At 47.1% G+C, this 255,547-nt stretch overlaps 24 protein-coding genes across 61 annotated transcripts; 10 read left to right on the top strand and 14 right to left on the bottom strand.

Moving 5' to 3' along the window:
• Positions 1 to 3,409: 3,409 nt before the first annotated feature.
• STAMBP (STAM binding protein) lies at positions 3,410 to 44,810 on the bottom strand. Of its 7 annotated transcripts, none has more exons than XR_004326427.1 (11): positions 44,681 to 44,791; positions 42,502 to 42,719; positions 33,235 to 33,310; positions 32,823 to 32,918; positions 31,333 to 31,696; positions 30,218 to 30,342; positions 29,210 to 29,347; positions 26,242 to 26,354; positions 25,592 to 25,691; positions 24,067 to 24,233; positions 3,410 to 4,261 (listed from the first exon to the last, which is right to left on the bottom strand). XR_004326427.1 is itself a non-coding variant. In XM_032497889.1 (10 exons), exons 2-10 carry the CDS (start codon positions 42,702 to 42,704, stop codon positions 24,177 to 24,179), a joined length of 1,272 nt encoding a protein of 423 aa, XP_032353780.1. In that variant the 5' UTR covers positions 42,705 to 42,719; positions 44,756 to 44,810; the 3' UTR covers positions 23,562 to 24,176. The 7 variants fall into 7 exon arrangements, 4 of the variants coding, with proteins under 4 accessions (XP_032353780.1, XP_032353779.1, XP_006176188.1 ...); XR_004326429.1 differs by lacking the exon at positions 3,410 to 4,261 and adding an exon at positions 13,159 to 13,475; XR_004326428.1 differs by lacking the exon at positions 3,410 to 4,261 and adding an exon at positions 18,616 to 20,378.
• A 14,240-nt stretch (positions 44,811 to 59,050) lies between these two features.
• Positions 59,051 to 66,365, bottom strand: C15H2orf78 (chromosome 15 C2orf78 homolog). The gene is made up of 4 exons (XM_006176141.2): positions 66,088 to 66,365; positions 61,993 to 62,754; positions 59,779 to 61,144; positions 59,051 to 59,603 (listed from the first exon to the last, which is right to left on the bottom strand). Exons 1-4 carry the CDS (start codon positions 66,182 to 66,184, stop codon positions 59,051 to 59,053), a joined length of 2,778 nt encoding a protein of 925 aa, XP_006176203.1. The 5' UTR covers positions 66,185 to 66,365.
• A 7,025-nt stretch (positions 66,366 to 73,390) lies between these two features.
• Positions 73,391 to 90,504, top strand: DUSP11 (dual specificity phosphatase 11). 4 transcript variants are annotated; one of them, XM_006176127.3, is made up of 9 exons: positions 73,391 to 73,629; positions 75,091 to 75,166; positions 78,330 to 78,461; positions 81,382 to 81,505; positions 85,039 to 85,099; positions 87,295 to 87,341; positions 87,598 to 87,673; positions 87,902 to 88,087; positions 90,029 to 90,504. In XM_006176127.3, the coding sequence occupies exons 1-9, from the start codon at positions 73,529 to 73,531 to the stop codon at positions 90,225 to 90,227; spliced, it is 1,002 nt and encodes a 333-aa protein (XP_006176189.2). In that variant the 5' UTR covers positions 73,391 to 73,528; the 3' UTR covers positions 90,228 to 90,504. The 4 variants fall into 4 exon arrangements, with proteins under 4 accessions (XP_006176189.2, XP_032353782.1, XP_032353783.1 ...); XM_032497891.1 differs by having other exon boundaries at positions 90,032 to 90,501; XM_032497892.1 differs by lacking the exon at positions 90,029 to 90,504 and adding an exon at positions 88,559 to 88,830.
• A 3,977-nt stretch (positions 90,505 to 94,481) lies between these two features.
• On the top strand, positions 94,482 to 101,693 carry TPRKB (TP53RK binding protein). The gene is made up of 5 exons (XM_032497893.1): positions 94,482 to 94,776; positions 98,349 to 98,511; positions 99,359 to 99,481; positions 100,832 to 101,008; positions 101,537 to 101,693. Exons 2-5 carry the CDS (start codon positions 98,371 to 98,373, stop codon positions 101,621 to 101,623), a joined length of 528 nt encoding a protein of 175 aa, XP_032353784.1. The 5' UTR covers positions 94,482 to 94,776; positions 98,349 to 98,370; the 3' UTR covers positions 101,624 to 101,693.
• Positions 101,694 to 111,126: 9,433 nt separating this feature from the next.
• On the top strand, positions 111,127 to 112,638 carry NAT8 (N-acetyltransferase 8 (putative)). The gene is given in 3 exon segments (XM_006195988.3): positions 111,127 to 111,211; positions 111,781 to 112,276; positions 112,278 to 112,638. Coding segments are annotated over 2 exon segments (702 nt in total). The 5' UTR covers positions 111,127 to 111,211; positions 111,781 to 111,851; the 3' UTR covers positions 112,555 to 112,638.
• Positions 112,639 to 127,932: 15,294 nt separating this feature from the next.
• Positions 127,933 to 133,312, bottom strand: LOC102505511 (retinol dehydrogenase 12). Its single transcript, XM_032497899.1, has 6 exons — positions 133,074 to 133,312; positions 132,662 to 132,901; positions 132,270 to 132,359; positions 129,957 to 130,145; positions 129,359 to 129,465; positions 127,933 to 129,227 (listed from the first exon to the last, which is right to left on the bottom strand). The coding sequence occupies exons 1-6, from the start codon at positions 133,249 to 133,251 to the stop codon at positions 129,039 to 129,041; spliced, it is 993 nt and encodes a 330-aa protein (XP_032353790.1). The 5' UTR covers positions 133,252 to 133,312; the 3' UTR covers positions 127,933 to 129,038.
• Positions 133,313 to 133,922: 610 nt separating this feature from the next.
• Positions 133,923 to 138,067, bottom strand: LOC102505866 (uncharacterized protein C2orf81 homolog). Its single transcript, XM_032497900.1, is given in 4 exon segments — positions 133,923 to 134,324; positions 134,753 to 134,972; positions 135,059 to 135,289; positions 137,931 to 138,067. Coding segments are annotated over 4 exon segments (858 nt in total). The 5' UTR covers positions 137,949 to 138,067; the 3' UTR covers positions 133,923 to 133,935.
• A 53-nt stretch (positions 138,068 to 138,120) lies between these two features.
• WDR54 (WD repeat domain 54) lies at positions 138,121 to 141,842 on the top strand. Its single transcript, XM_032497898.1, has 10 exons — positions 138,121 to 138,259; positions 138,558 to 138,774; positions 138,943 to 139,005; positions 139,406 to 139,472; positions 139,563 to 139,616; positions 139,939 to 140,066; positions 140,947 to 141,047; positions 141,146 to 141,308; positions 141,501 to 141,575; positions 141,652 to 141,842. Exons 2-10 carry the CDS (start codon positions 138,559 to 138,561, stop codon positions 141,781 to 141,783), a joined length of 999 nt encoding a protein of 332 aa, XP_032353789.1. The 5' UTR covers positions 138,121 to 138,259; position 138,558; the 3' UTR covers positions 141,784 to 141,842.
• A 117-nt stretch (positions 141,843 to 141,959) lies between these two features.
• On the bottom strand, positions 141,960 to 156,446 carry RTKN (rhotekin). Of its 4 annotated transcripts, XM_032497895.1 has the most exons (13): positions 154,407 to 154,548; positions 153,619 to 154,049; positions 148,286 to 148,485; positions 146,496 to 146,557; positions 146,353 to 146,406; positions 146,138 to 146,255; positions 145,728 to 145,937; positions 144,903 to 144,997; positions 144,689 to 144,795; positions 144,320 to 144,448; positions 143,488 to 143,656; positions 143,217 to 143,321; positions 141,960 to 142,640 (listed from the first exon to the last, which is right to left on the bottom strand). In XM_032497895.1, the coding sequence occupies exons 2-13, from the start codon at positions 153,688 to 153,690 to the stop codon at positions 142,318 to 142,320; spliced, it is 1,644 nt and encodes a 547-aa protein (XP_032353786.1). In that variant the 5' UTR covers positions 153,691 to 154,049; positions 154,407 to 154,548; the 3' UTR covers positions 141,960 to 142,317. The 4 variants fall into 4 exon arrangements, with proteins under 4 accessions (XP_032353786.1, XP_032353785.1, XP_032353787.1 ...); XM_032497894.1 differs by lacking the exons at positions 153,619 to 154,049; positions 154,407 to 154,548 and adding an exon at positions 155,707 to 156,446; XM_032497896.1 differs by lacking the exon at positions 154,407 to 154,548 and having other exon boundaries at positions 153,619 to 154,234.
• An 8,652-nt stretch (positions 156,447 to 165,098) lies between these two features.
• INO80B (INO80 complex subunit B) lies at positions 165,099 to 168,023 on the top strand. The gene is made up of 5 exons (XM_006172498.3): positions 165,099 to 165,259; positions 165,506 to 165,698; positions 165,914 to 166,032; positions 166,199 to 166,368; positions 167,413 to 168,023. Exons 1-5 carry the CDS (start codon positions 165,151 to 165,153, stop codon positions 167,941 to 167,943), a joined length of 1,122 nt encoding a protein of 373 aa, XP_006172560.2. The 5' UTR covers positions 165,099 to 165,150; the 3' UTR covers positions 167,944 to 168,023.
• Positions 168,024 to 168,501: 478 nt separating this feature from the next.
• On the top strand, positions 168,502 to 170,957 carry WBP1 (WW domain binding protein 1). Of its 3 annotated transcripts, none has more exons than XM_014554967.2 (5): positions 168,516 to 168,746; positions 169,072 to 169,173; positions 169,715 to 169,817; positions 169,938 to 170,114; positions 170,287 to 170,957. In XM_014554967.2, exons 1-5 carry the CDS (start codon positions 168,678 to 168,680, stop codon positions 170,745 to 170,747), a joined length of 912 nt encoding a protein of 303 aa, XP_014410453.2. In that variant the 5' UTR covers positions 168,516 to 168,677; the 3' UTR covers positions 170,748 to 170,957. The 3 variants fall into 3 exon arrangements, with proteins under 3 accessions (XP_006172554.3, XP_014410453.2, XP_014410421.2); XM_014554935.2 differs by having other exon boundaries at positions 168,517 to 168,746; positions 169,069 to 169,173; XM_006172492.3 differs by lacking the exon at positions 169,072 to 169,173 and having other exon boundaries at positions 168,502 to 168,746.
• A 177-nt stretch (positions 170,958 to 171,134) lies between these two features.
• Positions 171,135 to 178,127, bottom strand: MOGS (mannosyl-oligosaccharide glucosidase). Its single transcript, XM_006172491.2, has 4 exons — positions 174,464 to 178,127; positions 174,039 to 174,265; positions 173,330 to 173,526; positions 171,135 to 173,090 (listed from the first exon to the last, which is right to left on the bottom strand). Exons 1-4 carry the CDS (start codon positions 174,813 to 174,815, stop codon positions 171,347 to 171,349), a joined length of 2,520 nt encoding a protein of 839 aa, XP_006172553.2. The 5' UTR covers positions 174,816 to 178,127; the 3' UTR covers positions 171,135 to 171,346.
• On the bottom strand, positions 176,811 to 178,987 carry MRPL53 (mitochondrial ribosomal protein L53). Its single transcript, XM_006172490.3, has 3 exons — positions 178,551 to 178,987; positions 178,348 to 178,460; positions 176,811 to 178,261 (listed from the first exon to the last, which is right to left on the bottom strand). Exons 1-3 carry the CDS (start codon positions 178,640 to 178,642, stop codon positions 178,128 to 178,130), a joined length of 339 nt encoding a protein of 112 aa, XP_006172552.1. The 5' UTR covers positions 178,643 to 178,987; the 3' UTR covers positions 176,811 to 178,127.
• A 511-nt stretch (positions 178,988 to 179,498) lies between these two features.
• On the bottom strand, positions 179,499 to 186,784 carry CCDC142 (coiled-coil domain containing 142). Of its 7 annotated transcripts, none has more exons than XM_032497904.1 (9): positions 185,679 to 186,784; positions 185,291 to 185,377; positions 185,061 to 185,108; positions 184,791 to 184,921; positions 184,605 to 184,718; positions 180,831 to 180,945; positions 180,419 to 180,596; positions 180,102 to 180,301; positions 179,499 to 179,973 (listed from the first exon to the last, which is right to left on the bottom strand). In XM_032497904.1, the coding sequence occupies exons 1-9, from the start codon at positions 186,751 to 186,753 to the stop codon at positions 179,717 to 179,719; spliced, it is 2,205 nt and encodes a 734-aa protein (XP_032353795.1). In that variant the 5' UTR covers positions 186,754 to 186,784; the 3' UTR covers positions 179,499 to 179,716. The 7 variants fall into 7 exon arrangements, with proteins under 7 accessions (XP_032353795.1, XP_032353792.1, XP_032353796.1 ...); XM_032497901.1 differs by having other exon boundaries at positions 185,061 to 185,210; XM_032497902.1 differs by having other exon boundaries at positions 179,501 to 179,973; positions 180,861 to 180,945; positions 185,061 to 185,210.
• Positions 186,785 to 186,822: 38 nt separating this feature from the next.
• TTC31 (tetratricopeptide repeat domain 31) lies at positions 186,823 to 193,432 on the top strand. Of its 7 annotated transcripts, none has more exons than XM_032497911.1 (13): positions 186,866 to 187,036; positions 187,110 to 187,283; positions 190,107 to 190,215; positions 190,334 to 190,566; positions 190,738 to 190,821; positions 191,269 to 191,343; positions 191,436 to 191,516; positions 191,604 to 191,798; positions 192,105 to 192,156; positions 192,240 to 192,330; positions 192,429 to 192,570; positions 192,797 to 192,898; positions 193,058 to 193,432. In XM_032497911.1, the coding sequence occupies exons 3-13, from the start codon at positions 190,176 to 190,178 to the stop codon at positions 193,286 to 193,288; spliced, it is 1,326 nt and encodes a 441-aa protein (XP_032353802.1). In that variant the 5' UTR covers positions 186,866 to 187,036; positions 187,110 to 187,283; positions 190,107 to 190,175; the 3' UTR covers positions 193,289 to 193,432. The 7 variants fall into 7 exon arrangements, with proteins under 7 accessions (XP_032353803.1, XP_032353802.1, XP_032353799.1 ...); XM_032497908.1 differs by having other exon boundaries at positions 187,195 to 187,283; XM_014554744.2 differs by having other exon boundaries at positions 187,195 to 187,283; positions 193,061 to 193,432.
• Positions 193,433 to 196,601: 3,169 nt separating this feature from the next.
• LBX2 (ladybird homeobox 2) lies at positions 196,602 to 199,011 on the bottom strand. 3 transcript variants are annotated; one of them, XM_032497915.1, is made up of 2 exons: positions 198,041 to 199,011; positions 196,602 to 196,987 (listed from the first exon to the last, which is right to left on the bottom strand). In XM_032497915.1, exons 1-2 carry the CDS (start codon positions 198,243 to 198,245, stop codon positions 196,602 to 196,604), a joined length of 591 nt encoding a protein of 196 aa, XP_032353806.1. In that variant the 5' UTR covers positions 198,246 to 199,011. The 3 variants fall into 3 exon arrangements, 1 of the variants encoding a protein (XP_032353806.1); XR_004326433.1 differs by having other exon boundaries at positions 196,863 to 196,987; positions 197,487 to 198,070; XR_004326434.1 differs by having other exon boundaries at positions 196,870 to 196,987; positions 197,714 to 198,070.
• Positions 199,012 to 203,715: 4,704 nt separating this feature from the next.
• PCGF1 (polycomb group ring finger 1) lies at positions 203,716 to 206,069 on the bottom strand. Of its 2 annotated transcripts, XM_006172489.3 has the most exons (9): positions 205,919 to 206,069; positions 205,377 to 205,482; positions 205,054 to 205,206; positions 204,818 to 204,889; positions 204,587 to 204,692; positions 204,372 to 204,405; positions 204,185 to 204,271; positions 203,963 to 204,043; positions 203,716 to 203,859 (listed from the first exon to the last, which is right to left on the bottom strand). In XM_006172489.3, exons 1-9 carry the CDS (start codon positions 206,009 to 206,011, stop codon positions 203,812 to 203,814), a joined length of 780 nt encoding a protein of 259 aa, XP_006172551.1. In that variant the 5' UTR covers positions 206,012 to 206,069; the 3' UTR covers positions 203,716 to 203,811. The 2 variants fall into 2 exon arrangements, with proteins under 2 accessions (XP_006172551.1, XP_014409566.1); XM_014554080.2 differs by having other exon boundaries at positions 203,716 to 204,043.
• Positions 206,070 to 211,629: 5,560 nt separating this feature from the next.
• On the top strand, positions 211,630 to 214,664 carry TLX2 (T cell leukemia homeobox 2). Its single transcript, XM_032497925.1, has 3 exons — positions 211,630 to 212,341; positions 212,789 to 213,026; positions 213,184 to 214,664. Exons 1-3 carry the CDS (start codon positions 211,942 to 211,944, stop codon positions 213,398 to 213,400), a joined length of 855 nt encoding a protein of 284 aa, XP_032353816.1. The 5' UTR covers positions 211,630 to 211,941; the 3' UTR covers positions 213,401 to 214,664.
• A 373-nt stretch (positions 214,665 to 215,037) lies between these two features.
• Positions 215,038 to 221,683, bottom strand: DQX1 (DEAQ-box RNA dependent ATPase 1). 2 transcript variants are annotated; one of them, XM_032497918.1, is made up of 11 exons: positions 221,568 to 221,683; positions 220,680 to 220,935; positions 220,246 to 220,439; positions 219,469 to 219,853; positions 218,916 to 219,149; positions 218,572 to 218,671; positions 218,032 to 218,466; positions 216,610 to 216,729; positions 216,246 to 216,436; positions 215,750 to 215,940; positions 215,038 to 215,521 (listed from the first exon to the last, which is right to left on the bottom strand). In XM_032497918.1, exons 2-11 carry the CDS (start codon positions 220,914 to 220,916, stop codon positions 215,365 to 215,367), a joined length of 2,244 nt encoding a protein of 747 aa, XP_032353809.1. In that variant the 5' UTR covers positions 220,917 to 220,935; positions 221,568 to 221,683; the 3' UTR covers positions 215,038 to 215,364. The 2 variants fall into 2 exon arrangements, with proteins under 2 accessions (XP_032353809.1, XP_014410169.2); XM_014554683.2 differs by having other exon boundaries at positions 215,062 to 215,521; positions 218,032 to 218,223; positions 218,308 to 218,466; positions 220,680 to 221,642.
• Positions 221,684 to 221,786: 103 nt separating this feature from the next.
• On the bottom strand, positions 221,787 to 224,860 carry AUP1 (AUP1 lipid droplet regulating VLDL assembly factor). Of its 4 annotated transcripts, XM_006172486.3 has the most exons (12): positions 224,675 to 224,860; positions 224,457 to 224,594; positions 224,227 to 224,377; positions 223,847 to 224,031; positions 223,529 to 223,601; positions 223,362 to 223,435; positions 223,069 to 223,135; positions 222,870 to 222,972; positions 222,616 to 222,735; positions 222,379 to 222,494; positions 222,076 to 222,194; positions 221,787 to 221,965 (listed from the first exon to the last, which is right to left on the bottom strand). In XM_006172486.3, the coding sequence occupies exons 1-12, from the start codon at positions 224,722 to 224,724 to the stop codon at positions 221,932 to 221,934; spliced, it is 1,230 nt and encodes a 409-aa protein (XP_006172548.3). In that variant the 5' UTR covers positions 224,725 to 224,860; the 3' UTR covers positions 221,787 to 221,931. The 4 variants fall into 4 exon arrangements, with proteins under 4 accessions (XP_006172548.3, XP_014409979.2, XP_032353812.1 ...); XM_014554493.2 differs by having other exon boundaries at positions 223,847 to 224,377; positions 224,675 to 224,832; XM_032497921.1 differs by lacking the exon at positions 224,457 to 224,594 and having other exon boundaries at positions 224,675 to 224,817.
• On the top strand, positions 224,855 to 228,263 carry HTRA2 (HtrA serine peptidase 2). 2 transcript variants are annotated; one of them, XM_006172484.3, is made up of 8 exons: positions 224,855 to 225,614; positions 225,720 to 225,924; positions 226,014 to 226,208; positions 226,430 to 226,462; positions 226,699 to 226,804; positions 226,945 to 227,014; positions 227,700 to 227,795; positions 227,901 to 228,263. In XM_006172484.3, exons 1-8 carry the CDS (start codon positions 225,103 to 225,105, stop codon positions 228,064 to 228,066), a joined length of 1,383 nt encoding a protein of 460 aa, XP_006172546.2. In that variant the 5' UTR covers positions 224,855 to 225,102; the 3' UTR covers positions 228,067 to 228,263. The 2 variants fall into 2 exon arrangements, with proteins under 2 accessions (XP_006172546.2, XP_032353813.1); XM_032497922.1 differs by lacking the exon at positions 227,700 to 227,795 and having other exon boundaries at positions 225,036 to 225,614; positions 227,901 to 228,261.
• On the bottom strand, positions 228,219 to 246,930 carry LOXL3 (lysyl oxidase like 3). 4 transcript variants are annotated; one of them, XM_032497917.1, is made up of 15 exons: positions 246,915 to 246,930; positions 246,539 to 246,602; positions 244,795 to 245,119; positions 242,903 to 243,066; positions 242,031 to 242,245; positions 231,411 to 231,630; positions 230,988 to 231,168; positions 230,702 to 230,856; positions 230,299 to 230,466; positions 230,003 to 230,165; positions 229,574 to 229,817; positions 229,368 to 229,483; positions 229,157 to 229,293; positions 228,939 to 229,050; positions 228,219 to 228,773 (listed from the first exon to the last, which is right to left on the bottom strand). In XM_032497917.1, the coding sequence occupies exons 3-15, from the start codon at positions 245,105 to 245,107 to the stop codon at positions 228,700 to 228,702; spliced, it is 2,262 nt and encodes a 753-aa protein (XP_032353808.1). In that variant the 5' UTR covers positions 245,108 to 245,119; positions 246,539 to 246,602; positions 246,915 to 246,930; the 3' UTR covers positions 228,219 to 228,699. The 4 variants fall into 4 exon arrangements, with proteins under 4 accessions (XP_032353808.1, XP_014409848.1, XP_014409803.1 ...); XM_014554362.2 differs by lacking the exon at positions 246,915 to 246,930 and having other exon boundaries at positions 246,539 to 246,709; XM_014554317.2 differs by lacking the exon at positions 246,915 to 246,930 and having other exon boundaries at positions 244,795 to 245,178; positions 246,539 to 246,709.
• DOK1 (docking protein 1) lies at positions 246,824 to 250,253 on the top strand. Its single transcript, XM_032497923.1, has 5 exons — positions 246,824 to 247,506; positions 247,856 to 248,155; positions 248,327 to 248,420; positions 248,607 to 248,791; positions 249,025 to 250,253. The coding sequence occupies exons 1-5, from the start codon at positions 247,447 to 247,449 to the stop codon at positions 249,559 to 249,561; spliced, it is 1,176 nt and encodes a 391-aa protein (XP_032353814.1). The 5' UTR covers positions 246,824 to 247,446; the 3' UTR covers positions 249,562 to 250,253.
• Positions 250,254 to 250,578: 325 nt separating this feature from the next.
• On the bottom strand, positions 250,579 to 255,053 carry M1AP (meiosis 1 associated protein). Its single transcript, XM_032496914.1, has 4 exons — positions 254,949 to 255,053; positions 253,668 to 253,874; positions 252,473 to 252,613; positions 250,579 to 251,474 (listed from the first exon to the last, which is right to left on the bottom strand). Exons 1-4 carry the CDS (start codon positions 255,051 to 255,053, stop codon positions 251,295 to 251,297), a joined length of 633 nt encoding a protein of 210 aa, XP_032352805.1. The 3' UTR covers positions 250,579 to 251,294.
• Between the last annotated feature and the right edge of the window lie 494 nt (positions 255,054 to 255,547).

Consider the following 255,547-nt stretch of genomic DNA (forward strand, 5'->3'; position numbering starts at 1 on the left):
CATGCAGTGTCCCCAGAGCGGGTGCAATTGTGCCAGGTCTGGTGCAAGACCAGGACAGCTGAAGGCTGAAGGGAAATGCCACCAGCACCCGGGAAAGCGATCCCGCGGGCCCTCCTCACCTGCGGCCCCTCACACAAGCTCGTAGCCCCTGGGCTGCGGCACCTGGGGACCAGGAAACCATCAACTGCCTCTTGAACTTCACTGTTTCTGACCTTCCTCCTTTCCTTACTGGATTCCGTCCGTCAGTCCCTAAATATTGGGAATTACAGCCCAAGGCAGCTGCCAAGAAGGCTCACAGCGTGTGGAATTGTCCGTGTCCTGTGGTCCTTGCCCCTCTCATGATACATGTCCCCTTTCTGAGTAGCCGATCCATTTCCCAAACTAGCAGCTACCAGCTCTGTGGCAATGACTTTCACCGCCACGTTCCCACAGTCCCAATGCCTCATGCCTGATCCAGATTAAAACTGCAGACTGCCTATTGGACATCCCCGCCAAAATGGGACCCTTGTCCCCTCTGCTCGGTGCTACTATGTCTCCTGGGTTCCCTACTTCAGAGTCCTTCCCCTGCATCCTTCGAGCTAGAAACACAAGTCAGTCTAGACTCCCCGCTCTCCCTCATGCTCCACACCCACGTGGGCACCTTTCTGGTGCCCCTCCCTTCCATCCCTGCTGGCCCTGCCCTGCTTCAGGCTCTCATCCTGTCCAGCACAGCTTCCTGACTGGCCTTCCTGACCCCGCCCCATCTTCAAACCCAGCTGTTCCCAAAGTATGGTCCCAGGCTGACCGGAAGGCAGCAACAGCATGACCTGGGACATGTTAGAAATGCAGACTCTCGGTTTTCACCTAGATGGATTGAATCAGAACCCCTGGGGATAGGGCGCAGTCGTCTGTGCTTTACACACCTCCCCCACCCCGTCCAGGTAGTCAGGACACCCACACCTCACCGGAATACCTGCCTGCGCTGTCCTGGTCCCCCCCACCCCGTGACTCAGCCCGAGGGCTGGGAGGCGTGTGAGGGGCAGCAGGTGAGGAGGGCACGACGGGATTGCTGTCCCAGGTACGGGTGGCATTTGGCTTTTAGTTGTCCTGGGTTTGCCCCAGACTAGAAACAACTGCATCTGCTTTGGGGACACTGCATGAAGTTCTCGGTGGTTTGGGTTGTCCTGGAGCAATGACTCGGTGTCAGGCTGTCTTCCCCGTTCACGAAGGATTGAAGCAGATGAAGGTGTGGGGAAGGAGCGGCCGCTGCTGAGAGGACCCGGAGGAAAGACTAGGGAAGGCTCTGCATGGAGGCTTGGGATTGTCCCATGTGGAGAAAGGGCACTGTGGCCACCATGAGGTTTACTTACTAATCTTTTGACCACTGGCCTGAGTGCTCAGTGCCGAGTCTAAATTCCAGGGCCCTCTGGGAAGCTTCCCTGAGTCTTTCAGGTCCCTGGAAAAGCCCTCGCTGTGGATGGTGGGGGCAGGCCACTCAGCAGATGGAGTGGGAGCTGTCCAGCAGGGACAGAGAGCTGTCAGTCCTGGCCGGGCGAGGCAGCTAAGAGCCGGCGCCCAGGCCGTGCGCTCCCCCTAGTCTCCCGCCCTGGGCAGGGACAGGGGGCAAGTCTCTCTGACCTGATCAGGGATCTAGTCGGGGCATTTTTTTCCCTTCACAATGTCAAGGTTGGCTCCATTCTCTTCTAATCACTCAGCACTCTGGCCAGGGTGGACGCTCGCACCTTGGTTGGCAAAGTCAGCTTATAAACAATAAAGAGCCTGTAATCAAAGAGACTGGTTGTGATTCAGGGTCCAAACAGTCCAGAGATCAGAGTTTATCTAAATAAACTGAAGCCCTCAGTTTAGAAAGGTGAAGACTGCCTTGGCTTTGATAGAAATAGGTGGAGGAGGCCAGAGGCCAAACCAGCTGCCAGAGGTACTCAGTTTTTTATAGTATGAGGAATTCCCACCCTTAATTAGTTATTTCTTTGTTATTTTCCTGATTTCAAAAATCATGCCAAAAATTTAAAAAAAAATACAAAAATGTGTATTTTAGAAAGCAAATGTCCCCTACAATTTCATACAGACCTGAGTCAGAGAGGGCTTAGCTACCCTTAACAGTATCATACGTATTCTTTCAGAATTCTCTCCCGACTTTTTATTCCTCTTTTATATTACTCTATAAAATGGGATTATGTTACAACATATGTTTTTACAGCTATTCTGAAATTTGTCATGCTCTCTTAATAATACTCTTGGATCTGTTCAAATGAGTTCATATAATTTTTAAAATCTTAACATAGTTTTCCATAGTGGGCTATATCATAAGATTTTTAACCAATATCCTATGATGCAATCTTGAGTCATTTCCAATTTTTCACTTATGCAAACATTGCTGCAATTAATAAAACTTCATATATTGTGCTTTGGTGCACGTGTGTGAGTATATCTGTGTGGAAAATTTTCTATTGGATGGTTTGCTTTATCTTTTTGAGTTATAAGAGTTCTTGGAATAGTTCCTTGGTGACACCATTAGCCTTTTGTTTATCGCAATAGCTGCAAATAGCCTCCCCCCGGCCCCCGCAGTTTAACATTTACTCTTTGGTTTTGTCTGGTGGCATTTGCCTTATTGAAGTTCAGTCAAGATGTCTTTCCTTTTTGGTGTCTGTGTTTCATAATATCATTAGTTCTTTTATTTTCTATTTTATTTTTAATTGTGCTAAAATAGACATAACGTAAGATTTACCATCTTAACCATTTTAAGTGTACAGTAGTATTAAGTATATTCACTTTGTTGTGCAAAAAAGTCTCCAGAATGATTTCATCTTGCAAAACTGAAACACGGTACCCAGTAAACCGCAACTCCCTAGCCCCGCTGACAGCCATCTTTCTACTTTCTGTCTGGATTTGGCAACCCTGGGTACATCATGTACGTGGAATCATACGGCATTTGTGTTTGTGTGTGACTGGCTTATTTCACTCAGCATGATGTCCTCAAGGTTCATCCATGTTGTAGCAGGTGTCAGAATGCTGAGTAACATTCCATTGTACGTATGTACCACGATTTGCTTATCCATTCATCTGTTGAGAGACAACTGGGTTATTTTCACCTCTTGGCTACTGTGAATAATGCTGCTTTAAACATGGGCGTACCAACCTCTTTGAGATCCTGCTTTCAATTCTTTTGAGTGTATACTTGAAAGTGAAATTGCTGGACCACATGGCGATTCTGTTTTTAATTTTTTCAGGAACTGCCACACTGTTTTCCACAGCAGCTACACCATTTTACATTCCCACCAACTGTACACAAGGGTTCCAATTTCTCCACTTCCTCACCAACATTATTTGAAAATAGCCATCCTTATAGGTGTGAGGTGGTATCTCATTGTGTATTTTTAAAAAAATTAAATAGACTTTATTTTTTAGAGTAATTTAGGTTTATAGAAAAATTGAACCGAAAGTACAGAGATTTCCCATACATCCCTTTCCCCCACATATGCATAGCCTTCCCCATAGCAACATCCCCAACCAGAGTGGTACGTGTGTTAAAACTGATGAAACTACAATGACGTATCATTATCACCCAAAGTCCGTAGTTTACATTAGAGTTCACTTTTGGTGTTGTACATTCTATAGGTTTTGACAAATGTGTAGTATCATGTATCCATCATTACAGCATCATAAACGATAGAATCATTGTCCTAAAAAATCCTCTGTGCTCCACCCATTCATCCCTCCCCACCCTCCAACCCCTGGCAATCACTGATCTTTTTATAGTCTCCACAGTTTTGCTTTTTCGAGAACGCCATATAGTTTGCATTGTACGGTATATAACCTTTTCAGACTGGCTTCTTTCACAGTCATATGCATTTAAGATTCCTTCATGTCTCTTGATAGTTTGATAGCTCATTTCTTTTTCAGTGGTGAAAAATATTCCATTGTCTGGATGTACCACAGTTTATCCATTCACCTACTGAAGGACATCTTGATGCTTCCAAGTTTGTCAATTTTGAATAAAGCTTCTCTAAACATCCTTGAGCAGGTTTTTGTGTGGACGTAAGTTTTCAACTCATTTGAGTAAATACCAGGATTGCAATTGCTCGATCATATGATGAGAGCATGTTTGGTTTTGTAAAAAATTTCCAAACTGCTTTCCAAAGTGGCTGTAACATTTTGTAGAGTTCCTATTGCTTCACATCATTGTGGTTTTGATTTGCATTTGAGCACTTCTTTTTCCTGTCAAAAATTTTCTTGCACTTCACAGTTGTTGATCTATTCAATTCTTTGAGGGAAGGAAATAGCAAATATCATTTATTCAGGCCCTCTTTAAAATAAAATTTTGCCATTTTATTTTTGTCAAAATAGAAATTCATTCATTTTCTTCTCATTTAAAAAGAGTACTTATTCAAAACTTTTCAGGAAAAAAAAATATGAAGTAGAAAATAGAAGTCCCCACCATCCAGATAACCATTGTGAACTAAGCTCTTGGCAGACATTCTTCAATTCAAAGGCACAGCTATCCTACTGTACACACTGTACATCCCTACACACTGGTATATACTACAAAATGTATTTCATTTTTTAATTATCTTTCATTTGCTACTAGAACATCAGCTCTGGGGAGGCAACAAAAGGAATTGTTCTTTGCTTTTCTGCCCACTGCTGTATTCCCTATGACTAGAGGAGGTCCTGACACCTGTGGGCCCTTAAGAAATAGCTATTTGTTAAATGAAGAAATAAACAAGCCTCACTTTTATCACTTAACAAAATGTCTTGGAATTTTTCTTTTTCCTATGTCCTTAGATTTTCATCATCATCTATTTTATTGGCTGCACATATTTCAATGTACTTATCAAACTAGTCCTTTACTGACTGGCTGTATAAGTAATTTCCACTTTGTCACTATTATAAACAATATTGTGATGAATACGCTGTTACTTATGTTTGTGTTGTGGGATTATCTCCTTCGATCATTCCAAAAGGAGAAATTTCTCGGTGAAGTAGGATGTACATTTTAATTATAAATCATTTTGCTAAGCCAGACCTTCAGAAAGTAATTGCAATTTATTCTCCCCTCAGGTACAAGAGTGCTCACTTAGAATCCCACTGCAGAACATCAAACCTTTTAATCTTCACAACCTAATTAGGTGAAAAATAGTGCTGGGTTTCAATTTGCGTTTATCTGGTTATTAATTAGTGAGTTATGCATCTTTTATTATTTATTGTTAATTTGTATCTCTTCTTTTGTGAATTGTGTGTTTGAGTTGTTTACATTTCTATCAGAGTGCTAACCTTTTCTTATTGATTTACAGTAACTCTTTATATATTTAAGATATTAATATTTGTATGTTGTGAATGTTGCAAATATTTATTCTAAATTTTCATTTCTTTAAAAATTATTTTCATGATATCTTTTCCCAAATAGTTTTACTTTAAAATTTTTAATTGAAGGATAACACACATAAAGGAAAGTACACAAAATTTTAAGTGCTCAATGAGTATTTATACCCATATAATCACTACCCATATCAGGTTTCCATGTAACCTCTCCCAGTCAAAAATCCTCCCAAATTAAGCACTAGTGAAAATACTAGTTTTAACTTTGGACATAATAGTATCTGTTTATCATTCATGGTATGTATCTTTGGGCCATGTTTTAAAAAATGTCTTCCAGGGAAATATATACAAGATCTATGGTAGCTCACAGAGAAAAAAATGTGACAATGAATATGTGTATGTTCATGTATAACTGAAAAATTGTGCTCTACACTGGCATTTGACACAACATTGTAAAATGATTATAAATCAATAAAAAATGTTAAAAATATAAATAATGTCTTCTACTTACAATTATGTAAATATTCACCTACAGTTTTTATTCTGGCACTTTTGTTATTTCATTTATTATACTGAAATCTTTATTTCGTCCAGCTGAAATTTATTCTAATGTAAACAAGAGGTAGGTATCAAACTCCCGTCTCCCCTGTTCCCTTAAGTCTATTACCCAAGACTATTTGTTAACTAGTCAGCATCATTTATCAACTAGTCAACATCATCTCCATAATTTAAAATACTCTCTCGTTCTATATTCTGTTCCCCCTATTTGCCTATTTCTGCACCAATACCTCACCGTTTTAAATATAACGCTAGGTTTTAACATCTGCTGAAGTAAATATTGCATTGTCATTCTCTTTCAAACATTTCTTGGTTATTATTGTTCATTTATTTTCTAGAAAAACTTGTAAAAAATCATTTTGTGAAATTCTCTTTCCACATCCCCTGAGAAAGATGAGGTCCTAATTGGTTACATTGAATTTATGTATGAATTTAGAAAATGTTTATACCTTTACATTGTTGGACTTTCTGTCTTTTCATTTATTCAAAACTTTCTTTATGTTCCTTAATAACATCTCCAAGTTTTCATCATATAGATCCTGCACAGTTCTGTTTTTCAAACTAGGTTTTTACATTTTTGGATGCCATTATGTTAACATTTGTGTTATATTTTCTATGTGGTTACTGACATATAGGAAAATATACATTTTATTATATACATATATACTATATTATTATACACACATACCTAATTATCTTGCTAAACTCTCGTTCTTTTGAAGGGTTTTTTTTTTTGAGCAGGTAACATCATCTGAAAATAATATTTATTTCAAACAATATTTCTACTTTTTATTTAGTTTCTTATTTTTATTTCACTATGTAGAACACTCAGAACAACGTTTAATGTTTTGCTCTTACAAATGGCATCCTGGTCTTTAATGAGAATGCCTCTAGTTCAATGTCCTTAACCACCCCCTACAGCCCCCACGGGTTCTGCTTCATTAAATCTGAGGTGGGACCCGGGCCGCTGAGTTCCGTTAGTTACACAGGTAATACTGAAGCGTGCTCCCAGTACCCACCAAGGACTGTACTCTAGCGCTTCCCTATTAAATATTGTTCGATATAATACACATTATTTTTCACATGATGGAAGTATTGTTCCACTATAGGTTTATGAAGAGTTACTAATTAGGGGGTTAGATTTAATAAAATGTCTTTTCAGCATCTCAGTGATCCCCTGTCTTGGATAAAACATGAAAACACCTGTATGAAGTCACCAGAGAACTACCAAAACAGACAGGACAAAAGAGGCTGGGTTTCTAGAGAGAGAAAACTCATTTGGGTGAGGCTGAAACTCTATGCCATTTTCCTCTTGAGACATCTTTCAGTGTTTAAGCAGCACAGAACAGAGGTCAAGAAATTGGGCAAGAAGAAGTAACTAAGAGAATGAGAAGCTTATCAGTACTTCAGGCAGACTTATGAGGCTAGGGAGAAAAATATTGGCGTTCAGAGCCCATCGCGGAGGAAGGGGTACCATCGAACACTCCAGGCTCTCCAACGGGACCCGTGATGGTTAACATTGTGGGTTAACTTGGCTCGGCCACAATTCCCAGATATTTGGTCAAATATTAACTGACGTTTTGGGGTGAAGGAATTTTTTAGATGAGATTAATATTGAAATCAGTAGACTTTGGGTAATGCAAATTATCTTCTGTAGTGTGAGTGGGTCTCATCCATTCAGTCAATGGCCTTAACAGAAAAACACTGATCTTCCTGGGAGAGAAAATTCTGCCAGCAGACCACCTTCGGACTCAAACTGCAATTCTTCCCTGGGTCTGCAGCCTGCTGGCTGTAGGTACACACACACACACACACACACACACACACAAACACACACACACACACACACACACGCTCTAATCTATTTCTTTGGACAACTCTAACTAATGTAGGTTCCATAAAAAAAAAACATGCTCTAGGGAATAAGAGCAAGCCAAAAACAGTCCAGGCCTCACAAACACTGCATCCAGATTAAAATAAGTTCAATTCCAGGCTGGAATAAGGTGATCTCTACCTGCCAAAATTTTGAGTAAATCCTCTCCAGAGGAAGATAACACTATTAAAAGCCTCTACAAATATTTGTTCACAGTATCTGGCATTCAATTGAAAAATTATCAGGAATACCAGGAAACAGGACTGAAAGAGAAAAAAGCAAACAATAAAAATAGATCACAGATGATCCATATTTTGGAAAAATAGGAAAAATACAAAAAAGAGATTTAGAATATGGTGAAAAGATCTAACATGTATAATTGCAATCCTAGAAAAAGAAGAGCAAAAGAAAGAGACAAAAAAAAAAATTGAAAAATAATGTCAAGAAATTTCCAAAACGGATGAAATACAATCGAGCTACAGATTCAAGAAGTACTCTGTATCGCAAGTAGGATAAATACAAAGAAAATCACTCTTAGACACATCATAGTGGAACTAAGATAGAGTGTAATTTACAAGCAACTGGGGGAAAATGTTACCTTCAGAAGAACAGCAGTAAGACTTACAGCTGACTTTTCACAATGGAATGATATCTTTAAAATGCTGAATGAAAATAGATGTGATTTATAATTATATAACCTATGAATTATCCTGGAAAATGAAGGCAAAATAAAGAAATTTCCAGAGATGCTAACAGTGTGTATATTGCCTTATGGAGAATTCTTTAGGCAGAAGGAAAATTATCCCTGTAGGAGGCACAGAAGTTCAGGAACAAATGGAGAACAATGAAAAGGGTTAGTATTGCATGAATATTGACTGTACAGAACAAAAATAATAATGTCTTGTGGGCTTTAAAATATATGTAAAATATACATAGAATTATAATACACAACAAAGTCGGGAGGGGATAAATGGGGCTGAAGTGTTCTAAGTTCCTCATGTTGTCTTGGAAGGAGGGAAGTTACTGTTTTGCATGACATGTTAGTAAGTCAAGGGTGAATGTTATAATATCTAGGGTAGTCTCTAAAAGGAAAAGGATATATCACTACTAAGCTAATAGAGGAGAAAACAACTAAGATAAAGAAAAAAGATACTCCATTAATTCAAAAGAAATCAAGTAAGGAGAAAAAAAGAAAGATAAAACAGGTGAGAAAAAAAGAAAACAAATTGTAAGGTGGTAATCTGATGCCCAGATAGATCAGGAATTACATTAACTTAAATTGAGTAAATATTCTTATTTAAAGATTAAGATTGTTTGACTGGATATTTAATGATATTAAATTGACAACCTACTGCTTGTAAGAGATACACCTGAAATGCAAAGATTCAGTAGAAATAAAATAAGAAGCACTCCTCAAAAGAAATTTATACTAAGATCAAAGTAGGTCTTAGGGCAGTCATAAAGATAAAGAAACATTTTATAATATAAAAGGGTCAGGCCACCAGAGAATATAACAATTCCACATTTATGTGCACCTAATACGCACACGCACACGCACACACACAGAGTGAGAGCAAAAGTTGACCAAACAAAAAGGAGAAATAGACAAATTTGCAATCACACTGGGAGATTTTTTAACACTGAGAAAACTCTCAGTAACTGATAGAACAAAGAGATGAAATATCAGGGAGGATTTAAGAGGATTCAAACAACAGGATTAAATCGTCTCTGTGTACTGAACGTTGAGCGAACATTTTTGTTTCCCTGGATCGTCACTATGGTCCCAGCTGCAAACAGCAAGCTCTAGGAGATGGCCAAAACACAGAGCCCAGCACCTCCCCCGGGCTCACTGAGGGGCAGCTTAGCCACCCTACCTTCTGGGAGCAGCCCTGCCTCCAGACGCCTATGTGAGAAAACTATGGAGAGGAGACTGAACCGTCCTGGCTGGAGTTCTCAGCCTTGTGGGGAGGGCAGTGTTATGGTGAGAAGGGACCCTCTCCTTTCTCTGTGAGGAGGGGAGGGCTGCAAGTAAGCAATCCCCTGCCAAGTAAGGGGGATTCCCAGAGGAAGATCCAGGTGCCCACAACAGCTCCCCATCTCCTTTTGGGCGTCTGCCAGTACAGTGGCTGTATTGATCAGCCCTGAGCGCATCTGAGACGAGGCAGACGGTGAAGTCTGTGGAGCAGACTGGACACCCCCCACTTGGAGTGTCCTCACAGGTCCAGTGGGCACAGGGAAGGTGATTGGGACCGAGCCTTCTTGCCAATTACCTAATCCAAGAGAAAGGCTGTGGGTGTACCCCTGGAGGGTGTGTCCCTAGATGGGGATAAGGGAGGGTGAAAGTGTTTGAACTAGACCAAATTTCCCACATGGAGAAAGTGTGGAGGGGCAGCTATAGCTCAGTGGTAAAGCGTGTGCTTAGCATGCACAAAGTCCTGGGTTCAATCCCCTGTACCTCCATTTTAAAAATAAATAAGACTTAAAATAAATAAATAAACCTAATTACCTCTCCAAAACCAAAATCTTTTTTTAAAAAAAGTGTGGAGTTGGAGGGGGAAGCAGTTTGCACTGAACATACAGAAAACCCTGCATGCGATTGCTACGAGAAAGCAAGTATTTGGACAGTCAGTGCTAAATGGAGAATTGACAGCCGAAGGAAGAACTCTGAAACCTACCAGTCAGCTGAGTAAAAACATACACGCCTTTTCCTGCCAGCCCTCAGCGACGACCCCAGCTCTGGAGGAGCTAGAAATGGATTACACACCCCTCTCCACTTTCTACGAGCACTGAGCCATGGGCTGGCCCGGAAGGTGCCCCAAGATCCCCGTTCCTTCCCTTCCTTGTCATCGGGCAGTCCCCTCCCCCACTCCCGCACTCATCCCTCCCCGGCAAGCCCTTGAGCTGCGGTGCCCCAGGCCATTATCCTCCTCCTGGCGGCACAGGGGGAGCTAGAGAGGAGGATGTGGGAAGGGGCACTGGAGGGCTTTCAAAGCAGAGCTGGTACAGCCTCCCTGCTGGATGGTTCTTCAAAGTCAGGCTCTACCTGACACTTCAGGCCTGCCCACCCAGAAGGGCGTCTTTTAAATGAAAGCAGGATGCCACCCTCCTTCATTCTGTGACTAGGGGGTGTGGTTTCCCTGGGAGAGGTCTCAGCGCACCGGGCCTCAGCTGAGCCTGGGCTGTTAGGATCCTCTGCCCATCTCTCTAGGGAGGCAAGGATGTTCCCCCCCCCACCGAAAGCCCAGAGCCCCCAAAGGGCGACGTGGGGTGAACTACTGGCCTTAGGCCTTGTTGTTGTCGGTATTGTTGCTATGGTCAATAGCTGCTGTTTACCGAGTTGAGTCTGTGTGCTACAAATTGTGCTGGGCCCTGGGTGTGCATTCCTACATTTAAATGTATTTTTCACATTTTATAGAGCTGAGGACTTTGAAGCAGGGGAGGGTAAGGCACTTACTGAAGTGACTTGGGCAGTAAGTGAGGAAGCCGGGAATCCATCCCAGGTCAATTTAGCTTTGGAGCTGGCTCTTAACCTCAGTTCAACGCCCTCCCCTAGGGCTGAGGGCAAAAAATATATTTGCAATTTGGTACTAGCTGAGAACAAGTGGAAGCATCACGTGTAGCGTTCTGAAAGGGAGGTTCTCCCGTAACAACATAATGCAAATAATTTAGAACCCATCAGTCTTAATTTTCAAAATGGTACCACAAATACAGTTCCTACATCTCCTGCCTTTGGTTAAAGAACTCTTGGGTAGCCAGAATAACCTTTCATGGAGAAGTTGTGAAAAACCGAATTAGGAAAGTCACTCAGGACCTCATAAAAGTTAAGGTGTAGGATACATTTTCACTGTCTTAAAAATATTTTACCCCAGTGGGAGGGGAGGAGAGATATAGGTGAGGGAGATGAAGAGGTACAGATTTTCAGTTACAAAACAAATGTCACAGGTATGAAGTACACCATGTGGGGAAAACAGTCAATGATCTTGTAACGTCATCATATGTTGACAGATGACCACTAGACTTATCATGAGGTTCATTTTGAGATGCACAGAAATACCAAATCACTCCGTTGTGTACCAGGAACTAACATAGTGCAGCTCAATTATACTTCAAAAACAAATAAACAAACTCATGGAAAAAGCGATCAGAGGTTACCAGAGGTGAGGGAGGGGGAATTGAATAAAGGTGATCGAAAGGTACAGACTTCCGGTTTTAAGTAAGTACGAGGGGTGCAATGTACAACATGCTAATGAACACTGCTGTACGTTGCAAATGAAAGTTGTTAGGAGAGTAACAACTCTCCTAAGTAACTCCTAAGAGTTCTCATCACAAGGAAAAAATACATTTTTTAAAAAACGTTTCTTCAATCTAACACTCTCCCAAGTGAGCTATTTTGGCTGCCTTTTCTATTTCCTTAATGTTGTTTCTATATGAGATGATGGATGTTCGCTAAACCTACTGTGGTCGTCATTTCATGTATGTAAGTTGAATCATTATGTTTAATACCTTAAACATATATTGCTGTCTGTCAATTATATTGCAATAAAACTGGGAAAATATTTTACTTCAATAATATCTTGTGGTGAGAATGGAATCTGGCAACAAGGGCAGACTCTGGAAGAGGTTTTTGAGCGGTTATCCTGGGAAGCGAGCTTGCATGGGACCAAACACTGAGTAACACCTAGGAAGTTCACTTCCTCGGCTCTCTTGAAACAAGATCAACAGCCCCAGTTTTTATAAACATGAGGCCAGTCTCTGACTGGAGCCCAGTTATGGTTCTCCGTTGCCCAGACAACAGTAAAACTTGAGCTTAAGTAGAGCATCCATAGGGACTTTTTGCCTCGAGTTCTTAATGGTCCTTCTGAATGATGGGCTCCAAACCCCAGTTTTATTTATTAATCGTGTTTATTATTCACTATTTTACTCCTTGGACTTAGTTCTGTCTAACTAGACCCAGAGTCCAGGTTCTTTTCCTTGAGTAAGGACAACCTGTGCCTCTCCTAGCTCAAATTAAAAGTCCATTTTTTAACCTAAACTCTATGCCAGCTCCTTAACAATTCATGTCAATCCAGGATTCTCAGATCAGCATTTGACATACGGAACCATCTGGTCTTTAAGCAGTAATTCCACCACCGGCCACTGCTATAATGTTTGCCTACAGTGGCAGGAATAATATCAAACTGCCTGCAACTTTTATTGATCTTTCCTCAGTCTGGGCCACAGACAAATTGATTCGCCACTGCTATCCTGCTTCACGGGCCAGAACGGGGGGGAACAACTTTCCTGAGGGCTGAACCAGGCTGAGTTCTGACACTAGTATTTTTCCACTTATTTAAAAAAAAAATCTGATACTACCTTTGGATGAGTTAGTTGCATAGCTTCTTGCTATTAAAAAAAAGGAAAAGGAGACATTCTTTTTTACTCTGATGATATATGGCTTTATTTTCCTGGACAAGGAATGGTCTCTATATACAACAGACCCTACCAGCTAATTGCGACAGAAAGAAGGGCTACAGATCAAAATATCTAACACTAAGGCTATTACCTGGGTAAGTCGTCCCATGTTATTGCCAAGTTCATAAATGAGGAGACAACCACATTGTCCAAGTTTGATTCCCCAAATTTGCTGTACAGAAACCCTTTGTGGTTACTGCAAGTCTCTTTTCTGCTGTAAAGTGGGAATCGATGTGCTAAGTGGGTGGCGGGCTCTCTTACTCCACCTTGATGAGCTCTATTAAAACAAAACAAAAACCGTCTTACTTAGCCCCCAGTGAAGAATGGCAGCTAAGCAGAGGGAGAGCATAGCTCAGTGGTAGAGTGTGTGCTTAGCATGCACAAGGTCCTGGGTTCAATCCCCAGCACCTCCACTAAAATAATTAATAAGTAAATAAATAAAAACCTAATTACCTCCCCACCATTAAAAAAAAGAATGGCAGCTGAATTCCAGGCACTTGGCCAAAGATCACAATTCCAAGTTCACTGTCACTACATACTAACTAAAATGTCACCAAAGAGAAACCTGGAGTTGTTTAGAATCCATGCAGTCCATCTGAGTCCAGATATGACAAAATACATCCCTAGGTTAAGCCGATTAACAGACAGCTAGGCATCTGAGCTGAACTACACGACCTGCCCCCACCCTCCGCGTTCCAGTAGAATTACTTTTACTAACTCTTGTGCGTCAGAGAGATGCCATCTTTATATGGAAAAACGGAACCCTCTGTGTGCTGTTTGGGCTTATATACAGGTGTTTACATTATTTATGACATTATACATCATGTGGCCTACCCATGGTGGGAATGTAAGTGATTATGTTTTGCTTTTTTTGCTCTATTACTGGATCCACTTTGCTGTAGCCCTGTAGTCTATATTCCTTTGTCCTTATGTTCAATTTATTTTCTCTTTGAAATATTTTACACATCCTAGAAAACCTTTCTAACTAGGTATCCGGAGTATAACATGGGGCTTGGCACTTAGAAGGCACACAGTAAATATTTGTTGAGAGAATTAAAAGTGAAATACAAAAAAAAAAAGAATTATTATAAATAGAGTATAAATTAAGATGAAAACTTGGGTTTCTCCCTAACTTGGGTTCCCTCAATACTCCTGCATAGAGCTGGTGCTCATTCTGTGTACAGTCATCGATTACGAAGAAATTGCTCTTGTGCTATTTCACGGGAGTATGGTTTCTTTTTCTTACTCTATTATTTTCTCCCTGGAGACAAAGAGTATAGGATTTACTTCCTGTGTATTTTGAAGAGGGCTCTGCACACAGTAGGTGCTCAATAAATGCAAATTAAATAGAAGAATGATCCATGGCCTGAAGGTGTGACCCACCTTTTGGGGAGTGAAAGGGTTACTAACCCATAGTCCAGCTGCTTTTATCTAAAGCCAGCAGCACTGGTGTTTCCATTTGTATTTCATTAGCTTGCTCATCTTGGGTCTTTGTGCCCACAGTGGTGATGGCAGGTCCTAGCTTTTTCTCCTGGGCACATATCATAGGTATCTGTTGCTTTTGCTGCCCAGCAACCATTCTTCCCTTAATGCCATCATGATTTTCCTTTGCAGAATGAATGTTCCCCCACACCCAGTGCATGCGGTTCAGATGGCGTTTGGACACACAGCCCAGGTCTGGCCAATCAAAGCATCCCATCCCCTGGGGCACAGTGACGGGTCTGAGGATGAAGTCATGACCAAAGTCATAACCCAATGACTCAGTTCCAGGACTTGTTGGAACTGTTGGACACAGAAGTTCTCTTTTTCCCTGCTGGATTTACCAAGATGATAGGCTATAAACCTATAGCTGTCAAAGCTACCATATTGGAAAAACCTAACTGAATGAACAAACACTGAGTACGTAAGAGCCAAGAGATGAACACAAAATGAGTGCCCTGATGACACTGTGCCTGAACAGTCTGAATTGAATTTTCTGTCAGTACAATGAAAATAATTCAAAGCAGCACAGAATTCTGCTCTCATCACATGTCCTCTTCCTAGACCACACTGAAGCCCCAAGGGCCGTATCAGAGGCTGTGTGCTTACAGAGCTACACCGAGACTGGAAACTAAAGTATCGGTGTGAGCCTATCCTGAGTCTACCATGGTTCAATGAAAACTAGCGTAAAACTCCTAAGCCAGGGGAAAGGGGTAGAATACGAAGCTGGGTGAAAGCAGTTACAGACACAGATGCTTAAGTAGGGAGGGCAGGGGGTCAAGCGCTGTCCAAGGTGGGAAGGGGGTCAGTGCTATGCACGGTAGGAACCAGACTTTGATGGAATTGTGCTTTGGTATTTGGAATTGTCTTTCTTAAGGCAAAGTGAAATGAAGACAGGAGACAGAGGCGTAGGGAACCTAAGTGCAGGGGATAATTGAGGAAAATTTAAAAATAGTCTTCCTAGAGGTGATGTTTTCACTTCTTTCACCCACTGATAACCCATCACTGTTTATCCAACACAAGTAACATCCTACATTCTCACTCAGGCCCAGGAAAAAAGCTAGGAATCACCCTTGGGCCGCTGTGGGAGCTCTTTCTTGGAGGAGGTGAGATGGGGAGAAGGAACCCTCCCCTAGGAACTAAGCACAGAGGTCTGCTAACAAGCCCCGATGGGTACACAGGAGCGCTTCAGGCCACAGCCCAGAGCGTCTGTCTTCTTTAGGTCAATTCTCTCTCGGCTTTCCACCCTCCAGGTTTTGCCCAAAGCTCTTCCGCTAGCCCTTGCAGCAGAGTTTACGTTGAATGGGTTCCAGGGGTGAGGTCATCCTCGTGGAAGCTTTCCATATATGACAAGCCTTTGCTGCTGTGCCCAAGAGCATTCCTAAGGCCCTTTCACTGATGCTGTTCAAGAATAAGGTCTTGGCTGGATTCCCACATTGAAGGGGCAGTGGAGCTTTGGTTTCTGAAAATAGTAGGTATTGTCCTTTTTGCTCAATTATGAAAGCAATGTTCTCTGTAGAATATTTGGAAAATTCAAAAAAGTATAGAGGGGAAAGCAAGAGCAATCATGCCATCATTCTATCACCTACAGAAAATTAATTTTAAAAATGTTGTTGTATTTCTTTCTCATAGTTTTATGAAGACATGTATCGGTATATATTTTAGGAAGGCGGTATTGCCCTGGGGTTGGGTGTGGGTTTGGAAGTGTGACACCACTCATTTGGAGTTCTGTGGCCTTCGGCACTTCCAAAAAAGAACTCCCGCAGTGGTCCAAGGGTTATTTCTGTCCTTTTCCTGGGCCTGAGGGGGAATGTAGGATGTTACTTGTGTTGGAAAAGTAATGGGTTATTGGTGGATGAAAGAAGTGGAAACATCACCTAGACTAAAGGTAGTAAGACTATTCTTAGGTATTCCTCAGGCCAGTCCCTGTAGTTAGCTTTCCTACCCCTCACAGTCTCCTCTCTTCACCTCACTTTGCCTTAAAAAAAGCCAGTGGCATCGTACCAAGCACAACTGCAGCAGAACACGGTCCGTGCTGTCTACAGCACTGCCTTGCCTTCTTGAACAATAAAGCTTGCTAATTCCTAATCTAGTCCTCTACCTGTACACTATTATTTTAACTTATAAGTTTATAGTAAGTTATCTGGTAATAAAATTTCTAACATTCTTCTTTCCATTTTTAAAAATGGTTATTTCACTTATTCCAGATTAATTTTAGAATACCCTTTTCAAGTTAAAAAATGAAATTTGTATAGACGTGCATTTAAATCTATGGATTAATTAAAGGAGAGTTGACATCTTTGAAGTATTAAGTCTTCCCCTCATGGAATACAGCCTACCTATCTTTGCATTTGTTATCTTCATACTCCTCTGCAAAGCTTAGTTTTCTTTATGGAAGTCCTGCACACTTCCTGTTAATTTTATTCAAGGTGCTTTATAGTTTTGGTTGCTAGGGTAACTGAGATTCTCCATCAGCACCCCCAGTCACAACTGGCTATTGCCTGTATTGGAAAGCTGTTTTAGGCATTTTACATATACCTTTTAGTGGCAAATTTGCTGCTCTCTCTTATTAGGCCTAACCGTTTTTTCAGGATTGATTATCTTCAGGTTTTTAGGTAGATACTTAAGTTTTCAGCCAAAATCCGTGTCTCCTTTCCAACAGTAAACTCTTTATCCTGCTTCAGTATGTTGGCTAGGTTACCCTTTCAGGACACTGTTAGATAATAGTATTTAAAATGGGTCTGTCTTGTCTCTGCCAATAGTATTTCTTTATTAAGAATGATGCTGGGTATCTTTTCAGAAGACATATTTTATCATGACAATGAAGCTTCTTTCTTCCCTAATCTATTAGAGGAGATTTAAAAATAAAGAATAAATGTTGATTCTCATCTTCAAATACTTTTCTTATTCTCTGAGAGCGCCCTGGGTCTTTTTTTTTTTTTTTTTTTTTTCCTTTTGACCTACTTCTATGATACATTATATTACTGGATTTCTTTCATTGGGCCAACATTACCTTCTCAACAAACTCGCCAGATGCATCATGGGCTCTAGGGTTGGGCAGACCTGGGCTGCCATCCCAGCCCACCACTTACTAGCTAGGGGGTCAAGGACAGGTTCTAAACGGGGATGTGCAATAAACACTGGCAGTCATGACACATTATTCCTCCACTATGTTGACAAATTTGTTAACGCTTTTATTTAGGAAATTTGTATCTGTATTGGAGATTGGCGTGAAATATATGTGAATATAATTTAGTGAGTTGTGTTCACAAAAATGAACTATGTTGGTTTTCTTATTTCCCTGTGCTCTACGACACTTAAAACAGCAAGAGATATTTATATACTCATGTCCACGCAAGTACTATTCACAATAGCCAAGAAGGAGAGGCAACCCAAGTGTCAATTGGCAGATTAATGGATAAACAAAATGTGGTATATACATACAATGGAATATTATTCAGCCTTAAAAAGGAAGTTTTGACACATGCTACAGCATAGATGAGACTTGAGTACATCATGCTAAGTGAAGTAAGCCAGTCACAAAAAGACAAAATGATTCCACTTACATGAGGTATCTAAAGAAGTCAAATTCATTGAAACAGAAAATAGAAGGGTGGTTGCCAGGGGCTGGGGGAAGTGGGGAAAGGGGAGTTGTGGTTTAATGGGTGCAGAGTTTCAGTTTTGGAAGATGAAAAAGTTCTGGAGATACGTTTCTCCACAGTGTGAGTACACTTAACACTACTGAATTGTACACCTAAAAATGGTTAAGAAGGCAAATCTTATGTTATGTGATTTTCTTACCACAATTAAAAAATGGCATGAGAGTTATCTGTTACTTGAAAGTTTGAAAGAACTCATTCATAAAAGCATCTGGAGATAATACTGCACACGTTTTCCCAATTCTTCATTGACTGTTGGTCTTTCAAGTCTTCCACTTAAGACAAATTTTGATTTCATTCACGTGTATAATTTTTTTTTTACTAGAAAATCATATATTTCATTGAGAAGCAAATTCATTAGCCTAGTTAGTTACATGTAAGGCTTTCTGTTGTACCCCTTGGTTCGTTTCTAATTTTTTGTATATTTTTTCCTCTTTGACTAGTTTATTGTTTTTTTCAAAGAATGACATGAATTTATCTACCAAATCTCCTATTTTCAAATTCAGCAATATCTGCTTCAATATGTCTTTCTTTCCTTCTGGCTTTCCTAGCATATTCTGTTATGCTTTTTTCTAATTGGAGTCAAATGTTTAATTCATATCTTTTGATTCCTTCTTATTAAATAATTAAAGCATTTAAGGTTCTAAATTTCTTTCTGTGTACAATTCGTAGACAGTCTCGAAGCTTTAATTTGTGACACTGCAGTAGCATTCATCTCTAAATAAAGACAAATGGCTACATACGTAGTTTTAATTTTCTTACATGCTTTCTTTCTTATATGTTCTAAGAAGTAACCTCCTATGATTAATTTGTTAATTTTAAAATTATATAATCTTTAAAATCATTAATCAAACTTTGGATAAATCTGTGCATTTATTCCTATCTTACTGAGTGTCAGGCACTATTCTGGGAGCTGAGGATACAAGTGTCAACAAGACAAAAGTTGCTGTTTTCAGAATATACGTTAGATATATAAGCTAGAAATAAACAGGACAATTCTAGCTAATGAATGACCGTGTTGTACACAGTAAAGGAGATGTGGTAGAGTGACGGGCTGGGCGTGTTTTAGATGGGGCTGTCAGGGAAGACCTCTGCTAACTGCCAGATCCCATGGGCTCATCTTGGTCCTTAGCCCAGAAAACCTCTCCTGAACCATTTGGTACCATTCACCTCCCCTTTTTTAAGACTGCTGCTTTCCTTGGTTTCTGTGACAAAGAGAGTGGTAACTTACCTTGTTACCACTGTCTCTTGGTTTCCTCCCACCTCTCAGACCTCCCCTTTCAGCCATTATTGTGGGCACATCTTCCCCTCCTGACAACCATCTGTCCTGGCAACCGGAAGCAGGGCTCAACTGCTGGCTCCCTCTGCTCTTGCTTGTATTCAGACCTCTGGCACAAGGTGACACTGGGGTGGCAGCTGAGGCCCAGGACACAATGTCTAAGTCAAGGCATTCTCACAAGGTGGAGGTTAGGGCACAGGCCCAGCTGGCTTCTAAGGACACTATTCCAAGGAAGGGCTGAGTGAAAACAAGGAAGGAAGTACCATGCTGACTGAAAGGCTCAACACAGTGCTAGAAAGCAAACATGGTCCCTACCTTTACATGACATGAGTGTACATAACATTCAGAGACACGACTCACAGAAGACAATAAGAAAACACTACAAAAAACCAGCCAAAAAAACCACATTCCAAGTTGTGGGAAACAGGCTATAAATGCCACTGGAGTTCAAAGAAGGAAGCCCTCAGAGTAAACTGACCAGTTTGAGAAGACACTGAAGGAGGCAGAACTTGAACCAAGCCCGAAGGAAAGCAGGATTAATCACCAAAGGACACGAAAGCCCATGGTTATTTGGTGCGACTTGGCTGGATTCTGGATCCAACAGGCACAATGAACGATTCTGGGCATATTCTGTAAGTGTAAGGCCCTGCTTCCAACCCCAAGTAGGCAAAGGTTAACAAACTATTCAACCCTGGAGGAAGGAGTGAAGACTTCTGTGAAGAGGATCAGAGTTCTCTTCCTCTTCTTTCACCTCAAGAAGTAGTTGGAAAACAAAAGTGGGAGGTTCAAACAAGAGTAGGAGGGACCTGATGGTGAGAGAGACTGTGAACTCTCTTTAGGTCCTGGCTCTACTCTGGGTCTTAGGGAAAATGAGTAGAAATTTGGAATGTTTCTTCTGGCTCTTGGGGCTCTCAGTTTCTCAGCTCAGAAGATCTGGGCAGACCAGAAAAGATATCTGGAGCTGGGGCCCAGTCAGTGATCGAGGATGTGAAGCTCTAGCTGGAAGTTGGATGGGGCAGAGGTGGGGTAGGCGGAAGCAAAGGCACCTCAACTCTAACATTTTCAAAGATATAAATAACAAGTACTTGAAGTATTGACAGCATCTTATAGCTCCGAGTTGCACATGGAGTTCATTCTGCCCTCATCTGAGGTAGGCATATTAGGCTGGTCCCATTTTATAGATTTAAAGAAGTCTGGGGTGCTGACTTGCTGGTGAATGAACAGCTGGACCCAGAAGCAAAGTCTTAAATGTTCAACCTGGCACTTCCTTTCAAGAGGAGAATGTTCCAGTGGTCCTGATCCAACAGGCCTTCTCTGTGTCCCAAGCAAAGCTCCTCACAAGAAGAAAGAGCCTTGCCTCTGAAGTTCCACTCTGGGCTCACAGGTTTGAAAGATTCTTGAATAAACCTGTCTCCAAATCCAGGTGGGGTTAACACACTGAAATATGGCAGAGATGGGTAGGAACAATACCAACTGACAGACTGTTTTCTAGGGATCGACACCTGGTCTGGTCCTAAAACTGGTCCCAAAGTCCATGCGAAACAGACCAAAGTTGCAGGATTCACTGAGTCTTCAAGTCAGTAAAGCTTTGCTCTTAGCCGTCTCCATTCCTGTTAATCCCCACATGAAAAATTTCTCCTTCTACTAGGGTAACTGAAACCCAGATGTGATCAACAGTCAAAGGCGATAGGCATTATGACTTTAAATTCTGGGGTGCCAAATGAAAGTTGAAACCCTTGCCTCTCAAGCAACAAATATCCACCATGACACGGGCCCCACTAGGGGATGCTTCTCCCGTGCTGCCTTTTAAGGTATCTGGTACCCAAGAGAGCATTATAAAGGCTTCAGTGGTTTCTTCTTCCTCTGGTGGCATTGAACTAGGAGTACCTGAGAGTAATCATCTGAAAAAACCCAGCCCAAGCCTGGCCCCCAGCAAAGCAGCTTCACCAGGCCCTGCACCTGGCCCAGGGCACTTGGGAGGGCCTGTGCCTCTGAAGCCAACTGGGATACAACCAGAAACTGCTTCTCTCTCCTCACTCAGCCCAGACCAGTAAGCATGGCACTTGTGTGGCCCGGGAGAGTGGAAAGGCGTTCAGCAGCCCAGAAGTCAGTCTCTTCACTGAGCAGTTGTTAGCCTTTCAATATCAGCATCTTTCCTTGGGTTTTGTGGTCTGAGTCCCTTTTATTCACAATATTCCTTTCCTCCTTTCCCTACACCTCTGGCTTCTTTTCTCTCACTGGCCTCCCAGTCTCTCTGCTTCCTTGCGGGCTGGCTTGATACCACGTCTCTTCCACAGAGGTGGGGTGAAGCGAGACACTGAAGCTGGCCTGTGCAAAGTGCCTCTGCTGTGGCTAGACAGGTGTGAGGAGGGCTTCTGCAGGCTGATTTCCTGCACCCGCCCAGCCACTCACTGAGACTTCCTGTGCACAGGTGCAGAGGCAAGACAACGTGGCCATTCGGTACACAGTAGGTGATCAATGTGGTTGCAATCTGTGATACAGTTCACTTTGGCTCAATGAACACTTGCTGAATGTCTATGATGCACAGAGACATGAGAGCTCACAATTCTTACGGATAAATGACTAGTGCAGAGGCTTTCAACCCTGGCTGCACTTGAGATGCCTAGCAGATTGAAAGAAAAACCAAAACCAAAACCAAGCCCAAGCAATGTCTGAGGTCCCATTCCAGAGATAGGGATTTCACTGGGGGGGGGGGGGGGGAGGCCGGGTACCAGCATTTTTTTTAAAAGCTCCCCAGCTATTTTAACGTGTAGCCAGGGGTAAGAGCTTTATGTGGCCATATGTAGAAAGTTTGGAATAAAGGTTACATTTAGATTTTAAGCAATACAAAGCTAATGCAGGTTTCTGAGCAAGAGGAAACATGAGGACGGTTGTAATGGGGGAAAATTCTCCGGACTGTAGTGGGCAAAACAGACTGGGGTCAAGAAATACTAAAAACAAAGAGACCCAAACAAAGCCTTAGTGCAATAGTTCAAGTAAGAGATAAAAAGGTCCTAAACTAGGCTGTAGCCTTAAGAATGGAAAGAAGGGGTGAGTTTCCTGGAAAGAGCAGGGCCAGGCAACTGTAGGACTTTTAAGGGCAAGACGGAGCAGTGCAGGCTGCAGCAGGGGAAGGAGAGCAGTGACTGGGAAGCACCCTTTGCCTTGCCCGGACCCACCTAGCCCCATGTTCCCACAGACTCCGAAAGTGCAGGAGAAAGAACTTCCGATGTCTTTGGAGTTAAGTCTATGAGAAGAACAAGGATACAGAGATCTGGTGCTTTCAGGGGCCAAGTTCACGGGCCACTAACCTAAGCAGTAAAGACTGAACATACTCAGGACAAAAAATTTAAAAACAAAACATTTGCAGATTTTTTTCCCCCAAAGAATTTTGATACAAAAAGAAATCATTCTCCTACCCAGGGCATTTACTCTCTAAACAATATCATTAATTTCCAGGCCACCTTAGAACACTAGGCTCAGCTCATAGAAAAAATACAGAATCAACTGCAGCTTCAGACATCTTCCTGGACGTCACCTAAGTCAGAAAAGAATAGCCAACACAATGAAATTAGTAGAGTGGGGTGGCATGGGAATACAATCCTTTATCTGGAGTGTAACCTGGCACTCCAAACAAAGGTGCCACTATCCTCAGCTGAAAGCTTTTAGGGCACAAGGAGGAAGTGAATGGGATGACCCACTTGAGAAAGCACCAAACAAACAGAGATGACTGCACATCCCTGGAAGACGGCAACGGGCAGAGAGAAAAGACTGAACAATTAAGAGTGAACCGGGACACACCTTCAATGCTGGTACATCTCAAATTCCACTCCCCTCTCACCTTTCTTCAAATAACCAGACCTTTTATTTAACCTGTTTAGACCATGTTGATCCAACATATCATTCTAGAGCACACACACACTATATATATATGTATATGTATATATATATATAAGTTAATTGTTATTTTATTGTAGAAGAAAAAATATCCTGAAATATTTGTTAAATAACAATAATTCCTGACAAAATCATTCATCAGGGTTTTCGAGCCTCACCACCTGGTCAGACATAGCGAGCTGTCTGTCTCTCAGCCTGGTAATAAGCTTCATTAATAGTGCCACAAACCACAGAAAAACCCAAAGATTTTCTAAATGGCTTCCGAATTTCTGCATAGATGCCCTTAATTAGTCCAAAGGTAAACAATAAACAAATAGGCAGAGAAATTAGAAGGATAGCTGAGAGAAAAAAATGTTAACAACTGGTGAATTTATAACAAAGGGTATATGAGTGCTCATTATAGCATTTTTTCAACTTAATTTTTTAGTTACAGGCAGACTGAAAAGTTGCTTCAGCATGATCGTGCTGTTTTCCAGACGTGCCTAAAAAACACATTCGAGTATTTCCTTTCAAACCAGAAATAGAAAATCAGTCCTCCCCCAGGTGATACTCACTTTCTATTCTGCCTAAACAAGCTTCCAGAGGTTTCTGGAAAGGTTAAATTAAGGGGCTACAGTACACTGATACGGTGTTATAGTTCTTGGCAGGTGTTTGACTCAAAAGCTCATCGAAGGTCTGTGATGGTCACTGCTCTGTCCACAACAGTCACATGGCTGCAGCTCTGCAGTAGGGAAAAAGGAAGAGAGGGAAAGTCCTGGAAAGTTCTGAAAAGTCATCTTTGAAAACTCCTTACTTACAATGCTCTCTGGCCAGTGGTTCCCAGGCTGGCAGCTAGACGGCTACTCAAATGGCAGTTATGGCAAAGGGTCTGGGACTTATTACTTCTACCAATCCAGACCTGTAGACTGAATCAATGTAGGCCCAAGTACCTTCATTTGTTTCTCAAATGTATGTATATTCTACAGTCATTCATAAAATATATATTTAAGATAATTGCTGAATTCATTGCAGTTTTTTGGGTAACTATGTCAACCAGATAGTAAAGCACACCCACTGTCACATGGGGAGTGCTCCCTTCTGACAGGCACACGGGGTCTTTATGACTGAAAGCCTGGGCATTTCGGGGGGGTTGTGCAGCCTGTTTCAATATCTTGGTACCTGCACACTTAATACATTCCAAGGCAGACTAACCTATTTGTGAACAGATCTGTCAAAAAGTTCTTTCTCACACTCAGCTGAAAACTCATTCCACAAGGTCTGAAGTTTTAGTTCTGAGAGTCACATGAAATACCGTTGATACCTTTTTATAAAACAATTCTTCCAATACTTACAGATTCTCAGATCCCCTCTGGGGTTCTCTCCTAAACAACCCAGTTCCTTCTATGTGACAAGGTTCTAAGTCCCTTTTCCATACTGGTTACTTTTCAGTGAATCCAAAAAAAATAATAATATTCCATGACCAGCATGGAGTGAAGCAATACTATCACATTAGATTCGAGGGGGAAAGTGAAATGTGCTTAATCTTACCACAGTTGTAACTTTATTCACAGAATACCACTTGGGGAAAAAACTTCCTAAGAAAGTCATAAAAATCCCTGTTACCTAAGCAAAATTCCAAAAGCAAATATACTTTACCTATCTTAAATAGCTTTTTTCCTTTGAATTCAGTCTCTTACTGAAGTGCAGGCTTAGCAACTGATGTAGATAAAGACGAAAACGCAACATTTAATAAGCAAGCCACTGAACGTGGTACTTTCTGTGATTCCTTCATTTAACCCTGTCAATAACCCTATGAAGTAGGTATTATTATTATATCTTCTCCATTTACAGATGAGAAAGCTGCGGTCCAGGAAGGCTAAGTAACTGGATCAGAGACACACAATCCTTAATAAGCAGAGCTAAGACGCAAACCCCTCCCTGTCCCACACTGCTCCCCCTGAACGTCTACTAGGGAGATGTGGAAAAATAAGTGACAAGGCTGATCTTCTACGAGGGTCAGAAAGGGCAACACGCCTCGTCAGCTCTGACTGCCCTCCCTGCTTGCAGCACAGCTCCGATTTCTTCTACGTAGATACCTACACAGAAGAGGGGCGGCTCCTTGCTGTGTGGATGAAAGCCTTTCTGGCGACAGGAAGAAATCTCTTCTAGTCCGTGGTCAGTAAGTCTAAAGAATCCAGTTCTGAAACAAGAAAAAGCAGGTCCAGAATCAAGCAAAAGCATCCCCTCAATCACACACACACAGCACAGGGCACAACTCATTGTGAGACAGCTTCACAAGTGCGCCAGCTCACACGCCTCTTCTCTGGGGAATGCATCAGAGTTAGAGAGCTCATCGCTTCCACCACGCTAGTTTTGCTGGGAGAATTCATAGTTAAAAAACAGGATTTAGAATAAAAAAGAAGTTAACTTTTGGACGTAGTTTATGGATTTTGGAATTCTCTAATCTGGAATCAATCTCTTGAAATTCCTACTGCTTCAAGTCAAACACTTCAAATTTCGTATGTCCCTTTCTCAGAAAAGCACCTCGGTCATTGCTTTGACACTCGGTAAACCAGTAGAGCAGGCTTATTAGGAATAGAGAGCTTCAGAGGAAGCCTTTGGAAAAAGCCAATCAATATGCCAATCTATATATTTTACGGAGAACAAGGTCTTAAGAATGGAGACCTTTTCCTGAGGCTTTTCCCCCACTATCTCCTTGTAAAACCCTGAAGCGCATCCTGTGTACTTACTCCTGGAACTTGGGGGAACAAACGATGGCTATCGACTCTGGCAGCATCATCTGGTAGGAGCAGTGAGTGTGCAGGTCAACACTAGAGAGGAAGGCAGTCTGTGTGGGATGAGTCTGGGAAGAGAAAAAAAGCCAGAGACCCCTTTAGTGAGAATACACAGCCAAGCCTAGTCCACGAAGGAAAGCAGAGCCAAATAATTCTCAGTAACTTGCCATAATCTCCTTAAATACAAAACCATTAGCAGCCCTGAGGAATAGATCTGAAGTTCCTAGTAAGTAATGAACTTCCTTCCCAGCATTGCAAACAAGTATAGCTTAACATGAGTCTGTGAAGAGACTCAGTTTCTAATTGACCACCAGGACTCATCTGGCTCCTCACAAGCTCTCTCTACACAATGTCCTACTGGGACAGACAGCACATGCTGCCCAGCACTTCAGCGTGGTAGACGTCAAGGGCTGCACATGCCACAGTCCGCTGAATGATTCTTCTTCCGGACATACATGTTAAAAGGTCAAGCATGAGTCTGGGGCTCAAAAGGCAAAAAAAGCCAAGGATATGAGAGAAAGACGGTGACTGGGATTTCAGTGGGGAGTTAAATCCACAAAGGACACTGTCTTATTTGGCAAAAGGACTAAGATATTGAAATTTGAGGGAAATCACCATCTAAATTCTTTAAAGTTTATCTTTAGTTTATGTACTTTCTTATATATGTTCTATGTCAAAGATAAAGGTTTTGAAAAAAAGTCAAAACAGAACACATATTTTCACACTAAACCATAAATCAGGCAAACTGTCTCTCAACCTGGCTATTCTTGAAGCCACCATCCCATCTCTTTCCTTTCCTCTAGGGCTAAACTCTTCAAAAAATTAGTGTATACTTCACTATCACGACAACCTCAATCTCCATTACTTCTATTACTTCTTAAACCCTTATAATCTACTCCCACCACTGCCTAAAAACCCCACTAAACTGAGTTCATCAATGATCTCATCAAATCCAACAGGCTCATCCAAGCCTTCATCATTCTGGAGCTCTCCGCAGCGTGGGACATAGTTAACATCCTGAAGTTTCTTCTTAAAATGTTCCTTCTCCTCTGGCTTCGGTACCTTAATGTTAGCCTCACGCTTCTCTTACATCTCTTTGCTTCATGACTGACTATTCCCTGTGCTCCGCTAGGTGGCCTGTCCTTCAAGCTGTCAGGGAATCTCTTCTTGTTCTCTGCTCTCCTCCAGTTCCTAGGCTTCTAAGGTCAGCTCTACACAGAGGTTTCCCAGTTCCCTTTCCCGCCTTGACCTTGTTCCCAAGTTTCAACTGCCTGATAGTTACCCCCACTGTCTGACCAGTATCTTAAATTCAACAGGCTCAGAACTGAAAACACCATTTGTCCCACTTTCAAGTAAGTTCTCCTACTGAAGCCTCTGTTTCTGCTTATGAGATGATCACTGCCTGAAATCTCTAAGTCATCGCCTTTAATCATCATCTTCTCTTACTCACTCCCCACATGCTCTTAAATCCTACATTTATCTCTTCCTTCCCAAATATGCTGCCATCACCCTAGCTCTCATCATTATGAGATGTTATTACCACACTAATCTCTTAAATGATCTCCCTGTCTCAACCTATGCACTAAAAAGCAGAACTATGCTGTCTGCCCACCCCAAACCCTCCAGAACACCGTTCCTAATGTATCATGTTAAAGCTTATCCTCTACTGTTTCCTGATAGGAACCACAAACCCCCGCAAGCTGGACCACTCAATGCTCCACGAACGCAGTCTGCCTAGTCCAATGCTGTACCCTCCATACGGAACTTCCCCTTGGCCCATCTTGTCAGAATTCTAGTAAATCGCCCCAGGTGTCATCCCTGCCTCCTCTGAATTCCACAGTGCTGTTTGCACCTCATGAGGCACTTGCCTCACGTGAAGAGCTATGACTTGTCTATCTGTCAATCTTCCTTGTGAGACTAACATCATATCTTACTCAAGTTTGTATCCACTGGCAGATAAATACAAGTTTTCTACCCCCATGTACTATAATGGAGGACACACAACAGAAGGCAAATATCTGTGAAAGGACACAGGGGCACGGGACAGCCTCACGGGTCAGTATTTCCCAAATTCTAACAGACAAGTACGTGCAGTCTTCTCAAATCCAGAAATGAGCTGACTTGTTTGAATGTAACCCTGTCACACAACATGAAAAACAACTTGGTCTATGAGAATGAGGGGTTGAAAAGGAATAGAAAGAAAAATTAAGAAGTAATCTTTAGAGTCGGGGAGAGTATAGCTCAAGTGGTAGGGCACTTGCCTAGCATACATGAGGTCCTGGGTTCAATCCCCAGTACCTCCTCTGAAAATAAATAAACAAATCTAATTACCTACCCCCCGCCAAAAAAAATTTTTTTAAAAAAGAAGTAATCTTTAGAGATGGAATTATGGTTTACCTGAATATTACCAGAAGACTGTATAAGATATACAGACACTTGAAAATCACCTATATTGGTGGCCCTTCTGATTTATATAAAGGTACATGCTGCTTTAAGAAAGACCAATGTAAACATCTGAATTAACTTCCTTGGCTCATTTAAAATGTTTTTATTTATATGCCTTTGAGGAACAGCATTCATATATAGTAAGGCGTAACTGCTACAGTCAATGTCCACATATGTTCTAGGCTAGCATCCTATCCTCATTCACGTTCACAGGGAAACTGGGACTTTAGGGAAACAAGTTCACTTTTATTACCTTTTTTTTAAAATTAAAAAGCCCTAAGTAGTTTCCAGAAATCAATACTGGAGTGCAAGCAGTTAAGTATGCTAGAGAAGTCAAGTCTGCATCCAGCAGAGGAAAAAACAGTCAGCTAAATAATCTAGCTACAACTCACTTGGCTCCAAGAGAAAAGCAAGCAGTGTGTTTATAACATCATGCGAGAAGAGGAGACGACCCCTCGGAGAGCCCGGAATTGCTTACATGAATCCAGCCCAGTGTGATGAGACCCTGCTGATCCTGTATGAGGAAAAGTTCCTCTTCGTTCTCCGTGTTGCAGTAATCGGACCCAGCACTTTGCTTGGGGATGAGAACGTGGGTAATGGTAAACTCATTCCTCATCTGTCAAATGAGAAAACAGCTCGTCACAGTCCCCTGGTGTTTAGGCAGCCCCGATCTGTCAGCATCTATACAAGGGAAAGCCCCTCCCCCGGTGTGCGTCTTCTTGGGAGGTGAGTCCTTCAAGTTAGCGGTTCACACCCCTGGCTGCCCACGCGCATTGCCTGGGGCGCTTGGCAAAGCCACAGATGCTCACAGCCCTGTGGGAATTTCCTGCTGCAGCCAAACAGGTCTACTCGTGGTTCTTGAGAAGCTCCGGGTACAGCACCATTTCTCTTCCTTTGTTATGTCTAAAGTAGTTTCCTTTTACTGTTTCTCTAAGCCCTTCCCAACCTTTAAGGTTCAGTTTAAGTCTATTCCACTTTATTCACTAATTTATTCAGCAGTTTAAATGGGTTCTTTAAGCAACTCCATGTAATGATCCTTCCTTCCTCATAATTTCTAGTGTTTGGTTTGGTTTTGTTTTTAGTAAGTCAGCATGCTGCTTAGCTCTTGGTGTGCATCTCCCATCCCTCCAAAGTGCTCGGGTACTTTCTGTGCACACGTGCTATGTGCCTTACATAGTTCACGTTCCCAGGTCCTATCATAAAGCTGATGCTCAAAAACTGATAGACAGGATCTTCCTACCAAGTTTAAAATTAGGCATTTCCTAATACTAATATTAAAATCATCATTCCAATTCAAGGGACTCTGAAAATCAATCAAATACAGGGTCACCAAATTCAAGGTGTCATTGCACTATGCTGTCCATGGCGCCTTTGGCAGAGGGATAGGCACAAAGGGTAACGGATCCTGGATATCTTCTCTGAGCATCACAGGCCGAGAGGGAAGAAACAGTGTCAGCTCAGGAAAGCTTTTTTTTTTTTTTTTTACCAGTTTTCCACAGAGAATTCCACAGGTCTCTACTCCCCGGGCAGTGTTGGCACTGGCCAGCTGGAGAAACTGGGGGCAGAGCTTCCCAGGTACCACCACGTGGCGCAGTCCATCGATTGTGGGGGCTGTGATGGAGAAAGAAGGAAAGTCTGAGCCCTGGGGCAGAGCCTCCCCAAGCAGACCTCCGAGCAATGCCAGATCACTGGGGTCCCCTCAACTGTAGGAAGTAAATGGCAAAAAAAGGGGGGCTGCAAAGTCTCTCCAACCTCTGGCCACAGCCATTGGGAGCACGCTATTTCAAGAACAGAAAAGAGGCTTTAATCATTCAAGTTAAGACAAGGGTAAACTACCACTTAAAAGAAGTTTCTGAGCTGTTCAGGAATAACAGTGAGAGACAATCCTGCCGAGTACATGGGGAGAACCTGAAGGCCAGGCTTCAGAGTCCCGCACCCCTCGCCCACTCTTACACTGTCCTTTCAGGTGGATCTTCTGTAAAGCTGAATTCCTTAAATGACTACTTGAAAGACAATTCCTAACAAAAAGATTTATTCTAATAACCAAGGCATACTCATCATTTTTCTCAGATAGCCGTTCACTGGTGAGAGGAGGAAAGACTCAACAGCCTTTTTATGGCTAGACTGAATTATCCCTGACTACATACAATATTTACCTTGAGTAAGCTCCTTTAGGATTAGGAATGTTTGCAGGGCAAGCACAAGTCAGTAGCTCTCTTTTATCTTTTAAAAGGCAGTTGTTGAATTACAAAGTAGTACTATAAATGTCAAATTTCCTTTACAGAAAGTCAACAGTGGTCTCTAGTTCACTGGACATTTCAAATCGCTGTATAACCCTTAAGAGCTGAGGGTCTGACTTTCAAGGATATTATTAGCTCTTCGGAAAATCGACCTGGCCCAGGTAAGTTATATGGCTTAAGCAAAGGCCACTATATGATACAGCTGTGATAGAACACAGCATGGTAATACTGATCGATGGATTTCTGTGACCAGAGCCTAATAAATGGGTCACGGAGGTAATTTTAGGCTGAATCCCCAAGAATGACACTCTGCTTGGCTGAAGCTGAGATGGAAGAGGACGTGAACAAATGGACTCACTACCTGCTGAGTTGCTCAGCGCTCCGGGTTTCAAGGACCTGTCCACTACCGGTGGCTTGGCAGGCCTTACAGTTGTATTACAGTCCGAAGGCTGTGTGGATATGACAGGCGCCGTGGGGAGGACATCGAGGGGGGGCTTCTCCAAGTCAGGTATCAGTGGGCCACCCAGGCCAGGGTCCACCTTGCCAAACTCCTGTACAATTTTCAGTCGTTCTTTCTCGAGCTCCTGGTTCCGGATCATCTCCTCAAAGGCATGGAACTGTTCCTGCTCCAACTGCTGCTGCTTCTGCTGTGCAACCCTCTGTTTTTCCTTCTCCAGCTCTTGCTGGATGGCTACGTTCCGGGCGAAGTCTTCCGCTTCCCTCTTCTACGAAGACGGAACAGGAGTTAGGCTAACACTTCACACTCAGGGGATTTCACACCTTAGGAGGACGAGGCTTTCCAGCAGGGAGATCTCCCCAAATGCACTTCTGCTGTAGCCTGATTTCCTGACACACAATTCATGCTTCCCTCAGTACCTCTACACCCACTCCTGCCTTTCTGAGAGTCACGGTAAACCTATTCTTCAAGGACAGTTATAATCCCCATCCTCTCAAGACACTTTCCAATGGCTCTAACTAATGCATTTTCTTCTCTACCAAAATCCCAATGCAACTTACTGTCTGCACCTCATAATCTGTGCCACACAATTTCATTCTCTAAGTGCGCCGCCTTGTATACATTCTGTTTCCCAAGTAAGGCTGTGAAATAGAATCAAATCCCAGCTTACACCTGCTCTGGTGGGGGTCTCTATTCAATTTTAATCCAAAATGAAGCCTCTGAAATTTTTCTGGTGGTTGGTACAATATAGAGTAGCATTTTAACAAGAAATATCAAGAACAATCTGTTTCATGAAGGTTTTCACTCGTTCAGTACCTTAGAAACACACTGCTGTGTACCTCCCTACCGGGGTTCAGCATCAGAGTCCAGAAGAGAACTAACATAGTGCCACAAAATACTGTGGGAGTGTGTGCAGTGTGTATTCTCATCTGCCACAGGCCACTGACACTGCCTTGGGAGTTTTTCCATGTGCTTTAACTGAGTCTTACAAACAAGAATCACTTGAAAATAGCTTGGAAAAACACCCCAATTATAATAAACAGGTATAACCTGTTTCAAATATAACCAAATGTGAATCAAATCTCCCCAAATTCGCTGATCTAAAACCCCTCTGTTTTAGTGATGGTTTTCATTGTTCTTAGGTTCTCATTCTAGACACAGCAGACAAGCAATAGATTTTTTGTCCCTCAAGTCATCTTCTTGGACAAGCAGGCTAAATCTGTACCAAAATCCTCAGCTTAAACACCTTTTTTGAGTTTCTGGCCTTTGTCCAAAAAAAATAAAACATTACATTAAAATCAAAGTATCTACTGAAATGTCATATCAGAATCCTAGGGCACACAGCCTAAGAAACCAAAATAATTTCCTTTTTTCTTTTGCTGTTACATACTCACTTTTTCTTCATTATATTCTGCATATTCTTTGGTATATCGTTTTAACAGTTCTGCCTTCAGCTCTTCTGCTTTGGGAAATGCAATCTCCTTTAATTTCTGAGACACGAAATCAAAAACTGAGAGTTAGAATAATTCCCAGCTAATTAAGTAGAGAAGTAAAAAGACTTAAGTCAACTTGACAATGGTAACAATGTTCCTAAAAACATTTAAATAATTTAAATTTAAATTAAAGTTAATTTAAAATACCCCCTATACCATACCTGATACTTCATGAATGATCTAATGAAATGGCCTTATGTCCTATTTGCAGGTGTTGATGCTCAGATGCAGACACAGCTGCTACTTGTACCTTGCAGTTAGTCTGTGCCGCCGTGAAGCTTTTAGATGGGCATCAGTGAGTGTGAAGACTCACCTTTACTGTGTCTTTCTTTTCAGGGATGACAGCCGATTTGTAATCTCGATGCTTTGGTAGTTTCTCAATAAAGAGCCTAAGGGAACAGATCAGAATGATTGTGATGCAAAGAAAATGTCCAAATGTCCAAAAGACTCCAAAACAATGCAGCTCGCTGATCCCACTGCGACTACATGATGGGTTTGCAGACATGCATGGCTAACAGGCACACCCTGACAGCCCACGTTCCCCATCCATCTCCAGCCCTGTAAGGACCAGCAGAGTGTTTTCCTCTTCTCCCAAATCAGGTGTGCCGCAGCAAATACTAGACTCCTACTACAAAAAAGTTGGGGGGAAAAGCCTATCCTGTGCCCAAAAATAGACCTCTGAAGAAGATTCTTTTCTTGTTGGGACAGTGACAGGCTTCCAAAGGAAAAGGTTTCTGTCACAAATCATTCTTCAGAGAATGGTTTGGCAGCCAAGGGCAGGAGGCTAAGAGAAAAACCATGTTATTTTACTAGTCTTAGCTCTGTGTGACTTTTAATGTTGGCTTTTTTCTTTAGAATTCATGTTATTTCCAAGAAGAATACTCCCTGCATCAGACTAAGCACTGAGATGCTTAGATAGTACATGTGCTGTATGTGTGTAACATGTGCGTGTTACATGTGTGATTGCATCATCATCTCTCAGGAAAAATGCTGAGAGAAACATGGCGCTAGATTTTCTCTTTCAGTTCTTGTCCTTGGCTGGAAAGCTCAGTGGGAAAAATAAACTGAATCAATTCATAGACCTCTAACATTTATGATGTCTATTTGGGGACAGTGAAAACAAGCAGAGAGTCAGTAACTTGTCATAGCCAAAAGTGGCGAGTTCAGAATTTCAATGCCAGCAGGCCAGCTCCAGTGTCTACTCCCAGCCACTAGATCATACTGCCTCCTCATGGCTCCTGGGATGTCCAGAACTGTTGGAGGGGTTCTGAACAAAAATGTCTTTTAATTGAATTAAGTTGTAACAAACACAAACTGAGACCCAAAACAAATAAATTAAGGGTATCTTGTTCACAGCCATGAAATACTATAATATAGTTGGGATTAAGTGACTCTCTCCTACCTTCTGCCCATGGGCAGGAGTAAATGAAGGGGGAAACCTCGGTAAAGGGAAAGAAGAAGATCCCCACCAAAGCAGACCCCTCAACAGATATGCTGTCCTCCTTCAGTTCTGTATTAGTCACGTGAAAATTTCATTTCAATCCAATTTGACAAGACCTCTTAGGCAGGGATGAATTCCAAGCTAATTCTAAAAAAATCTTCCTTTGGGTTCATGAAAAATGTATAAAAGTTTCCTTGAAGTCCATACTTGAAACAAACACAGATTCATTTTCAACCATAAAGACCTGAAGAGGATAGTAAGATAAATAAGACAAAGGTCTTGTGTTCAAGAGATCTGTAATTCAGGGACTGTGAAGACCAAGGCACATGTTCACTACCTTCAACAGGCTGAGTGTTCTCAACTAATACTGCCATGCCATTTAAACACCATGCTTTATTTTCACTTACGCTCTCAGCCTGAAGAACTTTAAAGTTCCCGAGGGCCAGAGATTTGTATGTCTCATGCTTCTTTGCTTATTCCTCTAAAGCCAGCACACTGCCTTGTATGAAGAGGCACTAAATACATAGCTGATGAACAAAACTGTCCTAAAAAATTTGGATGAGCTGAGTGAAAAAACAAAGTGTAGAAAAGTATAATAATATATAACTTATGTGTAAGAAAGGGGAAAATTACATACAGGCGTATTTTGGAGATATTGCAGGTTTGGTTGCAGACCACTGCAATCATGCAAATGTTGCTATAAAGTGAGTCACAGAAATTTTTTGGTTTCCCAGTGCTTATAAAGGTATGCTTACACTATACTGTAGTCTATTTAGTGTGCAACAGCAGTATGTCTAAAAAAGAGCATACTTTAATTAAAATACTTTATTGCTGAAAAATGCTAACCATCATCTGACAATGCAAGGTTGCCACAAATCTTCAATTTGTAAAAAACGCAGCACCTGCAAAGTGCAATAAAATGAAGTATGCCTGTATGTTTGTATACGTATTTATTTATTTTGCTTATAAATATATAAAGTAATGCAGGAAGTATATACAGAAACTAATAAAAGTAGAAGGCAGGGGAAATAGAGCAGATAATACAAGACTGAAAAGTGAAACTTTTCGCCAAATATACCTTTTTTCTGTTATTCTGATTTTGAACCATGTAATGAAAACTAGTTTACAAGCAAAGATAAAACTCCCAGACCTCAGCATGAATACCTTTCTCTTATTTCAGTAACTGCAGTCAATTTTCTGAATGGGGACATATGGGCAGAAGGGTCTCCTGAAAACAGAATGGGCAACATAACCCATTGCCTGTACTGGAGGCAAAAGGGCTTCGTGTTAGGACAGCAAGCTGTGGAGCCACTCTGTTTAGGTTCAAATCCTGACTTTAACCACTTACCAGCTGTGTGACCTCTGGCACCATCCTTCAGTTTCTTTATATATATATAAAAATTATAAATATGGAGACAAACTAAGACTACCTGAAAGGGTTGCTAAGACACTAAAAATTTTAAAAAACAAATAAAGTGCTGAGCACAGTGCCTACCACATAGCCAATATCTACTATACGTTTATGTGATTGTTTTTACCAATAAACAAAAACATAAGCAGGAAGAAGAGGTGAAGATGTTAACAGTAGGGTTAGAAATTTTCTAAGCAGAGACTAGCTGTGGCCCAGATGTATACTGTTCTCTGGGTTATATCTGGTTGCAGCCTAGAGAGAGGAAATATACCAAAGCAAACAAAGGTGCGTTGGCAAAAACACAAGCAAAACAACCTAACAGAACAACAGAAAAAGGGAGATACACAGGAAAGTAAATACAAAAGGTAAGTAACTATTTAAAACGGTACTCAACTTTACTTATAAATGAAGGAAATTCAAAATAGGATGAGATACCATTTTCATCTGTCAGACTGGCAAAGACCTAAAAGTTGATTACAACCAGTGTAGGCAAGGGCAGGGAGAAATAGGTGTCCTTACACACTCTTAGCAGGACTATAATTTGATAACACCTTTCTTCTTAGGGGAGGCAGGGGAGTGGGAGACGAGCATTTAAAATTTTAAATGTCTACACCCTTTAAACTCACAATGCTACCTCTGTGAGTATAGTCTACACAATAACACAAAATATATGTATGACTATTCAATACAGAATTGTTTGCAAAAGTAGGGAAACCTGAAAACCTAAATGTCTATCAATAGGGGATTATTTAATAAATTATGGTGTACCCAAATGTGGAAAAACAACATAATCACTCACTCATTCATTCGACAAATATTTATTGAGCATCTACTACGTGGCCAGACATTACTGTGGAGATTTGGCAGTGAATGACTCAGTCACAGATTCCTTCCCATCAGAGTGTACATTACAGTGGAGGAACAGACAATAAACAGAAGAAAAAGTATACAGATAATCAATGCTAGGAAAAAGTCATTAATAGAGAAGGAGACAGGAAGGGACAGGGGAGGAACTGACATTTTAGATAGGGCAGCTAAGAAAGGCATCACTGAAAAGGTGGCATTTAAGTAAGGACTGGAAGAGTGAGCCATGAAGAAGTCTGGAATAAGACTGTTCATGGCAGAGGAAAGATCCCTAAGGCAGAATGAGATGGATCAGCATGTCCTGATATCAGAAGATACAACTGTTAAGAAAGCAAGTCACAGAAAAGAATGTATTATACGATCTCAATCATGCTTTAAGAAAAAAAGATAAACACATGGGCTCACGTGCTTGCACAGGCATAAACACTTTCTTAATAAACACACAAACACAGAAGAAACGTAACGGTGATTACCTCTGGTGAATGGGAATTTTTTCACTTTAATATTTTCCTTGCTGTACGGTTTGAAAAACATTTTAAATCATGAACAGACATTAATTTTACATAAAAATAACTACTTCAAAAAGTCAAGCAGAAATTCTGTAACATGGATGTATTAAGGACTCTAATTTCTTCCAATCTTAAAAGTTAGTTAGCTGAGTAAGCGTGATCACAGATGAAAACCCTCTGAGGTCCATAACCCCCAACCTGGTGGTCAGCATTTTTTATGCAGGTGACAGACCACTTCCAGAAAGCAGGTTTGTAATGCGGGAGGCTCACAGCAGACAGGAATTGCCTAAGTCCTCTGTAACTCTCCTCTCTGTGGCCTAGTCAATGACCATAAAAAGCTGTGAAAGAATCCACTGCCTGGATTATTGTCTGTGCTCACCATGAAAATATGTACTGATTTAATATGCTGAGGCTCCTTCTTCTCTGGTGGGGTCTGCAAAAGGCAAAGCATTCCTAGAGCAGGGAAAGTCTCTGCGGGGGGAAATGTGCTTGAGATCATTAGGACACCTCAACTACTTGAGGGAAAAGAACAAACATGCCTTTTAAGCTCCTGAATTAAAGTACCCACAAAAGGTCTAGCACAGTGACTCAGTCGTGGGGGGAGGCAGAGGAGTGGTGAGGCAGAGGCCTACCCCTCTCCTTCCTCTCTCCTTAGTCATAATCATTACCAAAGTGAGCTGTTCTTACTGACGGCAATAAACCAAGGAAAATGTGGTAGAAAAACAGACCAAGAATACTGAGCTAGAACTTTTTTTGTACCTCCCAGGCCTTGTCAGTTCACAGAATCAAAATTAGGGTCTTGAAGATATCTGTGAGAAAAATGAAGGTAGCTACATTTATTGATTCAGGGCGAGCCAATCCAACAAAGTCCCAGAGTAAACCCCAGATCTGACGAATTAAGTGAACGTGCTGCTACCTTCTGCCCTCCTCTCACTCGACTCTCCTCTGTGCCAGGCTCATCACGTTTAACGGTCCTGTGGGCAGAGCAGCTCACACAGGGGCAGACTCCCTGCACAGGTCTTGTTAACACTGATATGCAGATCACTCAAAGAAATACCATGTCACCGAAAAATATCAGTGCCTTAAGTTTCTGTGTAGTCTTAATCCTACTACCCTCTTGCCTATTTAGGGGTTTACTTCTACACTGATCACTCTCTTTTCTGTACCATCAGCCTCTCCTTCTCCACAGTATCCCTTCCATCAGCAGAAAAAAAAATATGCTCTAGAATCTCCCACCTTAAAATACACATACACACACATTCATGTACTTCCTGCCCGCCTTCAATTACTTTCTCAGGTTTCCACTTTACTTCCTATTCAAACTTCTCCAAGAGTTTTCTCTGTCAGGGCTTGGCACACTATGGCTCGGAGGTCAAATCCAGCTTGCCATCTGTTTTTGTAAATAAAGTTTTACAGGAACATAGCCACACCCATTCATTCATGTATTATCTATGTCTTGCTTTCACACTACAGAGTGGAGGCTGCAACAGAGATTAAACTGCCTGCAAAGCCAAAAATATTTACTATCTGGCCCTTTTACAGAAAAAGTTTGCCCATCTCTGGACTACACTCAGGGTCTCTACTTTCTTATTGTCTGTTCACATTTCAATCCACCCCAATCTAGTGTCTCTTTAATCTTCCAGTGAAATTGCTTACCAAGATTACCGATCACATCATGACATCAAACCAAATCCTCACCCAGCTGACACAGTTGGCCACTGTCCTGAAAATACTGACCTCTTTTGGTTCCCATGACACCATTCTCTCCTGGACCTCCTCCTGCTTCCCGAATCTCCCTTCAAAGTCCCCTCTACTGGCCCTTCCCTCCACTAAGCAACCCTGGGGCTCCATCCTAGGCTCCCTTTCTTCTCATGCTAGTCTCATTAGCAAGGTTTCTTGATCTTATTGTCCTGGATCCTTCTGGCATCTGATGAAGCCTCTGGACCCTTCTCAGAATAATTTTTTAAAGATATAAAATATGAAGGCATACAAAAAACCCCAAATCTACTGTAATAGTTTTCAAAATATTAAAAATTATAATACATGCTTATTTATGTATTTTAAACACATTAAAAAACAGGATCTAGTTGTAGGTTTAATAATTGTGTACTGTAATTCTCAAGTGGTGATAAGAATAAATGCTTTTTTGAGATACAGCAACAATTATAATGTAATATGAAAATACCTTGATTTCTATTGGTGACAAAATTATAAATATTAATACTACTGTGGTTTGAGGCTTACATTCAAAATTGAAGGAAATGCTAAATTTCAGTGAGAGATTAGTAAAAACAAGAAAAGTTTTTCCCAATCAAGTTCTTGGACCCTGAATTCTACCAGTGAATGAATCCCTGTGGGGTTCCCGGACTCCAGATTAAGAACCTCAGCACTAGAAGGTCTCAGCAGTTCTCATGGCTTCAGAATCAACTACCCGTTCAGGACTCCTGGGCTTGTATCTCCAACCCAGACCTCTCCTGAGCTCAGACTGCTACATCCAACCTCCTACTGCTCATCTCTACTTGGATATCTCACAGATACCTTAAGCTTTATACCTTAACACTTCAAAAAACCCGGCCTCACCTCTAGAATCTCCCCAATACCCAACCCCTTTTGGACACCACGCCTCTCCATCTCAATAAATGGACCAACATCCTAAGTTACTCAAAGCAGTAACTGAGGTCAACCTTGATACCATCTTCTTTCCCAAATTACCAGGACGTTCCATGGACTCTATCTGCTCCCTTCCAGGCCACCATGCGCCTTCAAGCCACCAGTCTCTCTCTTGAACTGTTGTTAGGAGTTGCCTAACTAATCTCCCTGCCTTCTTTTAACACTCCCTCCACCATTTACCACCTAGCAGCCAAAATGTGTATTTTTAAAATATAAGTAAGGTTAGGTCACAACCTCACTTAAAACTTCTCAGTGGCTTTCTACTGCTCTCAAGATAAAATGTAAAGTCCCTACCATGGTCTGTAAGATCCTGCAGGATTCAGCCACGCCTGCCTCCCCAACTTCCTCTGTAGCCCTTGTCCCTCTTCACCTGCTGTACTCCAAACACAATGACCTTTCGATCCCCAGACCACACTAAGGTCTTTCCTACCTAAGAGCTTCCAAATACATAGTTGTATCTATTCTAAATGGTCTGCTTTAGGCTCTTGGAATGACCAGCTCTATAGCACCCTTCAAGTTTCAGTGTAAATCTTACTTTCTCAGATAGCTCTTATTCTATTTAATTTCCCTATTTCCCTGTTTTGGGGACTGTGTATTTATTTCTTTACTTGTGACTGTCTTCTCCCATAACCATAATAAGGGGCTATTTTACTTATTATTTGTACAGTGTCAAGCAGTTAGTAGGTATACACAATATGTATTTGCTGAATGAATTTGGGTCCACACCCTCAAAGCACTTTCTACGTGGGGCAAGAAGACCCAGAAAATACCTGGTAGAATGATTCCATGATTCTACTGAACTTCCTCAACTACCATTCCCTGAAGGAATTGTGCCTCTCATTCTGGGAGAGTTACAAGATTACTGGAAATATTTAAGAAAGCTACTTCTGCCAGCAGCAGAGTACATGGAGAGAAGGACAGTAGCCAAAGAAACTCTTCAGGAAAATTAATTCGGTGCCCACTGTGCCTAGGAATGAAAAACTCGTAACAGCAAAGAGAGGCAGAAATGTAATTATAATTGTATAAAACTTTATCAACATTGAGGCCACATAACAAGGCATAATGACATGGATGGACTGTAAGATCTTGGAGGAAACAGGCACTACTTCTAAATGTTAAAAAAAAAAAAAAAAGACAACAGCAGTCCCTTTTACAACACGAATTCTAGGAAACCCACTCTTCACCTATGCTTTTTTTAGAGCACTGGTCTCAGCTGGGGCAGTTTTCTCTCTCAGGAAGCATTAGGGGATGTCTGGAGACATTTCTGGCTGTAACAACTTTCGGGGAAGGGGCTCTACTGGCATCTAGCAGGTAGAGACCAGAGATGCTGTTAAACACCCTATGGTGCACAGGACACTCCCTGCAACAAAGAATTATTCAGCCCAACATGTCAATAACACCAAAGCTGACAAACCGTGCTTTAGAGTAGTATGTGATCAAAACCTTCACATGATGTAACTGATAGGCATACATCACCTCCAGAAGAACAGAGAAGAAACGAATCAGAGTGACTGTCTCTGGGGAGGGGAACTGAGGGTTTGGGGGGAAAGAGGAGTGGTAGCGAGATTTATTTTTAAATATATATACTTTTTTGCACCTTCTGAATTCTGTATGACACATGCATGTTACCTATTCAAAAAACAATAAAAAATAACCAAAAAGTAGTGTGGCTCAAGACCATGATCTCAAAAGACCACCTTCAATTCATGAAACATTACCAAAAAGAAAAAGAAAAAAAAACCAAAAACCTAAAACAAGTGCTCTGTCATAGAATGAATCCTGAATTAAGAGTTAGAAAATCTGGGTTTTGTCTCTCTGAACAATGGAACCAAGCCTACCACTAAACCTGAAGCCAATTTCCTCACATGTAGCATGCGAGGACGATGTGCCTTACTTAATGTACACAGAACTGTGACGCTCAAATAAAATACTCTATGAAGTATTAAGAGCCATACAAATACAATGTGATTATTATTATTATTTTAGGGTCTTGGTATTATGAAAGAATATGACTAGAAGTTATAAATGAGACCCTTTAACTAATTCCCTTCCTGAATTTGACACCATTTAATTATCACTGGGGTTTTTAGGAACTGTTCCCTGTTAACTGAACTGAAAATTTCAATTTTTGCTGCCTATCCTAAGGGGCTAAGCAACTCAAAAAAAAGGTTTTATGGTGAGCTACACAAACTGTAGGTGGTCAATACTTATTTGATGATTTGCATGATTATGATTAAGGTTAAGAAGAAAACGCTTTTTCCTGAATCACTCAGTTTGCTACAAAATAAGCAGAGGTGAGGGATTTTGGCTCTGCTAAACCTCAACAATAATCCTAAGATTGGCTGCCTAAATAGAGAAAGGACAGGAAAAACACTCATCAACACAAAACATGCATAGTTTAAACACCAACTTTCTTGCCTAACAGCTGGGCCATGTGGGACAGGCCAAAGAGCTAGGTCTCTTACTCATGAAATGACTGAGTCATGAAAACAACACTTTCAATACTCATGTCTTTGAATGTCAAGGACAGCTAACGTGTAGGAGCTGCCAGCAACAATGATTAATGATGATGATGTTGTAAAGTTCTCTAGTTTTAGCAATTCTGAGCAGAAATAAATGAGCACAAGAACAGAATGAGTGAGGCATCAGTCACCGGAAAAACAGAGGAAACTGGGAGTGTCTTACGTGATATACTTGTTATAGAGGATGAAGGCATGTTCAATGTTGCCTTCCTCACAGTAAATGGACGCCATTCGGATAATCTCGACTCCAGAGCGGAAGTACCGTCGGGGTGGAATGTCTTCATTTACCTCCACTGCACTACCTATCTGGGAGAGAGCCCTCACCCGGTCTTCGGGTGGGAGGCTCACATCTCCATGGTCAGACATCAGGACCAAGAAGTTCTGAAACAGAAAAAACAGATGGCATCAACACCAAAGCCCCATCATCCCAGCACAGCCTAGTACAGTGTTTATCCCACAAACCTCTACCTTACGAAGAAATTAAGAGAATACCATGTGTTGTGGCTCATATTAAGTAAGATTTCTTTCCCTTGAGAAGCCTGAGCCCCTCAAGGAAGCCCGTATCACAATCATAAAAGGCTTGGCACACACGCAAAAACCCATAATCCCTGTGCCATAATTCGGTGGTACAAAGAGTGTAACTATGAGCTACAAGGGGTTCAGCTCTACCCTTTGTGTTAATCACTCCCTGTCATTAGGTGGCCCTGCCCTGGGCATCATAAAAAGAGGGACAGTATCTTATATTTTTTTCACTACTTCTCCTCCCAGCTACCAACTTCCATCCACCTCAGTACCTGACAGAGTATATGCAATGAACTTTCATGATGATTGTTAAATGACTTCAAGTTTCATCATGTTAATTTAATCTGAGAGTAACTGACGTTTCTCTGTATTTTCTCACACTTGAGCACAAGGTTAGTTGGGGAACTGATGTGGGAATGAATGCTCATAAACCTAACTCTGCTCAAGAAACCACTCTTCTAGTCAATCTACAACATCATTCATCATTTCAGGGCAAGGAATTCAGAGCTAGAAAACATTTACTGAAATTTATCTTCAAAGACTAAGCACTCTTTGAATAACAAAAGGACACAAAGGTAACTTGAAATGCAAAAAACAAACCAACAAAAAACCTGGGAGTTTCCCTCCCCCCTCCCCGAGTCTCAGTAATTCTACAATCTTTCTTGATATTGTTGCTGTTAGAATCAGATTCCAACTTTTAATCAGGTATCACTCTACATCATTTCCAAAAAGAATCCGAGTATTTAAGGGAGGAGGGTATAGCTCAGTGGTAGCGTGCATGCTAAGCATGCACTAGGTCCTAGGTTCAATCCCCAGTACCTCCATTAAAAAAATAAATAAACAAACCTAATAACTACCTACCCCCCACAAAAAAAAATTTTTTTTTTAAATCTGGGTATTTGATTACATTACACTGAATTACAGCACACCCTAACCAGCATGCTGTAGAAAACACAAGCTGTCGTAGATTTTGGAATTCAAGGCCCTGTGTCAGCTGGCCCCGTTTTGTCCTTCCAATCTTAAAACCTTACTAGTTCCCCGCTGAGATGTTTTTCTTCAGTCAGGATTGTTACCTGCCCAGAAATCCTCACATTTCAGTTTCATTGTCTACCCGCTGTTTTTGCTTTCCATTCCAACTCCTCCCTCAGAGATGGTCTTCTCTGGGCCAATTCCATCTCTAGGTCACACTTCCCTCCACCAAGTGTCTTCTCAAACACCCTCACTAGAGTGCAAAAGCTCTGAGGACTACCAGAGATGTAACGACACTTCATCTCCTGCAGGAGCCTTTTCAGGGACTCAGAAAGCGGCTAGCATATCTAAAACCTCCCTAAGTTGCTTATTTAGTAAACTGAGGGCAGAGCCCATCAAAGCTAACTGAAGCATACATAGAAAGCTTGTTGTTGCTTCTCAGTACCTCCCGGGAGACGATGATCTTTTGGTCGAGAATGCAACCCCCTCCCGAGGCCAGCAAGCGATGCCCGGGACTACAGGGCTGAGCAACACTCCAGAGAGGGGAGGCAGCATCCGCAAAAAAGGGGAGAAGGTGGGAAAGATGAGGCGAAAGGAAGTAGCAGCAATAAGCGAAAGGGGCGTATACAGCGGAGAGGGATCTCTGGGAAACTGCGTGAGGCCCCCTTCTCAAAGGCACGCAAAGCCCAAGTTGTTAACACCGGGCAAAATTATCGAAGGTTTTCGGGTCTTTTGCGTGAGGTAGTTGGGGCCGCGCCGGCCCGGCTGGGGACGGGAGCCGGCAGGGGCCTCGCGCGCGGCGAGCCGGGCAGGAGGCGCGGGAAGGAGAAGGCCGCAGGCCCCACACTCACGGCGGCCGCTCGCCGTCACAGTCCGACCACCCTCAGCGTCCCCGGCGCCACCACACTCCAGGGACCCTTTCCCACCTGTCCCCGCGGACGACACCCGGAGCTTCCGGAAACGTCACGTCCGGCGCCCGCCCCGCCCCCTCCCTCTAATAGTAAAGAACTGAGGACCCCTGGCGGCGGCTGGTGGGCGGGGCTAGAGCTGCCACCTGCTGTGGGTGGGTGGGAACCACCAATGAGGAGCGAGCTGGGCGCGGCCATTTTGGTAAAGGAAGATCAACGAGAAAGAAGTGGGAAGCAGGTGGGCAGAGGATCCGATGTCCAAGCTAACTTGTTTTTAGATTAGTACAGACACAGTAAACGGATCAGGACATTCCTTCCATGCGAAAGTCTACCCAAGTTGTAATAAACATCCCTTAGAAAAGCCTCAAAAGTGTGCCATCAGATAAAATCTACCACATAAATCATACATTTATTCTAATTAGTCTCTGGTAACGTCCATGCTTACCCCATGTCCTCACATTTATGGGTGCGTTAAATGTTTACGTTGTTACAGAACCAAACTTGGGTCCATTTGCCTGCCCAGTAAAGCCAATCTACTGACATAAGGTTGTGGGGAAGGAAAGTGCAGCCTTTGCTGCAGGGAGCCAAGCAAGTCTCCTGCTCCATTGCATTAGGTTATGTCAGTCCTAAAAGCTACCTTGTCCCAGTTCTTGGCAGAAAACTGTATGAACTTTACCAAAATTGGTTGCATGTTGATCTCTATCCCCAGAAGCCTATCGATGTCCTATATACACTACTAAGAATGTATGAATAAATATCATTGGAAAACCACGAGGTAAGTTGTGTTTTTAGTTTTATTTTTATTGCTAAATACATATTCTCAGGTCTTATCTATGTGGAAATTTGCATACTCTGAATTTTCATTCACTTATTTTTTTAGAAATTACTCAACTCTCAGTGCTTCATTTCACCTTAATTTTGTGCACTGCCACATTCAAAAACTCAATGTCCAGTTCTGTTTTAAACCTTTGTGGCCAGAGAGGTAGGCCACATTGGACTCATTGGCTGTTAGGGTCCATTCTGGTTAGTGGCAAGGTTTTCAGAGGAGAAGCATTTGGGGAGATGAGCAGTCATTCTAGCGGTTTCCACTAGTAGGATCTAAAAGTAAATTTCATGTTGTAAACTTTAGCACACCACTTTAGCCTCTCAAGTTCTTTTTTTGGATACTGGTTAAATCATTAACCTTTTTTTTTAGCGTTATATTGCAACAAAATTTTACCTGTAAATTTGAAAAGCATGTTTTCTATAATTATTTCCTTTTCAAACCGAAAGATGTTCAAAGCTTCATTAAAGAAAGATTTCTGCAGCTTGCCACCAGAGATTTCTCTGTTTTCATGGGTTAACATTCTGTTGAGATTATAGAATTTGAGATTACCATCACATAGAAGCAGGTGCACATTTGTTTTAGGTTAGCAATGTTAGTTCTTGGTCATCATGATATTCATTAAATGTTTTAACATTTATAACCTATTTCAATACCTAATCTGAAGTTTATTTAAAATGACATTTGAATTTGTCCCTTGCCTCAATGTATGCAGCCTTATAATGTTTTAAAAATATTAGTAGACTATTTAGCATTGTCTGGAAATATTATATCAATATGCATGTGTTCTCAACCACTAAATAAATCAATGAATTTGCTTGCTTTTGATTGCTGCAAAAATTTCAAGTATTTTTCTACACATGATATTTCATAAATGAATGTGCTTGACAAGTGTTAAACTCTTTAAAGCTGAAATTCAAACCCATTTGCTTTGGAGTCTGATTTGCATTACCCCATAATTTAATTGTGTTGTTCTATTGCTTTCCAGAAGAGTATCTACAATTTCTTTAAACTCTAAAAATAGTTACCGTAATAAAAAAGTGATCTGCCTTACTGTATTGTTAACTTAAAGTTTTGAATCTTATGAAAGAAATACTATTTTGATTTTGGTTAGGGGTTTCCTGGCAGATAGCCCCTCTATCACACTCACATAAATCCAGCATTCAAAGAGGGATTGCTAATGTGACTATCTGGGTAAACTTGCCAAGTTTTCTAAATCAGGGAAAAGAAAACTTCTTCTGAGAATTTCAGCTTGTTTGTGTTACTTTCTACACAAAACTGATGGCCTGAGTTATTACAGAATTGCTTTTTTTTTTTTTTATTTTGGCTAGGAAAGAACATAAGACTAACTTTTTAATGTCACACCACCAATAAAAAAAATATTGAAAATGAGTGTTTTATCTCACAGGGTCAAAGTGCAAAGCAATGGGGACACAAATATCTGTATGACACAGTTTCTGCCCCTGCAACCAGGACAAGGTGGTTATTGACACCAAATAGAGAATGGCATGAATACATGCACAGCCTCTTTCCAAAAAGGTCCTGCAAGACTGCTAGTCATTCTGTCTCAGGAAACTTTGTATATCAGCAATCTGAACCTTTATGCTTTGGTTTAAAAGTTCAACTCTGGGCACATTTTAACCTCCAAATTTTAGAAGCCTTCCTGTAAGTTTGTTGGTATAATGACATGACCTATCCTTCAAGGTCTAGCTTAAAGCCCCTGCATGGTGTTACCTCCTCCACCAGGCCAGTGTCCAGATCTCTAATTTCTCTCACTTTCTGTTGTGTATATTTCTCTTGGATTTCCCTGGAGTGATTCTGTGTGGGCATTGGGAAGCACTTATCAGATTCTTTCTCCACTACAAGCATAAATATGCATGTCAGTACTAGGATCCTCTAGAAGGGGAGGAATGAAAGCCTTTTCTGACTTGCTCAGAGCTCTATACCCAGTGCCCAGAACAGCTTGGGACCCCAGATGACACTCAGTGAAGATCATTGGATGTTCAAATGTTGTTATATAAATGCTGACCCTAAAATGAATTTCAGGGATGGATAGCCAATCATGGTGATAACTGAGATGAACAATGAAGAACAGTGGCCATTATGCTCTTGGGACCAAATCTTCTTTACAGGACAGTAGAACGAGGAGCAGAATGTTCCAAAGCTAGGTGCCTTCATTCAATGAGCAAATTTTTATTAAGTACCTGTCGTGTTCATAGATCTATGTCAGGCCATGAGTCTACAATAATGAAAAGAAAAACTCAGTTTCTGTTGTTTGAAGACCCTCGTAGACTAGGGCTGAGAGTCATCAGAAGGAAAACAATCTTTTTAAATTTTTTTCATTTTTCAGTTTTATTAGATTGAATTGTTACAATTTGACAGCACATATACAATGTATTGCATGTAAATACATATACACAGTATACTGCACATGTTTTTTAATTTTGCATATAAGTACTGTTCATTGTTTCTAAGAACGTTTAGAGCTTTAGTTTTTTAAACTTACATAGCTATCAAAGGAATAAAAGCCAACCACGAAATAAGAATAAATTCAAAAGGATATATACACCCTGCTATTAACAGCAACATTATTTATAATTGCTAAGATATGGAAGCATCCTAAGTGCACATCAATAGATGAATGGATAAAGAAGATGCAGCATATATATGTAATGGAATACAACTCACCCATAAAAAAGAAGGCTATTTTGCCATTTGCAGCCCTTCATTCACTTTTTTTTCCCACTCCCCAAACCAGAATTTTATAACTAGCATAAACATTTCCATTGCATCAAAAAAGAACAATATACCTAGAAATAAACTTAACCAAGGAGGTTACCTACACTCTGAAAACTGTAAAACACAGATGAAGGAAATTGAAGATGATACAAAAAAATGGAAAGATATCTTGCGATCTTGGATTGGAAGAATCAACATTATCAAAATGACTGTACTACACAAAGCAATCTACAGATCCAGTGCAACCTCTGTCAAAGTACTCACGACATTTTTCAGAGAACTAGAACAAACAATTCCAAAATTTATATGGAACCATAAAAGACCCTAAACTGCCAAAGCAATCTTTTATAGGTCTTTTTTCTCTCTTCTTTTTGTTCTATTTTCTTATGGTTTGATGACTCGAGAAGTTCCTTTAACATTTGTTGTAAAGCTGGCTTGGTGGTGCTGAATTCTTTTGGCTTTTATTTATCTGTGAAGCTTTCGATTTCTCCTTCAAATCTGAATGAGAGCCTTGCTGGATAGAGTATTCTTGGTTGTAAGTTTTTCCCATTTATCACTTTAAATATATCTTGACACTCCCTTCTGGCCCAGAGTTTCTGCTGAAAAATCAGCTGATAACCTTGTGAGAGTTCCCTTGTATGTTATTTGTTGCTTTTCTCTTGATAATTTTAATATTTTCTCCTTATCCTTAATTTTTGTCAATTTGATTACTATGTGCCTTGGTGTGTTCCTCTTTAGGTTGATCCTGTGTGGAACTCTCTGCACTTCCAGGGCTTAGGTGACTGTTTCCTTTCCCAAGCTGGGAAAGTTTTTGGTTATTATCTCTCCAAAAATTTTCTCAGGTCCTCTCTCTCTCTCTTCTCTTTCTGGAGCTCCTATAATGCAAATATTAGAGTGTTTCATGTTGTTCCAGAGTTCTCTTAAACTAGCCTCATTTCTTTTCATTCTTTTTTTTTTTTTTTTTCTGTTCTGCAGTAGTGATTTCCACTCATCTGTCTTCTAACTCATTGATCCGTTCTTCTGCCTTATTTAGTCTATTCTTTGTTCCTTCTGGTGTGTTATTCATTTCAGTGACTTTATTCTTCAACTCTGGGTATTCTTTATACTTTCCAACTCTCTGCTAAAAACTTCGTTCTGTGCATCTATACTCCTCTGGAGTTCTCTGAACATCTTCGCCATCATTACTTTAAACTGTTTCTCAGATAAATTGCCTATCTCCTCATCACTTATTCCTTCTTCTGGGATTTTATCTTGTGCCTTGGCCTGGGAGATATTCTTTTGCCACCTCGTATCATCTATCTTTCTATGTGTTTGTGGATTCCTTCCACAGGCTTTGGGATTGTTGTTTTCTGATTTCTGGTATCTGCCCCCTGGTGGATGAGGCTGGACTAGAGGCTTATGCAGGTCTAGCAGGAGGAGCCAGTGCCTGCCCACTGCTGGGTGAAGCTTGGTCCTGGACCTCTGGTGGGTAGGGCCTTGTCTAGAGGTGTTTGTGGCTTAGGAAGTCTGCTGATGGGTGAGGCTGCGTCCCCACTCTGTATGTTGTTTGGCCTGAGGCTTCCCTACAGGCAGTTGAGTGGGGCTGGGTCTTGGTGCCAATGACGTCAGCCTCCAGGGAAGCTCCTGTACATGAACACTCCTGGAATGTCTGCCACCAGCTTTTATGTCCCCTGGGTGAGCCGTAGCCATCCCCACGTCCCCAGGAGACCCTTCAAAACCAGCAGGCAGGCCTGGCCCAGGTTCCTATAAAGTGACTGCCTCTGCCTTTGGACCTGGCACATTCGAGATTCTGTGTACACTTCCCAAGATAGTGAAGTCTCTGCCCACAGTCCTGTGGGGATCCTGGAGTTAAGCCCCACTGGCCTTCAAAACCAGGTGTCCTAGGGTCTCCTCCTCCTCCCAATGCCAGAACCCCATGCTGGGGAGACTGACGTGGGGCTTAGAGCTCTCATACCTGTGGGAGGGCCTCTGCGGCTTAATTATTCTTCAGCTTGTGGGTCACGTACCCGGAGGGTATGGGGCCCAATTATATTGTGAGCACGCCCCTCCTACCATCCGGCTGTGGTTCTCTCTATTTGTTTCTGACTGAAGGCAATCTTACTTGCTAGGTTCCAGCCTTTTTTTTTTTTTTTTTTTTTTTTTTGATAGCTGTCTAGCAGTCAGCTATGGTTTCATTGTGGCCATGAGGAGAGGCGAGCTTGTGGTCCTACCACTCCACCATCTTGACTGGAAATCTCCGGAAGGAAAGCAATCTTTAAAAACTGAGTAAGTTTCTCAAGGGGATGCTAGGTGAGCTTCATGCACTGAGACATTAAAACAGCCTATCTAGAATGTTGCTAGGGAATGGGGGTGCTCCGAAAGCTGAAAGGAATGTGTACGAACGACGGTGGTTCACAATGTTAAAATTTTTCTGTGAACCCACTGGAAATATAAAATGACAAATAGAATTTGAAAAGTACTTGGGAAGAAAAAGATCTGGAAAGAGCTGTTTACAAGAAGGGAGCTACAGCAAGTGTACTGGGATCTTGGACATTTGTGTATTATGAATGCATGGACATTACATTCCTTTTCAATTGGAGTTGCAATTTCGAAAAAGCTGTTCCTTAAGAGAAACATTAAGATGAATCTGAGGTTTGGGGCTCCACCTATAGGTTGTTTGAAGAATGGAATCTCCTGTCGCCAAGAAAAGTAGCTGGGAAGGTGAGTTTTTATGCATACTTGGAAAGGTTTTTTAATGTATGTGTATTTTTATAATTAATGCTTACATTTGCACATAAGTGGTCAATTTTGTTTTAGACTTATCTTCTTCCTGTGTTACGTGCTAGTTAGCTGTGAGTTATATGACTTACTTCCTAATAACTAAAACCCTTTTGTTTTAGGTAAGAGTGTCATTCTCAGGTTAAGGTTGTAAATTTCAACAAGAGTTAAATAAGATACGAAACTTTGGGACTATTGGAATGGTACACTTTGCGTTGAGGGATTTTACCATTTTGTATTTGGTTTATGTATTTCTGCAAAAATATTGGCATGTGACCAAGCATTATACCTTTGAGTGCAAGATAAAGAATTGCATGCCAGTACATTTATACTCTTTGAAAAACATTCATTCATTCAGTACCTACTATGTGCCAAACACTATTCAAAACATTGAGCATCTATTAGTGAACAAAGCAGACAAAAAATAAAACAATCCTTCCCTCAACGATCTTACATTCTAGTGATGGGTGAGGGAGTGATGGACTCCAAATAATTATATGATAAATAAGTAAATTACATAGTATATTAGAAGATTCTAAATACTATGGAAGGGAGGAAGGTATAACTCAATGGTAAAGTGCGTGCCTAGCATGCATGAGGTCCTGGGTTCAATTCCTGGTACTGCTATTAAATAAATAAATAAATAAATAAATAAATAAATAAATAAATAAATAAAACCTAATTACTTCCACCATTAAAGAAACATTAAAAAATTGGGTCATAAGGTACATGCCCCCCAGGACACCACACAGATTCACCAGTTTGTAGCAGGATATTTTAAACTTTAGAAGGATTCACAGCAATATTTGACATCTGTTAGGTACTGTGTGAGCTGGTAGCTAGCAGGCAGTTCACAGTTTCAACATTAGGTCATGTTAAGTTCCTTTCAGTGCTGTCATATCACTGTGAACCTGGGGATTTGGGGAAGTACCACTGGAAGATCAATGTGGAGCAGGAAATGAGGCTGGCAGTGTCCAATTTAATTCCACAGTCTGAGATATTGTACAGTACCCAACAGTCACCCGCATTCCGTCAGCAAGTAATTGTGGTCATTTAAGAGGGAAATAAAAATAGTTTTCTTTTAATTTATATGTATTATTTTTCAAATGTCTACTTGGTTCTTGAAGCATTGTATTATTGTGCAATGTAATGTATTATTGGAGCATTTTTCCTGTGGCTACTCTAGCAAATCACCACAATTGGTGGCTTAAAAAAGCAGAAATTTATTTTTTCACAGTTCTGGAGGCCAGAAGTCTGAAGTTTATACCACTGGGACAAAATTAAATTGTCAGTAGAGTTTACACTCCATCTAGAGTTTTTTTTTTCCTATGAGTTTGCCTTTTTAATTTAATTTTTTAATTTGTTAGTAATTTTTAATTTATATACAATTTAAAAAGATTACTTTCCATTTAAAGTTATTACAAAATATTGGCTATATTCCTCAGGATGTGCAATACATCCTTGAGCCTGTCTTATACCCAATAGTTTGTGCCCCCGATTCCCCTACCCCTACAGTGCAACCCCCACCCCCACCCCAACACACAAACACACACTCATCCAAGTCTATTAAGGGAGATTTCATTTCTTGCCCCTGCCAGCTTCTGGTGGCTGGTGGCTCCAACATTCCAGTCTTCGCCTCCGTGGTCACATTGCCTTTTCCTCCTCTGTCTCTATCAAATCTCCTCTGTCTCTGTTTTGTAAGGACACACCTGACTGCATTTAGGGCCTACTCTGATAATCCAGGATAATCTCCCCATCTCAAGATCTTCAATTTAATCTCATATGCAAAGATCCTTTTTCTAAATAAGGCTGTAATATTTATAGATTTAAAGAATTAAGACCTGATCTCTTTGGGTGGCCATTATCCAGCCTACTACAAACATAAATACTTATTAATTATTGATGCCTAAATACTTAATAAACGGGACTGTTTAGTATTTCTTTTAGCCTAGAGGTGAGACACCAAGCACTCTGTGAATCTGGAAAGTTTGGGAAGCTTCTGAGTTAGGAGGCTCTCCCAATAATCCGGGCAGGAAATATGGAGGCTTGGACTAGAGTGGGAATGGGGAAAAGTGGTTAGGAGTGGACAAGTGCTTTATACAATTTGAAGACAAAACAGATGGAATTTGCTGCTAATGCTCTGAATGTGTGTTTGGAAAGGACAGAAGTGACTTCAAAGGTCTCTGGCTTGAGCAACTGGAAAATGCCATTACCATGAAATGAGATGAAGAAAATTGTGCACAGACCAGGTTTTTTTGCTGGGGAGGAGGGCAGATTTGAGACTCATGAGCCCTTAGATTGCTGTGTTTTGACTTCCTATGGACTGAGCAAATACGGACATGAGACATTAGACAGAGGAGACTCAGAAAGCCTCGTCTAACCCAGAGTTCTAACGAGGGGAGAGCAAATGGGCCTCTGCTTCGGGGAACTGAAAATTACAGGGCCCCCAAATTTCAAATATTTATATCAAATGATGGAGCAGAGATTCACAAAAATGGAGGCAGCAGCAGGGATTCTGAATCTCACCAAACCTTCTCATGGAACTAGATCAACCAAAACCAAATGCCCAAGGGTAGCATTTACCAAGAAGGTAGAAACACAGAAACAATTGAGTGGGGCAGACCACCACCAACCGGCACAGACCTGCCTGGACCCACCATCTGCACCAGATGAAGTGGCAGACAGGAAGACGCATCTGATGGACATGGGAGCAGAAGGCCTTGGAAATGCCAGCAGGTATTCCCCGGAAAGCACTGGGGGCCCGTTTGAGAACAGCAGCTGAGACTGGGAGGGGTTTTGTCAAGCCCCAAAGTGAGTAAGGACAAGGGCCCCAGGATACCATTTGGAGGGCTGGAGCCATCTAGCCCCTCTGCATCTTCAAACTGAGCAGCCAGAGCTCCTTTCCAGTGTGTGGCCCACACAGAGCAGAAACTTCTGCGAGGAACAACAGGCACAAAGGGAAATGTCTTGATAAAAGTCAGGGAGGGGAACAGAGCCAGGAAACCTCAGAAAGCAAGCCACTATGTTTTTGAATACTACATTAAAAAAAAAAACACAGAAATTCTGTGAAGTTAGAAAAGTGATCCTCAACCACACCTCCTTTTTCTTTCTATTTTTTTTAAAGCTCCAAGTCACTCATTTTAAATTCTGAAAAATTATTCTCATTATGAAAGCAAAAAAAAAAAAAAGCTCCAAGTCATTAATTTTATTTTTACTGTATCAGCATGGGATGGCAAAAATACATATCACTACAATCAACTATTAACATACAGAAATGTATCCTTGAATTCCTTATAGTCATTTTCTACTTTAAAATCTGTTAATTCATATTCAAGTAAAATACATGACTTCTTAGTAAAAATCTCCAGTACATATAACCAAGAGTTTATAACTTCCCCTTTAAAAGCAATATTCTTTTTATTATTGAGAATTTAATGGTTTAGACCCATCTTTTTTTTTTTTTTTTTTTTGGATGTTTAGAAAATTTAAATTTATTTGCCAGGAACAGACAAACCAAACCTAATGTAAAAAGAGCTTTCCATAAAGCCCACTGGTTTATGCCTTTCCAGAAGCTCTTTCCATCACTTTCTTCTTCCCTTTCTCCAGAAAACTGGTGTTTTATCTTTACAAGTTCTCTGTCATTCCATGAAAAATCTGTTCTTCTAGTTTCATTGGTGAACAGTAGTAAGATACCCAGTTTACTTAAATTCTAGACTTCCCTTCTGGGAGCAAATGATGGGGTGGGATTTGGGGACCAGTGAGAGATACGGATTCTGGTGAGATTGAGAGTCATTCACAAAAAATTACGGGGCTATAGTAAAGAGAGAACAAATACAAACCGGGTTCCTGTAGGTAGGCAAGAAGCCAAAATAAGGAGGAATGGTGAGGCAACAGGGCAATGTGATTAGGTCCTAGGTGATATGTCCTCTTTTTTTTTTTTTTCTACATATAAATATTCTTTTATTTAGCAGACACGAGAGCTTTTTAAAAAATTCATTATGTCATTCATTTTAGAAAAGTTCGTTTTGGTCACTCCCAACACCATCACATTTTAGTAACTGGTGCCATCATTTTTAAAAATATTTATTTTTATTTATCTATCTATCTATCTATCTATCTATCTATCTATCTATCTATCTATCTATCTATTTATTGGTGCCATTATTTTTGATAGAAGAATTATTCACCTGGAGTCTGATGTTATGGGAAATTTTACACATGATGAAGAAGTTTCTTCTGAATCGAATAATAGTTTGAGAATGGGGGAAGGCTTTCAACACAGATGTGGTCACCAGCTGTTCTAGCCCTTCTGATGAACCAGCAGAAGTAGCTGCATGATGGATTTAGGTTACTTAAAGGAAGATTTCCCCTAGTCCTTTAAAACAGCGAGATAAGGTACTGATGGAGGGGGTGCTATGCTTTCTGATGGTAATTATGAATAGAAACCAAATAATAATTACTAGTAACATTAGGTGACCAATCCTTGAGAGTTAAGGTGGTGAGAAAGGATATGGCATTACACCTGGTCTCTGGATTGCTGAGTTTCCTGGGCTGGTGTGTGACCATCTTGGTTGAAATCATAACAAAATCATATCATATCGTATATCATACATATCACATCACAACAAAAGCTGATCGCTTTCATGGGGTCCTTTCTCGTTACTCTGTTCAATGATAAAGCCCATTGGTTTATGCCTCCTGGAAAACAGTTATTCCAAAACAGTATAGGTGAAGCATTGATGAAGCAGCCATAAAGAACAGGTTTCCAGGTAGCCTCACACCTCCTTTTCAAAGAGCTTTCAAACTGGTTTCACCTAAAAACTAGTAACAGAAAAGGATTGGGATCAAATCCCAGGCAAAGTTAGTATAAGAACAAAGAGAATAAGGAGCAGACTGGCATCTCCTCAGACAATAAAAGCAAGTTGGAAAAGCCAGGCCCATAAAACAGATCAACACTGTAACCTGTTATTTCAAAGGTAGCTGAAAGATGTTAGGAAAAACAATGTGAAAGATGAAAGAACATGGGCAGAGGAGTGAATGGGAAGTTATGGTTTATTTAAAATTTTTTTTTAGCGTATTGATTTCTCACATGAGTTTTTTTAAATGGAGGTGCTGGGGATTGAACCCAGGACCTCATGCATGCTAAGCACCCACTCTACCACTGAGCTATTACCACAACCCTCGCCTAGGAAGTTATTGTTTAATAGATACAGAGTTTCTGTTTGGGATGATGAAAAAATTCTGGAAATGCTAGTAAATGCCACCCATGGGTGTTTGGTTTTGGTTGATGTATTTCCATGAAAGGGTTTGGGGAGATTCAAAAACTATGCTGCTGCTTCCATTTTTCTGAGGTCCTGCCCAGTCTTTTGACACAAATATTTTGAATTTGGATAGTGGTGGTAGTGGCACAACATCATGAATATATTTAATGTCACTGAATTGTGTACTTAAAAATGGTTAAACTAATACATTTTGTTTTATGTGTTTTACCATAAGAAAAAAGGATGAAAGAAGAGCATAAATCAGAAATAGGTAAGATGATAGAATGCAGGACAGAATTCAACATAAACCAAAAAAAATTTTTTTCAGAAATGAAAACTAAGTTAAAAATGACATAAGTGTGAATAAACAGAATGGATAATGTCTTAAGTGAAACAACAAGAAAATGAGAAATTTTTCAAAAATCAAAAGGAAGATAGAAAGAATTATAGAGAAATGGCAAATCTAAAAGATGGGCAAAAAAGAAAGCCAGGAAAATTCTGAGAAGAGTAATGCAAATACATTTAAGAATTTATTATAACATGAAAGTGACATTTCTAATCAGTGAGACAGTTTAGTCAGTAAATAGTGATACATACACATTGGGGTATAAATATTTCTCTGGAAGGATTCATGCATGACAAAAGTAGATGTCTCTGAGGAGGGAAATGTGTGGCTGGAGAACTTGGGGAAAAGGTGAATTTCCATTCCTTTTGTACTTTTTCTAGTTTTTCTAATGTTCTTTCATGTAAATCTGTTACCTCTGAAGTCTGCCTGAGTTCAAGCCCCAGCTCCCCCAATTGCTAGCTCTTAATCTTGGGCAAATTCTTGACACTCTCCAAGCCTATTTCCTTATCTGTGAAATAGGGGTCAATAACTTATCCCAGTACAGAATAAACTCTCAATAAATGGAAATTATTAGTGAAAACAACCCAAATGTCCATCAATAGAGGAATGGGTTTTTAAAATGTGGTATATATGTGGAATATTACACAGCCATAAAAAGGAATGAAGTACTGACACCTGCTACAACATGGATGAACTTGAAAAGATGATGCTAAGTGAAAGAAGCTGGACCCAAAGGTCACATTTGTATTATTTTATATACATGAAACGCTCAGACAAGGCACATCCATAGAGACAGAGAGCAAATTAATGGTTGCAGGAGCCAAGGGAGGAGGGAATCGGGAGTGACTGCTGATTGGCTTTCTTTTTACAGTGATGACAACGTTGTGGGTTATATAATGGTAATAGTTGCATAGGCTCGTGAATGTACTAAATGACACTGAATCTGTAGTTTCATAAGGTAAATTTTACAGCATGTGGATCATATCTCAATAAAAAATAATTTTAAAAATGAAAATTGCCAATTTTCCCATGATCTTTATCCATTGTCCCCATCCCTCCCCTCTCTCCACTTCATTCCTTGAATTGCCCTCCCTCCCAATCCCAGCCCCGCCGCTCTCCCCCACCCCTACTCCCTCCAGCTGCCCCACGACGCCTCCCGGGGAGCATCTCGGGACCGCTGGGTGCCTGCATTCTGTGGCTGTTGGAACGGCGAGCCAGGTGCGCACGCCCGCCTCTCTCACCCCCGGAAAATGGACGCTTCCAGCGGATTTTTCTCGTGCGCTTCGGTTGATGGCGAAGTTTAGAGAAGGCAGCACGTGCCTAGGTTAATGGAGGAGGACCTGGTGGGCCCCTCAAGTTAATAATATTTAGATCCCTCCAGAAGTTTGATCCGGTCCAGAGGTCACCTCAGGATGCTGTCTGAAAGCCAGGTTGGCCACCTCCCGGCAATTGCAAATACTGAGGACTTTGGGCCTCAAATTCAGGCCTTGTACCTCCACATGCAATGTGACCTCAGCCCTTTGCTGAACCTCACTAGTGAAGTGGCACCGTAACATTGGCCTTGGCTGTTGTTAGGAAGGTTAACTGAATAGTGCATTCACCGCCCCTGTGCATAAGTGCTGAGTAAATGGAGATTATATCCCGGGCTCTGTTCTGCGTGGGCCTCCTGTTGGCAGCAATTCACTTGGCCCCGACCCTGCTGTGAGCTGCCCCTGGGATAACTCTGAGTCCCTGCCACTCATCTGGTAGATTTCCCTATTCCCTGCTATAGTCATACATGGATAAGACAGATCAAACTTTTCATACATGTGTTCTGAATCTCCTGTTTTCTAAAATACCTATCCAGTGGTCCTGAGACATAAGGCCAACCTCAGGAGACTTTTTCTATTTCTCTTAGTCAACCTAGACACATCTTCAGTCATCTCCAACTCTACTCACATTTTGTTCTTTCAACCCTAATCTCAGAGCCTGCTTCTTATTTCTGCCATTTCCCACACTCCTGCTTCTTTTCATAAACCCATAAAATCTCTCCCCTTTTGGCCCTCCTAGCTCTGGGCCAAGTTTCTTCCTCTTTCCTCAATTCTTACCCCTATTCCCCCATTCTTCCCTCCAGTTTTCAGTTCTTTCTTTCTCATGCAGCCTTTGATTCCTACCCCACCAAAAGAACTAAACCAAAACAAAATCAAAACAAAACAAAAAAACCCCACAGTTAACAGCACCTCAGAACTCAAATGGCTTCTTTATTACTCAACTGTTAGTTCTATTACATTTGTTTATTCAATTTTATTAACTTCTAAAATATATCAGGATAAATAGAGAAATTTATATCTATCTATATATGTAAAAAAAGCTGGTACCTAATGTGGCACCAGTAATCCTATCAGCTCTTACATTGCATATCCGTAGTATAGAGAAATGTCCATTTCTCTTTCCCTCTCAATGAAAAATTGCATTTTCCCCAAAGAGGTGTATTTGGCAGCAATCTCACGCTCTTGTTGGGCCTGCCTCTTCATGGCCTCCCGCTCTGGCCTCTGCTCTTCTGTGATGGGCGTTGACATGACTGGCTCAGGAACATTGGGTTTCCTCCATGGAATTGGTTGGAAGCTGAAGTCTTGGAGTAGAAATTGGTTTTGAGACTTGGGTGGAGACTGGTGCTTGGTCACAGCAGTGGAAACGGGCTTCTGCTGGAGAGAAGCACAAGATGAAGTTTTGTAGGGTGCAGGCCTAGAAGCCGGAGCCTGAGGGACACTAGGCCTGGTAGAGTTGGTCAGACCTGGTCGGGTTGGGTTGATCAACATTGGACGAGCTGGTTTGGCAGGACCTGCCAAAGATGCAGGAGCTGGCCAGGCTGAATTGACTGCAGTAGGTTGAGCTGAGTTAGTAGAACCAGGCCGGGCAGGGTAAGCCACAGCAGGCCGGTGTGAGGCCAGAGGCTGTGGCCTCCGAGAAAGAGGCTGAGCTGAGTTAGTAGAACCAGGCCTGGGCAGGGTAAGCCACAGCAGGACGGTGTGAGGCCAGAGGCTGTGGCCTCCAAGAAAGAGGTTGAGCTGAGTTAGTAGAACCAGGCCGGGCAGGGTAAGCCACAGCAGGACGGTGTGAGGCCAGAGGATGTGGCCTCCGAGAAAAAGGTTGAGCTTTAGGCTTGTCCACGGTAGGAAAAGGCAAAGGTATCAACTTGACCTTCCCAGGAGGTGGCAGCTCATACTGGGATGGAGATGGACACTCTTTTTCAGCATTGCCATCTCGTTTCTGGGCTTTGACTTGAGTTTTCTCAGGACCCTTACCCCCACAGCGGGTATTCAGCCATGGCTTGATAGCTGAGGATGGCCTGGGGTCTTTGAAGTTGCCTAAACGTCCCGGGGCCCGAGAGGAAGAGAGTCCAATTTTCTTATCATCCTTCTTCCCCAGTGCATGAAAAACCTGCACAGACTCCAGCATGTGCATGCCGAGGCAGCTTCGGGGCTTTTTAAAGTCCTCTTGGTTAAACTCAAGTTGATTTTTCTTCCACTTCATCTTGGGAATGGTTGACTTCACGTCTGCCTTCACTTTGTTCCCTGACTGCTTACTCTCTTCAGCTTTCTTGGAGCTGTTTTCTCTGGTCCTTTTGGTCTTTTCCTGCCCATGGCTCTTAGTTTTGCTGATTCCGCTAGATGCAGGCTTCTGAGGTTTGCTGTTAGAATGCTTGGCTGGGTTTGCAGGAGCCCTGTCACTGAATGTAGCATTACAAATAACCACTTCTCCCCCTAATAGGCACTCTGGGTTCTTTGCCTGGATTTTGGCCTTGGGAGCATCACTGACAGGCTCAGAGATTTTATGTTTGTTATTCCTGGGTTGATCAGAGGGAGCCTTTATGATACCCAACTTTTCCTGCACCTGATTCACCTTGATGGTTCTGGTATCTGTGACTTTGATCACCGTGACATCTTTCGGTTGATCTAAGTTTTCCAAAGAGTGAAAGAGCTGGGGACTGTCAATATCCTTCACTGGCGTAGCGATGTTTGCAAAACTACTGCTAGATTCAGTCTCATCTTCAAGTGTCCCAAGGTCCTCAAAACTGAGGCTATTCTTTCCCAGATCAGTGTTTTCAAAACCAAGCAGCTCCTCTTGGCCAGTGGGATCAAGGCAGGCCAAGAGCTGGTGAATATCAGGGATTTCTAAAGGGAGTAGTGGAGAATCTTGGTTTTCTAATGGGATCTCATAGGCATCCAGAGGCTCTGAAAGCTTGGCTTTAATATCATCCAAATTCTTATTCTCCATTTGTTCCTGGCTTGGAGCTGGAGACAGTGCCAGGAGATTACTGGAACTCTGGACTGGAGCAATCATTGAAATGTCCCTAAGTTCAGGTGGTGTGTTACTCTCAAGTATCTGGATATTTCTGCTACTGCAGGACTTGGGGAATTCTGGAGTTTGTGACAGACAAAATGTCTGACTTACAGGTTGTGATCCCAGGGAATTCTCCATCCCCAGGGAAGTCTCCATCACTACAAAGAGATCAAGGAAGAAGTCAGTCCCTGGTAAGTGAGATACTCCCCCTAGACACCAATATAGCAATCATGTACCTTTCAATGACGGACAAGGCATTTCTACTAGCTTTTGAGGACCATGGACAGCACCCTATGCTAGGAGATAAGAGGTGACTGTTCTAATTCTTACTGGAGATCATTTGATGTGATTGATTCATGGTTTTCTTTGTATTTCATAGAGTTGTTATAAGTCAAATAAAAAATAAAAGTCACATTTTTAAAATATGAAATGTTTGACAAAGCCTAGCATTTTCATTTAGTGCCCTTTCAATTCTCCTCACTTTCCTGAGAGAATAAGAACACTTCACACCGTGAACTAGGAAAGGAAAGGGGTAGAGCTCTTCCTGAAGAAACACACAAGAAAGGACAGAGTCTTCACCTGCTTATTCTGGACAGGATTTTGGAATGCAAGGTCTTAAATCCTGGTGTAAATTAAGGAAGTGAGGGAAAATTAACCTGCATTATTGTGATAAGAGTTCTGAAAGATTTCCAAAGAGACTATTGCAATAGGTCAGAGAAGGGAGTTAAACAGTGTGGTAGTATGGGGGATGGATCAGCTAGAGCAGCGAAAACTCTTGGGGTTCTTGCACACATAGCATAGATGATCATCACAGTGCCCCACTTTCCCACCTGCATTAGGTGCTCTTATATAGAGTCTGAAAACAGAAAGCACTGAGAGAGGGTAGTGGTTTTTAAAGTCTCGGGATCTAAATTCTACCTGTCTGTACACCACTTCCCAGCTGCAGATTTGACCCATTTTTGAATGCTGATCTTACTTTTTTCCTTCCCTGCTGTTTTGTACTCACCTTGAAAACTTGTTTCTGTGATGGGTTGAGCAGGCACAGAGTAGTAGATTCCAGAGGTGGAAGCTGGTGGTAGGATATTTGTGGGCTGAATCTCTTTGAGTACCATTACTATTTCTGGTTGAGGGGCAGCGGTCCTACTTCCTGTGTATGACACTGTGCCACAGGTTTGCAGGCGGGGGTCAAGTTCTCCAATCAGTAAAGGACCCAATGTGCCTTGATTATAGTAATATACCTGGCTTCCTTCCTGGTAGGGAACTGAAAGACTATGTCCCTGATATGGAATCTGAGATGGTGTGCCCTGAACAAGGCTGGCAGAAACTGATGGATACAGAGAGACCATGTTATTGGCATCTGAAGTTTTATCATACTGGGCTGCCATAGACATGGAAGGAATAGCTGCATCCTGGTCAGTGACAGTCACAGTCAGGTCTCTGAGTAAAGAGGACTTCTTTTCACTGCTTCCTGCCATGTTCCACTCAAAAATACCTGGATGGGAAGCAGCTGAAGTGGAGATCTGGCTCTGGCCAGAAACTCCAGGCAACATAGTGGTGTTAGGATGTTGGTAATGGTAGGCACTTTCCAGGACTGGCTGGAAAGAGGTGCCAGAGGCTGATGGCAGTAGCCATGCTGAACTGATGGCTGGAGCAGAGACTCTGGAGAAGTTGCAGGTGCTTCCTGTTAGGGGAGCTGTGCTGCTCACCACAGGAAGAGAGAACTGCAGGGGATTTAGAGTTCCAAGTACAGATGGATTTTGGAAATTTTCTGTAAGAAATAAGAGGGTAATGAAATGATCAGTAAGACTGATAAATTCTCACTATGTTGGAGGATCAGCATTATCTTAAAGGTCTTGCTATCAGGATGCCTCTAGTGTCAAGACTTACTGAGATAGTGAATTAGACAGCCTGTGATGGTTGTAAGGGCTGGAGCAGTTTGACATTCTTCTGCATTAACTGCCTATGCTCCTATCTTGGGCACAGATGTGCAGGGGACCCAAGTGGTGTGGTTCATACATTGTTCTCTAGGCCAGAAACAATCTTCTTCCTGCCCTATCTTTCCCGTATGCCTGCATTAGTGTTGACTTGTATGCTATTTCCTAGAGTGGAAGGATTTTAGAACTAGGAGGTCCTTAGAGAACTTCTAACAGTCTCATTTCTAGAGTAAGGAAACTGAGGGTCAGAGTGATCAGGTTGACTTGTTCAAGTTTTCTCATTATGTTAATATCATCACCAGGTTTCAGAACCTAAGTGTCCTGACTTTCTCACCAGGACTCTGCTCTGACACTGCCAGAAACCAGGAGAAACAGCCCTTCTGATATAGGCATATATATATATATATTTTTGTCCATTAGAAAAGAGTACAGGTTTTATCACTGTAATCTTCAGTGTCTCACTCTGTGCAGTTCCCATGCTATTACCTACAGTTCGCATAATGCTCAGTCCAAGTTGTAAATTTGGGAGGAGGTGGGGCAGGTAATTAGGTTTATTTATTACTTTTTTTTTAATGAGGGTACTGGGGATTGAACCCAGGACCTTGTGCATGCTAAGCATGCGCTCTACCACTGAGCTATACCCTCCCCCACCCAAGTTGTAAATTTAAAGGATCATTTTTACCCTCTTCAAGCCTGGTTTCTGATCCTGCCTCAAAATGATTACTTGAAAGTGAATTTCTTTTTTGGGGGGGGGCAGATAATTAGGCTTATTTATTCACTTAGTTTTAATGGAGGTACTGGGGACTGAACCCACAACCTTGTGCATGCAAAGCACGTGCTCTACCACTGAGCTATACCCTCCCCCTGAAAGTGAATTTCTTAAGTGCTTTTTGAAAGAAAAAAGTTATTTAACTCTCTGAGCTTCAAATTACTCAACCATAAAGTGGTTGCAACAGCAACAATGATAATAGCAGTAATAATTAATACATAAATTAAAGTAATATGTTACATATGATTTACATGGAGGAAGATATAATAAGTTCTGGAAAGATAGAGAAAAATCATGAAAAACACTTCACATAACTAAAAAGAAATATACAGCTATTAATGGAAACTGGGGTAGGTAGCAAGAATTAAAGCATAATAAGTTTACTCATAAATGAAGTTCTGTGTCAGACAAGCAATATTATGAAACTGAATATTGTCTGCTCTATTTTAGTGAATACTATTAACCAAATAACACAATAGAAGATAATTTTGAATGAATTCCTAGCCAATACATACAGAGATGATATACCAGTAAAAATGTGTAACAAGCAATAAAATGCAGTAAATGTGAATGTATAAGTAGTCACAATATATGCAGACAAACATTTTAATAAAAACTGGTTCAAAGCAGACAGCAAATTAATAAGTGTGAAGGAATTCCATTATTGAGCTCATTCATATTTTTCTGAATATTACCCAGCAAGTAAGAGATATTAAGCCTAGTAGAAATGTGTATTTTAATTAATATAATCATATAATAAGCAGAAAGGAAAGCTTTAAAAGTATCATGAAGGTTTTTATATTTATCCTAGAACCTAGATTATAATCATCTTCAACCTCTAAGAAAGTGACATCCCCAAAGTCTGAAAAACAAACAAAAAAACTACTAGAATCCAATTAAAAGAGCTTTCTAAATGTAGGTCCCAAGAGTACTCAAAGGACTCCAGAACATTGTTTTAGATCAATGTGGGTTTAGAGATGGGAGGCTTGATTTTCCTCTTTGTCTTCTTAGTAGTTCAGATCTAAAAGTGGCATTGATCTAAAAAGATGGCTGTTGAAGAGGAGAGGGTATAGCTCAAGTGGTAGAGGGCATGCTTAGCATGCATGAGGTCCTGGGTTCAATCCCTAGCACCTCCTCTAAGAATAAACAATAAACCTAATTACCTCCCCTACCGAAAAAAAAAAAAAAAAAAAGAAAGGCTGTTGATCAGTGTGCTCTCTGTGTTCAGAAGGAAGTAACTGTAAAGACGAAAAGCAGCCTTCCCTGAGAGCCTACCTATCATACCATCCTTAAAATTTTCATTTTTAATAGGCCAAACATCTACATAGTTTAAAAATCAGAATGAAAAGAACACTGAATATCAGCCCCCTAGATAACCATTTTTGTTAGTTTCCTGTTTACAGGAAGCATCATTTCTAAAATATATTTCAGAAGTGTTTATATTCAAAACTGTCAAGTGCCATCTGTGTTCAGAGAGGCAATAAAAGAAAAACACTGAGTCTGACTTTGCTGATGAGCTGTTTCCCCAGTGATACCCTATTCTGGCCTTGCTTTCCTTCCTAGTCTATTAATATAAGCATTTACTAAAAATCAACTTTGTTTTGCCCTGTTCTGAGCAGATTTCACTCTATGCCCTTTCTGCTTTAATTTAAAATCTTTGGTTCCTACCAACATTCCCACCAAACTGCTTTTTCTCTTGAGAGAGCCTCCTTGCTCTCCCTTTTTCTATTTTCTCCTCCCTTTTGGTCCCTGTTGGCTTGTGCTGATAAAAACAATCCCAAACTTCCTTATTTTTGACTATATGCCTCCCTAGAGCCCAGTCCTCTCCATCCTCTCTCCTTATTTTCTTTTCAACTACTTTAGATAGAAAACTCTAAAACATGTGAATAGTACTTTTTGAACAGCATGAAATTTAAAATACTTAACTTGAAACCTTAGTGGAGGGGGACCATTACAGATGAAACATCTTGGCATATATTGCTAGCTTTCTACAACACCTGAGTTTTCTCTGTTTCTGATGGAACACTCTCAAGAAGCCTCTGATTTCATTTTCTACACAGGTGCCCTTTAAGCCTTAATATTAGAGAAGAAAGGGACCAGAGAGACCAACCAATGTAATATCCTAGCATAACAGACGAGGGGAAACTGACTTTGAGAATCAATGACTTATCCAAAGTCACGCAGGTGGTAAATGTCTGAGCTCATTTACAGTTTTCTGAATATTACCCAGCAAGTAAGAGATATTAAGCCTAGCAGAAACTGAAGTCAATTCTGAAATTAAGTCTCCAAATTTCTAGCTCAATACCCCGCCCCATTATTCCATGCTGTTTTGAATCTACTACTAAGTTTAGGGCAAAAAAAAATCTAATGAAGAACTTTGAGAAGTTTCTTTCCTTACCTGACATGGTCAGAGAAGAAGAAATATCCACTGCAGATATGAGCGACGAGGATACGGTACTAGAGGATGGCTGAGTGGCTGAAGCCAAAGAGCACATGTGTCCAGTATGAACCGGTCAGTGGTCACTGGTCACTGGTCACTGGTCACTTGCGATGATCCAAACTTGTTTACAGATAGCTCCATGGAAACCCCAAGATTCTACCAGGTGGTGGTAGGTTTGGTGGGAGAATGATGTCACAGAACAGGTAGTTTAAAGGTATGAGATAGCCAATAGGGAGGTCAGACTCCCAACAAGAAGATGTGATTGGGCAGAGAGAATGCAACAGCTAAATTTCTGAGCTCTGGGGAAGTGAAATCCTACAAGACAGACTTACTTTCTTCCAGGCTTTTATGTTAGGGAAATCATCTCAACATTTCTTATAGATGTTCATTATTACAATTAACTAATAGTTACTTATATTCCATACAGTATTATATCTTATATATTATATACGTATAATTATATACACTTTATTAATTTCCTTAGAAAGGAAAGAGCCTCTGGTTTGAACAATTACAGTTGTTCTGAAATCATATCAGTTTATCTGATTAGTGAACTTGCTGCAGCTTTTTAGGAGCAAAAGAAGGGATTAAGGAGCTCTTTTTGTAACTTGGTTAAAGAGTAGGGTGAAGTTTGTTGAGTGTATATTGTGGAGAATGAAGTGGTCCGAGGCTCAGCTCTTTTCGTTTCTTCTCCTTGAATCCTACCTTCCTTGGGCTGGGCTGGGCTGGGCCCGATTGGACATGCATTTCTTTTCTGATCTCCTCTTTTCTTTCTTTCTCTCTTCCTCTCTTTCTTTCTAGGCATTGTTTCTGGGACAAGCCTTGATCTTGCATTCTTACTCTCATGACTGTTACTTCTGTCAACTTCCAGCAGCAGGGTCTTCTTTTTAGTGCTCGATGCTTCACAGAATAGACTGTCCACTGGAAGTAAATACCAGAGAGCTAGAAGACACAGCTGGTTGCAAACCTTCCCTCTTCCAGCCTTTGGCTGCAATTCTTTTGCTCGTAATTTGCTATCTCTGTCTCCTTGGGCCACCCAGGCATCCTGCCATCCAGTTCTTTTACATGTGAGAAGCATTCTGGATACTGTCCCTTCCCCTCCTCACATAAGTATATCCAGTGTGGCAGTTACTGTGGCCTCCTCCCCCTTGCAAACAGCCATTATAGAATCTTGGACCTCTAGGATTCTCTGCCTTGCATGCTTGGATGCAAGGCCAGGCCAAATGAAGAGGAGAATAATTAGAAAGGAGGAGGACATTCAGTGGCAAATAGGGAGCAGGCAAGGTGAAAGGGCACAGGAAAAAAGAGGTTCATGTGGATTTTTCAGTTTCTATGAAAAACAAGTTGACACATTTTGGTCTCATTTTGTATTAACAGAACAGCCAATTGATAGACAGATAGAGATACAGATTTAGATATATTTATGCAGCTAGATCGTGCAGCAACTGCCATGAATTCTGTACACTAAAGAGAACAATCTTACATGTATTTTTTACTTTGTTTTATGTCATATTACCTTATTTGTATCATTCACTGGTATGTTTATCAAACACAGATTTTTTTTTTTATTTCTTACTTTTCAAAATCTAATTAAAACTTTTTATTGATGTTTTTGACACATAACATTATATTCGTTTCACTTTTACAACATAATGATTCAATATTTGCATATATTGCAGAATGATTAACTCAGTAAGTCTGGCTAACAGCTGTCACCACACGTAGTTACAGAATTGTTTTCTCTTGTATTGAGAACTTTAGATCTAGTTTTTTAGCAACTTTCAAGTATGCAACACAGTATTATTAATTATAGTCACCATGCTGTACATTACATCCCAACAACTTATTTATTTTATAACTAGGAGAGTACCCTTTGAGTCCCATCACCCATACTGACCACCTCGCCCGACCCCAACCTTTGGCAAACACCAATCTATTCTCTGTGTCTATGAGATTTAGTGTTGGTCTTTCTCTGCCTTATTTCATATAACATGATGCCCTCAAGGTCTACCCATATTGTAGCAAATGGCAAGGTTTCATTCTTTTTATGGCTTAATAATATTCCATTGTGTATGTATATATATCACATTTTCTTAAGCCGTCCATCCACTGATGGACACTTAGGTCTTAGATTGTTTCCATTTCTGGGTTATTATAAATAATGCTGCAATGAGCATGAGAGTGTATATATGTTCTTTCAATTTAGTGTTTTCATTCTTTTCAGATATACACCCAAAAAGTGGAATTGCTGAATCATATTGTGGTTCTATTTTTAATTTTTGAGGAACCTCCATAGTGTTTGCACCAATTTACTTCCCCAAAAACAATGTACAGTGATCCCTTTTCTCCACATCCTCACCAGCATTTGTTAGTTTGCGTTCTTGGTAACAGCCGTTCTAACAGATATGAGCTGATCTTTGGTTTTGATTTGCATTTCCCTGATGGTTAGTGGTGTTGAGCCTGTTTTCATGTACTGATTGACCATCTGTATGTCATCTATGGAAAATATCTATTCAGATCTGCCTGTTTTTAAATTGAGTTGCTTGTGTTTTGGCTGATGATTTTTTTTTTTTTGAGTTCTTTACATATTTTTGATATTAATCCCTTATCAGAAACAGTTTGCAAAAGCTTTTTCCCAGTCATTTGCCTTTTCATTTTGTTGATGATTTGCTTTACTATACAGAAGCTTTTTTGTTTCATGTAGTCTCACTTTTTGCTTTTTGCTTTTGTTGCTTTTGCTTTTAGTGTCATACTAAAAAAAATCACTGTCAAAACCTATGTGAATGAACTTGCCACCTATTTTTCGTTGTAGGAGTTATATGGTTTCACGTTTTACATTCAATTCTTTAATCCAGTTTGAGACAATTTTTGTGTATGGCATAAGATAGTGGTCCAGTTTCATTCTTCTGCGTGTGACTGTTCAGTTTTCCCAACACCATTTATTGAAGAGACTGTCCTTTCTCCTTTGTATATTCTTGGCTGCTTTGTCATAAATTAATTGACCATACATGTGTCAGCTTATTTCTGTATTCTTTGTTCTGTTCCATTGATCTATGTGTTTGTTTGTTTGTTTTAGCAATATGAAAATTTATTCTTTAATACTGCAGTAAGTCCAAAGGGAATGCAACTCACGTGACTGACTCAATTCAATATGACCGCAAATTACATCCTTCAGAGCTGCCCCTTTTCCTATACCGCCATCCGTGGAGTTGGCTTCCTCCATATGTGTTTGTTTTTAATGCCAATACCATACTGTTTTGACTACTGTTGCTTTGTTTGAAACCAGGGAGCATAGTGCTTCCAGCTTTGTTCTTCTTTATCAAGGTTGCTTTTGCTATTTGGGGTCTTGTGGTTCCATACAAATTTTAGGATTGTTTGTTCTATTTCTGAGGAAAACGCCATTGGAAATTTGGTAAGGATTGCATTGAATCTGTAGTTTGCTTTGAATAGTATGAACATTTTTAAAGTATTATTATTCCAATCTATAAGCATGAAATACTTTTAAGTTTATTTGTGCCTTCTTCAGTATTTTTCATCAATATTGTGCAGTTTATAGTGTACAGGTAATTTCCAAATTTATTCCTAAGTCTTTTATTCTTTTTAATGCAATTGTAAATGGAATTGCTCTCTTAATTTCTCTTTCTGATAGTTTATTATTATTGAATAGAAACACAACAATGCTTTGTATCCTGAATTTTTTATTAGTTATAACAAGGTTTTTTTTTTTGATGGAGTCTTAAGGGTTTTCCATATGTAATATCATGTAATCTGCAAATAGTGACAGTTTTACTTCTTTCTTTCTGCTTTGGATGCCTTTTTTTCTTTCTTCTTTTGCTTAATCGCAAGCTCTCAGCTTTTTACTGTTGAGTGTGATGTTAGCTGTGGGCTTGTCACCTATGGGCTTTATGATGTTGAGGTACTTTTCTTCTATACCCACTTCATTGAATGGTTTTTTTTTTTTAATGGCAAAGAAGGTTAAATATTTATTTCTTTATTGAAGTATAGTCAGTTTACAGCGTTGTGTCAATTTCTGGTGTACAGCACATTGCTTCAATCATACATAAATATACATATTTTCATATATTCATTCATTTTCATATTCTTTTTCACCATAAGCTACTACAAGATATCGAATATAGTTCCCTGTGCTATACAGTATAAACTTGTTCATCTGTTTTAGATATACCAGTCAGTATCTGCAAATCTCGAGCTCCCAGTTTATCTCTTCCCACCTCCTTCGCCTCTGGTAATCATAAGTCGGTTTTCTATGTCTAACACAGATTGTTTTTCAATGCTCTGGTTTTTTCTACACGGTTCTGTCTTTGTCATATTTTCAAGGAATCTGACATTGTAAGACATATTGCATGTTTTTCTCTTGACAGTTGTTTATTTTGAAGCATCGTGAATTAACTTAATCTGATGGATTTTTATGGGGAAACTTAAAAAGGGGTCTGTGAAAAAGGCACCGTGATGAGTTGCACTGTGCACCCAAGCGTAAGGAGCAGATATCGGCTGTCAGCCCGACTTGGCCTGGATTGCTCCATTTTTGTTGCCCTGGTTAGTGCTTTTCTCACTAACCACTCTTGCAACTGTGACAACATGAGTTATGGCTGAGTTTCTAAGGATCTATATGTGGAGTAAGCTGGTTTAAGTGAGGAAATCTATGGACCTAGTCATTTTCATTTGTGGTAAGCTTTCAGGGGTGCACAGGTCGATTTGTCTGGGGACTTTCTTAGTACCAAGAAGATAGCTCATAGATGGGACCTCCAGACACATATTTAATTCACAGTCCTGTTTTTCCTATTATGAGATATGAGTTTTTTTCAGTGACAAGGAATGATATTTATCTGAGAAGAAATTGTGAAATTCATTGCCGTGTAGAGGTATGGCTCAAGCTTTTAAGTTTTTTCCAAGGTATTTTTTCCCCTAAGCTTCATACTCTAGATGGTCCACTACCCTGATACTAGTATGTAATGTGAGGCTAAAAACATATACTAAATTCCTGCAACCCACATCAGTCTCTCTTTTCTGTATATTGCCACGGAAATCAGGGGAATTTATAGCTACTGCAGGTTAGGGTAGGTGGTGTGAGATTGGGGAGAAGTATGGTTAGACTAATGTTGATAGCAGTAAAATGTTTACATATTAAAGTATTCAATTCAAACATTTAATTCTATTTAGGCAAACCCTTAGTTAGGCCTTTCCTGGTTCCAAGCCTGTACAACTTACTCACTCTCTCTAATTCTAGTCATTGAACTTTAGCTTGGATGCTCAGCATCATCTTAACCTCTAAAAGAATCTTATGTATAGGAGGAAGAAACTAAAGCGCTCCAGTTCAACACTTTGGAACTTAGCATCAAGCCCTGCCCTGACTTAAAGCCTAATTTTTATAGTTAGGGTATTGTTTCGTCCCATAGATCCACTTCCTGCATTTTGTACCCATCAGGGTAACTGACACATGTCTTGGTGTAACAGACCTAGTGCATCTACCCCTGAGGCTCTCCCTAACTCTTCCCATTGGCAAGTTTTGATTTAATTAAATACTGGAATCCTTCAAACCCTATATGGTACCTGGAGCCCTACCAGATACTGGTAGGTTTTGTTAGTATCAAATACTTAGCTGTCCAGTGCACCTATATTTTCCATTCCAGTGTACTACATACCCATGAAGGAATTCTTTTGCCTCATGTTGACCCCACTCCCATCCAAAGGCCTATTCTTTACTAGTTTCCATACTTTCTGGAAACACTGTTATGCCCAGGTTTGGATTTTTTGTATTATAACTATGACTGATTTTATTCCCACTCCACGCTCATATATTTTAGCAAATTGGAAGTATAAGACCAGTATAGCTTCTCTAGTTTCTGAAAGAGTTATATCACGTTTTGGATATTGTCATTTCTTATACATATTTGTATCATTTGTACTTTTTGGCCATCATATGCCTTAGATTTTTTTCATTAATTGCAGAAGAATATTTTATGATTTAGCACCAGATTTGAATGTGCCTAATTGTGAGTTTGCAAACTGCTGTGCTAACGTATGTCTCTTTTTCCAAATATCAATTTACTAATATTGACCCGTTTTTAATTATGTGGAAGTTTTCAGAATTGTAAATGCTTGTAGATTTAAACTTGGTTAGAATATGAATCTCCCAAAGATGCTAAAGCCAGTGATCTTTCATATTCATTCATTCATTTATTCAGTAATTCTGCTCTTCCTGACCCTTGGTTTACCCAGCTCTCAAATGGTTGTGAAGATTAGTAACAGTGTATGTAAGATGCTTCCAGAAATTTGAAACTAAAAGGTAAACTAACAAAAAAATTGCTATTATATTTATCTGCAGTTTAATCTGGAATTTAGTACTCTATTTTACCATCAGACCTACTGTAGGACATGCAGTACTTTGCTGTTTTACTTGTGGCAGAATTCATACTTTTTCTAACAGATCTCTATGCCTGATAATGTGTGGCAATCTTAGACTTAAGCTCCACTGTTAACTCTCTCAGCTTTTTTTTTTTTTGCAAACATAAATACATGCTGTCCACCTCTAGTGTGATACCAGGCACATGACAGGAACCTAATAAAAGTTTCACTGTAAGTGAGAGTGTAGGTTGATATAATATTCTTGGAGGGAAATTAGGCAGTATCTTCCAAAATTTTAAGTTTGCATCGCCTTCATTCCAGCAATTCTACTTACAGAAATTTAGGTATAGTTGTATACATGTACAAAGATGTTCACATTGCAACCTATCTGTAACAGAGGACCAAAAAAAAAAAAAAAAAAAAAAAAGAAAAGAAAAAATGCAAAGTCCATCAATATTGTACTGATTATATAAATTATGATTCTTATAACCAGTGAGGTACTACAAAGCCACTAAAAGAATAGAATGCATATAAGCAGAAATTTACTAGAAAAAAATCAATATCCAAGATAGATTGTAGAACATGTATAGTATGCTGCTTTTATATAAAATATAGGATCTGCATTACGTACAAATATTTATATACGAGATACAGTAAGTGTGAATGTAGGCTCTTGGAAAATGTCTGAAAGAACCACGCAAGGAACTGGGAGACGGACCATTTTCCCTGTCCTATACTGCTAGAATTCCGAAGGGTACACACACGAACTCACAGACCTGCGCTACCCACCAGCCGCTGGCTAAGGAGGGCACTGCAGCCCGCAGAGTGCTGTTTACTAATCAAGTTTCTCGGGCAGCTGGCGTGATAACGTCATCTCGACGGGCCCTGGCGCACGCGCAGTAGCGAGAAGGCCTGGGAGCTGCGTGGGTTGCTGCCTAGGTGCTTCCGGTTCGGGGTCTGAGCTGGCGCGGAGGGCTCAGGGCTGGCGACTTTGGCACTCTTGGCGTTTTGTCGGCGGCATCTTGGGGGCCACATGAGCCAATGGCATCATGCCCGCGGGCCCTGGGACCAGGCACGCAAGTTTTCTGGAAATTCCTCTGCCAAGAAGAAGGGCGGAAACCACATCCCCGAAAGGTAAATCGCCTTGGCCCCTGGGTGTGGCCCTTCGAGCGCTTAGCTCCTGGGCTGGGCTTCACCTTTCGTGCGCTCTGCCTGCCGCTCTTCCCCCCGGCGGGCTTGGCCCGGCCGCCCTGCACTCGGGGACATTGACCCTCTGGCGGCTGGGTTCACGGTAGCTTAGAGGGAGAGTCAGATTTTCTGATTTCTCCCCATCGTTTTAAAGCGAGGCGCTGGCCATTGTTCCTTGGGTAAAATGCAGAGGGACTGCTTTTTCAGATGGGACTGTCAGTGTTGAGGATACCCCTTATTTACCAAAATTGAGTCCCCTTCAGTTCCTCAAGGTGTGTTATTTTGGCACAGAAAAATGTGAGTAATAACTAAGTTTGAGTGGAGAAAAACCCACCGGTACCGCCGAATTTTCCAAGAAAAAAGTTGATTTATTGTGTTTTGGGAATCACAGAGGGTTGCTTTCTAACCAGTGTCACTTGAGAGATCTACCTCTGTACATTCAAATGATTAATTCTGAGACTGCTTATATGTGCAGTGAGCTCTTTTATTCCTTGATATCTTCCTTTCCACCGTCTCACATCCCGTTAAGTCCGCTTCGTTTTATCTCCTAAATTTCTTTTGAATCTGTCAACTGTCCATCAGCATCCTAGTCCTGAACTTGCCTGTCTATTGCAGTTAGGCCCTAACTAGTGTCCATATATCTACTTCTGTTTCATTCCAATCCATTCTTCACCCAAGAAATGTTTTTAATAGGCAAGTTGGAATATTGCTCATAAACATCGCTCAAAAACATTGTTTTATGAATAATAATAATAAATAAAAACTCTTGGGCTTTAAGACCTCACAGTTTAGAATCCTCTCTGCATCTCTAGCCTCATCTTGTGCCACTTCTCTCCTCACTTTCTATGCTTCTGTTACACTGAATTAACCTTTGTTCTAACTCATCCTAACAGAAGTCAGTTCCAATATTACTTTTCACTGTGATTCCTAGCATTAAGTGAAGTTCACAATCCCTTTTCTGTCAGATTTTCTTTTAAGATATAAACTTAAAGTTTCCTAGCGGTTGAGTTTGATGGCATTAGTTGGATGAGGACTGAAAATCAACTGTGAAGTGAAAGAATTGAATTTTTAAGTATTTTGGTCAACATGCATGTATTAATGATACCTTAGTATTCAGGACTGGGCTAGGTTTTATGAGGGATACAGAAGTTCTGGCCATCTCTGGTTTTAGATAATACCTTGTTGGTTGAGACCTTTGCACTGTCTTGTTGCCTTTTATCTGTTTTCAAGATGGGGAAACAGGACGAAGGGAAGTATAGGCTGTTGAATAAGTGGAGCAGCAAAATGCAAAGCAGAAAGAAGAGGGGACCTACTGTCAAGAGCTGGGATTTCCATTTTCAAGGAGCCTGCATCCTACTTAGGGAGATAGGCTACCATAAAATTCGCTAACAAAAAATGTGTTAATAGGTGGAAAGACTATCTCCCAGTTGGACAGCGGATGCCTGGGACTCGTTTCATTGCTTTCAAAGTTCCTTTGAAAAAGGTAAGCAAAAGTTAATTCAGTATTCTTTCAGAGATCTGAATTCACCATATAGAACCCTGGTTCTCAACCCTCTCATGCTCCATTTTTTCTTTTTATAGCAAATACTTTGTAAAACCCCACTTTGTTATCCTGAAATGAAATTCATAGATAAATATGACTTAATTTTAAAGGAAAAAAAAATCAATGTAATGCTCTAACTATAAATAAAGAATAGATAAAATAATTTATAATAAAGTAATATGTATTTCAATATGTAAATATTTGGGCATGACTATACCAGAAATAAAGAGATAATCAGTTGCTTGTACCACAAATGCAAAAACTGCAAATGCAAACTGATTTAGGTGGATTATATTGTGTTAGTGGCAGGAGTTGCCGTGAGAGTGAACAGCTCTTACTAGATTTCCAAATAAAACAAAGTACAGTCTTCACTAGGTTGATAAGGTGGTTAATATCCTGGAAAACTTAATGTACATTAAAACTGCCACACACACACACAAAAGCTTTGTGTTTATTTGTAAAATACAGTTAGGTTCTGAGGCTTAGGTAATTACCAACAGTTTTTTTGAATGTTGACTAGGTTATATGGATGTTGACTAGGTTATTCAAAAGTCATTGAGGATGTGAGACATATTTGTAGGACTATTCCGAATTTAGCAAGGTGTCTAACATCCATTACCCCCACCCACTAAATGCCAATAAGACACTCACATTATCACAACCAAAAAAATAGCCTGGATGAGCAAGGTCAGAATTTCAGCCTGGAAACTGAAAATTGTTTCTGTTTGACTGAAAAAGGAATAGATGGGGAAGGTATTTGACAAATATAAAAATGATGAGTGAGTTTCCATGTCTCGTTGAACTGCCCGGCGTGGCACGAACTAGTATCAGGGAAAGCCCACCGTGAGTGTATTGGGAATTTATTTAACTTGTGACTCAGAAGTCAGGGTTCCTTTTTAACTTACTGTGTTAGTTCTTCTGCTTCTCTGGACATAAAATTAGTCATTTCATAAAGGTTAACATATGGTTCTTATTTACATCCACCAACACCAAGTATAGTGTTTGACATATAATAAATACTTAACAGATCTTTGTTGAATGAATGAATGGACTCCCAACCCACACTTGCAGTTACTGTGAATTTTCTCCTATGTTCCTCCTCCTCTCTGTGCAGTTGTCCTGACTCCTCATGTCCCTACTGCGTGAGCTCTAAAAGCGGATTCCTGAGGTTCTCCATGGGTCCCTGCTTATCACCCTTGCCTGAAAGTACATGAGCAGGAGAGAAAACAGGAAGACTTTTCTAGCTTCCTTTCCTCCACGAAACCACAACACTTTCCTTGATGATGTCATTATAAAAATTGTCTTTGAACTCTGTATACTCACGTTATTTTATTCTGTATTGGGCTTGTTTACGGCACCATAAAGGTGATTTCAAAGCTGTATGGTAGCTCCCAGTGCGGTCCCTGTTCATGCAGTGGAGTTAAGGAGGTAAATTACCACTGTGTGGCAGTGACACGTGGCTTTGGTTCCCTGGCTGTTTTATGGAAGTCACCCAAGGAAAAGCAGCCTCCGTACTTGACAGTCTCTTCTCAAGCACACTGGAATGTGAGATAGAGTATGTGAAGTGTCAAATAAATGCCATGGCATTTAGGTAGAAATGAGAACAGACAGGGTCAGTCAAGGAAGGTTTCCTAAAGGGCTTGTGACTTCAGTTAGTTTCTGTCCGTTACTTAAGTTATCTAAACTAAAATTATTTAAAGTTTGTGACTTAGGTTAGTTATCTTAGTTATTCTTCAGATAGCTGGAGATAATAATTGATCTGTCATCTCCACGTCTGCAAGAAACTAACTAGAGAAATTGTATGCCCTGTTGTTTGTTTTGTTTTATTCTGGGGGGTGGTAATTATGTTTATTCATTTTGTTTTAATGGAAGTACTAGGGATTGAACCCAGGACCTCATGCATTCTAGGCATACATTCTCTCACTCAGCTATAACCCCCCCCGCATATGCCCTGTTGCAATTAATTTATTCTTCAAAACTTTTTCAGCATTATGCAGAAGATTCAGCACTGTAAATCTGTCAAATCTTCTTAAGTTGATTTATAAATTTAACAATAGTTCAAAGTAATTTTCTGAGTTAGGCTGATTCTAATACTCATATAGAAAAACTTAAACAGCCAGTAAAATTCTGAAAAAGTAGAATAATAGTGGAAGTAAATCATCTAGCTCTACCAGATTTTAAGCCATATTAAATGTGTCTCAAATAGATAAGCAACAAGGACCTCCTATAGAGCACAGGAACTCTATTCAGTATCTTGTAATAACCTATAATGGAAAAGAATCTGAAAAATATATACTTTGCTGTATACCTGAAACGAACACAGTATTGCTTATCAACTATAAGAAGTGTTGAGGGAGCATGGGATTTTTAGGGCAGTGAAACTATTTTGTATGATACTATATGGGCGAAACATGTCATTATATATCGATCAAAATGCATAGAGTGTACAGCACAAAGGGTGACTCACAGTGTAAACCGTGGCCTTTGATAATGATGTGTTGGTGTTCGTGAATTCTCACAAATGAAGCACACTGGTGCAGAGTGTTGATAGTGGGGAAGGCTGTGTTGGGGGAAGGAGAGAGGGTCTAAGTGGGAACTCTGCGCACTTTCTGCTGTTTTGCTGTGAATTTAAAACTGCTCTAAAAACTAACCTATTAATTTTTTTTTAAAGTGTGTTGCTAGTACTTTAACCAAGCTGATCAATGAAATAGAGTGCATAAATAAGCCAAATACATAGAAGAATATTTAGCAATGAAAGCCATCTTTCCTATATGTAGATATTCAAGAAGTGTTTGTTTATAACTGGCAATACAGTGGTGGACAAAATGGATGTGATTCCTGCCTTCTGGGAGTTTACAGTCTGGTTAGGAGACCAACATGAAATAAACAAACATAGAAATAAATATTATACAGAAATGAACTTATTTTCTTCCCTCTAATACCTCTGGGAAGAAAGGATTGTAATACAGTTTGTGAATTCAGAGGAGTGGAGACCTTCCTTTGAATCTCATTATATGTTAGCATCACAGGACTTAAATAAGTGGACAATGTGATAAAGGATTGTAAGCACATTTGTTCGTTCTTATTTCATTCTCTCTGATAGAGTTTTGAAGAGAACCTTGCTCCAGAAGAACGTTTTTCTCCCTTGGATCTTTTTAACAAAATCCAAGAACAGAATGAAGAACTTGGACTGATTATTGATTTAACATATACTTGCCGCTATTATAAACCAGAGGTAAAGGGAACCCTTAATTGAAAAGAACCTTCTTTCTGATACTGTAATAATTCGTTGTAATTCAGTAGTTATCAGCTTCTGCTGAGGTAAATCCTGGCCTTCTTTCATGGGTGATAGTTCCAAAAGGGAAGCAAGTGGTTTCCTTAATTACACATATCTAATTGCTCTCTCAAAATGAGATTAAAGACATGAACTGAATTATAATATTTAGCAGTGGGCTCTGGATATGCTTAGGAAATTCTGTAAGCTTCCTTATTCTATATTTTGAAAAGGAAGCAAACTTTTAGTTAAGAATAGTAGTAGCCTAAAAGGAAAGAAAGGAACATCCGTTATGTCGTTAGCATTTATTTTAAGCAGTTGCCTGAGCATGTGTAAGTGTCACGGTGCACCGTAGTTGTTCTCTGAGTTTTGTGCTTTCTTTTTCCAATATCTTTTGATATGATACAGAAACCCATAGATTCTGTTGGCCCACGTGGGACATAACTGGTGGGAAAGAATTACCCTTTTTCTGACCTGTTCCATGGCCTTGGAAAACAGTAACACCTAATGTTTGTTAATGTTTGTATAGCAGTTTGCCATTAGCTTAGTCAGTCCTCACAGCAGCCCTTTGCTGATGAAGTATCGGCAGCACCGATGTCTCTGAGTGCTTACTCTGCATCACGCTAACAGCGCATGGACAGTTAGAATTGCTGAGTTTATGGATGATGGAACTGAGACTCAGAAAAGGAAGAACTGAAATTTGAACCCAGTTATTCCTCTTTTTTTTAATTGTGGTAAAATACACGTGAGTAATATTTATCGTTTTAACCATTTACAAGTGTTTATCATCCTCAACAAAAACTCTGTTAAACGCTAACAAGCCCATTTCCCTCGCGCCAGCCCTTAGTGACCTCTGTTCTGCTTTCTGTCTCTGCGACGTACCTGGAATAGGTACCTCCAGTAAGTGGAATCATACAATATGTGTCCTTCTATGTCTGGCTTATTTCATTCAACAAAATTTTTTCAAGGTCCATCCATGTTACAGCATTTAACAAAATGCCATTCCTTCTTATGGCTCAGTAGATTCCATTCTGTGTATATACCATATTTTGTTACTCACCTGATGATTGACACTTAGATTGTTTCCGCCTTTTGGCTATTGGGAATCATGCTGCTGTGAACACTGGTGTGCAAATATTCGTTCAAATCCCTGCTCTCGGTTCTTTCAGATGTGCGGTATAGGTGAGAGTAGAGTTGTTGGATCATACGGTGGTTTTATGTTTAACCTCTGAGAAAATGCCAAACTGTTTCCTACAGGGTCGTCTTGTTTTTAAACAATTGTCACAGGTTTTAAATGTATCCAGAAGTAGACAGAATACTGTGAGTGTTCCTTGTCTATCCAGGAACTCATCCAGCTTTCATATTTATCAGCTGATGGCTGTCGTGTTTCATCTGTACTCCTGCCTGTCTCACCCTATTCTATATTGTTTTGAAGCAGATCCCAGATATTGTGTAATGACACCTATATATTTTGGTATGTATATGTAAAATATAGGATTTTTATTCCTTAATATCATTTTTAATATTAAATATCCAGTCAGCACTCAGATTTGCAGTTGTCACCTGAATGTCATAAAAATTGTTTTTAAGAATTTTGAATTAGATCCAAATAAGGTCCGTACTTTGCTTCTGATCGTTAGGTCTCTGAACTCTTACTTAATCGATCTGTCTTCCCTTCATGCCTGTCTAACTTTTTTTCCCTCTTTGAATTACGTTTTTTAAAGAAACCAGGTAGTTTGCCTCATCTAGATTTCGATGATCGCATTGCATGTATTGTTAACATATTCTTCAATGCTTTTATTTCCTGTAGATGGGTAGTTGGACCTGGAGACTTGATCAGAATGAAGCTTGGAATTTTTATTTTTAATTTTTTTGGGGGGAGGGACTACAGTTTCATAGAAGAGGACGTGTTCTTCCGTGGAGACTTGATTGTCTCTTTCTGTGGTATACAGCAGTCACTGATGATTGACACCTGCATCCACTAACTCATTTGGGGCTTCAAAAACTGGTGAATCCTGTTGTTCCTTTTTCCCTTATTAGCAGAGTGTGTTTCTATCAAGAGAAGGTTCCCCTCATCAGCCGTTTGGCTGCCCGGTTATATGGAGGCATGATTCTCCCCTTTTCTTAGAATAAAAATGATGAGTTGGCTTTCAGAATAATGTGTTGATTCTTAGATGTCCTCCAGGAGTGACCTGTTTGTTTATTTACATGTTTGTCTGTCTATTTACTTAAGTAATTTTCTGCATTTCACTGTGAACTCCACTACAGCCAGTTTTCTAACTGAGTCCCCTGTCTTTGGCCAGTTGGAGCTTCTCAGTTTCGCTCCTGAGTCCTTTTGACATGACATGACATGACAGCTGCTTCTAGGCTTTTTCAGTGGTCAGAGCTAGGAAATGTGTTTATATGTTTGTTTTTAATGTAAAAATACATCATAGGTTCATAATGATACTGCAGAGTTTCCACTTCACCTCATCTGTGTTTTACTGGTATCTACGTTCTCCCACCCCAGGAATACCAGTTCTCAACCAGCTCTGTTTCCCAGTTCAAATCTAAGTTCTTCTGACTGTGTTCTGCTTAGATCACAGCTGCTTTATGGCCCTTGGCATGTAAGATATTAGGCAGGACTGTTTACATACATTCACTTACACTGGACTCGGCTTTTCCTTCTGTGCGCCTAGTCACCTCCCATTCTGTAATTTTAATGGAAATCAAGTGATACTTCCTGGGCAAAGCTGCTTTGAAAAAAATGACTCTTTTATCAGAATGACTGACATATTAAGTTTAATATAATCTCTTGGTTTGTTATTCTGCCTCCTCTAATTAATTTTTTATTCTTTCCCTATAAATGAAATAATATACATTTTCATGGTTTGCCTTCTAGGACTTACCAGGAACTGTTCCTTATTTAAAAATTTATACAGTTGGGCATCAGATACCTGATGATGGCACTATTTTTAAATTCAAATGTGCTGTTAATGGGTTTTTGAAAGAGAATAAAGATAATGGTGAGGTTTTTTTTTTCTCCCTTATCTGACCTTTGGTGTGCATTTTGAATGGGGTTGTGGATTTTTAATATTTTTGATATTTCTGACATTAGGCCTGTTGTGTTTGATAACGTTAAGGTGGAAATGTCATATGATGCTAATGGAAATAGGTGTTTTTCCTTTTTTGATTTCAAACCATTTGGTTTGGAAAGAGAAATAGGTACTGAACTGGTTTACTTACCTCTTTTTAAAACATTTGAATGAGAAATTTATAATAAAATAAAAATGTTCTTTTGTCCTATTTATTGGTTAAGAGTTGAGAGGTAGAAGAGAAAATTTAAGAATCTCTGCTTTTTAGCATATATAAAAGAGAAAACAGAAAGCAAAATTGTGGAGTGAGACAGACCCCTAGAAGCAAAACAAAACAGAGTGGACCAGGGGAGTGTAATCTTCATCATATGTGTTTAAGATAGTTCTGCTGGGTTGTTTTTTTTTTTTTCCCCCACTTTGGGTGCCCGTGAGGAAGGACACTACAAACTCTTATTCTTCAGGCAGGAAGAACTTAAAAAGGCTGGTGTTTTCTTGTTCTGCTTCAAGATCTACCTTACTCTGTTGAAAGTAGATCTGAATAGCTTCTGAATTTTAAAGATCCCCTTGCCTTTTTCTGGCATCTAACTATCAGAAAGAAGGTGATATTTGCCATATTTTAAGATGGAGGAATCTTGTCTTTGGAAAGCCACTGATCCACAGGACAAAGTACTCATTTTGCCCTCTTTTTAAATTTAGCCTGAGGAGTGTACACTTTATTAAATAAACCTGATAGATAGTGCATATTCTGTGTGTATATAAAATGATATACATGTACACAAAACAGCGAGTAGGGGAGGCAGATAGAGGTGGAGGTGGGAAGATACGGGATAGGAGGTGAGAGAGGGACTAGAATTTTAAGATAAATTTTCAAACTGTAACCTGGTGGCCTAATGCAGGCACTAGCTCTTAAATATCTTAAGCCCTATTCACAGGTCTTCCCTGTACTTTTAAAACTTGGGAGGCTTGGCCTGGCCTGGGATAGCAGGGTGTCTACAGAGGAGGTAGATGATCTGATTTGTATTAACTGTAGTCGCAGAAACATTACCTCTTAGATGTTAGGGTGTAGCTGCAGGCTGCTCGCTTCTTCCAGGCTCCTTTGTGTGGAACTGTTACTCAGTGTTCTCTCTGCTCCGGGAGGGCCAGGAGATCCTTATGAGTGCGTGAGAACACGCCTGTAAGTCTTGATTGTTCCCACGTTGTACCGAGGCTGGCCCCCTGTTGGTCTTGTGCCTGCGCTGGGCTGACTTCACTGTGCTCCCTGCCATAGCAGTCTCGGGACCTGGCTTATGATCCATTTTGGCTACCGCTGCTGGAGCCCCTCCCACAGATGCCAGGCTCACCGATGAAGGAAGAGGAGGACGCTACGCTGTCCACTCCCCAGCACTGGTAGTGACTCAGGAAATAAACTGAGTTAGTAAACCTCGTGAGCCTCTGAGGTTTGCTGCTAGGACACGGGGAGACAGAGGTGAATGGTAGTCTGTTCATTAGAAGCTTAGTTATCTAGGAAGATAAACATGTAGTAACTGTGTGTCACTGTGTGTTACTACATGTTTATCTGTGGGTTGATTATAATAAAAGGATTAAGTGCAGCAGGAAATTGGAGGCGAGACCGAGGAAGGCCTGACCGAGGAGGTAGCAGTTGAGCTGGGCTTGGGGGAAGAGGATTTTGCCAGAATGAGGACAGGACATCCCAGGTCTTGGGAAGAAGGCACAGGGCTTGAGCTTGTGCTGCGGAGGGGCAGCTCCGGTCTGCCTAGAGGGGAGTGGGAAAGGGCGAAGAATTCGTACGTTCATTTTCAGCACGTTTTTATATGACACCTTCTGAGTTGAAGGCACTGTGCTAGGAAGTAGGAACAGGACAAAGTTCTGCCCTTGCGTACTTTACATTCTAGCTGGGGAGAGAGAGAAATTAATAAGTAAATACACGGAGTGTCAAGTGGTGATACGTGCTTTGGATAATAAGTGAAATTTGAAAAGGTGAGGGAATGTGGTAGGTGATCAGGGAAGGCTTCTCTATTAAGATGTCATTTGAGCAGAGCCTTAAAGAAAGTTAGAAACCAAGCTATTGGGCATCTGGGGGGAAGGGGATTGCGAGGGTCTGCAGGTGGGAGGGAGTGTTCTAAAGCAGCGAGAACAGTAGGTGCAAAGTCCCTGAGGCACGACTGTGCTTGGCACGTTTGAGGAATAGTGAGGAGACCAGTATGGCTGGACAGGAGAGTGAGCGAGGTCAGAGCAGTAGAAAATGGGATCCGGGAGGTTGGCAGGGGACAGGAGGCAGGTGGCTCATGTAGGTCCTTGTTAAGTCATGGTTTGGACTTACAGTTCAGTTGGAGAGACAGATTGATAAAGAGGTCTAAATGCTGTGCTAAAACTTTGGGCTTCATTCTGTGCTAAATGAAGATTCTTAAGGAAGGGAGCAGCCCAGTCAAGTTTATATTTTAGAAAGATGACATCTCCCATATGGAGGAGCAGTCGAAATAGAAGAGATTAGAAGTAGGGAGGTAGTAATGAGTAGTGCCTTCCTGCCAGGCACCATCTAGTCCTAGACATAAATTTTGCAGAAATCAACTACATGTTCTTTTTTATTCCTCATTTTTTTTTTTAAATGAGGGACTGAGGAATACTATGACGTAGTTGGGAAAAGTTGAGACTCGATTCTGGTCTTTGTTCTGTTTGCCTGCGGTGCAGTTTGGACTTAGTCTCCATGTCTTACTTTCCATTGCCAAGTAAGAACAGGGCTGTTCACCCGAGAACTGGACAGGCACGTAGACCTGTGGTGTGTGAGGGGCAGCAAACGAGAGAAAGGGTGGAAGCGCTTTGGGAACTTAAGAATATTTCAGAAACCGTTTGTTCTTTTTTAATATCAAGTATTAAAAGTGAAGGCAGGGGAGAGTAGAGCTCAGTGGTAGAGTGTGTGCGTAGCATGCATGAAGTCCTGGGTTCAATCCCCAGCACCTCCATTAAGAAATAAATAAATAAACCTAATTAATTCTCCTCCCCTCCAAAAAAAAAATTTAGCAATAAAGGAATAAAATTAAAAAAAAAGAAAGAAAAAATTTTTAAGTGAAGGCAATCCATTTGTTTCACTCAAAAACAAATGTCATTCTTCTTGCAGCCTGTTTTTCCCCCCACTTCCTTATTTCTATGGCCAAGTCAGTTCCTGTGGGGCATTCCATATTAAGACAAATGGGTTTGTTTCAGTTAGTGCCTGACCAGACCTTCTCCAGTTTATGCCATTGCATCTAATTGGAGGCTGTGCAAAATTTCCCAGAGACAATGAATTTTGGCTTTACGTTAATTCTTTATAGTGTGTTCCTGCAGAAATACATTTTTTTTTCAGGTTTGTCCTTTCAAGATAGTGGTATTGTTGTGGTAACTAATAAATGCTATTCTTCAGGAAATTATATAACTTGTTTTTAGTGTATGCACTTCACTCATTTAATTCCATATTGCCTGTTTTGTAGACAGACTTATTGGTGTCCACTGTACCCATGGTTTGAACAGGACTGGCTACCTCATCTGCAGGTGAGTTGCCAACCCCAAGAGGCAGATCATGTTTAAATTGCCTTGTTTACAGTAGTAATGTAAGCTAATGTAAGCTGAATACAAAAAATGCAATCAATATAGAAATATATGAAGAAAAAAGTCATCCTGCCCCCACTCATATATTACCACCAGTAACAATTTAGCACATACTTTTTTCAGACTTAAAAAATACAAATATAATCTGCAGGGGATTGGTTCCAGGATGCCTGCTTCCCCCTCATGGATGCTAAAGTCCTCAGACATTCAGATCCCTTCTGTAAAATTGTATAGTCTAGTCGGTGATTTGATGGTGTAATACTTAGACATTCTGGTTCATAATTTAATACATGGTGGACATCTTTCTATAAAAATATTTGGAGGCCTTGTTCTCTTTTAAAGGCTGCATGTTTCCTTTGCTTACCAATGAATATAACGTTTGAAAGTTTTTAATATTTTAAAACATTGAAGTAATGAACATTCCTATGTGAGCATCTTTGAATATATATGCTATTGTCTCAGATAACTTCACTCAGAATAGAACTTTTGAATCAAAGAATTTACACCCTTATGCTTTTTGTGGCTGTTGGTACACCGTATCAATTTATGTTTGTTCATTCAGAAAATATGTATTGAGCATCTGTTACGTTTAAGCACAGTGCTGGGTGCTGGCAAGAAGACTTGTGAAATTTTGTGAGCAAAGACTTGACCTGCCCTTTGTGAGTTCTGACAGTCTAGAGCGGGAATAGATATTCAAGAATCACACAAATGCACATAGAATTACGACTCTGACAAGAACCCAGGAGAGGGACACGGTACCTGTCAGAAATGCATATTAGCAGGACGGTTTGACCTCATCCTAGAGGTCAGAGGTATTTGGGGGGATGTTTGACATCTGACATCTGGTGGAGGAGTCGGTATTTACCAGATAGGGACATTGGAGAGAGATCTCTGGGCATAAGGAACAGCACGGGGCCCTGTAAGAGGAAGCACACGCTGCGAATGGAACTGGCCAGGAAGGCGGGGCTCTGGGGGATTGAGGGTGTCATTAAAAATGCAGCGGGAAGTGAGGATAGGAGCTGGATCATGCAGGCTTATGTTTCAGGTTTTAGACTGTATCTTAAGAGTTAAAGAAAACCATTGACCTTTTTATTATGGAGGATGAGCTTGTGGAACATAATCAAATTTGCATTTTCAACCTATCATTTTGCTACTGAGTGGAGAATACACTGCAGGGAGAAAAAAAAAATGGGAGAGCAAGGAAGCGAATTAGGAGACTTTTGTAGAAATCGGGTGTAAGGTGGCTTGGACCAGGGTGTGGCAGCCACTTGGGTGAAAGGATGTGGATGTATTCTAGAGAGAGTTAGGCAAAATTGTCAGGGCTTGGCGATGGGTGAGGAGGAAGCAGCTCTTGGTCATGGCGATCGCTAGCTTCTCCTGTGGTTGGTTAGATGGTGTTTTTTAGATATGATGTTGATATTTTTCCCAATTTGTCTTTTATTTGTTGGTTCTCAGTGCATACTCTGTCATACTGTCTCCTTTTTTTTAGTTTACAAAGCATTTTTTTTAATTGAAGTAGAGTCAGTTATAATGTGTCAATTTCTGGGGTACAGCACAGTGTCCCAGTCATGCATATATGCACATATATTCGTTTTCATTTTTTTATTAAAGGTTATTACAAGATATTGAACATAGTTCCCTATGCTATACAGAAGAAACTTTTTTAAAAATCTATTTTTATATATAGTGGCTAACATTTGTAAATCTCAAACTCCCTAATTTATCTGTTCCTCCCCCTTCCCCCCTGTAACCACAAGATTGTTTACTAAGTCTGCGAGTCTGTTTGTGTTTAGTTTACAAAGCATTTTGATCAAAGCTGACTGCTGTCAGTTATCAGATACCTTTTTAACATCTGTCAGTTTGGTTCTGTATTTTATTCTCTTTCATTTATTAATTAAGTTGTTGTGTGAATATAAATAGTTATATTAATAGACTTTCTAGAGTTGAGTCGTTCTTGCATCCTTGGCATAAAGCCTTTTTGTCGTCATGGTGTATCAGTCCTTAATAATCATTGATTAGATGTGCTGATATTTTCTTAAAATTTTTATATCTATATAAAGTAAAATTGGACCTTTTTTGCAAAAATTTGATTTTTTTCTTTTTATTTACAAATGACTCAAATTATGTTGTTTTGTTAGATACTTGATTGATGTAGAAGGCATGAGGCCAGATGATGCAATTGAATGTAAGTATGAGGGTGTCACTATTATTCCCTTTTTATAAAACTTGAAGGTAGAAATGTAGATGGATTTCTCAAATTTTGGAAAAAAAGAAAGTTTGTAATTCATTTGTTCTGACCTTTTACCAAAAGTCTCTGTATCTGGAAATAGCGAGATATAACAGCCTGACTAATCAGTTGGTGGATTTCAGCTTTGATCTGCTTTCGCTGGGAGAGGTTTGCTTTTTGTACAGTTATTTCTAACAGTTCATCCACTCCTCAGTATTCAATAGGTGCCGAGGACATTGCTTAGAAAGACAAAACTACATTGAAGACCTTCGAAATGGTCCCATGAGAAAGTAAGTCGCATTTTATGCATGGTAGCTGTGGTCAGGGAGATGTAGCTTTGTATCATTTAAGTTGCATGTAACCATTCTTCTTGTAGTTTGTTCACTTGCTCTGGGAAACCTGAACAAATAGGAATGGGGGGAGGACAGGATTGTTACTTTCATGGGCCAAAATGTAGTCACTAAATTGACTGCTAAATTTGGAAACCAGTAATATTGTGTGGAAACACTCTCTTTGAGGAATCAAGATTCCAGTATATCCAGATCAAGTGGTTTTGAAGACTCAGCACATATGATGGGACCAGTCCACACCACTTACAGGTCTGTTAACCAAGGACCTAGGTATAACCTCCACTGGACCCAAGGTTACCCACCACCTTCTCGGCATTTCTACACCAAGACCCAGGATTTTCAGCAGTCAGTAAGGTATCTCTGCTTTCCTTGTTTCTAGAATTGAAATAGAAATTAATATTATAAACTAAACAAATACATTATGATAATAGTGAAGAATTAGTGTTTCCTTGCTGATCAGTGTCAACCAAGAGGTACCATTTGCTACATATTTTGCATTTAGGGCTGGAAAATCAAGTATAGGACAGAGAATATGGACTTTTCAGAGGCAACTGGGAAAAGGACTTAGAAATTTGTATGGATTATTGAGCTTGGTCTAAGCCAGCAATCTGACGCGCTCACCGGAAGTGAGCTCGTATTCTTAGGCTACGATAGTAATGGTATAGTTTTCAGAATAAGGAAGGTTGTTATTTAAGGGTAAACACAAATTGTAGGGAAAGCAGTAAAATTTCAGTAGAGAAATGTGTAAAGGAGTTGAACACATAAATCACATAAAGCTCAGTACAGTTAAACTAGCAAGGTACTATTCTTTGCCTGTTAATTTAGCAACTGTTTCTGATAAGACAGCCCAGGGTAGTGGCTGTCAGGTTGGACCTGCATTTGCATCCTGGCTCTGCTCTTCACCCTCTGTGTGATCTTGGGTAAGATCTCTAAATTTCTATTTTCTCATCAGTCAGATGGAAACTTTAATAACATTATATGTAAAAATTTTATCAATATATAGCTTGGGATTGTTGTTGTAAATTGCATTGTAAACTTTTAACTTTCAAAAAGATGTTGGCATTTTTATTGTTTTGGGGGGAGGGTAGGTAATTAGGTTTGTTCATTCATTCATTCATTCATTCATTCATTCATTTTAACAGAGTTACTGGGATTGAACCCAGGACCTTGAGCGTGCTAATCACGCGCTCTACCGCTGAGCTCTACCCTCCCCCTGGCATTTTTAGAAGTTGTAAACATTTTAAAAAGATGGTGCTTGTGTTGCCAGTGGCACTGGAAATTGATATAGCTCCTTTGAAACATAACTGTCAGAGCCATAAACATGCTCATACACGGTATGAGCTCACATGCTCACACTATGTTGAGACTAAGCAAATCCTTCAAAATATGGGAAAAGCTACATTTAAATCATTCAGCACATTTCTCAAACTCCCTACTATGTATCAGACACTGGACTAGGTGCTCAGGATACAGTGGTATATGTTCTGAGACATTAATCCCAGCATGATTTACAGTAGTGGAAAAATTGGCAGCAGCTTGTATTTCTAACAGTGAAAAATAGCCAAGTAAATTATTATATCTATACTGTGATAATTTTATAAAGCCATTGAAATTGATAGCTCACTTACGATAAGTGAAAATAACAGGTTATGATTCAACAGTCAGAAAAGATACTAGGGAGAAATACACCAAAAGGAGGCGTGAACCAGTTTAATTAGATTAAGTAGGATGGAGGAGGGGGGCATGCTTACTTGTCAGATTTCCAGATTTGCTTTTGTATGATCATATTAGATTTTCCTGATCTTGCTTTTGAAACAATTAAATTTTAATTTTCCAAATTTGTTGTACATGCCATGGCTAGAATCTCTACATTTTATAATTGATTTATCTGTGTATTTATTTGTAAAGTGAAAGCAAATTTCTGTTTTCAGAAATAAATAGCTTCTGTTTCATATCATCCCTTCCAGACTTGGAAAGTATCTGATGAGAATAGTGCAGGCATTTATCTCTATAGGGAAAGGTGGAAAGACTTCTGGGAAACTACAGTGTGTCAGGGTGTTGTGGTGGGTAATTTAAATACATCATCTTAAATTTACCTTCAGAACAACGCAGGAAGATGGGAATTGTTATGAGCTCCATTTTATAAAGAACTAAGAAATCCAAAGATTAAGCAATTTTGCCTGCTAAAATCACACAGGTAGAAAACAGTAGAACCAGAGTGTCTATGTATTATTTTATAAAGCTTATATATTTTATTAAAGCTAAGAATAGTCCATTACTTTTGTTTTGTTTAAGAAGATTTTCACAGAATCAGAACATTTACCAGAGAGGCCATATTCCTCCTCCTGGTCCCCCTGGAGAGAAGTATTTTCAAAGGCGGTACTCTTGGAACGTAAAGCCAAATGCCAGTCCAGCAGCCCAGAACAGAAGGTTACGGTATCCTGGCAGTTACTGCAGACTACCCTACCCGGCCTACTGTGGATGGACGGAGTGACACAGACCTACCCTGGAGATCTGTCTGGAGACACAGGACTGAAGACAGCTGGAGGGACTTTTTATAAGATCAGGTCAAACGAGGTTTATAATCTATTTTATTGCTCCCTTAGGCATTCATGCTTAAGGGAAAATTGTGATACGCACCTCTTTGCTGGTAACTTTGCAGTATTTACAACAGTGAAGAAAATAATCTGTCGTTCCAATTTTAAATTTTTTTAAAGGAAGATGACATTTTAGAATTAATAAAAGTAATAAAGAACTTCCCTCATAAATTATTTTTTAAAATTCTGTTTTCCTTTACTTTGTATTTCCTTCTTTTTTTTCCCATGTATTTCCTTCTGACTAGAGTTGTGCTATTGGTGTGTGTGTGCAGAAATGTTTGGGGTTTTTGTCATGTTCTATTGATCCAGTGATTAAGGGTGTCCTTTTTCTCCCTGTAGCTGTTCAAGATTTCTATTAAAATCTACCTAGGAGACAGTCTCTTTAGAACCTAATCACTATTTGTAATTAGTTGTAGTGTTTTTGTGATTAGATAATTTCTTTCTTTCTGTTGTGGGATTTGACCAACTTCTTTTCACTGAATTATCAGATATGCCATCTAAGACAGGAATGGATCAACTTTTAGGGATTGATTGTCAACTGAGCAAGAGAGACTGATTGATAAACCTAAATGCTAAATGCTGGGTAATTTACTGGACAGGGTAATTGTTATCAGCTGGTAGAAGTATTCAGACAACCTGAAAACTTTTACAGGCTATAAAGGTTGCTTGATGAACAGAATAGGGTGCAACATTTAAAGCTTGGAATATCTGGGAAGACTCGCAGGGCTCCTTGTGTTACTCCTTCTGTGTCAAACACAACCTGCTGAAATCTGTCTCCACTTGCCTGTCACGGTGGAGTGGCACCTTGACCTTGACTTTCACTAGGTTGTCTCTTCTGGTTTACCTCTGGAACACACAGATGGATCACTTGGGAGGTGTTCATTAGTTTTAGTTGCAGAGGAAGCCAGAAACCTTTGTTTGCTCAAGGAAGTGTCTGACCATCAGTGACATCATAAGCCTTGGTAGGTATTTGATGAGTACTTGGGCAAATTGGCTTCATTTTCTTTTAAGCCTCTTGATTTTGAAGGTTTGTATTGTAGAAAGTCAGATGCTACATGTGTTATTTTCTCTGCTTTCTTTTGTATGTGAACATCATGTGGAACCTGACCCTAAGGAGGTGCCCTAACTCAGCCACTCCCTGCTCTGTATCTGATGAGCTCAACTTGTTACCCTTCATCTAAGTGATGGCTCAGAAAGTTCTTTTCTGCCCGCCACATTTAACAGAGATACAAGAGTTCTTCTTGCTAAAAGGGCTGCTCTTGTGGAATTGTTCCCTAGGATACATCATGAATGCTCACTTGGAAAGAAGTTGGAGCAGACAACGGGTGAGGCCAAAAAAAGAACAATCAGGGGCAAGTACGGGAATCTAGCTAATCTGATAGTTTTAAGGAGTTTCTTGGCAAGCAGTCCCTGAGGAGGACACTGCCAGTAGAAGCATCATCACAAAAGCACTGCCACCTTCAAGAACCTTCTTTGATCCTTTTGTCCTCTCTGTCCCTTCTCATGTCAGTTATCAGCATGGCTTGTTGAAAACCAGTCTGCTTTCGCTACTTCGTGTCTCATTTATTCTTCAACACACTATGGTTCTGGCTTCTCACATCGCACCATAGAAAGTCCTCTGGCTAAAGGGACCAGGAACACTCTTTTGTAAAGGTCTTCAGTGGTTTATTTATCTTTTAAAATGTTTATTTTTATTAAAAAAAAACATATACAGGTAGCTTAACATTCAAATACTTCTACTGAGATTGCTGTGAGAGTAGTCTTCCCATCAGCACCCTGCCCTCCCCTGACTGTCACTCCCCAGATGCAAGCACTTGAAGTATTTTTTGCATTAGCTTCTAATATTTGCCTCCATATTTAAGTACTGTGCTTATATTGCCACTGCTTGATGTTTCCGGTTTTAATGTTATCTGTTGACTTCCTGCTGTGGAGGATGAGGACTTAGCTCATTCACATCCTCTTTCCCCCATCATCTTTTCAGTATAGCTGTTTCCCAACTTTCGGTTAAATCAGTATTCTAAGTTCACGTTATCTGCTAGGTAAATGTCATTCACCTCTGAGCCATGGCGTACCATGATGATGTTTCCTCTCTTAACCACTTTCGTCCCCTTCGTTTTTGCCTTTTTTTTTTTTTTTGCATCTTTTCCTATGGACCCATCACTAATTCATCCTCCAAATCTCCAACACCTCTGTAACATTTCTCCTAACATGGATAGGATAAACACATCAGATTCTTTTTTGCTTGAAATCTTTCCCGGAGGCCTCTTGACCTACTCCGGGCTGGGCACTGTATTAGTTTGCCAGGGCTGCTTAAAAAAGGACCACAGGCTGGGCGGCCTAAACGACAGGTAGTATTTTCTCACGGTTCTGGAAGCCGGAAGTCCGAGATTAAGGTGCTGGCAGGGCTAGTTTCTTCGGAGGCCTCTCTCCTTGACCTGTTTAGATGGTTGCCTTCTCCCGTGGTCTCCACATGGTCTTCCCTCTGTGTCTGTGTCCAGGTTTCCTCTTATAAGCTCACCAGTCATATTGCACTAGTGCCCACCCTAATGACCTCATTCAAACTTAACCTCTTTCAAGACCCTATCTGCAAACACAGCCACATTTTGAAGCCCTGGTGCTTAGGACGACTTCAACATACGACTTTTGTCTGGACACAACTCAACCCATGGCAGTCACCCTGGTGGTTCTCCACACCTGCGGCATAGCTCTCCCCTGGGACTTCTCCTTGCCCTCGCCCTGGGCATTACTACGTCCCTCTGCTGTTTCCTGGATCCATAGCTGCTGCTTTCCCAGTTTACTGCCCTGTTTGGTGGAGAACATCCTCCCATAGTTTTCCAAGAAGGATTAATGGGATGTAAATCTTTTGAGGCTTTGGCATGTCTGAAAGGGGTTTATTTTATTCTTTTCCTGCACTGATAGTTTGACAGGCTATACACTTTTAAATGCATTTATACATTGTTTTCCATTGCTCATAGTTGCTGTTTGAAACCTTGAGCTATTCTGATTCCAGAACTTTGACTTGTGACCTGTAATTTTTCTTTCTGAAAGCTTTAGGATTTTATCTCAGGTGTCCTGAAATTTCATAATATACCTTAGTGTGGGTATTTTTAAAATTCATAGTGCTAGATACTAAGTGAGGCCTTTCAGTCTGGCCTGAATGTGCATCGGTTTTGGAAAACTTTCTTTTCATCTTACCCTGTTTTCTTTTTGGGGAACTAGTAAGTTGACTATTGGATTTTCTGAAGTGTACCTCCAAGTTAATTGTGTTTTTTATTTTCCACTTTTAATCTCTTTCCCTTTTTTTTTTTAAATCAGAATTGCCTCAGCTTTATTTTCTACTCTGTTAATTATTTAGGTTTTCTGCTGTATATTATATACATGTTTTTCTGCTATATATTTTTTAATTTCTAAGAGTTAGCTCTTATTTCCTGAATGGCATTTTTTCCAGCATTCTTTTACGTATTTTTTAGTTAATGTATTATCTTTTCCTTCTCTAAGGTTACCGGTTTTTAAGTTTCTTCTGTTCTATCAGCTGTTTTTGTTTTTAATTTTTCTCTTTTCCTGTTTGTTGATGCCTCTCTCCTGTTAGATGTGATCTTGAAATATCTGGTGGCCTTTGCCTGTCTTTTTGTACTTAAGATTAAGGCAGTCAAAGCTGAAAATCCAACAGTCGATTTATTTTGTATATATGTATTCCCACTGTGCTCAAGCCACACGGTTCTCTTTGCTCTTCCTTAAATAGGCTAGGGCCGTATCTGTCTCAGAGCCTTTGAACTCTTTGCTGCTCTCCCAAATACACAGAACTTGCTTCCAGACCTCCAGTCACTGTTCAAATGGCCCTTTTTGGTGAGATCTTTCTTAACCATCCTATTTAAAACAGTAATACCCATGGCCTGGCATTCCTTCTTTCCTCTGTTTTTTTCTCCGTAGCACATATCTATCCTACAGCTGTTTGTTATTTACCTGTTTTTGTGTAAAGAGAAAAAGTACTGACCAAGACGAGCCCCGACCATACAGAACGTGGGAAACAATTCTCTACGTAATCCTCTCATCCTGTTCAGAGGCTTGCCTCCTCCTCTGGAGGCTGATACGCTCCGGGATGACGCCGAATCTCGGGCAGCGGAGACGTACGTAGAGCTCTCCCGGGCCAGTACCTTCCCGGGGAGAAACGGGGCGTCTCGTCCACGGCTGCCTGGCTTGAGGACGGGGCGGGCACTCGCAGCTTCGGGCCGGGCCGCCTCCCCGGCGGAAGTGGCGGGCGGAGCCGGGCTCTCCTTCCAGCCGCTGACGGGACTCACGCGGGGGGAGCAGGGTGGGCAGGGCGGCGGCGGAGACCCTTCCTCCGCAGGGGACGCGGAAAGACGCGGCGGCTCCGGCCGAACCCCCGGAAGTCGAAGCCCTTGCTTCCGAGGGGACGGCTTCGTGGGACGGACCGGGGACGCGGCGGTGAGTCCCCCCGGCGCGCTGGCGGGCCGGGCCGGGAGCCCCGGGCCTGGCGTCCGTGGCCCTGATTTCCCAGTCCTGCCTGTGGCTCCCCGCGCCCTTGTTTCTCCCGCGCGCCCTCGGCCCGGCCCCGGGAGCGCAGCCGGACAGGGGCCGACTCTCCCTTCTTGGGGGGGGGGGGGGTGTACAGTCCAGCGGCGGTTCCTCATCCCGATCAGCCCGCGCTCACCAAAGTGGTGACAAGGGCTGAGAAGGCGCTCGGAGAACAGGGAGCTAGTCCTGCGCCTCTGGGCGCGCTGCTAAATGGACTCTTAGGGGCGAGCGGAGGGAGGGGAGATTGAGTCGGGAGAACTGGCTGTCCCCCGGAGTCGGAGACGAGGGGGAAGTTGGGAGGCTGGAAGCTGAACAGGCCTTTGCGGCGGTGGCGGGAGGAGCGCGGTCTGGGGGCGGGTGCGCTAGGCAGCAGGAGAGGGAGGCAGGGCCCGGGTCCTACTTTGGAACGCCTTGACTTAAAGGGGCTTTATCGTAAGAGCAGCAGAAGGGAAATTTTGGTTTACATTTTGAAGGGATTACTGTGACCCCCAGGTGGAGGCTGGATGATAGAAGGGCAGGAATTGTTACGGAACAAAAGTTCTGTGCCCCAGGCACAGTGAGGCCAAATAAATGGAAAGGAGTTTGGAGCAGAGAGTGATTTATTGCAGGGCCAAGCAAGAAGGGGTGGCTCATGCCTGAAAAACCTGAACTTCCTGGTGGCTTTTGTAAAGAAGTTTAGAAGTTTTTAAAGGCAAAATTTGGGATGAGGGCTGCAGGGTGTGTGACTTTCTTCTGATTGGCAGGTGATGAGGTAATGTGGCAGCGTTCCGGGAATCAGGTGTTCAGCCTTCAGTTGCCTTCCTCCACCTGGGTCAGGGTCTTAGTTCCTGCAGAAGAACTCATGGGCATTGTTGTGTATATCCCTTGAGGAAAAACCAGGACCCTGCCCCAAGGCTGCACTGTTGTTTCTCGACGGTTCCTGCCCGTACATTCTCTCCTTTCCCTGATTAGCAACTGTTTGAATCTGCCGTTTGGAACACAGGGAAGGTCAGGGAGGCTGAATGAAGCGTATTTCCTACAAACAAGGAAAGGGGGGCACAGAAAATATTTGTACCAGGGAGGACCCCCAGAGTCCTCTGTTTCCTTTTGAGGCAACCACTTCTAAGAGGTCACAGCTGTAGATGAGAGGTGGTGGCCTACAGTGGTGGCAGTGGGTATGGGAGAGAAGTGCACTGGTCAAAAAGATATTTAAAAATTGACAAGACTTTTGGAGTAGATATGGGATTTCAGTCAAAGGTATCAAATGATGATACTAAGTTCCAGGCCTAAGTGAGTGGATAATAGAGACCAAAACCAAACTATTTTGACGTTTGCTAGGGGTCCTTTTTCCCTTAGTGTAAAACCCACAAACATTTTTTTCCTCCCTGATTATATGTATGCATTTCTTTGTGTGTGCTCTGCTGGGGAGAGCAGCAGGCCGATGTTGTGAGTGGTAAAAGAATTTACCAAAGACAAAGGAAAGTTTAAGAAACAAAGGAAAAGTTTAAAAGTATGTAAGTTTTAAAAGTTGAAGCTCTAAACTGTTCTTAGTACCTATATGTGAATGAACAGTACATATATGTAGATTTTAAAATGGTTTTATCTCAGTGAGTTGCTCTTCCTGGAATAAACATTGTGGAAGGAAAGAAGGAAGGAAAGAAGGAAAGAAAAGGTTTAATAGATACCGGGCCACACAGACTAGAGGTGCCTGTGTGAACACCCAGGGTGGGCTGCTGAGGTCTTTTATGGGATGGGGTTGGTGAACAGAGAGGGCTGGGCTGCGGGATCAGCTCATGCACAGGTTTTTGATTGGTTATGGGTGAGGGTCCATGAAGAGCCAATAAGGAGGAACCATGGGCAGAGACAAGTCAGCCTGCGCTATTATGAGGCTAGCCATTTCCCAGGACTATTGATTCTGCTACGGGAAACACATGTCAGAAAAGGGTGCACTTTGGTTTTTTTTTTTCCTGAGGGATTGCAGGTGGACATCTGAGAGCCCAAGAGTGGGGGTCTCAGGGCCTTGGCAGACATCAGTTGGCACCATATGCTTACTGTAGAAAATTTAGAACATACACACAACAATATTTTTTATAGAGGACAATAAAAGTTACCTACAATTTTACTGCCCAAAACGGCCACATTTTGGTGTGCTTCCTTCATTTTTTTTGTGTGTGTGTGCATCTGTTTGTATAATTGGGTATACATTCTATCTTTGTAATTTTTATGTATTTTATGTAATATCTATTTACATATCTGTATAATTTTTAATAAATTATGTATACTTTTTTGTGTGATTGGGTATGTTATCTTTTTTCCATTGGGCATTACTGTGACAATAAAGACTGAATTGCTGTGAGCCAGGACATTATTCACAAATATTCTTTTTTTTCCCCCCTGATTGTAACAGAAAAGGTCCGATGTAATTCCAGCAAGTCAAAGATAATTTTTTGTTGTATTTCCTTTCAATATTTTTTCTTTTTGTGTACCTTTTTAAAAATCCACAATTTATGCCACATTTTGTGTTTTGTTTTCCAATCAAATGTTCTACCTTAATAATGTTATTAATTGCTATTTTTACACATCGTTAACTGCTCCTCAAGACTCCAGTTTTTAGTGGTTGTTCAGTAATAACCAAACCTACTAGTTAGGTGAGTTGTTTTCAGCTTTTTACTGTTAGGATGACGAGGACATCTTATTACATAAATCTCCAGGTTGCCGATTTATTCCTTGAGAAAAATGCTAGAAATGGAAACTGCTAGGTAAAAAGATTAAAATGAACCTATCAAATTGTCTTACCCAAGTCTCTCATTAAGGCTTTGATTGAAATTGTTTTTAAGATCAAATTTTTGCAGTGCTTCATTTTTCCATTTGAGGATGTGATTATGTCTTTCTGGTTATTTAAGTTGTCTTTTATGCTTCTTTTGTGTCTTTGTATACACCCTGTCCTTTTCTTGTTAAATTTATGTTTGTAAAGGGCCAGTATTATTGTTTAAGAATTGTACCCTCTCTGCTTAAATTCCCATGTGTGAAATGAATAGCTTTGAGTCAAGTTGTACTTTATTCTATTAAGATTGTTTTTTCCCTTTATATTTGCGTCTGGGTGCTGCTAGTGTCTAAACAGAATGGTGAGATCAGGAAGCTGGAAAGGCTAAGTTGGAGTGAGGTTTCATCACTGCCGTAAGTAACCCGTGGTCTAAAAACCTGTCAGTGTTCTGCTCCTCGCTGTCTCTTGGAGCCCCTCATCCTTGCACCAGAGCCTGCCTTGTCTGCACAACCAGGGGGCCAGGCGGCAATCTTGAGCCTTTCCCAGGAATGGGAAGGAAGCTAGGAACTGCTCAGCAGGGTTAGGAAGACAGTATCTCATGAGGATGCCAAATGTGCTGTTGGATGGATTCTTCTAGTTTAAGAGCTCTCCGTCTTATTATTAAAGTTATTTTAACTTACTCGTTAGTAAGGATATTTGTTTATTATGATTTACAATGTTGTCTTTTGGTCTCGTGCAGTTGCATCCTGCTTACCTAGGAAATGCAGCTAACACATCACCTGGACCTATTTCCTGAATACAGAGTGACCCTTCTGTTATTTAAAGATGTAAAAAATGCTGGAGACTTGAGAAAAAAGGCCATGGAAGGTGCCATTGATGGCTCATTAATAAACCCTACAGTGGTAAGTACTCGTGGGGATGCGTGAGCTCTACGGAGAGATTAGGACTATGATAACTTTGTTATGGGTGATGATGTTACAGGTTAGCCTAAGGTGGTTGTCTTGATAGCCTGAGATTCAAGGGCGAGGCCCTGCCCTAGGAGATGTGAGAGGCGGTCTGGCGCTGGTGTGATGGCAGATGCTGGGTCTCTGTCTTCTCATCTGAGCTAGGATGTAAAGTAGGCATCGCATAATGGTTACGAGCACACGCTGTACAACCACTTACCAGGACTTGTCCCAGACATGCCACTTACTAGGACTTTGAGCGAGTGGTAGCCAACCTTTATCCAGTGCTGCTTTGGTTCCTAGTATTGTTCTAAGTTCCGTACAGACTCTGCTAATTCACTTAATCTTCACAACAACCCTATGAAGGAAGTGCTGTGATTATCTGCATCCACCAGATAGAGCACTAAGGAATTTGCCCAAGTTCCCTGGGTGGTAAGTGACAGAGCTGGGATCCAGCCCCTTTCTTTGCCTTGGTTCCCTCACCTGTGGCACGTGAGTAATGACATGATATCCTAGGTGGTTTTGAGAACTACAGAAAATGGAGGCAAAATGTTTAGAATGTGACCTTTCCCATAATAATAGCTCTCAGTAAGTGTACTTTGAAAATGTTTTTACTATTTATCTAAGTTGCTTGCAGCTTTAAAATTCTATGATTTTCTGAACACCCAGGCCCTTGAGATTTTGAAAATATCACAGGAATTGTAATGAAGTGAAACAGACTGGCACTGGAGTTACCTTGATAGGGCATAAGTCTTTTGAGGACTCCAGACTGTCTGTGTGTAATTCTTTTTGTTCTCTTTGGTAGATTGTGGATCCATTTCAGATACTTGTGGCAGCAAACAAAGCAGTTCACCTCTACAAACTGGGAAAAATGAAGACAAGAACTCTGTCTACTGAAATTATTTTCAATCTTTCCCCAACTAACAATGTAATTAATATGGAATTTACTTCCTATCTGTTGACCTTGGCATGATCGCCTGTGTGTTGCTCAGCATTGGGTTGGAGCCTGTTCTTAGTAACAAACCAAAATAATAGTGAAGAGAGCTCTGGATGGAGAGTTGAGGCTTAGCACTGCCTCTTACTAGACAAATAAGCTTTGGAGTCACTTCACATATGAGTAAACAAAAGTTGAGCTAAATTTGGTGTAGGTAGTTTTGTTTGTCCTTCTTAGCATATAGTCAGGAAGCTCACTCTAAGTGGCATGTAAATCTGAATGATAAAAGTCAGGCATGGATATTTGCCTGTTATCATGTATATGTTTCATTCTCCTGATAAAGTCTTTAAAGGTAGAATCCATGTCTTTTCCAAATACCAGAGGCCTCATGCCTGGAACACCCCTGAACACAGGCTCACTCACACAGCCAGTGTGTAGGAAGAGTTTGTGGTTTGAGATACTGTTAGTAATCAGAGATACTGAGCTAAAAACATTCCACCTGGGGCATGTAAATAAAACACCAAAACCTGTAATTTTGCTGATGAAGTGTTAATATTACTACTACTATTAATATAACCAACTGCTAAATCATCAAGAGAAAAATTAGGAAACCCGTAGCATGGTGTAAAATACAGACGTTTGAAATGTTTGTAAAAGGCATGGTCCTAGAATACCCCAGTGCCTGGGGGAAAATTTCTAGATAATATACTGTTTCTTTGAGATCATGGAAGTAATCCAAGAGAACGTGTGATTCATAAGCATCTGCTGAGCTCGTCCCTGTCCCAGTTTTAGGGGCAGAAGAAACAAGTATGTTCCTGAGGAAGGCAGATGAACAAGGCACAAGTTTAAATGCCCTGAGATAACTGACGTAATGGGAATGATAATGCAGATCTATGGTGGCGACAAAGCAGCAGTCCATTCTGTAAGGAGGAAGGCGGAAGGGAGTGACATTTGAACTGGACCTTGAAAGATGAGGGCACTCCAGGCAGAGGACAAAGTGTGAGCACAGGCCAAAAAGCATGAAATGACAGGATCCCCAGACAGCCCAGGCTGGCTGCAGGGCAGGAGTACGCAGCTCAGCGGTCACCTGGGTCCAAGGGAGGCGGTATTAGCGCTCCACGGCGAGAAGCCCGGCAGGGCCCGCGGGAGTGCGGCGCTGCCGTGAGTAGGGGGCGCTCTGGAGGCAGAGCTGGCGGATGTTGGGAAGGAACAGTTGAGAAAAACTACAGGCGGAGAGGGCCGTTAGGATATGAAAAACAAGAATCTGACCAGGAAGAGTGCAAATGGAGAGATGTTTCACATGTTGAAACTACTGGTTTTTAGTTTTCTTTTTTTTTCTGTTAGATTTCAGAGGCTCTGAAGAAATTTGGTATCTCGGCAAATGACACTTCAATTCTAATTACTTATATTGAAGAGGGAGAAAAACAAATAAATCAAGAAGACCTAGTATCTCAGGTGGAAGGTCATCAAGTTTCTCTGGAAAATCTCCCTGAAATAACAAATATTACAGAAGTGAAAAAGGTTTGTGAATCCACATTTTTAGAAAGAGCGTGATTAATGTGGAATAATACTGTTTGCTTATTGATCATCAATGCTTCTATTTTTTTCTTAGCTTTTAAGAAATATTAATTGAAATTACTTGAAAAATATAGATGCAAAGAATTGGAAGATGCAGGTTTTATGTAAGATAAATTAGAAACTTAGCTGATAAACACATTCTTTTAAAAAGAATAGATAACGTTAAATATCAAGCTTACATTATGTTTGACATGTAAAATAAATACAGTATGAAATTTATGACTAAACGTATGCTTTTAAAATTGGTACAGATTTGCCTCTGTGTTTATAGTTATCACCGCAACTGCAGTTAAAAGGGAACATTTGATATAAGTGACCAATTGCCATCTACTTTGCATACTTTAATCACATTGTGATTTCACATGATTATCCCAATAATTGAGAAATATTCCACATATACATGTTTGTATAATGAAAATTAGTAGTGCATGAATATTTCAGCGTGTCATTATCTGTCTTTTATTTTTACAGATATATAAACTATCTTCACAAGAAGAAAGTATTGGGACATTACTGGATGGTATCATTTGTAGAATGTCAACAAAAGACGTTTTATGAAATGAAAAATATTAATAGTTTTCAGCATTTATTAAAAACATTGGTTTTTTTTCCAGATTATTACATTTATTATGTTTGTTGAAGAAATTTTTATTTATTTATTATATGTATCTTTTTTTAACTTAAGTATATTCAGTTTACAACATTGTATTAATATCTGGTGTACAGCATAGTGATTCAGTTACATATAAATATATATTCATTTTTATTACAGGTTATTACAAGATGTTGAATATAGTTCCCTGTGCTATACAGTAGGACCTTGCTGTTGATCTATTTTATATATAGTAGTTAGTATCTGCAAATCTCAAACTCCCAATTTATCCCTCCCCCCCATAATCATAAGTTTATTTTCAATGTTTGTGGGTCTGTTTCTGTTTTGTAAATAAGTTCATTTGTCTTTTTTTAAGATTCCACATGTAAGTTATATCATGTGGTATTTTTCCTTCTCTCTCTGGCTTACTTCACTTAGAATGACAATCTCCAGGCCCATCCATGTTGTTGCAAATGGCATTCTTTTTTATGGCTGAGTAGTATTCCACTGTATAAATATACCACAACTTCTTTATCCACTCATCTGTCAATGGACATTTATGTTGTTTCCATGTATGGCCATTTTCAATAATGCTGCCAGAAACATTGGGGTGCATGTATCTTTTCAAATTAAAGTTCCTTCTAGATATATGCCCAGGATTGGGATTGCTGGATCATACGGTAAGTCTATGTTTAGTCTTTTAAGGAATCTCCATACTGTTTTCTAGAACAGCTGCACCAAACTATATTCTCAACAGTGTAGGAAGGTTCCCTGTTCTCCACAGCCTCTCCAGCATTTATCATTTGTGGACTTTTGAATGATGGCCATTCTGACTGGTGTGAGGTGATACCTCACTGTAGTTTTGATTTGCGTTTCTCTGATAATTAGCGATACTGAGCATTTTTTCATGTGCCTATTGGCCATTTGTATGTCTTCACTGGAGAAGTGGTTGTTTAGGTCTTCTGCCCATTTTTAGACTGGGTTGCTTGCTTTTTTGTTGTTGTTACTGAGTTGTATGAGCTGGAAATACAACTTTGTATATTCTGGAAATTAAGCCCTTGTCAGTCTCATTGTCTGCAAATGGTTTCTCCCATTCTGTAGACTGTCTGTTTGTTTTCCTTATGGTTTCCTTTGCTGTCCAAAAGCTTTTAAGTTTACTTAGGTCCCATTTGTTTATTTTTGCTTTTATTTTCTGTTGCCCGGGTAGGCTGCCCTAGGAGAACACTGCTAAGATTGATATCAGATATTGTTTTGCCTATGTTTTTTTCTAAGAGGTTTATAGTGTCTTATGTTTACATCTTTAAGCTATTTTGAGTTTATTTTTGTGTATGGTGTGAGGGAGTGTTCTCATTTCATTGATTTACATGCTGCAGTCCACGTTGTAGAAAATTTTAAATCATAGAATGGTAACAAAGGAAAAAAACCACTCCCACTCCTGCCTCTTAATATTCTAAAGATAACCACTGTTACTATTATTTGTCACTGTCTTCTAGTCTTCAATTTCTGTTCAAATATATTTTATTTTTATCTAATTGGAATGGCTGCAAACATTTACTGGATGTCACATAAGGGCAACAGACACAAAATATGCTCAGCATCTCTAATTACTAGCAAAATGGAAATCAAAACTACAGTGAAGTATCACCTCATACCAGTCAGAAGGGCCATCATTTAAAAGTCTACAAAAAACAAATGCTGGAGAGGGTGGGGAAAAAAAAGGGAACCCTTTGACAGTGTTAGTGTAAATATAAATTGGTGCAGCCAGTATTGAGAATAGTACAGAGGTTTCTTAAAAAACTAAAAATAGAGTTACCATATGATCCAGCAATCCCACTCCTGGGTGCGTATCTGGAGAAAACTCTAATTCAGAAAGACACCATGTACCCTAGTGTTCACAGCAGCACTATTTACAATAGCCAAGACATGAAAGCAACCTAAATATTCATCGCCAGATGACTGGATAAAGAATTTGTGGTATGTGTGTACATGATGGAGTACTACTCAGCCATAAAAAAGAATGAGATAATGCCATTTGCAGCAACATGGGTGGACCAAGAGATTATCATACTAAGTGAAGTAAGTCAGAAAGAGAAAGATAGATACCATATGACATCTCTTATATGTGGAATCTAAAATATGACACAAATGAACTATTTACAAAACAGAAGTAGACTCATAGACATAGAAAATAAATTTACGATTACTAAGGGAGTAGGTGGATAAATTAGAAGTTTGGGATTAGCAAATACAAACTACTATATACAAAACAAATAAACAACAAGGTCCTACTGTATCACACAGGGAACTATATTCAATATCCTGTAATAAACCACAGTGGAAAAGACTATGTATGTAAATGTATAGCTGAATCACTCTGCTGCACACCAGAAACTACACTACACTCAACTAAAAAGATAAAATTCAACTTAAAAAGATAAAGATCTATTGGGTATCTACAATATTCTAGGTTCCTGTCTTAATAACTTTATATCCACCTGTTCATATTCCTGCATTTCTGGCTACTCCAGCATTGCCCTACCAAGTCTCCTGGTTCCAAGTTTTTATGTGCAGGAATTCATTTAATTCTCACAGCATCATATGAAGCAGATACTGTTATTAACTAGATTAAACCCAAAGTTGCGATACACCGCACTGACAAAAGATAGGACAGAAATCACATGATCATCTCAATAGGTGTAGAAAAGGCATTTGATAGAATTCAGCACCCAACCCATTTATGATAAAAACTCGAACATATCTCAACATAATAAAAACTATTTATGGCAAACTCAACAGCCAACATAATACTCAATGGTGAAAAGTTGAAAGCCTTCCCACTAAAATCTGGAACAAGACAAGGATGCCCACTCTCACCACTTCTGTTCAACATAGTATTGGAAATCCTAGCCATAGCTATCAGACAAGAAAAAGAAAGAAAAGGGATCCAAACTGTCACTAAGACTGAAGAGGTAAAATTGCCACTACATGGGGATGACATGATACTATATATAGAAAACCACAGAGGCTCCACACAAAAACTACTAGAGCTGATAAAAGAATTCAGCAAGGTAGCAGGATACGAGAGTAACATACAGAAATCAGTTGCATTTCTTTACACTAACAGTGAAATATCAGAAAAGTAAAAACAAATCCCTGTTAAAATCATATTAAGAAAAAATAAGCTTAGGAATAAACCTGACCAAGGAGATGAATTATACAGACACCTACAAAACACTGATTAAGGGAATTAAAGATGATTTATTTAAAGAAATGGAAAGATCCCATGCTCTTGGATTAGAAGAATTAATACTGTTAAAATGGCCATACTACCCAAAACAGTTCACAGATTTAATGTGATTCCTGTCGAATTACCCAGGAATTTTTTCACAGAACTAGGACAAATAATCCCAAAATTTATATGGAATCATGAAGACCCAGAATTGCCAAAGCAATACTGAGGAAAAGAACAAAGCTGGAGGTAGAACCCTCCCAGACTTCAGACAAACTACAGAACTACAGTAATCAGAACAGTGTGATACTGGCACAAAAACAGACATGGATCAGTGGAACAGAACAGAGAGCCCAGAAATAAACCACAGGCTTATGGTTAGTCTTCAACAAAGGAAGCAAGAACATGCAATGGAGGAAAGACAGTCTCTTCAAGTGGTGTTGGGAGAACTGGACAGCCACATGTACATCAATGAAGTTACAACAGTCCCTCACTCCATACACAAAAATAAACTCAAAACGGCTTAAAGACTTAAACATAGTACAGGACACCATGAATCTTGAGAACAGAAGCAAAACATTCTCAGACATAAATTGTACTCATATTTTCATAGATCAGTCTCCCAAACCCAAGGCAAAAGAAAAAGTAAAAATAAATGGGACCTAATTAAACTTAAGATTTGCACAGCAAAGGAAACCATAAAAACAGACAGACAACCTATGGAATGGAAAAAACATTTACAAATGATGCAACCGACAAGGGCTTAATTTCCAGAATACACAAACAGTTCATACAACTTAAAAAAACAAACAACCCAATCAAAAAATGGGCAGGAGACCTAAACAAGCAGTTCTCCCATGAAGACATATAAAAGGCCAATGGGCACATGAAAAAACGTTCAGTATCACTAATTAACAGAGAAATGCAGATCAAAACTACGATGAGGTATCACCTCACACCAGTCAGAATGGCCATCAGTAAAAAAGTCCACAAACGATAAATGCTGGAGAGGATGTGGAGAAAAGGGAGCCTTCCTGCACTGCTGGGAAGGTAGGTGGTGCAGCTGTTATGGAAAACAGTAAACAATCTTATGGTTCCCAGGGAAGGAGGGTGGGAAGGGATAAATTTGGGAGTTTCAGGTTTACAAATGTTAGCCGCTATATATAAAAATAGGTTTTAAAAAATGTTTTCTGCTGTATAGCACAGGGAACTACGTTCAATATATTGTAATAAACTTTAGTGAAAAAAATGAAAACAAATATATGTGTGTATGTGCATGACTGGTACATTGTGCTGTACACCAGACATTGATACACTGTAACTGATGGTACTTCAATTAAAAATAAAAAGTATGAGATTCCTCAACAGACTAAAAAGAGACTTACCATATGACCCAGCAATCCCATTCCTGGGCATGTATCCTGAGGGAACTCCAGTATGAAAAGATAGGTCCCCTAGGCTGGCTTTGGCCCTGGACCTGCCAGGACAGTCTGCGCTGCTCAACACCTGGGTCAGGTTCCTGTCACCTCTCCCATCTCGCTTCAGCCCTCTGAGCAATAATGTGCCTGGTTCCCCTCTACCCACCCACACCTTCATAATTAGTCCCTTTAATGAGCTATATCTATAAAATCAGCTCGAGTTACCCTAATTTGAGAGTTGGGACCCAATACTGTCTCCCTTTCTCAGAGAATGTGTTAAAAGGTTCAGTTGGACTAGAAAGATTTCTGTAGAGCTGGAATCATTGTCCTAGGATTTCTGAACATCTTGCCAAGGATGACCTGTCAGTCCGCTTTCCTTCCCCTTGAAATAATTTTCTTATTTCCCCTCACTCATCTCCTTTAAGTTATGAGTTCTCCGTGGAAGCCCAGGGCGCTGACCTGAGGCTGGCTATAGGGAGCCCTGATGAGAGGTCAGGGGAGATGTTCTGTCCAGGACATTTTCCTCCTCTTTCTGAGATTTCCAAACCACAGTGCCACCTGACTGCGTTCCATCTCACTGGCCCCTCTCTGGGCTGGGCTGGTCCACCAGACAAGTTCTTCATAAACCGAAGCCTGGGGTTTCACTGACATGCTGCTCTCAAGTCCACAACTCTGGGAATAGCAGTGATGCCAACAGTGTAATTACCTATTACAACAGGTTCCTATGGGCAACAGAAAAATAAATCTGCCAGGGTGCTTGTAACTGTTGGTGTCTAATCTAATTAACTTTAATAAGTTAGCTGATAATTATGATATGTTGGCAAGCAAGTAACTAATAGCAATATAAGTGCTTAATGAGAAGTGCAAAGGCTTCAAAAGAGGGAACAGATACAAGATCCATCTGGTTGGGAGGGGTCAGAGATCTTGATGGAGAAGGTAGCATTCAGTTGGATCTTGAAGAAAGAACAGAGCCTTAGGCACATATTGGAATTTGGCCAACTTCTGATCACTGACCACCAACGACAGGGGCGTGATGAGGCTTGGAGGTGAATCTTGCCTCCCACCAGGGAAAGCTGGTTCTCCTGGCATCCAGTGCTTTACACGGATCCATAACTCACACACTTGTCAGACACCTGCTTGTCGGGGTCAGCGTGTGGCACGGAAAAAGCAAAATGTTGAAGCCTTGGAGTCAGAGCTGCCAAGGCTTCGGTCACCCTGCCATGTGCTATAGGGCCTTGGGTGGGCTAGCTCAGGTCTGTGGGCCTCAGTAAAACAGAAACATCAGTATCAACCTTAGTGCTTAGCTTGTTATGAACATCAAATAGCACAGCATAGGAAAAGCCCTTTCTCACAGTGTCAGGCACCTAACTTCTCGGTGACTAACAGCTGTCTCTTCTTCCGTGTGCACCAGGCATAGCGCTCAGGTCACACCCATATCTGCTGAGGCAGATAATAAAACAAGACTCACTGCTGGTGCGAAAGTACAGTTTGGCAGTTCCTCAGACTGTTAGAGTGACCACGTGATCCAGCGATTCCACTCCTAGGTCTATGCTGAAAGAACTGAAAACAGGTGTTGAAACACTTGTACAGAATGTTCATAGCAGCACTATTCACAACAGCCGAAAGGTGGAAACAACTCAAACGTCCAGTGAATGAACGGATAAACAAATGTGGTCTATCCATACAATAGAATATTATGCAGCCATAAAAAGCAATGAAATACTTGGCCAACAAGCACACGAAAAGATGCTCAACATCACTAATTATCATAGAAATGCAAATCAAAACTACACTGAGGTATCACCTCACAACAGTCAGAATGGCCATCATTCAAAAGTTCACAGATAAATGCTGGAGACGGTGTGGAGAAAAGGGAACCCTCCTACACTGCTGGTGGGAATGAAAATTGGTTCAGCCACAATGGAGGACAGTATGGAGGCTCCCTAAAAAACTAAAAATAAACTTACCATATGATCCATCATTCTCACTCCTGGGCATATATCAGGAGAAAAATATAATGTGAAAAGACATATGTACCCCAGTGTTCACAGCAGCACTATTTACAATAGCTAAGACAGGGAAACAACCCAAATGTCCATCGACAGATAACTGGATAAAGAAGATGTGGTGTATGTATATATATATATATATATATATAGAGAGAGAGAGAGAGAGAGAGAGAGAGAGAGAGAGAGAGAGGAGAGGGAGAGGGAGAGAGAGAGACTGGAATACTACTCAGTCATAAAAAAGAATAAAATAATGCCATTTGCAGCAACATGGGTGGACCTGGAGATTGTCATTCTAAGTGAAGTAAGCCAGAAACAGAAGGGAAAATACCGTATGATATCACCTATATGTGGAATCTAAAAAAAAAAAAGGACACTACTGAAATTATCTGCAAAACAGAAACAGACTTAGAAGCATAGAGAACAAACTTATGGCTACCAGGGGATAAAGGGGGTGGGAAGGGATAAATCAGGAGTTTGAAAACTGCACCTCTTGGGGAGTGATGAAAATGTTAGCTGTCTTGATTGTGGTGGTGGCTTCATGGGTGTACACATCTATCAAACTTCATCAAACTGTACCTCTGAAATATGTGTGGTTTACTGTGCAGGAATCATACCACAATAAAGGTGTTACAAAGAAACAGCAACGCAGTACTGACACATGGCAGAACATGGGTGAACCTTGAAAATGGAGTGAACGAAGCTGAAAGTAAAAGCTCCCATGCTGCATGGCTCCATTTAAACGAAACAACCAGAACAGGCAGTGCACAGAGACAGAAGGCAGGCTGCCCGGGGCTCAGGGGAGGGGGAAATAGGGACTGCCTGCCTGCTGCCTAAGGGGCGATGAAAATGCTTTATATAGATAGAAGTGGTGGTTACACAACATTGTGAATGTACTAAATGCCACTGAATTGTACACATGCAAATAGTTAATTAAAAATAAAATAATGGAATAAAATGACACACCTGCCTTAGCTGTAGGAGCGCCCAATCTTACTGGGGTCTCTTTAGACTCAAGAGCTGGCAGAGGCAGAGGCAGGTAGACCCCCAAGCCTCAGGTTCATCATCTGAAAGCAGCGCCACGAGCCTGGGCTGAGACTCCCAGACTTCACCTCTTACACAGAATCGCCCACAGATCCTCCATCCGGAGAGACCGCTGCTGACGTCTGGTCTAACCATTCAGACCTTCTCTCTGCATACTGCTGGGTATAAATTACTTTTGTTATGTTTTTCCAAAAAATGAATGAAAACATACTATTTCATAACATTTCACAGCTTGGTGCTCTCTTTTGACAATTGTTTTTCCATGTCAGTAAATCCTTGTCACCACTGTTCAAGGCTATGAGCAAAGCTGAAAGGCCTGAAGGTAAACCCAGGCCATGGGTGTTGAGGGAGCCACAGAAGCCAGGTGAGAATACAGGAAAGAGAGGGCAGGGACAGATCACAGACCTCTGGCCCCTCAGCTTGACCATTTGGTTTCTGACTGGTTAATATTAGAGACTCATTAAGGATACTCGACTGCATTTTGGAGTCCTAGTTCAAATTTTGCTTATCATTGAAATATTTAAAGAAAATGTTAAAAGTGTACTGAAAAGGATGTAACACACCCATGGCTTAGCACCCGGGCTGGTAAACCTTTGTGGCCTTGCCGGGTGCCAAAGATCTGGAGCTTCGGCAGCCTTCAGCCACCAGCCCTGGATTCCAGCTGCCAGGATGACACCTCTGGGGCTGTCATGATCTTTCTCTCCTAGCCTGGTCTCTCCCCAGTGTCCTCCTAGATGCTCCTGCCAGAAACCTGGCTGCCATTGCTGACCCGTCCTCCATCCTTGGAGAGTCACTAACTCCTGCCATTTCCGCCCCTAAAATGTACCTCCAAGCAGGCCAGGTCACACCCAAGCCACTGACTTCTCTCCTAACTCCTGCCGGCCTACATGGCTCTTTGTGAACACAGAACAAGGCAACCCTCCTTCACACAGACACAACCTATCGGACGCACAGTTCAGGGGGCAGCAATGCCTTTGAGCAAGTAAGAAAAAGGTGACTTTTTCTTTGGCCAGACTCAGCTCTGTGCCAGAGCTCGTGGTCTGGTGAGCAGAGCAGGCTTGATTCTAGTCCCCACTTGCCCTCCTTGCCAAGGTGTTCTTGCGCAGTGAGCAACCTGCATACCTGTACCTAGAGGCCCTTCTTCTGCCTGGATTGCTGCACTAGCCTCTGGGGGGCGGGGGCTATATGCTTCCATTTCCACCTCCTCCAAACCAGTCTGCACGTGCAGGGAGAGTAACACACATGAACCACATACACGCACCCCCGTCTCTGGTTACGGTTCTCCTCAGCTAAAAGCACAGCAGTGGCCTCCTGCTGCTCCTGGAAAAGACTCCAAACTCCTTAACCTGATGATAGGCCCTGCATGGCCAGGCCCCTGCCATCCTCGCCCTGCTGTGAAGGACCTTGTGTGCTGAGCCAGCGGACTTGGACTCCGGCCTGTGATGATAGAGCACAGGAGGAGAGGAGCATTCCCTAGGTCCACAGCAGCGGTGTGGAGGGGCCGAGGTGGACAGCAGAGCGCACCAAGGTGCCAGGTGAGCTGCCATGGCGGGGGAGTGTCGGCCAGTCCACAAGCGTGAGGACCCATGAGCGGTCCCAGACCCTGTGGCGCTCACTCCAGGCTAATCCCCCAGTGATCAGAGAATGGAGAACTGGCTGCCTGGGCTATCACAGCCTGGCTCCTTCATCCTGGGGTTTATGATTAACGAACGTGCAGAGTCAGCCAGTGGGGTGGCCCTCCAGGCCCTGATCCCCAGAAGTGGAGCGGGCTCTGCACACTCTCTCTTGGATGCCAGTCAGAGGCTGAGGACAGAGGCGAGGCTGAGGCTGCCCTGGACACTCAAGGCTCTTGTGCAGGTGAGAGGACGCGGGTGGAAGGACAGTGCTCTGAGTGCGGCCTGGAGCTCCAGACCCTCCTCTGGCTCTCAAGGCTTGGCCATGTTTGGTGTTTGGCTCTTATGCCACCTCAACAGCCTAAAAATTTGCCATCGAGGGGGAAGGAGCCTTTGCTGAAACTTGTGTTTGGAAACACAGGAGTCTTGCAGTGTGCAGTCCCTGGGAGAGGGACCAAAGGGTGGGGGACAGGCTTGGCTGCAGCATGCTGCACCCCCATGTGTGGAGAAGCTGAGAGGAGAGTGAGCAAAAAGGGAGAGAGGGGAGGGGAGGAGGCCTTGAGCTTATACATGTTATTTTATTAAATCCTCACAACTTCAGAAGGTGGGTCTCAGAGGGATTATGTAACACACCCAAGGTTGCGCGCGGAGCCGGCATCAAACGCAGGTCTCTCTAACCCGACGCCTTCTGCCAGTGGCTGTGGCCACATTCTCTTGGGTAGAAGCAGAAAGACACATCCTTGAGCAGAGCTGCCCGCTCCTGGGAGGTGGGAGGATGGGGCCACTCACCTGGCTTCCTCTCTCTCCCCCAAGGCTGCTGGGAAGGTGTACAGGGAAGCCTGGCTCTCCTCCTGAACTTCGAGATTCAGACACAGAAGCCTCCCATGGCTCCTTACCACATCCGCAAATACAGGGAAAGTGACCGCAAACGGGTCGTGGCCTTGTTCTCCGAAGGGATGACTGAGCACACCCCCACTGCCTTCCGCCACATCCTGAAGCTGCCCCGAACCCTTGTGCTCTTGCTTGGAGGGCCCTTCGCCCTATTCCTGGTCTCTGGCGCCTGGGTCCTGGCCCTCGTGGCCAGCCTCGGCCTCCTAGCTGCCCTGACGTTCCTTGCCAAATACCCTTGGATCCAGTGTAAAGTCATGTCTTTGCACACAGACATGTCTGACATCAGCAAATCCTACTTCAGTGAGAGTGGCTCCTGCTTCTGGGTGGCGGAGTCCGAGGGGCAGGTGGTGGGCATGGTGGGAGCACTGCCTGTCAAGAAGCACGCCGTGCGAAAGGAGCAGTTGGAGCTGTTTCACCTGTGGGGCCTCGGAGCACCGCGGTCAGGGGATCGTGAAAGCACTGGTCAGGGCGGTCCTGCAGTTCGCACGGGACCAGGGCTACCGTGAAGTGGTCCTCAGCACCAGTGCGCTGCAGTACTCCGCCCTGGCCCTCTACCAGCGCGTGGGCTTCCAGAAGACGGGCCAGTTCTTCTTCTCCATGATCTACAGGCTAGTCGCTCTCCCTTGCTTCCAGTTTACCTACCGCCTCCCCTCTGCTCAGGTCTCTGAGGCACTGGGGCGGGCAGGGGGCCTGTGATCTGCTTCCTGTGGATCAGTCAGGAAGGACTGGCTCCAGCTGCAGTAACGTGCAAACCCGGAAGTCTCACGGTGACAGCACAGAAAAACCTAATCGCTTTGGGAACCCGACGGCGTTGGTGGATGTAATGGCTCTGCTCTATTCAGTCTTTTTCGGGGTTGCTACTGTTTCATTTATCTAGTGCCACGAGAATGTTGCATAAAAAACAACCAAAAATTAATAATAAACTCTTTTTAGCTAATGAGTCTGTGGGTCAGCAGCTTAGCCTGAGCTGGGCTAGGCAGCCCCTTTGGTCTCAGCCTTTCCACATGTTGTCCAGTTGGCTAAGTGACAGGGTGTCCAGGCTTTCTCATTTTCCAGCAGGCTAGCTCAGGCATATGCATGCGCCACTAAAGTTCAAAAAGCACTGACCTACACTACACCCTTCCAAACCTTGAGTTGCCGATGCTGGAACTCCATTTCCCAAACCGTTTCATATGTTAAACAGAAGCAGTGCCCAAGAAAAACAGTATTTTCCATTCAAACCTGGGAAACTCTCCATACTGTTTACTTCCAGTGGGAAGTTCAAGGTAAATATCATTAGCATACTGAAGACTGAAACATTCTACAGTAGAGAAAACTTTAACCATGAAGTTTCTAAACATATTTGAGCACAAAACGCCTTTTGAAAACAGTTACCGTTAACTACTATCCTTAACGTCCCGTGGCTTGGGCTTTGGCACTGCGTCAGGTTAAGAGTGTCAGTCTCCACCTCAGAGCTCCTCGACTCTCAGGACCTTAAGCACACTGTATTCGTAAGTCGTCAGTATGGGCGTGCTGCTCTGCTCACTGTAAAAATGAAGGCAAGTTTCCACATCACCGCCTCTTTAACAACAGCGGAGTTCCTCGTCTGAGTGATTTCATTGGGGGGACTCGCAAGATGATCCTTCCAGGTAAGGCGGGTCCCAGGAGTGAATGGGAAACAGACACACTAAACGCACATCCAGGACCCCGAAGCTTGAATCCTCTATCTGGGCTGTGTTTTTGTTATGTTGTTTTGGGTTTTTTTTTTTCCCCCGTTTGACACAACTTCTCAACCATGTGCCCCACAGGAAACCTGTAGCTCGAAGTGGGCTCAGGGGTGCCTCGGACGCTCCCAGGAATGGAGAGGAACCCTGGCAGTTTCGGAAGAACTGGGAGGCACAAGCACTCTGACCCCGGGAGAACACCGCCAGGCTAGGGCGCTCGGGCGGGTGGGACCGGCCCAGACGCAGGCGGGCGCCCACCCCCGCCGCGGGCCCCCATACCCGCCGCCCCCGCCCCGCGCCCCCGGCTCCCGGCCGCGCCCCGCCGCGCGCCGAGCCCCCAGTGCACCGCCGGGAGCCTCGCCGACACGGGGTGGGGAGGAGACGGTTGCCAGCGTCGCCGCCTCCGTACCTGTCCTGCCAGGGGCTCCGCGCCGGGCTCCGGCCCCACCGGCGACCGACGCCCAGGCCCGAGCGGGGGGCCCGCCCCGCCCGCGTGGGCTGCCCGACGCGCCGCCCGACACCCGCAGGCCCCCCGCCCCGGGCCCTCTCGCCGCTGAGGCCCAGAGGCGCGCTGGGTCCGGGGGACACGCTGCTCTTCCCCGAAGACCAGCCCGGGTTAAAAGCTGCCCCCCGGACGCGGCCGTGGAGACAGCGATCAGGCACAAAGCTGGACGCCTGGGGCGAAGCGCGCGCGTGCGCACTGCGCCTGGGAACCCGATTAGGGCCCAGAGGAGGGCGGCGCGCGGCGGCCGGCGCACTCCCCAGGCGGGCGCGGACGGCGCACAAGCGCCGGGGAGCGCCCTTGCGTTGGGCCGGTGGGTCCCCCAGAGGATCGCTGAGCTTTTCAGTGCCTAAGCAGCTAATGAAAACAATAGTGATAAACCATATTTCGTCAGGTAGCTTAAGGAGAAGATTAAATTTTGCTGCTGCTCTATATTGCCTATCGTATGAAGATACAGGCATTCTCACGCCCTTATGGTGGAAATGTAAAATAATGCAAATTTACATAATGACATTTTGGATTCTTTAATTTAAAAAAAAGCAAAGAAAACATTAAAAGTGCAAGTTCTTTGACCCAGTTCACCCGCTTCTAATAATGTAGCCAAAAGTGATGAAAAAATTAACAGAGCAAATGTTCAGAGATATTTGTACAAGGATGTTAGGAGAGCCAGGATTTGATAGACAATGGGTTCAAATTCGATTTACTGGCTGCGTGAGATCTTAGGCCGGTGACTTAACCTCTCACAGCCTCTGTTTGCTCTTTTGTAAAATGAGGATGTTAGTGATAGAGTCTACCTGATTAGGTTGTTAGGAATATTAAGTGAATCCATGTAAAGAGAGAGAGCTATTGGAGGGTTATGTTTATCCCAGTTAACCTCAAAATGAAACACAACCTGAGAGATCCATGAAGTTGTTGGTGGGATGGAGGTGGGGAGTTAATGGTAGAAAGGAGGAACTGGGCAACCTCTCCACCACTGCCCCCTTTTCCCTCATTTCATCTTCTATTTCTTGTTCTTATTCTTGATAGAAATGCATTGGCGTGATTCAGAAATCAAAACAACGTGAAGACTGTGCACTGAGAAACCTCTCCTCACCCCTCTTCCCATCCATTCCTTCTTCCTTGCACACCGCACGTAACCCTTGTTACTGGTTCTCGCTTGGCAAATATGAATATATAATCTTACTCCTCCCATTTCTTCTTGTTTTAAATTTTCAGATCTTTTTAAATTTTAGTCATTCTTATGTCTGCAGTTGTTTCCTATTTTGGCTTCCAGAAGTTAATTGCTCATTTGAGTATTTTCTACTATGAGGTGCCTCTTCAGATCTTCTGCTCATTTAAAAAACCTCATTTTCTGTCATTTTCTTTGTGACTTGTACAAGTTCTTTATGTATTTTGGATAAGTCCTTCTGAAATGGAGCAAGACCCTATGGGACCTTCCCAGGACAGAACTCCCCCTCCATCCCCATGTCCTTGACCTGCCTTTTGTCTGTAGAAAAACTTTAGCTAAAGAAGAAATTTATTTTTAAGGTTACGTAATTTATTTTTTTGGAATGTGAATTTTAAAAAACTGGCTTGCAAAATTTCTGAAAATTTAACAGTAGGTTCTCATGAGCTGGTGCATGCTGACTTCAGGGCATCGCTGTCTGTACCCCAGAAGTTCTTAAACATTCCTGCTTGGATTTGAATATTTATACAAAACCAAGAAAATTCTCTATGTTTTGGTGATGATTTTCCTGAGCTATTGTTTGTCTGGGAAAGTTTTATCTCTCCTTCATTACTGAAGTATAACTTTGCTGGATAGAGTATTCTTGTATGGTGTTTTTTTTCTTTCAGTACTTTAAACATATATATATATTTAGATTCCACATATAAGCGATGTCATATGGCGTTTTTCTTTCTCTTTCTGACTGACTTCACTTGGAATGACAACCTCCAGGCCCATCCATGTTGCTGCAAATGGCATTATTTTATTCTTTTTTATGGCTGAGTAGTATTCCATTGTATATGTATATCACATCTTCTTTATCCAATCATCTGTTGATGGACATTTGGGTTGTTTCCATGTCTTGGTTATTGTAAATAGTGCTGCTGTGGACATTGGGGTGCATGTGTCTTTCTGAATTATATTTTTCTCTGGATGTATGCCCAGAAGTGGGGTTGCTGGGTCATATGGTAAGTCTATTTTTAGTTTTTTAAGGAACCTGCATACGGTTCTCCATAGTGGCTGCACCAATTTATACTCCCACCAACAGTGTAGGAGGGTTCCTTTTTCTTCCACACCCTCACCAGCATTTATTGTTCGTGGACTTTTTAATTATGGCCATTCTGACCTGTGTGAGGCAATATTGTAGTTTTGATTTGCATTTCTCTAACAATTAGTGATGTTGAGCAACTTTTCTTGTGCTTGTTGGCCATCTCTATGTTTTCTTTGGAGAAATGTCTATTTAGGTCATCTGTCCATTTTTTGATTAGGTTGCTTGTTTGTTTTTTTTTTTTAATATATTAAGGTGTATGAGCTGTTTGTGTATTTTGGAAGTTAGTCCCTTGTCGGTCACATCATTTGCACAATATTTGCAAATATGTTCTCCCATACTGTAGGTTGTCTTTTCGTTTTGCTGATGGTATCCTTAGCTGTGCAAAAGCTTTTAATTTTATTTAGATCCCATTTATTTATTTTGGCTTTTATTTCCATTACTCTAGGAGCTAGTTCAGAAAATACATTGCTGTGATTTATGTCCAAGAGTGTTCTTCCTATGACTCCTCCCATTTTTTATGCCAAAGGCAGCATACTGTGTACAGCTGTATCTTACATTCGTTCACTTAACAATATATCCTGGAGCTCTTTCTAAATCAGTAAATAGAGATCTTCCTCATTCTTTTTTTTTCAGCTGCGGGGTACTCTGCTGCATGGATACACACAATTAACCAGCCTTTTCCAGTGGGATACTTTATTCCTAGTCTTTTGCTATTGCAAACAATGCTGCAATGTACATGTGACATTCCATGTATAAGCAGGTGTATCTGTAGGATTCACCTGTGCCATATATTAAAAGACATCTATAATTTTAGTAGAAATGGCCTCTGTCCCTTTCAATTAAAAAGAAAAGTTGTTAAAAATAAATTTAAAGGCACTGTGTACACATATTTTTATTGTGATTAAACATACAGAACATAAAACTTACCATTTGAACCATTTTTAAGTGTACAGTTTGTTGGCACCTAGTACATTTACATTATTGCACAACCATCATCACTGTCCATCTCCAGAACTTTCTCATCTTTCCATCCTGAAACTCTGTCTGTTAAACACTAACTCCCTTTTCTTCCCCCACGCTAGTCCCTGGTAACGAGCATTCTACTTTCTTCCTCTATGAATTTGAGTATTTATTCTAAGTACCTCGTATGAATAGAATCATACAATATTTGTCCTTTTGTGTCTGACTTATCTCTTCAAAATTCACTCACCTTGTAGCAAGTGTCATCATTTCCTGTTCAAAGCTGAACAACATTCCATTGTATGGATAGACCACATTTCGTTTATCCATTCAACCATTCATGGACTTTTGGGTGGTTTCTAGCTTTTGATTACTGTGAATAAGCACATTTTTAAAAACAGAGGTACGTTTCTCATTCATCCCGTCCCCAAGGCCCTTACCCAAAGAAATCTGATGCCAGTATTTTTGTTTGTGGTTCCAGAGTCAGTCTCTGAAAATGTAAGCATTCCAGATACAAAAAACAGCTTCCTGTACACATTGTCCTGAACCTTGTTTTTTATCTTCAGTGGACAATACATCTTGGAGGTTGTCCATATTAGTACCTATTGATCTGCCTTGAAATTTTTTCCAGTGTATATTTTTAATTTGAGCTGGAGCTGTCTTCTGAGTCCAAAAGCTTTTAAGTTTGATTAGGTGCCATTTGTTTATTTTGGCTTTGATTTCTTTTGCCTTGGGAGGCTGATCTGTGAAAGTATCACTACAATTTGTGTCTGAGAATGTTTTGCCTATGTTCTCTTCTAGGAGCTTTTTTAGTGCCATGTCTTATATTTAAGTCTATAAGCCATTTTGAGTTTATTTTTCTGTATAGTGTGAGGGAGTGTTCTAACTTCATTGGTTTACATGGGGCTGTCCAGCTGTCCCAGCACCACTTGCTGAAGAGACTGTCTTTTCTCCATTGTGTATTCTCACGCCCTTTGTTGAAGATTAAGTGACCATAGGTGTGTGGGTTTACTTCTGGGCTCTCTATTCTGTTCCATTCATCTATATGTCTTTGTGTGTGTGTGTGTGTGTGTGTGTGTGTGTGTGTGTGTGTGTGTGTGCCAAAACATGCTGTTTTGATTACTGTAGCTTTGTAGTATTGTCTAAAATCTGGGAGGGTTGTGCCTCCATCTTTGTTTTTTAGCAGTCTTTGTACAGCTTTAGCAATTCTGGGTCTTTTGTGGTTCCATATAAATTTTAGGATTATTTGTTCTAGCTCTGTGAAAAATGCCGTGGGTAACTTGATAAAGATTACATTAAATCTGTAGATACTTTGGGTAGTATGACCATAATATTAATTCTTCTGATCCAAGAGCAGGGGATATCTTTCCCTTTCTTTGTATCGTCTTCAATTTCCTTTATCAATGTTTTATTCTCAGCATCTAGGTCTTTCACATCCTTGGTTAGGTTTATTCCTATGGGTTTTTTTTGGGGGGGGTGCAATTATAAATGGAATTTTAGTTTTACTTTTCTTTTCTGATATGTCATTGTTAGTGTAAAGAAAGGCAACAGACTTCTGTGTATTGCTCCTGTATGCTGCTACCTTGCTGAATTCGTTTATTAGTTCCAACAGTTTTTGTGTGGAGTCTTTAGGGTTTTCTTCACAGGGTATCCTGTTATGTGCATACAGTGACAGTGTTACCTCTGCCCTTCCAGTTTGGATCCCTTCTATTTCTTTTTCTTTTCCGATTGCTGTGGCTGGGGCTTCCAGTACTATGTTGAATAGAAATGTTGAGAATCGGCATCCTTGAGTGCTTTAACAACCTTTAACAGATGTGCTGAGTTTTCATATGAAGATGCCAGGCCTCAAGTAGAATTTGGTAGTGATGCAGGAAAGATCAAATCCTCTTCAGCACCATGAAAAGGGGACCCACTGAGTCTAAAGGACTAGACATGCAAATAGAAGACAAATGGTTTAGGCTGAATGGTCTTCAGAGAAAACTAATATTGCCTTTGTCTTATGTGTTTTTTCTTAGGTGCCAGCCTGACGCCCTTTATGATGGGGAACTGCAACAAGACCCCAAGGACCCAAAACTCCAGTTTGCATGACTAGAGCCCATCCTCCCAACCTGTGATACTAAACAGAAGAGAACGTCTGTGCTCATCTGAGTGGACCTGCTAGGCATTCTAGAACATGGGCAGGAACCAAGAGGTGCAAACCTCCCCTTAAAGAAAGGAAAACTGTTTCTCAGAGAAAGGAGATGGTTTACAGGCTGAGAGGCTTGCAGAGGGGATTGGATAAAGGCAGAAAGCAAATCAAAGGTGACAAAGCCAGGAGTGGGGGAGGACAGATTCAGGGAGGGAAGCATCTATATTAGCTATACCAGGACTGACCAAGAAATGAAATGTAAATTTTTAAATTGTCTTTGAGAAATATGCTACTAAATTGTTCTGAAATTTTTTGAAGAAATTTGTTAACATTAAATTTCATATAAGCCAGGCACACATGTCATAAATCTTCTGGCAGCCATAATTTTAAAAAGTAAAAAGAAACAAGTAAAATTAATTTTAACAAGATATTCAAAATATTGCTATTTCAAAATGTAATAAATACAAATATATCACTGAACTAATTTACATTTTTGTACTAAGTCATTTGAAATCGTGTGTGCATTTGGCACATTATTTCTATTCATATGGTGTATTTTCATTGGTAATATTGTATCTCATTTAGATTTCATTAAATTCACAATTGAAAAACTAGATTCATGTGTGGAACTTATTTCAAACATACTTAAAAGTTTTCTAATACCTGGATTGTATATATTTTTTACTTATATTGAATTTAATTTAAATTAAAATTTAAAATTGATTTCCTCACTCACATGAGCCACGTTTCAAGAACTCCTGAAGAAAAAAAACATAGTTGAAGGGGTGGCTGTGCTTATTCTAAAGTTGCAGTAATTAAGGCAATGTGGTGTTGATGTTGGGACAGAGAAACAGACCATTAGAACAGGAACAGATCTAAACCTAAAACAAACACGCATACACATGAAATTTTTTAACCATTTTTAAAATTTGTTTATGTATTTATTTTACAATATCATATTTCTTAATTGAAGTATAGTTGATGTACAGTATGATATGTTACAGGTATGCAATATAGAGATTCACAATGTTTTAAAGGTTATAGTCCACTTACAGTGATTATAAAATATGGGCTCTTTTCCCTACACTGTACAACAGGGCCTTGCGGCTCATTGTGTACGTGATACTTTGTACCTCCTAATCCTCCACCTCCATCCTGCCCCTCCCCCTCCCCTCTCCCCGCTGGTAACCACGAACTAGTTCCTTCTCTACATCTGTGAGTCTGTTTTCTTTTCTGTTACATTCCCTAGTTTGTTGTATATTTTTTAGATTCCACATATAAGTGATATTTTACAGTATTTGTCTTTCTCTGTCTGACTTATTTCACTTAGCATAATGCCCTCCAAGTCCATCCGTGCTGCACACCAGACACTAATACAAAATATTTAATCAACTGCACTTCAATTAAAAAGTAAATAATGAACCAACCGAATCATTTAAAATATGGGCAGAAGAACTGAACAGACATTTTTACAAAAGAGGACATGCAGATGGCCCTCAGGAACATGAAAAATTGTCTAACATCACTAATACCAGGGGAATGCAAATCAAAATCACAATAAGACATCATCTCACACTTGTCAGAATGGCCATCACCAAAAAGAACACCAATAACAAATGCTGGCAAGGACGTGGAGAAAAGGGAACCTTTGTACACTGTTGGGGGGAATGTAAATTGGTGCAGCCACCATGGAGAACAATATGGAGGTTTCTCAAAAACCTAAAAATAGAACCACCATATGGCCCAGCAATTCCACTCCTGGGCAAATGTCTGAGAAAAACAAAAACATTAATTCAAAAAGATACGTACTCCCTACTATTAACAGCAACATTATTTATAATCGCCAAGATATGGAAGCATCCTAAGTTCACATCAATAGATGAGTGGATAAATAAGATGTAGCATATATATGTAATGGAATACAGCTCACCCATTAAAAAGGAGGATATTTTGCCATTTGCAGCCCTCCATTCCTTTTTTCTTTTCTTCCCCCCACTTCAAAACCCAGAATTTTAGGGGGAGGATCTAGCTCAAGTGGACGAGTGCATGCTTAGCATGCATGAGGTCCTGGGTTAAATCCCCAGTACCTCCTCCAAAAATAAGTAAATAAACCTAATTACTCACCCCAAAAATAAACAACTAAAAAAAATTTTAAACCCAGAATTTTATAACTGGCATAAACATTTCCATTGCATCAAAAATAACAAAATACCTAGAAATAAACCTAACCTATACTCTGAAAACTGTAAAACATTGCTGAAGAAAATTGAAGGTACAAAGAAATGGAAGGGTATCTTGTGCTCTTGGATTGGAAGAATCAACATCAAAATGGCCATACTACCCAAAGCAATCTACAGACCCAATGTAACCCTTGTCAAAATACTCACAACATGTTCCACAGAACTGGAGCAAAAAAGTCCAAAATTTATACGGAACCATAAAAAAGCATGAATTCCCAAAGCAATTTTTTGTAGGTCTTTTTTTTCTCTTTCTTCTTTTTGTTCTCTTTTCTTAGGGTTTGATGACTAGAGAAGTTCCTTTAACATTTGTTGTCTGGCTGCTTTGGTGGTGCTGAATTCTTTTAGCTTTTGTTTGTCTGTGATGCTGTGATTTCTCCATCAAACTCGAATGAGAGCCTTGCTGGATAGAATATTCTTCGTTGTAAGTTTTTCCCTTTGATCACTTTAAATATATCGTGCCACTCCCTTCTGGCCAGTATAGTGTCTGCTCAAAAATCAGCTGATAACCTTACGACAGTTCCCTTGGATGTTATTTGTTGATTTTCTCTTGATAATTTTAATATTTTCTCCTTATCCTTAATTTTTGTCAATTTGATTACAGTGTGACTTGGTGTGTTCTTCTTTGGGTTGATCCTATGTGAACTCTCTGCATATTCTGGACTTGGGTGACTGTTTCCTTTCCCAAGTTGGGGAAGTTTTTAGTTTGTATCTCTTCAAAAATTTTGTCTGGTCCTTTCTCTCTCTCTTCTTTTTCTGGGAACACTATAATGAAAATATTGGAGTGCTTCATGCTGTCCCAGAGTTCTCTTAAACTAGCCTCATTTCTTTTCATTCTTTTTTCTGTTCTGCAGTAGTGATTTCTACTCATCTGTCTTCTAGCCCACTCATCCATTCTTTTGCCTCATTTAATCTATTCTTGGTTCCTTCTAGAGTGTTATTCATTTCAGTGATTTTATTCTTCAACTCTGTTTGGGTGTTCTTTATATTTTCCAACTCTGCTAAGAACTTCCCTCTGTGCATCTGTACTCTTGAGTTCTCTGAGCATCTTGGCCATCATTACTTTAAACTCTTTCTCGCATAAATTGCCTGTCTCCTCATCAGTTACTTCTTCTGGGATTTTATCTTGTGCCTTTGCCTGGGAGATATTCCTCTGCCGCCTCATATTGTCTGTCTTTCTATTTGTATTTTTAGGTAGGTTAGTTACATTTCTTGACCTTGGAGAAGTGGCCCTCTGGGAGACGTCCTATGTGTCCCAGCAGCACACTCCTCTCTTGTCACCCAAGGGCCAGGGTCCAGCCCGTCCCAGTGTAGAGTCTGGCCTGTGTTTGTGGATTCCTTCCACAGGCTTTGGGATTGCTATTTTTTTACTTTTGATATCTGCTCCCTGGTGGATGAGGCTGGACTAGAGGCTTATGCAGGGTTCCTGGCGGGAGGAGCTGGGGCCTGCCCACTGCTGGGTGAAGCTTGGTCCTGGACCTCCGGTGGGTAGGGCGCTGTCTAGAGGTGTTTGTGGAACGGGAGGTCTGCTGATGGGTGGGGCTATGTTCCCACCCAGTAAGTTGTTTAGCCTGAGGCCTCTCAGCCCTTAAGCCTACAGGCTGTTGGGTGGGGGTAGGTCTTGGTACCAGTGATCCAATCAAGATGTCAGCCTCCAGGAGAGCTCATGTGGATGCATACTCCCAGAATGTCCATCACCAGCTTTTATGTCCTCAGCATAAGCCACAGCCACCCCCTACCTCCTCAGCAGAACTTCTAAAACAAGCAAACAGTTCTGACCCAGGTTCCTATGAAATTGTTGGGCGAGAATAGGTTCTTGCCTCGTGCAGGACAGAATTCAAGAGCAAAGCATGGCAAAGTGAAGGCAGGTTTATTTAGAGACACACACACTCCATAGGCTGGGTGTGGACTATCTCACTCAGAAGGGAAAACAGCTTAGGAGATACACACTCCATAGGCAGAGTGTGGGCCACATCAGAAGGCAAGAGAGAAAGAGAGAGAGAGAGTGAGCATCCACGAGGTGCGGAGTTGTTAGGTTTTGTGGGCTTGGTTATTTCGTATACTAATGAGCAGGAGGATTATTCCAACTATTCTGGGGGACGGTCAAGGATTTCCAGGAAATGCCCCCTCTGCCCACTTTTTGACCTTTGATGGTCAGCCTGGGAACTGTCACAGCACGTGTGGGTGCACCATGTGGCTTAAGGTCTAGTGGAAGTTGAAACTTCTGCCATCTTTGTTCTAACCAGTTTGTCCTGTCCTCACTTGCTATGTAATTCCTCCAGTGGTTGTGCCCTGTCCCCTTTCCTCCCACTTCAAAATCACTGACTCTGCCCTTGGACCTAGTGGATGCAAGATTCTGTGTATGCTTCCCAAGAGAACGAAGTCTCTGTTTCCCTGAGTCCTGTGGGCTCCTGGGGTTAAGCCCCACTGGCCTTCAAAGCCAGATGTCCCGGGGTCTCCTACTCCTCCCAGTGCCAGACCCCCAGGCTGGGGAGCCTGACATGGGGCTTAGAGCTCTCACTCCTGTGGGAGGGCCTCTGCGACTCAACAAATCTTCAGCTTGTGGGTCGCCCACCCAGGGGTATGGGGCCCAATTATACCACGAGCACGCCCCTCCTGCCGTCCTGCTGTGGTTCCCTCTTTATGTTTCCAGTTGAATACACGTGAAATTTTGATGTGACAAAATTTACATTATTAATCAGTGTGGAAAGGACACACTATTCAACAAATAGTGCCAGGACAATTGATTATCCAAATGCAAAAGAAAGAAAGAGAGAAGGAAGGAGAAAGGAAGGCAAACATTGGACGCTCCCATTCCTGGCACCGCAGAGGACTAAGTATCACAGAGACCGCCCCTGATGCAGCGCAGCCATAAACGCTGGATGCAACGCTTCTCACACACACACACACACACACACACACACACACACACACACACCTGTTTATTTGTGTTGTCTGAATGAACTGGTGGGAAAGGAAGGGAAATCCTCAGAAGCGAGAGAAGATATGAAATTATGATTCCCAAGGCACAGGTGACAGCTAGAGCCAGCATTTGTGAAGCCAGCCCCTGGGGGCCTGAAACCAGGGCTTACAAGGCCATAAACAGGGGCAGGAGACAAAATCTGGGGTTGAGCAGAGAAGGTTGACATGAAAAACTATTCCCCATACACATAAAGTAAAGCCTGGCTTCTCAAAGAGTAACTCCCCCCAGAGAGTGAACTTCAGACAGAAAAAGGGCCCTGCAGAGGGAAACGGTGAGGGTAGAAGCTCACCTCATCCGTAATTCTGGGTGTAGCAGGGTGGGGGAAGTCCTCACTTATAATTCCAAATAATAAGTTTGTACTCACATAAATTTGGGGGCAGAATGTATACCATGTGAGTGGCCAAAAAATTCCAAGACAAAAATGTCAGTTAAAGTGGTCCAAGTCAGTACAGCACTCCTGGAAACCTGGCCAAAGTAAATGCAAACTCTCTCTGGGGAAAGTAGCTTAATCCTAGGAATCTAATCATTCCTAGAGCTAAACCTCCAAGCACCATGAGGGCACAAAGTCACTAAACACACAAAGAAACAAGCCGCCATAAACTATCCAAACCTGCGAAGATGACTGATATTGGAATGTTACAGTATATAAAATGAATATGTTTCATTTATTTTTAACAACAGAAAAGGGAATTTAAAGTATAGAGAAGGAACAAGAGAGCAGATTCCCCACAAAGTAACTGTTAGATTAGTATCCGATTTCTCAACAGCAATGATGAAAGCCAGAGGTGAAAAATACTATCTTCAACAGAATAAGAGACAATAACTGTCAACCTTTTCCTAGCAAAATGATTCTTAAAAAATGAGGGTGAAATAAAGACATTTTCACACAAATAAAACTGAAGCAGTTTACTGTTACTAGATGCTGTATTTGTGACCTGTCTCTGGATAAGAAATGATTACAACCTCAGTGGCTTAAAAGAAAACATGCACTGTCTCACGGTTTCTATGGGTTGGCAGTCTGGGTAGGTTAGCTGGGTCCTCTGCTCAGGATCTCACCAGGCTGAAATCCAGGCGTCGTTCAGGGCTGCAGTCTCACCTGGGCTCCTAGTCCTCTTCCAAGCTCACCGGTTATTGACAAAATTCTGCTCCTTGCAACCGCAGAACTGAAGCCTCGACTACCAGAGGCCCCGTGGCTGCTCCACAACGGGGCAGTGTGCTTCTTCAAGGTGAACAGGAGACTCTCTGACTTCTGAGGAAGCCTGAACCCTTTTAAAGGGCTCACCTGATTAGGTCTGGTCCACCCAAAATCGCCTTCCCTTTCATTAACTCAAAGTCAATTGATTTCTTGAGTCTTTACCTGGCCAACCTATTTAAAATTTCAACCCCAGCCCCTCATCACGGCACTCCCTCTTTCCTTTCTTGCTTCTTTTGTGTCCACAGCACTCACGCCTATGGAATTCTTACAACATATTTGTGTTTATTATGCCTCTCACTCCGCTAGAATACAGACCACTTGACTTCAGTGGATGCTTGTCTATTTTATCCATCACTGTAGGACACTAACATATAGAACGATGTCTTGATCAGCTGACACGCCACAAACACATACATTTATTTATTTATTTATTTATTTATTTATTTATTATTATTAAAAGAATTGATGGGCATTTTATTGTGGGTCAAGAGCACAGATTCATCTTCATTTTGTTACAACTGATACTTTTTTTAAATTATTGATAGTATAGTCAATTATACTGTATCAATTTCTGGCGTACAGCATAATGTCCCAGTCATGCATATATATACATATATTTGTTTTCATATTCTTTTTCACTAAAGGTTATTACAAGATATTGAATATAGTTCCCTGTGCTATATAGAAGAAATCTGTTTCTTACCCATTTTTATATATAGTGGCTATCATTTGCAAATCTCAGACTCCCAAATTTATCGCTTCTAACCCCCTTCCATCCACTTCCGTAACCCTAAGATTGTTTACTATCTCTTAGAGTCTGTTTCTGTTATGTAGATGAGTTCATTAGTGTACCCTTTTTTCTTTTTTTTAGATTCCACATACGAGTGATATCATATAGTATTTTTCTTTCTCTTTCTAGCTTACTTCACTTAGAATGATGATCTCCAGGTCCATCCATGTTGCTGCAAATGGCTTATTTATTTAATGAATAAATTAATGAATGACACAAACCTTGGAAAGCTTTGAGGAACTCAAACACAGAAACATGTAACAGAAAGAGTTGAAGATAACTATGGTAGACATGAAAAAATATTGTTCATTCACACACACACACACACACACACACACACACACACACAGCCAAATGGTTCTGGCTCTCACTACATCAGCAAACCCCTTTACCAGATACATAACATAATCGCAGGAGTGCACTGCCATCGTGTTCAGGAGTCTCCGCACACTCAGGAGGAGGAGACTGTGGAGAATGTGCACACAAGGGGGCGGGGACCTTGGGAGCCACCTAGAAGTCTGTCTACCACGAATCCCCATCAAAGGAACCTCTAAAGCATATACTTCAAGATGGAAGGAAAATAATCCCAGACAGAAGATCTGAGACATAAAAAAGAAGAGCGAGCAGAGGAAATATGAAACACATGGGTAAGTCGACGCAAATATCAGCTATTGAGAATAACAAAATACCTGATTTGTGAAATTAATGAAATAATATAATTAAATTATCGGGTTACAAAAGTATACAGCTTCAAAGGGAATGATTAATGTTGAAGAATTCTAAGATCTATGTATTGTTTAAAAGAAAAATAAAGATATTGATTAAAGACACTGTTAAACTAAACATGCAGGTTAAAATTTTTAGACTAACCAATAAAGAGCAGAAATAGATGGTATACTTTCAAAACAAGAGAGGGAGGTTTAAAATGGAAAAATTACCACACCACACCCTAAGAAGCTCCTTCCCAGCCTCCTCTCCTTCACTCAGGGTCAGACTTGTCTCACAGTCTGGTGGGTCTCCCAGCTTCTCCCAGCTTTTCCCAGCTTCTCCCAGCTTCTTCCCCATTTTCCCTCATAGCTATGTCCCCTATCAATTTATTGACATTTGCTTCTCATATGATGTCCCTGGATGAACACAAATCCCAAATTCATTTTATAAAATGAACATATCCATGACAGCAAAACCAGACAATGGCAATACAAGTAAGGGAAAGGGCAGTATAGGCCGGTCTCATTTACGAACACAGTAAAAAGTTCCAAACCAAAACACGAGCATACTAAATTTAGCAATGTATATGAAAGTAATACTCTGACCAAGTTGGTTTAAAAGCAAGTTTGGTTTAATACTAGAAAATCAATTAAGGTCTGGGAAAAGAAACAAGATTTATAATAGTTGAAAGGGAAGAAAGAAATCTGTTATTATCCCTAGATGGTGTGATGTTCTATGTGGAAAAACCAAAAGAATCTACAGATAACTTATTAGAATTAGAAACCTTAATAAAGTTGTTTGATATATGATTAATATATGAATTTTAAAATACCATGTGCAGTAGCATACAAAGCAAGGAATTATAGTAAGACTTACGCACGATCTTTATGGATAAAATTATTCAAAATTTTATGAAGGTATTAATAAGATTTAAATAGATATAAGTACACCTTGTTCATGTTTAGGGCAACACATTATCATAAAAATATCAATCCTGCCAAGTAGATGTAGCAAAATCCCCAAAGGACTTGTTTGTGTGAAATTTGAAAAGCTGATTCCAAAATTTATGTTGATGAGGGGAGGGTACAGCTCAGTGGCAGACAGCATGCTCAGCATGCACGAGGTCCTAGGTTCAATACCCAGCACCACCATTAAAAAAAAAAAAACTTCTACTGGTGAACAAAGACCCCAGAAAAGAAGCAGTGGGCTCTCACTCTGAGAATTCACCTGCCTTATCACATGACTCAGCATCCAGGAGCAGCTGGTCTGATAGAAAGATGGAACCATTACCCAGGGCAGTTACTGTACCAGCTGGGAGACAACACCCTGTGCAGCTGGGGTGCTGTCCTGCAGCTGTGTGGTATATGCCTTGGGCCAGAGGACACTATGTGGTGCTGCCTCCCCCAAAGCCAGGAACCCTAATAGACCACCGGAAGGACCTTTACTCCCCCGTCACCACAACACGGGGCTCCGTAGGTTTGGAGATCCTAGTGCCCAAGAGATGAACACTTCCATCTGAGAAATGGCTATAAAGTAGAAGCTGGAGCTGTCCCCAGGCTAAGCTGAGCTCTCATGCGTGGAGCCAACAGGAAGAGGAAGTGGTCATTACACCCAACAAGGTGACTGATTGTTCCTTGGAACTGACAAGCAGAAGGCAAAATCCGAGTGAGGGCTGGGAGTCAGGGGGAAGGCGGCGAGTCAGGGCAGGGGTCACAGAGGTCAGTCCATCTTGTCTAGATTTGTTAGTCGGGCTGAAGTATCCCAGAGGCTTTGGGCCACGTGAGGATCTCGGGCAGCTTTAGGGGCAAGAGTTATCACACCGGAACTGCTAAAATGTTTTCCAGAAATGCCATCTAGCTCCTTTGCCAAGCTCAGGTAGAGCACTGGGACTGCACCCTGTTTGCTGTTCTGCGGAGACACGGGGGTGGGGGAGGAGGAGGAGGAATAAAAGCCAGGCAGGTTGTTGCCTGAAGGAACACACTGAGCAGCAGACCCCCTGCCCCAACCCCTTCAGGCAGAGCCAGCTCCTCCCCACCCACCTTGAAGAAGAAGCTGAGGAGCCAGAAGATGAAACGATATAACCAAGAGAAATTCTTCATGATCTCCGTGTACACAACGCCAGGGTCCACGGAGTTCACAGTCACACCTGAGAGAGGGAGAGACAACCGTAGTGGAAAGCACAGTGAGAGGAGGAAAGGGTTAAACATGGCTCTAGGATGTGCAAAGAGGGGAGGGCCCTACCAGCCCTGCCCGGTGGAGGTGACCAGACACTCGAGGTGGTGCCTGAAGTCAGGGATCTGTAACTCACATGAATGGCGATATCCAAGCCAGGAAGCGGACTTAAGTATTTGAAAGTGCGGGGTGAACTTTAGGGGGGAACACGATGGATGGTGTTGGTACTGGAAAATACTGGGAGGAGAGGGAGTTGTGGGTGATGAGAGTTGGAAAAAGGGTTGAAGGGGAGACGTGAAGATAGGGGTTGAGAGAAATAGAGGGCGCACAGATGACAAAGGGTGGAGGTTAACAGCTGGCTCGGGGGACACTGGGAATATTTCATGGTCAGAACATGCGATGAGATGTGAAGGACTGGGAGGAAGCCCTGGGAGTGGAGGAGCAGGGGCTGCCAGAGGCAATTACCTGTCCCTTGAAGTCTCTGGGCAAGCTTCCCAGTGAATGAGGCCAAAAGCAGTTTGCTGCAGTCATAGTTCTGGTTGAAGGTCAAAGGTCTACCAGCCCCTGTCAGGTGCTCCTCGTCAATGTACCCTTTCTCTTGCCTGAAGGAAGACACGTTGACCACTCGGGCTGCCCCCGCCCGTTGTAGGGCCCCTGGGAGGAGAGAGGGCCACACACTCTCAGGGCAAGGCCGGGAGTTCGCGCCCACGCCCGCCCCCCCCCCCCCGGCCTGCTTCTCCATTAACCCCCCGGGGGAGCGCGGCCCCCCGCGCAGACGCCCAGGTGAGGCGCGGGGGAGCTGGGTGTGACCGAGGCTGCGTTTCCGTTCCAGCTGCTTTCCTCACGCTTTTCCTCTTGTTGTAGTTCAGTGTGTCTTTTGCTTTGTTTGGGGGTTTTGTTTTTTGGTCTTTGTGGGAGTTTTTTGGTTTCTTTGCCTAAAATAAAAGTGGGATTTTGCCTTGCTCTTCTTCCACCTGCCAGCTGGAGGTAATTGATCCTGGTTCATATTTTTATCTCACTGAGGGCTAAGTGGGGGAAGGAGAGACTGGAAACGCTGTGAAAGCTGTCTTTCACACATTCATAGATTCAGTCACTTGCTTATTCATTGCACGACTATCCATTAGGCCCCTGGACTATGGCAGACACAAACTCCGTGCTAAGGACATATGGGTGCTAAGTTTAGGGGACAAGAACCGTATGCAGAGATACTTGGAAAAGTGGGGCTTTAAAATTTTTTTAAACTACCTTCAAAAAAAAAAGGAAAGTATAATTACTCTCAAGAGAACAAGTTAAATCTTAAAAAAAGGAAAAGAAAAAAGAGTATCGTAACTCTAATAAAAAAAAGACTCTGGATTATATAAAGTATGAAAAATACTAGCTGTCACGTATGAGTTTACTTATTCTTTCAAAATGCTAAAACTGTCTTGAGCCTACATTTAAAGGAAGAATCACAAATGAAAAGTTGAGCAGGAGGTATCTAGCCAAAAGTTGTTGGAGAGAAAATTATTCTTAAAGAGGACAATGAACCCCAAACTTGCAGACACAGTGACAGGGGCTCACGGCCGAGTTGGAGGCTGATCTTCACGCAGCAGCGTCAGTGCAGGAACAGAGACGGGCACAGGGGCGAAGGGAGCCCTGGAAATGGGGGCAGCTGGGGAGGCAGAGGGGTCAGGGCAGAGTCCACAGCACAAGCGGGATCTGTGCTGAGTGCTGGCAGCTGAGCTAAAGCTACTCTGCCTTAAAGGGATGGGAAGGGATATTCCAGATAAAGGGAAACAGATGTGCAAAAGCGCAGCCAGAATTTAAAAAAGAGTGTGGTCCAAGAGATACAGATTGGCTGGCTGGTGACAAGAGTGTAAGTCTGGGAAAGGCAACGGTGAGGCTCTCAGTCTGCAGAGGGACTCGTAAGTGGAGAGAAGCAGCTTAGGTTTTATATCTATAAAGCATAGACTACCTTCAAAGGACCTGAAGCAAGACAGTGGTATGATGAACTGGTGATTTAGTGGCAGGAGGGAAGACAGGAGAGAAGACAGTTTAAGGAACTATTATTAAGCAAAGTACACATAGGTTGTTGTAGCATATTACTCTTTTTGGAAAGGGGGAAAAAACTTTTATACTTGCAGATGCATTGAGTTTGACCTTTCTGCACTTTCCCGTTGGGGTTACTTTAATTGCCCGCTAAAGGGAACATGAGACCCTGGCAATGGCAGCTGCCCCCCAGGAGGGGGATGGGGAGCTGCTTTTCAAGGAGAGGAGACTTCCTTTTCTTCCTTTTTTTCTTTTTTTTCTGTATATCCTTCTGTATACTTCAACACTTTCGATTTTGTACTTTGGAAGTGTATTACCTGGCCAAAAATTAATTTGCTTTTTAAGAGGTCATTAGACCATCTAGAAAACACTGTTAGGGAGGATGTGCCTGCCACCCAGCCCCACCTCCCCAGGAAGAACGTCCTTAATCCTAGCAGCCTAGTGACTTCAGAAAGCTTTTGTTGAGATGAGTGACTCCTGGTCAGGCTAGTACTCAGACCTGGGGGACGGGGAGGCGGCCTGTATAGATCTTACACCTTCCTGTTGCTTGTATTTGGGGCTGACTGATTCCATTACCAACCTCCTAAACCTGGCTGGTGCTAAGTGGGTTCCCCTGCTGTATCCAGCAAAAGTGTACTGGGGCATCGTTCAGCAAGCATCTGGGGACCATGGGAGGCAGTAAGACATGAAAATGCCAGAGGAATGAAGACACAGGGGCAGCACAGACAATAAGCACCCATCCTTCCTTACCTTGGAGCAGATTTGTGAGCAGAAAGGGTCCAGTGTAGTTGGTGGCAAAGGTGACATCAAGGCCCTCTGGGGTACGTGTTGTGGGCAATCCTGGGAGGAGATGAAAACATAGGTGGTGGGTGATGAAATGATAGTCCTGAGGGAGATGATGTCTGGGGAGGATATATGAGGGTTCAGTAGAAAAGCCACAGGAGCATGTATGTGTCAACATCGGGGCAGTGAAGTGTGAAGCTACAACTTAAGGTAGCTTCAGTGTCCAATAGGACAGTGTCCGAATTAAGAGTGTTTCCACAGGATATACAGGTTAGGCTTGGGGCTGCCTGTTTTGGGGTCCCTGAGCCAGAAAGGAGGCTCCTGAAATGTGTTTAGGGGAAGTAAGTCAAGACACACACCGCAGACTGCAGCATTGTTAACCAGTAGGTGTATCTCTGGATGCTCGCGCAGAAGCCACTGAGCAAAGCTCCGGATGGAGGCCATCGAGCTAATGTCCACCTCACCAAGCAGGAGCTGGTTGCTCTTTGAGGCTGCTCGTATCTCGTCCAGGGCTTGCTGCCCACGCTCACGGCTGCGGCAGGCCAGGATCACACGCGCCCCGCGGCGGGCCAGCTCCTGGGACACGCTCTTCCCAATGCCTGTGGGAGGGCAGCTTCAGAGAAGGGTAGTGCAAGGAGTGCAGAGAGGGCAACGGAGCAAGGGGAGAGACAAGGGTCTGAGAGTGGGTGCTCATCCTCCTCTCTGCCCTCCCTGTTGGGGCTGTTGGAGGCTGTGGCCCATGTGAGGTGATAGGGCAGGATGAGTACTCACCACTGTTGGCCCCAGTCACCACTGCCGTCTTCCCGGTCAGGTCTGTGGAGCAGTGCTGGAGGTCCCAGAGATAACACTTATGCCAGATACACACACTTAGTCTAAGCAGGAGGACCACCGTGAGGAGGACGGAGCCGGGACCCCAGACTGGGGTGCTGAGTAGAAACCACAGTGACATAGCAGAGAATGGTGGCCTGTCAGTGGAAGCTTTGCCCACAAAGAAGGTGGGGACGGACTAGCCAAAGCTAAATAGGGACTAACCAAGAGGTTGGTGTGGAGCAGACACGAAATTTAAGGAGGCATTCCCTCTTAGGATGTGTTGGAACACCCTCATTTGAACCTGAGAGTGAGTTCCTCCTTAAATTGTTTTTCCAAGTGACCTGGTTGCCTCACTCCAATGCTGGCCCATGTCAAAGATCAAGAGAGCTGGGACTGCCCTGAGCCCTGCATAGGCTCAGATTTGTCTCCACATAAAACTTGGATTTGTGCTCTAAGGTGAACTGACAGAGACCCAGGGACTGGAAATCAAATTCCTCATGTCTTGAATCACTCTGTGCTTAAGCAGGGCCATCCCTTCCTCCCCTACTGGAATGAGACTCGATGAAGTCTCCAAACTGAGACAGATCCCCACTCGCAACTCTTACATCTGCTCCTTTGTGGACAGACAGATGGCTCTCCAGACTGCCTCTGCTGGGGAGTCACCTTGGCCCTAAAGCGGGGTCTCCTAAGGGTGGTAATGCACTTATTCCCAGGAGTCAGCGCTCTATCTTCTAGGCCTGCAGGACAACTGCTCCCTCTCCAGTTCCGTGAGAACACACACTTGGAAGAAACTGACAGACATGGGGCCAATTCTTAAAGCAACTCAGGTGTTTATTTCTGGCAGACAGACAGAAAGTAGGCGGGATTCCCACTGCCTGAGGTTCAGGGCCCAGGATGGGGCAGGTGTTTGGAGTAGAGTGATGATATTGAGGGACCTGACTTTTGTTAGCTGTGCCACCATCACCTGGGGATCTGGGGCACCCGTGTGGATGGGACGAGAGGTGCTGCCCTCTTTGTCCTCCTGTTGAGCTTCAGCACAGCTAAGCAGCTCCTGGGTGGTGGGTTCCACGTGTTCACACCAGGAGCCATCTTCGGCGCTTTCGGCAGCAACGTGGGCTTCCTCACCACCTGGGACTTGGCCTTGAGGACTCCAGGCGCAGGGTGAGGCCCTTTCTGAAGATCCTGGCTCTCCTGATCCTTGGGGTCCAGGCCCTGCGGGAGTACGCGGGTGCGGCCCGCCCACAGCTCACCCAGCACCTCGGCCTCCCCCTCCCAGCCGCTGGGCCACTTGGCACCTGGCCATAGTTTGGATCTGGGGCTGCGGGCCACGGGGGGATGGGGGGTGGGGTGGGGGTGGGGCACAGGTGCGTGGCGAGAAAGCAGAGGCCGGGACTGGGGAAGGGCGGCTTCGAACTGAAGCCTGGCGACGGTAGGCCTAGGTTTAAAGTAGGGAATTGGAGGCTGGAGCTGGGACCCAGCTCTCAGATGGGAACGCCAGGAGAGAGAGGGAAGAAAACTGACGGCCAGATGCAGACACAGGAGACAGAGGAACTCAGGCTGGGAGCAGTCCAGAGAGGCGCTGAAGAGAACAGAGACGCGGCGGGGGCGGGAGGTGGGAAGGAGCTGGGGGCGGGGCTTACTTTGCCTTGGCTCCTCTTCCTTTCCACTGAGGAGGGCGCGCACCGCGAGGGCACGGCTCCCCAGAGCCCAGGTGTCAGTCGGGCAAGGTGAGGGTTCCTCGTCCTCCGCCCACGTGGGGTCCTCTGCCAGGTGGGGTTCTCCCTCATCCTGGGGCACAAATCTCATCTGGACCACATGGAGTATGGTCTCCCGTGCCCCGTTCACTGCGTACGGAATGCACTGCGGAGGCGAGAGAGGGTCTCAGTCCAGCAGGCAGGGGTCAGGGAGAGAGGAGATGGGTCTGGAGGACGCGGATCCAGCCCCACCTGCCGTTCCAGGTAGGATTTGCAGGCGGCATCCATCACTGGGTCCACCAGCTCCTCCAGGATGTCGCCCACCACCTCCTCACCCTCCTCGCGAGCCCTCAGCTTCGCCGCCTCCGCCTCAGTGAGCCGTCCAGGCACGACGTCCCCCTGCGGCACCGTACGTTTAGGCGATGTCGCCTTTTCCGCCTTGCTTCAGGTCACTCTGGGGTCTCGGGCCTGCCTCTCCTGCGTCTATGGAAAGGAAAAGGCAAATCTGGGTGAGAAACCGAGGAGTGGAGAAGGAGGAAGCTTCCTCAAGTTGTCTATTAGGAAGGAAAAACCTTTTGAAAGGGACAATTTACTAAGAGCCTACTATGGGACAGATGCTTCTCGGGTGTGACCTAGCTAATTCAATTTTCCTAACAGCTCACTAAGCCCATTTTACAGACAAAGAAACAAACTCGACAGAAGTTAACCTACATTTGCTTGAGATTACACCCTGAACCCAGGCTATGTATAGCTCTAACCGCAGAGTCCTTGTTATTTGCACTAGTTTAAAGCGTTCAAAACTCTTGAGAGCTCAAAGAACTTGAGAAAGATGAGTCAACAAACAGTGTCGGAAGTATTGGTGTGTTTAGAGTCTCCTCCCCTCCCCCAAATCAACTTAGGTCCTCACTTCACAATATACATCTCAATAAATTCCAGCTGAATGAAAGGATAAACACACACAGAAATAAAACAAAATAAAAACAAAACATAAAATGCAGGAAAAGTAGTTTAAATTGTCATATAATCTCTGGATGAGAGAGAACTACCTAAGCATAAACGTCATGTAAGAATAATAAACAAATGGGTAGAAAAGTATATACATACAGGTCAAATTTTCCTTTCCTTACTTTTTAAAAAATTCCTATGTACAAGCTGGTAATAGTGATTACCATGTACTGCCACTTAAAGCCTATCAGTCACATACATGGATTCAGTTGCTATAGTTTTTAGAGTATGTACTAAAATAGTATTTTTATCCCCACTTTACAGAATTTGCCCAGGATCAGAGAGCAAGGAAGTAGTGCAGTTGTAATTCATATGTAGGCAGGTCTGCCTCCGGAACTTGACTTTATCCTGCTTCCAAACAAACAAACAAAAATGTTTCCAACAAATATTAAAAAGAATAAATATCCCACAAATATAAAAATGCACATAAAATTTTTTAAAAATCAGTAAGACCCCCAAGAATAAGGAAAGGACATAGTTCATGAAAGTAGAACTGTTGATGACAACATTTGAAAAGATGTGCAATTTTCAAAAATATCAATTCCAGTTTTATAAATATACCAAAAAGCATATTCTGAAATGAAAATAAAACTATATTCTCTAGAATATTTTCTGTAATGTCATTTATAACAGCAGAATATTGAAAACATAGGTCTAACAAAAACAGAACAGATGGCTAGTTGTGTGCGAGCTATGTGATGGAACATTATCCCATGGTTGGAGGCAATCTTCAGGAAGAATTTACAATACCATAGGAAAATTCTTATGATATGTTAAATGAAAAAAACAGGACACAAAATTACGACAGCTATGATCTCAGATATGTAAATCAACAAGTGTCGAAGAAAAGGAAAAGCCCAAAATTGTGGGAAAAAAAATAACTGTAATGGTGGAAATGTTTCTTTCCTACACTCCTCTCCATTTTATAAGGTTTCTACAATGATTTTGTATCCTTTTATAATGAAGAAAAATCCACTGAGAAGGAAAAAAAAACACTAGTCCCCCCAAATCCATTAACGACCCAGGAATTTACTAGCAGATTCTTTTTTATTTATTTATTGATTTATAATCATTTTACAATGTTGTGTCAAATTCTAGTGTAGAGCACAATTTTTCAGTCATACATGAACATATATATATTCATTGTCACATTTTTTTCTGTGAGTTACCATAAGATCTTGTGTATATTTCCCTGTGCTATACAGTATAATTTTGTTTATCTATTCATAGTAGATTTTTATGTGCCTCCTCACTTCCCCACAAGTCTCCCTGAACCTGAGTCCTTCCAAAACTCACCTCCCAACAAAATCTTCCCAAACCTTTGCCTCCCCACCCCTAACCTTATTGCCTCATACATGGTGTTCCCCCAAATTCATTCTCCTTCAACTTGTGTTCCCTAAACCTCACACTGAACTTAAAACTCCTTAAGCCTCACTGCCCCTCTCTGCTAGTGAGAACAGCGCTGGTGGCAAGCCCAGGGAACGGCCCACAACTCAGTCCAGGCTTGGCCAGAGCAGGGCAGGTAGGTCTGGGAGAGGAGAGTTGGTTAGCCTTCCCCTCCCAGCCTCTCATGTGGCACCCATGATACGGACTGTGCCTAGAAGTGGCCTGACCACAGGGGCCAGAAACATTGTTGCACAAATGCTCTCCAAATCTGTTTCTTATTTTAAACTGTCTTGACTTAAACAATTTGACTTTCAAGCGTAGCCTCATTGTTATATAGTCCATTTCTTCCTCCTGAAATTCTCAAAATGGCTCATTCATCTAGCAACACCTCTCCCCAGGGCCTGACCAATTCTGGTTTTTCCATTTAAGTGGGTAACTCAATGTAAGAGACTTATTACACGCATTAGCAGTTCCCAAAGTCACTTCTTGTTCTTGGGCTCTGCACCACCCATTGAAACCCCTTCCCCCAGCTTCCCAGAGTGACCGTGCGTCTGTGTGGGCGCGGCGCAGGTGGAGTTTTCCGCCCAGCGCACAGACGCGGCTTCCCTGACCATCCTGAGCGCCCGCGTGGTGGGCGGGCGCCGGGTGGCTTCCGAACTGGCCGACGGATCGGGACGCGGATCTGAACGGGCTGTCCCCGCTCTGGCGCACCCTCCGCTGAGCTTAGGCTCACCGAGCCTTTGTCCGCCATCGCCACAGCCTCAGCTCAGACCCCGCAGCTGCAGGGCTTCCTACTCCCTCCGCGGTCGCCCCGGTCTAAAGGGCGCCCCGGTATAACGGCCGCCCCGTCTAACGGTCGTCCCCGGCAGCCGCGCCGCGAGCCGCACTTCCGGATTGCTGGCCCCACCCAGCGGCCGTGCGTGCGTGCGTGCGTGCGTGCGTCGTCTCTATGGTGGTGGCGGATTCGGAGAGACGACGCTTCTAGAGACAGGAAGCCGATTTGGGGCGGATGGTGTGAACTCTTAGCTGGCCTGGGGTCTTCGGGGAGCCGAGCGGAGGGAGGTAGGGCCTGGGGGCTACCTCGCTTCATCCCACCTCGGCTTGGGCTCTTTGGGCCACTGGGGCCTGTGCCATCGCCGTTCCTCCTCCGGGATTCCCCGCATCGCCTCGTGGCTCAGCCTTGGGGTTCCCCTTACCTGCTCCATGGTACCCTCCCCGCACCACGTGACCCCCCCATCCCATCATGACCCAGACTCAGGGGTCTCTCCCAGTGCCGCATAACAGCGCCCCGAGTCCCCACAGGAATCTCCGCCGTCGCCTATTTCCTGTGAGCCTGGTGATTCGGGCGTCTCTCCCCTAGGATGTTCCGCCGGGAGCGCTCCATTCCCCTTCGAGGCTCGGCGGCCGCCCTGTGCAACAACCTCAGTGTGCTGCAGCAGCGCAACCTCACACATTTTGGCGTAGTCCATGGACCCAGCGCCCAGCTTCTCAGCGCTGCTCCTGAGGGGGTGCCCTTGGCCCAGCGCCAGCTCCACGCTAAGGAGGGCGCTGGCGTGAGCTCCCCACTTATCACCCAGGTGAGCCATGGAGTTGGGAGCGGTGCTGCTGAAACCAGCCCTCACCCAGCCTTTCCTCACCAAATCCCGAGGAAGAGGCCTTGTCTAGCCCTCTGAATTTCCACACTTGTGAGTCCTCGTGTCCCTTGTTCTGACCATTTCTCCCTGCTCTGACTCACCGCCCTCCAGGTCCACTGGTGTGTCCTCCCTGACCGAGTATTGCTGGTACTCGCCTCACATCGAGGAATACAGGTAAGAAAGAAGAGGACCTTCCTGCCCTCCCCAACTAGAGTCTTCTCACCTTCTCCCCAAGGCCCCTAGACCTTTCCCCCATTTACCTCTAAGCATTTCCAAACTTTTGATGTGCTTAGCCCCCTCCTCCTTGTTTCTCATCTTCTCTCCTTCCCTGTTTTTCAGTTCTCAGGTGCCATCTCCAATATCTGCTTCTTTACTAGCCGCATGTCCTTGGGTAATTTGACTTCTCAGAGCCTCAGTGTCCTCCTCTGTAAAATGGGGATAAAAGTAATGCCGACCTCCCAGGGTGGTTTTCAGGATTAATTGGGCTAAGGCTAACATGAGTACGTGGAGTAGTCAGCACAGAGCTCAGCAAAGGTCAGCTGAGTTGTGACCCCATCCTCACCCCGTCTTCCAGATGTACGAGTCTGATGGCTCCGTCATGGTCTATTGGCACGCCCTGGACTCTGGAGATGCCTCTCTAGGTACCTGTGGGACTGCGTGGGGCAGGGGTAGGGAGTGTTTGTGGGGATGGGGAGATGCTGTTTCTAATAGTTTTCCCCTCTCATACTTAGTACAGGCTGTGTTTGCCCGAGGAATTGCTGCCAGTGGTCACTTCATCTGTGTGGGTGAGGGGGCCGAGGGCAGGGCATTGTGGGGTGCTGGGGCATAGGGGTGTGTGCTTTGGCCAGGAAGATGCTGATCTGAGGAAACTGGAGGGTTAGAGGGAAGGGTGGCAGTGAAGGGGGGTCTGAAGACTCCAAAAAGCCGTGGAGGGGTTTAGAGGGGCAGGGTGGGATAGGATAAGGGTGGTGAATATGGGGGCAAGGCTGGTTGGAGCAATGAGAGGTGGGTTTGTTACTAAGGTCTCTGGGATGGAGGAAGTGCTGAGTGTGGGGGCTGGGGACCTGGGAGGATCAGGAAGCCATCAGTGGAGCACTGCTTCTGCAGGAGCGTGGTCAGGCCGGGTACTGGTGTTTGACATCCCAGCCAAGGGTCCCCACATCGTTCTGAGTGAAGAGCTGGCTGGACACCAGACACCAGTCACAGACATTGCCACCGAGCCCGCCCAGGGCCAGGTAAGTGGACTTCGCCTACCTGTTCCAGTGAGTCTGGGGGCCTTCCCCGCCTTGGGAGGCAGGAGAGCTGGGTTCAAGCAGCTGGATGACTTTAGGCAAATCGCTAGACTCTCCTAGGCTTCAGCAACCTTGGGTCCAGTGACGACGCCAGGGTTACTTTCCATTTACATGGCATTTAGTCGTTTTCCAACACTTTACAGTGCTGGTGTGAACTGAAGAGTTGGGGCAGATAGTTTCTGAGATGCTTTCCAGCTCTGACATGTGTAGCTTCCTTCTCTGAACCTGGGCGAGTCCTGCCTCTTCAGGCCACCCCCAGTGCCACCTCAGGAAGCCACCCCCCTATTCCAGCTCCCACTGGTCTCCCTCAGCTGAGCCTTGAATTGATACTGCCCTCAGAGACAAGTCCTGTCTCCCCAGCTGGGTCTTAAGCGTCTTGGGAACAGGGTATGTATCTTCTAATTTGCATCCTGCGCTGCACCTGCCACAGAGCTGGGCCCGTGGGCTGTGTCTGCTGCTTGGGGTTAGGGGCTCTCGGGACGCCCAGAGTCTAGTCATGACTCTGAGTGTCTCACTGCAAGACCTCCAGAAGGTCATGACACTGTGGCCTGTTTCATCATCCATCCAGTGAGGACGATTATATCCCCTCTCCTAACGCCTGGCGTGTGTGTTCAGTCCAGGGTGGGGAGTAAGACTCTCTAGGGAATACAAGGAAAGTGTTTTATGCTTCCTGAGGGGAGCCTCCAGCTGCCAGCGAGGGCTCCGCACCTTGCCCTTTCCCCGGAGAGGCAAAGATGCGAATTCTGCCTCCCTTCCCCTCCTGCCCCGTGTACAGGACCCAGCAGGGGAGAAAGGGAAGGGCTGATCCTGCCTTTCCCCTCAGGACTGCGTGGCTGACATGGTGACAGCTGATGACTCAGGCTTGCTGTGTGTCTGGCGGTCAGGGCCTGAATTCAAATTACTGACCCGAATTCCAGGATTTGGGTAGGTGAGGCAGAAGGGGGCTGAGGCCTTCCTGAGGTAGCTTCAGGGTGGGAGTGGGCCCGGGTCTGGGAAATCAAAGAGGGGTATCACCCTTGCAGGGTCCCGTGCCCTTCCGTGCAGCTGTGGCAGGGGACCATAGCAGCAGGCTATGGGGATGGGCAGGTGCGTCTGTATGAAGCCAGTACAGGAACTCTGCACGTCCAGATCAACGCGCACGCCCGGGCCGTCTGTGCCCTGGACCTGGCTCCCGACGTGGGCAAGGTCAGTCTCCTCCATCCCTCTATAACCTTGTTCCTGGTGCTGGAATATTCAGAGGAAGTCCACAGGCTTATCTCTGCCACTCAGTGTAGCCCCCTCTCCGGGCGCCTGGGTTGGGTGCAGCCTGTATCAGTCACCTGTCAGCGTGTTCCGACTCCCACTGGTCCTCCCTGTGTTTTTTGTTTTTTTTTATAGCTACTCTCTGCGGCTGAAGACACCTTTGTACACATCTGGAAGCTGAGCAGAAGCCCAGAGAGTGGCTACATTGAGGTGTGTGTTGTGAGAGGAGCGGAGTGCGGGCCCAAGTGTGAGGCCGCAGGCCCTGAGCAGCCCTCCTCTCCCCTAGGTGGAACACTGTCATGGTGCGTGTGTGCCGGACACCCAGGTGTGTGGTGCCCGATTCTGTGACCCCTCGGGCAGCTCCTTTGCTGTGACTGGCTATGACCTCGCTGAGATCCTGAGATTCAGCAGCATGTGAGAGAGCAGCAGCCCTTCTTCTCCCCTGTGGTATTACTTATAAAGTCCCCCCCCCCCCAGCCCGTGTCTTGACTCCTCAGCATCACAGCATACTCACGTCCAGGTGAACCGAGCTCCATGGTGGGGGAACGGGACGGGTCCCGACCAAGCTGAGAGGCAGCCGTCCAGAAGCAGGTGGAGGCTGCTGTTAAATAGCTTTAATGGCTGACGCGGGGTCACGAGGGCGGGACGTTCCCTCCCGGGGCTCTTCAGTGCCATCCTCAGAGCCGGTTAGTGCAGGGGGGTAGGGCAGGGGTGGTTCCAGTTTTCTCCCAGGAAGGGTTTGGGGGTCTCAGCCAGTCCTGGGAGCAAGTCCCTCAGCACCATGGCAGCCACAGCTTAAGAGGGGCTTCTGTTCCCCTTCCCCAGCCCACCCCCAGTCCAACAAAGGGAGGGAGGCCAGGCTGGCCAGTCTGCTCCAAACAGCGCTGTACCTACAGCCAGCCGCACACAGGCCATCTTCTCTTCGGGCCAGATCCTGCTGCCAGCACCTTTCTCACACTGGTGACTGGAGCCACGTGTGGGGTGGGCCTTTGCTGCAGAGGCCTCTGGACCGTGGGGGGAGAGGGGCAACCGAGCGAGAAGCCCCAGGGGAGTGGTCTGGGGGGACAGCATCCAGGGAGAATGTTCGAGGTCTCCCCCAGGGCAAGGAATGGATCCGGGCTGGGGTTGGGGCCACTGAAGCAGGCGAGCAGGAGTCAGGCAGGGCAGGCCGGTCTGTAAACATTGCTAGCCAGAGTGGGGGTGTCTCCAGTCTTGCACCCTCCCGCTGGGCCAGGATGTCTGTCACCGCTGCGATGTCATCCAGCGGCTCAATAGCTGTGGCACCAGGAAGGGGTTGAGGGGAGGGGGCTAGTCAGCGTTTAGGCCCCAGACCACCCCAGCCCTGAGCATCACCTGTCACTGTAGGAAAGCAAAGCCTGGATCCCAGCCGAGATCGTGTTATCCTGCAGGAGCGGCCCCTCATCTGGGCCCCCTGGGGCCACAGATTCTGACAAGACTACGGGGTACGGGGGGCAGGGTAGACAGGGAGATGGGGGTGGGCAGAAGTTGGTGAAGAAATCAAGAAAGAGGAGAACGAAAGCAGAGCCAGGCAAGTGAAGGGTCAGAGGGAGAGACAGGAATCCGCGTGCAGGAAGGGAAACAGAAAAGAAGAAATTAGGAGAAGGATCCGTGAAATGAATCTGGGTGTATGGGGTTTTGTTTTGAACTTTCGTGGAGGTGGCGTTAAGAAGAGTTGGAGAAAAGAAAGGAATACAACAGAACTGGTGGGACTTGGGTCTCCAGAGTTCTGCCTTAGCCCAAAGTGTGCGGCCTCTCTGTTTCCATCATCTAGGCTCCCGTGAAGCCCCCAACTCAACTTCCCGTTAGATCCCAGGACGCACTTTCACTCACCCATCTCATGGTACAAGGACCCCTGCTTGGCCAGTACTTGGGGTGGTTTCCGGGGAGCAGAGCTTTCAATTTTCATTATTTCATCACAGCACTGCCTCCACTGACCTGAAGGGAGAGCACTGATTGGGGTGGGTAGGGCAGGACTGTGAGAGGGCCAGGCTCCCCTCCCCCTGCTACATTCCCTTCCACACATTCTTGAAATAGAGGCCTTCAGTAAAAAGAACAAGCTCCAATCCCTCCCAAAGGATTCAATCCAGCCCCCTTCTCTTACTCATGTCAAAGAAAAGCTGCCACAGAGCCTCCATCCAGCTTTGCAGGGCTCCCCGACTCTCTGCCTGAAGGGTGTGCGTCACCTCGGCCTCACCACACCGGTTAGTGATGGTCAGGGTCGTGGGCCGGCCTGCTGCCTCGTCCAGCTCCCCTGCCCGGACTCGAGTCTCCTGCAGAAGAAAGATGGGGCCTGCTTCCACCTCCACCTCAGTCACAGAAGTTAGCAGTGACGTCAGGCAGGCTTGGTCATCCCTGCCTCAGAAGGAGGAGCTTGTGGGGTTTTCAGAATGGGAAGGAATGGCAGGAAAGGACGGGGATGAGACAGGTGGTCCTTAGGGAAAGGGGAGCAGACGGAGACAGGGAAAGAGACTGAGCAAGGCAGGGAAGGCATGGAGGCAGGCAGGAACGCTGAGGCCTGAGGTTTTTTGACACTTCCATAAAAGTCAGCAGGGACACCAGGAAAAGGGCTAGGGAACAAAGAGGGTCCTTGGACTTGGGTTGGGAGAAAAATCCAGGAAAGGGTATAGGAGATGCAGATTGGAACCTGAGGGGAAAGATGGAAGGTGGATGAAAAGTCCTAGGCGGGCCATGGAACCCTCTCTGAGATTTGGCAGAGGTGAGGCTGGTGAGTAGAAGGGACAGTCTTTTTCCAGTGATGCTGGCTGGGGAGAACATGGTCCCCTCAGCAGCCCTGGCCCAGAAGCTGGGGGTGGTGATTTAGGAGCAGGAGGCTAGCTTTGATCTCTCTGAGGTCTGTGCCCACCCTCCTGGGGTCTGACAGAAAGGCTCCCGAACCCTGGCACCTGCTGGCTTCACCACCAGGGACGCCTCACCTTGTTGATGACAATAGTAAACAGCGGCTCTTCCCCAGCATCTCCGTCTTCAGGTTGCCGGTAACACAAGAGGTTTGTTCCTTTCAGGACTCCGTGTACTCGCATCCAGTCCTTCAGCTCCCCCGCTTGCTGCGTAAATGACTCAAGGTTTCCCAGGGGAATCACATCCCCCCTCGTCACCCTCCTTCCCAGCCCCCCAGAGAGAAAGGGCTCCTTTCTGCCCACTCTCCTGCCTGACCCTCCCCTCTTCTGGCCATGCCTCTCCCCCCTCCACCCAGATCTTGCTTTTTCAATAGTCCTTGGATCCCTAGGTGATTCAGGGCTGCTCTGCCTTCTCCCTGTTCCCTTCCACTCCTCAGGGCCCCTCACCTGCACCCTGAGGGGACCACTTGCAGTAGGCTGAATCATGCAGACAGGCTGAGCCACCAGGCGGCAACACACGCTACCATAAAGGGGCAGCCAGGCGGGGTTCTCCTCTAGGGGAGGAGGAGGAAGTGCAGGGTGAGGGTGGGGAGGGTGAAGGAGACCATCCAACAGCCCCTCTTCTCACCGTCCAGCATCCCCCACGTACACACGTACTCACCATGGCTGGCGAGGGTGAGGTCATGGGTGCGGAACCCATCTTGCACCGCTGCCAGGGTGAGGGTGGTATGAGCCAAGAGGTGGTAACGAGGACCTCTGCCGGACAGAGAAGTGGGCAGCAGTCAAGTGAAGGGCGTGGATGGCAGGAGCTTTAAGGGCCTCCATGGCTCAGGCTGCCCTACAGAAAACCAGATTGCTTCCCCCACAGGGGTTGGAACAAACATTTACTGCACCCCTGCTAAGTGCCGGACCCTGTGCTTTAAGTATGTTATCCCACTGTATTCCCACGACAGCCCTGTGAGGTGACATTCTTTAATTAATAGATGAGGCCGCTTGAGGCTTAATGAAGTTAAGAAATCTGCCCTTAAATAGAGCTTAGGTGATGGGATTGGAATTTGATTGTATGTCTGTATCCCAAACCAGCCTTCTGTTCATTACCCCGAAGGTTCTCAAACTGCTCCTCCAAGGCCCAGTGATTCTACTCGGTGCCTGCAGGTGCCTGCGGGCAACACCACAGGACCCAGGCTACCCTGCTTCAACCAGGGTAGCCCTGTCCTATCGACACAAATGTATCTGCTGCTGCAAAATAGTGAACAGCCCAGAGCCTCACACCCCCTGCATTCCTGCTGGTCTTCTCAGTTAGCTTGGGCCCAGCCCTGCAGGACTGAGCCCAGGTCAGAGTACTTCCCAGCTATGTGGCCACTGCTCATTCATTCACGTCTGTCTGCATGTCCTGGCAGCAGTGCAAAACAGGCTCTGCGTGCTCAGCGTAGCTCAGAGGCCACCTGTGGCCAGCTGAGAGCAGTGGGGGAATGTCGGGCCTTACCGCGCAGTCGGTGTGGGGAGCAGGATGGGACTGCTCCCTGAGCCCCCAGCACTCTCCAGCGATGCCCGAACACGCCTCCCTGAGGAACGGCCCAGGGAGCTGCTGAGTTTGGTGGCAAGCCTCTTGGGGGCTCCAGCCAGGGCCCCCTCCTCTTCCACGCAGGCCCCATACAGCTCCAGCCGCAGTTCAAAGTCTGGCCCTGCCTCGGCACTATAGGAGTGTGGGAGGAAGAGAGAATGGTCCTGGGGATGTCTGGGTGAGGAGCTGGAGGATGGCTGTGGTGCAAGCACAGGGCAGCTCCTCGGGGACGGCCCATCTCCCCGCCTCCCTCTCCTCTCCCTCCCCTCCCCCGTAGCTACCTGGTCTCCTGAGTGGAGAAAGGAGGGAGCCACGAGGGATGAGGAACTCACAAAAGCACGTTGTTCTGAAAGGAGATGTCTGCAAGGGTCCTGTCCACCAGGACCATCTCCGTGTCCTGAATGTCCTCCCCCAGCTGCAGCAGCAGGAACACAGCCCAGCGGTGCAGGTCTGGGGACAGAGGGCAAAACGGGTAAAGCTGTGCCCCACAGGGGCCTCCAGTCTCAGGGTACTCCCTTAAATTTGTCCTAGCACGTGTGGGACTCACCGCCTTTGTTCTTGAAATACTCTGTGTCCTTCCACATGAGTGGAATCCGGAGGTCTAAGGGGCAGAGGCAGGGATAGATGTTGTGATGGGGCAGGACATCTTGGGCAAGGAGCGCCAACAGCTGGGGTGGCTGTGCTGCTTACCAGAGATGCAGACCCGGCCGCGGCAGGGGGAGCGCTCAGCGGGTGGCCCACTGTCAGAAGGCCTGTGGGCAAATCACAAATCCTACCCTGGCCTCTAGACATTATTCCTCCTGGCTCTGGTCCCCAAGGGCTCTGGGAACCCTCCCAGGTCCAGGACCCAGCCACCAGGTCCCAGCCAGGCTGACGTGGCAAGGGCTGAGGGACTGTCAGGGAGAGCTGTCAGCAGCCCGGAGGTTGCTGGGCTGGGGAATGCAAGAGGGACTCAACTCACATACACCCCACGCGCTCAGGCAGCCGCCCCCAGGCACCCTCCCTGACCACCTCCCCAGACCTCTGCCAGGGGCAGGTGGGGCTGGAGGGGACGGTGCCCACAGAGAGACTCCCTTTCAAGGACTCTTCTCCATTAACCCCCAGGCTTGGAGTTTGCAGGCTTTCCTTTTAGCAACAAAAGAGGCTGCCTGTCTTCACCATCTCATCACTTTGACAAAGGAAGGTACCGGGTCAGTCTGAAAACCAAGATCCCAAGGAGGGTGCATTTGTGTTCCATTTGCCACAAACCTCTCTCCATCCTCCCTCTCAGCCTTGCCTCCTCCTTTACCCTCCTGGCTGGGTGGGCTGAGCCTTCCCAGTGTCCCAAGTTCCCTAGACACCCCCCCCACTGCAGGGGGGCACCCGGCCTTCCTCCCCCCGCCCATCAGACTCACCAGGCACATGTTCCTCCCCTAAGGAACTGTACTAATTAGTACTTCATTATATGAAATAAGTGACTTAGTACAGCCTTAAACTAAATGATTTGGCACTGATGGCAATGTGTTTAGCTGCCAGGGACTCGAGGTGTAGCTCAGGTCACACTGTACGGGCCGTGTGGGGACTTGGGCAGGGCAGAGCCTGTCAATGGCTGCCTCTCAGGAAGCAGCAAACTCACGGTTCAAACTGTCCCCGTGCCTGCCTGCCCTTTCTCTAATGTGACGGAGCAGCCACAGGAGGTTTTCTGCCTTCCCCTGGTGTCTTCATGGGTGAGCTCTGGAGGGCTCCTGGCAGCCTCCCCTGTGTGCTGAGCTGGGATGGACACCATGTCATTGCGGGGCCAGGACTTTCTCCCACTCAGCCTTGTGGGGTCAAGCAGGCTACTTTGCCAGAAGCCAGTTTTCCAAAAGACCAATTTACCAAAAATGGCCAGTTCTCAGAGTGATCAATTTGCCAAATATTTTCTCCCATGTTTTAGATTTACAAGAGCAGATTTCACTGCAGATTTGTTAGATCAGCAGCATCTAATGTCAGTGTAGGCTGCGAGTTGAGTCCTTTAGAATATACAATTTAGTTTATGTGAATAGGTAGGCTTTCCCTTATTTTTTCCCCCATTATTTCCCTTCCCCGTCCCTGCCTCATCTCTGTGATGAGGTGAATCCCAGCTACAATGAACTATTTATTGTCAGTTAGGTAAATTGGCCACTTGGTGAACTGGCTTTGAGGAAATTAGCTCTCCAGAAGCCAGCCAGCCTGCATCCTCAGATCACAGGCAGGGCTTAGCAAATGAGGGCGTTTGCATTACTGCCCCTCAGAAATACCACCAGCCCTTTACCAGATACACTGGCTCCCCTGAGCCCAGCCCCAAAAATTCACTGGTGGCCCTCTGGGCAGCACACTGTGGTGGTAAAACACCAAGGTGACTTCTGAAAAGTCTTCACGAGGACATCCGCCTCAGGGTGGGCCACACTCCATGTGCACACACGCCGCCCCGCTGTCCCCCACAAAGCCTTGCCCGCCCCCCACCCCCACCCCGTGCTCACCGCCGGACTGTCTTTCCCAGCACCTGCGCCTCCTTGCGCCGCTGCAGCTCGCCCATGTAGCTCAGGACGCGGCTGTTGCACACCAGCAGGCTCTTGGTGGCCTCCAGAGCCTGCTCTCGCTGGGAGCAGGCCGCCAGCAGCTTACAGGCCCCTTCCCTCATCCGGATCTCATGGTCTAGCTTCCTCTGCAACTCTGTGTCCTGGCCAGTCAGAGGAAATGGCAGTCAGAGGACAGACAGGCCAAAGCACCCTCCCATCTCCACGTGGGCTGTAGGCCCTGAGAAACTGACAAGAAAAAACTTACGTCCCAGGTGACTAAGGGACAAGGGTTGAGTCTCGATCTCAGCTGCCCAACAATTACCAGAGAAGCTTTGTAAAACCACAGGTGCCCTCTGGGAGTAAACATTTCAACAGCCTCATTTGAGCGTAATTTGGAAAAATCTGTAAAAACTCCAAATTCACATATCCTCTGATCCAGCTATCCAATATCCAGGAGTTTATCCCACAGGTTATCATCACACATGTGGGCAGAGCCATGTTCATTGCATCATTTCAAAACACCAAGATTATAAGTCCTTCAACAAGGCATTGGTTCAATAAGTTACAGCACATCTAAACCATGATATGTGGAATATTCCGGACATTAAAAACTAAGGTAGACATGTGTGCAAAACTTAATCTTCAAAATATATGAAATGAGTAAAAAAAGTAGAACAATATAGCATGTTGCCATTTGTGCAGGATATCTATACATGTATATCCATATCCGTAGATATGCATAAAATAGTGGTTGTGGGGCTGGGAGCCAGAAATGATAAACTGATTTATGATACTTTATAAATACCCTTCTTTATTATTGTACTATTAGAAATTATGTTACCTTTTAAAAACTTAAATCTTCTGAGTTAAAAAAAAAAAATCACCAGGCCCCACCTCAGATCAGCAAAATGAGAATCTCTAAGTGCATTTCTGGGAAAATTTCCCACGTGACTCTGAGGTACAGCCCGGGCTGGAACCACCACCTAAAGGGAATGGCCACAGATAGTAAAGGCCATGCTGGGCCACCCCAAAGGCTCAAGTGATGAGAGAGGACAGCTAGTTGGCAAGGGGTCAGCGGAGAAGGCGCAACCGCCTGCAGTGCTCACCCATGCTGCACAAGGATGCACTACACACCCCAGATTTGGGAATCTGCCACCCGCTGGCCCTCTGAGTTTGGGAGGTGAGGACAAAGGCAAGGAGTGGGGATGGGAAGGCAGGTGAAGCAGGAGGTCAGCAGTGAGGGGCTGAGCAGGCTTTGAGCACAATGCCCAGCATATGATCTACATGAATGGTGGGGGTGCTTATTTCAATGACGCTACTTTGGCCCCAGTAGCATTCACCCAACAAACACTGGAGCATCTCTCTGCTGTGCAAAGCTCCACGTTTGAAATCGGCTGGGAGGTGAGAGGTGCAGACACTAATGGCTGCTCCATAAGTGCCATGTCATGGCACAAACACGCTCACAGGAAACAGACCCTATTTGCTTCTGGCTGAGGTGAACGGGAAGGCTTCAGAAAGGAGGTGGAAGACTAACCCCCTTACAGTGTACAAATCAGACAAGCCAAGTGGAGCCACCGGGTTGAAAGAGGAGGGCGAATGTGACTGCCCCAAACCAAAACCCATCTTCCCCCTCACACCAGCTCTCCCACACTCTGTGCCCTTGCTTCTGCCCCTGGTGGCCCCAGCCTTCAAAACTCCAAGCCTTGAGCACCCTAAGTTCCTGCTTCCAGGAATTGCCTTTTCCAGCATCCCTGCAGATTCTTCCTTCCCTACTTGGGCTAAGCCAGACTCTGATCACCCTCACCATCTACCTTTCCCTTCCTCACCCTTTAGAAATAGACCAACCCGGTTCCAATGCCCCCTCCCCGAGGAAGCCCTCAGACTACGCAACTGCCCCCACCCCCACTAAGTCCGCCTGCAGCAGCATCCCACTTCTGCTGCGCTTTGCTGCTTGCCACCCCTCATCCCATTCTGCATCCAGCTTCTACCACAAACACCCCAAACAGCTGAGGGGGTTGCAGCAGAGCAGCACCCCGAGGCCCCCTCCTGACTAGCCTCTTGGTCCCGGCCCCAGCACTCACGGATTCTTCCCTAGCCCTGGCCATTGCCTGTGCGGCGCCAGTGCAGGCTGTGCACCGGCCAGAGGAGCCGCCCCGCCCCCGCCCACGGCGGCGGTGACGTCAGCTCCCAACCGCCGCGAGAGCGGCCCGGGGGCCCCGGGGCGCCGGCGGTCCTGCGGTCCCGGCTGGGCTAGGCTCCGGGTGGCGCTACCACAGAGACCCAGTCGAGATGGGAAGGTACCTCCAGGAGCACCGGCCTCGCCCAGGAAAGGGCTGCAGGCCGCGGAGGTGCCGGAAGACAGGAGGCCCGACCACGCTGCGGTTGCCCTCCCAGGTGACTCCTTGCCTCGGAGCATGCGGGAGGGGGACGCTGTCTAACCTGGAATTAACTGGAGCTGCAGAGAAGTCGCTGTGACCAGCCTGGAAGAGCCGGACTGGGGGCCCAGACGCTACCCGGGCTACCATACCCCGCCCCCGCCCCCCCACTGCCCTTCCATCCGAATCCACTCTCCCAGGGCCTGATGGTGAGAGCATCTGGAAATCTCACCCTTCGGGCAGATCATCTCTGAAATCCTGAAGCGGGCTCTGTATGCCTGAGCTTCGCCCCATCTCCCTCCCTCAGGGATAGCTCCATGTCACCCCTTCCCCACCCACACACCCTCTCTCCCCCGGCAGGCAGTACTGCCACCACACTCTCCTGGGAAAGAGCCCTCAGCTGGATGTCAGTGGGACCTGGGTCAGGGCCCAAGGGGCTGAAGGAGGATGAGTCATGGGCAGAAGGCCCAGTGCACATTAGGCCCTCGTGCACATCCTTTCCAGTCCCTCCCACTCGCTTCTATCTCTGACTTCCTGCTCTGCTTCTCACCACCTTCTGTTCCCTTTAGAATCTCCCCCAGGGCTAATTTCAAATCCTGGCTTATGAACTTGACTAGCTGTGAGAACTTAACCTCTGGAGATCTCAGTTGGTAAATTTCGGGGTATTCCATGTCCTTCATATCACTGTTTGAGGATTAAAATGGGAAAGTCTGACCTCTACCTGGGCCCAGCACTCCCACCTCCCCTTTACTTAGGGAGAGCTTAAGTGTTCTCCTCCAGAAAGTCTTGTGTTTACACTTCCATGACTACCTCTCTTGCTAATCCCAGAAACACCAGGAGGATGGGAGTTGGGGAACTGCTCAGCTTCATGGAGAAGGAACGAAGCACCCTTAGCCAACCCATGGCTGAACAAGAGATGACCAAAGTAAAATCTAAGCTCCCTCTTCTGTCCCAGAACTTGGGCAGAGCTCCTATGAAGAAAACTTACATGGAGGGGAAGGGATGCCAAATTAAACATTTAAATACCTAGACCATCCATGTCCAATAAGGTCTGCGATGATGAAAATGTTCAGTAGCCATCTAGCACTTGAAATGTGGCTAGAGTAATGAAAGAACTAAATTTTTTATTTTATTTCAATTAACTTCATTTTGAATTTAAATAGCCTCATGTAACTAGTAACATGGGCGGTACGGAGGACTAGGGCTGGCAAATAGGTTTGATCCCATGTACCAGCCCAGGAAAACAGGTAGTGTCAGAGTTCCAGGGTGCTTGTTGGGCACCTTTCTAAATTTAGAAAAAGATGATCTTCTCCAGGCAAACAAATTAGATAAAGGTTCCCCCCCCCCCAATCACACAGCCCAAAACCAGGCCAGGACTAATGCCGCTGCCCAGTGCCCTTGTGAAGGACACAACCTGCATAATGTATGCCAAAGTTGTGCGAAGAAAGATTCTGAGGCCATGTGTGGGTTTGTTGGTGAAGAGTGCCATGATTGACTAGTAATGTCTGCCATGATCTAAGAAGTAGGGAATGGGGTTGGGGGAGCAACACATGCAATAAATTGCCTTTTTGTGCTAGACTCTATTGTCCTGCCTCTGACCTCCCTCAGCAGCAAGTCCCCTGCCTGGTCCAGGCGGTCACTTCCACAGCTCCTTCTATTTTCCCCATCTCAGTAAATGACCACACTGCCCAGTTGCATAGTCACAAGTCGGGGGAAAACATCCTGGAGTCCTCTCTCTGCCGTACTCCGCACATCCAGTGCATCAGCAAGCCCTGTCAGATCTACCGCCATCTTCTGAAACCCACCCCCTTCTCCCTCCCTCCACCATCAGCATTTAATCCACACCACCAGGTTCACTCCCCCAAGGCTGTAACAACCTCCCAGCTGGAGGTCTTCTGCTACCCCTCTTGCCAACCCTTCCCTCTTCCACGCCCCACCCCTGCCTAGCCTATTCATTTAAAACACAGCAGCCATCATTTAAAAACATTAGATGAGTCGTCTCCCTGCTTAAAACCCTTCCGTGGGCCAACATCCCATTTAGAGTAAAATCTAAGTGCCTTGCACTGGCCTTCAAAGCCCTGTATAATCTGGCCCCTGCCCGTCAGCTCACCCCAAAGGTCATGTTCCAGCCACACTGGCGCTCTTTCTTCCCCAAACGTATCACAGCCATTCTTACACAAGGGCCTCTACCCTTGCTGTGCTCTCCGCTGGAAAGCCCTTCCTCCGATCTTCACACATCTTTGTATGTTTCTGGCCACAGCTCAAAGATCTCACAGAGGCCTTCTCTGACCCCTGCGTCTAATGCTGCCTCCCCTACCTGATGTTTAGCACACCCCCACCCGGTTTTCATCATCATGTGTGGGATAATTTGTGTGTTTGCATGTTTATTATCTGTTCCCTCAGTAGAATGGACCTTTCCTGTTTTGGTCACTGAGGTATCTCAAGATCTAGAAAGGAGCCTGGCATATAGTAGGTGTTCAGTAAATGTGATAATGAATAAATAAATGGATAAACAGCGCCCTGCCATCTTCAGGGCCACAGAATCCTTATATCCTGCCCCAGAGTCCTCTTCCCCTTTTCTGGTAAGGCCATCGCCTTCCTGCCAGCCTCTCTCATATTGAACACCTCTGTTCTTCCCATACCTAAAAGGAGCCCTTAGCCCCAGAACACACGTCCACACCCACCCACAAGGCTTCCAGAAATTGGTGTGAAGACCCTGTTGCCAACGTAATACTCTAATTGGCAGAACTGAGCCTGGGTCCACACGTAGCACCCAACGAACGGTATACAGACCCACCTGCTCCTCTTCCCACTTTCAGCAGACCCCACTCTCCCGGATTAGCCCAGCAGGAATGGGCAGAGCAGAGACTGGGGCTGGGGCGCTGTGAAGGAGGCGCACTCCAGGGGTGGGGGCGTTACCTCCAGGCTGAGCGCCATCTGCCGGATGTAGAGCATATTCAGGTCCTCCAGGATGTGCAATCTGTCCTGCATCTCTCTGCCCCCTGGTGCCCCTTCCCTTGTTGACCCCTCCAGAGGAGCGAAGCGAGCAAGCTCCACGCTGCCCCACAATTCCTTCTCTTGCTGCTCCCCTTGTCTTGAAAGAGGTGGGTAGTTGTTGGGCAGAGGGCAGAGGCAGCCCCTGTCCTCCGTGCACTCCTGTTAGACCCCTCTGGCTGCTGTGACAAACTTCCCTTGCCTACCCGCTGTTCCAGGGCCCTGGTGGGAGCCAGGCACGGGAGGAGAGGAAAATGAGGTGAGGATGAGCAGGGTCCCGAGAGGGCAGACCAGCTGCAGAGGGGGTTCTGGGCACAGAGTGTCCAGTCTTGCTTTGGTGGCAGCTGTTCCCCCAGCTGTGGAAGAAAAGGGCCCTTTCATTCCGACTCTGGCCCCTCCCCAGCCCCCGCCCACATCCCTGGCCGAGTGGACAGAGAATCTGTGTGCTGCAGGGTGTGAGGGGCAGGCACAACTGGAAGGGGGCAGGGAGGGGACACTTCATGCAGGTTCTACAGGGCCGTGGGGTTTGCCAGGAGGTTGGAGCCTTCTGAAAGTGGCTCTGGCTTAGTTTGAGGAAGAAGAGGGAAAGAGATGAGGACTTGAGTGAGCCCAGGGAGTGCGACAGAGGGGTAAGAGTAGCCCCACCCCTAGGGCCACCTCTTCCAACTTGGGTCCCCCATCCAGACCGCCCCCCACCCCGGGCTCACAATTACCTCGCTTTTCCAGCAGAAGGGAGGAGAGGGAGGGAGAAAGGCAGGGGTGTGCCTGGCTGCTGCTGCCCCTCTCCCCTCTGCGGGCCCCTTCCCTTCCAGACAGGAAACCAGCCCCGATTCCCAGCCAGCTGCAGCTTTGCCCCCCACCCCTCCCCGCAGGCCCACAGAGTCACACTCCTCTCAGCCCGGGCCCAACGGCTCCGCCCCGGCTCCTCCCCGACGGCCCCCAAAAGGCCGGGCCTATCCCGGGGGCGGGGCGCCCCCACCCGCCGCTCACAGGCCCCTCCTCCTGGTCCCCGGGCCTTGCTCCTCCCGCCCCCACGCTGGCCCCACGCTGCGTGGCTGGTGCTGGACCTGACGGAGCCTCTCTCCCCCAGATCCGCTGGCTTCTGAGTCAGAGAAGGCCCGGGACACTGGGACACGGGTATGAAAGAGCCTTTGTTCTGGGCAGTCTGTGGGGGAAAGGGCAGAAGCCAGGCCTGGAATCCCGGCAGGGAGGAGGAAAGAAGGCCCCCTCACTTAACCCTTTCCAGGCCCAGCAGGGAAGGAGAGCTGACCACGGCGACAGCCTCAGAGTCTGTCTTCTGAGAGGGCAGACTCGCCCTCTCAGTCCTAGCTCAGCCCCACACCTTTCAGCCCTTTTAGGGAGTTACAGGTGGGGCTCAGACCTGGGTAACGTGTAGGGTGTTGGGCTGGGGAACCAATTGTCAGACTAGAGGCTAGACCTCTCTTAAGCCCCAGGAAAGGAGGCTGAACGTTTGAGTGTGGGAAATAATTCCAAATCGTTAATAGGGACACACCCCCTCCCCTTCTTCCTCCTGACTCTCCTAGCCACAGAGGAGCAGTTAGGGAGGGTTTCAGCAAAGAGGGCAGACCTGGGTGAGATTGGTGATAGTGGCTGTCCCAGACGGCTGAGACAGGTTGTGGGAGGCGACTGGAGGCCGGGAATACGAGCTGATAGGGCCCGACTAGTTGCACACCACTCTTTGCTCCGGGATGCCGGGAGGGGCCGGGGTCCAGGCACATTTTACGAATCGAGCCTAGAGCCCCTTAAATTGAAGCCAACCCAGAGATTTTCCAGGCAGAGGCAAATCATCCTGACTGGGCCAGGGAACTTCTCGGGTGGCTCAGCCCGAGTAACACGCAGACGGTCTGCCCTGACTTTTTAAGTCAACAACCGCTGGTGCGTACCCGGCCCGCGGCGTCTCCGCCCCTCCGCGCGCGCGGCCTGGGGCGGGAGGCCCGGGCGGCCCGACCGCTGGAGCCCGGGCAGGGGAAGGCAGGGACGCGGGTCTCTCACCTCGGGAGGGTCGCTGAAGAGGCTGAGTCGGAAGCGGCCACGTTTGAACTCCATCTCCAGGGCGGAGCCCCTGGCCACGGTGATCCGGCTCCGGTGGTTTCGGGAGAACATGCCGGCGGCCCTGGGCCTTTGCCTGCCCTCTGCACTCCCCGGGCCGCCCGGCTCTGCCTCGTCTGGCTGGCTTTTGTCCCCTCGACGCCCGCCGTCTAGTCTGGCCGGGAATCTCCCGCTGCCCGGTTCGCAAACTCCGCCTCCGGAGACGACACCTGGGCCGCGCAGGGCGCGGCACCCTCTCCCTCCACCCTTCGCGTCGCCAAAGGCCCGGGCTCCAAACAGGCCTGGCCCTACAGCCAGGGAACCCTACACCTCGTGAGCACCGAGGAGTTACATCACCCCTTCCAGCCCGGGTGGCGGACGCCTCACCTGGGCAAGGGGCGGGCCCAGGGAAGCCCCGCCCCGCCCCGCCCCGCCCCGCCCCACCTGCCGCCCCCACCCGCTAGCCGACTCCCAGCGCGCGGAAAATCCTGTGGCCCAGGGATCGTAGCGAGGCATGCTGCCGCTCTAGCCCGCCCCGGCGCCGCGCCCAATCTCACCCCTAAGCAGCTTCCGAGGCCGTCGTTTCAATTTCCTACAGTCCCAAATGTCTCTTTTTCGTCCCCTTCGACACTTAAGCTACCCTCCATCCCTAGTGGCCACAGTTCACCAGCAGTGCTTGAGCACATCTGTCCGGTTACCCTGTTCTGCTATTTGCTAGCCCTGGAGCCTGGAATTTTCTCTGTTCAGTGGGGGTACAGCATTACCTCCACCCTTCAGGTTGCTATGAGGATTACGTATGAGAACGAATGTAAAATGCCCAGCATAGTGCCTGGCACAAGACAAGGGCGCCATGCGTGGAGCTATGAAGAAAAACGATCAGGAGCAGCACCCTTACGCCCTTGTTTGGACCACAAGCGACCTCAGCTCCTGGACCCAGGCAAGAAGTGCCTTAAGAGGGTGGGGATATCCCTGACTTCAATATGGGCTCTCAGCTGCTTTGATGGCTGGCTGAGACAGGGTTAGGATTCTCAGCTTCTGCAGAAAAAGGGGCCCCTCACCCCCAGAGAGCCTTGTGGGAGAGAAAGAAATGGCAGGGGAAAGCTTGCCGACCACACATGAGGAGTCTCCTGACTTCCGAACTTACTGGGAAGAACTCTGGAGAGGCCTGGGCTCCTTCACAGCAAATGAGCTAGAGTCAGAGAAATACCAGCTTTTGGCTTTAGAGAGCCCAGGTTAGAACTGCTCTGCTATGGCAAATTAGTCGACATTCTTTTTAGAAAAGCTGACTTAGTATTAACTTAGCCAAAAGGGAAATTAATGGCTGAAGGAACTGTGATGTCCAGGGTTCAGGCTGCAGTGCTGCTTGATCCAAGCATTCAGCATCGAAACTGTCCTGTCTCTTCGCATCATCTAGGTCTGCTTTCCTCCATGCTGGCTTCACTCTCCACAGCATAACAAGTTTGTTGCCAAAAATTCTGGATGTGTGTATTTTCGGGCTTAAAGTCAGCAGAAAAGGGAGCATCTGTTTCCTGAATCTCCTACAATGTCTGGGATTCACTATGGGCCATTTGGGATCATTTATCCATCTCAGACCAATCTTTGTAGACAGGGGTGGTCAGACCTGAACCAGATGCTATGACTAAGGAGGAGTCTAGGTGCCAGCTGGCCAGGCTTGGGTCACTTGCTCACTCCTGGAGACCAGCTGGAACCCAGTGAGCTGGGAGAGAGAGAGGGAACAGAGGGGTGTTCTCCCAAAGGCTGTTCCAGGTACTATCAACTGGAGGTGAGGGAAAGGGTGCTGGACAGGGAAAACAACAAACATCCTTGATACGCAAGGTTCACGTGGAGAAGGGAGTTCTGGTCAGTAGGAAAGGCAGGTCAAAAGATTTTATAAAATCTGTGGCCTCTGTGAGAAATCTCAAAGGATGGGCAGGGGGAAAGGGAAGGCATTGTTTCTGAATTTCTTCTAGTATCTATTGTCACTCCTCTAAACTGTGAGCTCCCCAGGGAGGGACAGTCTGTCTTGTCCGCTGCTTTATGCCCAGTGCCTGGCCCAAAGGAAGTACTGAATAAACCATCAGTTGAAGTAAATGAAAAAAAGAGATGTCTTAAGAGAGCATACAGATTTGAGAGTGCTTGACTGGGGTGAGCCATGCTGTTGGACTAAAATGGTTCATTTCAAATGTTTGGCTCTTAGCAACAGAATGCTCTTTTTTCCCAAATGAAATCTTCCCCGGAAGGTGTGAAATAGAGTCAGAGCAGCTGTGATGAAAGCAAGGGCTGGAGCCCCAAATCTTGTCCTCTTCACAGGCCTTCAGCATGCGCACTCACTCACACACTCACACACACACACACACACGCGCGCGCGCACGCACTCACGCACGGAACGTGAGCACTGTAGAAGGGTTTGAAAACCCCTGACACAAGCTGGAGGAATGGAAGACATTTGGAAAGGAAGTAGAGCTCAAATCCTGCCTGAGAGTTTGTGCTTAAAGTGACTGAAAACTTGGGGAAAAGAGTGACCCAACCAGAGTTACATTTTGGAGATCCCAGTCTCCCATCCACTTGCATAAGCCGGCTGGAGGAGGTTGTGACTGGGATTTGGGGAGCCCACTGACACTGTTCTCAACCGAGGGAGAAGAGACAAGAGCCAAAGTTTCTGTGGAGTTTTTTTTTTTTAATTAAATTCTTATCTGAAAACACACTTTTTAAAAAAAAAATTCCTAATTCTACCGTTTAAAAAATAACATAAATTTTTTTAAAAAATGAATAAAAGCATGCTCTCCCTACCGTCAGTTTGGTACCGTGGTGTGCCTCGCATTGGCTCGTGAGAGACAGTTCCTGAATCTTCTGGAATTGTGCATTCCAGCTGCTAACACAGCTTTAATTAAAAATTAAATGAGGAAAACTCACAACTGAATAGATTACATTAAAGCAAAGGTGATAAGTACTCAAAACTCATCACTCCCTAATTAGTTTACTTCATTTTTCCATTATCTCTCTCATTTCTTTTTTTTTTTTTTTTTTACTTCCCTGGAGAATTTAATTAAACATACAAGTAGAATTAATGCCAATTTTACACAATATTTTCCAGAGTAGAAGAGGGAACATTCCAAACTCATTTTATAAAGCTAATATTACAAAAAAAAAGTACCCCAAAGAGAAAACTAAAGACCAATATCCCTCATGAACTTAAACATAAAATTCCTAATAATGCTAGAAAATCAAATCCAGCAATGTACATAAACAGTTATACACAATGGTCAGCACCCTTTCCTTCAGAGACGCAGGACTGGTTACCCTTCTGAGCTGCCAGCTCTAAGTCAACACAGCAATGTACCTTACACTCCCATTATCTCTCGGGGCTGTTTACACCTGCAGCATCTGAACGGCAGAAGTGCTGTCTGATTGTGCGCGACCCTACATGTCTCGCCAGCTCTGTGTTTAGTAATGCCACGTTTGAAGTTGGCCATGATGGGAGTATTTACACAGCAGAAATAGGTGAACATTATTAACCAGGGCTTTTTTTTTTTTTTCCCCTCCCCTGGAGAGCTTTTGTTATACATTTACCTGCATGCCGCTGGTTTGGTGCATAATCTTACACAATTTTTCCTTTGCTTACATCTGGGTCTCTGTCTCCTCAATTATGAGTAGATATTCAGGAAGGGATTGTTAGCTGCCTGGTATTCAAATCATCTTCCTATTTCTGCACAGACCGTGTTCTGTGGACAACACTGGTAGACTGAGGCTCTACCCTTCTTATGGCAGCTGGAGAAGGCATTCCTCCTCCTCCCACTTCTCCAAAGCCCAGGATAGAACTGAGCCTAAGCCAACCAACTGGAACGCTACCAACTGGACTCTGAATCTTGAAAGAGTGAAAATAACACCCAGGGAGAGTTCATGAGGAGTGGCTGTGACACAGGAAAGTGGGGCACAAGAGGATGGTCGTGACCAGGGTCTCAGGTGAGGGGTCCCTGGGACATGCCCTGCCAAACTTCATGCAGGAAAGAATCCACAGTGTAGCCAGAGTTGAATGAAAGTAGATTTATTCAGTGAGATGCACATTCCATAGGCAGAGTGCAGGCAGTCTCAGAAGGCCAGAGAGGCCACAAGGCATGGGAGTGTTTAGTTTAAAGTAAAAGGAGATACACAACCCATAGACAGAGTGTGGGCAGTCTCAGACGGCAAGAGAGCAACCACGAGGTGCAGGGTCGTTAGTTTTTATGGGCTGGGTAACTTCACATGTTAACAAGTGGGTGGATTATTCCAACTACTTTGGGAGAAAGGGCAGGGATTCCCACGAACTGGGTCACCGCCCACTTTTTGACCCTTTATGGTTAGCCTTGGAACTGTTACAGCACCTGTGGGAGTGTCACTTACCATGTTAATATATTATAATGAACGTATAATGAAGCTCAAGGTCTACTGGAAGTCAAATCTCCCCCACCTTGAACCTCAAGGCGTACTGGGAGTTGAAGCTTCTGCCATCTTGGTGTTAACCGCTGTGTCATTCCTTGAATGGCTGTGCCCTGCCCCCTTCCTTCCTGTCTTAGAAGTAGATAGATCATCACTTGGCAATTATTACAATAGAATTGATTCATACAGTATTCATCAATGGATATTACGCCTGGTGGGTGGAAGTATCGACTGAAATAAAATCACACAACGTGAGAGTTGTGGGTTAAGTTTTATCTGGGGCAAAACGGGGACTATAGCCTGGGACACAGCATTTTGGAAAGCTCTGACAAACTGTTCCAAAGAGGCAGGGGGAAACTCAGTACTATATATGATTTCAGTGAAGGGGGATACATGCAGTCAAGCACACACTTAGGCAGAGGCTGCTGCTAGTCACGAGGAGCAGATGTCACCATTAATGATTTTAGTGCTTTTCTAGATATGAGGAGATGCAAGAATTTGGGCTCATAAAACCTTCTCCTGAAAATATCTAACTATCTGAAGGCCTGTTCAGCCAGTTTTCCCAGAGCACAGAGCGCCTCATTCCTGATCGCCATCCTGAACTCCTTTCAGGGAGTGTTGGAGGTCAGCGGCTGCAACAGCTCATGATTTAATCCAAGCAGAGTTAGATGGCAAGTGCCAATGTGATCCAATCCTTGGAGAGGCAGAGGGCAAGTGCCAGTTTTTAGTTAGCAGAAGTTTGATGGGGAACTGGATATCAGAATAGTTTCAGAGTATTTCCCCAGAAAAATACTCACTAATTAAATAATTGAAAATGGTTACTTTGTGGTGGAGAAAATGGGGGAGACACCACCTTGACCAGGTAGGTGATCCAGGTTAGCATCGTCAGTGGCAGTATAAGCTGATGTCATGTGCCATTATCACAATAGAATTGATTCATGCAGTATTCACCAATGGATATTACGTATGCCTGGTGGGTGGAAGTGTCGACTGAAATAAAATCACACAATGTGAGAGACACCTGATATGATACACTGAGAGAAACATAGCATAATATTTTCTGATTAGTACTCCTGCCAAGGATTAGGAGTCTAGACTTGAGGAATCCGGACGGATCCAGATTTGGACCATACTACAAGTCAAAGTCCTATACTCTTTAAGACTGTCAAAGTCACAAAAAGTAGAGAAAGAATGAGGAAACGTTCTAGATTAAAGCAAATCAAAGAGATACGATGAAGAAATGTAACACTTGATTCTGGATTTGGATCCTGACATAGAAAAGAAAAGGAGACATAGGGCAGTGGCTGAAATTTGAATGGGATCTGTGAATTGGATGATAATATTGTATCAGTGTTAATTTCCCAATTAACTGCACAAAAGTTATAGAACTGTGTACTTGTTTTTGAGGCAGTACACAGTGAAATATTTGGGGTGAAATGGCATCATGTCTGCAACTTGTTCTCAGATTGATCAGAAAAGGAATAATGATAACAGGGAGGGAATAGTAAAAGTTAATGATTGTAGAATCTGATTTAGGGAGCTAAGAGAGTTCTTTGTACACTTCTTGCAAGTTTTCTGAAAGTTTGAAATTATTTCAAAATAAATTGTATTTAAAAAATAAAGCTAAGAACTTTTTCAGAAGGACAAAGTTTTTCCTTTCAACCTACAAACCTGCTCAAATCTCTCCCAGGTAAACAAAGCAAAACAAAAATCAAAACAAAATGATGAAGCCTGTGGCTAGTTACTGTCACCATTTCCTCCCTGCTGGACATCAGGATGCTGAGGAAACAACACTGGGCCTAGTGTCAGGAAGCCTGTTTGGTGCTGGCTCTGCCACCCCCTAACCATGTGACTCTGGCCAAATCATTTAACCTCTCTGAGCCTCTGTTTTCTCAGGAGGGAACAATAATGTCTCCCTTACCGAGCTGCCATGGGGATCAAGGGAGGGAAAAGATATGAAAGTGGGTTATAAATTCTAGTATGTTCAACAAATACTAACTGCAGGTGATCCCTCACTTTAAACTCCTGGTAATATAGGGCTATTGCCTTCACATCCTGCTGGAATGCATCCTGTTCTCGGAGCTTAGCCTAGCTTTTGCAGAACTGTATACAGCTATACAGCTGGGCACAACCTTGTTTTGCTGATACTGTCTGCCCTAGCGGAGCTTTCTTGCCTCTCTTGACCTCTTCTCAACCCTGCCTGGCCCCTCTGCCTGCCTGTTCAGGACAGGGGCCCACTTGGATCTGCTCCTGGTCATTTTCTCTTCATCTTCTTGCTCATTCTGGAATGTCTCATCTATTTCCATCCTTTCAGGGGGAACCTCCATTTTTAAACTAATGAAGCCCCCAACTCACACCTTCTCCACTGACTTCTCCTTTTAGCATTCCATCTGCATCTGGGCATTCCCACATACATCTCAAATTCATCTTGGGCAACATTAAGTGATTATCTTCTCACTTGCTTCTCTTCCTTTATTTATGTTCTCTTCTTTATTTAAAACACTGTGTTCCCTCTAATACTTGGGCTAGAAATGTAGAAGTTATTTATTTATTATTTATTTATTCATTTAAATTGAAGTATATTTGTTTTGTTAGTTTCTGGTATATAGCACAGTGAATCAGTTATATATAGGTGTGTATATATATATATATTCCTTTTCATATTCTTTTTCATTATAGGCTATTATAAGGTATTGAATATAGTTTCCTTTGCTATACAGTAGGACCTTGTTGTTTATCTGTTTTATATATAGTAGTTAATATCTGCAAACCCTGAACTCTCAGTTTATCCCTCCAGCCCTCTTCCCCAACCCCTGTAACCATAAATTTGTTTTCTATGTTGGTGAGTCTGTTTCTGTGTTGTGAATAAGTTCATTTGTGTCATTTTTTAAAGTTCCACATCTAAGTGATATCAAGTGATATCGTAGTTTTCTTTCTCTTTCTGGCTTACTTCACTTAGTATGACAATCTCCAGGTCCATCTATGTTGCTGCTAATGGCATTATTTTCTTCTTTTTTATGTATTCCATTATATATATGTATATGTGTGTATATATATATATATATATATATATATATGTGTATATATATATATATATATATACACACACATACATACACCACAACTTCTTTATCCAGTCATCTGTCGATGGACATTTAATTTATGTTGCTTCCATGTCTTGGCTATTGTAAATGGTGGTGCTGTTAACACTGGGGTGCATGTATCTTCAGAAGTCTTTTATTGCTGTTGTTTGCTTACTGAAAACCTTCTGTGCCAGATACGACTTTGCATTCTTGATTTGCTTTATTCCTTGAAAGAGCCCTGTGAAGTGGGTCCAACTTCATTCCATTTTACAAAGCTGGAATATGAGGTTCAGAGAGCTTAAGTTACTTTGAGCCCAAGGTTACACAGCCAATAAAATAGGATTTGATAATAGGCTTATCTGACTCCAAAGTTCATTCTCTTAATCTTAATCACTAAACTACACTGAGTTCTTCCTTAATTTTCATATATAATTGTTCATGAACTTCTTAAAATTTCATCAATGAAGTGTCTCTGGAATCAGTTCATCCCTTATTTTGCTCCCTGCTGCTACCTTGTTCAGACATGCATCTCATATATATTTATATATCTGTATATAGGTGGTGCTTTTTTCTAAATATAAGTATGATACAAATTGGCTGTAAGAAAATTCATTTTAAAAAACACTAAGCAATATTTTAAAATAAAAAAAGGAAAGGAAAGGAAATTCACTACAGATCTACACAGTGAAAGTTTCCCAACTTTAGCTTCTAAAGATAATCACCATTTACGGTATAGTATACATTCCTCATTTTTTTGTTATGTATGTAGTAGCATAGTATGCCTTTTAAAATGGGATCACATCATCTTTTAAAAAATTTTAATAATTTATTATCCATCTCGGTGACTTTTTTAAAATTGAAGTGCAGTCAGTTACACTGTGTCAGTTTCTGGTGTGCAGCACAAAGTGGGATCACATCATCTTGAAACTTGCTTTTCTTACTTCATATGTTAGCACACACAGACCTACCTTGTTCCTTTTTTTTTTTTTCAAATTAGGTAAAACATGCACATTTTGTACAGAGTTCAATAGGCACAAAATATTATGAAGAACGTCTCCCCTCACCCTCATTACCCCAACCATCCATCGGATGGCTGTCACCAGTTTCTTGGGTAGCCTTCTGGGGCCTCATTTCTTTTAGTAGCAGCATAGTTCCCATTGTATGGATGTATCAAATCCATGTACCAAATCACTTTGGTGCCTCATTAGAGGCACACTTTGTTTCCAATGCTATTACTCAATAGGACTTAAATTCCATGTCAACTGAACTCCTTTCAGGGAGTGCTGGAGGTCAACAGCTGCAGAGGCTCATGATTTAATTCAAGCAGGGGTACATGGCAAGTGGCAATTTTTAGTTGGAACAATCTCGTCAATTACTTATCACCTCTTAGCCTTTGTTAGCAACATGGTGTTCCAGATTAGATAGACGCACCACAATTCATTTATCCATTTCTCTACTGATGAGAATTTAGGCTGAAATATCATTTGCTCTGCTTGTAGGGCACATGCGATGTTAAGCCCTTTTGCCATTTTGCCGGCAATATAGTTTCTAATTCCTCCGCCGAACTGTAAACTCCTCAAAGGCAGACCGAAGAGTTCGTATTCATCTTTGTATCCTCATAGCATAGCCCCAAATTTGGTCCGGAATATACGCTCACCACGCTTGAGTGTAATAATAATTGAATCGCCAGCTGTGAGTTCGGATCACGATTGTGGGGAGGCGGAGCGAGCAGAAAGCCGCGCCCCTTTGAGCGGTCCCGGCCTCAGAGGGCGCGGAACTCTTGTTAGAAGAACCGTTGTTTCTCCGGGAGGATTTTTAGCTGCAGAGTGCCCCGCACAAGTATGGTCGCTACACACCGGATGTAGCCCGTTATTTGCTGGAATCAGTTCTTCCGCGGGGCGGAAAATGTATGTCTGCCTGTGTCCCAACTATTTCCAGCCCCCTTTCCTTGCTGGGCCCCATGAGTAAGCTGTGGAGGCGCGGGAGCACCTCTGGGGCTATGGAGGTCCCCGAGCCGGGTAAGCTCGGGTAGAGAAAGCAACTTAGGCCTTCACAGGAAAGGAGTCCCTTTCTTGCTCCTCGGAGCTTCGTGGGTACCTCGCCACAGGTGGGACGGAGAAAGGCGGGGCGGAGAAAGGCGGGGCTGTTGTTATGGTAATAGCGTGTACCGCGGGAAGACCAAGCCGCCTCAGGGGTGTTGGGTTCTTCAGGGCTTTCCCTGCCCCGCTGCAGCTGTTCACCATTGACAGGCTCTCCTTCCGCAGGGGAAGCCCTGGAGTTGAGTCTGGCGGGTGCTCACGGCCACGGAGTGCACAAGAAAAAGCACAAGAAGCACAAGAAGAAACACAAGAAGAAACACTACCAGGAAGAGGAGGCTGGGCCCACACAGCCGTCTCCTGCCAAGCCCCAGCTCAAACTTAAAATCAAGCTGGGCGGGCAGGTCCTGGGCACCAAGAGGTGAGCCAGGAGAGCCAAGGTTTTGCTTGGGGTCTTTAGGAGCAGGTAGACAGAGAAGAAGAAGCTGGTTGGGCTTTCCAGAAGGCAGGGAATGGACGCTGTGACTTCAGGGACCAGGTTAATGCGGCAAGAACCTAAGAGGGTGTAGGGAAGGCTAGATGTACTGAGTAGGAAGAGATGATTGCTCAGCTTACAGAGTGGTTGCTTCTCTGCAGTGTTCCTACCTTCACTGTGATCCCTGAGGGCCCTCGCTCACCCTCTCCCCTTATGGTTGTGGACAATGAAGAGGAACCTGTGGAAGGAGTCCCCCTTGAGCAGTACCGTGCCTGGCTGGGTGAGACGGGATCTGGAGGTGGGGAAACTGGGTTTCTCATTATACCTGGTTAGGGGAAGAGGTGTAGTTCTGAGGAAGGTGAGAATTTTGAGTGTCCCAATATTGCCCAAATTGGGGTTCTCCATCTGAACAGTTCTACTTTTAGCTCTCCAACTTTCCTTTCCAGATGAAGACAGTAATCTGTCCCCCTCCCCACTTCGGGACCTGTCGGGGAGCTTAGGGGGTCAGGAGGAAGAGGAAGAACAGAGGTGGCTGGATGCCTTGGAGAAGGGGGAGCTGGATGACAATGGAGATCTCAAGAAGGAGATCAATGAACGGCTGCTCACTGCTAGACAGGTAATTTGGTTCATTCTTGATTCACTTGCCCAATATGTATTGAGAACTTTCCACGTCCTGAGAACTTTGGTAGGCAGAGGGGATATTGGCAGTGGAGAAAAGACAGTTTCTGTTCTCATGGAGCTGGTATTTGTGTGTGTGTGTGTGTGTGCGCGCGCTGGGGGTATAAATAAACAAATAATTTGAAAAACTGTAAGGTGTATAACAAAAATAGGACGATGAAATAGAAAGTAGTAGAAAAGAAACAACGTATCTCTAAAGAGATAACATTTCCAAGACCAGAGAGGCTTTTCAGGCAGATCAACAAGGGCAAAGACCCTGAGAGTGGAACGTACCTAATTATGGTCAAGAAGAAGAATAAGTGTAAAACGAATGTATGTTTGTATATGTAGGACTGAAACATTATGCTGCACACCAGAAATTGACACATTGTAGACTGACTATACTTCAGTTTTTTAAAAAAACAACTGTGATTACCACGAAAGGGTTGTATGCAGAGAAGTGATATATTTGATTTAATTTCAGTAGATCACTTTAGTTTCTCAGAGGGGGTAATGGCTAGAAGCAAGGACAGCTAGGAAGCTGTTGAAGTAGTCAGATAAGAGACAGTGGTGGCTTGAACCAAGGTGAAGTCGTGGAGATGGAGAATATCTTATGCATTCTGGATATATTTTGGAAATAGACACTTGTTGAGGGAAGGAGAGATTAAGGATAACCCTGAGTTTTGGGCTTTGAGCACTTATCCAACTGATGCTATCCATTGAGATAAAAAGATTTAAAACAACAACAGAAAGCTGGTACAGAGTTTTGGTATGCAGAGCAAGGAGGTAACATTAATTGCTAGTGCTTTTCCCTTTGAGAGACAGGGATCTAAAGGTGAAGTCTGGAGACCTGGGAGGAGGCCATATTAAGGGCTTCCAGGAGAGGGTGCTCAGTCCACCCCTTTTCTCAAGGCCTGCTCTCCATGTCCCCTCTTCCCCCTCCTCCGTTCAGGCGGACCCCGCTTCTCCATTTTCTGACATCATCTTACTTGTCTCTCCCCAGCGAGCTCTGCTACAGAAGGCAAGGAGTCAGCCTTCCCCCATGCTGTCACTGCCTGTGGCTGGGGTCTGCCCAGCCCCCGCCCTCACCGAGGAGATGCTGCTGAAGCGCGAGGAGCGGGCTCGGAAGAGGCGGCTGCAGGCAGCGCGGCGGGCGGAGGAGCACAAGAACCAGACTATCGAGCGCCTCACCAAGACTGCAGCGCCCAGCGGCCGGGGAGGCCGAGGGGCCACCCGGGGCGAGCGGCGGGGAGGGCGGGCTGCAGCCCCGGCCCCTATGGTGCGCTACAGCAGTGGGGCACAGGGTTCCACCCTTTCCTTCCCACCTGGCGTCCCTGCCCCCGCGCCTGTGTCTCCAAGGCCATCCCCACCTGGCCCTCCTCCTCGATGCTCTGTTCCCGGCTGCCCCCATCCGCGCCGCTACGCCTGCTCCCGCACGGGCCAGGCACTCTGCAGCCTTCAGTGTTACCGCATCAACCTGCAGATGCGGCTGGGTGGGCCTGAGGGCCCCGGATCCCCACTTTTGGCTACTTAAGGCCCTCACCCAACCTGGACTGTGCGCCTTCTCCCCAGGTTTCAGTGTCTTCCCCAACCTATTAAAAGTCCTCCGATGCCTTGACTTGTACAGAATTGGGGGGTTGGGGGTTGGGCAGGCCAATTCCCTGTGCACACGTCTTGCCCCCACCAGAGCTTGCGTCGACGCCTGGGAAAGGTCCACCAGGCCCAAGAAGAGTAGCTGCTCCGATTCCGGAGTCTAGCGGACTTTTGGGACCCCGCCTCTTCCAGCGGGACTACCTGCCGTGGTCGGGCGTTTGGCATCATCCCGAAAATAGGGTTTGAACCAAGCAGTGGATACGTCGCTGTTCTGGACGGCCGTTCATTGGTTGATAGCTCAGACCCTGTTCTGTTGTCTGTATTGGCTGCTGTCGCTGTCAATCAGGGCGCTGGGTCGAACCTTGCCCCAGTCTTTGTGCAAGCTCTTGTTGTCTGGGAGAGTGGCGGAGGCGCTGCTGCGGATTGGTCACAGGGAGAGGCCTGTGATCCTTCCTATTGGCCCGCCTGTCAGAGCATGATGCAGATTGGTAGGACAGAACAACCTGGGCGCTAGTTGGCAGAGGTCTCACCGGATGGAAGCTCCGGTCGTGGAATGATGGTGGCAGCAGCGAAGATGGGCCGGACTGGGGCCATGGTGGTGGCGGCAGAGGTGGCAGGGGCGGGGCGGCTGGCGGTAGAGGAGACTGTGGTCTTCAGGGGGCTGTAGGTGGAAGCATGGCTCGGGCCAGCGGCAGGAACGGCAGCGAGGAGGCCCGGGGGGTACTTCAGATGCCGCAACAGCAGGTATCCTAGCAGCTCCAAAAACCTAGCACGACAGCCATTTACATCTTTCCCCTTTCTTTGTCCCTGCCTTTTGGGGGGTGGGGGAGGAACTCAAGGAGCCAAAGGAACTGTGAAGTTACTAGATATGTCCCTCCCACTCTTTGTCTAAAGTTTGTAATGTAGATGCAGTTGACTTTGCCTGCAGCTTCATAGACCCCGTCCCAAGGCAGCAATGGAAGCTTGCAGTGGCTCTCCAGTGACCAGAAACATAGCGAGGCCCCAGGGAGGCTCTCTGTCTTGCAGCAGTTATTCGTGATGTTTTTCTATGTGCCTGTTGTCACAGCAGAGTCCAGCAGCGTCTTCTCTTGAGGGAGCAATTTGGAGAAGAGCTGGAACCCAGACTCGCGCCCTGGATGCCATCCTTTATCATCCACAGCAATCCCATCTGGTTGGGAGCCCTGCTCTGGGTCTCACACTGCCCCTCCTCTACCCTAGGGAGCCCGAGACGCAGGGGTGGAAAGATCCAGCTTGGGGGTGGGGCTTGGCAGACCATGGGGGATGATGAAAACAGCTTTGGAAATTACCTTAAACCCCTTACCCATTGTCTGAGAGTTAGAGATAGCTCAGACTGTCATCTAGCTTCTGCCAAAACACCCCCTTAACAGAAAACACCCTGGGGAGCCAGACTGGAGTATGAGAGAAGTCTCCTATAGGCAGAGCTGAAATCTACCTCTTTGTATGTCCACACCTTGCATCTTATTCTCTACGCTGATTCTTGCTATTCCAAATCCTCTCCCATGTTGACAGCCTGTCAGATATTTGAACACTCCTCTCAGCATCACTTTTCCCCCTGCCCATAGATTTCTCTGAGCTAAACTCGGTTCACAGGGTGGGATGGTGTATGTGTATGCAGGGGGTGGGGGTGGGGGTGGGGTGGACAGTGCCTTGGCTGGAATCTCCCTTGGTTCTAAGTGCCTCCTTGCTCCCAGCTTCGAGAGCTGTGTCCAGGAGTGAACAACCAGCCCTATCTCTGTGAGAGTGGTCACTGCTGCGGGGAGACTGGCTGCTGCACCTACTACTATGAGCTCTGGTGTGAGTCTCCAAAGGGGCTTTTCTTGGGTCCTTCTACCCGCCCCCTCCTTGGACCTGAGCCTTCAAGGACCCTTCTCCACAAGGGAAGTATCTCAGCCTCTCCCTCCTCGCCCCCTGCAGGGTTCTGGCTGCTCTGGACTCTTCTCATTCTCTTTAGCTGTTTTTGCGCCTTCCACCATCGACGAGCTAAACTCCGGCTGCAACAACAGCAGCGGCAGCGTGAGATCAACTTGTTGGCCTACCACGGGGCATGCCATGGGGCTGGCCCTGTCCCTGCGGGTTCACTGCTTGACCTTCGTGAGTGACTGGAGACTCGAGCTCACTACCGGCGGCCCCTCCCAAACCAGTACCCCAAATCATCATCCCACGTTCCCTTTTCGAACATTTCAGAGCACTTTTCCCTAGCAGGAAAGAGACCACCACCTCACCCCTGGTTGCCTTCAACCAATCATGACATTCTTTCCTGCAGGCCTCCTCAGCGCCTTCAAACCCCCAGCCTATGAGGATGTGGTTGACCACCCGGGCACACCACCGCCTCCTTATTCTGCAGCCTCAGGCTGCCCCTTGACTGCTTCCAGTGAATGCACCTGCTCCTCCTCCGCTTCTAGCTGCCCCACCTACTGCGAGGGAACAAATGTGGAAGGTGTTTCCTCCCACCAGGGTGCCCCCCCTCATCAGGAGTGTGAGCCTGGGCCAGGGGTGACCCCTGCCCCCATCCCCGCCTCCTGCCGCTATCGCCGCCTGACTGGTGACTCGGGTATTGAGCTCTGCCCGTGTCCTGACTCCAGCGAGGGTGAGCCAATTAAGGAGGCTAGGGCTAATGTCACCTCACCAGATCTGGAGAGCCAGTTCCCTTGTGCGCCGCCCCTAAATCCCATGTCCCAGATCTCCCCTGTGGGGCCAGCTTCCAGCAGAGGGGACAGCCCATAAACAGTTTTGGGAGGGTGGGTGGGTTACTTGCCCACCAGAAATAGCCCTGGTCCCAACTCTCTGAGCTCTCCTTGGCCTCTCCCTGCCCTCCTAGAACCTGCTGGAAAGGACTGGAGTCCCACGAAGGGCAGTGCTGGGGGGACTGTGCTAGCTCTACCCCCTAAGACACACACAGGAGCCTCTGATCTCATTAAAGAGATGTGAAGCAGCTGCTTGTGGACTTGGGTGGACTAGTGCTGGACTCACTGCATTGCACTTGACCTGACTAGGTTTGGAGGGGACAGCTGGTAGCCACTTTCCCCACCTTCTCTGAAGGAAAGCAGGCAGCCCTAAGGCCTGGACCAGGGTAAGACCTCCTGGTGAGGTAAAGCTGGCAAAAAAGGAGAGTTTGGCATGTTTTCTAGTTTATTTAGAAAAATAGACTCTGCATTCACATTCACCCCAGGGCTATGTGGGATGACAGTAAGGAGACACCTGAGATGAGTTGCTGAGGGTCTGAAGCACTGGTATGTGAGGGTGGGGGGCACAAGTGAGAGACCTTGTCCCTCTAGTCCAGAGTGCACAAGGGGCCTGGCTCCCCTCCCATCCTCCATCCATCCTCAGTAGTCTTCAGCCATGGCCAGTAGGACAAGGCTGGTCCAGCCCTGGAAAGGGCGGCAGCCCATGCCCCGCCCATCCTGGTCACTGTACTGCTCCCACAGGAAGCCCGTGGCCTGGTACTGCCGCCACACGTTGCCTATCAGATTGGCACGGAGCTCTCTATGGAGCTTGGCAGCACGCGCCTGGTGGGGACCCTGCAGATGCCCATAGTGGTGAAGAGCCCCCAAGGCCAGGTAGTTGACGTTGAACCACACAGCACCCCGCCAGTAGGGAGGATCATGCTCTGAGTTGCGCTGCCTATAAAAGGGGCTGGATGCTGCAAGGGAGCGCAAACCAAAGGGGCTCCAGAGCTGGCGGCTGTCAGCTAGAACGTCCAGCAGGGGCCCAAGGTGGGATGAGTTGGGGTCCAGCAGCCGGAGCAGGAAGGGAAAAAGACTGACATAGCCCAAGGCATCCACATATTGTAAGCGAGGGTGAGGCCGGCCCACCACCCGCACCAGCCCCTGAGGGGGCCGAGGCTTCAGCTGGACCGCTTTTGTGTGGTTCCCAAAGTCTGCAAAGACTCCTAGCTCCGGGGCCCAGTGCAGTTCTTCCAGACTCTCCTCTGCCTCCAGGGAGGCAGCCAGTGGGCCCAACTCTGCAGCTGCCTCAGTCTCTCCCAGCTGCTCTGCCAGCCGCATCAGCACACGGGCACCCAGTGCCACCCAGCACCGCAGGTCCAGGTGCCGCTCATTGGCTGAAGGGTGTGAAGCCCGGGGATAGTCATCCAGCCCTGAAGGCAGCGTCTTGGGGTTCAGTAGGGTTGGCAAGGCTGGGTCCCGTCCCCGCCAGCGGTAAGATAGTGGCACTGGCCCTGCCTGGCTCTGATGGAGCCAGGAGAACCAAGCATACAGGCGGGGAAAGGCCCTGCGGAGGAAGGCCAAGTCGGCTGGGTCACCACCCTCTAGCATGTGGGCCACAGGCAAAAGCAGGGTTGGAGGGTTGGCGTGGGCTGTCCGTTGCACCAGGAATTCAGGGGGCACCCGGGCTCGGGCCTCATCCCCCAGTACCTGCTCCCGCCCAATCCAGCCGTCAGCATTGAGCAGCCCCAGCCAGTGGCCCAGGGCCTCCCGCGTGAGCTGGGGATCCCACCGCTGAACCACCAGCTGGTGAAAGCCCTCGTCCCAAAGGAAGCCTCTCGGGAAGAATGACCGGGAGGGCACTGCTGTGAAAAGTGGGACAGGTGGAAAGAGGGCTGGGTCCACCTTCTGGTCAGATCCCTCAGCGCCCACGTCTGGCAATACCAGACCCTGTCCGTAGAAGTAGCCAATCCCACCAAGGAGGCCACTGAGAGCGGCCTGACCCAGAGCCTGCTCCTCAGGACTCAGGCCCCTCTCCTTCAGCTGGAAGGTCTTCTCAAAGCGCTCTGTAAAGGCTTCGGCATGGCTTTCCAGGGCCTGGGTCAGCAGACTGCCTGCCAGCTGCTCCACAGCTTGGTTTCCTCCTGCCCGCGCACTGCCCGATTCAAACACCAAGTCCACAGAAAAGGGGACTTTCAGTGTCACCTGTTGTATCAAGAATTGCCCTTGTCCCTGTCCTTGCCCACTGGGGCCTCTGTCCTCCCACTTCAGAGATCCTGGCAAGCCGAGGTAGCGTTCAGGAGAGGCCCCTGGGGGCCGATGCTGAAACCAGCTGTTTAGGCGACTCTTCACCATCTCCGTCAGCAAGGGAAGTCCTGGGTTGGAGGACCAGAAAACATTGTAGCTTTAAAGGAAGAGGATAAACAGAAAATATTATTCAGGAAGAAGTGGTGGGGATCATAAAGAGAAATACGAGGTGCTCAGAAGTCAGGTTGGAGGGGTCTTGGTAATGCAGGGAACATGGAGCCTGGTGAGAAGGGAAATAACTGATGGGAAGACAGTAGAGCCGGGGAGAAAGAAATCAGGTTAAATCAGCACCCATACCACCCCTACCGCCACCCCACACTCTCTTCCCCAAGTTACCTGCCATACTTGGGGATGGTATCCCCTGGACTGGTTGGTGCCAGAAGTGTAAAGCGGAAGTCACCAAGTTCACTGGTGTGTCCACTGATGAACTTCAACTGCCCCTTGGCCCCAACCTCTGGCTTTAAGACTTCCTTCCCATCTGTTACCACATAGAAGAACAGGGACACCAAAGGGAGGGCAGAGGTACCTGTGGCCTGAGTGACCAAGGAGGACAGAAAAACACTGCATTAGGTTAACAGTCTTTCCCCTGAGAAATCAGCCTTAGTGAGGGAAAGGGACACCTGGCAGGAGCAACATAAACAAACGTACATCTGGCGGTGTTGAGGGTCACTGAGGGTAAACACCCAGTGGGATGAGATAAAGAGCTCTGCACGGGGTTCTCTGGGAAGTAATAGTACTTTTGTGCCACGTACTATACTAAGAACTCTACATACTATTTCCTTACAATTCTTACAATTAGAATTTCCTTAGAATTCTTAAAATTCTGAGTTAGGTGTTACTTTTATCCCCATTTTACAGACAAGAAAACCAAGGTTTAGAGACAGATAGTCATTCAGGCAAGTGTTCAAGGCAGGCAGCAGATTCAAACCAGGCAGCCAGACTCAGAGCCCCAGCTATTAACCCCAACTTCATACTGCATTTGCTGGCAGAAAAGGATGGATGGAGGGAGTCTGGGCTTGGGGAAGGGTGTCCTGAGGGCCCTGACCTGAGGCTCTACAGTCACTCTCCAGCTCCAGTCCCCTCCGTGCTGACCCCCAGGCCTCTTGACGAACTCAGTGGTAAGCCTTAAGGCCCCATCCTGGATGTGTTGCCGCCCGAAGGAGAGACCGTCGTGGAATTCCCAGCCATAGGGACCCACGCCGTCCCCCTGCTCACACGTGTGCCTGAGCTTAGGGGTCCCTGGGGTGGTGCCTTGCTGCGCCCACATCAGTCCTGGGGGTAGAATGACCACGTAAGTCAAAGAGAGAGCAGGGGACCTGTCCCTCTAGGTCGCCAAGAACTTCAGGGTCATCCCTCTTCATAACTCTCCTGTCCACTCCTCCCCACTCGTCCTCTGGCGCGAAGCTGGGGCGCCCAAATTAAGTGCCCGACTGCCAGCCCACCCGCCAGCCCACCCTGGGTCCAGGTTACCGGTGAGGAGGGGCTTCGAGCTGCGGGTCTTCATGCCGAAGTAGACGTGAGGGCGGTAGGTGCCCCAGAAGAGGTCCGGGGCCACGGCGGGGCTGGAAGAGTCTGGAGGCAGCGCCGGGGGCGCGGAGTGCAGGGTGACTGCTCGCCGCACACGGTGCCACGACAGCAGCCAGCATCCCAACAGGCCCAGGACCACAGACAGGACCACGATGGCCAGAGCCGCTCCCCCAACCGCGCCACGGGCCCCGCCAACCCGGCCATCCCGTCGCGCGGGGCCGCCCCGAGGCGCTCTCTCAGCAGTCCGCGCTCCTTCTGCCGGCGCTCCGCGGCGGCGCCGCTCGCCCCGCGCCATCCTGGCACGGAGGTCGGCGTCGCGGGGTCCGGGAGAGGCGGCAACGGAGCCCGGCTCTACCTCGCCTCCCTGGGATGCCCGTAGCGCCGGGGCGACCACTGATGTCACTCGCACCTGCGGGCCCGCGCCTCCGGCTCCGCTTCCGCCTCCCGCCGGAAGCCCCGCCCCGCCACGTCAGGTTAAGCCCCAGACCCCGGAACCGTCGTCGCCGGCGTTGGTGTAGGGCTCGTTTTAGGAGGGCCGACCCGACTGGATCTGCGATTATTTGGCGTTCACGCGACTAGCAGGAAAAATCAATCTCGCACTTGCCTCTGTTTTTTTTTTTTTTTTTTTTTTAAATAACGACTATAGATTAAGAGCCTGGGACGCAGCCTTGAGTGTTTTATACTTAACTGCTCCTCACCTCGCCCTAACTAGGTGGCTGAAAACTGTGGTCTAGAAAGTTCTGGTAACTTGGCCCTGGCCACAGAACCGCGAAGTGGCTAGCTTGGAACCCAGGTGTACCTAAATCAAGCTGCACCATAAATTGTCCACAGCTATGCTTTCTTTTCTAGTGAAATGAAGTGGACCCAAGAGGGACCCTAAGATCTGTTCCAGTGGTGTCTTTAAGCAACGCCCGTGGCTTTACACAAGTCTTATCTCCACTCTGTCTAGGATTACTTATCTAGATGAACTGTAAAGGGACCATAATGGTGGTGCATGTTCTTTTTCTCTTATGTCCTTTTCTACAACCGAGGAAGCAAAGGCGCTTAGGGAGGGACTGCTTGTGTCCCAGTCAGGGAAGGCTATAGGAAGGAGGTAGCATCTGCACCTCACGTTGACCTAGAAGAGTCAACATCACATTTGATGGTGGTTCAGAAATGCAACTTAGATTTGGTTACTTATTCTCACTAACAGCTCAGCACAAAAGATGGTTCATAAAGTACAAACCCCGATCCTCTCAAAAAACCCTACTCCACACCCTTATGCAATTCTAGCTATTATCACACCTCCCATCCAAATTCTGTAACACATTTATGCTGCATGCCCACTTCTTATTTCATTATAGTCTGATTTCTGGCCCCACTGCCACTTGTAGACTTATTACTTATTTAACAATCACCAAACCCAATGATTGGTCCATTCTCTTACCTTTTTTGCTACCATTGCACCTGGTACTGCAGCACTTAGTACAAACCTAAGTACCATCATTCATCTTTGTAACCCAATACTAATCAGTTACAGTCAAAAGGTTGATACTAAATATTTGTAAATTCAACAAATATTTTTTGCACACTCTGTATCAGGCTCTATGCAAAGTGCTGGGGATACAGAGAAAACAGCCCCAACCTCCAGTTCACAACCTAGAAGCACAATGCCAGCACTCAATCCATGTTTACAGCAACATCTGGACCATCTTGGTTTCTACAGATGAGGAGTGTAGTTAAATCTGGCCAAAGATAACAACCAGTTAACTATGGACCTCTCAAACTCAAGTCTAGGTTCAGTATTCTTTCTACTATAACCTCAGGCTCTCCCAATGCTCCCCCAATGTTCCAGGCAGTTTACAGGTAGCAATTCTTTTAATCCTCTCAACAGTCCCATGAGGTAGGTACTACCATCCCCATTTTATAAATGAGGAAACAGGCACTGAGAGACTAAGTAATGTGTCCAAAATTACCTAGCTACTTAAGGGAAAAGCTAGGATTTCAATCCCAGGCATTCTGGCTGTTTACTACACTATGCTGTCTCCTGATAGATTTCTTTCTTTAAAGTGGAGGGTAAAAAACAGCTCTTTGAAGATATTACCCTTTTAAGTAGAGAAGCAGAATAGTAATGCGGTAGAAAGGCTATGGGAAATGTATTTGGCAAAGTACACAGCAGCCAGTGCCCAGAGGTCCTTGACTGCCTAGCTGAATATGGTGAAGTTTTTCTCTCATTTTTTCTTACAACCTATGGTAAGAAATAATTCTATACTGCAACCAAGTACATGCACATAGACACATATACACACACTTTACATAATCTATCTATATTCATGATTATATACTTAAAACATTAAGTTGCTTAAAGAATACTTCCCATTCCATGTGCCATACACTCTGATACAATCCTGTAAATTGATTTCACGATTCACATTAATGGGTGACAACCTCGTATGAAAAACACTTCAGGCACAGTACCTAAAAGTACTTTAGGCACTGTTCTCTGAAACAACTAGTAGTAAAATATAAAACCAGTGATGTGCTTTGGAAAGATAAAATTAAGCAGCAGCAGCAAAAATGATTTGGAAAAAGACCAGGTGGGAGAATGCAACAATGATACAGGAGAGTGAATGGGAATGAAGAGAACATTTCAGGAGCTTCTGTTTAAGACAGAATATTCTGAACTTACTGACTGGATATGCAGGAAAGGGAGGGGGCAGAACCAGAGATAATGCTGTGGTTTCCAACTCAAGTGGCTGAGCAGAGGAACTGCCTTTTAAAGGAATGAGAAGTCAGGGGAGGAGGCAAGTACAGTTGACCCTTAAACAATGGGGGTCAGGTTGGGGTTAGGGACCCAACCCCTCTACAGAGTTGAAAATCTGGGGATAACTCTACAGATGGCCCTCCAGAATCCACGGTTCCACAACCGCAGATTGAAAAAGCCAGGAAGTGTTCTACTGTAGTATGTATTTATTTTTTAAAATAGGCATATAAGAGGACCCCTGCAGTTCAAACCCAGTTGTTCAAGGGTCAACTATACAGAGTATGTAAGATTATATTTTGTATAAAGAGTGTTGGTAGAATTTGGGTAAAACTCATAGTAGATATCCTGACTATTGCACAGGATTTGATATTTGAGGCAAACAGAAATGTAGAGGTTAACCCAAGAGGGTGGTTCGAGTCCCCACCCCCCCAAAAAAGAGAAAGAAAAGTAGTATGCTTATAGGGTTAAGAGAAGAAAAAGGACCTGAAAGTAAAAGAAGTTCCACAAGGAAGTGAATTAAGAGTGGTAGATGCTACTGAGATGGAAAGATGAGGACTGAGGAAACAGCACTGGATTTTCTAATAAGAAAAAGTATCTTGAGCAGTGGTGGGAGAAGCCAGATTCAAGAGTCAAGCAGTGAATGATGGTAAGAAAGTGAAATAAATTCAAGTTTCTTCAGACCCCTCCCCATCTTGTTTCCTCCCAGAAACACTGGTTGGATTTATCGTCACGGGGCTCTTTCTTTTGGGGGCGCTCTGTGGCCCTCCAGATAGTGATTTGAGAAATTATTAAGTGACGGTTTTCTTAGATAAGTGTCCTTAGCAGTTTCACGCTAAAAACTGCTTGTTGGTCCCTTCTGCGCCGTTAGCGCCCAGTACTATCGCCAGGCTTGTCCCCGCTCGCCGCCGCGCCCCTGGTCTGGACGTGGGAGGCAAAGGCTGTGAGCATTTCCTGGGCAGTGAGGTGCGCGCCGCGCATAATCAGGCGATGCCCGTCTCCTGGGGAAGGAACAAAGGAGTCAGGCGCCGGGAGGACGGCGGGTCCGAGGGCGCGCGACTCCCGCCCGACTCCCCACTCGACCCACCGAACAGTACGTCCACGCAGGGCTCTGAGCCGTCATGCCTCACGTCCGCAATCACCGAGCAGTTGAGGTTGGTGGAGCGAACCTTCTCGCTGCTCACTGCCTGGAGGAAGGTCCTGCGGTGAGAAAACGGCGTGAGCAGGGGGCAGAGGAGGCCAGACCCCAGGCAGGAGGAAGGCGCGGCCCCACCTCCTTCCCCTTCGTACCTCGTCGACTCCACGTTCTTCTCGAAGGGGCAGAATTGAACCCGAACCTGCTTAACAGGGCGGAGTCCGAGCCGAGCCAAGGACGCCGCCATGGTGACCTCCGCCCCGGAAGAACTCGTGCCCGGAAGTGTCGCTTATGCGACCGGCTGTGAGCGGCGCGCTTTCGCAGGCCGCAGACCTTCGCGGGGTGAGCGTTGGTCCCCAAACCGCTCCCTTGGGCTCCCGGCCCGAGAGGAGGAGGAAGGCCAGGAGGGAGAGATGGTTTCCGCACAGGGTATGGGGGCCCAAAGTAAGCGGTCAGTAAGTACTGCCTATCATTAATAGCCCTCTTGTACCGCAGTGAAGACAATAAATCAGTCGTGCAAAAGCCGTTTGCACCTGGCTCCGACACCACGTCTCTTGCAGCCTCTTCCCCTTTGTACCGTGTTGTGCCAGATCTAGGTTAACGCCATCTTAAGTGCTGGTCCCATCCGAGCAGAGGGCACTACCACGGCAGGGATTATATAAGTACCAGGGGGTAAAGCCTCTCAGGGAAATGAAGATTAAACATGTGGAACTTCGAGTAATCAAAGCTTACACATGAAGGTCCTACAGCTCAATATTCTTAAATGACTGAAAATAGTAATGGGGAGGGGAGCACAGAGTATATAGACGGTGGGGCTGATCCAGGAGTAGAAATTACTTTTCCACTGTCGTGGTTCCTGATGAATTAACTTTGTAATAGTTCCTGACCTTTTTGTGTTTAGCCTGGCTCCTGGGACCTAAGAGAAAGTGGCATCTAGGCTCCCTGCCTTCTGTTGTTTTTTCTTTTTCCCTTTCCCCTGGGATCCAACCCTACAGCCTTACGCCCAGCGTCTGGCCCCTTACTACCCGTGTCTAGCCCCAAGACGTCTCCACTGATGGGAACTGAGCCCAAGCCTTCCAAGGATGCTGACCTCCAGGTTCTAAGCTGTGGTTATGCCTTTTATTCTGGATTCCAGGCACTGGAGTGATGTTGGATTCTTAGCTTTTTAAGTCCAGGCTCTGTGTAGCTTATGGTTCTCAGGTATGCTTTCTTCCAAGCTCCCAATTAGGCTTTTTAAAAATATATATATGCATTTCTGAATGTCTGGGCTTTTTCAGATAGAGATGGGGAGCTTATGCTCTCTGGCTTCTGACCAGGCTCCTTAGGATTCAGAACTGGTTCCCAGGCAGGAAAGAAAAGGTAAGTGCCAGCGCGGGTGCTGGTGCTGCCTCAGGGCAAGCCAGGCCTGCTGATTTCCTACCAGGTAAGCCTCAGGGCTAGGTCCTCCTCCCCATAGTGTGCTTAGCAGCTGAGCTGTCTGGGCTCGGGGTGCTCCAGGCTGAAGAGGAGGCTCCAAGCTCTCCAGGCTGTTGAGGCTGCTGCTGGGCAGGTCCGTGTTCAGGATGTCATTACATGCACCTGGTAAGGCAAGAGTGGAAGGCAGGTGGCTGGCAGGGAGACACTGAAGCCAGATCAATAATAAGGATGGGGATGTGGCACAGAAAGGGGTGAAGAGAGCCTGGAGTTGGGGAAGGAGAGTGACTCACAGCAACAGGAAGGCCTCCTGTGGACTTGAGTCTTGGGCAAGGGCTGCTGCAATAGACACAGCAGTGCCCCGTCCAGCTGCTGGAAGATGCTGAGCATGAGCAGAGTCTGGCGAAGTTCTGGGGACAGGCCCCACTGCTCCTCCTCCAGCAACTCCCGGACCACTGCAAAGTCTTGTCTGAGCTGCAGCGCCCCCTGCAGGCTGAAGGCCAAGGTACAACGTGGCCACCTGGCCCTCCTGCCTCTCCCAAACTGCTCTATCCCCCTCCCTTTTCCCAGTTCCATTCATCCCCCAGCCTCTGCCTCCTTTTCTCCCCACCTGAACCGGATCCCATGGGTGAGGATGTGGTTGAGCCAGGCACCCAGGATGGCAGTCAGCGCCTGGCTGAGGGCAGGGGCCTGGGCTTGGGGTGGCAGTCCTTGCAATCCTTGCAACACAGGCTCCAGTATCCTGCGGACCACCAACCCAGCATACTCACTAGGAATGCTGGGAAGTTCTGGAGTGAGAGAAGAGAAAGGACAGGATATGAAGCTAGGGAGATCCATCAAAGGCCCTAATGGAGCCTTTGGGGTAAGAAGGTAGTATTTGGTGGGGGGTGGGGGTGGGGGTTGCAGAGCACACAGAAGGTGAGGACAAGGATGGACACAGAGGGCTGGAACTAGGATTTGGAAGGGTTAGGACACAGTTACCCTCCAGGAACCTGGAAGGGGATGCTGGGATGAGGAGTTACCAGGACAGAGACGATGCCGCCAGTACCGACCCCGTGGCATATAGAGTTCGAAGTCCTGTGTGGCTTGTTTATGACATTCTTGAAAAAAGAGACCTAGTGACTCTTCTGGTAGGAGCTGTGGGGATAAGGAGAAAGTAAAAGGGACTTATCTGTGAGGGACTTGTCAAGTAATCTGCTCTTGTAGATCTGAGGTGTTTACCCTGGCATCCATACAGCCCCAGAAACAGAATTGTATGCATAATTGTATGGCTTGGGCATTTTCTGAGGAGAGATGCTATAGCTTTTATTGGGTTTTCCAAAAGATCTGGACCCAGAGAAGATTATGGACAATTGCCATAGGATTACCCAGCTCTCCTCAGCCTGGTTCAGAGGATGGAAATCCTCCAGGTTAATTTTATTCTACAGTAATGTTAACAGGAAAAAAAGAGGGCAACATGCTCACCACCACCAGGGTTCAAAAGTGAATGCTAGAGAGGGAGGTCTACATGATTGGCAGATAGGCAGAGGCTGAAGAAAGAAAAGGGAATTGTACCATCTTCTGCCTGTTGTCTATAAGGGAACTGTGTGTACACCGGGAGCAGTGACTCTAACTTTCTGAGACTCAGGAACCTTTGGAATGTCCTCACACTGAATAGTCCTTATAGCCGCTTGCATTTCTCCAGAGCAAACTTAACCCGTAAAGCAAGAAAAGGCGCCTGTGCGGGTTTGGTTTCTTTGGTTTGATAGGTTTTGTTTTGGGAGGGGGAGGAGACAGCAAAAAAGAGGGGTCTCTACAGCCTGTCTTGGAGAAGAACCTCAGGAAGTGGGGTGTGTAGTGGCAGGTCTAAAGAAAAAGTGACTGCATGCCAAGGAGCCTGAAGAGAGGAAGGGACCTTAGCTTGGGGGGGGCGGGGTGCATAGGCAGGGAGAGCCCACGTGGCTCCTGATATATATTCTGACCACAGCCTGTCTAAATCCAAACTCTTATCCCCAAAACTACAACCCCCTTCTTATTTGTGGCACAGAAATCACCCTTTTGTCAACTGACATTTGTTAGGAAATTCTGCACTCAACACTCTGAGGAAAGACAAGGTCACACTATGGGACCGTCTTTTTCTATACGACATGACAGTTCAGCTGAGGAGAAAACTCATGTCTGATTCTTCTTTTTCATCCCAGAGCTGTAGTCAGTGGAATACCCAGAGGAGACACCCAGCAATGCAGGTCACCAGGCGGAGGGACAAGGCATGAAACTGCTTGGGATAGTGTTTGGTTCACACGGTGCGCACACCATCCCTGTCCCTTTTGCTCTGTTCTCATCACAACTACCAAGAGCTGGACCCTTCTCGTATTACACCTCCCCACCTCCCTTTTATCCTGACCACCACCGCTGGATCAGACTCTGTCACTGTCTTCACTGTTCCCCTCCTGCTCTTACAATGGCTCCTATCACTTAAGAGATAAAGTCCAGAATCTGTGGGCTGGTGTTCAGTGCCCTCCACAGTTTGATGACAACCTACTTTTCCACAGTCCTCCACCCCTCCCCTTCACACAGGCATGCGAGGACGAGGGCATGCTCATGTGTGTACACACACACATACACACACCCCTTCTGCTTCAGTCAGGCCATCTCCCCACTGCTCCTCCAAGGAACTGTAAACTGCCCACCTCCAGTAACCCCTGCTACTCCTCTGAGGCTGCCCAGCTGCCAGCTTGAGCCATAGGCCCTGTAAGGAGCTTCTGTTTCCACGTGTCCACCGTGGCCTTCCCTGCTAAGAGCTCCCACAACCATCACTGTCCACCCTATTCATGAAGAGCCTGCTCTGGGACATCACTGTCCACCCTATTCATGAAGAGCCTGGAAAGAGGCAGCAGTAAATTGAGGTGGAAATGCCCAACAAGCAGATGCAGATGGTGGGTTAGGGCTAAGCTGAGGGGAGGCAGGGTCCACAGCACCAAGGCACTGTGGAATGCAGAGAGAACAGAAGTAGAGGGACAAGGGCTGAACTCTGCAGCCATGCCGCCACTCAGGGCAATGAGGAGAAATCTATATTCAACTACTGATGTGCACTTAGGATGCTTCCATATCTTGGCAATTATAAATAATATTGCTATTAATAGAAGGGCGTATGTATCTTTTTGAGTAAATTCTTATTTTGTGGTTGGCTTTATTCCTTTGATAACTGTATAAGTTTAAAAAGCTAAAGCTCTAAACGTTCTTAGAAACAATGAACGGTACATATACGTAAATTAAAAGTATATATGCAGTAAAAAAAAAAAAAGTCTATCAAGCCATGAAAGACACAGAAGAAACTTAAAAGACATATTACTAAATGGAAGAAGCCAGTCTGAAAAGGCTACAAACTGTACGATTCCAACCAAATGACATTCTGGAAAAGGCAAAGCTATAGAAACAATAAAAAGATCGTGGTTTCCAGGAGTTTGGGGAGAGGGAGGGAGGGGGGAATGAACAGATGGAGCACAAGGGATTTTTAAGGCAATGAAATTATTCTGTATGATACTATAGTGGTGGCTACATGTCATTATGCATTTGTCAAAACCCATGGAATGTACAGCATCAAGAGTGAACCCTAATGTAAACTATGGACTTTGGTTGATAATAATGTGTCCATGCTAGTTCATTGATATGTACCAAAGACGCCACACTGATGAGGGATGCTGAGTGTAGGGGAGTATATACGTGTGGGTGGGGAGGGCTATGTGCGAACTCTCTGTATTTTCTGCTCAGTTCTGCTGAAACCTGAAACTGTTCTAAAAGAATAACGTCTATTAAAAATTTTTTTTTTAAAAAGGAGAAACCTGAGCAGTAAGCGGGAACAAAAAGCAGACATCACCCATGGTAGTAACAGATACTGTGTGAAGTGGGGACAAATTAAAATAGAAGTATGAAAGGTTTAATTCATAAATTTAGAAGAAAATAAGAAATGTTAGAAGAAAAAGCCAAAAGTGGATGGAAGTTACCACTGTGGAATCAGGGTCAGAGGTGGGAGCAGGGGCCAATGACAGTGCTACTTTCTCATTAAGAAGCCTTCTAAAATAATATTCTATTTCAGTTTGAATAAAAATACAAGTTATACTTTTAGGAAATAGAAGAAACATTGTATCAAAAACTAATATGTAAAGGGAAGACAATCATTTACCTTGCTTGTTCTCAACAAAATATACCTCAAAGTAACCAAGTAATTTATGAGGGCAAGTTTCACTTTATAAGGAGAATCCAGCTGGTAAATGAAGAAGGAATGATAGAATTGGTTTTTTTTTTAAATTTTATTTATTTGGGGGGTAATTAGATCTATTTGTTTTTAGAGGAGGTACTGGGGATTGAACCCAGGACCTTGTGCATGCTAAGCATGCGCTCTACCACTTGAGCTGTACCCTCCTCAGGAATGATGGAATTGGAATGTCACCACTTTGCATCCCCCAGTGAAATAATGGATGTAGACAATGACCATCAATCATCAGTGGCTGTGAACAGCACACAGTAAGATTCTACGTGGGGGTTGGTGGTAGGATGTAGAAATGAAATAAAACTGACCATGAGCTGGTAAGTGTTAAAACCTCAGTGGTAGGACTATGGGGTCCATTATACTCTTATCTCTACTTTTGTGTATGTTTGAAATTTTCCATAATAAAAAGCTAAATAAAGAACAAGAAGCAAAGAGCAAGAAAAGATAAATTTAGCGGTGCTTCCAAGGCACTGAGATGTTCCACCATCACCACAACCACCCCACCAACCCCAAAGCTGGCGACTGTCCTGTCCCCTGCTCTCCTCACCTGGACCTGTGCAGTCAGCTTCCGGATCTCCAGGCCCAACTGCTGCTCCACCTCCAGGGCCAAGCTTTCCTCTGAAGCCAGGCTAGACAGAGCTTCTGCCTCACGCAATAGAGGCTTTAGCAGAAACAGGGAGTGAGATCAGAGCCCAGCCCAGAATGCTCCCCTCCCAATCCCCTTGCTACTCACAGGTAGGTCCTTCAGGGTCAGGAGCAGGAAGGAACCTGGGGCCCATGCTGCCAGGTGCTTCTGAGTTCTGCTCCAAAACCAGAGCAAGGTGGTCTGCAGGGTACAGAGCCCCAAGGCAAGAGGTGCAGGACCTGGGGAGGGGAGGGATGGAGTATCTGAAGGGCCACAGAACACCTTTGGGAGGAGGCAGGCTTCCGAACAGAATGGAGGAATAAAGTGGGTATCCCCAACTGTCCTTCTGTTCCCCCCATCCCCAGCACCTTGTCTCACCTGGAGGCTGCCAGAGGAGCATCCCTGATCTGAGTTCTCGAAGGGCATCTAAGAGAGGAGGGAAGAGCTTTTGCAGAAGTTCAGTGGTACTAGAGGATGAGGGAAGGCTGCTCTGATCTCTACCAGCAGATCCCAAGGCCTGACAGAAGCCTGAAGATGAGGGGGGCACGGTTTGATAAGGAAGAGGTGTACTGGGGGTTAGGTTGCTACCAATACCCCTTCCTTCTCACCTTGGTCCCAGCTCCAGAGAAGAGACTGATGAATTAGGTTGTGACACAAAGACGCCAGCTCCTTCTCACACTCCTGAGGCAGTGATGCTAGTGGGAGAAATGACCCTGGAGCCTGAAAACAAGGCCTTTCTTTTCCACAACCACTGCCCACTCAATGATGGGGGAAAGGGGAGGCTTCCAAGACCAGCATGGAAAGCAAGACTTTGCCTTGAAAGCCCAGAAACTATAGCTTGAACTGCACCCGCACCCCCCACCCCCGCTGATGGGGGCGGTTGTGGGGAGTTCATCCTGAAGGGCTTGCTTTTGTAGTCAGGCTGAGAGGTGAGTGAGCTAAATATAGGAAAGAGACCCCAGCATTCCCAAACGCCCACCCAGGCCTGTCACTCACCCTGACCCAGTGCATTTTTCAGCTGTTGTGCCGCTTCCCTGGGGTCCTTCCAGGGTCCTAGATTTAGGTCCAGACTTTGCGCACAGGCTGCCCACAGCAGGGTCCAGTACTGGCTCCACAGGGCTCCAGCCCCGCCAAGCCCTAGTCCAGGGCTGACTGGACACGCCACGCCCTCCATCAGGCCCAGTAGCCCTGGCAGCAGCTCGCGCTCCTCGTGGCACCGCCTGCGGAGCTGGTCCCGCAAGCCGGATACCCCGAGCGCCTCATTCAGCCAACCTGCTACCAGGCAACCCCGCTCCCCTGTCAGGAGGCGGAGCACACGGGCCGGGGGAAAAGGGCGCGCGGCCCCTGGGACGTGGCTCAAGGCTTTTCCCTGCAGCTGGTGGTAGGCGGGAAGCGCCAGCAGCAGGTCGGCGAGTTGGGACGACAGGCCCGGGCTCGCGGGCGCCCGGCCCAGAGCCCGAAGCTGCATCTCGATTGTAGCCTCCAGGCGTTGGGCTGCTAGTCCGATCGGGCGCGCCAGGAGGAGCGGCTCGAGGGTCTCCTCAAGGCCGCTTCGCAGGACTGCCCCTCTGGAAGGGTGAGGCAGCAGGTCGCGGCACAGCTGAGGCAAGGGGCCGGGGCTGGGGCTGGCGGGTGGCACGCCGGGACTCAGGATCCTCAGGAGGCGCACGGCTGCCTGGAGGCGGCGGGCGCAGTCCCGGGCTTGGAGGAGCTGCTCTCGCTCCCGGTGCAGCCGCAGGAACACCGCCCGGAGACGCTGCAGCGCAGGCGGGATCGGGCCGCCAGCTGCCGGCTCCCGCCCCCAGGCCGCAGCGCCGGCCTCGCGGTGCTCTCCTGCGTCTGCCGGCGCCACCCAGCATGGCTGCCCTCCTGGAGCTCCGCCGGGCCGTGGGTCCAGGCAGGGGATGCTCCCGGCAGCCGGCAGCCCCGGCCTGCCACGAACGTCCCGGCGGAGAGCGCCCGCCCGCTCGCTCTGCCACTGCTCCTCCACAGTGCCCCCGGGCTGCGCCCGCAACGACGGCACGGTAGCGAGCGGAGACAGAAGACCACCGGAGCGAGACGCCTGGGCCATGGGACGACCCGTGTGGAACGAACCTAACGATTCCCACCTCCCCGCGCCGCCCAGCGCCCGCGGCAGCCCGGGCTCCGCCCCATCCCCGGAGCGGTAGTCTCTGGCCCGGGAGCCGCCGGAACCGTCATGGACTCTCTCGCGCTCCGTAGTCGAGGCTTCTGCCCCTAACAAAGATGGCCGCCTAGCCGGTCCTACTCCGCCCTTTGGCTAGTATCAAATACCAGACTATCTTTCACTTTCGGGTCACTGTAACGGGAGATGGCGCCGATTCCGATTAAGCTAGGTAAGCAAGTGAGACAAGAGAGGAGGGGGTCCAGGAGGGCAGGGGCAGCCCCGGCTGGTTCTGTTTTCCGTAGGATTTTGTGCTTCAGGAGGTAGACAGAGGGTTCCGGCCCATCTCTCCCGAGGACCCTGACGCGCCGCCGCCTTCCTTTACTATAGACTGTCCTCTGCGGTCTGGCTGCCCGCTGGGGGTCGCTGCTGTCCCTAGACTCTGCCAGGAATTCGGTCCTGAGGACTACGGCGATGAGGTAAAAAGGACCCCTAGCTCCCCTCTGCCCTGATTGTCACGGTCACGCCTCTCTTCAACCTTCTGTGCTGAGCCCCGCCCCGGGCTGGCATCGCGCGGGGCTCCCCGCAGGCTTTGCAGGGATAGGGCTTGGACCCTATCGTGTAGCAGCGTCGCGCAAGTGGAGGGCGACGTGGGGGTGAAGGGGACTGGGGACGACTCAGCCGTGACAACTTCTTGATGTGGGCTGGATCGGGCAGACGAGGATCTCTGAGTTGAGAACTGGGGAGTGGACAGGAGTTCCTTGGAGAAAAATATGACCAGAGGAAACAGTGTGAGCAAGACACTAAGGCAAGGAAAAGTTAAGAGAACAAGACTGAAGTGAGACCTTTCTTATGGGTTTGGTTGGAAACGTTTGAGATGAGGCGGGAAAGAAGGCAGCAGGTGGCTTGAAAGGCCTTGTCTGGCACATGGGTTTGGATGTCCTCAAGTAAGTAGGTGATAGGGTTATTGAGGGAGGGACAGGATCAGATTTGGGAGCATTAAGAAGCTATACTTCCTCATGTGCTTCCTCATTATCTTTAAAACCAAACAACAAATCTAGAGGTTAACTCATCATCTTTGCAGATTGGTTGCTTTTCCTCTAATCTTTAATTAATCTCTAATATTTTAATTTATTATTTTTATTTTTTAACTTTTATTTTTATTTATTTTTGGAGTTACTGGGGATTGAACCCAGGACCTCCTGCACTCTACCACTGAGCGATACCCAGCCCCCCTCCTCTAATCTTAATCTTGGTTAATAACACAAACTTCCATCCAGTTGCTTAATCCAGAAATCTGAGAATCATTCTACATAATCCTCCCTTTTTCTTTACTTCACACTCATAGTCAGTCCCTAAAAATCTACTTCTGAAATGTCTCTTGAATCAAGCCAATTACTTCCATGTCTGCTTCTGCTCCCACTACCTTAGTTGAAGAATTCAATTCTTTCTGGCCTGAACAGTTCTAATGGCCTGCTAACTAAACATTTCACACCTAGACTCATCTCTTTTCCCAGTACTGTTTTATCTGAGCATTTCACTCCCCAGACCAGCTCCACTCCCATCACTAACAGGAGGAACTCACATTGGCTCCACAGGGTTCTTAAGGCACAGCTCCCGACTGTATCTCTATTACAGTAGCCTCCTCACCAATCTCCCTGCTTTTGCTCATTTGGGACACACTTATTGAGCACCAGCTATGTACTGAACACTGTTTCAGGCCCTGGGAAGAAAGCAGTGAACCAAACAAAAATCCCTCTGTTCAATTAGAAGTGTCTAGTGGGAGCAGCCAATCAACAAATAAATGACACAGGATGTCAAATATGAGAAACGTAAATAAAGCAAGGAGGAGGATAGGGAGCATTGAGTTGAACCGAGAGGTTTTCTTTTTAAAGGGAGTGGTCAGAGAAGGCCTCGCTCCGAAGGTTTAAGCAGAGATCTGAAGGGGCTGAGGGAGTGAGCCATTCCTGGGGGAAAGAGCATTCCAGACAGAGGAAGGGACAAGTACACAAGCCCTGAAATGGGAGCACACTTGGTGCATTGCAAGAGCTTCAAAGGAGACCACTGCATTGCGGCTGGAGGAGGGCGAGAGGGCGGGCGATGATTTCATGAAGGTGTTGGGTAGTCAGATCATGTATGGGCAGGCAAGAAAGTAGCGTAGATGGTGTCTTGGGGAGAGGCAGAAGGTCAAGGCAGCCCTCTTTTTGTTTGTTTTTAAAGATGGCCTACACTAAGGGAACAATCCTCATTAGAACCACAGAATGTACAGGCCACACCGCGGGGAATCTTGCTTCATTTTTGTGAAAGAGGAAGCTGAGGTCCAGAGAGGTTAAATGATTTGTCCAAAATCAAACAGCCAGGCAGTGGCATAGCCAGAACTAAGGTGCAAGCAGCCCTGCTCCAGCACAGTGTTCTCTCCAGTCCCATGCCAACTCCCCAGTGAAGAGAGCAATAAAAAGCAATGAATAATAAGGTTTCAAAGTGTATAACACAGACTGTGTCCGTGCAGCGTGGTCAAGTGATGGCAGAGATCACTGGAGATGAAAGGGTCTGGGAAGGCTTTGAGGGGAGGTGGAATGTGAACTTGATCATGAACGTGAGGCAAGATGTGGTGAGAAAGAAGCTCAGAGCTAGGAGGGATTCAAGGACAGCTCGGGGGAGACCCCAAGGCTGGCAGGGGGCCTGGTGGCAGCTAAGTAGGGGAGGATTGCAAGGGAAGACCGGAAAGTCAGACACAGGGAGCTTTTGGGAAGGCTCCGAATCCCAGGCTAGATTCAATCCTCCCTGAAGCCTTGACAGTGGGGGATTACTGGAAAATTTTGAGTCGGGGAGTAATTGCTGAGAGCTTGGTTTTGGGGAGAAACAGATGAAGTGCAGGGGAGAGGCCAGCCAGGAACTGTGGCACTCATTTGTATGGGGGGTGTTCACACTCAAGGAGATGGCAGGGGACACAGCTGGAAGAGCAGGTAAGAGGGCTCCATTTCAGGGGCATCAGTGTGGCTGACCTAGTGACAGGTCAGGGAGAGGAGATGGTGACCTAGCAGCGGGGTGGCGGAGAAGGCTGGACTGAGTGCCACCCTCAGCCCTTGCGAAGACTGGGGAGTAGTGAAGGGAGGTGATACACCATGAAACCGGGAGCGGCGTGTTTGGAGGCACCAAGCAGGGAGAGGTCGGCCAGTTAAGGTTCTCGGGCTGAGTGGCTGGCTTGTGGTTGCCACGGCAGAGGAGTCAACCCCGCCAAGCCCCTTGCTCTCTCCCAGAGCTCCCCCCAACACCAGCCTCCCCTCCCCTTCCCCTCCCAGGACATAGTGGATTTTCTTCGACGGCTTGTGGAGAGTGATCCCCAGGGCCTGCACCAGATTCGGATCCATATGGATGGGAGCAGCAGGCGGCTGCAGCTGTGGCACCATGGTGGGGAGTGCAGGGGCCGGGCCCAGGGATTGAGGCTGGTGCCCTAGGGAGGGCTGGCCCTCGGGTGCTCCTCTCTCTCAGCTTCTTCCTTCTTTCCCTTCTTTGTCCCTCCTGACAGATGACATCCTGGACCGTTTCTGTTATGAGGGGAAAACGACTGGACAGAGTGACGAGGAAGGCAAGGAGGCTGAGAGACTGGGCACTTACTGTGGTCTCCAGAAGTCCTTTCTGGACCCTCCACGAGGATCTAAGCCCTCCCCTCAAAGCCCTTCTGCCTCGGCATCCTTCCCCAGTGACTCGGACAGCCTGCTCCAGGTGGCCATGCCTCAAAAGCTCCTGCTGACTGAAGAGGTGAGACTCAGCCGCACCTTCCCCCCACCCTCAAGCTCTCCCAGTCCCCATGTCCCATGTCTACATTCTCCCCTATTCTGGATCTCTCAAGGTCCTGTCATACTACTTGCCTCCTTCTTGCTTTCTCTCATTCTCTCTCTCTTTTCTGGCCACCTGCCCTTCCTCCTCCAGGAAGCCAACCGCCTGGCTGAGGAGCTGGTGGCTGAGGAAGAGCGCATGAAACAGAAAGCAGAGAAGAAACGACTCAAGAAGAAGGTAGCTGGAGGGCAGACGGAGGGGGAGCCCAGAGGGATTTAGGGGAGGGAGGGAAGGGAAGCTTTGTGAACAGGAAAAGAACTCAGGATGGCCAGGGGACCCACAGGGCTTGGGGACTGCAGGGTCTCCAGGAGGCCATTGGGTGCAATGGCTCTGAAGTCACACTGTGATGCCTGGGTTGGAATCTGCCTCCTTCTTACTAGCCCTTTGCCTGGTGACTCTCTTGTCTGCTTTTTCACCTGTAAAACAAGAATGACAACAAAACAGACCTCATAGAGTTGTGAGGGTTAAATGAGATAGTGAATGCAGAACTCTTAGCCTGGGGCTATGGCACATGGTATATATCGTACACGGAAAGAATTGGTCTCAAGATACGAACTACGTGTGTGTGTATTTAAGTCTAATGCTCAAAATACATCTTCCTCTTCCTCGTCATTCTTATTGCAGCGTCAAAAGGATCGAAAGCGAAAGGGGCGCTTGGAGCAGGATGGCGGGGAGCCCAACGTGAATGTCTACAGGCAGGTACTGAGACCACCAAGTGCCAGGAGGTGGGGGCTGAAAAAGCAGGTGGCTCAAGGTGATCCCTGCTCCTCGCCTGTTCACCTTCCCTCCAGGCTGAGGCTACCCCAGATGGGGATGGGAGCCCCCCGCCCAGCTCCGGGAACCCGGCTCAGGGAGAGTGTGGTGAGGATGAGGTGAAGAGCCCTCTTCTGTCCCTTCACGGTCCCTCCCCTTCCACCACTCCACCCCTGCCCCTCCCTCACTTTCGTGTCTACTCACAGGACCCACTGGATCTGTCCAGCACCTTTGTGTCTCTGGCTTTGCGCAAGGTTGGACATTGGCCCCCCGGTGCCCGCAGAGAAAAGAGACTGAGCCAGGAGCCCCAAGGCGGGAAGCTGGCTTCCCAGCAGAAGATGAGCCAGGAGGAAGGAAGCCCTCCAAGAGGGGAGACCCCTGGGCAGAGTCCTAAGGCAGAGGTGAGGGGGTGGGCAGAGGATCCTCAAAGGGCTCTGGAAGTCACATGATCTAAAGGTCATGGGCAGTGACCAGTAGAAGGAGTTCTCTGCGGATTAAAAGACATGGGCTCAGGCTCCGTTACTGTCACCCTGTTCTGGGGTAGTTTTCTCTGCAGGAAGGTAGGGCTGATACCATCTTGCAGAGTTGTCATGAGAGTTGCATGAGTTGCCTTGATGCTAACTGTAATGTTAAGTGTTTGAACAAAGGAGTAGGATTTGGGGAGGTGGAGGCCTCATGTCCTGCTTGACTTTGCTTCCCATCCCTAGGCATCTCCAGAGCTGCTAGCAGCTGCCTTACAACAGAGCCAGGAGCTGGCAAGTGAGATGCTTTCTCTCTTCCTCCTCACCCCACCCTCCCTGGGCTAGGCCCATCTGAATCTTCCCACCCTCTCTCCTCCCCAGAGTTGGGTACCAGCTTTGCCCAAAAAGGTTTCTACCACAAGGCTGTGGTCCTCTTCACCCAGGCCTTGAAGCTCAACCCCCGGGATCACCGGTAGGTGGGGTGGGGGGGTTGGTTAGCCACGGTGCTGGGACATCAGGGCAGGGCAGGGTGCCGAGGACCCCGACTCTGGGCCGTCTTGTCTTCATTAGGCTATTTGGAAATCGTTCATTCTGCCATGCGCGGCTGGGCCAGCCGGAGAGGGCGCTAGCTGATGCCGAGGTGGCCCTTACCTTGCGGCCCGGCTGGCCCCGGGGCCTCTTCCGCCTGGGCAAGGCCTTGATGGGGCTGCAGGTAATGGGTGTGAGGTTGGGAGCAGAAGAGGCGGGATGGGGTGGGGACCAGGTCTACACTGACATTTTCTAGTTAAGCTCCTAGTGCCACAACGTCACAGTGTCACAATGTCAGTGGTACTCAGAGCTGGAGCCAGTTTGAGAAAGGGGCAGTTTTAAGTTCTTTGGCTCTGCTGACACCTAAACTTTCCTCTTTTTTTTTTTTTTAAATCCCTATGGGCTCAAAGCGTTTTGAGGAGGCAGCTGCTGTGTTCCTGGAGACTCTGAAAGGCGGGTCCCAGCCTGATGCAGCCCGGGAGCTCCACTCTTGCCTTCTGCAACTCGCTCTGGTAAGGGGACCAGGCCCACCCTCATGCTGAGGGGGCAGCAGAAACAACTGGCTGGGATTGTAAACCCCAGGCGGGTCAGGGGAGCAGGAGTGCGTGGGGGGAGGGGCAGGGCGGCGCCGCTGGGAAGGGCATCAGGTGCTCCGCCCTCTGCTTTCTCAGCAGGATCAGCGAGGAGGAATCCCTGGGCCATGTCTGTCAACTGGCTTCCCCCATCCGTTTCCTCATGTTGAGCTGCGGCCTTCAGGCCCCCTCTCCCTCAGTTGCCCTCAAAGCACTACCCCAAGGGCCCCTGGCCTTCTGTCTCCCCCCTTGCACTATCCCCCACCTCACCTGAGCCACTCCAGCTGGCCCCTCCCCCAGACTCATCAGGATGTCCATCGGGATAAATGATCTTGCTTCAGTTTCCTCATCTGTAAAATGGGGGCAATCCCTACCTCACAGGGCTGTCATGAGGACTGAAAGAGAAAGTGCGAGAAAGTGCCTACCAAGTGCCTGGTACTTAGTGGCTGTTAAATAAACTGATTTGCACCTGCAGCTGTCCTACGTATTCATAATTCCGACACTGGGAAGAGAGGAGCGTGAGTAAATGACTGCTTATTTCACCAAATCCAGGGTCTGTGGGACTGGTTCTCAAAGTGTGGTCCCTGGGCCAGCAGCAGTATCGTCTGGGAGCTTTTCACAAATACAAATTCTCGGGGCCACCCTAGACCTTCTAAACCAGAAGCTGGAAGAGTAGGGCTCAACAGTTTGTGTTTCAAGAAGCCCTCCAGGTGACCTGAGGCACCCCAACATTTGGGAAGCTCGGCTCTAGCTCCTGGCCTAGGAGACGCCCATCCAGGAGGCCATTTTGTTGGGGCAAGTTTGAGTTTCGTTTATTCGAGTCTTCGTTACAAAAGGTGGCAGCACTGGGCTAGAATTAAGGAAGCCTCGAGTAGAAAAAAGTTACGGCTCAGAGCCAGTTGACTTGACCTGACCCTGCCTATCTTGCGGACTAGAATTATTTGCCCTGGGAGTTCTTTGCTCATGCCTGGTGGAGGGGTGGGGTTCGGGAGCCTGTGCTTGTGTTTGTTTAAAGGGTGATTATATCACAGTGACTCCGTAAGAGGCCTGCTCATCTGGCCTCGTTCTGGGCTGGGGCTGGGGGTGCGGTGGGACTTCTCTGCTTTGGGGACTCCACTAGGGACCCTGGCTCGTCAAAGAAGGGCCACCCACCACCCATGTTTGGCATCTTTGCTTGCAGGCTGAGCTGGCTCCTTACTCTTGTAGCCTCTCAAAGAAATGTCCCCTCTCCTGTACCTCTGATCCTGTCCTGGACTTGAATCTTCAAGAGCCATAGGGCTCCTGACACGGTGGGACTTCTCTGCTTTGGGGACTCCACTAGGGACCCTGGCTCGCTGACCTAGCAGCCTGAGAGTTCTGAGTCCCCAGGGCTAGGAAGCAGAGTGACCAACCATCCTGGTTTTCCAGGGACTGAGGGATTTCCTAGGCCGTGGGGCTTTCAGTGTCAAAACCAGGAAAGTCCTGGGCAAACAGGAATGAGTTGGTCACCCCAATCTGAAGGTTCTAGAGAGGGGGGAGGGTATAGCTCAAGTGGTAGAACGCATGTTAAGCATGCAGGAGGTCCTGGGTTCAATCCCCAGTCCCTCCTCTAAAAATAAGTAAATAATCCTAATTACCACCACCCCCTAAAAAAAAAAAGACTACATTTTTAAAAATTAAAAAATAAAGGTCCTAGAGAGGTAGCCTTTAGAAGGGGATGAACAGAATATAGATGGGGCCCTGAACAGGAACCAGGGGAGCTATGTGTGTGTGTGTGTTGTATTTGTGTATTGAAGGGGCAGTGCAGGAGCAAAGGTTCCTTTTTGTACACAGTGGGTGACAGATGAGCTCTGTGCTAGTAGGCATTCTCTGCTTCTGTCAGTGGTGCCACTTTCCTGCCAGTTGCCCAGGGTTGCAAGGTCGTCTCTGATTCCTCAAATCATTGGTCACTGGAGTAATTACACTGATTCCTGTTCCATGACAACCTCTGCACTCCAGTCTGGCCCTGAATTCTCTCTGCTCTTACCTTTCACAGTGGCCAGAGCTACACTTCTTCCTCAGATCTGTGCAGGTCTCCGGTTCACCCTGCACATGCAGCCAGATTAGCTGGTCTGAGCTCTGCTCTCATGCCTCTCCTCACTAACACCTCCAAGGACCATGCTCTGTCTGGAGTACAACGGCTGAATTCCTATCTTTGGCCCTGCCTCCTCTCCTCTCTCTCTGAACCCTTCTCCCAGTTAGGCCCAGGCTGAGTTATAGGAACAGAACCTGTAGTGGCCAAAAGCATGAGCTCCTGAATCAGCCAAGCAATCAGGTTAATCACAGCCCTGCCACTTACAGACTTCATGACACAATCAGGTTTCTTTGAGGTTTCCATGACATGATCATGGGCTTCTGTGATCCAGTCTCTTTATCCTTAAAATGAAGTTAAAGTCTCATCTCATGAGGTTATGGTAAAGATTAGGCCATGCAAAGCACTTGGAACTGTGTCTTAAAATGCCAGGTTCCTTTCTGCCTTCCAGCCTTGTTCGTTCCCCTGAAATATCCTTTCTGCCTTCTAGCTGACACCACCCCTACCCCAACGTTGAACCCCAGGTGGATTATTTCCAGAGCATCCTGATGGTGGGGTTGTAGCACCTGAGCATGGGAAGGTCTGAGGAGGGAGGAGGGGCTGATAGGGAGAGAAGGGAGGCAGGAGACCAAGCCTAAGCATGGTCTCCTGAAGATGAGCTGGGATGGCCGGGCATGGGGGAAGACCTGCAGCCACAGGAGTGTTTCTCTTCCCTCCCCATCACACGCAGGATGGTGATTAATCACCAGCATTAGAAATTGATCTCGGAAATATCCACAGGAGGAGGTGGGTTGGGCTCTCTGCAAGCGGCTACTCCAAGATCCACCTTGGCAGGTAGGGCCAGGCCTTCTCACCCTCCTGCCACCGCCACCATCCTGGCGGGGACATTTTCTGCCCAAGTACTAGTCGAGTGGAAGTCCTAGAAACAGCTGTGTGCCCCCTCTCCCAGCGCTCATCATGTTGCCTGTGTTCCAGCATAGGATTCCTTCCGTGGGGGCAAGAAGAAGGGTCGAGACCCCATTAACAATTGACCTCAGGGTGGGGAAACAGGAAAGAGTCAGGCAGGACGTTGTCACTCTGAGGCCAGTCTATTCGTTAGGCTCAAAGTCTCCCAGGCGGCGTATGATCAAAGGCCGGGCGACCAGTACAGGAAGAGTCGGCTCTGCCCGAAGCTACCAGAATCCCATGCCCTTCCCCTCATCCGGAGCAGAAAGCTAACCAGCACCAGCTCTGAAGGCTGACTGGATGCCTGGCCCAAATCCTGACCTGGGGGTTCGTCCTTTGTAAAATGGGCGTAGTTATATCACCTACCTTACAGGGTCGCTATGCAGGTTAACGGAAACACCGCGTTTAAAGCGCCGGGCACAGTGCCAAACAGAATCTTCGCGATAATCAGTAGAGTCCGCTCTTACTGCTCTGGGCGCCAGGACTGAGGCATGCTGTGGCGGAGTCTCAACTTTATTCTCAGCAGTTGGGAAATGTGGGCGTCTGGGCTGTGAGGCCTGGGTCGACACCCTCCCTCCACCCCGGAACCCCGACTGGACGCGGAGGCGCGGAGTCCAGCGCCCCGGAGCCCGGGCGGCGGCTTTCGCTTCAATCGTCCACCTCTATCTCCTCGTCTGCCAGGTGGAGCCCAGAGTCAGGCCAGGCAGGGCCGGGGCCGAGGCCCGGGGCGCCGTCAGGCAGCTCCAGGCGGCACTGGATCTCGGGGGACAGCGCGCGCAGCGAGGCCACGTCGGCGCGCATCTCCTCCACGTCGCGCTTGAGCTTGGCGCGCCGGTTCTGGAACCACGTGACCACCTGCGCGTTGGCCAAGCCGAGCCTCGCCGCCAGCCCGTCGCGCTCGGAAGGCGCCAGGTACTTCTGGAAGACGAAGCGCCGCTCCAGCTCCAGCACCTGCTGCGCGGTGAACGCCGTGCGTGACTTCCGCCGTCTGCGGCCGGCCGGGCCGGGGCCCAGCGCGCCTGGGGCTGCGCGGCCTGCGGGGATAGGGCGCGCGTCAGTCTCTAGCCTGCGGGAATCAGGCGTCGGGCCCGGGAGGAAAAGCAGGGATAGGGGTCAAGCCAGCGAGGCGGGCTTGGTGCGGAACCAGGAAGCGGACAGGAGCCAGAAACGCTGTCCCTTCCCGAACTGTGAGGCGGGGCCGGGAGGTGACCCCGAGGAGGGGCGCACAAAGTGGAATCGGCAGCTGGGGTACGCTGCAGGCCGAGGGCATCTTGCGGGGACGGGGGAGTGGGAGGAGGATGGGACAAGCCAGAGAAGACGTCGTGCACTGTCTGAAGGTCTAGGGCGGGGCCTCTGAGGCCTTCCGGAGCCCCTGACGGAGCGGGCTTGCAGATCCGGGCCGGAACCAGGGAACCAGAGGCGGGGGCTGACCACGGTCATAGTAGCGGCAGCCAACCGGCACGGTGAGTGTAACAGGACCCGGATCGTGCCCCTCGTTAGACTCGTGGGTCGTGTCGGGCACTCTCGGCTTACTTTTTTTGGTGACACAGGCTCCCCCTCATCGAGCCCGAAAGGAAGAGAGTAGGGTACAAAGGGCGAGGAAAGGCGGAGTGCGGAGTCCCGCAGCCCTGGCCGTTCCAAGGACCTTCTGTTCCTTGCGCCCTCTCGAGAAGAGAGCGGCTTGGAGCGGAGCTCGGTCACTCGGAGAGGCCTGAGCCTCGTCTCCCAGCACTTTCTGCGCCGCCCCTGTCCTAGCTCACTCGTTCACAGCCTCCAGCTCAGGCCTTTTGTCTCCTCTCCGACCTTTCTCTGTCGCGATTGCCCCGCCTACAGCGAACGGACCGACGGGTCGCTCAGTTCTCGACAGACTGGCCCTTCCCCTCGGCGCTGGCGGCCTCCAGGAGCGGCCGCGGAGCCTGGGAACTAGAGGAGGGGAGGGGGGCAGAGGGAAATACCGGCCCCAGCACGTGGGCTGAGGGCAGGGCTCGAATTTGGGTAGCGGCCAGGGTGAACGAAGGATCGGTAACCTGGAGGAGAGAAATGGGGAGAAGGCCAAGTCACAGTGCACGACCTTGCCGGCGCTATACCTTCAGAGGGTTGTGGAGCGTGCCCATCAAGTCCGCAGAAAGTTTTACTAGTCAGCTCCTCCAGCGCGCACAGCGGCGACGTGGGACCTGGGCTCGACTCTGGAAGCTGCGACGCAGAGGGTCCTCGGGGAACCATGCGTGGGCCTAGGATGTCTGCGATGCTGAAGGGTGTCCAAGGTGGCCGGGGCTCGGATCCCGAACTCATGGCCAGCCGGGCTGTGGCAGTCCCGCCGCCCACTGCGCTGGGCTCCGCAGCTGCCTGGGCCCCAGCGCGGCTCCCGATCTGGGCCCCCCGACTCGGACCCGCCCCCCGCGCTGGGCCCGAGCCTCGTGTGCCCCTCCTCCTGCGCCCCCACCCCCCAACCCGGGGCCGCGGTGGGTCTGGAGCTGGTAGAAGTCCAGGCAGCGGTATTTCTACAGGGTGGGAAGGTATGGAGAGAAACCGGCGGAACAATCCCGCCAGACCCGGCCGTAGGCCAGACACGGCCCCGTGCACACTCGGGCTGGACCCTTCCTGGGCGGCCCCCAGATTCTGTGTACCACAGACTCCCCGCCTAGCCGCAGCTCTGGCTCATAAACTCGTAGGCAATAAAATCGCTTTCCCTGGCCCCAGCGGCTGGGGATTTGCAAAATTCCGAGGAGAGAGAGTAGAGCTGACAGTGCTGGGACCCCCCTAGTCCCAACCTAGTAAGGACCTCTGTCTCCTGACCTGGCCCCCTCGTCCCGCCCCACCCCTGTGGAACGCTCTTAAAGAGGTCCAGTGCGGCTGGAAATTATTAGCGCGGCGCTGGGGGCTGGGGGACTCAAGACTTGGAAGGACCTGGCCTGGCAGAGCGACTGCAATCGGGGAATAGTGGGGATGCGGTGGGGAATGAAGCGCGCAGGTTGAGTGGACTCTGCCGGCTCTCTGGCTGGACCCACGGCTGTCCTGCCGCGTCTCAGAGGTCCTGAGGAAGCCAGAGCACACGGAGAAGGGGCCAGAGACCTGGGCCTCAGGAGAGAGGACACAGCAAACCCGAGCTAGGGTTACTGCCCAGGAGGGGTCCTCGCCAATGAAGGCTGGCTTCACCGAGGGCCTCCTGCTTACTCTTTAGGTCTACCAGTCCATCTGTCTTTGTTTCTTTATTAAGCTCCTGTAATTGGAGTAGGGGTCCCTCAGCCTGGGAGGCCCAGAAACCACCTAGCATCAGCAGCGGTAGGAAGGGCCACTTGGTCACTGCTGAGAAAAATTATGGTCACTCCCTATAGAAGAGTGACTTGAAGGGCAGAATTTATTTGCCCATCCAAATCCTGGGACAGAAACCCCTGCCTATCCAGGGACAAATTCTAAGACGTGGGGTAGTCATTGCTCTTTTATCTGTGTCCTATCTTTCCCTCTTCTCTCCCACACCTATTGTCCTGGGCTCACACCACAGCCCTTCTTAGTAGGAAGAAAGCAGCTCTGGGTCAGCACTGCTCACCAGTGGAGGCCTCATGGAGAAAGGGTTTTGTTCACAAATCACCTCCCAATGAGCCAGGGAGTTCACAGCCCAGAGGCAGAGAAGCCCCACCACCTCTGAGCAACTCACCACCCCTAAGAAACTGCTATGGATTTCCACAGAAGTTTTTGAACAGTGCCATGAAAATGTGGGCCGGTCCCTCCTGGACTGTCCATCATGTCACCTTCTCTGTAGACTTCTGTACCTCCCACCATTTGTGCAGTGATCCTCTGGGTCCCCCTGTCTATTCCCTGGGGCAAGTGGAGCCTGCAGTTGGGGTGCCTAAACCTGAGCTTGGGAAATCCAAGGCACCTGGGTCAGAGACCCTTTGATAAGGACAGGAAGGGACTTTGGTAATGGGGGTCAGGGAACCTCGTGTGACCTGAGGCACTGACCTAGCTCACACCCAACAAAGGTGAAGAAACACAGGGTCTTCTTGGTAAAAAGCTCCCTCCCATGACACCCCTCCATCCCCTAAGACACATCCAGACACTCACATAATACCCTCATGGCAGCCTGAGCAACACAGCCCAGTGGGCCACTGTTGGGTCAGAGACCAGAGCGTGAAAAGCTGAGATGCCTCAGGATCTTGTTTATTGGTTATTAATGGTGGAGGGTGGAGGAGGGCCAGGAGAAAGCCTCCTAGTTAGAGGATGCAGCCCTCTGACCCATCCTGGTGGTTTCATTTAATCTGCAATTAAAGGGAATCCCAGGAGGCTGCAGGAACTGCCTAGCTTATATCCCAGGCCTGTCACCAGACACTACGACCCTCACCCGTGCACCCTCTATGTGGCCTTTATGTTATCTCTTCTGCTCTCAATTACTGTTGTGTATCAGTTGGGGCTCTCCTGAAGGGCCTTTGCTTTCCTCCCCTTCCGTCTCTCCAACCTTCTCCCCCGAGCAACCAGGCTCAGGAATGGGGTCGGACAGTGGGGTGTGGCAATCTCCAGATGTGGGTTTGGGGGCAGGAGAGAGATGGAGGACTACTCAAGGGAGGAGCTGCTGGCAGCAGAGCCCAGCTAAAGACATCCCAGCGGCCAGGGACTTGTCCAGACAATTGTGGGGCCACAGGAGGGGACTTTTCCCAGCAAAGCCCCTGGAACCTGAGCTGGGGAGAAACCAGATCCTCCGAGTGGGTTGGGAGGAGGGTGAATGATTAATGAGGGAGATTAAGAGATTAAACCTGGGTTCTGGGCTGCCTGAGGCGGGGGTGGCGGGGCGCTCAGCTGTCTCATAGGCTCCCCCCACCACACACACACTTTGGGAGTGTTGCTGCCCTCCAGTGTACCTCTTCCCGCCATTCCTCCCACCCCTGTGGTCCAACCCTCTCTGCCTTGTCCTCTAGAATTCCCTTTCCTCACCACCCCCATCTTACTTCTCATTCCCTGACACCGTACCTCTTATCCGCCATACCCACCTCAGCCTCTCATCTTGCAGGTTCCTTTACTCAGGCCTGCCCTAGATGTACCCCCCCCCCCCCCCCCCCGCCTTGGCATCCCTATCTGCTCAATAAATGGCCTTCAGTCTCCCGGATTTCCCATCCATCCATTTCTCTCAATTTTGCGAGTGTGCGTGGGGGGTGTGTTTGGGAATCGTCAGAATTACCTCCTTGGGGCAGTGAATAGCTGAGAAGGACAGTCTCAAGAGATGTGCATGTCCTGTCCTCCCCTCCCCTTGGGGAAAATCCATTAACTAGAGTAAGAGAGAAGCGGCAATTTAGGGAGGAAACTCCAGGCAGAGGAAAGTGGGGCGGGGCGTCCGTCCATCTCGCACACTTCTGGGATGGTTTCTCTTTCAGAAGTCGTTAATGCAGACGGAGCTGATTCAGACACAATTTTTTTTCTTACTTCTAGGGCCTAAGGTTTGTGAGTTCTTTTCGGCCCTTTACGCCGGCTCACAAAAAGCTCTGCGCAACCGCCGCGGGAAACCCGCGGGTGTGCGGGCTTGGGTAGGGAAGCGAGGATGCTCAGACGCTCCCCACCCGCTCACAGGGGTGTGCACCTTGAGACTCACTGTTCCAGGAAAGCCCCTTTTCCCCAGCTCCTCATCCCTTCCCACACCCAAGTCCTGGGAGAGACCGGCCAGGATGAGAGGGACTGGTCCCCCTCTGCGCCAAAGGCAGGAGCAAATCTCGGTGCCCCCTTCCCCAGGTAAGTGTGGACCGCGGAAACGGCTAGGTGAGGAAGGGCAGGGGCCAGGCAGGCTTGGCCCTGCAGGTGAGGACTAATGCCTCCACCCTGAAGCCTCGGTCCTGGGCGCCCAGGAAAGGGAGGGCCGCGCACCGGGGCGGCTTCGCTTTGAATGCCGCGCACAGGAGAATCTTGGGCTTGATTCGCCCGCCCTGGCGCAGATCAAGACCCGGGTGACCCCGAGGGACAAGGTCTGCGTGGGACAAGCCAGGCAGGAGAGTAATGAGCCCATGGATGGAGGGAGAGCAGCACGGTGCCTGCAGCCGGCCTGCATCAGCCACCTCGGGAGACGCCCGGCAGCTGCGACCCCACCGCTGGCCGCTGACAGACAAAAAGAAGGCTCTGCTGAGCTGGTGGCGAGGCGGACAGCCGCTTCATCCCAGATCGCCTTCCGCTGCTTCTTGGCCACAAGCCAGGCCTCATCCCCAGGCTTGGTCCTCAGGCGGGCCTCGGGCAGCCTTATCTTCTGACTGGACGTGCTAGGCGCCAATCTGCCGCCAAACCCCATCTGACTACGCCCAAGTTCCTGGGGCCCCTGTTAAATACCCAGGGGCATTTCTATTCGCCTTACCTTCATCCCATCCCCCTCCAGCCCGCATTTCTTCCTCTGGAGTCACTCCTTGGAAATACCCTTTTACACACAAATGTCTTGAGAACAACCAGAGCGCAGTGGTCTTGGGAGTCCCCAGAGGAGAAGAGAGCAGGAAATCCTGAGATAGACAGAATTCATCCCAAACCTCAAGATGTATGCTGGTGGGGAGGCAGGCCGCAGACAGTGGAAGAAGCCCTGATTCTAACTAAGGGAGGGCATCCTGGAGGAGGTGACACTTAGGCCTTCCAAGGACAGCTCAGTATGGCAGGGGAGACATTCCAGGCATGAGGCCGGAGACATGGGAAGCTTTAGGAATCTTGGAGTGGTGTCAGGAAGGAATCGGGCCTGGGCCAGTGGCTCTGCAGTGTCCCCATCCCAGTCCCCACTGCCTGCCCAGTGCACACGAAGGGCTCTTCCTTGCTGTCTGCAGTCTAACCACAGGTGCCATTCTCTTGGCCTACGAGCATCATCCCAGGCGTACTGTGCTCTGGGAGACAGCCCAGGTGTTTACCTCCCAAGTCACTGTCTCTCTCAGCCAGTTCAGGCTGCCTTTACTATTCCCGTCCCGAGTTCTCTGCCACATAATCTCTGATCTTCAATCTCCATCTGGGGAAATTCAGGTGCCTTCAGCCCTCACCAGCTATTTCCAACGACCCCCTTGAATTAATGGGGTCAGACTTCGGGCAGTGTGAGATTTAGGCTTTAAAATCAGGTTCTGGCCACATTTATGCCACCTGCGCCATCCTGTTTGTCTCAGATTCCACAGCAGCCCATTAGGTTCCTTCAGGAATGCCTTGCATTGGCCTCCAGCCTCTCCTGTTACTGTCTGGCTCATACAGACAAGGAAAACTTGCTGCTTCCCTCTTGTTCCTTAAAGCTGCCTCTCCTGAGCACCAGCTTCCTCTCCTCCTCAACTCCCTGGCTTCGCCCAGCCCAGGTTTCTGAAGACCCACCAAATCTTGTATGGATTGCCAGGTTTCCAACTGTGACTATCCCTGGTGTGGTCTTGCGTCCCAGTTTTTCAAGGACTCCTCCCCACATAGTGCAATTCTTTGTATTTTCTTTAAAATATCACTTCCTCAGCCCTGCAGTGGCCACTGTCCAACCCTAGCCCCACTCTTGAATTAGGATACCTCCACTCAGGCCTGCATCATATGTGGCAACATTCAAGGACAGTGAGTGCTCCCCTTCCCTTCACCAAAAAGAAGCTGATTTGCATGACCTGGTTTCACTTAGCTCACCTTCTGAGTTTTACATACGTAGGGTCCTCTACCACTCTCCTTTGGCAATTCACTGAGGGACCACCGACAAAGAGAGGCCCTCCTTCTTGATGAAACTCCAGAGGATTTCTCAAGAGGGAAGCAGGTCACAGGACAAAGCATGCGTGTGGCAGAACAAAAAGGGAAAAGAGAGATGCTTTTTAAAAGTTTTTATTTCAAAAAATAAAGCCGAGGTTAATTTCACATAAATATCTGGGAGGGAAGGGGGAGGGGTGGGGTGGGGGCTTGGCCCCTACCTCCTCTTCTCTTTTACACTGTATTGTAAAAGCAAAGGGGATGGCTAAGGAGAGAACAAGGGGAGGAGGTAGTTAGCAGGAACGTTCCTACCCAAAAGGCCGCCTCAGCCCACCCCTGCCCTGGGGACTGCCTTGGCACTGGCTCACCTTGCCGAACCAGCGGGAGAGCCATATCTGCTTCATGGTCATGTGATCAGGGAGAACTTCATTGTCAAAAAGGAGCTGCACCTAGGCGGGAGATGGGGGCACAGTTTTAGGAACTCTCCTCCTGTGTAGGTCAAGAACTACCCTGGTCTACCCCAGACTGTGTTCCTCCTTTTTTAGTCCCTTCTTCCCTGCCCCAGAAAACCCTGCTGTGGGAATACTCACATGCTGGGGATTCAGCATCAAGCGGTGACATAAGACCCTCCGGAGATGGCGAACCTCAGCTCTAACAGAACATCGGACATATTTGTTCTGGGGGGTCAGAAGGGAAAGGAAGAGGACAAGGTGTGTGAGGGAAGGGCCATGGGGAGGTAAGTCTCCTTAGAGAGCCCCTCCCTTCAGCCCCTCTCACCTGCAGGATGCTTTTACTCTTGTCTTTGCCAGAACTGAGGGGAAACAGACACAGGTTAGGGAGCCCTATCTTTCCCCTGCCCCCCACCCAGAGCCAAGATATACTCTCTTCAAGGGAAATAGACACTCCTTCACTGCTCGGTCCCACCCTGTGCCCCTCTCTGGCTCTGGGTCATTGTCACTGTCACTTCAGATGGTCCATGACCTGCCCCTCACCTCAGCCGCTCCAGACATAGGCTCAGCTGCTCATCATAGCGATAGTAGTGGGCTTTGGAGTGGTCGAAGCTGCTGAAGGGGAGGCCGAGGTTGCTCAGGGCTGGCTCTGAGAAAGACGGAGTAGTGAGGAGGGTGGCACATGTTCCATACTCCTTCTTCCCCAGGGAGCAAAACTGGGCAGGAGGAATGCTCTGGGGCTTTACCTTACCCTCCTGCCACCAAGGGACATACCTTCCCCGCTGGGTTGGGTGACTCGGTCCAAGCCTCGGGACTGGTAGAATTCTCGGATCCGTTTCTCTTCACCTAGAAGGGAGTGGAGTGTGGGAAGTAGAGGCCCTCCTGCACTCTTTGTCCTTTTAGCTGTCAGCCTCTTTACCTCCATGATTCCCACCAAAGCCCTTGTCACCATAACCTGCCACCCCGCATCAGCCCTCTAGAGACCCCTCAAAGTCAGGCTGGTCACTCACTGTCTTGCAAACCAGGCACTAGCTTGTACACGATGTCCTGCATGACCCGGTCCAGCTTGAGGTTGAGCAGTGGCTGTGTCTCGTGGATCTTGATGTTGCACATGGGGCAGTACTTGCTGGTTTGGAGGTACTTCACAATACAGCTCTTGCAGACTGCACGAAGAGAAAAGTAGATTCTCAGGCCCTCTGGAAATCGAGTTCATGGGCTGAGTCGGGGTGCCTGGGTGGTTGGGGAAGCAGCCTAGAGGTTTGGCAGCCGGTTTGGCAGCCAGTTTGGCGGGGAGTAGGGCCTGGAAGAACCAGCCAGAGTCCAGAGCACTCACACGTATGAAGACACTCTGTGATGGTGGTGGCGTCCACGAAGTAGCCTGCGCACAAGCAGCAGACGATGTGCTCATTTAAGTCTTTGATCTTTACTCGGACCTCCTCCTGCAAACACAACCTCGGTCAACGATCACTCCCCCAACCCCAACCCCAACCCCAACCCGTGTGCCTTCACAACTTAGAAGTCACCTCTCATTGTATCCCAAGGCCAAGCCCCGCACCCTGCGCGGTTAGCTGAGAATTAGCTCCCGAGGGCTGGCACTCCCCTTCTGCCCGGCAGAGGGCTCCGTGCACAGCTGGGGTTCGGTTTACGTGGACTCTCCCGACTTTCCTTTCCCAGGGGAGACTACAAGACGTAGGCAGCACAATGCGCAGGCGTCCTAGCCCGGAGTTTGGCAACCCAACCGCAATCGCGCAGGCGCATTGGGCACCCTGCCTCTGCGCAGGCGCACTGGGCGCTCGGCCAGCCACCGCCCGTCCTCTAGCCGGCCCCAGTTCGCACCGCTAGCCGACCACAGTGATAACCCTGCCGCCCCTGCACCTCGTTTCGTAGCGGGTCCATCTTGTACACTGACTGGAGCTGGTTCCGAAGCCTCATCGCGATCGCAATCTGGCCCCCCTGAGGAGACGCCATCTTAAAGGCTGATCCAGGCCTGCCACTTCCGGTGCCGCCTGCGGGGCGGGACTTGTCGCTTCGCAACGAAGGCTTAAGTCTTTTCGGATTCGCTGACCCTCTGTAATGCCCCGCCCACGTCCCTTTCTCCCCGTGCGCTCACCTGAGCCTCACTGGCCCCTCCCCCTCCTCAATCTGTAATTAGGGAGTAGGGGGCGCGTAGGAAGGGGTCCTATCTCATTGACCTGTTGTAGTAATCATCATAATAGACCCTACACGACCTCGGGACTAACTTTTGGAGCCTGCAAAAGACCCCCACCTTCTACCCCGACAGGCCCGGCGGTCTTCGCCCGCCACCGCTCACGGTCGTCTATCTCCTGTGACGACATCCCCGCTAAAGAAGCCCCTCCGGGCCTTCTACTTCTAGTGCAGCCCTCCTCGGCTGACGCGTCCGCGTTACGGAGCTTCATACCGATGGCGGGCCTTCTCCCGGCTCCACAGCGGGAGTTTCTTGGGGCTATGCGAAATCTCGGAGAGGGTGGCGGGGAGGGAGGGACCTCCAGGGACTTGGTAGTGATCTTACCCCCGCCCCTTCTTCCCCGCTGCCGCCGAGAATTGGGGCAGGGGGGGCAGGCCCTGGTTAATGATGATGATTCAATCACCGGCGCCTGCGGAGGCCTGGGACAGACTAATGCAGAGCAGATGCCCAAGGAGGAGGGGAGGGCGGCTAGGACACTACCGCACACAGACACGCTGAGGCAGAGAGCTTCTGCAGTAGCATAGGCCCAGTCTTGTACTTGGGGAGGACGTCGGGGCCCTAGAGCTGGTACATCGATGTCCCTGGGCAAAACAGAGATTAGAAAACGAGACAAAACAAAACAAGGATAAGATTACTATGAGTCAAAAAAAAAAAAAAAAAAGATAAGATTACTATGAAGTATTAACATCAAGTGCAATTGGAGACTCAAGAAAGGAGAGATCCCAGTAGAGACCCTGAAAGACTTTCAGGAGGAAGTGGGATTTGTGTGGGTAAAATTTAGAGACTAGGGGTGCGGGTAGGGGTGAGAAGTGTGGTGGGAATAGAAAAGAAAGGCAAAGTGGAGGGGAATGAAAGGAGCGGGAATTATAAGGAGGCCAAGATGTAGATTTGAGAGTAGGGATCGAAGCAGCAGGGCCTTATGGAATTGGGACTATAGCCTGAGGGCACTAGGTAACTAAAATACGTTTTTGTAGGGAGGGAGTTATCCTATGAAAGAAACATATTTGTTCATTTGTCTTCAGAGTGAATTAGAGTGGATAAGCAGCAGGAAGTTATGAGTTTAGTGAGTTTTTAATCAGCTACTTCTCACTACAGCCACTGCTTATCTCCCTGGTCCGAGATGCTATCACCTCTCTTCTGGATAATTACAGTGGCATCTTGCCTCCTTTCTTTACCCCTCTTTAGCTTATACTCAACGTAGCAGTTCAGAGTGATTCTGGTAAAAACATACAAAAAAGGATACAAGGAAAGCTTTTGAGTTGATGGATATTTATTATCTTGATTATGTTGATGACTTCATGGGTGTAAACATGTCAACTTATCAAACTGTACACTTTAAATATATATAGATTATTGTATGTATTTTACCTTAAGGAAGCTGTTTAAAATAAAATTTGAAAATAAGTTGCCTTACTCTTCTGTTTAAAACCTTGCAATAGCTTCCCTTTTCAATTAGAATAAAAACCCAACTCCTTACAGCGGTCAAGGCCTTTCATGGTCTCTTGCAGTCACTGCGTCTCTCCAGCCACACTGGATCCCTCACTGTTTGTCCCACAGATACACTAGGATATATTCCCACTGTGTCTCCAACTTGAAATGCTCAGATATCCAAATGGTCATTTTCTTCCTTTTGGTTTTTACTGCATGAGGCCTTCTGTGATCAGTCTAGATAAATCATAATTCCCCACTCTTACACTTCTTCTTCCCCTTCCTTGCTTTATTTTTTTATTAGCATTTTTATTATTAAGCATGTTTTATATATTTTCTTGTTTTTCACCTGCCTTCCCCACTAGAATGTAAACTGCTCAATGGCAGTGATTGTTGTTGTTGTATTTACAGCTGTATCTCCAGTGTCAGGCACATAGTAGGTGTTCAATCAAAATTTTCTGGATGAATACATGCATGTAGGTGATGGTGGTGATGATGGCCTACATTAGCCTTTTTATCTGTGGAAATGGAAAGGAAGGGATATAGATGAAACATTTCAAAGGAAAGAATAATAAGAGGAAGTGAATAAGGAGCTTGAGGGGAAGCATGTCCTCCAGCCTTTTGCACTTAAGGTGGCTACAGCAAAAGCAGATGGAGCTGACCTGAAAACTAGAATGGTGGGGTGGAGTACAGCAAATGTCAGAACCAGGGACAGAGGTCTGAGAGTTTTCTTGGTAAATGTAATAGATGGAACTATTGGAGTGGGTGAAACCTGAACTGATGTAGAGATGGGTAAAGCTGAAGTCTGAGCTCTGAAGAATGTTCACAGTCTTCAGTGGAAGAAGAAAAGTCAGTGGAGGGAAAACATAAGCATTGACTGTAAATGTCTAAAGATGTAGAATAAGACCAATATTACAGAAGCTAAAAGAAGGGACATTTTAAGAAATAGTTGATGGTCAACAACACCAAAAACTGTTTCAGAGAAGTTCCGGATAATAGACACCGGACACTGGAGCTCTCTGAGAAAGGGTCCACGTAGTGAAGCCAGCTTGCAGTGGGTGAAAAGAATAAATAATGAGGAAAGGGAGGCCGTGGGTATGGGCAGTAAAAGGGAAAAAGAAAAAACATAATTTCTCTTGAAGAGTTAGGCAAAGACTTCGTTCAGATAATAGAGACCTAAAACAGTTGTGGGTAGGAAGGACTAAGTTGATGAGAGAAATGATGATACAAGAATTGGGACCATCTCGAGGGAAAGACACCAGATCAGGAGCAGAAAGGAAGAGAAGACGCGGGAGCACAGGCTGGGAACATGGCCTCTCCTTGTGAAGCTGCGGTTTGAAGGCATGAAAACTTGATGAGTTGAGTGGCCATGTGCATGTAGGAAGGATGTGGTGAGATGGATCCAAGGCAGTGTGTATGGGAGGTGGAGGTGCTGACCCCAGAGCCTCCATCTTCAACATAAACTAGTGGGAACCATCCTTTTCAGAGAATCAGGAAATCGGCAAGAGGCAAGCAGAGAAATTCCTAGGACTGTGGTTGACAGAACTGGATGCCTTTGGCCTTGAAGTGGAGCACTGTATATATATATATATTCCTCAGAAGATGTATATTACTGGGTTTGTGACCATTCTCCTCCAGGAATCAATCATTTGGGCAATCTCTGTGTGGCAGTGCCATCTGTGCTGACCTCAAAAGGTAGGATGTACAGTAAGCAGACATACAGGTCTGCACGATGCTGCCTTTTTCACCTTCATTGATTCAGTCACTGATTCATTCGAGAAGGATATATTCAGCTTGATTAGAGACACATGAGTGCCTCCAATCTGTCTAACCAGAGGCCCACCGCTAGAGTGGGAAAAGGGAATGGCAAACTCCTAACATGCAGGCCAGCCACTCTTCGGATACTTTATTTACTTCACTGTCTCCCTAGGCTCTCTGGTCTCATCTGGGGGAATCTAGCCCATGATACCTCCGAAGTGTTTACCTGAGCGGCAGAGGACTCATGCTCCCTAGTAGCCTCAGCCCCTCCACTGCTGCCAAGAAAAGGTGCTTGGAGTTCTGTAAAGGCTTAGGGGAGGAGTCATCTTCTTCACCAAAAACAGCTGCTAAAGTGGTAGGACCCCCCCCCCCACCCCTTTTAGAAGGTGGCTGTTGGTAGGAAGGGGAAAGGGCTGGAGAAACTGGATGATGGAGGTGGACAAGGTTGGAGGAGGATGTCACATATTATTAATGTTCACCCCTCCCTCCCCCATCATTCACCCCCTTCAAACTGAAGCTTCTGAGAACACTGAGGGACTGCTGGCTTTGTGTGGGGAGAAACCCCACTGCCTTCTTTCTCTTCTCTTTCTTCCTGCCCAGATGCCCAAATATCATTCCTGGTTCCCTGGAGAGAAAAGACCCCTTACACTGCCCTAGGCGCCAGGCTGCCAGCCCATCTGCTGGGGAGAAAGGAGGGGCAGAGTTTTTCCTGGGAAATCCTGGAGAATGAACTGGAAGATCCGTGCTCCCAGGGAGACCTATCCACTAGCCTCAGAAGGCATTTCGGCTCACAAGGGTATCGGGCAGCCTGGACCACGGCACCAGAGTGGGTTGGGGTCGAGGGGCTAGGGCTGGCACAAGGGCGGGGGTCCTTTGGCTACCACGTGTCCGACGCAGGCCAAGCTGCTCCTCGGTGCCCACCCTTCAAGGGATGGTAGGAACATCCCCCTCCAGGCGCCCAGTCTCACCGGCTCGGAGGCGCCAGCCCCCCCAACCCCCCATCCCAGGGCCGGGGCGGGCCGGGGAAGGTAATGTAATTCCGACCCAGCTAACCCGATTATGGCGGCCTGCACCGGGCCGGGTGGCGGCAGGGGCGGGTCTAAGGCGCAGGGGCCCGGCCGGCCCGGGGTCCCATTCCGGGGAAGGATGCAGAGTTCACACACTCTTAGCTCCTGGGTCCGCAGCCAGAGGTCACAAGGTCACCGAGCGGCTTCGTCTTTCCCCACCTCCTTTCTCTGACACGCTCCAGGCACGGTTTCCTGGGCTTGGGTGGGGTGAAGCATCTATGCCAAATGAGGCGGTTGGGATCCTCTGAAGACTTCGGTGAGGTCCCACATGTCGCCTGTGGCGATTTCATCCTCCTGTCTTTGGAGGGGCCAGAGTGTGTGAGAATAGACTTCCTAGGCACAGGGGCAGAGTCTTGCGTTGGTCGTCCCCATTCGAGGGCTGAACGCCAGCCCCAAGTCCTCACCGACATGAGTTGACCCAGGTTCAGCCACTGGTCCTTTTTACACCGATTTCAGAAAATCAAAATTCTAAGAAACACTGGGCACCCATTACTGACGCTCCCGTAAGGAGCTAGGGGCGCTACGGGAGAGGCCAGGATGTGCACCATGGTCACTGGCTCAGAGTAGTTGTTCCCCGCCCTAGCCCACCAGACGCCCTGCCACCGCCTTCCCACACTTGTCCTCTTCCCGGGCCTCCAACTCGCCGGTGCCGTTCCCTAGCCGCTTTCCATCGCAGCCAGAAAGTCACAACGAGATTTAGTCTCCAAGAGCGTTTAGGCGGGGGCCACAACGAATCTGAGAGTCGTCAGGCAGGACCCATCGGGAGGCGAAGAGTGGGGGCTGTGGGACGAGGCACCTGCAGAAGTCGGTGAGGCCGAGGAAACCCAAAGACAGAGGCCAGCGAGGATGGAGTTGCCTTGCGCATCTCGGCTGACTCAGCGCTCAATGGCCCAAGCTCGGGCCCCTCCCGTGCATAGCCTGGTTCAAAACACCATCGCCACCCCCCCCCCCCAACACTCCCACCGTTCCCGCGGGCCAGTCTTCCCAGCGCTGGGCGCAAACAGGCGTCTCTTCCCCTTTAACGGGACCGGCCCCGCCCCTGCCCTACCCCCAGCCCCGACTGCCCACCCAAGGCTGATCTGTCAGTCACAGCCCCAGCCGGAGCCGGCTAACCCTCTCCACCTCGGACTCGGGCAGAGGCCCCGGCAGCCCAGCATCCACCTGCACTTCAAAGCTAGGAAGGGCGCTCCTGGGGCCCCGGTCAGTCGCGCTCCCCCGGGATGCGAGTTCCTGAGCCGACGCCCGGCAGAGGCCGGCACGGGCGCGGTAACTCCCAGCACACAGGGATGAAGATGTCCTGGGGGCCCCGGCGCCTCTCCGCGGCCAGCCCCGCGGGCCCCTGAGGCCACCGCTCGGAGAGCTCCGCTGCTGGGCTCCAGAGCTGTTTGGGCGCAGTCCCCAACCGCCAAACCTCTTGCGGTCCTCCTTGACCTGGACCCATGGAGCCGGCGGTGCTGGCATCGCACAACCTCCCGCACCACGAGCCAATCAGCTTCGGCATCGATCAGATCCTGAGCTGCCCGGAACCCCCCGGGAGCGGCCTAGGCCTGGGTCGCGCCGGCCAGGGCCATGGGGAGAGTGCGGCGTTCTCGGGTGGATTTCACGGAGCCTCAAGCTACGGCCCCGCGGGCTCGCTGGCTCCGCTACCAGGCAGCTCTGGTGTGGGCCCGGGAGGTGTGATCCGCGTCCCAGCGCACCGCCCGCTGCCAGTGCAGCCGCCCGCGGGAGGCGCGCCTGCGGTTCCTGGACCCTCGGGCTTGGGCGGCGCCGGGGGCCTAGCGGGACTCACCTTCCCTTGGATGGACAGCGGCCGCCGCTATGCCAAGGACCGGCTCACGGGTAAGGTTGCCCGATCCCTCCAGCATCCTGCCCACACTGACCTGGTTTCCTCATCTTTGATCCTTCTGCTCCAACTCAAGGTCCCCTTTCATACCCTCCGCTCCTCATCCCAGGGGATCTTCCCTCAACTTGTATCTCTTGGTCCCACTGCTGAGAGGCGCTGGGGAGGTAGCTGCCGTCGACACCCGCGCCCTCCTCTGCAGTCCGCTGTCCACACCGCCGGGAGGGCAGGGTGAAGTTACCGGGACGTCTCTCCCTCACCCAAGGTGGGGGGCGTTTCCGAGGCCCTTTCTCGTCTGGAAGCCTCTACTGATTAGGGGGGCCGAGCTTGGGGCAGGGGTAGGGACGCGGTGCGGGAACTCTGCGGCCTGCGCAGCCATGCTCTCGTCTCAGTGACACCTCGGGCCGCCCCGAAAACCCTGCCTTGCTCTTTATTCCTTCCTGTAGCCGCGCTTTCGCCCTTCTCCGGGACGCGCCGTATAGGTCACCCCTACCAAAACCGGACGCCCCCGAAGCGGAAGAAGCCGCGCACGTCCTTCTCCCGCTCGCAGGTGCTGGAGCTGGAGCGGCGCTTCCTGCGCCAGAAGTACCTGGCCTCGGCCGAGAGGGCGGCGCTGGCCAAGGCCCTGCGCATGACTGACGCGCAGGTCAAGACGTGGTTCCAGAACCGGCGCACCAAGTGGCGGTGAGGCGCGGGGTGGGCGAGGGACCGGGCCGGGCCAAGTGGCGGCGAGGCGAGGCGAGGCGAGGCGAGGCGAGGCGAGGCGAGGCGCGGGGCGGGGCGGGGCGGGGCGGGGCGGGCGAGGGCCGGCCTCGCTGACCCCGCGTCTCCGCCCGCCCAGGCGCCAGACGGCCGAGGAGCGCGAGGCGGAGCGGCACCGCGCGGGCCGGCTGCTTCTGCACCTGCAGCAGGACGCGCTACCGCGACCGCTGCGGCCGCCGCTGCCCCCGGACCCGCTCTGCCTGCACAACTCGTCGCTCTTCGCGCTGCAGAACCTGCAGCCCTGGGCCGAGGACAACAAGGTGGCTTCCGTGTCCGGGCTCGCCTCGGTGGTGTGAGCGACGCCTGCCTGACCGGCCGAGCGCTCTTTTCCGGACCGAGGCGCGGCGTGGAGCGCCGGGCCCAGGGCCTTGGAGCGCACGGCCGCCCACGTGGCGGTCCCGCAGCAGTGGAGCGTGTGAGGAGGAGCTGGCCTTGAGGCTATCGTCGAGGGCTCCTCGGCCACCGCGGGCTCCCAGGCCAGCATTGAGCCGTTACCTGGAGCGCAGAAACGCGGCCTTTCCCGCCATTTTTCACTTCGACTGTTGGCCCGGCTGCTGGAACCCGCTGAGGGGGCGGGACCTGCAGTACGGCAGCCAATGAGGTGCGGGGAGGTGGGGTAGGCTGGCCAATGGCTGCTTTCTAGAGGGACTCCGGCTCCTTCTGTGGGTGGGTCGGAGCTGGAGTTCGGAGGGCTGGAGCAGGTTACACGCACCGCTGGGATGGGGCGGCTGCAGCCCTCACGGGCTGGGTCTGCACCAGATCGTGAAGGAAGGAAGACGCCAATGACAGCAGAGTAATGGAGGAGGTGCTGGAGACCGACAGTATGACTGACTGACAGAAACCAGAGGGTTATCCACGCTGGGCATCTCATCCATCAACTGTTAAATAATCGCTAAGGATTACTTCTGGACTTTGAGCCTCATGTTGTCCATGTGTGTTTAACCTGCTGACTATGTCGTCCCACTTGGGCCTAACAGTGCGCCTGGGTGGCAGGCAAGACGGATACTTACACACCCAATGAAGAGAAAATCTAGGAACACTAATCTGGCTCTGGTGTCCCTCGGAGACAGAGGGAAGGCGGGGCGGAAAGCAATGGACAAAGTTAATGGGCCCAGTGGTGTTAGGGTGAGCCGAATTCGGCAAGTAATTAGGAAGTGACAGGCCTAAAAATAATCAAAGATAATTACAAGGTTGGAAATGTAAAGGATCAAGAAATCAAAGATGTTGTGTATGATGAAGGGGAAATTGGGAAGATAGGATCAAGATGAACTCTGCAGGCAAAACTAAATGTTAGACCTAGAGAGTAAATTCTGGAAAAATGCCGACATCCACATAGAGGCATAGTTAGATGGAATGATGAGAACAGACAGAATGTCTAAGGGAGGAAATTCTGAGAAAAAAAAAGCAGAGTTCTAAGGATTAAATGTTTCTTTCCACCAATTTCTATAAACACATTTACAACATGCAAGATGATTGAGGATATCAAAGTTACTAGTCCAAGGGAAGAAAAGGGAAAGGAATAACCCAGCTGGAAAGAGAAAAGCATGATGTCCCTGGAGTTGTTAGAAAAACTTGAGCTGGTCGGTGGGCCAGGCGCTGCCGGGAAGCCTGTTGTTGGAAAGTTGAGAGGTTGGGTATAGTTGCCATAGCCCTGAGGTTTAGGAAGGAGAAGGACTGAAGTTGTATGAAGACAAGAGGGAAGATTTTGTCTGCTTCCCCTGGAGGCAAGAGCAGTATGATAGAGGGGAGTGAGCTTTAGGCAGGGTCAGAGGCCAACTGTAGTCAAACTACTCATGTTCCATGTTAATGACAGCTAGGTCAGTCATAGCACAAAGGCTTGACCAGAGATGGGAACCAGGCAAGAGGACATCCCTGTTGCAGTTGACCCTAAGTCTTTTGTACTGTGTCATCTCTAACTCATAGATATTATAAATGCTGCTGCAAAACCAAACTCAAGTTGGGCACCATAGAAAAAGAACTTTTATAGACCAAAAGGGAGCATAGGATGGGTTTGGCATAAGTTGGGGATATGGAGGCATATCAGTTCCTCTCAAATAAATAGAAGAAGGCTAAGGACCCTGTACAGACTGTGGCTTACCCAATTCTCTCTACTCCTGGCCTACCATTTCTTGGGACTCAGGTTCCAGTATTTACATCTGACCCTTAACTCTGGGCTTTTAAATCTGACTGGCTGCCTAGGTACTAGCCTAAGGGAGGATCTAATGTGATGAGATGAACTCAGCTTCACTCCGTAGACAGGTCACTGCAGGACACAGGCATCTCCAAGTTCTTGGGTGGAGGAAGATTCATGCCCTGTTGAAGAATCTGCCATTTCTTCCCTCAGCTGGTTCAGGAGGTCTCTGCTCTCACTAGGGGGCAAGTTACTCAGGAAGTATGGAGGGGCCAATTCCACCAGCCTGACAGAGAGAGTCATCATTAGATGATTTTTCTGTATCTTCTCTTATAATGCAGGTTGTTAAATTTCTCACTGCCCCTTCTACAAACCCTGTCTCCTCAAATCATATGTTACTACAAACAGTAAGATCCCTTTCTCTTTGTAAGGCTCTCTAACTCCCCAGCTGTAATTTTGACCCCAGGAAGAGGAATGGGCAGTGTTGTTTGGGGTGTGGTGTCAGGGAACTCACATTTGTGGTTGAATCTCAGAAACAATGGAGAGGCAGTTGTCTTTGGAAATGGAGAAATTATGGTAAAGCACCCATGGTGGCGGTCTGGCGGGAGCCCTGCGGCTTCTGTAGCAGCAGTTTGGGGAGAGCTGGGCCACATGCTTATGGGTCAGGAGCAGGTAATTTCCAGTCCCATCTGTGTCTCGGGCCACCTCATAGAAAGGCAAAGATATTGAAGGAATAAGTGAGAGTGAAGGGTCAGTAGAAGAAAGAAAAGGGGGTTGAGAAAGAATTAGCAAGGGTGATGAGAATTAGCAGACTGTCATAGCCCTACCTTACGGCCATACAGTATGGCATTTCCACAGCCACGCATTCCTCAAAGGAGAAGTTTCTCCTGGTTCTAAAGAATCCTTTGAATGGTCACCTGGACCCCAATTTCAGACGTGACACATACCAATCTTTGCTCCCTCTACCTTCTGCTCCTTGTATGACCCTCACCCCAACTCCTTCCCCTAACCTTAAGGAAGCATCCCGACACCAGTGCTTTCTGGAGGTCTCTGCGATTCTGCTCAGAGCCAAAGGCTGGCTGGGATAAGGGAAGTTCAATCCGTTGCATGAGTTCTAGGAGTTCTCCCCGAAGTTTACGGGCTTGGCACAATGCTGCCCAATTTAGACCCCGAGCCTGGCACCAAGCCTTGTCTGCTCCACCTAGGAGAGGAAAGGGACCATCTGCACCTAAAGTCCTTGAATCCCCCAAGAGAACCCAACCCTTGGCTGAAGGGCCTTCTCTTCTTCAGAACAGAGATCTGTCAGCTGGTTGCACACCGCATCCCTCTGGCAAATCTGGGATTCTGTAAGAGGATGCTGAGTGGGCCACTCACTCTGTATAAAGGCTTCATACACCTGGATCAGAGAGCTGTGATCACCATCCACGTGTTCTAAGGCCCGACGCAGGGCAGCTTCTTCTGCGCAGACGGGAGGACGAGTAAACCCAGGGGCAGCTGGAGGCAGAAGAGAGGAAGTTTGTTTTGGAGAATGAGAAAGGATAGCGGTATACTGAAAAGATAGGACTGTCACTTTGGGAACTTTATTCAAACGACTTCTAGACACTATGCCCTTCATTAGGCATTGAAGATGAATCAGTGTAAAAGTCTCTGCTCTCAAGAAGCACAGAGTCTGGTGGGAGAGACCACCAAATAAGCAAACTTGATAAACTCAGTAGGTGTGGGGGCCAATGTTTGAACTTTGAGTAGAAATCAGTGCAGTGGAAAAGGGGCGGGAGGAGTATTCTAGACTATGGGGATGGCATATTTTGAGAACTGCAAGCACCTAGGATTATGAGTGGGGGGAACAGTGGGTGTGGTAGGGTGGCAGGAGGTAAAGCCGGAGAGGTAGGTATGGGCCAGGTTAAGAGAGACCGGATGTGATGTACAAATGAGTTTACATTCTGCTTGAAAGGTAAAGAATAGCTGGTAAAGAAGAGTTTTTTAAGTAAGAGAGTCCACGTGTTTGGAAAAAGTTCACATGACTAGTTAGGCCACAAAGGGAATCCACCTGAGCCGTGATGGGGAGCATTGAAGCCCTGTGGACCATTCCGAGGAAACATCCCTCAGGAGTCAGGTGGGTAAGTCTAAGATTCAGGAGGATGGTGGTGTGCCAGTTCAGACCGTGGGTGTGAACGAACTTGCTTAGAGTTCGGGGAGTGAGAAGATGAAAGGGGCAAGGATAGAATCCTGAAGTCCAACTTACAGTGAACGAGCAGAGGACAAAGCAGAGGAAGAGCAGCTCAAGCAAGATATGAGGGAACGGCCAGAGAGGTAGGATGTAAACCACGAGGGGCGGGTCACAGAAGCTAAGCGAGGGGGCAGTTTCAAGATGAGAGCGGTGGGCATTCTCAAGTGTCAAAAGAAAGTCACGAATAAGGGCTCACAAGCATTCACTGGATTAGGTCTCTAGGAGGTCACTGGCGAGCAGAAGGCTGCGTCAGGGTTGTGGTGGGCCTGACGCTGGAATGCAGTGGGCCAGGAATACCCTGGATTGAACAGGATAGAGAGTATTCTGTACAGCTGAGTACAGGGTTGAGGAAGAGGGCTGTAAAGTTTTAGTAATAACAAGTAGAAGATATTTAAGCATGTTAAGGGACAAGACCCAACAGAGAGACAGGAGAGGGCTAAATGATGAAGCCTCGTTCTTTACACAGGGTACAGCTGGAGCATGGGGGAATGGGCGAGCTTCAGGGGCACAAGAACACCAAACGGAAGGGCTGAAGTGGCCATAAGAGTCAGAGAGAGAAGTGATTTTACCAGTGAGCATGGCAGCCAGGGTGAGCATCTCGTCCACACAGTCGAATTCGCACGAGGCCAGCAGGGCTTTGGCAAGCTCAGGGGCCAGAGGGAACTCTGACAGGATGACTCCCAGGTCTGACAGGTCCCCATCATCATCCAGTGCTGCCAGATAGTCTAAGTCTTCCAAGGCCTGCATCAGCGCCTCTGGAGCTGGGGATGGCACAAGGCTTACAGGGCAGGGGTTCTCAGAGCCTGGTGGTCGGACAGTAGGACTTGGGCAGGAGGACTGCTCACCAGGCCGGTCCAGGAAGTGACACTCCCCTGGCTCTGCAATCTGTCTCCTCTTGAGTAGTAAGACCAGGGGGCTCAGATTCTCCTCACACACCCTGGGTTGGGGCAGTGGGGGAGCCTCTAGTTCTAGGAAGGACTTAGGATACAGGCAGAGACAGGATCCTGAGGGGAGAAAGACCTGGGGAAGAAGACCACTGTAGATTCCTCAGGGCTCACGTGCTGGAGACTCTTGTCATGTTGGATCTCACTGAGGGCAAAGGCTCTTACCTGGTGGGACCCCTCCTGCCCGCAGTCGTCTTGCCTCTGCCTGACACTTGCTGATTGGTCTCAACACTTGAGATTCTGCTCGGATCTGAGGATTGTAAACCTGCCACCGCCCCACAACCAAGGACAAGACAGATGAGAGTGGGCTATTTCTTTTTTTGGAGGGGTAGTGGTGGGGTGATTAGATTTATTTATTATTTTTTAAAATGGATCGATTTGCTGGGGATCAAACCTAAGACCTTCTGCATGCTAAGCATGCACTCTACCATTTGAGCTATACCCTCCCCACCGAGAGTGGGCTATTTCTGTCTTTAGCCCCCATATCCCTTCATTTCTCTTTCACTCACACTTCGAAGCTCCAGTCCTGAGTCAATGACATGTCGGATGGAAGGGAGGGAGAAGGAGAAGTCAGCCAGCCAGTGAGTGACTACCACCTTCCGGGCACCCAAGTCTGTGTCCTGGTACACCGCCTGCACAGCTTGTCCACGGCCTGGGTGAAGGGGCAGCACCCGTAGTGGGGGCCCTTGGGGAACCAAGGGCCCCACCTCCCTGGACAATGACTCACAGCACAGGGAAATTTCCTGGGGAGACGGGTGGGGCATTAGCAGTTCTCACCTTTTGGGGTCACAGACCCCTTTGAAAACCTGACGAAAGCTATGGCCCTTCACTCTGAAAAAATGCACATACTCATAGTCGGGGTGCTATAATTTCAGGAGTTCGTTGAACCACAAACCTCTGTATTGTATGGAATCAAAAACAGATTGGTAGACCTCTTTACCATGAAAACCTGGAGTTTTTCCTCAGGACCCCTAAGGAGAGTAAATACCACAACTCCAATGTCCCTACCAAGCATCGCTCCAATTCCCCCCGGAATACCTCCTTTTGCATCCCATTTTTTACCTCCTCACTGGGCAGGTACACTAGCACATCTCCCGGAGCCTCCTTCCGACACAATTCAAGCACAGCTTGGCAGGCAGCTTCCACTCGGTCAGTAGGGACAGTGTCCCTGTAGACGGGAGTGGGACACCTGCCAGGCTCTCTGGGCACGTGCACAATGGGAGGGTTGCCCCAGAAAGCTTGGAGCTTAGGTTCAAGGGCTGGGTCAGTAACTACAACCAGTCTGGGGTCCCCTGGAAGGTTTCCAAGCCTGGCATCTCGCAGAAGCCCCTGGAGCAGATCTGAGGCCACTGACCGCTCCTGAGCCTCATCCAGCACCAGCACGCCCCAGACTCCAGTGCCCCGGGTGGAGGCCAACTCCTGCAGGAGCAGCCTGTCCCAGCAGAACCTGTTGACATTGGCAGTGGGCAGAGGAGTCCGTGTGGACACTGCCCAGCCCCAGAAGTCCAGAATTCTCCCCAGGGCTTAGATTTTAATAGTGAAGTTCAGTAAAAGACCCTGTGACTGACTTCTGAGCCCATGGACCCACAACCCCACTGATGACACTGTCCACAAGCTGTACTGCAGTTAGGAGAGTGAGACTTTTTGTGATGGGGGTGGGGAGGCTGAATGTCTGAATGTCCCCAGCTGGGGTTAAAGGGCTTAATTCAGCAGTTTCAGTATTCCTAATTTAAAGAGTGAGCTGGGCTGAGGGAGGGTATGGTGAGATGTCAGAAGACTGGGCTTATTTCTACCCAGTGAGGGGAGTTAGATTTGGGTCAGGCCTGCAGGAGACCACACCTGAGCAGGGTGTCAGGCCCAGAGCAGTCCTCCTGGGGGATGCTGTATCCAACCTCATGACCCAGGGTCAAGTCCATCTCATCAGCAACTCTCAGGGCCAAGCTCAGGGCTGCCAGAGGGTAGGGCTGAGTCACAGTTACCCAGCCCTTCCGGAACCCCCTGGCCAGTGCAAACTCTGCACACCACTGTGGGATCTGGGGTAGGGGTAAGGAAGGAAAACCAGTCAGTGAGACATAGGGGAAGCTGCAGCCAATTTAATCTCTATTTGGGGAGTCTCCTGGTCCTTCACCAGCTACCCTGGGGCCAGCCTAACCAATCTCCCTTTGCCCACATTTCCTATTACTTCATGGAGCACCCCTCCCCCCCCCAACTCGTCCAGGGAAGAGCCAGTTCCCCAGCCCCTCCCTTTGTTCACTCCCAGAATCTCTCCCCACCTGGGTGCTCTTGCCAGAGCCAGGCTCTCCAGACACCAGCACCACTCCACTGGGGCTACTCTCCAACTGCTCCAAGAAGATAAAGCGAGCAGCCCAGACAGGCAAAGCTCTGCGCTGCTCAAGCAGCTCGTAGTAGCGGGAAGAGAAGGGGAGCCCGTCAAAGGGGTTCACAGCCAGTTCAGACTCCCCAGGGTTTGGGCCAGACTCTTCTTCCAGCCCGAGAAGCTGAGAGGCCATGGTGGCTATCCAGCAGGACCTATAGAAGGCAGGGCCGCCATCAAGGCTTCATATTTGGTGACTGACACCATCTTCCCAATCCCTAACCTGTACCCTCAGGTGATAATGCCCTGGGGTCCCTTCTTCCCAGTATTTCTTGTCTGCCGGGAAACAGTAGTTGAGTCTCCAAGTAAGGGACTATCAAAAGCGGACTATTACCCTGTAGTCAGGTAGTAAAAATCCTGTGACTGACACAGGGGCCCTCAGGGGCAGCAGAATTTGTATGAGACCTGGTAACCTGTGGAAGGTTTCCAGGGGAAAAGAATAAAGATTAAGAGGAGGAGCGGGGGCAGGAATCCAGGGGCAGGGCCACAAGAATCCTGGATTCAAACCTGCTTGCAGCTCTGAGATGTTGTCAGGATGGCAGTCAGTTCCAGACCCACCGAGCCAGTCACCACTAACCCTGACCAGTGTCAAGTACAAAGGTAAATTCCGGTTCCACCCTGGGGCTTGGCTCAAACACAAACTCTATAGACTGGTTTGGGGGTGGGGCCATTTGCTCCGGGTTATAGGCTCCAGCCACCACACCCAACACGTGTGAACTCTGTGGACTGTACTCATTACCGAAAGGCATCCTGGGACTTGTAGTTTTGCAGCTGTTTCTTCACATACCTTGGCTGAACACCCTAGCTAGGATCCAGTTGCTGCTGGGTCTTCAGTTCAGTTACACCTTCCATATTGCTCATCTCTTGGCATGAGGAGGTGACTGCAGACAGTTCCATTCTGACCAATCCCACAAATCCACAAGGAGGCCCTGATCCCTGAGCCCCACAACCAGGGGAAAAGGAAACTGCTAGGGGGCTTTTGAGACCCAGAGAGGCAGCAGAGACCTTGAATGAAAACCCTGAATTTAATGTGATATTGGGGGGAGCCCCATGCCTCCCTTTTTACCACCCACCCATCCGGCCTGTTGTGAGTTGGGTGAGGGCTGCCCCCAGTCTCCGTCCTGCGGCTCTGGGTGCCATCCTGTACTCAGTCAGCCTCCTGGGCCTGTCCTCTCTGTGAATCTCCTGTAGGACATAAGGAAGAAGACATTGAACGGGCTTTGCTGTATTATCTCCACGAAGAGCTCCCTTCTCCAACCTGTCCCTTTCTACCCATCATTCTCCAAACCCCTCACCTTCTCGCGTACTCATACAGCGCCTGCTTGCGCTCTTGTAGACTCTCCTGCCGGGCCCAGGAGGACTTGGCAAATGTTAGGGCTGTGGGCTGAGGGGTCGCTGGGCCAGAGCTGGGGAACTGAGGTGATCACAATGTCAGAGGGCTTGCGAAGTCATCATTAAACACCCATCGAATGCCTACTTTGCAAGAGAGGCACTATGCTAGGGTCTCAGGATCAAAAAAAGAGATGTCAGGGACAGAGAACGTGCAGACTGCCCCATCCCACCCCAAGTCTTGGACCTGACCATTTCTGGGGTCTCACCTTGGGGGTGGAGGCTGTGGGAAGGGACTGGGTCTCCTCAGTGACGTCTTCAGGCATGAAAGCTACGGCCCCCTCAAGCAAATTAGTGATGGTCAAGTCTACACAGCCAGTCCTGGCTGGGGAGAAGGGAAGAGAGGAGAGGAGAGGAGAGTCTGTTTCTTTGTTCACCTTCTCCCTTCACCACCCACTTTTCTTCCCTGTGCCTGTCTCCTTGCGTGAGGCCACCCTTCCCCATACCCAGGTCTCTCTGGATGACGCCCAGTGGCACGTGGGGTAAAACCTCCTTGACTCTCTGAGCCAGAGCTGCCAGCTGCACATCAGGAGAAGGGCCGGGGGAGGGAGGGAAAGAAGACTGGGCTGCAAAAAAGAAATCCGAAATATGGTGAGTGGAGAACTAGGTGGAAGAAGAGGCTGTCTAGTACAGGAACAGGGAGGAAACCACGACAGGCTGAAAAAATGGCTCTGAAGCTTTGTGTACAGGGACTACACACCTGACTGGGGACGCAACCTGGGGTGTCTCTGTCGCTTCATGTGCTCTGCTTTGTCTGCTGGAGTGAGTCGTGTCCCTGTCTGGCCCAATTCTTTGGCCACCAACTAGGGAGAATTGGAAGATTGGAAGGTTCTCAAGCCTTCGTCTCCTTCCCCCTGAGGGAAGACCCCCGCCTCCATCCTGCATGGGTCCCCTGTCACCTGTTGTACACGGAGGGCAAACTCCTCATTCCCTTCCCCCAGCTGGCGATGAACAGGACGGAGCCACCTGCAAAAACAATCCAGGACCATGTTGGGGGTACCCTCTCTCCACTCTGATACCTCTTTTCTTGGAACAGTTGTGGTGACAGTGGGGAGATACTAAATACTTCATATTGCCTCTGTGGTGGGAACTTGACATTAAAAGATCTGCAAATGGACAGGGCAGAGACAGCTACTTCCTTGACCTTGAGGTGAGTTTCTCCCAGCCACCAAAAAGTGAGGACAGTTAATACCTTACGTGATACATCGTGAAAGGGACGAAAAGTGACCACAGCAGTTCTGAGACCCAGGAGGCATCTGACACCGTCTGAAGGGAGGGCATGAGTGAGGTCTAAGTCAGGGCCAGGACTGGGAAATGTCCCCTCCAAGCCCAGAGATTCTCTGTCCAGCACACACTCACCACAGAGACTAGGGGTCTCTGGACTCGCAGGGTAAGAGGCTGTACCACATCCTGGATAGAAAATGGCCAGGAACTAGAAAGGGGAAGAGAGAGTATGGGATTTCAGCCAGCCTAGTCAGCAGCTCATACCTGACTTTAAACAGAACACTGTCAAACTGGACCGTAGAAAAGTGGGGAATATAGGGATTCAAGGAAAAGAACTAAAAAGGTCATGAGCTAGGAATGGAAGGAGCAGGGTGGAAAAAGGCTGTGAAAACCCAAGGGCCCCCAAGCCTGACCACCTACCCAGTTTGGAGACAGATACCTGTGCTCACCCACCTGAAGCGCAGGAGCCCCTCCCGGCCATTGGTGGCCTCTTCTTCGGGGAACAGCAGCAGAGGGGTAGGGGGAAGCCTCGTGGAAGCACAGAATCTCTTGAGTGACTCCACCAACTCCTCCCGCCCATCCATCTCCATGAAGCCCCGAGACCAGCACACGAAGCTGGGGGGACTATTGAGTAGAGGCTGGGATGGGGGAGGAGAGAAAGAAGAAAAGAATGTTGTGAAGGGAGAAAAATTGACATATGTTGTAGAAAGGCGGGGTCTGGGGTAAGGGTCGGTATCTTGAGTCCCCAGAGGAAACCTGGACGTGGAGAAGGGAGCCTTGAGCTGTGCCCCGGGAACCACCCCGCGGCGCTCTCGACTTCGTCCCCAACTCACGGTGCTACAGCTGGTGAGCAGATTGACTATGTTGTGGTCGAAAGGTGTCACGTGGTTGGAAATGAGGACCCTGACGCGGTGATCCCGGAGTCCAGAGTCCTCCTGCCGGGCCACGAGTCCCAGCACTGCACACATGGTCCGCACCACGAACCTAGGGATGCAGGCAGCGGTGACTGCGCGGCCTCGGGCCGGGTCCAGCCCTGACCCTCCTCTAGCGCCCGGGTCGGAACCTGCGAAGAACGCTGTCCGGTAGCGCGCAGCTGACCAGGAAGACGTGGATCCCAAGAAAGAGGCGCAGGACGAGAAGGCAGAACCCTACTGGAGCGTAGAGCAGCAGCGCGAAGAGTAGGAAGCCGTCACCCGGGAGCCTGCGGGCGAGAGGCGGGGTGATCGCGCGCAGAAGGCCAAGCGGACGCGGGAACTGGTCTCTTCCCGCCGGGGCTCTTACCGGTGCGAATCAAAGAGCCGCTCCGGCCCCGGCACCGGGGGAGGCTCCATAACTGCTGCTTTAGGGCTGTCGGGCTGCAGCCTCCGCCGCCATCTTCGCTCCCCGTCGCAGGGCCTCCTGGGAAGGCGGAGTCTCTGGGCATCCGCCCAGGGTGCCGGGAGCCGAAACCCTGCTGCGCCCCGGAAGGGCTAGCGGTCCCAGCATGCCTTGCGGGCCCTTGGGCCACCTCAGAACTCGCGTCCCGCGGGGACCACAATTCCCGGCATTCGCAGGGCGGGGGCGGAGTCGGCCTCCCGGAATCCTGGGTCCCGGCGTGCACTTCTGGAGACTTCAGGTACCGGCGTGCCCCGCGTCCCGCAGTCCTCCCGCTCGCGTCCAGAGCGCCTCCTCTGTGTAGGGCGGGCGAGGAGGCAGCCAAGGCGGAGCTGATGGCTGCACTGAGGGCGGGGCGGGGTGCAGGCTGGAGCCTCTGGGGATGGCGGGCTTGGCGGGGGGTTCGCTGGGGTAAGGGATCACTGTTGAGTCCTGACTTCCGGGCCCTGTTGACGTCAGGAGCTCCTGACCCTCAGGCTGGAGTGACTTATGGGACCCCCAGTCCCCAGTCCCGGGCCCGGCTGTCTCTGAGGGTCCCTGAACCACGGACGTGTCTGAAGTCGGAGACTTTGGATCCCCGAGCACGGCTGATTGCGGGGACCCCAGATCCCCGGGCCCGGGAAGACTCAGGGACCTCTGGAACCCGTCCGCGTGTGTGGCTGGCGGTGGCGCTGGGCGCTGGGGGGGCAGTGCTATTGTTGTTGTGGGGCGGGGGGCGGGGTCCCCCGGCCGTCCTCGCCTCGGTCCTTGGGTCGCCACCCACCTCTCCCCGGCGCCAGTACAACTTCATCGCGGACGTGGTGGAGAAGACGGCCCCTGCCGTGGTTTATATCGAGATCTTGGGCCGGTAACAGTGGGGTACACCCCGAGGCACCGAAGCCACGGGCTAGGAGGGCGGGCGAGAAGGAGGGGTCCGAGCCTCCTCATATCCTTACTTTCTCCCTCATCCCAGGCACCCTTTCTCGGGCCGCGAAGTACCTATCTCGAATGGCTCAGGATTCGTGGTAGCTGCTGACGGGCTCATCGTTACCAACGCCCATGTGGTGGCTGATCGGCGCCGAGTCCGTGTGAGGCTGCCTAGCGGTGACACGTATGAGGCTGTGGTCACAGCTGTGGATCCCGTGGCAGACATCGCCACGCTGAGGATTCAGACCAAGGTGGGGGTCGGGGCAGGCCATGTCTGGTTGGGGTTGTGAATTTGCTCACGTCTCCAGATGACAGGTCTCTTGTACCCATTCTCCCTTAGGAGCCTCTCCCCACGTTGCCCCTGGGACGCTCAGCCGATGTCCGGCAAGGGGAGTTTGTTGTTGCCATGGGAAGCCCCTTTGCACTGCAGAACACGATCACATCCGGCATTGTCAGCTCTGCTCAGCGTCCCGCCAGAGACCTGGGCCTCCCCCAAACCAATGTGGAATACATCCAGACCGATGCAGCTATCGATGTGAGTCCTGATATGAGAGAAATGACAGACTAGGTGGGGGAGCGGGTAGAGGCTGTGTGGTGCAGGCACCAACTATGATAGGTAGTGGATGGGCTGCAAAAATGTGACCACTTGATCATGGGCTGGGAAAGGAGAGAATTTGGAGAAAGTGCCTACATCCTGGTTATGGCCCCAGGAGTAGAGTCCCTGGGTCTTTTCCATATTTTCTCCTTGTTTTGCAGTTTGGAAACTCTGGAGGTCCCCTGGTTAACCTGGTGAGTGGGACATCCTTCTTTCCAAGAATCGCTGCCCCAGGTCAGTGTTGGAAGGGATGGGTTTTCCCTAATTCAACAATTAGGTTGGTCAAATTTCTGAGCAGTTTCTTGTTGGCTATTTCTCAGAATCCCACCGGGTCTCCCCAGCTCCCCAACACTTCCTACTACTCTTGCTCAGGTACCCCTATCTCCTACTGTTTGTTTGGGCTGGAGAATAGTGGGCTCTGTCCCTGCAGGATGGGGAGGTGATTGGGGTGAATACCATGAAGGTCACAGCTGGAATCTCCTTTGCCATCCCTTCTGATCGCCTTCGAGAGTTTCTGCATCGTGGGGAAAAGAAGAGTAAGCCTGGTTTGGAGGGATAGGGGTTCCTTTAAGTTGTGGGAGGGGCATTCATTGGACCTTGCTGGAGAGGGGTCTGCCGGGAGGAGAAGGAGGGGAAGGATGTAGCTGAGTTGGGCTCATTTGTCCCTCCATTACAGATTCCTGCTCTGGAATCAGCGGGTCCCAGCGCCGCTACATTGGGGTGATGATGCTGACCCTAACTCCCAGGTACGAGCTTTAGGGGTAGTGACATGTAGGACCGTCAGGGTAATCAGTGGTGGGCAACTGGCACTTCTGTTGAGCTTTGTTCTCAATTCTGTCTGAATCTCAGATGAGTTGCTTTATGCTTGGTGCCATCGGAAGAGCTGTCCCCTCTCGTCATTCTTGATTTTCTCACCCCCCACCCACCCCCCTCCATTTTGTACATCTCCCACCAGATTTTTCACCCCATTATTGCTTTGAGTAAAACTTCAGTCCATTAACCTGGTGTTTAGGGGCCATCATATACAGCTCAACCCCCCAGACCTGGCTTCCTTACATGAGTACATTCTGTATATTCTCATTTCCTAGTATCATATTTTTATTTATGTTGTTCTTACTTTATATAGTTAAATATCAGACCCATCCTTCGAGGTTCAGCTTAAGTTATATTTCCTCCATAAAGCTTCCCTTAGGATTCTAGAATGACATTAGTGCTATTGATCTAACACTGTGTGTCATTTGGCATTACTCACCCTTTCTATTCATGTCCCACTTCCTAATTGCTAGAAAGCAGAAAGTGAATTGGTATGTATCAGGAGTTCTTACTGCATGCCCTGTTCATACAGTTGTCTGTGTTGATGAGAGATTTGAGGTGAACCCAAAATGGGGAGAGTGCCTTGGTGTGTTAAGAGGGTGACCTGTGTCCTTTCAGCATCCTTGCTGAACTACAGCTTCGAGAACCAAGCTTTCCTGATGTTCAGCATGGTGTGCTCATCCATAAAGTCATCCTGGACTCCCCTGCACACCGGTGAGGGAGAGACTGCCCTGGGAGGTGGAGACCAGTGAGGTGTGCATGTGCCCTTGAACTGAGCTGTCTGTTGCCTCCTTTAACTCTGTCTATCTTTTGCCATAGGGGTGGTCTACGGCCGGGTGATGTAATCGTGGCCATTGGGGAGCAGCTGGTACAAAATGCTGAGGATATTTATGAAGCTGTTCGAACCCAGTCCCAGCTGGCAGTGCGGATCCGGCGGGGACCGGAAACATTGACCTTGTATGTGACCCCTGAAGTCACAGAATGAATGGATCAGCAAGAGTAGGAGGCTTCTTTCTGCTCTGATTTCCACCTGGCTTTCCTGGCTTAGGCTCTGAGGGCACCTGGACAGAGGATTAAATGAACCAGTTGGAGGCAGGTCCCTCCAACCACCAGCACCAATGCCTGAGCTCTAACGAATCACAAAAACACTTTTTATATAAAATAAAATTATACCTAGCAACATGTTATACTCAAAAACGAGGGGGAGGGTAGCACACTGCTCTGTCCCCCCACAAAAAGGTTAGAGGTAAAGCTGTATCTCCTTGAACTGAGGGGAGATACTGGAGTTGACCATCCTGACCTCCCTCTTGAAGAAAACGAGCTGCTGGCTGTCTTTTGTTCTGGGCAGTTAATCAGATGCTCCTCTTTGTGGCTGTACTTGGCTTGGTGCTGGGCCTGGGAGCAAAAATGCCCCCTGTGTGGCCATAGATCCGGACAGCTGGCCTAAGGAGGGTGATCACTTCTGCGTGACAGTTCCACACCCACAGCACACACTGGATGAGTGCCGTGGGCCTGCTGACGTCAGGGATTCTTCCTTGGTAAGCTCCTGAGGTAATGGCAGCCTCAGACCCCTGCCATTGGGGGCCAGTGGTGGTGTGCAGAGGAGGGTGGTGGCACCTTAGATGATCTGGTTGCTGGTCTGGCCAGGGTAGCGTTCAAACCTCTGGTTGGCCTCTTCACTGAAGGCATCACCTGCAAGGTGAATGGGTGGTTTGGGCAGGAAAACAGACCCACTGTGGGGAAGGGCAGGTAGAAGTGGAGAGACTGGGAGATCCAGAGGAACAACTTAGGGAGCAGAGAATTCATTCTTCTCCCTCCCATCCCCCAGTCTTTCTGGCTACTCTTCCCACCAAATACCAATGTGACAGTTGTGCACCCAGATGCGATGTCCATCATATTTGCAGTTACATTTCATTGCGTTGTTGGTGAAGTCACTCTCTGCCACTTCAAAGTTAGGGTTGATGACCACCTGTGAGTGGAAGGAAGTCAGCCAGCTGCAGCCTTCAAATCAGATCAAAGGTGCTTTAATAAAAGCTCCTCCCACTTGACAGCTGGAAATCTCAGATCCCAGGCACCTGTAGAATGTAGTTTCCTGGCTTCACATCTGTGATGTCAATCCACTGACAGTCAATGTCATGCCGGTAGAGATCCCAGCAACCCACGGTGATGCCCTGCTCTCCAAAGTTGGCACACTCATACCTCTTGGAGACATCTGAAGAGATCAGCATATGTCAGTGTGAGGCAAGTCTGCGGGATGGGGATACTGTCATCTAAGCCCCAACTCACCCTCCTGACACTCTGTGTCTTCTAGACAGAAACTAGCTTTGTGGCCCTCAGCCACCTTGGTGCCGTTGGGGGTCAGGATATCGTAGTGAGTGAAGATGTCCATGCTGTGGTAATGCCTGTGGGGATAAAGGAACCTGTTTCCTTCCCTGCCCCCAGCAAGCCTGCCCTATCCCCGGTGGCCTTGCCCTTCTACTTGCCCCTCTCACCCATGACACTCATGCCACACCCAGGAGTGGCGCCCCGCCTTGGGCCTGAAGTCAGCACGTCCCAGGTTGTGGATCTGGGAGGAGAATCTGAGCAGACGCCGGTGGCCATAAGGCCAGTTGGCTGAGCGGGCCGAGCTGGCCAGGCAGTTCTCCTCGGCAGCGCAGTACAGCATGTGCAGGGGCCGGTCCTCGATGTAGGCCGTCTCCTGCACCAGTGCTGAGTGCAGCAGCAGGTCTGACGCGGCTGCGCCCCAGAAAGAACAGAGAGTGTTAGTTACAGCTGAGGGGCGGGGCCAGACAGGACCGCTGCCACCCACCTTCCACAGAGTTCTGGTTTTCATACCCCTGCAGATGATAGCCCTCTTTCCCTGCAAAAGGGTGGCCCAGAGCCTCCCTTCCCAGGCTTGCATCACCCTACCCTTCACTCACTCTCAGAACAAATGACTCCAGCAGTGAAGCGGGTTCCTGTCCTCTTGCAGGTGACATGGGTGCCATGATGAGCACACTGGTCCAGGGACAGTTCAGTCCCTGCACAGCGCACTCCACTCATCACCACCTCTGTTACATTCCCTGAGTCCCAGTACCAGGTCTCCTGGGGACATACCAAGGTATTTCTGTGAGGTCCCCCCATTAGCCTCCCGGACCAAGGGACTCATTTCCACAGTCATCTGCCCCAAACAGCCCTGGGAGGCAAGGGCCTTGGTTCCCCTCTCCTTCGCACTCACCTGCAGGCCATGGCTGGCATAGCCCAGTCCAAGCTGCCTACAGGCCACCATGGCCTCCAGTGTCCCCCAGTCATCCCCACAGATGAGGCCCCAGCGAACGGACCCAGGTCCCCCTATTTGCACCTCGACTCGTCCCTCATGTCGGCTGCGGCCCCCACTGAGTCGGATCTGTAGTGACACAACAGAAGTGCTGGGGAAGCTTTTGGGGTGGAGTGGAGGGAGCCTGCAGCAGACCTGGGCTGAACAGCGAGCCAGAGGCACTTAAAGGGCCAGCAAGTGGTGGCATCAGGTGAGAGCTGCTGGATAGTGGGGCAGTGGGCAGCAGGGCCGTCAGACTGGTGGATCATGACCAAGACTGGATAGGACGTGAAACACCTGAACCAAGGTGCAAAGAGGGACTGACCTTGGTCTCTACCCCAGTGTAGGGCAGGTTACATCGGACTCCAGCATCCCGGCTATGGGAACAGTCCTCAGCTGTGATGTTCTTGTGGGGGCAGTTCCAGAGGGAGGGTTCCTGTCCAGAGCATCGAACTTCACTCAAGTGGATGGCACCCATGCCTAAGGTTACAGGTCAAAGATCAGGAGGTTGTAGCTAGACCTTCGTTGTCTGCCCAGGGGTCTCCTTCCCAAGGAATGTACCCACCAGAAGTGTATACCTCCTCCTTCCCCCTCCCACCTGCACCCCTTACCCTGCCCCATGCGGGCACCACTCAGAGCCTCTCGGGCGCTCCCGAAGCCCAGCTCCCGACACACCACGCTGGCTGCCTGCAGGTCCCACTTGCGGTCACAGACTGTACCCCACGTGCCAGCCTTCAGGACTTCTACCCGGCCCTCTCCTGGGTGGGCTCCGCCCTTTAGACGCACTCGGGCCTGTAGAGGAGAGAGAGGTACCCACCAGCCGTGAATGGGGACCTCAGCACAGAGAGGGCTAACAGACCTGGGAGATAAATGAGATTCTGCTGGGAGGGAGGGGGCAGTCTCAGGTCTGTGGCCCACCCCCTGGAAGGTTCCTCTCTGTCCTCAAAGGTCAGGGCTGTGCTTAGACAGGGTGTGGCCAGGCTAGGGGGTTCTCCACCTGGGATGGGGAAGGTCAGAGTCACTGTCTCACACACCTCCCCCTGAGGCTTCGACTGTTGCTTCTTCTGGCCACTGGATGCTGCTGCATAGAGAGGGCTTGGCACACAGCTCACCACCGCAGGGGACCCCCCGGGGCACCTGGCGGTGTCATTGGCACGGTAGAACTCCAAGGAGCAGAGGGAGAGGTGGGCTTCCGTGCCCACGCAGTCCACCCCATGCAGACCAAAGGAGTGTTGCTGCCGCTGGGCCAGCAGCCTGGGGGGACAGGAGTAGGGTGCAGTACGGTAAAACAATGCTCCTGCCTCTTCGCCCACATCCCTCCTCCCACTCCATCGCCTCCACCACCCCCTGACCCTTCGTGGCCACATTGGCCCCTCTTCCCCTCTTCTCTGCAAAGAGACAAAGGTAACAGTGAGTAGTTCCAGGCTGAAAGAGCCTAGGTTAACCGGGCAGCAGGGATGGGGGCGGGTGGGATTCGCTGGGGCCCTTGTGCAGCAGAAGGACCCTATGGGTCTTGACTGGCCAGACAAAACCTTGTCCCACATGGTTTCAGGATGCTGGCCCTAATGGAGGCTGAGGCTGCTGTGTAAAAAGAAAAGGAAGCCAGGGCTGCCCAGCTGGAGGAGACAGGCGGGAAGGAGCAGCTGACACAAATAGGAAGCCTAAGTAGCCAGAGCGAGCAGATCCTTCTGTTACACTGAGACTGAAATGACTGAATGAGTCCGGATGCAAAGGAGTAAGTCTGGGTCTACGTGGCTTCTTAGAGGCCAGAGGATGCTGGGCAGTTATGCGAAGAACAGACCGGGTGGTGGACACAGGAAAGTCTGGAGATGGCATATGGAGGAATGAAAATGTATAAATGCAAGACAGCCAAAAGTTACAGGGCCCACATGACCAGAGAAGGAGAGCGAATATGAACACAGAAGGGTAGACGTAGCCCCAGACCTGAGCTGAACTGTATGCATCTTTAATGAAGTAGTCCACGCTTCTGCAACTCAAACGTAACAGAGAGAATGTTCTGTAGCCATGGAGCAGGAAAACGGGACTAAACTAGAGGTTTTAAGACCTGGAAACACTGCAGAGAGACGCTAGGAAGAACGAGGGGACTTGTTTATCGACACCAACAGAATGAGATATTGCAGTGAAGCCTGGCATGAGAGAAGTACTTTCTTCCCAGAACAGCTGGGAAGGAACCAGAGGAGGCCTGGTGTTGGCAGAGTTGGCCTGGGAGGCTGGTTTGGTGGTGAGCTATTGCAGTAAAGTGCTCCACGACTTAATGTCAGAGGAAGGAGGGAATATGACGATTTGAAGTCATTGGCTGGTAAGACACAGAGAGATGGAAAGGTTATCAACAAAACAGACAAAGGAAGCCTGGAGACTTTACAGAATACCTTTAGAAGCTCACAATAAGTGGATTCTGAAGCTCAAAGAGCCCAGGTTGTGTCTCCCAAAGCCCTGTCTGGCTGAAAATAAAATCAAAGAGGCCATGCTAGGAAAAAGGCATCTGTCTTCTAAACTCCCTCCTCTCCTTCCCTGCAACTAACAAAGCCCTTCCCCCCAACTAACAAAGTAGAAACGACACTGTGCACTTTAGTGTAGGGGTTAGGGAAGGCCAGAGTATGGCCACGTTGGACAAGATGATCTTAGGCTAAAAGGGCAGGACAAGAATACCCCCAAATTCCAAGTCCCTTTGAAGCCATAGAAGGAGGAGCTGGGGAATGAGGGGTACTGGGGGACCACTGAGTGATCCTGGGATGCTCTGCAGGGAGGAGGAGACAAGAGAAAGGGATGGGTTCTCTACATCTCAGCCACGGCTGAAGAAGCTATCAGGGAGATTTTCATGTTCAAACTGCCTTTGGAAGCCAAGTGAGACATAATCACTGGGACTGGAAGCTTTCCACTCCCTGGGGTTCTGAAGTCACCCAGGAGGAAAATTATGGAACTGGGAGCCTCATTGTGGAAACTGGGCCAGAGAGACAGGCTGTCATCTGACTCCATCCGTGGTAAAGTTTCCAGAGGGGATCCCGAGTCTTACTTCCAAGTCGGTAGCACTTATTTAAAAAAAAATTAATCAAACAAATGTAGGAAGGGAACACTGGTCCCTTAGGCAAACGTGACTTCTTAGGGGAGAGGCAAGCATGGCATGTGAAAGACCAAAGGGCCAGAGTATCTGCTAAAATCCATGCGGGAAAGATAAATAAGCACGTGCAACAAGGGCAGTCAGTGGATGAGCTTCTGTTGAGATTTAAAAAAATCCCGTGACAAGCTTAACTCCTCAGAGAATGACCTAAGGGCCAGCTTTACTTTACATCTCAGGGAACCATCTGGAAGGTGGCTTGTAATCCTTCCTGCTGCTCCCCCGCCTCTTGGCAGAGGCCTCTCTGGACCCCTTCCTCACCACAGCCCGATGCCCCCGACTCACCACGTGGCACCCCTCTCCTCTCCACCCAGCCTGAACTTTGTTTACCTCTTGACTGGCCCCCTGCCCACTCGGGGTTTGGGTTTGACTTTAAGCTTGGTGACTTGTCTGAAAAAAGGAGAAAGAAGTTAGTGGAGGCAGCAGTCAGTTACACTACCCAGGAAAGGTAGAGGGTTCTTTCTTTCTTTTTCTCCGTTTCTAGGAAGGCCCCTTCATGCAGAGCATGGGAAGCGGTAAAGCGAAGGCGGTCAGGGTGTCCGCAGACATTGAGGCTGCATACCACTTCAGTGTATTTTGGGAACTTGTGCCGCTCTCTGGATTTAGCAACAGTGATGAGAAGTCTAGTATGTCAATCCAGGTGATGAGGGGAAAGGAGATAGAGAAATAGTAGAGGGAGGAGAGAGAGTGGGAACGTAGGTGAATCAAGGGAGGTCAGGAGTAGGCGGGCGAAGGAGGAAGCACGCAGGTGGCTGAGGCTGGAGTCCAAGCCATCTGGGGGAAGTATAAAGATGCAGGGGCTCCTCCTCAGACATTCCGACATTATTTCCTCCTTGCGCTTCCCAAGATCAAAGCTTACCCATCCCCATGCCTGCCTCCCCTCCCCTCCCCGCTGGAATGGCCATTTCCCAGTCGTAGCCCTAATTCATCGGCTTGGGTTCTGGGATGGACATGGATAGGCTGCCTTCCATCCATCCATCCACCTCCTGGGGCCACCGTGGTGAGCAGGAGGTCCCGGGGCTCTTGCCCCATTACCTTCCAAGGGGCTTGGAGCGTCTGGCCGAGGCTTTGGCCGCTCGCTTCCTCAACTTTCTGTGAGGATAAGACAATAGCAGAGACAGGGTCAGTCTAGAACCAAGTGGAAGGAACTGGTGCCACTGGGACCAGGGGCAAGATTTCTTTTCAAACGGTCAGAAGGGTTCCTTGTGGCAGGATAACACGAGATCCACCCAAGGCTCCACCCTGCACAGCTGTTTGGCCTTATAAGCACACAGCCAGCCGGGTGAGCAGCAGTGAAGAACGTGGCCTCAGACCGATAAAGACCCTGTATCAGGACCCACAGAAATCAGGCCAAGGCAGATGGGGAATAAGGGCTCGTGGTGTGATATCAGGGCTGATCTAAACCCAAGGGGAGGGCAGGGGGAAGGGCGTAGCAGAAGGGTGTTGGGATCACCAGACTGACCAGGCGAGGAAAGAGAACTGGCCTGGTAACGCCCAGGCAGGCTGACTGTGTCTTTTTCTCTTGGATGTTCTCCGGCTTCTGGCATGTCCAGGCCTGGGGCCAGGGAACCAAGACCAAGGGACGCTAACTTGGCCTGGCTGGGGAGCATGAGGCCAGCCTGCTCAGGATGACAGCACCCTTCTTGCCTAAGTTAAACCCCATATGCTTTAGTCATTCTAAGCTGAGCTCATCTCCCCAACTTACTTTCCGGGGAAATAAATTCTAAGCCTTATTTATTTTTAATTGGCCTTAATATTTGACTTATTTTATTCCTCAAGAGGTTGCCTTAAGTCTAATGTATGGAACCTGGGTCTGTTTCTCCTCTCATTCTCCCTTTGATTTCATATTTTTTTTATTTTTAAAAATATTTTATGTATGTATTATTGCATTATTAACTTTTTTTGGTGGGGGAGGGGAGGTAATTAGGTTTATTTATTTTTGGAGGAGGGACTGGGGATTGAACCCAGGACCTTGTGCATGCTAAACATGCGCTCTACCACTTGAGCTACACCCTCCCCCTCCCTTTGATTTCAAAGGCTTCAATTTTGCTCCCTAGTTTCCCTGTTCAACTATGTATGGATGAATGCAGGTCTTGCCTGTCTGTCCTCATAAACTTAGGGAATTCCTTGTTATTCTCTGAGTTATCCTTTCTTTGAACACTTCCCTGCTCTGCTGTTTCTCTTGAAGAGTCACCTTTGGACTGAGTATACTACATGCAGATGTGCTAGGATTTTAACATATAGACTTTAAACAGGGCTGAAGCTGCTTGGCATTTCCCGCCCTGGCTTCTTCCTGACGATGTGCTTAGTTGGTTTTTCGCAAAAACATTCAATATGCCAGCATTCCCAGTAAAGAGTCTACATAGCTCTCAGGTCCCTTTCCTGAGGCACTACTGAGACTTTAGACCCTCTCACCATAAGCATAGTGTGAAACTTTTTCTCCAAACGTCTTTTTCTCGAACATGTCTAAAATGAAATATACTTGGAACTTTCTTCCACCAGTAACCCAGAGAGGTCATCTTGATCTGCAGAGTAGTACTCAGAAAAGTGCAGTGTGATCTCAAAACTTAGAAGTGGTACTCCTCTAGTTATTTAAGGATCTTATAATGTCTTTATATTATGTATTATATGGTATGTATAATTATATATATATTATAAGGTATAATATAGGTTATATTAAGGACCTGGTACTTACCTAGGACCAGTACTTATGTTTGTCTTGACTCACATTTCTTCATTCACAGATGTGTTTGTTTTCCCTATCATTTATTCCTTCAACTATCAAACATAAAAACCTGCCTACATCTCCACATTTTCTTCTCCAAGGCCACAGCCCCCAAACACTTCTGAATTCCTTCCGCTATGATCCTTTCTCTCCTCAATCGAGAAGTCGCACATAACCCCTCCTACTCAACTGAATACTTTTAAACAAGTTCAAATCTCCCTCTCTCTTTTGCACACACAATATATCTTTCTTCCTCTTCATAGAGAAACTTTTCAGTGGCTGTCTACACTCATCATTTCAATACCTTCTCTCCCCACTCATTCCTTAACCCTCTCCTTTCTGGTTTTCCCCACCCTTCACTCTGCAACAATACATCAGATAGGCACTTTTTTAGTCTTCATTCTATTGATTCTTTTTTTTTTTTCTTTTTTTCCGCAGAGGGGAGATAATTAGGTTTATTTATTTATTTGGTTTTTCAATGGAAGTACTGGGGATTGAACCCAGGACCTCGTGCACGCTAAGCATGTGCTCTACCACTTGACCTGTACCCTCCCCACCTCATCCTATTGATTCTTGGTGGCATCTGACACTCTTGTTCTCTCTCTCTCCCTCCTGGGCTGTCACAACCCTACTAGCCTGGTTTGATTTCTAATTCTGGTTGTTCTTTCTTGGTTTTCTTTGCAGGCTCCTCCACTGTCTAGTCATTTAAATTTTGGGACCTCTGTCTAAGGCGTTCTTCTCTTCTCATTGCATATCCTGTCTATATGTTTTCATTCACAACTAACCTTGTATATTCCATTGCTTCTTGATGTTTCTACTTAGATATCTTAAAGTTATCTAAACTGTAATGTGGATCCAAAAAAAAAAAAAAACCTCATAATTCTTTCAGCAAAATCTACTCTAGAAACCAAGGAGTCAACCTTGACACTTCTCTCTTCTTTGGCTCCCAAAGTCAATCCATAACCAAGTCCTGTCAGTGTTACTTCCTAAATGTCTCTCTAATCCATTCACTCTTGCTCTCCTTTAAACCATTATCAGAAATGCAGACAAAGTGATCTCTTGGAGCTACAAGCCTGGTCATGTCCTCTCATAAAAACACCTAAATGATTTCCAATTTCTTGTATCATAAAGATCTAGATCCTTACCATAGCCTATAAGGTCTTCTATGATCTGGTGCCTAGTTACCTCTCTTATCACCTCTGTATTCTCAGCACCTTGCACAGTGCTTGGCAAATAGTGAGTTCGATAAGTATCTGTCAAACGGAAATGGACTAGAAGAGTGACGTCTTAAACAGCCCTTAAGCTCCTCAAACCCCAATTTCTTTGCCAGCAAAAGGGCAGTAAATGGTTCAATTATCTACACATTCTTTTCCTCTTGTAAAATTCTACAACTTTCACATATTCTAGGGTGGAACTACCAATCCAAGTTTAAAAATGGTAAATATATCATATTCCGATTTCCTTATTCCCCAAATCCTATCGACTTCTCTAAAAGCTAGCACATGCGTCTTCTTTCTCTAAGGCATATGGAGCTGTTTTTAACGATCCTGCCTAGCCTTTATCACTGTATTAGCTGTGAGGATTCTCCCTGTCTGACCTGACCTGTGAAAGAGTCTCTATGTCATTCCTCATCACAGAATCTCCCAGGACTCCTGTAATCTCCTTCCCACTAAGAACGACCTGTGGATTTAGTTTATCCCCTTCTCCAGCCTTCATATCCCAGACTCAGTAGGAGATTCCAGTATGTACAGAAATGTTCCTGATTCCTGAAAATTACTCAAAGCTGTGCATACTTAGGGACAATTCCTGGATCTCAGAATACCCAGGGATGGCCCAATTCTAAAGCTAATTCTTATGAACTTGAAGCCCAGAAATGCCTGATGGCACCATCCTCCCCTCTCCCTTCAGAATCATTTGAGTTATCGCTTCTCTTATTTCCTATATTCCATCAGTCATCCTGCATCTCTTCATTTCCCTCTCTCCTTGTTGTCACCCTCCTAATCGGCTTCATTTTGATAATTCCTAAGTAGTCTCACTGCATCTAGCACCTCTTCTAATTCACTACCATCAGGAAGACTTTAGAAAACGCTGGCCTTATTTTATCACTGTCCCATACAAATATTTTGATTTTTTAAATTTTCCACAAAATAAAGGTAAAACTCTCCAATCTGGCATTAAAATTGTCCCATTTTGTAGCCTTACTTTATCCATTCAGATCTTCCATTATTCCTCAGCACAAACCTACTCTAGTCGCCTGTCTTTCAAATACATCCATTTTCATCTCTGTCGGGGTCAAAAATGACTTCCATGTTGCTACATCCAGTGCTGGTTTCTCAGTACCTCATGTGTTTAGACCGATCAGCGGTGCTGACTCAGGTCAGCCCTCTCCTCCATGAAGCACTTTACTTGGCTTCCAGGCCGCCACACTCTTCTTTCTACTTCACCTCACTGTTTGCATTTTGCCTTATCTTCCTGACCTCATAATATTTAAGCTCCCCAAGGTCCAGTGCCTGGACCTCTTTTTTCCTATTTACACTCACTCCGTTGGTGATGTTGTCCAGTTTCTGAGCTTTAAATACTTGTATTCAATTGAATTCTAGAGTCATATACCCAACTGCCTACTCAGCCTCACCATTTCAATGTTGTAAAGAGCCTCAAATTTAACCCCCACTCTCCCATCCCCACACAAAACATGCTCCACTCACTGTCTTCCTTATCTTTTTTATCTTATTATTATTTTTTTTTTTGGTGAGGGGAGGTAATTAGGTTTATTAATTTTTGGAATAGGTAGTAGGGATTGAACCCAGGACCTTGAGCATGCTAAGCATGCAACCTACCACTTGAGCTACACCCTCCCCGCTCGCTGTCTTCCTTATCAAATGAAGCCACCTCTGTACCTAGCTCAGGCCCAAACCCTTGGAATGATCCTTAACTCCTCTTCTTCCATCACACCACACTGAATCCATCAGCAAGTCCTGCTGACGCTACCTTTAACTCTACCTTTGACACAGAATTGGATCATTTTTCACCACTTTCACTGGTCACCATCACCTCTAACTTTCTTTACTTGGCCTTCAGGAGACAGTAACCTCCTCACTATCTCCCTGCCTCCTTGATTATATGGCATCCCTTGAAGCTATTCTTAACAAACCAGCCCAAATAATACTTTAAAAAAGGGGAAGTCAGATGTCACACCTCTGCTCAAAACCTTATTTAGCACAGAGTGAAAAACCAGTCTCTCAAGTGGCCCTACAGGATCTGGCTCCCCATTCTTTTCCTGTCTCCTCCTACATCACATCTCCTGTCATTTTTTCCCTTATTCACTCAGCTCCAGCCCCAGTGGCCTCCTGGAGCATGATAAAAATCCTCCCTCCCCACCTCCCCACCCCACTGCCCTGATACACACACACACACACACACACACACCCCACACTCTTCAGGGGCTTCTCATTTCTGGTGCCTCTTCCTAGAAATGCTCCTCTAGGTTTTTGCAAAGCTTGTGCCCCTCACCTCCTTAAATCTTTTCTCAAATGATGCCTTCTCAAAGCAGCCTCCTCTGACCTATTTAAACCTGTGTAATGCTGGCCCCACTTCCCGTCCCCTTCCTGCTTTATTTCTGTCTATTAAACTCTTTGCCATCTTTACATTTTGTGATTTTGAACTTATTTTGATTCTTCTCTAGTCCATGAGATCAGGGCTTTTCGTTTGCTTTGTTCATTGTTGAATCCCTAGTGTCTACAACAATCCCTGGCACACAGTAGGCACTCAGTAAATAAACAGAGAATAAGTGAATCTCCACACTTTTGTTCATGCTACCCTTTTCACTTGAAATGCCTTCTATTTAAATCGTACTCATCTTTCAGAACCTGGTGTCTGGATTAGAAAAGGTAAAGAACACAGACAGGGGAAGAAATATGGCCCCAAGATAGATAACAGTAAAGGAACAGAGCACAGAGATATTTAAAAACCGTTTTAGTCTCTATACCAGATAAAGTATGTTCCTTGGGACTCAAAGAACTTTCACGTGTGTCTCAGAGATAAAGCAAGGAAAATGTAAGCAAGTATGGAGAAGACTGGAGGTTGGATAATATACTGACTTCGAAAAAGAAGGAAGAGGATTTCTCAATCTACAGATAATTACTAATTCTAGAATAAGTTATTAAGTAGAAAGTTTGTGAGCATTGAAGGAAAAAAATATGGTGATCCTTAGAAATCTAAAGCATTTCAGTAAAAATTAGCTCAGTCATACCACCATGATTTCCTTTTTTGATAAGATTACTGAATTGGAAGGTGGCAGAATGGCTGTGAACATAGTGTAAATGGATTTTGGCAAAGACTAACAAAAGCTCCCATGATTTCTATACATAATTATAGATAAGATGGTGAAATGTGAAATGTTGGCTACCTCATTGTAGTGTTCAGTTTGTTCCCAACTGGTTGGAAAAAAAAATTTCACAACTAATGCTTAAAGGTTTGCTGTAAATCTGCAGGATTCTTAGAAAGAGTTGGACTTTGGTTCCAAACATTTCAAAAATTTTAATAGTCCTTTGGATCAGAAGGCATAGCTATCACATCTATTGAACAGAGGAGGCCGGGAGGGATAACAAAATGTAAAAACGAGGTCAAGATTCAAGATAATCTCATGGGATCATCATGGCGTTTTAGTGGCTTTTAAATGATATATCAAACAAATTTAATAGGTTAAACTCAACAGATTTAGGTTCAGACAGGCTGCTCCATCAGCATCAAGAATGAGGAAAGACCTGGATTTAAGTGGTCACAAGGTCAACATGAGTGGGCTGCTGCCTCAACAGAAAGGCAATGCAAAGTCTAGACATGCTGTCATTAAAGATGAGTGTTTTCGCTGTACCCTGTCCTGATCAGACCGCATCTGAAGTAGTGTGCCCAGTGGAAGGCTACCCAGATGTCAAGAGGTCTTTCTGCAGAACTGATTAAAGGAAGAGCTGAAGAAAATAAGTGTTTAGATTACAGAGAGATTTCCGATTTTCTCAAAATGACCAAGTTAGATTCTCCAGGGAAGCAAGACGCTGTAAGCACAGGGCCGTTCAGCAGTGTGATTCCTTCCCCCGAAGCCGAAGCCGGCGCGTACACCAGGGCTCCAGGGCAGGTGGAGAGGGCCTGGGCCGAAGCATCCTAGGAGTCCTGAGGGCTCGCGCACTCACACACGCGCCTCTGGGCGGCCTGAACCCAAGGCGGGGCGCGGCCTCTCCCGGCGCCCTCCGGCCTTCAGGGTTTGGCGCTCCGGCGGGGACACGCCGCCCCGCGTGCGCCCCCAGCCTGTCACTGTCGGACTCCCGGAGCCCAGCCGCGCCCGGACCTCCCCCAACTCCAACCCACAGGCTCCCGGGCTGCGCCGGGGCCGCAACCTCAACCTCAATCTCCAGCCGGCCAGCTACCGGGCGCGGCCTGGCGGGGCTGGGCGGGGCCTGGAGAGGCCGGGCGTGGCCTGGCAAGGACCCGCGCTCGCCCGAGACGCCGCCTGCCGATCGTTGGCGTCTAGGACACTGGCGCGCCACCAGCCGCCGCTCGCCCCGCCCTGGCTCCGGCCACAAGAGCTTTACTGGTCCCGTGTTAGACCTGCCTCGGGGACCTCTTCATGGTCCTACAAGGTTTCTCAACTTTCCAGTTTCGCAGAGGCCTCCGTATCTTCCCACTATTCCACAGCCCCGGGTTCTCCCAGTGCCCCAAATCCTCTCGGAGGTCTCTCAACCCCATTCCTTAATAAGCACCCTTCAACCCCAGTCCGCTCCACTCAGCGCCCGTGTCCTTCACCTGTAGAAGGCCACGTTGACTCTCTTTTCGTTAGGGAAGCCCAGCATCCCGCAGACCACGTGGCTGTTGTGGGCACTCCAGCCTTTGTCACACACTTGCGACCAGCCGTCTGGAAGCCTGACTTCGACCAGTCCCTCAGTCACGGGCAGGGGCCGTCTGCCCCGCCCTACCGCTGGTCGAAGTCGCACCTCCTCCACTTGCAGGTGATGCTCTACCTGGGGATGGGACCACAAGCAAAGGAAGGAATCCCCAGTAGCACCTTTCATATACCCTGCCACCCTTAAAGAACCCTGATTGAGTATGCTTGCTGTAAAGCCAGCGGTCCCGGCTGAGAGGGGGCTGAGAGGCATGCCTGCCCTCTAAGAGGTATTGACTGGGGTGTGTGGGTGTGTGAACTCTCCTGCAGTCAGGAGAGTGGAAGGACATGCTGTGCTCTGAGAAATAACTAAGGGTCCTGAAGAAGCTGAGCAAGGAGCATCTAACTCTGCCTGGGAGCCTGAGGGAGCACTTCACAGAGGAAGTGGCATTGAAGGCAGGGGGAAAAGTAAGAAGGGAGATGTTCCAGGAGAGCAGGAACATCTGAGGTGAGGGAGGGCACAGGATGCCCTGGAGACCAGAGATGAAGTTGCAGAGGCCTATGCCAGGCCTTGCAGCTTGAACACTAATGCTGAAACAGAACTGAGCTTTACGGTGTCTTGGAGCTCCATCATTTTGCCCCTGCAAGCATCCCATCGACTCAAATGACCCCACTGGGCGTATGTGATGACCCCCTACCTTCTACTATCTCATCTAACCACATACCACATATAACCACCCCACAGCCCTCTCTGTCTCACCACCCTGGGTGGCGTGTGTGTTTGTGAGTTACAGACCTCAATGACATTGGAATCCGAGAAGCCGGGGAGGCGCTCGTCCTTGCAAATGACCCCGGCGTCCTCATCGTGGGTACAGTCACTGTTCCCCCAGCCCCGGGAGGCACATTCAGTCACACTCCGCTCAGTCCCACTGCAGCTCAGGTTGTCCAGCCAGATGCGGCCTGTGGAGGGGGCAGATGAGGGGATAGAGGCTTGGGGAGGTAGCATGAGGGAAGTCATATGGATGTTGGTGACCGTGAGTACCGAGGCCTCACACCTGGCCATGATGATCCCATTTTTTTCTGGTAAGATAATGGGTGGAGAAGGGACAGGGGACCCTAGAAAGGAATAGGAAAGGGAGCATAAGGATTGAGGGAGGGTTGGTAGTGATTGGGGGATACTCAAGAATTTGATAGGGTGAATAAAAAGCCAAGAGTCAACACTGAAGTTATGATCAGTCCATACCCATTAAATGATAGCTGCAATTAATTGAGTACCTATTGTGTGTTAGGTGCTCTGCCAGCGTCTACCCATACATGATCATCCTTAGAACAGAACTGTCAGAAGGTATTATCACCATTTTGTATAAAGAAATTGGGGTTCAGAGAAGTTAAGTAACTTGCCTAAGACCACACAGCCAATACATGGGGTCTTAGGGGTTTGAGCCATTTGTGAGATTTGGAAATCTAAGATCCTTTCACCTCAGCCTCACATTCTCCCATGTGCCTGCCCTGTCTGTGCCACCACGTTGCCCCTCAAATGCTGGTCCCAGCCAACGTGCAGGGACCCTTCATGCACATCCTGACAGAACTTATCCAGCATCTGCTGGGACACCTACTCCTGCCCCACCAGGCTGCTGGAACCATTGCAAAGTCCTTGTGACTCTATGACTTTCCCCCACCAGGTCTGATTCAGTCTTTTGATGCCATGCAGAAAAATCCCTCAGTCGAATGACTGTCCTCACATTTGAAGACAACTAACATGTACTTGTTATCCAGAGCTTTTTCTTTTCATGCCAAATATCCCAGGTTTTTCCAGCTATTCCTCCCTGAAACTTGGTTTCCAACCTTTCACATCTGGGCAGCTCTCTTCTGAAAGTGTTTTTCCATTTTCTACTGTCTCTTTTAAAATCTGGCATCTAAACTTCATTGTAGAAGTGGCCTAGACAGTGGGTTTGGAGGATCATCTGCATACTGCACCAGCTTCTGTCCTTCAGTCCCACTGTGAGCTCATATAGTGCAAGCACCCTGAAATCTCAGTTAGAATTGCCCCATGCCCCTGCTACTGACATTCATATTTGTTTTTTTGGGGGAGGGTGGCAGGTAATTAGGTTTATTTATTTAAACAGAAGTACTGGGGACTGAACCCAGGACCTTGTGCATGCTAGGCATGCACTCTACCACTGAGCTACACCTTTCCTTCTCTGACATTCATATTTGTTCTAGAGTTTGTACTTGCCTTTCATAAGTTCCAGCCTGAGGTTGCAGCCCTGGCTTGTAATCTGATTTTTGTTGGTTGCAGTGTCTGTGATCCGTTCTGGCTTTGGGACATCCAGACATCATTTACCCCCTTTCAGCTGCCCATGAAACCAGCTGTACTTTAATCATACAGGGTTCACCTGGGTCAGGGCTGTCCTTACATGTGACTTTATGGAGCCATGCTGTTGCAGCAGAAAGGAACTTAGAGATCATCTAGTCATTTTCTACGTGGGGCATCTGAGGTCCAGAAGAAGGCACCGAACAGCCTCAGTTCATACCGCTCTGAGAAGTGACTGCTGGTTGGCTTGTCCTCCGTGGGTGTACTTGACACTGGCTGATCTTGGCGTTCTGTGTCCCTGTGGCTGTGCTATCCTGGTGTCCCCTCTCGCTACGATTCGGCAATACCTAGGCTGTGCCTGGAGCATCGCTCACCTGTTCCAGGGCCATATTTGGCGCTGTGGGTCCAGCCTGTGGCCTCGGTGAAGCCCAGCTCCCGGCACAGGACATGGGCAGCCTGTAGCGTGAAGTCATCATCGCAGATGGTGCCCCATTCGCCAGCTCGCTGTATCTCCACGCGGCCCTCGAAGGGCTTCCTGGGGAAGCCGGCCAGCCGGAACCGCAGCCCCTGGCTCCCGTCCTTCTTCTCGGGGGCCGTGGATGGGGATGGAGATCCCACACAAAAGCTGTACAGCAGGAAGAGCAGCAGCCCCCACGGGCTCCACTGCCAGACACTGACAGGCCGCATGGCAGGGACGGGCTGGGTGCCCCAGAGAGAGAGAGTATGTGAGGGATGCTGAAATCGAGCCAGGCCCAGGTCTGAGAGAGAGAGAGAGAGGTCACAAGAGGAAAAAGGACAGTGGTTAAGACCAGAGGAAAAAGAGAGGGATCCAGGGACTAAGAGACACAGTGAGAAAGAAACACACACTAAATAAGAGCAGAAATACAGAATCAAAGAGGCACAGCCTGAGAGACCCAGATTAGGGAGGGGGGAAGAGGAGACAGAGACAGAGATAGAGAGGCTCTCCCTCCCTTTTGCCAAGAATAAAACTCAGATTATTAGCTGTTATGCCTCACAGTGTCCTCCCCTAGTTCTGCCATCATCCCCACCAAACCCCTACTCACCAGTCTAGGAGACCCAGTGATCAAAAGACAGGGATTAGAGACCAAGAGTCAGACAATGGTTAAGATAAAGAGATAGAGACTGAGCAAGAGGTAAGGAGAGGAAGACCCAGACAGACAGGATGTGAGAGGAAGGGAAACTGTGGGAATGAAAGGGACCACACAGAGACAGTGGAGAGAGAGACAATTTGAAGATGGATAGAAAGGGATCAGGAGAGAGCCTGCACACAGAATTGGGGAGCAACTGAGACAGGCAGGCAATAGGTGAGGAGGAGAGGGGCTGACAGGAGCCAGGGGGCAGAGGCAGGAGGGACCCAGATGACCCCATTCAGCCAGTAAGGGGAAAGATAGCTACTGATTGTGGAGAGAAGCAGGCAAGGAGGGACTTAGGGAGACCCTCGGATCTTGGTTCTTCTTAATGGGAGCTAAGCCAAGAGTCCTTTGTGGGTAGATTCCAGGCAAAGAAGGTAGAGACTGGAATGCACTGGGGAGCTTGCTGCACAGCCTACATGCCCTGTAGGGTCAAGGGGCCCAGGAGGGCCGGGCTTCAAGTGGGGAAGGGGGGCTGTACAAGCCTCCTGCCGACACCGCCATCACTGTCACGGAGCTACCGGAGGCCAGGGCACCAATCAGCTCCTCAGCCTAGGCCTTCCCACTGTCTGGGGCGGAGAACAGCCCCTCTACAGTGAGCTACCCCACCCCCAACATGCTTCCCCCAACTCAGACAAACAAACCAACAGAACAGCTTTGTTCTGGGAACATTTTGGCTTGGGGACCCAGGGGTACGGCCTCACAGAGGAGCCCTCAGCCTCAGGGCCTTCTCAGCTGCCCGATTTGTAATACCCTGCAGCCCCCAACCCCCAATATCTGCTTCCTTTCTCTACCGTTCTCATGTCTCACTCTTCTTTGACAATAATAAAACCCTCAGTAGGTTGGCTTCCCTTTGACCCTATCCCACATCATCCCTTTTCCCTGGTCCCTCCACCATCCTCTCCATCCATAACTCCCCTTCCTCTCGCTCCCGGCAGCGTGACCACCGCCCCACCCCCCTCCCTACCTTTGGCTGAGTGGGGCCCTAGGGGCTGGGAGAAGAGTTCTGGTCCTGGAGATCAGTCCTAGGACTTCCAAAAAAAGTGCTCGGCCAACAGAGACTGGACCCCCACCTCCCTCCCCCCTCTCCTTTCGTTCCTCCCACGTCCCTTTGAGCCCTCCCACATTCCGCCTTCTCCCTCGATCCCTCCCAGGCCAGTTCCCTCCTTTTCTCCTCCCCTCCTGCTCGGAGCTGGCCGCGGCCGCCGCTCCACCTTCCTCCCACCCCTCTCCCCGCCCCTCCCAGCCTGCTTAATAAAGCTTTCTTTTCCCGCGGCTTGGATGCCGGGCAGCTGCGGCCAAAGAGCCCAGCACGCAAGAGGCCCCGGGGCCGCACACCGTACCGGGCTGAGGCCCGTGTGGCAGCTAGACTCTGGGCCCCGGGAAGGCTTCCAGTCCCCAGCCCCCAGCCCTTCCCCCTCGTCCCCGGCTCCGCGGATCGTAAACAGCCCAACTCAGGCCCGGCTGGGGGCGGGTCTGGTCAGGGGAACTGAGGCCACGAGGGCCACGTGGTCCCTCCGGGGCCCGAGGGTGCCCATCAGCATTTTTGAGGTGACGTCACGGCCTTCACTCTGAAGTCACGTTGAGCATCTGATGTCGCACGCAGCCCCAAGCCCGGGAGCCTGAGTTCTCTGACTGAAACCACGAGATTTCTCTTGGTGGAGCCACAGGGCTGGGCGTGGGGGCCTGAAGGTGGTGCACCACCCAGCTTATCTGGGTACCGCCCCCCTCTTCCTTCTCACTACTCTCTTTCCACTCTTTTCGCGGTCGGGGTTGGAGGGGTGGGGGTCGGGGAGGGACCGGAACGCCTCCTCCCGGCCCCGCCCCGCCTCGGGCCCGCCGGGCCAGGAAGCGCGGAAGGAACCGCCGGGGGCCATGGACGGGGCCGTGATGGAAGGGCCGCTCTTCTTACAGAGTCACCGTTTCGGTACCAAGGTACTCTGGGCAGGGGTTGCCGAACCCCATCAGAGCTACGGGTGGGCGGTAGAGCCCAGAAGGAGGGAGGGGGCGGGCAGCGGGTTGGAGCGCGTCGCCCGGGGCTGGAGCGCCCCGTGACGTTCCCGCCGAGCTCGTTCGCTCACACTCCGGAGAAGCGTCTGCCGGCCTCCGGGTGCTCCCTTTCTGGTCCAGGGAAGCTGAGCGGCATCCGCCTTGGGAAACTTCGCCCAATGTTGGGAGGCCTCAACCTGAAATCGGCCCGCGCCGGTCTCTCCTTCCCCGTCGGGGCCCGGGACCGCCGGTGGTTGCCCGCTCCCTCCCGAGTCTCTTCGCTCTCTCTCCTCAGCGGTGGAGGAAGACCTGGGCGGTACTCTACCCGGCCAGCCCCCACGGCGTCGCGCGGCTGGAGTTCTTTGACCACAAGGGGTCGAGCCCCGGAGGGGGTCGAGGGGGCTCGCGCCGCCTGGATTGTAAGGTGATCCGCCTGGCGGAGTGCGTGAGCGTGGCCCCCGTGTCGGTGGAGAGTCCCCCGGAGCCTGGCGCCGCAGCCTTCCGCCTGGACACCGCCCAGCGCTCCCACCTGCTGGCGGCCGACGCGCCGTCCAGCGCCGCCTGGGTGCAGACGCTGTGCAGAAACGCCTTTCCGGTGAGGGGGCCCGGGACTGCTGGCGAGGGGCTGGGGCGTGCCGCACTGGGCCCAAGAGGAGATGTGTGGGGTGGGAGCTGTTACAGCAGCAGAGGAACTGGGATGGCTCAGACCCCGGGAACAGCGTTGAGGGAATGACAGTCTCCTCCATACTCTCTCTCTTTACACCAGAAAGGCAGCTGGGCTCTGGCGCCCGCCGAGAACCCACCCAATCTTTCCGCCCTGGAGATGCTGGAGAACTCGCTGTATAGCCCCACGTGGGAAGGTAGATGCCCGAGAAGCCCCAGCAGGGAGGGGGGTAGGGAACGGTGTCCTCGGGAAGGCGGTGATAGCTACAAGGGGAAGTAGGAAGTTCCTGAGCACTGGCTTTCAAGCGTGTGCTCGGACAACCTGCTCCCTTTCCCCACCCCAGACCAGGCTAGGTGCCAGTCTGATAGTGTATTCCTTCCAGGATCCCAGTTCTGGGTGACCGTGCAGAGGACTGAAGCCGCCGAGCGCTGTGGCTTGCATGGCTCCTTTGTGCTGAGAGTGGAGGCTGAGAGGCTGACTCTCCTGACTGTGGGGGCCCAGAGTCAGATACTGGAGCCGCTCCTTTCCTGGCCCTACACTCTGTTGCGACGCTATGGCCGTGACAAGGTGCGGTGTTGTCAGGGAGGGCAGGCTCCCTTGGTTGGGCAGCTGTGGGATGGGTTGGGCAGGACAGGAAGGTAGGAAGATCTGCCCTCTGGATAACCCTTTCTTGCCAGCCCATGACCCCAACCTCCCTCCCCAGGTGGTCTTGTCTTTGTAGATCCCCCTAACTGGTTGAGGCCCCGTGACTCACCTCTGGTGGCTCCTGGTAAATGTGTTTCCCTCCACACCCTCTTTAGGTCATGTTCTCTTTTGAGGCTGGCCGCCGCTGCCCCTCCGGCCCTGGAACCTTCACCTTCCAGACAGCACAGGGAAATGACATCTTTCAGGCGGTTGAGACTGCTATCCACCGGCAGAAGGCCCAAGGAAAGGCTGGCCAGGGGCAGGGTGTTCTCAGAACTGATTCCCATGAAGAAGTGGCAGAGGGGAAGGTGGCTTCCCACCCTGGCCCCCAGGAGCTCCCAGGCAGCCCTCCAGTGCTGTATGCTGAACCCTTAGACTCCCTGCGTGTTCCTCCGGGCCCTTCCCAGGATTCCCTGTACTCAGACCCCCTGGACAGCACTGCTGCTCAGGCAGAGGACGGGGTACAGTTAAAGAAACCGCTCTATTGGGACTTGTATGAGCATGTGCAGCAGCAGTTGCTGAAAGCCAAGCTAACAGACCCCAAAGAAGACCCCATCTATGATGAACCTGAGGGTCTGGCCTCGGCTGCTCTCAGGGACTTTATGATCTGCCTCAGGAGCCCAAGGATGCATGGTGGCGCCAGGCTCGGGTGAAGGAGGAAGGCTACGAGCTCCCCTACAACCCTGCCACTGATGACTATGCTGTGCCACCCCCTCGGAGCACAAAGCCCTTCCCAGCCCCCAAGCCCCAGGGCCCGGCCTTCTCTGAATCTGGTGCTGCAGCTGGCAATGGCAGCAAAGATAGCTCAGACACTGCCCTGTACAGCCAGGTCCAGAAGAGTGGGGCCTCAGGGAGCTGAGACTCTGGGCTCTCTAGAGCAGCGACTGACAGGACTGGGGTCAAGTCCGAGGGCTCCACATGAGACGTAGGGGCAAGACTGGGGTTGCTGACTGGAGGACCATGGGGAGGTGGCACTGGGGGACAAAGAAACCTATTAGAACCAGCAGTAACCGGAAGGGCCCGCGTGAGACCAGGAAACAAGGGGAGTCAAGGGAAGGGTGATCTGTCCAAGAAGTTACGGAAGGGGCACAGTTGGCAGAGGCTCAGTGATGAGATCTGGGGGAGGCCAGCACCCCTAAGTCATCCCCGCCGAAGGAAGGGATAGCTGCTGGACCAGCCTAGTGGAAAGAGGTGTTTGGTCAGAAAAGGTGCAGTTTAAAGGGCCTGAATAGAGGCTATAGGGAGACACTGGGCTGTGACTGGATCCTTCCCCCTGCACTGTTCTTTGCCAGATACATATTTTTTAAAAAGTTTTATTCTCATTAAAGTCAGTTTGGGCTTAAGAGGTCTACGTGTGTGAATAGTCACAGAGGGAACAGAGTGGCAGGATATGCTGAGTGGCTGTGGAGGGGATCAGGAGGAGAACCAGGAATGCGTTGGGGGCCATTGAAGAAAGAAAGGGCCCCTTGGGAGGGGAGCCAAGCAGTGTGATCTGTCAGAGCGTGGGTGGTCCAGTCAGGCCCACCCTGTCTCTGCGACCCTGGGTGTAACATCCGTAACCCTCAGTTTCCCCCACTGCCCCTCTGTAAAATGGGAACATTTAATTACTGGTTTTACCTCACAGGGTTGTTTGTATGAGAGGAATTAAATTTCTCGAGTACTTAATGCAATTTGAAGTGCAGAGTATGCTTTTTATAAATAAGTGATAGTTATTCTGTGGATGGAGAAGCGCTACTGGGCAGGTGTGAGCAGAGGGGGCTTGGAAGGGGAGAGGTCTTTTTCACACCATCCTCTCCCCTGTTCTCAGCTATAGGATGTCCCCCACTCCCCTCAGCACCTGACCACACACACAGACTTGGCCTGTAGGGATCGAAGACTAGCGCCTTTTGTTTGGAGGCTGAAGGGAACTGCAGCGTGGTGGGTATACTGGGAGGGGCATGGACTTTGGAATGAAGCTTTGCTTTCAATCTTACTTTTTCATGAGCTCTGAAAACGTTATCCTTGTCTCCTGAGCTCCAGCTTCCTAAAGGTGACCTGATTTTATCCACCTGCTCACACAGAATACAAGGAGAAATTCGGGCCGGGAACGCTCCTAACAATGGTGGAGGCTTACAGGGTATTTAATCTTCGTTTGTTGTTAATGGTATCAAATGATCCAAAAGAAAATGAATCCTTGCTTGGAGAAAGAAAAAGCTCATGGTGGGGGGGAGCTTCCTGGTCTGAGGAGCAGGGTGGCGGCGGCACTGAGGACAGAGGAGAGGAACGCTCTGTTTCCCAGTCACCTGGAGCTCACAGGCCCAGGTGGGTAAGAAGCCGCAGAAAGCCATTATGTGAGCCTTGGCATGGATATGGTTGAGCAGAGCAGCTGGGCTCTATTGCTGGTGGCTTAGGGCCCTGAGGGACACTCCTCCTCCTCCATTTCCTCCTCCTCCTCCGTGGAAGGCGGGAAGAAGACTCCTGAGGAAGCTTTGCTGGCTGCTGGCATCTTGGGGGCTCTGCCAGGGGCTGGAGTCATAGGCAGGGGGGCGACTCTGGCTCGAACTCGATTTATCTGCAACTGCCCAGCCTGCAGAGAAAGCAAGCAGAGCTTTGCGGACCAGACAGAGTTTCTGACCTCCCGTCCCCCTCCCTGCCGGGCCTCCTTTCCTAATTCCTTCATGTGTCCCATCCCCAGAGTGACAGCTTAAAGGCCCAGGGCAGTGGAGTCCCCTGGGCTCCAGCCTCTCCAGTGCCTGTCTCCGGGCTGAGTGTCCCCCTCTCTTTGCTTGCCCACCAGCTAACTTGTGGTAAGCTCTGTTCCCATTGCTAAATCGACTGCAGTTTGGAGACATTTTTCTCTTGTAACTTCAGCTAAGACAAAGCGGGAGTTTTTCTATAGGCTCTGTTACTGAGAAACAAGGAAAAGATTAATAAGGGTGCAGAAGGAAGCCCAAACATTTTAGAACACGGATTTCAGGAAAATAAATTCCTCCTTCCATTTCTCTCTCTTCATCCCTTGTCAGTAGAGCCCTATCTCCAAGCTACGAACCTTGGGCAGCTTCTCTTTCCTCATCGATAAAATGATCATAACACTTACCTTGCAGGGATGCTGTGAGGATTAAATGAGAAAAATACATGTGAGGGCACATGCCATAAAACCTGGCAAATGACTGGGCTCAGCAAATGCTAATTTCCTTTTCCTCAGGCATTTCTTTCCCCACCTTCCCTACACTCTTCTTTCAGCAGAGACCTGTGGTTTTAGTTCCAGTGCAGCCAGTTTGCTTAGTGGAACAATGGATGGTCTGTTGAATGACTAATGAGATATCATAAACACTGCAATTAAGACACCTAAACATTACCATATGTAAATATCCAAGCAAGAGGAAGCCCCTTTACCAGGTGGGGGTGTAAATTTCTTTGCCTAGGTTAGAGCGCTGCTCTTTCCTCCTCCCTGCAGGCCTCGTTCTTCTCCCCTCTGCAGGAGGAGATCCAGGGAGATGCTCCCTGGGATGGGGAGGGAGGGTTTGGAGACAGGGGAGGAGGACTCTCTGGGATTCTGGGCATAAAGAGGGGAGAGGGAAGTACCTTTCTCAGGCCCCGGCTCTCCCAGCTTGGGTGGAGCTGGCCCTGAGGCTTGGCAAACGTGCTGCTCAGGTGTGGGTAGAGGTGGCTCCAAACCTGCAAGGGGTTGTAGGTGGGTTCTAGCTCCAGGTCGTCCAGCACGCTCTGAGGAAGAGAGAGGAGGAGCCTCACTGGGGAACTTGAGGTCACAGAAAACAAGATGCCCGGCGGAGACCCCTGAGTGTGGGAAGCCAGGGGAGGTGTGATGACCCAGGGCTTCACTGAAGGTTATAAAATAGATGCGTGTCCTGCTGGGTGTCTGGCCCCCAGGTCTGAGTGCTTGTGCGGTAAGTGTCAGGCAGGGTACAAGAAACAGGAGCAACTCCAGGTGGCTAGGCGCACTGAACACTCTGGCCCCAGGAACTGTGTCACGGGACCCTACGAGGGACCAGTGTGCAAGGCTGTGAGGGAGGGTGTGCCGGTGCTCACATCTGCAGAGCAAGTACACGGAGTCCTCGGCCTGCGAGGTGAGCGTAACTGGAGGACACGCGAGCACAGCATTCCTGAGCCGTCAGGTTTTCCGGCCACAACATCCTGTGCCAGGAACCACTGGCCCTGAAGTGAGACGCCGAGTGAGCCATAGCTACTCGTGCCCACCTCTCTCTGCATCCCTGCGGCCGCCAAGCCAACAGCACAATCCCAGGCTCTGTCCTCTCTGCCCGTAAGCCAGCAGCCCAGAAGCGACGACCTGGTTCCAGTTCTTCCTGCCCAGAGCACCCCCCGACCCATCCTCAGCCTGGGGAGTCTGGCAGAGGAAATCCAGAATCCAGATCCAATATGAAAGAGGAGGAGGAGAAAATGGCCTTCAGAGCTGTTCCCTCCTTTACATCGGAGTCTCATTTTAAAGCCCTTCCTATTCTTGGCACCTGCACTGGCTGCCTTTTCCTCTTTACAAAACAGAAATAGATGCACACAAACAAAGGCACGCACACACGTGTACACGTATTGCAGAGAAAGACCCATGAGAACACACTTGCCTCCCTCCATCTGGCCTCAGTTCCTACCCTTGCTTTCTTCTCTGCCCCTCTTCCCCTGGGGAACCACTTTTCTCTCTGCTCCCCTGTGCTTTCCCTCACTGGCTCACTCCTCTCCCTCATCTGTTTCTCAAACTCCTGTCTCTTCTCTCCCCCTCTAAGCCATGAGATCTGGGCCCACTTGCCTCCACAGTCCTGAGGCTGTCAGCGGGCAGGTCCTCAGGCAGCAAGGGGAAAGGGCTGGGCAGCAGCAGCTCCCGGGTGGCCACCGCCCTCACCAGCAGAGTGGCAGAGCAGGACGGCAGGATCACGTAGAAGGTGCTGGCGGCCTCCCTCAGGCTGTGGCCTCGGCTCGGGGGCTCCCCTTTGGCCAACAGCAGCCACTCTCTTTTCTGAAACAGACGTACGTAAACTCAGGTTCATCTTTGGTCTTTGGCACGTGTGAAGATCAGCCCCAGTCAAGGCTCCCAGAGTCCCTCTAGGGGCGGTGGGAAGGGCTGGCCCATTTCCCCCTGGCCCGGGTTGGGGGGGGGACTTTGTCTCTGAATCATCAGTGCCCCGAGGTCCAGCTCTTAACTCCCAGGGATATACACAAAAGGGTTAACAATGCAGGGATGAAATGAAGCAGGTGTTCACTCCAGAGGGCACTAAGGCATTACTCAATGGTAAATACAGAGTTTTAAGAACTGTAATTCTTAAAAGCAGAGTCTTGTAACAGAGAATTTTGTGGAGTGTTGTGAAAATTCAGGTCTTATTTTGCTGGTGATGAAGGCCGGTTGTGTTGCACAGCTGGGGTTAGAGTGGGCTGACTGCTGAATGTCCCTGGAATGCCCAGAGAGGGCTTATGAAGAAGGTGGTCAAAGTCACCTGTGAAGACAGGAGGAGACAGAAGGGAGAGGAAAGCTTTGGTACAACAGGGAGGTGGATACGGACAGGGCCCTTGAGATCAACTCAGCCAGTCACAGGATGAAGGAAAAAAGGGGTTAGAATTCGGGGGGGGGGTAGCGACTCTGGGTGAAGGGTGCTGCAGAACAGAGGGGTGACACTTTGCACCTCTTTTAAGCCAGGCATAGGAATGAGGCAATTTTCTGTGGTAGTTTTTCAAGGAACATCTCAAAACTCCAGGAGCTATCGGGTCAGAACTGTTACAATGATCTTTAAATTGTGACCTTTTGCTTGAGGTGGTCATCAGTTACAGCTGGTACGTAACAGCGTCTTTGCTACATAAGGTGAAAGAAAGCACACTCGCTCTGCCCACTCTGACTTACGTGAAAAGTTGGAAGAAATAACACAGGAGGAAAGGCAAAAAGGAGAAAGAAATCTTCAGGGGATAGAGTAAGTATCAGTGTCTTGCGGAAGACAAGTGGAAAGCGACACAGTGAAGCAGAAAAAACCTGCTGTGGCATCAGAATTATACCCCAGAGCGCATGTGCTGGGGTGGTGGTGGTGGGGAAGAGTCTGGATACTTTAATTAGAGCAGTGTCATCATTCTGGGCTGCACAGAACTCTGAGAAGGTCTGGTAAGCCAGGCAGGGGGTAGATACTTTCAGAAATTCATGCTTTCTTAACATTGTGGCTTATATTTGGAGATTCGCTGATTTCCGAAGAACAGATCCAAAACGTATGAGAGAGCTACCTGATGCTTCTCAAACACATCAAACCGGAAATAAATGATAGAGAAGTCTTGGGGTATGTGTGCGTGGGGAGAATTTGCCCCTGCTCTAAGGACGTGGCCTCTTTAAGCCTCTGGAAGAGGTATTAGGAAGTTGCAGCTCCCTCCATTTCAGTTGACACAGGTAACTTCTGATGTGGCACAGGCTTTGGATTTTTATTATTATTTTAATCTTCTACTTTTATCCTGGTTCATGCATTTGTTTGTAAATTGTTTATTTATTAAAAATTGATTGAATGCCTATTATGTCCCAAACACTAGGCATGAATGTAAAGAAATTCATTAGACATGTTCCTTGCCCTCTTAGAGCTTATACTATATAATAAGCAGAAGGCTTGTAAACTAATGTTTGTCCAAGACTTAGGATGACCAGTGGTTCCAATTTGCCCACTT

This window comes from Camelus ferus, chromosome 15, assembly GCF_009834535.1.
Source record: "Camelus ferus isolate YT-003-E chromosome 15, BCGSAC_Cfer_1.0, whole genome shotgun sequence".
In the NCBI taxonomy this organism is placed as follows: Eukaryota; Metazoa; Chordata; class Mammalia; order Artiodactyla; family Camelidae; genus Camelus; species Camelus ferus.

Excerpts from the sequence above, each read along its gene's own strand:
- PCGF1 (XM_014554080.2), bottom strand. The coding sequence starts at position 206,011 with ATGGCGTCTCCTCAGGGGGGCCAGATTGCGATCGCGATGAGGCTTCGG. Across the intron at positions 204,272-204,371 it reads AGAGTAAAAGCATCCTGCAG|AACAAATATGTCCGATGTTC; the intron begins GTGAGAGGGGCT and ends CTGACCCCCCAG. Across the intron at positions 204,044-204,184 it reads TGATGCTGAATCCCCAGCAT|GTGCAGCTCCTTTTTGACAA; the intron begins GTGAGTATTCCC and ends TCTCCCGCCTAG.
- LBX2 (XM_032497915.1), bottom strand. The coding sequence starts at position 198,245 with ATGAGTTCGGGATCCGAGCCCCGGCCACCTTGGACACCCTTCAGCATC. Across the intron at positions 196,988-198,040 it reads CGCTCCACAACCCTCTGAAG|GCCGCGCAGCCCCAGGCGCG; the intron begins GTATAGCGCCGG and ends CTATCCCCGCAG.
- INO80B (XM_006172498.3), top strand. The coding sequence starts at position 165,151 with ATGTCTGCCTGTGTCCCAACTATTTCCAGCCCCCTTTCCTTGCTGGGC. Across the intron at positions 166,033-166,198 it reads GCAGTACCGTGCCTGGCTGG|ATGAAGACAGTAATCTGTCC; the intron begins GTGAGACGGGAT and ends TTTCCTTTCCAG. Across the intron at positions 166,369-167,412 it reads GGCTGCTCACTGCTAGACAG|CGAGCTCTGCTACAGAAGGC; the intron begins GTAATTTGGTTC and ends GTCTCTCCCCAG.
- TTC31 (XM_032497908.1), top strand. The coding sequence starts at position 187,012 with ATGGCGCCGATTCCGATTAAGCTAG. Across the intron at positions 190,567-190,737 it reads AGCTCCTGCTGACTGAAGAG|GAAGCCAACCGCCTGGCTGA; the intron begins GTGAGACTCAGC and ends TTCCTCCTCCAG. Across the intron at positions 191,517-191,603 it reads GAGAGTGTGGTGAGGATGAG|GACCCACTGGATCTGTCCAG; the intron begins GTGAAGAGCCCT and ends GTCTACTCACAG.
- TPRKB (XM_032497893.1), top strand. The coding sequence starts at position 98,371 with ATGCAGCTAACACATCACCTGGACCTATTTCCTGAATACAGAGTGACC. Across the intron at positions 99,482-100,831 it reads ATCTTTCCCCAACTAACAAT|ATTTCAGAGGCTCTGAAGAA; the intron begins GTAATTAATATG and ends TTTTTCTGTTAG. Across the intron at positions 101,009-101,536 it reads ATATTACAGAAGTGAAAAAG|ATATATAAACTATCTTCACA; the intron begins GTTTGTGAATCC and ends TTATTTTTACAG.
- M1AP (XM_032496914.1), bottom strand. The coding sequence starts at position 255,053 with ATGTTAAGAAAGCATGAATTTCTGAAAGTATCTACCCCCTGCCTGGCT. Across the intron at positions 253,875-254,948 it reads ATGACACTGCTCTAATTAAA|AAAAGAGAGTGGCTGCTGTT; the intron begins GTATCCAGACTC and ends CGTCTGTTTCAG. Across the intron at positions 252,614-253,667 it reads ACAGCCTCAGGACTGTGGAG|AGCGTGCTGGACGACCTGGA; the intron begins GCAAGTGGGCCC and ends TCTCTTCCTCAG.
- CCDC142 (XM_032497901.1), bottom strand. The coding sequence starts at position 186,753 with ATGGCCCAGGCGTCTCGCTCCGGTGGTCTTCTGTCTCCGCTCGCTACC. Across the intron at positions 185,211-185,290 it reads TCTCTGGAGCTGGGACCAAG|GCTTCTGTCAGGCCTTGGGA; the intron begins GTGAGAAGGAAG and ends CCTCATCTTCAG. Across the intron at positions 180,302-180,418 it reads ACCCATGGGATCCGGTTCAG|CCTGCAGGGGGCGCTGCAGC; the intron begins GTGGGGAGAAAA and ends CTTGGCCTTCAG.
- DQX1 (XM_032497918.1), bottom strand. The coding sequence starts at position 220,916 with ATGGCCTCTCAGCTTCTCGGGCTGGAAGAAGAGTCTGGCCCAAACCCT. Across the intron at positions 219,150-219,468 it reads TGTACCTGCCCAGTGAGGAG|GAAATTTCCCTGTGCTGTGA; the intron begins GTAAAAAATGGG and ends CCGTCTCCCCAG. Across the intron at positions 218,467-218,571 it reads GGCAGGAGGGGTCCCACCAG|GATCCTGTCTCTGCCTGTAT; the intron begins GTAAGAGCCTTT and ends TTCTCCCCTCAG.
- HTRA2 (XM_006172484.3), top strand. The coding sequence starts at position 225,103 with ATGGCTGCACTGAGGGCGGGGCGGGGTGCAGGCTGGAGCCTCTGGGGA. Across the intron at positions 226,805-226,944 it reads GCATCGTGGGGAAAAGAAGA|ATTCCTGCTCTGGAATCAGC; the intron begins GTAAGCCTGGTT and ends CCTCCATTACAG. Across the intron at positions 227,015-227,699 it reads ATGCTGACCCTAACTCCCAG|CATCCTTGCTGAACTACAGC; the intron begins GTACGAGCTTTA and ends GTGTCCTTTCAG.
- DUSP11 (XM_006176127.3), top strand. The coding sequence starts at position 73,529 with ATGAGCCAATGGCATCATGCCCGCGGGCCCTGGGACCAGGCACGCAAG. Across the intron at positions 78,462-81,381 it reads GCCGCTATTATAAACCAGAG|GACTTACCAGGAACTGTTCC; the intron begins GTAAAGGGAACC and ends TTTGCCTTCTAG. Across the intron at positions 88,088-90,028 it reads GATTTTCAGCAGTCAGTAAG|AAGATTTTCACAGAATCAGA; the intron begins GTATCTCTGCTT and ends GTTTTGTTTAAG.
- LOXL3 (XM_032497917.1), bottom strand. The coding sequence starts at position 245,107 with ATGCGGCCTGTCAGTGTCTGGCAGTGGAGCCCGTGGGGGCTGCTGCTC. Across the intron at positions 231,169-231,410 it reads AGTCGAAGCCTCAGGGGGAG|GCCCGAGTGCGTCTAAAGGG; the intron begins GTGTGTGAGACA and ends TCTCCTCTACAG. Across the intron at positions 229,484-229,573 it reads GTGTGGCATGAGTGTCATGG|GCATTACCACAGCATGGACA; the intron begins GTGAGAGGGGCA and ends TTATCCCCACAG.
- TLX2 (XM_032497925.1), top strand. The coding sequence starts at position 211,942 with ATGGAGCCGGCGGTGCTGGCATCGCACAACCTCCCGCACCACGAGCCA. Across the intron at positions 212,342-212,788 it reads TGCCAAGGACCGGCTCACGG|CCGCGCTTTCGCCCTTCTCC; the intron begins GTAAGGTTGCCC and ends TCCTTCCTGTAG. Across the intron at positions 213,027-213,183 it reads AACCGGCGCACCAAGTGGCG|GCGCCAGACGGCCGAGGAGC; the intron begins GTGAGGCGCGGG and ends CCGCCCGCCCAG.
- WDR54 (XM_032497898.1), top strand. The coding sequence starts at position 138,559 with ATGTTCCGCCGGGAGCGCTCCATTCCCCTTCGAGGCTCGGCGGCCGCC. Across the intron at positions 139,617-139,938 it reads TGGTCACTTCATCTGTGTGG|GAGCGTGGTCAGGCCGGGTA; the intron begins GTGAGGGGGCCG and ends CTGCTTCTGCAG. Across the intron at positions 141,576-141,651 it reads CAGAGAGTGGCTACATTGAG|GTGGAACACTGTCATGGTGC; the intron begins GTGTGTGTTGTG and ends CCTCTCCCCTAG.
- RTKN (XM_032497894.1), bottom strand. The coding sequence starts at position 155,817 with ATGTTCTCCCGAAACCACCGGAGCCGGATCACCGTGGCCAGGGGCTCC. Across the intron at positions 143,657-144,319 it reads TTACTATTGTCATCAACAAG|GAGACTCGAGTCCGGGCAGG; the intron begins GTGAGGCGTCCC and ends TTTCTTCTGCAG. Across the intron at positions 142,641-143,216 it reads GTCCTTGTACCATGAGATGG|CTATTGAGCCGCTGGATGAC; the intron begins GTGAGTGAAAGT and ends CTGGTGCCACAG.
- C15H2orf78 (XM_006176141.2), bottom strand. The coding sequence starts at position 66,184 with ATGTGCTCTTTGGCTTCAGCCACTCAGCCATCCTCTAGTACCGTATCC. Across the intron at positions 61,145-61,992 it reads CACAGAAACAAGTTTTCAAG|TGATGGAGACTTCCCTGGGG; the intron begins GTGAGTACAAAA and ends ATCTCTTTGTAG. Across the intron at positions 59,604-59,778 it reads GCTCAACCTTTTTCTCGGAG|GCCACAGCCTCTGGCCTCAC; the intron begins GCCACATCCTCT and ends TCTTTCTCGGAG.
- MRPL53 (XM_006172490.3), bottom strand. The coding sequence starts at position 178,642 with ATGGCGGCGTCCTTGGCTCGGCTCGGACTCCGCCCTGTTAAGCAGGTT. Across the intron at positions 178,461-178,550 it reads AAGAACGTGGAGTCGACGAG|GACCTTCCTCCAGGCAGTGA; the intron begins GTACGAAGGGGA and ends TTCTCACCGCAG. Across the intron at positions 178,262-178,347 it reads CTGCGTGGACGTACTGTTCG|GAGACGGGCATCGCCTGATT; the intron begins GTGGGTCGAGTG and ends TTCCTTCCCCAG.
- DOK1 (XM_032497923.1), top strand. The coding sequence starts at position 247,447 with ATGGACGGGGCCGTGATGGAAGGGCCGCTCTTCTTACAGAGTCACCGT. Across the intron at positions 248,156-248,326 it reads TGTGCAGAAACGCCTTTCCG|AAAGGCAGCTGGGCTCTGGC; the intron begins GTGAGGGGGCCC and ends TCTTTACACCAG. Across the intron at positions 248,792-249,024 it reads GACGCTATGGCCGTGACAAG|GTCATGTTCTCTTTTGAGGC; the intron begins GTGCGGTGTTGT and ends CACCCTCTTTAG.
- WBP1 (XM_014554935.2), top strand. The coding sequence starts at position 168,678 with ATGGCTCGGGCCAGCGGCAGGAACGGCAGCGAGGAGGCCCGGGGGGTA. Across the intron at positions 168,747-169,068 it reads TTCAGATGCCGCAACAGCAG|CAGAGTCCAGCAGCGTCTTC; the intron begins GTATCCTAGCAG and ends CTGTTGTCACAG. Across the intron at positions 169,174-169,714 it reads ATCCACAGCAATCCCATCTG|CTTCGAGAGCTGTGTCCAGG; the intron begins GTTGGGAGCCCT and ends CCTTGCTCCCAG.
- AUP1 (XM_014554493.2), bottom strand. The coding sequence starts at position 224,724 with ATGGAGCCTCCCCCGGTGCCGGGGCCGGAGCGGCTCTTTGATTCGCAC. Across the intron at positions 223,602-223,846 it reads GAGGGGCTCCTGCGCTTCAG|TTCCTGGCCATTTTCTATCC; the intron begins GTGGGTGAGCAC and ends TCCCCTTTCTAG. Across the intron at positions 223,136-223,361 it reads TTCACGATGTATCACGTAAG|GTGGCTCCGTCCTGTTCATC; the intron begins GTATTAACTGTC and ends TTGTTTTTGCAG.
- STAMBP (XM_032497889.1), bottom strand. The coding sequence starts at position 42,704 with ATGTCTGACCATGGAGATGTGAGCCTCCCACCCGAAGACCGGGTGAGG. Across the intron at positions 26,355-29,209 it reads TCACACTGGGCTGGATTCAT|ACTCATCCCACACAGACTGC; the intron begins GTAAGCAATTCC and ends TTCTCTTCCCAG. Across the intron at positions 25,692-26,241 it reads TGTTCCCCCAAGTTCCAGGA|AACTGGATTCTTTAGACTTA; the intron begins GTAAGTACACAG and ends TTCTTGTTTCAG.
- LOC102505511 (XM_032497899.1), bottom strand. The coding sequence starts at position 133,251 with ATGTCACTGTGGTTTCTACTCAGCACCCCAGTCTGGGGTCCCGGCTCC. Across the intron at positions 132,902-133,073 it reads GGTGACTGGGGCCAACAGTG|GCATTGGGAAGAGCGTGTCC; the intron begins GTGAGTACTCAT and ends GCCCTCCCACAG. Across the intron at positions 130,146-132,269 it reads GCTCACAAATCTGCTCCAAG|GGGCCCTACAACGGGCGGGG; the intron begins GTAAGGAAGGAT and ends CTCTCCTCCCAG.
- MOGS (XM_006172491.2), bottom strand. The coding sequence starts at position 174,815 with ATGGCGCGGGGCGAGCGGCGCCGCCGCGGAGCGCCGGCAGAAGGAGCG. Across the intron at positions 174,266-174,463 it reads CTCGAAGCCCCTCCTCACCG|GACTGATGTGGGCGCAGCAA; the intron begins GTAACCTGGACC and ends TTCTACCCCCAG. Across the intron at positions 173,091-173,329 it reads ACCATCCCCAAGTATGGCAG|CTACAATGTTTTCTGGTCCT; the intron begins GTAACTTGGGGA and ends CTTCCTTTAAAG.